Source organism: Alligator mississippiensis, chromosome 5 (genome assembly GCF_030867095.1).
Source record: "Alligator mississippiensis isolate rAllMis1 chromosome 5, rAllMis1, whole genome shotgun sequence".
Lineage (NCBI taxonomy): Eukaryota > Metazoa > Chordata > Crocodylia > Alligatoridae > Alligator > Alligator mississippiensis.
The window spans coordinates 153,065,651-153,336,284 of NC_081828.1; the positions used below are offsets into that span (position 1 = coordinate 153,065,651).

Sequence of the window (270,634 nt, forward strand, 5' to 3'; positions counted from 1 at the left end):
AGGGCCTCAAAATGACAAAACATTGGTCTGTCTCATAGTATGTGTGTATCCTAAATAAAGGATCACAGGGAGGGAGTTTGATATAATACTTAGAGTACCATATGGGAATTCAAGAAATCTGGGTTGTATGTCTACTATACCTATTGATTTGGATGATCTTGGGCTCTGCTCCTCAGTTTCCTCATCTGAAATGAGGAAGTGATTTGAGAAGCTATTGAGAAAGAGTGGAATATTAAAGCTTTGTAGCAATGTGGGGAGAGTGGTAGATATGCTGGAGGGTAGGGCTAGGATTGAGAATCACCTAGAAAACTTGGAGGATTGGGCCAAAATAAATCTCATGAGGTTCAGTAAGGCCAAGTGCAAAGTCCTGTACTTAGGACAGAACAATCCCATGCACCCATAGGCTGGGGGCTGGCTGGCTGGCTGGCTGGGCAGCAACTCTGCAGAAAATGTCCTAGGCGTTACAGTGGACAATAAGCTGAATATGAGCCAGCAATGTGCCCTTGTTTCCAAGAAGGCTAACAGCATCCTGGGCTGCATTGGTAGGTGTGTTGCCAGCAGTTCAAGAGAAGTGATTATTCCCCTCTGTTCAGCACTGGTGAGGCCACATCTGGAGTACTGTGTCCAATTTTGGGTCCCCTGCTACAGAAAGGATGTGGATAAATTGGAGAGAGTCCAGAGGAGGGCAACAAAAATGGTTCAGCGACTGGGGGACATGACTTCTGAGGAAAGACCAAGGGAACTGGGCTTATTTAGTCTAGAAGAGACTGAAAGGGAATTTAATAGCAGCCTTCAACTACCTGAAGTGGGGTTCAAAAGAGGGTGGAGCTAGATTGTTCTCAGTGGTGGCAGATGACAGAACAAAGAGCAATGGTCTCAAGTTGCATCAAGGGAAGTTTAAGTCAGATATTAGGAAGAATGTTCTTACTTGGAGGGTAGTGAAACACTGGAACAGGTTACCCAGAGAGGTGTTGGAATCTCCATCCTTGGAGATAAAGCTTTGGCTGAGATGATCTAGTTGGGGCTTGTCCTGCTATGAGCAGGGAGGTTGGACTAGATGACCTCCTGAGGTCCCTTCCAACACCTAATTGTCTATGATCTATGATCCTATTATATAATTTTTCCCATAGTGGTGATGCCACGAGATGGATTCCTCTGGTAAGTTTTACTTTATTCTGTTTGAAATGTATTTGAAAGGAAAAAAAGGCTGAGAACAGACTTTGGCTATGCGTGGAGGGTTAATTATTACATATTATAGAATTACTCCTGGTTGCAATGGTGGCATAACTGGTCCGTGTTCTGTGCTTGTCACCAGTTTACTACCAGAAATTTATTTTTGTGCTTTGCACCCAGCTTTAGTAACCATGAAATATCTTTTTTACAACATCAAAAGTTATATGACCTTTTACTTGTTTCATTCAGTTGAATTTTCACCAAGCATCATTTCTTTTGAGAGAACTTATTCTCAGACCTCTCCCCCACTTACAACATGAACTTGACTTACAGATGTAAAAAAACCACAAACAAACCAGCATTTTACATTTAGCTTGGATGTCCAGAAGAGGCACTGTGTCATTTTGACCCGGCTTGCCCAAGGTCTTGTATAGTTTGTGCGCTTCAGTGGGACTTTTTGGTCCTTTTATCTAACAGCTGATTGAATTGGCTTTTAGATAAAAGTGCCAAAAAGCCCTGCTGAAGTGCCCAATTTATACAGACGTTGGGTTAGCAGGGTCAAACTGACACAGTGCCTCTTCTGGTAAAGCACTGGTGTTTTTTGTGAGGGGTTTGGGGTTTCTTTTCTTTTTTTCACATCTGTCATCAGCCTTAGTGTCTTGGTTTTCGACCCACCTTTGCATTAGTTTTGTGGTGTTCTGAATAACTCTCATAGTCCATGGTGCTTGATTCATCTCCACCATCCAGAGTGTTCTTAAGTCATGAAGTGAGTTGTAATCCAGAGGTCTCACTCAAGGAGTGTAAACATGGTTAATGTACTTGAAACTGGAGTGTAGAAAGTGAAGATCAGGGCCAATATGTATAAACAAGTTGGTTCTAATGTAATCTTCTTTTTGAAACAATTCTCAAGGGTGATGTGCTTCCTCCAGAAGCACTAGTTCTGGAGCTGGATGGATGCTGTCTTTGATCACACGTACTCATCAATACTGGGAAAGCTGCATTCTCACTCCTTCCCCACACACTTAACGGCTCCTTCCCCATATGCTTGAACGATGGTATCAGAAAAACAGCACAATTACACAGCCCCCTGATGTGACTGCACGCTGCTTTCTCACACAATCTGAAAGCCCGACAAGCCAGTGAATGGGGGAAAAATGATGAGGTACAAAAAGAGGGAGAGAGAGAGGAAAAACAGTGCAAATACTAAAGGGAAAACTCAAGGGAAAGAGAAAATAAGGGAGGAAAAGAATGAGAGAGAGGAGGAAGGGTGGAAAGAGGGCTTCAAAAACAAGGTAAAGTGATTGGAAAATATAAATAAAACGTTTTGTAGGTGCTTGCTTTATAAGGAACAGGCAGAGGGAGCATTTTACACCTCTGATACTGGTCTCTTCATCAGTTCTTTTTGGTGTCTGCCTTCATCTTTCCCTCTTCGTTTGTGCTCATCTCCTTTACCTTCTGGAATAATTTAGACTGAAAGTACGTCCTGGACTTGCTTACACCTCAGACCTCTAAGCAGCCAACTCCGCAGGCTGGGAGAGGACTTCAGTGAAGCTAGAGGTTGTTTTATCCCCCACTCGCTGAAAAACGCCGCTTGTGTCTCAGCAGCTGAAGGAGAAGGGATCGAGGCCAGTTCAGCCTGGCAGTAGATCGCATCCGTGCCAGAAAATGCCACGGTCTCTGTCCAGGGGAGCTGTCTCGGAGGGAGCCGGGTGGTTTCTAGGTGGGAGGCGAGGGGAAGGGGGCCCCTGCCGGACCCCCCTTTCCCCAGCGGGGGTCAGGCGTTTGTCAGGAGGGACTTGGCTGATGCGAGGGGCAAAGGGGAGCGGGAGGCGGAGGAAGAGGAAGTGCAGCGGCACGGCAGCAGCCCCGGCTCGGAGCTGTCCGGCCCCGCGGAGGCACCGCCCTGTCCCCGCAGCGCCGCCCCGGCCGGCGCGGGCTGCTGCATGGGCACAAACTTTCCGCTTCGCGGCGCGCCGGGCTGCGGAGCGCCCTGAGCCCGGGAGGGAGGGAGGACGCCGCGCACCGTCCCAGGTAACGGAGCTCCCCCTGTGCCAGGCAGGGCTGCTGAGTTGCAGCTCTACGGAGCAGCCTGGTTTCGCCGCGCTCCGGGCTCGTCCTAGCAGAGCCTGATCCAAAGCCTGCCGGAGTCACTGAACCAGACCGTAAGTACAAGCGGGGAGTCGCGCTCTGTCCGCCCTCCCTGCGCCGGGCTCAGATTCCCATTTCGAACGCGGCGCACGGTTCGAACGTTCCTTTTGAGAACGCTGCGTACCTGGAACGTTCCAGCTCAGAACGGTGATGGCGAGCCCGGGACACTCCTCGAGGGCTGCGCCGCCTTGCCCTCGACTTCAGTCTCCTTATACCCCGGTCACGGTTTCTGCCTGTCTGCATGACACCGGCTCCAAGGTTCGGCTTGAGGGAGGAAGGAGCAGAGACTTGTCCAGCTCCAGGAAGCAAGACAGTCCCCCAAAGCAGCGTGTCCTCCTGTGTGCCTGGGCTAAGTTCTGCGCGACAGCTTCAGTCTAGGTTCAGGCAGGGGCGCCTGGGGTACGTGGTTGGGCAAACCAATATAGTCATCATATGTCAGTGTTTCTGGTGTGAAAATTCCTTAGTAAAGTAACAGACTCAAAAGCTGTGACACGCCATCCCGTTTCTACTCTCAGCCATCACTGATGTGACAGAGAAGAGAGCGGTGTTAAGTTGAAGACAGGCAGAAGGTTTATGCCTTTCTGAACATATTCGCCTTCGTCCTATCTGATTCGATAATAGCTTCTGTTATTTTCAGATACTGGATTCTGGGCATGTCTTCCAAATCCACTTTGTTTCAGCTGGCTTCTGTTCATGTAGAAGGGGTTACTGCAATACTAGGGTTATTAAATGTACCTAGAGGGATGTGTTTCTATAATGTGAATGTGATATAGATACTTTCCTTCCATTTTTTTTTCATTTGCATCCTTGTCAGAGCTATTAAGTTGCCCACTTTTCATCACCCCAGTTGCCCTTCATACTTCTGGAAAAGGGGCAGCAGGCGGGATGGATTCCCTTTTGAGCTAATCCTTTGGCAAGTTGGAAGCATCACAGATTGCTGTCAAGAGATGGAAGACATTTGTTCTCTCTTAGGACTTGGCCTGCTTTCTCTATGGCACTCCCAGCCAGAACTGGGACAGGGGCTACTGAACTAGGGGCTACTGTTTAGCAGTGCAGAGCACTGACCCCAGGTTGCCATGCTGGCTTAATAGACATGTTTTGTTCTAAAAGGAAATATTTATTGGGAGTAAAGCTATAAGAATTCCATTACACTGTATTTCCCAAACTTCGTTTGAAAACATTAGAGGATATTTTATCAGGTTTAAAGAAATTGCCAGTTGTTCCATTTGGACTCCTACAGTACTCAGTTTTTTTTTCAGCTACATAGAAAAATAATTAACATTGCCAAGACTTAAATGATATCCAGTTTACAAGGGGAAAATATTGTAAAAGTTTTTACATTTCCATCTCAGTACTTCCAGTCCATTAGCTTTTGACATGTGTAATTAGTTTTTCACAGTACCACAGGTCACATTTATATCTTTAATTCTTGATATTTCTTAAAGCGTTTTATTCTCTAGTGCTGCTGTTGTTATTTTAAGAATCTGAGGTAACCTCAACTTTATTTACATTCAGGAAGGGGTTTTCCATTGCTTAAATGTTGGTATTCCCCTGGCTTTGGAGTGAAAATGTAGTGCAGAATGAGTAAGTATAAATGTCACTAGTTACTTAAAGCAGCCCAGAGTTGTGGTGCTGGGAAACTTAGTTATACTAAGTAATTCACTCATAGGACTGTGACGGCCCTCTTGAGTCATTGAATCCAGACACCAACTACATCATATAATCTCTTTCATAACCTGATCAAGTTCCCTCTTAAAACTAGTTAGGGGTTTTTTTGTCTTCACTGCACATTTGGAGCCTGTTCCAGAACAAACTTTCATGGTTAGAAACCTTCCTCTCCAGCTGACATTTATTGTTGGAGAGTTTATACCAATTTGTTCTTGTAAGAATGTTGAATCTTGTAAGACAGCAACTTTCTTGCTGTCCCAGTCATGGCTTGTTGACTTATCTCTTTTTGCTTAAACAGAAGTTCTGAGAGGGACAAAACTCCCTTGTTGTATTTATAGAGAACAATGGGATCCCTTTTCCAACCATTTTGCTATGCAAAATAACCCCAGTTCTCTAGCCTTCCATAAGAGAGACCTGTCTTTTCCCTTGATCCCAGTAGCCGTCTTATGAACTTTTTCTAGCTTGAATTAATCTTTCGTGAACTCACAATAAGCAGAAATGGCATAGTATTCCTGAGGAGTTCTCCAGTACTTTGTACCATTGCATTAATACTTTTTCATTCAAAATAGCTTGCTTGATTTTGATTCTGGGGTTGCATTTGCCTTTTTCATGGCCACATTCAATGATCAACTAATTACTTTACACCTAAGTTTGTCTTTTTCTCTGTCATTTTAGACTGAAGGACTGGTTTATAGTAGGCATTCTTATCGGTTCCTAAGTGCATGATCTTGCAGGTCAGGCTATTAAATTTCATCCCAGTTCTATTATTCCGGTCCTCAAGATCATCCATTTCTTTCTTTGTTATATTCTGATTTTCATTGTCAGTGGATCGAACCTTTGTGTCCAGAAAAATTCGTTAGCCCCATGCTACTTTTGTGCCAAGATCATCAATGCAAAATATCAAACAAGGTCAGGTCCAGATCTGAGTCTGGAGCCCCTTCTAGCCTGATGCTTCCCAATCTTGTCTCCTTTTTAGCCAGTTCCTTATCCTTGTAGCTGTACAATTTCAGGTGCTAGAATTATCAGATGGGGGATATTTGATCCCTCTGCCTTGAGTGGAACATAGGATTGGAAGGGGCCTCCTGGGCCCTATGATTTATTTGCAGACAAGTCACCAAGGGTTTATCCAAGTGCATTCAATTGCTTGAGTTTTTTGTCCCCACTTTGGCTTTGATTTGTCAGCAGGGGCACCCCAGAGGCGCATGTGCGGTAGAGGCATCCCAGAGCTGCTGACCCCTAGGAGCAGGAAGCAGAAGCTGGAAGAGGTAGGGGGAGCCTGGAGACCCTGGCAGCTACTGTAGCAGGAACCAGAAACAGCAGCTGGGCAGGAGCCCACAGTCCACATGTTAATCTGACGCAGACCACCAGTGGGACGGCCCTGGTTTAGAGAACTGTTAACCTATCTGTCTGTAACCTCACTATATCATAAACTGCATGTGTACATTTACATACCCGTTTATTTCTAAGCATGATTGTAAAACACAGATAATTCAGGGCTACTGCCTTGTGAAAATTTTACATTGTATGTGCATTTGATTAATGATCAAAAGAGGGAGGAATCAAAATGCTTCACAAGAATGACTTTCTTGGGAGATTTCCCTAGTCTGATGTAGACCATTCTTTCCCTTTGTGTTTCCTCAGGCTGATGTAACTAGCCAAGGAGGAAGATTGTGTTGATGTAGCTTACACTGGCAGCAGCTGAAATGAGAGGAGCAAACTAGCTTCACCCTTCCCATCCTTTAGAGGCTTACTGTAGCCGTGCTGCAGGCTCAGGGAAGAGCTCTGATGCTGTCTCCTCCAGTGCAAATTCAAAGTTCATGATAAAACTTCTAAAACAAGATTGTTGGTTGTTTTAGTGCAGTAGTAGGAACTAGCTTACTCCATGCTAACTCTGTTTAATAACAGGTTGGCAATAGCTTTTCTGTTTGTATAGCACAGGTTCTGGGCGCTACAGTGATATAAATATTAAATATATAAAATTATCTTGTCTCAGTCTGGTAGAGTACTTTAATGCTGTTTGTCTCGAAGGGTATTTCATATTTGTTTTAATATGGACTGAGATGCTGGGTTTCAACCAGCAGTATAATAAAACTTTGATTTGGAGAGGCAGTAGAAGGATTGTGGGTTAGGCTACATGGGGGGCATGGAGAAAGGGATTTGGTGGTAGGGGTCTGCTACAGACCCCCACATCAAGGGGAAGAAATAGATGCGGGGCTCCTGAGGCAACTCTCGGAGACCATAAAAGCTAAAGAGGCAGTAGTCATGGGGGACCTAAACTACCTGAACGTCTGCTGGGAGACGCAGACAGCAAAGTCTCACCGCTCACGCAGGTTTCTAACCTGTGTACAGGACCTCCACCTGACACAGGAGGTACATGGTCCCACTAGGGGGAATGCCATACTGGATCTGATATTGGCAACAGGGGATGACATGGTAGGGGACCTCCAGATCGGTAGCCATTTGGGGGACAGTGATCACCTAATAATAGAATTCAACATAAGACGTCGAGTGGGTAAGGTAACTAGTAGGGTGAAAGTGCTAGACTTTAGGAAAGCTGATCTCAATGAACTCAGGCGATTAGTCAAGGATGCACTGCAGAGTAGGAGTTTTGAAGGGATGGGAGCCCAAGAAGGGTGGCTGTGCCTTAAGGAAACAATCCTTCGGGCACAAAGCAAGACGATCCCCGAGTGAGGCAAAAGAGGGAAAGGGGCCAGGAGGCTTCCATGGCTGACCAGAGAAATCCAGGGCAGCCTAAGGGCCAAAAGGGGAGCACATAAAAAGTGGAAACAAGGTGAGATCACTAAAGACGAATATACCTCCTCTGCTCGTGCTTGTAGGGAGGCAGTTAGGTGGGCCAAAGCTACCATGGAGCTGAGGATGGCAACCCAAGTAAAAGACAATAAGAAATTGTTTTTTAGATATATTGGGAGTAAAAGGAAGGCCCAGGGAGGAATAGGACCCCTGCTAAATGGGCAGAAACAATTGGTGACAGACAGGGGGGACAAGGCTGAACTCCTCAATGAGTTCTTTGCCTCAGTGTTCCTAAGTGAGGGACACGACAAGTCTCTCACTGGGGTTGTAGAGAGGCAGCAGCAAGGCGCCGGACTTCCATGCGTACATCCTGAGATGGTGCAGAGTCACTTGGAAGAACTGGATGCCTTTAAGTCGGCAGGCCCAGATGAGCTCCATCCGAGGGTGCTGAAGGCACTGGCCAACATCATAGCAGAGCCACTGGCAGGAATATTCGAACGCTCGTGGCGCACGGGCCAAGTCCCGGAGGACTGGAAAAGAGCTAATGTGGTCCCCATTTTCAAAAAGGGGAGGAAGGAGGACCCGGGCAACTATAGGCCGGTCAGTCTCACCTCCATCCTTGGTAAAGTCTTTGAAAAAATTATCAAGGCTCACATTTGTGAGAGCCCAGCAGGGCAAATTACGCTGAGGGGAAACCAGCACGGGTTTGTGGCGGGCAGATTGTGCCTGACCAATCTAGTCTCTTTCTATGACCAGATTACGAAACACCTGGACACAGGAGGAGGGGTGGATGACGTATACTTAAGACTTCAGGAAGGCCTTCGATACGGTATCCCACCCCATACTGGTAAACAAGTTAAGAGGCTGTGACGTGGATGACTACACAGTTTGGTGGGTGGCGAATTGGCTAGAGGGTCGCACCCAGAGAGTCGTGGTGGATGGGTCGGTCTCGACCTGGAAGGGTGTGGGCAGTGGGGTCCCGCAGGGCTCGGTCCTTGGACCGATACTCTTTAATGTCTTCATCAGCGACTTGGACGAGGGAGTCAAATGTACTCTGTCCAAGTTTGCAGATGACACAAAGATATGGGGAGATGTGGACACGCCGAAGGGCAGGGAACAGCTGCAGGCAGACCTGGATAGGTTGGACAAGTGGGCAGAAAACAACAGGATGCAGTTCAACAAGGGGAAATGCAAAGTGCTGCACCTAGGGAGGAAAAATGTCCAGCACACTTACAGCCTAGGGAATGACCTGCTGGGTGGCACAGAGGTGGAAAGGGATCTTGGAGTCCTAATGGACTCCAAGATGAACATGAGTCGGCAGTGTGACGAAGCCATCAGAAAAGCCAATGGCACTTTATCGTGCATCAGCAGATGCATGACGAATAGGTCCAAGGAGGTGATACTTCCCCTCTATCGGGCACTGGTCAGACCGCAGTTGGAGTACTGCGTGCAATTCTGGGCGCCACACTTCAAGAAGGATGCGGATAACCTGGAGAGGGTCCAGAGAAGGGCAACTCGTATGGTCAAGGGCCTGCAGACCAAGCCCTACGAGGAGAGACTAGAGAAACTGGACCTTTTCAGCCTCCGCAAGAGAAGGTTGAGAGGTGACCTTGTGGCTGCCTATAAGTTCATTACGGGGACACAGAAGGGAATTGGTGAGTATTTATTTACCAAGGCGCCCCCGGGGGTTACAAGAAACAATGGCCACAAGCTAGCAGAGAGCAGATTTAGATTGGACATCAGGAAGAACTTCTTCACAGTTCGAGTGGCCAGGGTCTGGAACAGGCTTCCAAGGGAGGTGGTGCTCTCCCCTACCCTGGGGGTCTTCAAGAGGAGGTTAGATGAGTATCTAGCTGGGGTCATCTAGACCCAGCACTCTTTCCTGCTTATGCAGGGGGTCGGACTTGATGATCTATTGAGGTCCCTTCCGACCCTAACATCTATGAATCTATGAATCTATGATAAACTGAGAACAGACAAGGTGGTAGATCTCTAAAAGGTAGAAAATCAATTCCTGTCACATTTTTGATCATTTTAGTCAACTGCATCTGCTTTCATGAATCATGGAAGAGTCCAAAAAGTAGAAGGATTGTCTTGGCAACTTTAACTGTTTCTTGAAGGTTCTAGACCAGCTTCTGGGAACATGCCAGTAAAACTTCCATCGGGGAAAGTTTTTCAGGTCTAGGATGTGTTCTGGGTGGGGAGTGTGTCAGTCTATTCTATTTCAAGCCATTTTATTTTGTATAGTAAGTAAATATGTATTGGACTCTGAGGAAAATACGGCAGTTTGACTTGACATCTATTAAGGGGCTCACTCAAGATAAGGGAAACTCAGGTAAATTGTGGAAACTGTAATCCGTGGAACAGGAAAACCATTTTCTACTAGTGGTGACCCTACTTTGTCATTCAGAAGGCAGTATCTAAGAACTATTCAACTGTAGGTTTTGATGATGATCTTCAATTCATTATATTCAATTTTGGTACATAATAGAATTAAAAATGAGATACAGACTAACAAATCTACAGTCAGGTCTAGGTTTCATTTCTAGATGTATCCAAATGGCTGAACATGTGAATGATGTAAGAGATTATTAAGATCATAGCATTCTTATAGGATGAATTTTGTTATTCTAAATAGAAAATGAGTTGGCAGACTGAATTGTTTAAATCTCCTTGTCTAACACAAGGCTTTTTCCCCCACCATGTCGACTGGGGGGCGGGGGTGGGAAACCTCATCTTGGATTTGAGTAAATACAGCATTTTCCAGTGCCTTCCAACTGACTCAGAAAAAATGCAAAACTCTTGGTAAAATTGAGCAGTGGTTTTTAATGTCTCTTTTGAGGCTTTATTGAATTTTTTAGCACATCATCCCAACTCCATAAGGAGTTATGATGATTTCAGTGGGACTCTTCATGTGCCCAAAGTACTTTCAAAACACTGTTTTTATTATTCCATCATGCTTTATAAATATTTGTATATAAAAATATGCTTTACATTTGGATTATATCAGTCCACCACTGAAATACAGCCAGGTGATTTCTTTTGATGAGATCTCCTTGCTGTCCTGGTTCCTGATTCAACAAGGTACTTAGGCACAAGCTTACAAGGTATCTGAGCAGTCCCATTAAAAGCAAGGTAATGAGACAGCTCTTATGCTTAAGGACCTTGACAAATCAGGACATCAAAGTAAGAGTGTTTTTCGTCATTTTATTTTAACCTTTTGCTACCCATAGTGCCTAAGGAACCTTGTCTGGTGAATTAATACAGCTCAGTGAACAAAGGAAAGGAATTTTCATTTGGTAAAGGAAACATGTTCAGTGAATTGCTAAATGTTTGCAGTGCTGATTATTGGCGTTAACAGAAGAAACTGTTGTCTGGCATAGAAGAAGATATTTAAATATTCTTAGCTCTTATTTCACAAAATAAAATAGCTGAGTCTAGCTTATAGAAATGAGTAAAATAATGTAGTTTATATTATTCTGCCCAAATAAACAGAGAAGTTTCAGGGTTGGGATGGTGGTTTGTAGAGCAAACCCCTAAAGATTTAAAGCATAGGATGACATTTGATGCACGTTTGTGTAATGTTTCTTGGTACATTTTCATACCAAAGCTACAAATCTTCTTTTTAACACATGTTGATTTCTGTTTCCAATTTATATATTTAGGCTACCATGCATGATTGACCAGTTGCAGCTTATTTAAAATATTATTTCCTCCCTGAAAAGGGGAAACTTGGATTTTTACAGAAAACCTAGTTACACAGATAACTGTTTTCTACATAGAAGTACATACATTTTAGAAAAGATTTAAAATTTTAAAGTTGGACATCTACAATTGAATTTTCCCATAACAGGGACGGATATATCAGAATTGTTGCTTATATATGTGTTGAAAGCTTAATAACATCATATTTCATTTTTCCCTTACTTTTTTATAATGGAATATATGTTCTTCAGATATATTTTAGTACCTACCAGACAAGGTACAATATAGATTACCCTGTCAGTCTTCCAATAAAATTAACAAAATCTGCATGGTATATAATAAAAATAGTTCATTTATGCTATTTCATAAAAATCCATGGGCAGTTTACCTCTTTAAAAAATAAAAATTGCCGAAGTTTTGATGATACAACATATGTAATTGAAGAATCAATGCTGAATTCTATTTTCTCTTCCTTTTCCCATGCCTCTGTCTATCAGCAGCTGTTGAAATGGGTTGTGGATTAAACAAGTTAGAGAAACACGATGAAAAGCGCCCTGGTAATATCTATTCAACTTTGAAGAGGCCCCAGGTAGAAACCAAGATAGATGTTTGCTATGAATATCGTTTCCTGGACTTTACAACACTGAATGATAGTAAGTACACAAGTATTTATCTTCTGGCTATTTTTTGTTAAATTAGACAATTTGAGGAAAGCTTATTCAGCATTTTCCTACTGTGCATTTTAAACCAGTGCCTAAAATGTGGGGGCTATTTTTGCGGGGCAGGGTTCAGGTTTTAGAAGGGATTCTTTATATTATATTAATATCATTGCATGTGAAAGGATAAATTTGGGTTCATTTACTTTTGCTCATTATCCAGATTTTATTTGGGAAAGTGATTCACAGCTAGAAGCCTGTGTGATTTCCCACTGTTCCCCACTCGTCAGATGGCTGTTCTAGGGGGTTCAATTTGGTATTGTCACGTTTGCTGACCTCTTTCATAATCCTCAGGCTTTTACAAATGCCTGCGGGTCATCTTCTTTCATTAATTTGGTCTGGTCCACTGGCAAGATAGAGAGTGGCAAAAGGAAAAATCTGAAAAAACAGGAAGGTGAGAGGTCAAGTGCTATGTAGTTGCAATTTTTTTTCCTTTATGTTGTTCAACAATTAACTTTGTCCTTCTATTAATAACCAAATAGGGTCTGCATTTTCATTCCTGCCACTGTCTGTAGATGTTCTAGTTGTTTTTCTCTTACTGATATCTGTGAACCTAGATTCCCAGGTCACTGTCATCCATACTTTCTATTACTTGATCAGGCTATTCCTGTGCATTTTACATCCAGGAATGCTAAACCATTTGGGAAACTATTGCTGGAGCAGGGGACGATGGCTTGCTGCTATGTGATCACACTCCAGAACCCGGTTGGCCAGCTAAATTCATGCAGAGTTCAACATCACATTCTCTAGTTGATAAAGGGATAAACGACTAGAGACTTATCTTCTCTAGAGACAGTATAACCCAGATCATTTGCCCTCGTGGTTCAGAACCAACTTAATTTGCAGTGGGTTGCCAAATTAAGGGAGAGTCTCTTAGCTGTTTGATACAGCTTTTAATTCAAAGGGTACTTCTCTGATTAACTGGACCTCAGATATAGGGTATGCACAAATGTTCAATTCCAGCACTGCAGGTTTTTGGGAAGTTTGCAGGGGTGAAAAACCTAGCCCTGGCTGCTGTCCTGGTTCTTTGACAGCATGGAGAAATGTCTCTTGGTCCTGGAAGGAGTCAGGTTGTGAGGATATGCCCTTGTCCCCTTCCACAGACTGTGGTGACCCCAGTCTATGAAAGGAGTGGGAAATGCATACAGCTGTTCAAACTGGTACACGAGAACCGAGATCTACCTGGTTGGAAGTGCTCTTATTTTTTTCTGAAAGAGCCATGTCTCTGCCACAAGACACCCTTTGAGTGGCTATACACTCTTTTCTTGTGCCAGGAGAAGGGTGTTTTTTCTCCCAGCACAAATATAATGCCTGTCCATGGCCATAGTCTCATGCAACTGATTGGAGAAGTGGTGCCCTTTGAATTAAAAGCCATAGCAAACAGCTGGAGCACCTCAGTCTATGTACCCTGGTTACTTCTCAAACTGTCATCTTAGGGGGGTGAGGAACCTCACCCCCTAAGATGGGGGGGCACCTCCCAAAGTATTAGGCTAGGAACAGAAGTTACACATAAACCAGTTCAAATCATCAGAAACCAGTTCAGATTGTAACACAACAGAAATACAGTGCACTTAAAACACTTTCAAAATGGCTGAAACTGGTTTAAGATAAACCTGCTTGACTATAGTATCAGATTGAACTGATTTGGGTCAAACCGGTTTATGGAACTTCTGTCCCAGACCCCTTCCTGCTTCAAGTTAACTCACAGTCTCTCAGCATCCCAGGGTGCTTTGCAACCCTGGGCTGTGCTGTCTGCTCCAGCAGAGCAGGGTTGGCACCACCCCTCTTTTCCCTAGCTGGAGCCCTATTGTTGCTCCAGCTGGCTGAGAAAGGGGTTCAGGGGAAACCTGGCTCCAGAGCCCAGCCAGGTCTGCATGACAGGGGCAGAGCAGACCCTGACAGGCTTTTCCTTTTTTCGAGTGGAGAGTGGGGGGTGTGGCCAGACCCCAGCCTGGGCCAGCAGGTTGAGGCATAGGAGGAGGGAGGGAGGTTTAAGCCCTGTCCCATGCTTGCATGGGACCCCAGCCAGGGTCTGCCTGGCAAGCACAGAGCAGCCCCTGACAGGCTTTTCCTTGCTTACTGCTCAAGCACAGAACAGAGACCATGGCCAGATGCCAGCCCAGTTCAGTATACTGAGGCAGAGGTGAGGGGCTGGGGGGGGCCTAAACCCCCTCCTTCCCTCTATGCCTCAGCATGCCAGCCAAGGCTGGCATCTGGCCATGCCTTCTCCTCCCCAGCCCCCACTTCCACTTAACTAGGGAGCAGAGGAAAATCGTCTGTCAGGGGTTGCTCTGCCCCTGCTAGACAGACCCCAGCTGGGGTCCCGTGCAGGTGAGGGAGGGGGTTTAAGCCCTCCCCCCCTCCCCCCCCCAGCCTCATTGTGCTGGCCTGGCTCGGGGTCTTGCCATGCTCTCCACTTGAGCAGAGAGTGGGTAAAAGCCTGTCAGAGGCTGCTTCACCCCCACCAGGCAGACCCCTGCTGGGGTACCATGTGGGACGGGGAGGGGGTTTAAATTCCTGTCCCTGCCCCTCTGCCTGCCAGCCTGGACCAGGATCTGCCCCCCTCCCCCCTGCCCCCATCTCTCTGCTGGAATGGGGAGCAGGGAAAAAGCCTGGTAGGGGCTGCTTGGGCATACCCTAGTTGGGTCCATGTAGGCCAGGGTGGGGATTTAAACCCCCCCGCCATCATACTCAGTTGGGCAGCTGGTTGTGTTTCCCTCCTCACCCCCAGCTCCAGCAGGGAGGTGGGAAAGCCTCAGAGGGTGCTCTAGTGCTCCCGCCCTCCCTTCCCCCTAGTGTCTGGCCTGAGCCAGTGCGGTCATGTGGTTGCATTTCCAGAATCAAAAGTGAATGTCTGTTCACTTGCTTTGCAGTTCAGTCTATGCAGTTTAGATTAACCTGCAAAGATTGAATCAATTCAGCGTGGAACTTTTTGATTGTCTGTACTTAGCCTTAACATTTTACCTTGTTGCTTCTTTCCCTGTGTAACTGCCAACTTTGAAATTGGTGAAGCAGTTCAAGTTGGAGGTCTCTTGTATATAGAACAGAAGGAATTGCTAGTCGGATGCCCCCTGTGAGATCCTTTTGACTTTAGAATTGACTTCTGTAGTCCAAAACAGTACAAATTGTCATCCTGTAAAACCCTTCTGTATGGATTGGTATTTAGTAAAAGCTGCAGGTTTGGAGGGAATGGTTAGAGAGGATAGTAGATTCAACAGAAATAGGGTTCGAGGAGCTTCTGTGGGAGAAAATTCACTTTTGTGGACTTGTTTCTTGTGTGTTCTTATTTGATTTAAACATATGTGTATGCACGTACAGGACTGGTACCTTTTTTGTGCTAGTTAGAATGTGTTATTAGTTGTCAAGAGTACCTTGCCTATCCAGTTGGTTTCTTTTCATATTTGTTTTGAAATTGAAATAAATACATGTAAAACAATTTCAAAATTGGCTATCTCAATTCTGAGTCCCTTCATGCCTGTTGCCTGATAGTCTTAAAAAGAATTGTGGAGCCAGTAGAATTAAATATAAAATAAGTTACCTCAATTTTAAGACTTCCATGGTACCCATACCTGTCTTATCAGAGTGCCTCACATGCATTATCCTAACATCTGAGAAAGTATGGGCATGCTACCCTCACTGTAAGATAAGGAACTGAGTTTTGCAATAACAGCATGACTTGCCTGCCTTCTTCTTTACACCCATCTCAAAGTGCCACAAGTCACAGAACCCTTTCATATCCGTGGAGCCAGGTAACCTAGGCCAGCAATGGCAGCATGCTGCCTTCTGGCCCCTACCACCATGATCCTTTGCAAGGGTCCCTGATGACCTATGCAGTGACATCCCATGGGTTTCTGTTGTCCGGGGCCCAATGCCTGCATTTGTGCACCCCCCCCCCCGCAGGTGATTGCTGAGCCTGGAAGTGCCGGCAGCACTTCTGGTTTCTCTGGAAGTGCTGCCAGGAGATCGAGTGCACCCTGGAGGGCCTGGCCAGCAAACAAGCGCATGCCCTCCCTCTCCCCCCCCATCCGTCAGTATGTCACTGGACCTATGGTAGAATCCCAGGGTTCTGTGGACCACTGTTTGAAAAACACTGGTCCAGGGTAAATCATTCACACACCAAGCTCCTATTGCAATGTTGTTGCCTGATAAGTTATGACAAGCTTTGGCCTTGAACAATGGCTGGCATGAGACTTATATTTGCCATGTGATGCAAATGCAACAGGGCTGTATGAAGCATATTATATTGGGGTAACAATATATCCTGAACAAGTGGTTTGAATTATAAAAGCACCAAAATCCCAACATTTTGCATGATAAATAGAAATGTCAGTGTTTCACACAGAGCTCTGTGCAATAATAAAGGGACTCCATTTAGACTACAAGAACTCAGATCTTGATTAGAAAAGCTACATGCTTGGTGCTGCTGCTTTAAGCCATGAGGTACAGTGTGTGTTCAGAGCTATTGCAAAATTCTTTGAACACATTGGCTAGGGGCAGAAATTATACATAAACTAGCATAAGTGATTGGAAACTGGTTCAAATATGTAACACAACAGAAGTTTAGTGCACATAAACTGCTTTCAAAGTGGCTAAAGTCAGTTTAAGATAAACCTGGACAGATGTAGCACCAGACTTAACTGATTTATGTTAAATCAGTTTATTGAATTTCTTTCCCAGATTCCCTCCAGATTCAAGTTAACTCACAGTCCCCCAGTATCCCACCTCTTCTGCAAACCCTCTTTTGCAGGGTGGGCATGGTAGCATTGGCCCAAGCTGCCTGCTTCAGCCAAGCAGGGAGGCATGCTCTAGTACTCCCTGGCTTCTGGCCTGGTCTACTGCAGGTATGCGGCTGCATTTCCTGAATCAAATGTGAATGTCTGTTTACTTGCTTTTCGGTTCAATCTATGAGGCTTAGACTAACTTGCAAAGATTTAATTGATTCAGCATCGGGCTTTTTAACTGTCTATATTTAGCCTTTGAATTGCCTGATGTCACCCTCCAAATCATTCCCACTACAGCTTGTGTTCCAACTTGCAGGTTGTTACATCTTTCCTTGTAACAAACAAGCAAACACGGATACCAGAAAGGACTTTGAGTTTTCCTACCCCTGTTGTCCTGGCAGTCAGGCTCACATGCTAACACTTTGGCAAAAGGCCCACAATAGTGGATATGATGGATATAAATGACTTGTAGTCAAAAGAACACTATGGAGATATATTTATTTTTATGTATAATTTAACTGACCCAAATCTTTTATGTGGTGGTTATATGGCAACCTAGGTGTATTAAAATTCTGTATTGGAACATAGAACATCAGTTTTATTCTGATCTTCTCCTAAAAGAGCTTGAGTTTGCTCAGGTCAATCAGTGCCAAAAGTCCTATTAGCCTGATCAACCATTTAGGCCGGGGGTGGGTAATTATTTCATCTGGAGGGCCGCTTAACGAGATTTGGTGGGCTGCAAGGATAGCCCCACCCCTTGACAGGTGTTCTGCCCCCTTCCCCCTGGTGGCCATCTTTGAACTGAAAGTCCCACCCCTAACCCTTGACCTATGCCACAGGAAGTCCCTTGTCTTGCCCCCAGAAGTACTCCTTTATGTGAGGGGGTTTTTGCTGTCTTGGAATGGGAAAAAAAATTATGTACTAAGAATCAAACATCTGTTATAACATATTTTGATTTTATTTCAAAAAATATTTTTGTCCTGATTTGTGTGTGTTTGTATAGTGTATATAGAAGCAATTGCATAATAGCTCAAAATGAAGTCTTACTCTTGTATATTTGGGGGGATGGGTATGGGGTTTGTGGGAGGCTGTGTGTGTGGATATGTGTGTGGGGTTGGTGTGTGTGGGGGGAGCATGTGGAGGGGTGTTGGTAGATGTGGGTGGGTGGGTATGGGGTTTGTGGGGGTCTGTGTGGCTGTGTGCATGTGGGGGTGTGTGGATGGGGAATTTGTGGGGATGTGTGGGTAGGTATGAGGTTTTTGGAGGGCTGTGGGTGTATGTAGGGGGTGTGCATGGGAGGTGTGGGTATGTGTATATGGTGCAATGTGCACGTGGGGGCCCCCTACAAACATGCCCCCTGCGCTCACATACCCGTTGTGCACAGTGTCTGCTGCCAGCAGCAGCAGCAGGAGGCGGCGAGTCCTTGGCATGCTGACAGCTCAATGCAGGTGGAGCCCCCTGGCAGCATGTAGTCTAGGTGAGCCCCAGGACTGCACGTGGCCAGGCCACTGGCTCCATCATGTGGGGTTCATGTGCATTTCCCAGGTTCTCTGCCTAAGCCCTGCACCACCACAGGGGAGCCCTACATGATGAAGCCCCATGCAATGAAGCCAGCAGTGCAGATCATGGGGCTAAGGCAGGGCAGCAGGGAGAGGGGCAGAGCTGGCCTGGTTGCATAGCATGGAGCTCCCTGCCATTCCCCATGACCTACATATGGCAGTGAGCAGGGCTGCCTACTCCATCATGTGGGGCTTCCCCAGGAGGCATGCAGCTTGGTTGGAGAACCTGGGAACTGTATGTGAGCCCTGTGCTATGGAGCCAGGAGGATCCCGTGCCCCTCCCAGCCTGGGTTCTGTGCTCCTGCTGACCCACTCTGGTCCCCCGCTAGCACTGGGGTGGGCCCTGCACTCTTTCACAGCTGCCACTGCTTGCCACCTGCTGCCACTGCTACTTCTGCCTGCCTGCTGCTGTTGCCATCACTTTTCCACTACTGCTGCCACCCTTCCTCCGCCTACTGCCGCTGTTTCCCTACCTGTAGGGTCGAGGTCAGGGCCGTCCCATAGGTGAAGGTGGGTGTGCAATGTGTGCTGCCCCCACAGAAATGAGCAGGGCTTGGCCCATGCAAACACCACAGGGGCAGCCCAGGGCTGGGCCAGATACAGTGAATTGGTAGGAACCTGCCCTCAGGCTGGATGAAATTTCCTAGCAAGCTGGATCTGGCTCACAGCCATATTTTGCCCACCCTTGATGTAGGCTCGGGTGATTAAGGCATGCCAGTTTCTGTAGTGACTCTCAAAGGTTAGAAAAAGTAGTTCTGAGTTGCATTTCTCCTCTATCCCTTGTTGGTATGTTGCCTTTTTGGGTCTGTATTGCCTTGTTTCTAGTGTGTAACATTACATGAGCAAATTGGTGCAGAAGCATTGTTGCATTATAATCGGATGTAGATGTCTGATCTGTCTTTTTATATACCTTTGGACTTCATGCAAGTAATATTGTTAGTGCCCTGTTGTACTGTTCAAACAACACTTGTTACAGATTATTGAAGATAATTTTTTAATATTAAAATGTGGTATAGATGATGAGCCTTTATAAAAAGGTCATATTTTGTGACACAAACTTGAAAGCTAAATGAACATGTAATAATGAGTTTTAGTTAAATTATCAAGAAATTCCAGGTTCCTTCAGAAGGCATAGCTTAATAATACAGTATCTGGGATAAAAGATCTAATTGAACTTATAATCATATTTGAAAATACTTCATAGAGAGAGAGATGCATATAGAGGCTAGAGAGAGCATTCATAGGACTTGTGTGCTTTTCTTTTCATCAGAAGTTTCTGTTTGCTGCAGAATATAGCATTTGCTATTGACTATGGTAGTTACCATCTCTTTCTAGCAGTGATTTTTGTATTACATTAAACAGTAGCTTATGCCTATCTTCTGTCTCCTTTCACCATTCATCTAAAAACTCTTTTAGAGTATGTGGTTGTACATTTAAAAAAATAGTGCATTTGCAGGTGTTCTTATTTGATTGAAGACTAGCAAAAGCAATTGTTTTCTCAGTGTTGTGGGTATTTCATTTCCTCCTTTCATTTTTCAAGTAGAGGAACATAAAGAAAATCATCATTATAATTTTGTATTTCCAGTTGACCAGGTTGGTACCATGATTTTGTCCTTGAGACTGGTAAAATGAATTTAGGATGGAGAAATATTATTAGTTCAGAATTTTTTGTGCTGGTTAGAACCAGATCATATATAGATCATATGTAAAAGACAGCTGGACTAAAAAGGAAATTCTTTCATAGAAACCTTGCTTCATATCAGATACATATATAAAGATAACTTCTATAGATTTGAGAGCAGGAAAATGGTGAGGAGAAGGGGGTGAACTATTTATATGATATTTTTTTATCCCTTCTGTAACAGCAGTGTGTGTGGTGTACTACTTTAGGCTGTGATCCTTTTAAACACTTATACATGGGCTCAAGCTTGCTCAGGTCAATCTATGTCAAGATTCACTGGAGCCTAGATGGTCTATCAGACTACTATGATGAAAGTATGCCAGTTTCTGTAGCTAGCAACTCACAAAAGAGTTGCTAGCTCATGTCCAATGCCTTTGATTCCTGCCAGAATGTGCATGTATTTATAGCTGTGTTGACCAGGGTGGCCTCCAACATGAGTCCAGAGAAAGCTTAAACTCCAAGGTCTGGGCCAGACATGGCATAAACCAGTTTGACACAAATCAGTTAAGTCTGATACTATGGTCAACCAGGTTCATCTCAAACCGGTTTCATCCTGGTTTCAAACTGGTTTATGTGCACTGAGCTTCTGTTCTGTTACAGGTTTAAACCCGTTTCTGATCACTTAAATTGGTTTATGTGTAATGTCTGTTCCTAGCCCAAAGCTCTGTTGCTGTAGCAAGACTCCTTAAGTGCTCTACTACCATGCTACTCATATGAGTAATTCCCTTGATTTCAGTAGGACTTTATGCATGTGTAAAATGTAAATATCAGGAATAAGTGTCTGCAGGATTATGGCTTTATTTCCTCTCCATCAGGATAAACAGTAAAGCAAACATTCAGTGAATGTTTTGAAGAGCCTGCTAACATTTCCCATTAAGCTAACAGCAAATATGGTAGAACCAGATTATTCATATAGGGATGGATCAATCCTCTTCGTTTGTAGCAAGATATTAAGCTAAGGAAGAGCCACTTAGATCTTTGCTGCTGGTTTTATAACAAAGAATACCATTTTCCCAATCAGCTGCAGCACAGTCTCAGTCCTATGCAGCTGATTGGAGAAGCGGTGCCTTTTGAAATAAAAGCTGCAGCAAATAGCTGACCCACCTCCATGGTTCTGCACAGTTGTTTACTGTGGCTACATATACTTCTGGCTAGTTTATGAAATGTCATTTATGCAAGGTGTATAACCATAATAACACTGTGAGCTAGGGACAGACACATAAACTGGTTTAAGTGATCAGAAACTGGTTTAAACCTGTAACAGAACAGATTTTCAGTGCACATAAACCAGTTTGAAAATGGCTGAAACCGGTTTTAGATAAATCTGGTTGACTGTAGTATTGGACTTAACTGATTTGGGTCAAACTGGTTTATGCAATATCTGTCCCAGACCCCTTGCTGGTTTAAGACTGCCCCAGCATCCCGGCATGTTCTCTGGGCTGGGCAGGGCTCTGCTTCACAGCAGGGCTGCCCCCCCCGCCCCCTCGCTGGAGCTCCGGCAGAGACTGCAGGTGTCTGCCTAGCTTCCCCCTGCTAAGCAGGGATAATACCCTGCCCCCACCTCTCTACTTTACATAGACAGTTCTCAGCATTAGCTAGCAGACCACAAGCTGGCTACAGTCCGTGCTGTGGGAGACAACAAAGGCAGACAGGCTTCTTGGAGCTAATCAGCAGGTAGCTGGTAATGTCCTTCTTTGGAAAAGCTATTTAAGAAGAGCTTGAACTAAGGGAGAAAGGCTTTGTTTTCTTAATGGGTTGATAAACACTGAGTGAAGGATGATAAACATAACCTGCTGAGCTGCTCAGGAGTGCGGGGAACATCAGAGCATCCTGCTGGGGCCTGGCCATGCATCCCTCAGCTCAGCTCTGTGGAAGGGAAGGGACGGCTGCTCTAGTGCCCCCCAGCTTCTAGCCTGAGCCACTGCAAGCACGTGCCAAAATTTTTTCAGTCCAGAGGGAATGTCTTACGCTTACAAACTGGTTTAGCCTAGCCAGGTTAGACTAACCTGCAAAAATTGAATCAATTCAGGCTCAGGCTTTTTGAATGTCTGTCCCTAGCTGTGAAGAATGCAGGGTCTCTTGAACACATAGCAATCCAAAGTAATATGAAACCACCCAGTTCCTACTATAGTAAGTCAAAGCAAAACCAAGTGATTGGACTATAGTAATACTTCTTGAGAAGTTTCTCAAGGCATGAACAGACATTTGTGTAATTTAGTGTCAAAGAACAATTAAACTTGTTAGCGTTTCATGCTCTAGATTTATTTTTTTATTATAAATATCAGCTTTAAAGAACTAGTGAAAACAACTTTATATTTCCTTACCTATTGTGGAAATAATTAGAATACATACTAGAAGCAGCCTTTGTTAGTTTTTATATGAAGTGCTTTGTTATGGGTTCATTATATGGTACACTCTCTTGAGATATAATACTCTGTAGGTGATATGCAAAATATTCCAACAGCCTATTTGTAGTATGCTTTTCTGTGAATAAAAACGTTTGGTATTTTTCATGAAAGCAGGTACATTCATACCATGCTCTCCAAATGCCACAAACATCAATTACTAAATTAATTTAGCAGTCTCATGATTAATCTCACTTTAAGATGAACCTGCAGTCCAGAAAAATTGTTATGTAGAGAGTCAGTGGCAAAGCTGGGGAAAGTGTCTTAAATTCCTGACTTTTTATCTGATGTAGTTCTTATCACACTCAAGTTCATAAGTGGCAAGGGTGTGTGAAACGGGCTGTATTCGATTTGGATATGAATCTAGCCCAAATCGGGGGACAGTGATTTGATTAGTTGATTCAGATTGCTGTCCCTATTCGATTTGGCTGAATCTGAAGATTCAATGCTGATTCAGAGAATCAGCAATTAGGCCATAGACACAGCTTTAAATGCTTTTTCTACATACTTCAAGGTACCAGGCATGGCTCGTAAATGCTACGATGGTGGGATAGATGGAGCATCCCACAGGAGTGCGGGGGGCCACCCGCATGTTCAGCAGCAGACCTGGAAGTGGACCGGAAGTATTTCCAGGTCTGCTGCCGAACACACGGGGGACCCCCCCCCCATGCTTGGTAGGTTGGCAGTCAGCCACGGTGGGACCCTGGGTGCTCCCCCAGACTCAGGAGGCACCAGTCACTGAGCCGGGGGGGGGGTGTCCCCCATGTGCTCCGCAGCACACCCAGAAGTAAACCAGAAGTGCTTCTGGTCCACTTCAGGGTCCACCGCCGAGCATGCTGGGGACCCCCTTGCATTCCCTTGGGATGCTCCATCCACCCCACCATCTCAGCGTTTACGAGTTGCCTGGTACCTTGAGGAATGTAGAAAAAACATTTAAAGCTGTCTCTATGTGCTAATCATTGAATCTCTGTAAATTGATTTGGAGGGTTCCGATTTGATTCAGAGAGTTTAAAGGGTCTCCTGATTTGATTTGATTTGGATTTGGAGATTTGGCTGCCTAATTGGGCTGAATCTCTGCCAAATCAAATTGGCGACCGAAGCATTGCACAGCCCTAATAGGTGGTCCTAAGATAATAAGTTAGTTGGAAAGTAATTTTGCTACTGTGTATAGTACAAAACTATCATGCTGAAGAACCTATTAAGAACATACCATTTAAAAAAAGTTATGAGTCCTGCCTGTGTGAAGGCTCAAGGTGTGCCGGAGCAATGCCATGCTGTAAGAAGACCTCAGATAAGGCAGCGTCTTGGTTGAGTAGATGGAAAATTAGATATGAATTGCAATTTCTAATAAATTCGTGATAAAGAACATGCAGGCAATTTAAATCAGTGTTCCCAAATGTGGTATTTTGTCTGTCTGTGGAGAGCTGTCTGGTCCTATATGCCTATTTGCTAAAGGATCTATAAATAAGTTAGGATGAGATTGTGAAAACTACTTGAGTGCTTGGGTGTCAGTTCCATAAAAATAAATTGTTGAACTCCTATCATATTAATCTTTAAAGAGTTAACCCTAAAATATAGTCACGTAATGGAAAAGAAGTTAGAAATCTGAAAGAGATTGTACTTCTAAGAAACATTATCATCCTGTCAACAATTCAAGTATTGTATCCAAACTCTCTGCCTTTGCCTTGTCTGTTGCCTCAAGCTTTACACATTTTTCCAATCTCCATGTGGTTAGTATCGTTCTGATGCTGTTCAGAAGCCAAGGAACCAGGCTTGGCAGCCTGCAAGTGCAAGGGATTATTTCTGATGGAATGGTGAACATTCCTCAACATCTACAACCCAAAGACACACGATCTGGTTTCTATTAGAATTAATGGCAAAAATTCCACTAGTTTGAATCAGAGAAGGGTTGAGTTCTATGGTTAGTTGCTTGGAATTTGTTATGGATTATATAATGAATCCATGATATCTTTGTTATGGAGCAGGGGTGGATCTGTAGGACCTCTGTAGCAATTTGTTGATCTGTTTCAAAATTCTTTACCAGGCCTCCATTAATTTGTCATGTAACACAAAACATATGCAGCATGTTAATTTTTTTTAAGGAAGTTCGGAGTAGCTTAAGAGTTTACTTGTACAATTTAGCTTGGCAAGTGGAAGTTTAAAATAATACTGAATGAAGAGTGTCTCCCTAATGAGGGAAAACAGGAAATCTTGGTATCCTTGAGTTTTCTTAAATGTACTGATAAGAAAAAACTGGTTGGATATAGCCTACTCATTTTACTTTGTTTTGGAAGTCCACCAAGGAGAATAGAGGAAGGAAAATCTCCTTTACAAGAAAAACAATTTGGAGCTTTAGCTAGTGTTCATGAGTGGCCCACCAAGAAAAAAATATATAATTGCTTTTGAGTGTGTGGTGAACAGCTTTGCCTTGAGTCAGTAGGCTACATTAATTTTGGTATCATTGTGCTGACACCAGATCTTGTTGCTATAATGGAAAGTCTTTGAATTGATCATAACTATAATGATATGATATAAATACATAGAGAACAGGGTAAATCTAGTAGATAGATACAGGAATATTAAACCAAAACATTCCTTCCTTCAATGACTCAACCATTTTAGTATTATAAAAAGAACGTTTTAAGGGACTTTCTAGTTATCATCCTGGCAGAATTCCTACTGAATTTTTAGAAGTTCTGCTTGAGTTGTAACCACAGTATTATGCACATAGGCAGTTACATAGCTCTGGCCAACAGTAAATTGCCTCCTCCGGTTATCTTTGGTTTCAAATTCTAGCTGGCTCCAGCATGATTTGCAGATTTGAGACTTTTTCTTTTAGAAAACCCCGATCCAACTTCAGTATTTTAACACTGTTTATTTTCTGAGCAGCATAACACATGCCTTTGAACCTGGAAATGCTACCACTTCTAGGAATAAACAACATTAAATTACAAGAAAGTCTGTAACAAGTGTTTTACCCAAATAATCTTGTTTACCTGGCTAGGGACAGACATTAAAAAAACCTGAGCCTGAATTGATTAAATCTTTGCAAGTTAGTCTAACCTGGCTAAGCTAAATCAGTTTTGTAACCAGACAGACATCCCAAAAATGCAGGCACATGTCTGCAGTGGTTCAAGATAGAAGTCGGGTGGCGCTAGAGCAGCCCTCCCTTCTTTCCACAGCATGGAACTGAGGGGCATGTGGCCAGGCCCTGGCAGGACACTGTGATTAGCCCAGCAGGGAATTGATAACAGTGTTTATCACCCAATTAAGAAAACAACAGAGAGACATTACCAGCTACTTGTTGATTCAGCACAGACTGTAGTCAGCATGTGGTCTGCTAGCTAATACACAGACACGTCCTCAGCAAGGCAGAGGAGGGGGTGGAATTCCTGCTTAGCAGGGAGTGGTGAGGGGGAAGCAGCTCACAGTCTCTGGAGCTCTAGCCAGGGAGCAGAGGGGAGGGGCCAGCTCTGCTGTGGAGCAGAGAGCCCAGCCCAGAGAGTATGCTGGGGGTTTCTGGTTTATTTTAAACCAGCAAGGGGTCTGGGACAGACATTGCATAAACCAGTTTGACCCAAATCAGTTAAGTCTGATACTACATTCAATCAGGTTTATCTCAAACCGATTTCAGCCATTCTCAAACTGGTTTATGTGCACAGGTTTAAACCAGTTTCTGATCACTTAAACTGGTTTGTGTGTAATGTATGTCCCTAGCCCCTATGCCCTTAAATCAACACGGCTACTACCTATACCCCTTTCAAATCTCATACTTTCTAGATAATATTACCACCATTGTTTAGATTAGACTATAGGAGGAAAATAGGGAGAAGGTGAGCGTAAGATAAAATTAGCTGTCATTAGGTGGCAGGGGGATAGTGAGAAAAGTAAAGAGGGATAGAATGGCAGCTACTCCTGTTTCAGAGGTAAGGAGAGTATGCATGGATGACATCAAAAAAGGAGCTACGTGACTATTTGTGTACTTAAGATTGAATTTTAAACTTTAAATGATCACTCAAAAATTGGAGGTGATTGAGTTTCCTGCAATGGCTCAAATCAGAAGCTGGCAATAATTCCACTGCTTTTGAGGTCTGACTTCTGTTTTTTGATACTTGAGGCTGGCAGTAGATTAAAAAAGAATTGCAGCTTACATCTTGGCAGAATAGTTCACTAGACGGCTTAAATGTCAGTGTGTTTTTATGTATATAATTGTGTGTACATTTTTGAACTCCTTAGTAAGTTTTTCATTTTTCTTCTCCGGTTTATATGTATACAAAGCCTCATCCTCTGGGCTAGGGACAGAAGATACACATAAACCAGTTGAAGTGATCAGAAACTGGTCTAAACCTGTAACAGAACAGAAGCTCAGTGCACATAAACCAGTTACAGCCATTTTGAAACTGGTTTAAGATAAACCTGGTTGAATGTAGTATCAGACTGAATTGATTTGGGTCAAACTGGTTTATGAAACTTCTGTTCCAGACCCCTTCCTGGTTCAACTTAAATCAGAGTCCTCCAGCATCCCAGGATTTTGCAGCCCTGGACTAGGCTGTGCTTTTGGCTCCAGGAAGCAGGATTAGTCCTGCCCCTCTGCTCCCCAGCTGGAGCAGTGAGGGCTAGCTGACAAGGGGATGGGCAGGGCAAGCCCAGCAAGGGATTGAGCCCAGTCTGCAGAGTGGGGACTGCCCCCCACAAGCAAACCCCAGCTGGGGGCTAGGGTCAAGGAGGGGGTGAAATACCCTTTCCCCTGCTCAAACTTGTTGCTGGCTGCAACTGTAGATTACAAATCCCAGAGACACCTGGAAGCAGGAAAAGGAAGTGATGAGCAATCCTGTAGAGTCCTGCTGCTGTAATTCTGGACTGCATCCCAGAGACCTGGGGGGCAGTAGGAAGAAGTGAACACACATCCAGAGAACCGTGCTCTAGCGCCCCGAGCCTCTGGCCTGAGGCACTCTAGGCATGTGGGTGCATTTCCTGAATCAGAAGTAAATGTCTGTTCACTTCTGTTTCAATGTAATCTGTGCAGTTTAGACTAACCTGTAAAGACTGAATCTATCCAGCCTTGGGCTTTTTGACTGTCTGTACTTAGCACTAATGTCAACCTCTGTTCTTGCAACAAGCCTCACTGGTGTTGATAGATTTCACTGTGATCGTAACAGTCTGTGATGTCAGACCCCTCGTATAACACTAAAGAGACCATTGTATGAAACTGATTGTTGTCTGGTTTTACTTTATAGTGGTTCAGTTCATCTATCTTTAATACTAACACTGCTCATGACTACTTTGGCATGTTCACATGTAGCCATGCTTTTTGAAGAGTATTCTGAGAAACATGAGGTACTGCATAGTGGGGTGCAGTAAAATGAGAAAGTGAACCAATACATCTGACAGGGGTATAGGTTATAGCCATATTGGTCTAAGGACATAGGCAAACAAGGTCCTTTGGGTAAATCTGATATCTTTTATTAGACCAACTCAAATAGTTGGAAAGTTATTTACTATTCATGCCATCAAGGAAGAGTACACACTGACTGCAGATGCTTCCTCAGCGTGATGAAGGGTATTTATACCTGAAAGCTTGCTAAGAAGAAATTTTCCAACTATTTGAGTTGGTCTAATAAAAGATACCATATTTACCCAAAGGACTTTGTTTGCCAATGCATCTGAAACATTTGTCATTTCCTCTCTGAGGTAGAAATGATACAGGATTGGCTAGACCTAAAGTCCTCTTACCCATCGTAGCCAACAAGAATAACCAGCATTTGTAAAATGTTTAGTTTTGCTGTTGTATATAGTTAGAAAACCAAACTGTAAGCTCTCAGGATTCCAATCTTGTAGTTTGTTACAAACCCTCTTTACCTATTATATTTTTCATGTGGTTAAAAACAAAAAATGTAAACTTTTGCAACTGCAGAGATTAGCTGTAGATATTTCTTGAAAGAAACAATTTCTTCAAGGGAGAAGAAGTCTCATTAAGCCTTTTCTGTGAGCTGCAGCTCTTGATCAACACACGAAAGACAAGCTTGACAGTCATCAGGTGAGTTAAGAACCACAGAAAAACTACCCCATCTCGCTTAAACAGTCATCATATAAAAGAGTTCCTCTCAACTGAAAATATAGAGCCTTCACATGCTATGCAGTACATGAAAAATTAAAGACATCAAGGATGTGAGAAGTTCTAATGATACCATATGTTTCCAAATGAAATGATAAAAGGCCTTAATCTGAAAGGGAATGGAGTATGAAGTTTACAAATTAAGTAGATAGAGTTTTGAGAAAGTTAGAGATGAGTCAAGGCATGGTTACTCATGAAATATAAATAAACATTAGTCTGCTTTTATTATTCTTTGGTTGCTAAGCCCTATATTGGTACTCTTTTATTTAAACAATTGTTTCCTGAATTTCTTAATAACAACTGACACAAGAATTGACAAATGGTGCTAAATTTCCTGGGTTAATTCACCACCACTTATTGTACAATTTATTAAAAAGCAAAAATTAGCATCTACTTGTATCTAAAAACACGAAACAAAGGAACAAAACGAAAGACCGCCAGAATAAATGGTCTTTTGGTAAGTTATTGTTGTGTAAAGTTTGGAACTGAGTCAGAATCTTTGTTTTGTGTTTTTGTTTTTTATTTACTTGGGAATACTCAGCTCAGATGCAGCATCTGTCTTTCTCTGTGGTCCTGCAGCTACCCGATTTTTTTTCCAGCTGGGTTGACTGTCTTGATGAAGCTTTTCAAATGATCAAATAGATAAAATTGTACATATTCTGCAGGATTATTTTCATTGTTCTTCACCACATGTTCATTGAATAAAATACTTTATAATTGTCAGATTTTTTGTTATCAAGCTGCACCCTTGCAATACTTGTCAGTGTTTTTTGTTTTAGAAATGTTGTGAGGAAAAATGGTCTGCTCAACAACAGGATACTTCTAGGAAGCCTTTCCAGAACCAGGGTTGAAGTTCAAACTTTGAAATTCCTTTGTAGTTTGTTCCTAACACCTGGACATTATTCAGAAGTGCTAAGCATGTAGGAACATATCTATACCAATGAAATTTCATTCTTGGAAGATGGTAAATTTTAGAGGTGCACCAATACATCAGTCTGATATTGGTTTGGCACCAATATAAAGAAAATAGACTACATTGGAAATCAGCTTTTTAGCCTGATGTGGCTGATAACATGGCCGATAAATGCCCCATGGGTGCACACCGCCACAGCGCAGCATGTAGGCGGTGAAGAGCCCAGACCGGCAGCTTGGAGAGCTGTGTCCAGCTGGTAAGTCTGTTGTGGGGGAAGGGGAGAGGAAAGGGAAGGGGCGTGGGGGGGGGCAGATCGAGGCCCCTGTGGTGAGGGAGGGAGTGGGGCTGGGGCAGGAGTTGGGGCAGGGATAGGCGCTGCCCAGCCAAGGTGGGGCGTGGGACGGAGCTGTGGTTCACCCAGGGGACATGGGGGGGGTGGTTCCCCCTGCTGCATGCACCCCAGGAAGGCATGGGGGGCATGTACCCCTGGATCTGTGTGGGGCGGAGCAGCTGCTGCTGTGGGCTGGGGCCGGGGTGGCACCGGGTGGTACGGGGAGGGGTTGCTGGTCTGGGCTGCACTTGGGGTAGGTGCTGGCAGCACTGGGAGAGAGCTACAGAGGGGCTGCAGCCATCCCAAAATTTGCTGTAGCTCCCCCATCTCCCTCCCAGCACTGCCACTTCCTGCCCTGAGCGCAGCCTAGCTCCTGCCGGGAAGAACCCAGCACAGCCCCTGGCCCCAGCCTGCAATGGCAGCCCACCCTGCCCCATGCAGATCTGTGGGGTACATGCTCCCTGTTTTCTTCTGTGGTACACATAGTGGCAGGAGCCCTCCCCCCCCCCCCCCCCAGGAGCTGCAGCTCTGTCCCGTGCCCTGGTCCGTCCCAGCTGGGCAGCCCCATTCCCTCCTTCACTGCAGGGGCCTTGATCTTCCCCCCTGCACCCCAACACCCCTTCTCTCCCCCTCCCCTTCCACCACAACAGGCTTACCATCTTGGACACTGTTCTTCAAGCTGTCGGGCTGCATATCAGAAATTGGATCAGTATCAGTCCAAAAAATCTCTATCTGTGCACCCCTAGTAAATTTGGCATTGTTGATGCATCTGGGCCAATGTTCTTGTGGCTTACTAAAGGCTTTGAATATATGACTGTCCAGAGCAGTGTTGCTCCATTATGCTGCCTAATGTTTCATGATGACCAAGTTCATAGTGCATAGGATCTTTATTCCTGTTGGATAAGGTATCTGTTTGTCTCTAGTACATGCATTTATTAGTGTGAGATTACACTAACTGATTCCATTAACTGATACTTTGGAACCTTTGAAGACATCTCTCTGCTTCTTGCCTTTTCACTTTCACCAAATATTTTTAAATAGTGCGCTGCTTTTGAAAGGATTATGATGGCTATTATACAGAAGTGATGATGATATAATGCATTTTTGTCATAAACATTGTGGGGAAATGTTCTATTATTCTAGTAGGCAAAGGGAGAGTAGAAATTCAGCTTTAGGAGGCTGATGCTAAAATTTATTTTAAGTTTAAAAAAGTCTTTGTCTGTCTATCTCTGCCAACAAAAACATTTTCCAGGATGAATCTCTTGCCTTAGCTCCTGCTGGCTTGCTTTAAAAAAATGATACTATTGGGAAGCACCCTGCTATTTTTAAGAGACTTTTCTGCTGCTCTCTGTCTCCTATAGGAGTTTTCCTGCCAAGTGACATGGTATATTGGTAATCTGGCTCTTATAGCTGCCAGTGGTGAGCCATTGCCTTTCTCTTTGATTTGTCATTTTCAGTATACTGTGAAAGCCTAATTCACAATAAATTCATTTCTAAAATTAAGGGCAGGACTGCTTCCTGTAGGATTTTGTCTTTGATAATGTTGCATGAATTAGTTCAATAGGCTTTGATGCCAGGGTTTTCAGTTTTTAATAAGAGATTTGGTTTTCGAATAAGAATTTGGGGATGGGTGATCTACTAGTAATTTGCATTAAGTTTTTTACAAGCTTCATTGCAAAAAGAGCAAGCAGATTTTATGATTGTTGCTTTTAATGCAGGAATGTAGGTAGATTAGCAATGTATACCTAAGTAATGCATGTAGGCTAGCTGTGTTGTGATTCTAAAGGAGACAAGTATTTGGGTTCAGCCCAAATATATTGGGTCCATTTTGATGTTATTAGGGACTGTGTTTCTCTCTCTCCTTTTATGTGCCATCACTTTTGGGGAATTGGCCCAGTCGTCAGCACTGAGGAGCCCGATTCTGGATACACACATTCTTTGGCAATGGGGGCATGTTGTTGCATGGGGGAGTGGGATTCGCAGTCCTGGGTTGGCCTCTTGCTCCTTCCTCTGCCACTGCCATTCTGCCTCAGTATAGAGTCGTTGTGCCTCTAAGTGGTGAGCACCTTGGTGGACCAGTAGAGGTAATTGTCATAGCATGTTTTTGTCTGTCCCCACACAGTACCACTGAAACCTCTGCATGAATATGCTATGGGAGAAGAAAGCTCCCTGGAAAAAAAATCTAAACTTTAGTATATGGAGTGGAAAAGCAGCTACTTCAGGCATGTTTCCCTTCAACTATATTAGCATTAGCTCCAACTGGGTCAGTAACTACTGGCCTGGGAGGCATTTATGGCAACTATGTGAAGGTGAAGGGCCTCTCTAGGCAAACACCTGCTGAGAGAGTAGAAGTAAATTTTACTCTTCTGTCAGAATTTCACCTACCAGTATTTATTATATTGGAAAAAAATATTTTCATCCTTTTTATGCTGTTCTGTCACTTCCTTTTCTTCTTCATTTCACTGTTTGAAAAATGTCATTCATTTTTATATAGGTCATATAATTTTTATATGGGCCACTTTTGTTCATAGTCTACAGCCAGAGGCAGATCTGGAAGCGGGGGTGCACTGGTATTGGTTGTGCTGGGGACTTTAAGTCTCTGAAGCAGGTAAGAATAACATCTCTATCTTGCTCTGCTCTTGGCTCCCTTCCCTTCCCTTCCCTTCCCTTCCCTTTGTGTTTAGTGGTAATCTCCACTCTCCTCTCATTCCTTCCCTCTCCTACCTGTGGTTGCCACTATTCCCAGTTGACCTGGAGTTGAGGGGAACTACAGAGTCACTTCTTCCCTGCCCCAGCCAAGCTGCACAGTGGGTTGGGCTCAGCTAGGGACAGTGGTAGCAGCAAGCAGATTCCTCTTGTCTGCCCAGTCCTGCCAGGTGCTCCCTGCCAGGCTGAGAGCAGGCTCAGGGATGGTGAAATCACTTGCTACTGTTGCTGTTCTGGCTGAACCCTGGCCCCCATGAAGCTGCTTCCCATAGCCCTAGCTGGAGCAGGGTGAGAATGTCTGGGACAGGGGAAATATCGGGTAGATCTCCTCAACCCATTCCTTGCACTCAGCAGCATAAATTGAGAGGGGGAGGGAAGGGGAGGGGAGGAGGCATGCTGCTGAGCATGGAGGAAGAGAAGAGGCACTTGGGGGCGTGGGGGAAGGAGCGGGGAATTTTTACCTGATTTAGAGACTTAAAAAGTCCCCAGTTGCTGTTCTGTAGCTTGGTCTGCTTGGAGGTTGGGAGTAGAGTGTGGAGCCACCCCTGTAGCAATGATTGCTGGCCTCGCTCCCTACCTTTTTAAAATCCTGAATCTGTCTGTGCTTACAGCCAGTTCCCAGTTCTGGTTCAAATGCACAAATGGTAAGATTTTTTTTCCCCATCAGTGAAAAATCCACTATCACTTTTGTCTTTAAATTACGTTTCCACTACCAAGAATGTCTTTCTGTCTGTCATACTGAGCTGAAATCCCTGTTCTCCAGTCCCCACTTTTTAAACAAAACCAAATATGAGAGCCAAAATCTACTTAAAATTGCATCTTTAAATAAAACACTGTTAGTTTTTTCAGTTTAAAATGAATGATTTAACTGCTACTGACCTGTCTAAACTTTGAATATTTATTTATTCTACTGAAGATGAAACATTGTAATAGACTTTTAAAAAAAATCATATAAGAATGCCATAATAAAGGAGTTTGATTTAAAAATACATCAACAAGTTCTAGGGGTTTAGGTTGTAGCTGTGTTGGTCTAAGGACATAGGCAGACAAGGTTCCTTGGGTGAATTTGATATCTTTTATTAGACCAACCCAAATAGCTGGAGAATATTTATTAAGCAAGCTTTTGGGTTCAAAAACCCTTCGTCAGGCTAAGGAAGTTTCAGCAGTTGGTGTGTGCTCTTCCTGGATGGAATCAACAAGTTCTATACCTTAAATGTTTGAAATCAAATGAAACACTCAGATAAATCTGGAAAAAAAGACATTATTTTTATCTAAAAATAAAATCTTTCAAACCAGCAAAAATGAAAAGATGAAAAAACTACAATATCTTATTTGTTCTAATTAAATCATTAGATTCTTAGTAAGTATACTGCCTACACAGAAGAGGAAAAGAATGCTATCAGTTCCATGCAGTCAAGAAACAAGAACATCTTAAACAGGATAATGTCTAGGTCATATAGTAATAGGATTGGATTAGAAGACCAATCTAGCATAAAATAGCCTCCAAATTTAGCATATAATACCATTTTCATTATCAGTATTGGCTGGAAGACAACCATAACAATGTAAAGGGGAATATGTATGGAACTAAAGATTTAATGTGAAACTAAACATAAACCAGCAGTAACCTTTGTATTAAATCTTCAAACATGTGTAGAGCTTTCTGTCCCTTTCTCTCCACATAATACCTTGCAGAACATATAAAAAATAGTCATGATCTGCCAGCAGGATTTTGGTTTCCCTGGAGACTATCAGTTCTCTGTTGCACAAGCTGGCCTGTAGGATAAGGGCTATCTTGATACATTCAAATCTGTCTTCCAAAGGCAGTTGGATCTGTCAAAGAATTTGGATCTCTATTGGAGCCTGCATTTATTTAATGAAAACTTTCAGATGTCCTGTCTAATTCCTCACTAGCATCTCTTGGCAACAAAGTAACATGTACTAATTACTTTGAATATGGAAAAACCTTGTAGTATGTTGGTGGCAGTTTTGCCTTTTTGGTTGTCTATATTGAGCCTAAAGCCTTTGTCCTCAGTTATCATTTTCTGTTTAGCATGAGAAGTGTAATGATGATAAACTTATTTTCTAATGATAGAAGAGTCTAATCCCTTTGTGTGTACTCAGTCAAATCTGCACTTCCCTCTGCCATAAATGGTTTGAGATCCTCTTGTCATCTTTCACTTTGGACACCACCCCCATGCTTCAGTCAGATTATGCGCACTAATTATCTTGTGAATATTGAGGTGGGGGGGGGAGGAGAAAGAGATTCATAATGCATGCAACCTACTTTGTTCTTCTGTGCTTGATTAACAAGAAAAACAATAACCTCAGGATTATTCTCTGTTGGCTTGGATGGAAATATGTAGCCTGATGGAGCATTTTTTGTACTTTTTAAAACTCCTCTTAGTGTGCAGATGCAAGATTTTAATGACCATAGGGCTTAATGAGAATACATAGGAGGCTCTCTGAAACGTAAATTTCATTTTGAAGATTTCTCAGTTAGCATAGACTGCATTAAGAAGGAATAAATCAGTTATTAATTTACAGATGAAAAACATGTACTGCTTTGTTCAGATATATCAATGATATTATCAAATATTTTTTTCCTTTGGTCAAACTCATTTAATTTAGATTTTGCAGATTCTCAATTTGTTTCCTTGTTGTTTTCACTAGTGATAGAGCATACCAAGAATGCAGCAAGTATATCAAAAGGAGCCAGAAGAATATGCTCATATTAAGGAGAACATTTAAAAATGGAGAGAACTGAAAACTTGTAATAAGTACATAGTAAAGTTGCAAAGTTCATTGCCACTAGTTGTTGTTGCTGACTTCTTTGATGGATTTAAAAAGATATTATAGGAATAATAGCAAGCTCCTTTATTGTCTGGGGCGGGGAGAGAAGGTGGTGGTTTAGACTGACCCTTGTAGACAGAAGTGGAAGTGGAAGAGAAATCTTACCTTCTTTGGCTCTGCACAGTGAAAGCAGCTGCTACTGCTGCCACTGTCTGTGCTGTAATAGAGTCAGTTTGGGTGAAAGCAGCCCTATGGTGCAGGCTCCCTGGGAGCTGCCTCTAGGGCCCTGTTCACTTCCTCAGCTCTCTTCCCTCCACCAGATATACTATTGGGTGCAAGTCTGTGGAAAGTGGGGGGTGCACCATTCTGTTTGCTCCCTGGCTCCCTCCCCCCACATACATTACTGAGTGCTTGCCTGTCCAGACCCTATGGATGGGTCATGGCAAAGACTCCCACAGGATGATTTTAGTTCCTTCTTATGGTCATTGCCTAGGACTGGTGTCCCATTCACCTCTTTCCTTCACCCCCTGCCCCCACCCCATCCTTTGTTATGCTACTGATGACAGTTTTACAGATAACAATGTACAGTTGTATTAGCATGTGAGGGTGGGGAAAAATATATGGTATATTAGCCTTAATATATTGGGGCACCCTTGCTTAGTACTGGAAGAAATTTCTCCAGTGGTTGCAATCATAACTGTTAGATTTCTTTTATCTTCCTTTAAAGCATGTGGTACTGAACTTGGGCTATGACAGGGGGGTGATTATTGGAACTTTAGTTCATCTTTTTCTATAGTCCGTGTTAAAAATATTGAAATCTTGAAATGAAGCAGGTAGAATAGTTGATGATAGGCCTAGGCAGCTTTATGTAACATGAAAACCATTCATTTCTATAATGTGCTGTCCTTTTTTTATGCAGGTCTTTCGTTCTCTCATCAAGGAACTGTTACACTTTTGAATAATGTTTCCAGTGTAAACACAGTTAGGTTTATCATGTAGCCTCCATGTATCTGGTTCTCTACTTCCTTTCAAAAGAAAAATGGTCCTTACCAGCTTCAAGTGGGATGCAGATCCTCCCTCCTTGCAAGAGAGGCTGATCTCTTCGTAGAGCTTCCTATTAGTTATGCTCTTTGGTGAAATGCAGGTCAGCTCTCCTCTCCTGGGACATGAGGTCCCTTGCACAAATCTGACCATTCTTCTATGTTTGTCAAAAGCCAAGGCTGCCATGTATGGGGTCTGGGCCCCAACTTCTCCTTGTTCATGGGTTGCAGCAGAGCTGGATACAGACATGGGAGAATTGGGCGGCTGCCTACGGCCCAGACAGAAAGGGGGCCCAAAAATGGTAATTTTTTTCCATTGTCCAATTATTATCATCATTATCTTTGGTGAAGGGGGGCCCGATACTAAAAATTCACCCAGAGCCACCAGGAGTGTAGGCATGGTGCTGGGTTGCAGAGATTAAATGGAATTGGCATGGGCAGAGGATGAGGCAGCAATTTTTCTTTTCTCGGTGGTAGGACCAGCTGTATATTGTGTTGAAGTAGCACTATCCTCCATTTCCCACAGTAAGTCCAAAGAGGGTTAGTGCATTACTAATTGCTGAAGATGGTATATATGTTGGTATATATGGGACCTACTTAATTCGCCGTTTTGCTGATTTTGTGGAAATCACAAAATCCAGGATTGTTCACAAAATCAACAACAACAACAAATTAATAAAAAATTAAAATGCTGGCTTCCCAATGGGAGCAGTAGGGAAGATGGTGACTGCCCCATTGTCCCTCCTTCCCCCACTGGGGCCTCTCCACCAGTCAGCACTGAGGGTTGGGGCAGCACAAAGGGCAGCCAGAAAACAAGATGGCAGCTGCCCTCTCATCCCTTCTCTTTCCGGGGCCTCTGCCAATCAGCACCAAGGGGCAGGGCTTCTTTGCCAATCAGCGTCAAAAGGTGGGGTTCCTGTGAAATGCCCATGAAATTGGCGCACTGCGAGCAGGTCATGAAAATCCCTTCGTCTCCCCATGATTTAGGTAGGTCACTATATGCATGAAGTTATACTAGATGTACAAGTCTTCCTGGAACAAAACACTAATTTTTCTTCCCCGCCTTCTCCCCCCCTCAAAGCCCTGCCACCCCTCCATACCTGCCCTGGCCCATTACGTTAATAGATTAATAGATTCATAGGTTCATAGATTCATTACGTTTGTTGCCTCTACTTTGACTGTGTCTAAACAATAAACTTGTCTCTAGCAGCAGTATCCTCAAGCATCCTGTGCTGCTCTGTGTAGGCTGCCTCCTAAGTAATGGGGCAGTGTGCCTACTTCCATGTTCCTTGGGCAGCTAGTCTGCCTATCTAGCTATTCTGCTTTCAGCTACACTACTTCCTCTGGTTCTAGCCACACTATTTGAGGATGCCATTTCTGACGAATGCAAGTGTGCCATAGAGACATGGCCAAGGTCTGGCTGCTCCTCTCCCAGTGATAGGTAGAAGTGAGAGGCATCCTAGCACAGTGGGGTGTAGGCAGGGGGATGGTGCGGGACAAAGACTGAATAGAAACTGGTTTGCAGGCTGCTTAGTGTAGGTGTAAGAGCTTCAGACTGATTCCTCAATTCCTCTCAAAAGCTGAAAGCCATCCTAGTCTGTGCATGGGTGCCTAAAGCTATTTGGGAGGTGTAGAGTATTCCTGAGTTATTTGTCTTTCCGGTCAGAAACTATAAGAACAAGGGATGGTGGCAAAATTATGCAGAAATTATACAGCTTTATGAAGCAAATCCCGTAACACACAGAATGCATATTTTCCTGTGATGTGGTATTTCATTGCTTTATCTAATTAAGTCTTTGATGGGTAATCTGAGCACTTTCTAGATTTGACTAATGGTGATATTTGTTTCCTGAAACTAACAGAAGAAACACACACACATCCTTTTGTTCTCAGTTCATACCTTTCTGATATACAGTCCTCTTTCTTGCCATCCTCTTGCTTTCAAAAATATTTATTTTATTAAGTTTGGTTATTAAGATTTCTGTATTAGATGAAATGCTCAATAAGCTCTGTGCGCTCGCATCTTTTGTTTTAATTCCAGATTTCTCTTGCATATTCATTACTATGTTGTTTGAAAGGGATATTTATTATACTCTCCTTCAAAGTCAAAAGAAAAAGCACAGAGAGTGTCATTTAACATATTAAATCAAGAAAACAACATGAAATATTAACAACCACTCCCTTGCTTGGTTGTGACAGAGCCTTCATGCTGCTTTGAGGGGGTTTTTTAATCTGGAGGTTATTTACAACCCTGCACCCTATTCCTATCTTGTTTAAAAGAAAGGCAATAATGTATCTTATTAAATATTACTTTAAACCTCCTGGTTCAGCTTTTAACAAGTTAATTTAGATAGAGAGATGGATAGGGAAGGGGACCTTGGAAGATCATCTGGTCCAGTCCCCTGTACCAAGCAGGAAAGATAACTGGGGGTCAGGTGACCCCACAAAGGTGACTGTTTAGTCTCCTCTTGAAGATTTCCAGGGTAGATGATTGCATTACCTCTGGAGGGAGCTTATTCCACAATCTAGACACCCTGACTGTGAAGAAGTTTTTCCTAATGTTGAGCCTGAATCAGTCTTCCAGGAGCTTGTGGACATTGTTTCTAGTTTTCCCTTCTCGTGCCCTGGTGAACGGTTGCTCACCAAGCCCTTGATGTACTCCCCTAATGTGGCGGTAAGCTTCTACCAGGTCTCCTCTCAGCCTTCTTTTCTTCGTTCATAGGTCCTAGGGTCAGAAGGGACCTCAACAGATCATCAAGTCCAACCCCCTGCCTAGGCAGGAAAGAGTGTTGAGGTCATAGATTCATAGATTCATAGACGCTAGGACTGGAAGGGACCTCGGAAGATCACCAAGTCCAGCCCCCTGCCCCAGGGGCAGGAAGTCAGCAGGGATCATAGGATCCCAGCAAGATAAACATCCAAATGTCTCTTGAAGGCATTCGAAGTAGGTGCTTGAACCACCTCTGGTGGCAGTCTATTCCAAACTTTGGGGGCTTGGACAGTAAAGAAATTCTTCCTTATGTCCAGCCTGAAACAGTCAGGGAGGAGTTTGTCAGATGACCCCAGCCAGATGCCTATCCAGCCTTCTCTTAAAGACCCCCAAGGTAGGGGAGAGCACCACCTTCCTTGGAAGCCCATTCCAAATTTTGGCCACCCTTACTATGAAGAAGTTTTTCTTGATATCCAGCCTAAATCTGCTATCTGTCAGTTTGTGACCATTGTTCCTTGTTACCCCAAGAGGCACCCTGGTGAACAGAGCATCTCTGATCCCTTGCTGTGTCCTCCTAATTAATTTGAAGGTGGCCGCAAGATCACCTCTCAGCCTTTTCTTGCAGAGACTGAAGAGGTCCAGGTCCCTCACTCTCTCCTCATAGGTTTTGTCCTGTAAGCCCCTAGCCATATGAGTGGCCCTCCTCTGGACCCCCTCAAATCTGTCAACATTTTTCTTGAAGTATGGTGCCCAAAACTGTACACAATACTCCAAATGCGGTCTGACCAATGCCACATAGAGGGGAAGTATCACCTCCTTGGTTCGATTTGTCATGCATCTGCTGACGCATGATAAAGTGCGGTTAGCTACGCTTATGATTTCATCACACTGACCACTCATGCTCATCTTGGAGTCCACTATGACTCCGAGATCCCTTTTCATGTCTGTGCTGCTGAGAGGGTCACTTCCCAGCCAGTAGGTGTGCTGGATATTTTTGCGCGCTAGGTGCAGCACTCTGCACTTGTCCTTGTTGTACAGCATCCTGTTGTGTACTGCCCACTTTTCTAGCCTGTCTAGGTCTGCCTGCAATCGTTCCCTACCCTCTGGAGCATGCACTTCACCCCTTAATTTAGTATCATCTGCAAACTTGGACAGAGTACACTTCACACCCACATCCAAGTCACTGATGAAGATATTGAAAAGGCCCAGATCCCTCAGCCTTTCCTTGTATGGCTTGCCTCCTCTGATCATATGGGTGGCTCTTCTTTAGACACTCTCAAGCTTGTCCATGTCCTTGTTAAAGTGTGGTGCCCAGAACTGGACCCAGTACTCCAGCTGTGGTCTCACCAGTGCTAAGTAAAGTGGAATAATCACTGTCTTGGTTTTGCTGGAGATGCATCAATTGATGCGCGCCAGAGTATTATTTGCCCTACTGGCTACAGCATTGCACTGCCAGCTATATTCATGCTGTGGTCTATTATTACCCCCAGGTCCCTTTCATTTGTGGTGCTAGTCAGTTTGGTACCGTCAAGCCTGTAGGTGTATTGGGGGTTGCTCGTCCTGAGGTGGAACATTTTACATTTCTCAACATTGAACTTCATCAGATTCCGATCTGTCCAACTTGCTAGCCTGTCTAGGTCTACCTGCATATGTAGCCTATCTTCAAGCATGACCATGCTTCCCCATAACTTGGTATCGTCTATGAATGTGGCCAGTGAGCTCTTCACCCCTACATCTAAATTGTAAATAAAGATGTTGAAAAGTACTGGACCAAGCACCCACCCCTGCAGGAGGGCGACCCCTGCCTATCCAGCTATTCTGCTTTCAGCTACACTACTTCCTCTGAGACGTACATATATATATATATGTGTGTGTGTGTGTGTGTGTGTGTGTGTGTGTGTGTGTGTGTGTGTGTGTGTGTGTGTATTTTTATATAATAAAGGGCTTGGTCCGTCTGTCTGTCTGTCTGTAACAACCTTGGAGCACTCTAATTGGTTAGGATTCCCCTCCCCCCCCTTTGCCCCGGTCCTGCTCCTTGGAGGCAGCAGAGTGCTGCCATGACAGTGGGGACAGAGCTGGGGGGCGAGACCAGCAATACTGGCCTTTTGTTCAGGGAGAGGAGTTAGCTACATTCATCTGAAGGTGCCACCTTGGAGACTAACTGGAGAGGCATGACCTTTCATAGGTGACAGCCTACTTTGTCAGGTGCTATGAATGCCATTCATATGCTGTTACGAATGCTTTTACTTCTGTGAACCAGATAGGTAGAGTGGTACCTTAGAGACTTATGCCTTTTGTTTGACGTTGATGTTGAGGGCAATGACAGTTCTTGCAGGATCAGAAGATATCAGCATTTTGGTCATATTTAAAAAAACAGCTTGACCACTGCTTTACAGAATAACTCACTAGACCTACCCAAGGTCATTGGTTGGAGAGGAGGCTGACACTGTCCCTTTAAAGTGTTCCAAAACAAGCAGTAAATTAACCAGTGAGAAAATACGTTTGTGCATGCATGTGTAAAACTTGCATTACAACAGTTTCAGTTTTCTCCTATAAATCGATCTTTTCAAGTCTGTGCTACATCATTACACTAGACTAGCACTGAGGTCTATGCATTCTGCACAGATGAGTCTGATGCCTGTGGTGAAGGGAAAATGAGACTACTAAAATGAAAACTTCGGCTATGGACATTACACATAAATTGGTTTAAGTGATCAAAAACTGGTTTAAACCTGTAACACAACAGAAGTTCAGTGCACATAAACCAGTTTCAAAATAGCCAAAACCAGTTTGAGAGAAACCTGGTGGAATGTATTATCAGACTTAACTAATCAAGCTCAAACCAGTTTATGCAATGTCTATCCCAGACCCCTTCCTGGTTTAACTTAAACCAGAGTCCCCCAGCATCCCAGGACTGAGACAATCCATGTCGCACACCATAGAGTATGCACACATAACTGGAAGTGATTCAAAAGGAAGCATGCCAAAGACATTCCTCCTTTCCTCAAGGATAATTTTTGAGGTGCTTCAGTTACTCAGTGGTCTACTTGCTGCTGGGAGCACTTCAAGAAATTCTGGAGAACTGCAAGTATTTTAGCTGCTCAGGAACATAAAGGAAGACCTTTCCTTTGTATCTGCTCAGAGATCTCTAGTGTTTGGCCCTTTGTAATCTGTGGATTCACAGCCTCTGTTAATTTTTAAAAGTCATATATTTGTCATATTCCAGCATCATTGGTATCATGGTGCGGGGAAGCGTATAGTGCTGCTAATCATCCTCTCACATCACAGGTTTTCATGGAAGAGTTCCAACTCGTGCCTTTTACACAGGACAGGGATGTAAGAGTCTAGGAAAGAAGCCCCTGCTGAGAGAGACAACACAGCCTCACTTGCTCAGTGGAGAGTTGAAACAGTGACAAGGAAAAGCTTCTTTTGAAAATTCTTTAAAAATAGCCTTGGTAAATATTTAGTTATCTAATACTTTGCAAGGAAAAACAGGCTGAACAGACTTATCTGTCTGACAAACAGTTTAAAGCTTGTTTGGTTCAAAAAAGCTGGAACTTCTGAAAAAGCAAATATATATATTTATGATTTGACTAAGAATTTCATGCTGCTTTTCCAGAGACCAATTTCTCCCCTAGTTCTAGCAACTTAAAACTCTACACTCATTTGTATTGCAACAGGTTTTTAAAAGGCCATATTTTTAATATGTGTATTTTAAAAGTGCCATCAGTATTTGTATACGATGGTATCTAACACTAGTTGTCTGCAAAGCAGAGCCGGCCAAAACCCCATATTTCTGTTCAATGGGAATTAAAAAAAAAGTTTACCTGCAAAATGGATCAGAAAGCTAACATTTTGAAATGTCGCTAATCCAAGGTTTTTTTCTGAATGTTTGTTTCTATAATTTTGAATTAGATATCGTTTTGATATATATAAATACACGTGTAATAAATATATAATGCACGCATATACAATGACAAAATAAATTGATAGTCAAAACAAAAATTTCAATATTATTAAAACAAAGTTAATTGAAATGGATCCATTCTTTTGAAATGTTTTAGTATGGGGGAAACAATTTTCTGACTTTCTTTTTTTCAAACTTTTAAAAAATCAGCTCAGCTGCAAATACAGATTTTTGTGGATGCAAATGTATGGGCCTTCAAGTACTGCTGATATTTTAGAAGCTGGTTGAGTATTTACCCCCAAATAAAACAATCCCATTCTTTTAAATCATCTTTATTTAGAAGTGAAGAAAAGTAGGTGGAAAGGAGTAAATGCTAAATGAAATTACTTGTCCTCATGGTAACTAAGATTATGTGCTCCCCCTTGGCATGTTACATGTAGGTAGTAGATGATTACATGGAAAAGCTTCAGGCATCTCATTTTCCTACTTTATCTGTTTGATGGTAGGGTGTTAGAAAACAAAGTGAGTGTAGCTAGGAACTCATATACAGGCCCTGGATTTTGTGGGTAAAAATGCTAAAACCTGTAGGCCTAGAAGGGGCAGATCCAAGGGAGTCTAGTCACATGCCCCTTAAGCTGTGCTGCACATGCAGTGAGCTTTCTGACCTCACCAACTCATCAGCATGGTTTCTTGCTGGCAGGAAGCTTTGCCAGTGAGCTGGTAAACTCAAGGGAACTCTGTATTTGTGGGCAGCACAACGGAAAGGGGATGTGACCCCACCTCCTGGATCTTCCCTTAGGGTCAAGGCCTAATTTATTCAGTCTTTCAAATACATACTGAGTTGTATACCTACTTCCCTTAGCACTGTCCGCACTGTGTGCATTCTTGCTGTGCTGCCATTAGTCTCCAGCCAGCAGATGTGCAGTTGTGACCTCTCTAATGGGATTCACAGGATGCAGTAGAGCAAGCTAATGCTAATTTACACTCCAACTCTGCAGTGAGCTTCTTGTGTGTTCAGGAGTCTGCCTGTTCCATTATTACTCCCTGTAGTGTCCACTGTTGTCACATTATAATATCTGTATTGTCCTATGACCAGACATTGCCCTTTTTTTCTTTTATGTACTAAGTATACACCACTTTTTAGACATGTTTCACTGAAACCTGCCTCCTTCTGCATCACACAACAGCAAAGATATATAGGTAGTCTATAGATAGAGCTGAATACAGTTTATTTGTTTGTTCTACTAGTTTGGTAGGGGACAATTAAATACTGTATTTACTCGAATATGAGGTTTTCCCTGCCCCCAATCAGCATGAAGGAAAAAAGCCCCATATCTTATATTCACATACCAGCAACCTCCCCTCCCCAATTAAATACATTCCCTATCATTAAACTGCTGCTAGAAGCAGCATGTGCTCAGTCATAGAAACCAACTATGAGGTTGATTGAATGCAGCCCATGCTGAGCATGCCCATAAAACATCTGGCCCAAATTGGACAGACACATTGATTGGGAACCTTTTTTTGTTTTACTACAAATTTTCTTGAAAGCACACATCACTTTACACTTACAGTGCTCCACATATTGATCATCCTTGTTTCACCAAGACTTCATACCACAAAACAACTACATATCAAAAACATAAAATGACATATGTTAAACCCTTAAACAACATGCATCAACTTCCCACAAAAAACCCTTATAGAACTCTATTTCTTCATACAGAACCCCATTAATATCAGATCTCATAGTTTCATAGTGCTTAGGCTCGGAAGAGACCTAAACAGATCATCGAGGCCAACCCCATCCCTCAGAAAAAAAACCCTATTGCCTCAGTAACTTCCTGAAACTCTGTGCTCCTCCCATCAGTCTTCTCTGTTGGTTCACCGAAACAAGTGTGTCCAGTCCAGTTTCCTCTTCTCCACCTGCTCTTCTCCAATCTCTTCCTTGTCCTGATTGATGTAGTGTTTCAGTTCATGCAGCACCAGCTTCTGGCACATTCTTTCAGCGAAAGCCAACCCCTTAAAAACCCAGAGGTTTCTTACTTTCCATATACTGGTTTTAACACTTGCTAACTCTGGTTTCTCTTCAAATTGTAAAAATCTTTTGGCTTTAATATTGTTTCCTCAGGCCCCTTTGGTATGAGCCTGTACAATACTATCTCTTACGTTAAGGGCTGGCTTATTTTTGTGACACTCAGAAACAGGGGCAATGTGTAGGAGGTGCACGCGGGTGCATGTGTACCCCCTGAGCATGGCCGTGCACCCCCTACAAAAAGGCATCTCCAACACTGTTGGTGGTGCCTGTGGGCAGTCCGCAATCCCTGCTGGCCACTGCTGACACTGCCAGCAGCAGCTGTGGGTGCTTGCCGACCCTTGGTTGGTGCTTACCACCCCCCCCACCCACCCCCACCCCCACTGCTGACAGTGCTGGCGTTGTCTGTGGGAGCTCCCCTGCTTACCGCTGCTGGGCTTCAAGTGCTCCCACCACTGCCGTGCCTCCCCAGCCACCGGGAGCCCGAGTTGTTCATGTTTCAGGAAGTTATGCCATCTTGGAAACAGGAGTCCACTAGAACAGCAGCTAAGAACCAGTGCACTTACTCTTCACTGTCTCCCAGATTGGCCCTGGAATCTGTAGGGACAGTCCTTTTCAATTTTGCAAGATTCACCTTATTGAATTTTTAAGTCACCCTGCCTCCCCTCCCTCCCTTCTCCCTCCCCCCCCCCAGTTTGTTTCTCTACAGGAGCAGGACAGAGGTTTTCCCCTATTCTTATCTCTTATCAATATAAAACTTATGGAATAACCCCAAACGTGTAGACCCTGAGAAATTCACATAGCTGTTATGGATACCAGTTGTTTCATGGGGGAAATGTTTTTATTCTCCCATAGGATTGATAAGCTACAGTTGATTCTGTTTGTAATGAGTATTTCTGGAAATACTGATACTTACAGCTTCAGTTATCAGTCAAGCAGCAAACTAATTTGCTGAGGAATCAGTTCCGGAAACACCCGACACTTCTAGTTATGCTTTTAACATTAGCAAAATTGAATAGTGCAACATCTATCATTTGCAAGCTTTTCTTATGCTTCTCTAAACCCAGACAGAATTAAACAGAGAAACCACCGGATGTGAATGTAATTATAAAATAAGGAAATGTGGAGCAGAATTTTAAATAAAATATTAGAGCTATGGTCATATTTAAGACTACAGGGCTATATAGGAAAGAAAAAGCTGCTCAAGGTCTTTGGCCAGAAGCCTGGACTCATCACATGTAATTATGATAAAGACTGGCATTGTGAAAAGGTTTCCTTTGCTGCTGACCTGCTGTGTGACCATGGACAACTCTGTTTTCTGCACAGCTTCCATCTCCTCATCTTTAAATGGGGGATAATGGGTCTTTCTTTCCAAAGACTGATTTGAGCTCTCTAGAGGGAAAGTGCTATATGGTTGTAATCTAACTGCTGCTAGTTAACTGGTAGTATCTTACCATTTTAATTGGAATTGGATCAGGTCTGATCATCCTTTTTGTTAGTATTATTTTTGTCTATCCTAAAGATGCTGCAAGTGTTTGCCTTGTAGTATCAATATATACTACATGTTGGGATATTTTTCCATTTATTTAGCTTGTGCAAAGAAATGGGCAACTCTCTAACATGAATGTACAGAATTTCCACCAGGTATCCAAACAATTTTTTTTTAATAAGGGCATGCTCAGAACATTCCAGGTTCATGCTTAAGGCACGGATATCACTGTTAAGAAGCATGTTCCAGTCTCAAGTTTTCTTTTATTTGTTATTCTTAGAGTATGCTAGGGCTTGCAGCCTATAACTACTAGATGAGGCAGGACAGGTTTTGTAAGCAGGACAGAGTTTGTAGCTTGAGGGGAATTTTTCCCGCCAGTTTGATCCCTAGTACAGTCAATATAATTAACAGCTTGTTTGATTATTGATAGTTATTCTGTATACACTATTTATGGGTTATTTCCTTTATACCTATCAAGTGATATGTGTGTTACAAGAGAACTCAGAATTCTTTTGTCTGTCAACATGTTCATTTCTTATTCCTTACTTTATTTCTTATAATAGCAGTAGTAATAAAAAAATGCTGTGTCTTATAGTTTTCAATCAAAAGCTCCATTACCTTCTACTGGAACATATTCTCATATGTTAAGTAAAACTATAACAGACGTATAAGGCACAGTTACGCTATTATTATTTAAATTACTCCCTAGTAGTATTGGATTTGAATATATATTCTTTTTTGAAAATCTAATTATTTGTAAAGGGGTAGCCACACTATTTGTTAGGAAATGCAGTATTATAAAACTTTTATTTTTTATAGTCAATATTTTTCATGTAAATTATGTTCTAGCCCTTCAAAGCAAAGGGTCCAAGGAGCTGAAAACCTATGTACTGTTGAGCACGCTCAATTCCCATCTATTCCAGTTGGAGCTGAGTATTCGGTACCTCATTGCACAAGATTTGGCTTTTAACTATAAGAATAAAAAATAATAAACGACAGCCATAGGAGAGTGGATTTAAGAGCCAGAGGACTGGGAGGGAAGCTGTGCTTTTAGATAAAACTGAACAGATATGGAGAGTCATGATGATAGGGGACCAAAGGAAGGCTGTTTTAGAATGAATTATGGGTTCTTCTCTGAAGTCTACAGGGCTGCTGGGAGAAGATGGAAATTGATAAACTGGGTTGGATTTACGGTCCATCTAGTCCAGTGACATGTAGCTAGTACCAGATGCTTCATAGGAAGATCTAAGAAACCACAATAGGTAGAGTGGGGTGGGGAGTAGGAATGGTCTGACATACTGGGCAGCTATACATGTACATTGAGGCTGCTCCGATGCACTATAATTACATTGAGTCTTCTGGAGTGTGATCATTACTGTGCTCCAACAGACACCAGCGTCATGTGTATCAGCATCCCTGTGCTGAAAAATGGTGGTAGGGGCACTTCGATGTTCGATGAGCTTTAGTTAAAGCAATCCTCACTACCATTTTTCAGCATGGGGATGCTGATGTATGTGACGCTCAGGGCGCTTTATTTAGAGCAGCTCTTGGAGCCACTCTAATTGAACCCCTGCCCCCCACCACCTCCCAGAACATGTGTATAAATGCCCATTAAGTCTTATCCATCTGTTTAACAATTAAAGATGTATTTTAGCCCTGAAGTGTGAGGTCCAATGTGCATTCCAAATTTTTTTTAATCATCACCTGTGTTATGGTAAATACCAAGTCATATTTTTAAATCTTGTTAGGTGTTTGCCATGGCATGTTGTAGAGGCCAGTGATTTATGTCATCTAAAGCGCGTGAATGAGTGCCTCCTCTTATCATTGTTTTAATTTTCTGACTTTTATTTTCATGGGCTTCCTCCTTGTTTGTGGTGTTATATTTTCACTATTGATTCCAGTCATCAGGGAGGGATTGGATGGTACCTCCCTGCACCTTAGAATGTTGCCCTCCTGCTACATGCTTGATAAATCCTCCCTTTCTCTACATCCTTACTCTTTTCCCCTCTCCTCTACCCTTCTGTCCCCAAAAGATGACAAACTTGTTATAGTAATGTGAATCTGATCCTGTATGCTTAATTGAACTAGCCATTTATACAGTAAATGCCCTTTGCAAGGCAGTCTATTTAGAAGTTTGTAATACAAACTAAGCCACAGTTAACTACATGGAAATATGCTCCAATTCTGAAGGTCAGTGTGAAGCATGCTTACCTCCATAGAACAGAAAATGCAAAATGTGATAGTTTAGTGTAGAATTATCGATCAATTTATTTTTTGTTTCCAGCTGAGCTACCAGGATCATCTGCAATCAAGCTTTCTTCCTTGCGTGATCTTCCAGCTCAGCTGCAAGAGCTGTATCAGCAGGGCTTCATCTTGGCCGCTGTCCACCCTTTCGTGCAGCCAACTGATGAAAAAGAAAGGACTCCCCAGGAACAAATCTTCAGGGCTGTGCTGATCAAGAGAACAGAAAGGTAAAGCACTTCCCTTGAAAAGGGATAAAAATAGACAAAGAGATTTCCTGCTGAGCTTTGACCTAGATCAGGAAATTATAGCAATGTCATTGCTAATGTTTACTGTGCAAGACTTGGATATTTTTTGTAGGCTTGAATAAGCTTAACATGTTCTTCGTGTTTACAATCCATCTGCAGTTTGGCAGACAACTCAGAGAATAACAAGTTGAAATGTGCTTTATATTTTGGAATGTGTTGTCATGAAAAAAAGCAAACAAACAAACTCTGTGCCTGACACATTGTGAGGATGGTCCAGTTTGCATCTCTTAACAATTTTTACTCTAATCATTTATTGGATTAAATGTTGCCAAAAAATGTTTGCTTTAACAGTTATATTCCCATGTACATACAGATAGTGGATAATGCAGCTAATCTGAGACCTGTAACAATAATGCACATTTTTTATATTTATCTACAAAGTATAAACTAGTAATGGGCTTTAATTTTCCAACACAGTACAGACTCTTTAAATCACCAGATTGAAGGAGTTTGCTTTGTTTTCTGCCTTAGTTTACTAGATATCTTCTTTTTTATATAATCAAAGTGCAAAGACAAATAAATAGAACACAGCAGTTCTTTTATGTTTTAATCTCCAAGTTAAATAAAAATCAATAGATTGTTCTGCTTAGTTACTCCAAAAAGAGAGAACAATTAAAATATGTGCTGTAAGGGAATAGATTTTAGTTAACTTTAAAGTATGGTATATAATTCTCAAGAGCTACTGCTGGCAGCTTTGGGGACCAAAGTGCTGTAGTATAGCACAAGAACATTCATGCACTCTTTTTGCCACCCTCATATTGCTAAACCCTACTGGATAAGGGCACTTGTTATTTCAGATATTTTGGCTTCTATTGCTGCTTGAAGCTGAGGCTTCAAACAAAGGGACTAACTAGGGTTTGGACACTTGAACAACAGAGACTGGAGTCAAGGCTGCCATTCCATTTCACACAGCCTACCAAGCTGTGTGACAACTACAGAAGGAGCTGAATTTGATCCAGGGGTCTAGGGCTCTGTTTCATTACCAGTTCCTCATAGGCATTCTCTCAGGTAGATTTATTCTTATTTTGATTAAAGAACTGTCATTTTGTACTGGCCTGATTCTGTTTTATAAATAACGCACTTTGTGATATTTTGCTAGCTACCAGTACAGTTGGTAAGAGGGTTCTCAATTTTATGAGAGTCAGAGCATATTGGTGTGGAGTGTGCTACAGATTTCCTGTACAGTATTGGGCAGGCTGTTTATCAGCCTGATAACTCAGTTTCTCCAGCTGCAATATGGATGGTGGTGAGTGGTTAAGAAGAGGCAGCATCCTTCCCTGATAGAAGAATATAATTTGTCTTGGGGTAGAAACAGACGTTGCCTTTGTGCCTCCATAAATATTCTCATGGTGGCAAAAAGACCAAGCAAACAGACATCCATGCCCCGTGTTGCTCCACAAATGCCCCAGATTTGGGGCAGAGGTATATATCTGTTTGTTTTGTGGTGGGAGAGTGTGGGCAACCCAGAACTATCTGCAGTCTCTTGCTGCCCTGAGACACAGCTCTGGGGGCTTAAGGGGCCCTGATCCTGCACATCCTGGGAAATCCTGTTCAGTGTCGGGCCCCTCAAGCCCTGGGAGCACCTGCATGGCTTTCCCCATGTAGAGATGCACCTTCAAGAAATCCCTAGCAAAACAGCCTAGGGACATATATCAGGGAAAGCTGGGCAGGCACTCTCCGGGCTTGAAGGAGCCAATCCTACACTGGAATTTTTGGGGCATACAGGACCAGACCTCTCACGCCCAGGAGTATGTGTTGCCTGTTGATGCTGTAGAACAACAGGGGGATGACAGGTGATGTGTTTTGCCCACTGAAAGGGAACAGCTATGCAGGGAAACATCCTGGCACAGCTAATCCACTTCATTTAGTGACTTCTCTTTCTAGCCTTTAAGTCAGGCTTAGTACACAATTTGAGGCTGTTGCTGCGTTACTTACAGCAGCAGGGCCCCAGGTGGACAGTTCTGTGGGCTAAAGGAGATTTTTGGTCTCCAGAGCTGTACCAGTTTCCCTGAAAAGCAAAAACTTCCTTATGGCAAAGCTGCTTCCACACCAAGAGTTTTGCCAGGATAGCTCTAGGCTGAATCTTTTCATACTTCAAGACAATGTAATTAAGCCAGCAGAACTTTGTAAGCTGCTCCAAATCTGTGTGAGCTCGATTTCCTCGCTACCGTGCACCTTATGTACAAATTTACATCTGTGTCTAGTGCATGTGAACTCTGAACCAGACCTGAATGCCCAACTCCCTCAAATCGGTGGCAGTGTTTAGCACCCACTTTGCACAGTTCCAATTGATTATACAGGTTTAAAAGTAATGGAGAGTCTGAGCCAGTCATGTTCTTCTTCAATTTACACTCCATTTATTTGTATTGCCTTATCTGCCATCTCTGAATTTTGATTACATGGGTCTAAGACAGTGTCATTTGTGAGTTTAGGGAGTAGGATGGTGTGGAGTAGCAGAAGGTAAATAACAGCATCTTATACTCCCTTCCAGTAATTTAGATACAGCTCTGAATTTAGCTAAAAGTGAGATTGTTGTCAGAGAGCAAGGGAGTGAAGGGAGAGTGGGAGGGAGGGGGGAAGGAGTTGAACATTTGATTGGGCATTTGACTGATTTCAGATGACTATGGCCAAGGTCTGGGCAGAGGGCATTTTTGTGAGAGACATCAATGCATTTTCTTCTGGTAAGTGTACAAACCATATGTTTTACATCACAGATAAAAGACTTTAAAGGCAGTTTTCCAATTAGCCTTTATCAGTAGATAGCTTATGAAGTGAAGTAAAGGACATACAATTAATCTTTAATAAAAACACTTAACTGATATTTTTCCTTGAAAACTGGCACATATCTGACATCTACAGCCTGTGTTATAAGAAACAGTAATACTGTTAGATGATGTAAATTCCTAATTATGATGTTTGCCGAACAGCCTACAATTAATGAGAACTTATGTTTGTTTTGAGAAAAAACATTAGAGTTTATGCAGTCCAACTACAGTTAAACTTATTAGTAAAGTCACCTATGCTATAAATTCAGAAGTGGCCTCCTGCTTTTTTATGTAATGTTATCACCATTATGTTTGCAAGAGCTATGAAGCATCATAAAAAAGTTTTAGCCTTCAGAAAGGGCCCAACCTTATGATTTGCCATCATTCTACACAGTGTATCTGAAAAGCTGTAGGTCATATTCTACTGATGTCACTTGCCCATAGAATTTTTTTGACACTGTAGATTTAATCTTTCAGTTCTTTCAAAGAGCATGTCTTGATTTTCTCCCACTATCCCTCTTGCTGCCTGATGATAGTAGAAATTAAATTTGTTTTATTAGTCTCTTTTGTGCAGTAATATTAAGTGGGCATTTGTGTATCTATAGAGGTAATTTTATGTTTAAATTGGTCTGTATGCTTCAGTCAGCAGTATTCTGTTTTGTTTCAGCTAGATATTTTAACATAGCTGCTCCTCATTTGCCTTTCTAGCATTCTGGTTTTTTAAACATTTTCTGTCTGTTCTAGATATGTACAAGCAGGTGGCACACAGAGTAGCTAGAACAGGGTTTGAGTGTCAGGAAATCTGCTTAACACTGCTGAAAAATAGCTGTAACTTAGTTTTCCTGTGCATTAGTTACCTGCCTGTAAAATGGGAATAATACTACTGAGCCTTGTAAGATACTCTGTGATCCACAGATAAAGATGCAGTGAATGCACTGGATTATTGCTGCTGCTACTGTGGCTGTTTTGCCTTTGTCTTTACATTTTAAAATTCTCAATATGTACCTGTAGTATTGTCTTATTACTTTTCTTAATATCACCAGGATGTTTCTATGAATTATTGTGGGTATTTTCATGACCTCATTCTGATAACATTAGCCTTGTTTCAAGTGGTAGAAAAAGCAGGGCTATTTTTGTGCTTTGGCTGCATGGGAGAAAGCATTTTTAGCAATGTGCATGGGAGAAAGCATTTTTAGCAATGGTGGAGCTACATACAGGTTACCCTCGATTTATGCAGTACATGCGTTCCCAGAGAACAGTGCATAAATCGAATTTGTGTAAAATGAACCCACTTTACAATGTAACAAATAGGGATAGGTTCCCATGGTGGTGAGCAAGGGAGGGAGGGAGTGAGGATGGGACTAGGGAAGAGCTGGGGGGAAGGGTGCTGTTCCTGGGGCACCACAGGGCAGCAGAGCAGAGGGAACACAGTGACACTCACCCCAGTCCTAGCTGCAGTGGCCCTGGGAGGGGCCAGCACCAGCTGCCTGCAGCTGCTGGGCTGCACCATACTCCACCTGCCCCCACTCACCTCTGCTCCTGGGTTGCGCCGTGCCCTGGTGCAGGCAGCTGGTGTCAGCTGCTCCTGGATCCACTGCAGCTGGGGCTGGGGTGAGTGCTGCACCCTATGCCACCTGGGGCTCTGCTTGTCTGCAGTCACCCCAGCCCTGGCTGCAGTGGCTCCAGGAGCAGCCAACACCAACTGCCTGCATCATGGCATGGCGCAGCCGAGGAGCTGTGGTGAGCCCAGGTGCGGGGGGACAGGTGAAGCATGGTGCAGCCCAGTGGCTGCAGACTGCTGGCGCTGGCTGCTGCTGGGGCTGCTGCAGCCGGGGCTGGGGTGAGTGGGGCCAGGGCTCTTTCCCCTCCCCCCACAGACTTACCTGCTTAGGCAGGGGGGCGCATCTATGCTGATCGCATAAAAGTGAATTTACCTTGCGTATAACGAATTGTAGGTCTAAATATGCTCATCGCAAAAGAGTGAATTCGCATATAAAGAACCTGCATAAATTGAGGGAAACCTGTATATCTAAGGACAGGTCTTGGCCTGTGTTATGTTAACTCTGTTACAAAGAAGAGTAGGAACAATAAGATTTTTTAAAATTTTTGAGTTAACAGCAAAAAGATTTAGAGCACAATGGAGACATCATTAATAAGGATAGGAAGTATACACAGATTTGTAATATTAATTCTTTAGAAACAACAGAGATAATGATAGGGTATTATGTCTGGGCTGGGGCGGGGGGCGTCTACTGACCTCGTGTTAAAGAGCTGGTGGAGAAATTCCTACTTCACTAATTTTTATCTAACTGCTTGTGTGCCTGTCTGTCACAGCAGTATAACTGGGTGCCTTTGTTTAATGAGCTAAATGGTGCTTGTTTGGGATTCAAATAGAAAAGTCCAAAATCAATAGAGTGGTAAACTACATTTTAAGTTTCTAAAAGCATTGTACAAACCACAACGTGCCTGAAAAAAACAGTAACCACTTAAATTGAAGTAGTTGTGATACCGCTTTCTAGGTAGTTGGTTTTTGTTCCTATACTTTGTTTTAATGACTGATACTCAGAGTGCTGAATTATGAGGATTTTGTCGTCAGCAGATGGATGGAAAGAAAAAGATGAGAATCCAAGGTCTTCAGTGGGATTTTTACTGTGGGTGAGGTGACTCAATCATAAGGTTTAGTTTAGAGACTGCTGGTTCACAATGATTCACACTTGAGAAGAATTGATTTATGCTGGTTTGCACTTCACACAGTCACTCTTTGGGCATTGTCACACGTTCACTTACCACAGTTGCAAATGGTGTGATGCATTAAAGTTAGTATATATTAGGACTGTGTTGCTCAAACTTTTTTGGCTGATAGGCTAGATCAGCAGTGCCTGATCCCTCCGCAGGCTGGATCTGGCTGGTGGACCTAATCTGGCACCTGGGGTGGGCACAGCAGAGGCCCATCCAGCCATACAGGGAAAGGGGGCTTGGCCTGGCCCTGCAGGAGAGAGGGTGTTTAGCCTGGATCCAGCCCAGCCCCACGATGGGTGGGGAGGTGGCTTGACACCATGGGAGAAAGGGGACATGCCCTGGCTCCAGCCTGGCCAAGAAGGAAAGGGTATGGCCCATCTCTATGGGGAGAAAAAGGGGTGTGAGTTGATCTCAAACCTGATGCCCAAAGGGGAGGCAGCATGGCCCAGCCCCATGGTGAGAAGGGGGCACAGCCTGACCCCATTGCAACCATGTGGAAGGAAGGGGGCATGACCTGGCCCTGATCTAGCCATGCAGGAGGTGAGTTGTGGCGTGGCTCTGACCTGCCCTGTGGGACTTGGGTTTTTGGCAGTGGGGAGAGGTGGCAGTACTCCCACTGCTCCAGATTTCCTCACCTGTGGGGAGCCCTGCAGGTCAGATTCCAAGGCTCCATGGTCTACATTTGGCTTGTGGGCTAGAGGCTGAGCACACCTGTGTTAGGAGATAACCCTCCCCTGAAAGGGAATCATTTTGCAATGCCAGCCATGCACTTAATCTGCCTACATTTTAGCCGCATTTAGTAAGTGTTAAATTGAACGTTTGACCCCACCCTTCATGATGGTCATGTGGTAGCAGTCTAGAGCCTGTTAAAGGGTGAGAACTCATATTAGTGCTTTTCTCCTAATAAGTTGGTATAGGGAAGCAGTTTGTTTCCATCAGATGGAAGGCTCTATCTAATCAGAATAATAGATGAGAATGGATCCCATAAAGCAGGAGCTGTAGTCATATGGCCTGCAGACCTGCTCTGGCCCTCAGTGCCTTTCCATCTGGCTTGCTGAGCTAACAGCAGGATGTTTGGGGCATGGCCATGGGGTCTGGCCAGCTACATAACATGGAGCCCCTGGGTCCTGCTGGACATGGCTGTCAGTGGGAGGGAGAGAGAGAGCAAAGGCTGTGTGGCACAGCTCCACTTGCCTCACTGCTGCCAGACCCCTGCTGCTGACATCACTGTCCTCAGACCTCGCTGCCTCGATTGGATCCATTGCAGCTGCTGCTGGACCTGTGGGTCTGGCCCACAGGGGTGGATCCAGAGTGGGTGTAGTGATGCCATTATACCCCCATCCTCCTTGTTCTGCAGTGTAGCTTCCCCACAGCCCTTAATGTCTGGGTCCCCTGTGGTGGAACCACATTGTGGGAGCAGGAGCTGGGCACTTTAAATCACTGAAACAGGTAGCAGTTCCTCCCCTCCCCCCCACTTCCCTTGGTACCCCTTGCCTTCCCCTCTATGCTCAGTGGCACCTCCCTTCCTGCATTCATGCCCTGCCCAAATTATACCTTTGGGTAGAGGAGACCTCTCTGCTGCTGTCATTGTCCCTGGCTGACCTGGGGAGCCCCAGAGCCACTCCTGCTCAGCTGCAAGTAGCAGCTATGTGGGGAACTGGGCTCGAGTGGGGACAGTGGCAGTGATGGATTGGTTTCTCTTCCCTGCCCAGTCCCTGCAGGTGTTCCCTGCCAGCCCAGAAGCGGGTGCAGGGATGGGGCCCACTGTGGACCTGGCAGAAGCAAGGCAAGAATGACTGGCACAGTGGTGGTAGTGGGTAGGTCTCCCTTTCCTGTACAGAGATGTGTACACAGAGAGGTTGAAGCGGGGAATGGAAGGGGAGGGGAGGTGCCACTGAGTACATAGGGGAAGGGAAGGGGTCCCAAGAGTGCGGAGTGGAGCTTTCTCACCTGAGTTGCTGCTCCTGTGGTGTGGCCTGTCTCCCCCAGTGAGGAAGGAGACTGGGGATGGTAGAGTGCAGCCATCCCTGCAGCACTGGTCCTTGCTCCTGCACCCACTTTCCAAAATACTGGATCCACCTATGTTGGCCTGGGAGGAGCCCTGTGGTCTAGATGTGGCCTGGGGCTTGGATTGAGTTTGACATCCCTGCCCTAAAGGGAGCAGATTGAACCAAAGCTTTAGGTGGAGCTCATTAGTGACTTTGGAATAAGAATCAACTTTCCTCTTTGGCATTTTTATTTTCTTCCTGTCTAATATTTATTTCAAGTTTTTTTTGTTAGGTGCATGGTATATAATTAGGGTTGAGTCTTATGCTGTGGCAGCAAGCATACCCCCAACAGAGCAGTTCTAGTACTGGTCTTTAAATGAAGTGTCTGCACCAGTTCCATAGCATAAGGATGCTTTAATTTATTCCTTCTGTTTTCTGCTGCAAGCTTCCTTTGGTGTGACATGCCTGTCGAGTGTGTTGAAGTTTCAAAAATCTATGTTAATTATTATGTTTTCACTTCCCAATCTGATTATTATGTGCCAGAAAGGAAGCCACATTTTCTTCTGTTAAGTGAGATATAAGGTCCAGACTCATGAATGATTTACTTAAAATAGTACCTGTGTGTTTGCACATACTCTTTTTACAGTAATAGAATGAGATGGGTAGGAAGAAATTGGACTTTAGAGAGGCCTTTTCTCCATAATCATATAGATATTTCATATTTACCCTTCTACAGGTTTCAGCTGTAATCATAAAAAATTAAAATCAAAGAAATAACTGCCCTACATATTTAGATTTAGTAGAAGAATAGTTTGGGATTCAGTTTTCAAAGCAGAACAGCTCAGTTACCTTGAACAACTTTGCAGATGTTCTTCTTTCCTGTAAATGATGCACAATCAAGTATCACTTGTACAATGATACACTTGATACAATACTTTTTGCTTTTGCTCTTAGTATTGCTCTGCAAACCAAAACTCAAACATTCATCATTTGGGGAAAAAAAACCCTATTTTGTTTATCTCCAAAAGAGTCTGATATTAAAACTCAAAGCAGAATAGCATTAAATGAACATTTTAAAAAGTCATGTATACCCATTACATAACTTTGAATTTACTGAAATTATGTGGAATTTTCAGTTACTAGTAATGGAGTTTTTTGTAGGCAAAGAAAGCTCTGTGTACTCTGGGGAATTTGGATCTAACGTCTGTGGCAAAGTTTCTGGAGCTGGCCACATATGGGAAATTTTGTATCCAAATAAAAAATGGAGAGCTGTATTGACCCCTATGCAAATAAGCTACAGTAGCCCACTAGTTGGGTTTATTTTGTGCTGGGTCTATGTTCTCAGTTTTCAGTGTCTACTGGGGATGTATGTTTATAAGAATGACCATATAATGTAAGGTGTTGAGGCTTTTAACATCCAGAGAGGCAAAGAAAAATACAGACGTTTCTGAGAAATGCCAAGCACTGAAATATATAATAATGCTAATACCTACGTTTCAAATTTGATATTAATTCAGGCCTTTGCACCACTCAGTGTCATTGTTGGTGGCTACCTATAATTTTAAGAAAAATTTCAGTCTGCATTTTCAAGGTTATTTTCACAACCATGGAAGCAAGAACTGTAAGAAGATCATAGAACATTGTTTTGAGGAATAAATAACCTGAAAATCCCCATGGTCATGGACCCATTCTGTGTCTGGAATGGGGGTGTGCACCTTGGACTGTCTAGCACTTAAAAATCCTAAACTCATTCCAGTTATCAAACTGATCCTAAAAGCCAGGGGTCAGCAATATATGGCCCATGGGCTGAATCTGAAGAGCTTTGCCTGTGTGCATGCTGGGGTTGAGTAGTGAGGAGCTGTGCTTATGCCACTGTCGTTTCCATGCTATTTCTGCTCCTCCCCATCCCTAACTAGCCTGGCCACATTATAGTTACCCTCCATCAGGGAGCTATGGTCACACTGTGGGCAGAGAGCTGGGAAATTGGGAGAAGCAACAGCACTGCAGGCACAGCTCCTCATTCCCCCCCCACCACTCTTGTGCTGCTAAACCCACCTGGCTCACAGTGGACCAGAGCTAGGTTTTTCTGGTTCGTGGCTTGAAGAAGGCTGCTGGCTGCTGCTTAAAGCCATCCTGTGAGGTAGGGGGTAAATATAATCCCTGTTTTACAGCTGGGTAAACTGAAGCAGTTCATAATTATTATGTGCTAGTAGTGTAACAATGGGTGGGTGAGCAGAGCAAAAATCCCAGACACTGTCTAATGAGTAGGGACCTACTTAAATTGCGGTGAGATGAAGGGATTTTCATGAGCCAAGGGTGGTGTGCACAGCCAATTTTGCAGTCTTTTTGTGGCAAGCCCCCCCCCCCCCAATTGCTGATTGGTCAGCATGTCCTGGCAGCTTCTCCTCTCACCACTGATTGGTCAAGAGGCCAATCACTCATCTTCAGATAGCAGCATTGCTTCTTGCTTCTTAAAATATGGTACCAAAACCCTTTTGCCTTCCTGACTGGTACCTTCACAGAGTCTACGTCATTAGCCCAGCCTCTCAGCTCTCTCTCATACAACATGCCCTGTGGCTGCAGGGATTGCTGTGTTTTCTTTGTATTTTGGTAAGCTTTTATTTTTTTTCAGGTGAGTCCATGATGCAAAATCACAAAAATTGCAAAACCCCATGATTTAAGTAGGTTCTTACTAATGGGAAGGGGGGCTGTGGAATGGAGTTGGGGAGCTCCTCGCCCTCCCATACCCTGCCCTGCAACAGCTCTGTCTTTGGCTGAAAGGAGGGCAGAGTAGTAGCAGTAGTGTACAGTGTAGGAGTAGCAGCCATAGGTTTGCTACTGCGGGCTGGACATCACCTCCTTTTTCTTGCCACCAAAAATTGGTGTTTAAATGGCTGCTCAACACACACAGAAGGCAAAAAAAAAAGATGACATTCTCCATTCTCCCACCTCCCCTTCCCTACCACTGTGCATCTCAAGCTGCTGCTCCAGCACTGTGCTTCCACCACCCAGGGTACAGAACTGGCCACTTATGCCTTTGTGATATTTCACAAAGTCATGAAGTGAATCGGTATCAGAGATAGCACTGAAATTAAGCGGTTCCTGGTTTCCAGTCCTAGTTCTAGATCACATCCTTTTCCTCTTTACCTCTCTCATTTTAATAGCAATCTGCAGCCTGTATACTTTCACTGTTTCTTTGGGGCCTTCTGGAAGGGTGAGAGGGGAGGTGGGGAAGGGAGAGAAAGCTGTCTTGTTGCATGGTCCTAAGACAATTTGAATAGAGATAGTTATATTAGGATAATGAATTGTCAGCCTCTCCAATCAGTTTCCATTCTTAAGTCTGCTTTATCCCTTACAATTTGTTGGGTTAAGAACTGGCAGAAACTTGCCAACTTTAATTTAAGGACAAAGGAAAATGTTTCTGAAGAGTGTAAGGGCAGTCTGTTCAACTTTTTTTTTCAGTGAAAGAGACTTAAAATGTACTTGGACTTGAAATTGTTTATCAACCATTCCACTGTCATCTTCTAGCTCAAAAAAGTTTGTTGGTACCCTTTCATAGTTTCAAAGCAGGGGCTGTCTTTCTTCATTTTGTTTTGATATTTTCTCTGCCTGGGATGTTTAAGTCCAAAGGGTATGCAGCAGACCTGTAGATGTTATGTGTGAGGAAGAGATGGAAAAGCTGGTGAATGGAGTGGGGAAATATAAATGGCACTGTTGGTGCCTGCCACTTTTAGGGCCAGAAGGCAGTAGCTGGCAGGTGCCTGATGAGGGCAGCCATTTTGAATCTAGGGCTGGCCCATATAAACAGCAACACTGCCTGGCTGGAGGGCTGCAGGTGTCATCTGGAGGTAGGGGAGGAGCTGTAGGGGATGGTCAGGAGGTTTCTGGTCCTGGGCATGACCCAAAACTGCACCCTGCCAGGAGTGGGTGGCCTGGTGGGGCTCCCAGTGGCGCGGGAGCCCCCAGAAAATGCCAGGCCAGTTACCACCCCGGTGAAAGGCAGGTCGGGGCACCTTAACCCCTAGCCCCCACGACTGGGTGGGTTACCCCTTGTTTGGAGGGCCCAGAGTGTGGACCCTCGGAGAGAAAGAATAAGGGCCATAGACTCAGGCCTGTCTGAACATCCCCTGACTGGCCCATGCTGGGGCCAGGACCGGAAGGGTTGAAGGGCTGAGGGCCCACCGCGAGGAACGCCCAAGAGCTGAGGGCCTGGGGTCCTGACTGGCCTGGAGGTGGGCCAGGGCTAGAGAGCCAAAGGTCCCAGTGGGGGATCACACCTGAAGGGGAATCGGTTCAGGGAGCTATGGTGCCCGGTATGATGGCGGAAGAGACCGCCTGGGGGGAAGGAATCCAGGTAGGGTTCAATAGTAGGATTCTGGGGCCCAGTGACGATAAGAACATCTAGATGCCATCTGCGAGGCTTGGGCTGCGGTGTAGGGGAGGAATGGAGCCACAGATAGTGCCCCTGGCATCGGGGCAGTAAATAGGCAGCCTGCCACTTAATTAACATCCATTAATTAATTATACCAACAAGGCATGGTGGGCAAGAACGCGGGCGGTTAGCCCAGGAACAGGTGGGTGAGCCACTGGGAAGTCGGCCCTGAGCAGGTCCCCTGTTACAAGGAAAAATAAAAACAAGTCCTCAATATCTCTTAAGTTGCTGGAGAGCTAGGTTTGCTCTAAAGCAGTTTTTGCCATCGATTTAGCTGTGGGCAGCATCATATAGTGGGGGGTGTGTGTGTGTGTGTGTGTGGTTCTGTGTGAACTGATTGCAGCTTAATAAGAGCTTATGTTTCTTTCTATAGCTAACAGTGATCCCAACATTGGGCTTTGAAGTGTCTGTACCAGTTCCACAACATGGGGTCATCCTCTTTCTTTGGTTTGAGACAATAGCATGTGCATTTGAAGCTTTGGAACAACTACTTTTATCAGTGTTAAGGAATTTCACATTTTCTAAAAGCTTCCTTAATTCTGACCCAAAATGAAAGCTATTTTTAGTTATCTGAAGACAAATGTTCAAATAACTAATGTGCACTTCTAGCATGTGTAATATATTTTCAGATTTTCCAAAAAGAAACCTATATATCCATGTTATGTGTAATTGTCCTAGTAAATTGTTGCACCTTTTTTCAATGAAGCTCTATTTAGCCTACTGCTTGAACTTTTTTGCATAAATTCTAGTGTCAATTGATAGGCATGCAAGTAAAACAGTATCCTGTAACAGAGAATGCTCCAGATAACAAAAGTGGATTATTCATGGGTCAGAGCTAAGGCTGTTTTAATAAAATATATGGGTTTAGATTTTATAGAAGTGTGTATACGTGCGCATGTAAAACTGTGTGTGTGCCAGTTCAGATAATACACTTTCCAGCCTTCATTTATATTACTTCTTATCATTTTAACTAGGTATTCACTCATTTTCAAGTAAATCCTTAGTTTTTAAAAGAAACTTCAAGCTTTATAGAATCCAGAAATAATAGGGAGCTGCAGGAAAATTAAAGCCAAATGTTGACTCTCTTATTTCCTCCTTGTATCTAAGAGAGATTGGAATTTCAGTATGTTACAGGACACATAATTGTCAGCTTTGATAATTAATGTATAAGTACTGGTACCCCACAGCTGGTAATGGTTTATCTACCATGAAGTGGTACCTAACTGCAAACAGCTGAATGGGAAATAACAGCCAACTGCAACAGCAATAATGAAGTGACTTTGACCACTTCAAAGTTGTCAGGTTTTTTTTGTACTTGGAAATCCTTTCCTCAGTCGGACTCCTCTTGAAAAACTCCTGCTTGCTGACTGGGAGCACCATCCCTCTTAGCATTATGAGGGCCAGATTTGTTGCAACCCTTCCACATTTATTTCTGACAGAATCCAAATGTCTACATGCTGTGCACACATACAGTAAAGAACAGTCCTTTTCCCAGAACATTTATAACATAAACATATACTGTAGTAACATACAAGGCAGAGAGGGAGGCAAATGGCCAATAGGGAAAGACAAGCCAACACTGCAAGTGGCTGGTGCTTTGTGATTGTCTATTGATTGTCCTCTTCTGATGTCACATTTACAGCAATGTTCTATTCCCCAGCAGTGATGATAGTATCCACATCACCCCTTCATTTACTTCATAAGTATCTCTAAGTACATGAAAGGGAATGCAAGACAAAGTAATTGAATAAAAGTAACAAATAACTTGTATACTAACTTCTATTAATCTTCATTTTCAAGTATTATGTAACAAACTTCCTGAAGTTCGAAAGAGGACTGTTCTCAGTGGTGGCAGATGACAGAACAAGGAGCAATGGTCTCAAGTTGCAGCAAGGGAAGTTTAGATATTTGAAAGAATGTTCTCACTAAAAGGGTAGTAAAACACTGGAACAGGTTACCCAGGAAGGTGGTAGAAGCTCCATCATTGGATGTTTTCAAAACCAGGCTAGACAAATCTTTGGCTGGGATGATCTAATTGGGGCTGAGCAGGGAGTTGGACTAGATGACCTCCTGAGGTCCCTTCCAACTCTAACTTTCTGTGATAAACTTCATTCAGGTGTGCTGCTTTCAGGGCTATAGTGCCATTTTATCTTAGTTTAATTTATTTTTTTTAATATACTGCCTTTTCCATTTTCTGTAAATGTTCAAAGGAAAGGTAAGGATCTAATTTTCTAGGCTAAGAGGAGAGGTCAAGGAAGAATCAACAACAAAAAAATCATGAAATATTTTGAAATTACAGGTGTATAGGAAAAAGTATAAATAAATAAAAATAAAAAAAATTCTAAATTTGTTCTGAGTTTATCACATTTTTTAATTTTTCAACTGAGAAATATTTTTGTAGTACAGAGGTGAACATTAATTAAATAAAGCCATTACTTTAAAACTTTAATTGAAAATAGTTTGTGCACTGCATTTCCATATTATAAAATCATGAAGAAACTCCAGGGTATGGATCACTGGATTATTTTTGATATGATTAAATTCAGTTCCTTCCTCAGCACAAAAGCAGGGAATGCAGTCAGTCTAGTGACTAGAACAGAAGATTGCTGTTAAAGGCTTAATTCTCTTTCTGACTGCAACTGACTTGTGTGGTCTTGGGCTGTTCACTTAATCTTTCTGGATTTTGTTCTGTAACCCTTACTAATTGGCAGAGTTGCCTGGAAATTGCTGAGATTACTCATATAAGGAGTTAACTCAATGCAAGATCTGCAAAACTGGGTGCTCTGAGCCTGTTTTTTTAACCATCCATAAAATGGAGACTTTAGTAACTACTTTCACCGTTGTACTGGGAGGCATTTTGGATGCTTGTAAAATGCTTTGAGATCCTTGGATGAAAAGTGGTATGTACTTTTTATTTATTCAGTTACATGGGTCGGAACATTTTGCTTGCCTACCTGGATTTGCTCCATAATTTGTTAAGAATATAGTAACTCTTGCAGTCTTTTGTAAAGTCAATTTTATAGAGTATTCTTAGTGTTCTGGGTTCTGCAGTGGTGATTCTTTGGGTTACTGATTGCTTGCAAAGGGGACTGGACTTGATGGTTCAGGAGGCTCGCTCCAGCCTTATGTTTCTATTTATCATTTTTGTGTTTCAAATACAGAAACCTGTACATGACTCCATTTTGTGTTTGATGCAATAGTATTCTTCCTTTGACTCTTCCTAAGAAGCAGTAAAATAAGCTTTACAGACAAATGTCCTTCTAATGTATTCTCTAATATGCAGTCTCTTTGGAACCATGGGAAACTGGATTTTGCTTATATGTAGTGCTTCTGTTTGACACTGACTAAAGATTTTATGAGCTTTAGCAAGATCTCTGTTATATGTGTGCTATACAAGAAAATCTATAACAGGCTTCATTGGGATTTGGAACCATTACTTTTATTAGTCCAAGAGCAGGAGTAGTTTAAGAGACTTAAAAGAATAGCTCACTATCTCCTGTTCTCTTAAATATTTTACAAGCACCATCCCCCTTTTTTCCCTCCACATTTTTGTGCTTGTAGAAAAATTAAGCATTCTGATTATTTTAACCATTTCCAGTAGGAAATAACCTTTGGCTTTTCAGAGTAGTTCTCTAGTTAATGAAATGAGATTAATATTGTAATTTTAATGCAATGGGCACAACTATAAACCTCAAAGAAAATATCCAAACTGTAAGAAACTTAGGAGTGTGGAGCAGGTTGCCTTAAGGAAATCATGGAACCTCTTTCATTTAGAGGTTTGCAAGAAAAGTCTGTATAGGCATCTATCTGAGATGGTTTAAGAACAACAAATCATGTATCTCTGCAGAGTTTTGGATTAGGTGACCCTTGAGATCTCTTGTAATCCTTTGTTTCTATAACAATAGCGCAGGTTCTTGTGCCTGGAGTATATCTGATACAGAGCAAATAGAACAGATACAGCGCTTTGACAAAATAATGGACATAGTAGGACTGGGAGTTTGGAAACATGCCTCCCCCACCTCTCCCCTCCCCACCCCTGTTAACAGACTTCATTTTAAATGGGCATAGGCAGTATGTCCTTATTTTTTGTCATCCTTCAAAAGTTTTAAAAATATGATTACAATAAGACATGGACTTGAAAGTGTTTTTTTTTTTTCTGATACCTAAAATGGATTTTATAGCCAAAATGTAGTTGTTCCGAATCACTTTTGCCTCCCACATTAGAATCCCCACAAGGGAAAGGGACCTGACTGGCCAGTTAGTAGAAGACCTGAACAAAAGGTTGGGCCTACATGTGTGTCAGAGGCTTGGTTCTGCAAATGTCCTCCTTGTTTACTACATCTGAAATATTACGCCTCAGTATTGAAAAAGTGCTGGGGTCCTGTATTACTCCAGTCTCCAACTGAAAAGGAAAGTTGGCTTACAATATTAATAACAATTGAAGTAGTATTCAAAACTTGCTTATTTTGTATGATTTGGTAACAGTTTTACATTGCAGAATCTAGCATCCTTTTTAAAGTTTTTTACTAACTCTCAGAATGTCTGAAGATACCTGAGCCTGAACATTTGTTTCTGCATATTGAATATGATTTAAAAGAATTAAGACTCACCTACTCAGTCGCATTCAGGTTTCAAAAAAGACTGCAGCTATAGTAGGACCTAATGGAGAAGCATGGGAAAACCTTTACATTTTTTTAACATATCCACTTTTATTTCAAAATAATTAAGCTATGATGAACTGTCAGTAGAGGAAAAGTTACCGTACCTGCCACTTTATCGTTGCATCAGCTGGAAGATTCTCATGATTACCTGCTGTTTCGTATGTTGTTATTCCCTAATTTTCAAAAACAGAATTTTGATTTTCAATAATTTGCTTTTTACAGTTTAAATTAATCTGTTTATTTTTTAATCCCTAATACATAAATCCAGTGACCTGGAGAATGGTTCTTATAGATCCTTTTCCTACAGCAGTATGTAAACAGCTTCCTTTAATAAAAAAAAAGCAAATGTAAAGGTTTTTGGCTTTGAATACAGTAAAATACATAGTGTTGGGGCTGAACACCGCCAAAAGAAGAATAGTAGCACAGTTATAGAAGATGACTAAAAGGTCTAAGTGATAGAAGAAATGTTGCATGTTACTGTGCAACAGCATAATCCCCCAGATGATACAACCATGCTATACCCCAGTGATTCTCAACCTTTTTAGACTTAAATCACCCCTTGTAAGACTCAAAACACCTGTCAGAAAGTGCTAGCTCTTAACTTTTCCACTTCTTTTGAAGTGGAAAAATAATAGATCAATTCTTCTGTTGCAAAGAACTCCGAAAGACCAGAACAGGCGAGAATGTTTTGATACTATGGATTCCTATTTGAAATCTCTTTATCTTGTGAATCAATGCTAACCTTGTGGCACCCCATGGCACCCTTAAAATGATCTCACAGCATCCCAGGGTGCTCTGGCACCCTGGCTGAAAATTACCGCTGTACACAAACAAGCCATTAGAAGGAAGGTGGATGTAGGTATAGCCTTTGGGGGGAGGGGGAGGAATGGAGACAAACACAGTGTCACATGATATCATTAGAAAATTTTTCTAACTTCCCACAGGAAACTCACTGCTAGTTGAAGCTGTCTCACATGGCAATAATTTTGCATCTCATGGTTATGAATAACTTGTTAGCATTCTGAGAAATCCTCTAGGACCCACATTCAATTTGTATGTGTGTTTTGATTAGCATGTATTTCTAGAGTGCAGAGAAGTTGGTGGTGTTCTCGTGTATACTCTGGCAAGCGTGTAATGAAGCATGCTGCAGAATGTTGGTTCTGTACCAGGAGTCTTGTACTTCTCTAGCCCTCACCCACTTAAAGTTACTGCTGGCAGACATACATTGGGTAGTTGTGGTTATGTTTTATAGGTTTTGAAGCTTCTCATGAGATGTCAGAGTAGCCACCTCTGTGGCACGCCCAAAAAAAATATTACCAGTGTTCAGTTGTGTAGTTTAGCATTTAAGAGAACTTACCTCATCTGTGTGCTTTCCTTAAAGAATTCCCAGAATATATTCACAAAATTACTTCTTTTTAACCTGGATTTCCAGTGTAGATCAGAGGATATCGGTTTCACTTTCTTGGATCTGGACGAAGTTCTGCACATTCCCTGTGCAGAATGACTAACTGCACAGCATTTCTGCTGAGATCAAAAGAGGGTTTATGAACATCTTCCAATATAAACTTCAGATTTTCCCATGAAACATTTTGTCCAATGCCGTGCTTCCAAGACACCATGAATCTAAAGTTTGGATTTCTGTTTGGTAGTATACATGTTTGATGCCACCTGATCTGAATTAGCTTCTGTAGATCATTGTTTCTCAAGCAGGCTGATTCATCAGCATAACTAAGTTTCTTCATTGTTTGTTTGTTTTTTAAGACTAAAGTATAAACTGCATGTACTTTATACTCTGACCAGACTCTGCTTTTTAAAAATGTGGTTCTTAGAGCCACAAACACTCTGGCATCCAGGGGGTGGGCACCTGTCAAAGGGTGGGTCTACCCTTGTGTCCCTCAACGCTTCACCAAAACTCTTAAGTAGCCCTCCAGCCAAAATAATTACCCACTCCTGCCCAAGAAGCATATGCATGTCTGTAGCTCGTCAGCATTATTCCGTGAATCTTAGGCTGGGCACATGATATCTTAGAGGATGAAAGGGTGAGGCTGCCACTTACAGTTCCCATAGCAGTCATTTCAGGGTCTGGCTTGCTGCTTTCTGAAATTCATAGGTATGAAGCTGTGGGCTTGCTTTAGCTATGGAGCTGCGTTGACTCCATCTAATGGAAGTGCTAGAACCCAGGTTTTGACTGAATATTAATTCTTCATGGAACCAGTAATTGAAAGAACAAGTGCATAAGGATTTTTTATTATTTGATTTCAAGAACTCAAAACTGTATGTGGGTGTGTTTTTTTTTGTTTCTTCAGATCTCTGAAAAATGATGTTTGCAGTGAAGGATATATGTTGGATATAGAGTGCTGCTCCTTCTCGGACCAACTCTCTGACAAAAATAAGATACCAGATTTCATTAAGAAAGTAAGTAGAAAAAAAATGCTTAGAACACAGCATGCCTTTATTTGCACTTGAATTTCAGGGCAAGTGGATGCTGCAAGTTAAGCTTTTCATTTCTTCTCCCACATTCCATTTACTCCATGCACAAATGACACTTCAGTAGAATTGCTTCTCTTGCAAATGCCAGTGTCTGCATAGGATCCCCTTGGTCAATTACAATGACTAGTGAAACAAACCATTGACCATTCTGCTATTTGAAAATGACTTGCAGTACTACAGGGTGAGTGATCTCAAGCAGATATCTGTTATCTCATTTTTATCTGTACAACATATCCCTATAAAGTTGTGAACCATTTCAGCTACAACAGTGTTTCTATGTTGGTGCCAAATGTTCTGAATTATTTGACCTTTAACACTTGGTAATACTGGAAAAACACTTAGATAATGAGCCCCATTATCTGCAATATTATTTCCCAGATGTGTCCTTGTAGAAAATTATTTTAAGCTATATTTCAAGTTCATGCAAACTTTGTACTTCCAGAAACTTTGTCTTAAACTGGGGGGACTTTAAAGATGACTTTTCTTTTAATTCTGATTTGTTGCCTTTTCCTGCCATTTATGATAGCATGTTCTTTGATCAAATTGGGAGCTTATTAGACTAAATCCTATTTAGTAAACCCTGGGTGCATCTACATGTACTATTAAAGCTACACAATAAAATCTGGAGCAGTTTGCACCAGAGTGAACTGCTCTCAGGTTCAGTGATTACACATGTGCCAGGGTCCACAGCAATTAGTTGGGCTGGAGCATCCCTGGGCTGGCAAGGGGCACCGGGGGTCAGCCCTAGTGTGTGGGCTAAGGATAGAAGTTACACACAAACCAGTAAAAGTGATTGGAAACCAGTTCATATCTGTAACACAACAGAAGTTCAGTGCACATAAACCACTTTGAAAATGGCTGAAACTGGTTTAAGATAAACGTGGATGGGATGTAGTATCAGATTTAATTGATTTAAGTTAAATTGATTTATTGAACTTCTGTCTCAGATCCCCTCCAGATTCAAGTTAATTCAGTCTCCCAGCATCCCAGCATGGTTTGCACCTCCCCTCCAAACCCCACATCACACGGTGGGTAGGCTAACCTTGGCCCAAGCTGGCTGCTGCAGCCTAGCAGGGAGACATGCTTTAGCATCCCCCAGCTTCTGGCATGGGCTGCTGCAGGCATGTGACATGCACATGGCACCAAGCAGCATGAGAGCAGCTGAAGCTCTCCACAGGTAAGTTAGGGAGAAGGAGCCAGGGATTGAGGTCCCCATAATGAGGGAGGAAGGGAGTTGGGCAGGGCTGGTGCTGGGGGCAATGCCCAACCAGGGCAGTGTGTGGGGCCTGGGGTGGGGAGTGGAACTGTGCCATGGGCGGCTCATCTGGGGAGCAGTGTTGGGCTGGCTCCCTGTCACTGCACACGCTTTTGGGGGGCATAGAGGGCACGTGCCCCCCCAGAGTTGTGCTGGGGTGGATGCAGGTTTCCCACTGGGCTCAGGGGTTCCCTCCCTGCTGCCTTCTTCCTGTGGGTCTCCACAGTCCAACAGGTGGGACTTGGTGCAGCAGGGCAGAGCAGGGTGGGGAGGCCCGGTGCTGCTATTGGAAGCCCCCCATCGCCAGGGAAAGGCACTCCCTGCCCACCTGGCAAATGCAGGGATAGTGGCTCAGAGTTGTGCTCCGAACTGCTGTCAGGTGGGCAGGAAGCATGTCACCATGGTGGTGCAGGCCTCGTAGTGGCGACACCAAGCCTCCCTCCCTCGCTCTGCCCTACTAGGCTGGGTCCTGCCCGCTGGGCTGTGGAGACCCTGGAGGAAGGGCAGCAGGGAGGGAGCCCCAAACTCGCAGCAGACAGCCTGCATCTGCCCCACCCCCACATGCTTCACTCCAGCTGTGCCGCCTGTGGGGGAGGCGGAACTGGTCTCTATGCTCCACTTGAGTCGCAGCAGCTGCCGCCTCCTTGGTCCCATAGCCCTGGCTGCTGGGGGCCCCCTCCGGCAGGGCTGAGGGGGAGCCATAAATCATGATTGAGGGGTACCAGCAGGGGTGGATGGGCTCTGGGTTGGGGAGTGAGGGGCTCTGGGAGGGCCAGGGGGCTATGGCTTGGGAGTGAGATGTACCAGCAGGGCTGAAGGGTCTGTGGGTGGGGAGTAAGGGACACCAGCAGGGCTGGAGGGCTGTGGCTTGGGAGTGAACCGCAATTAGTATGGGCAAGGAACTGGCATATCAGGGCTGCTAAGCTACAAAGCAGTGGGGGGACAGCCACAGCTGGACCCACATCCTGGTGAGCGAAGGTAACCCTAATTTTTCCATGATAAAAAACCCAAAATCAAATGCCAAAATGTATCGGTATTTAGAATTTATTTTATTATAGCAATTGAGGCACTGGTAGGCTTCCAAATTGCTTTGAAATGGTAAATATATCAATAAAACATTGTGTTCAACTGATAGAGATAGATAGATATGCATTTTAATTGCAGGAAAACACAGATTTTGGGTGTTTTAATCAGAGAACTTGTGATTATTTTTTTTTTTTAATCAGGGTTGTGATTTTTAAACAGAGAAAACCAGGATCCATGCTAATTAATCAACTCTGCAGTAAAGCACACATATAGATGCACCCACTGGCTGCATCTCTACATTCAATCATGTGCAGTTTGTGGTGCCACAGACCATATGTGTGGAACAATAAAATGTACCCCACACTGCAAATTTGTAGCATGGGGGCAAAATTTGCTACCAGGATTTCCTGGTATCAAAAAAAAAAAAGAAAAAATCCCTGGGAAGAAAAGGCGGTGTAGTGCACACTTTAATAGCATTCACTGGAACAAACAGTGGCTTGGTCCTCCAGGAAGATACTCTGGCTGCTGGCCAGTGTGTCTCCACTCCTCCATTTGTCCCCTAGTTGATCCAGCATACTCAGAGGAGGTGGGCAAAGGCAGTTTGCCCAAAGTGGAACAGTGTCCCACAACAGAGTGCATGGTCAGGAGTGTGAGCTGCAGCACAAAGTAGTGGCACAAATTTGTGACACTGCTCTTTGTGCCACTTCGGGCGTGTGCCTCTGCACATCTGGATGTGGCCACTGTGTCCTAGGTGATTCAGGTCCTTTGTGATTCAGGCTTTACATCATTTGATGTTGTGTCCTCATATCAACTACTGAAAATAAACAACAAAAAATGTCTACTATTGTTAGCTTTGAACTCCAGAGGTTTATGAGGCTAACATATAGTTTAGTACTCCCCATAACTGTATTATAAATACTTGAGAGTATATTTACACAGTTGAAATTGTAGTCTGGGTAAGTATACCTGCCCCAGTTTTAATTTGGCTAGCATGAGTAATACCGGTAGAGAAAATAAGGCAGCATGGATTATACAAATTTGTCAGGGGTCCTGAGTATTTTCTCAGGGTGCTAGTTTGTACTGAAGTCTTTGCCACCATGTCTTCACTCCCTGTTTTTACATGCAATAGCCAGGTTAAAGTTAGCTCTTTTTTTTTTCCCCCCCCTACCCTGCTATGATCATGCCTTTTACTTGACTATAGTCAGAGCTGAAGTATTTACATTTTAATCATAGGGGGTAGTTTAGGAAGCTAAATGTTTACGACACATTTGTCTGGAGTCTAAACTGAAAAGGAGTCCTTTCTAGGAGTATCAATGGTACTTTGAGAGAGTAAGTCTAACAGTTGCTGCCTGTGTACCGTGCAGTACCTTTTGTTTCTGGATGTAGGCATTTAGAAAAATTCAGGTGTTTTTTACTTTGGAAAAGTTGGTCCCAATCTGAAAGTTTAGACTTGGGTCAGTTGGATTTACTGACTGAATCCACATGAGTTGTGGACATTAGTTACCCTGGGGACAAGAAACAGCGGCAAACCTTGTGTTACTGATACTTGCCCCCAGGGAATGCCTATGCCACACGCCCTCTGGTGTATGGAAGGTTACCCTGGGTGGGGCAGGGGAGGCTGAGGCCAACACTGGGCTGGCCCCAGCAGCCATACCTGGGAGCCTGGGGGCCTCCTGGGGTTGCACCAGCAGTGATTTTGCTGTTCAGAGCTTGCCTGGAAGCCTGAGTGTGACTCTGGCTGGTCAGGCTCTGGTTTTGTATGGCACACGCTGGCCGCATGTGCACCACTCCCCACCCCACCCCCTTTTTTTTCTTTTTTTTTTTTTTGCCCACAGATTTTTTTGACCCTGGGATCTCCTGGGATAACTCCCCCCTTCCCCCACCCCCAGCGGTGTTGCTACCTTGCAATGCAGAAAACAGCTGAATGTGCGGTATGTGGTGCCACATACCATGTGGCTGCACTCATCTGGATGCGGTCACTGAATGTAACTTCTTTAATTTAGTCACAATTGTGCAAAACTAGAAGAACAAAAAGGTAAATCACTTTCTGTGTTGAATTTTCTTAGTCAGTTCTTTGATATGGGGTACACAGAAGCCATACCTGCCACAAATACTAGTATTTCTAAACTCATATTATTCTAGAAAAAGAAACCCAACCTCCACCTGTTGGCTCTGTAAAACATTCAGTTTTAAGACTTTCAGAATTGTTTTTCTTCTATGTTCTTCTAACTCTTCAGTTACAGAGTTTTTCTGTTGCTAGAATGCATTTCTTTATTGGGCTATAAAGATGCCTTTTTTAGCTACATTTTGATATATTAAAATGTATGTTTTAGTATTTCTCTGTATATTGTGCATGTCATTCATTCATGAAGGTTTTTTGATGTTGTGGAATTTGATTTTCTTTGAAGATGTTAGTGTCAAGTGTATGGTTTTGTCTCACCATCTGTATTTGTTTATGGACTGTGTGAATATCTCAATGCTTTCATGTAAAACTAGTACAGGAGGGGATGTGGAAATATTTCTTTGCAAGTATAGCTTAATTGTCACATTAATTTATGAGTAACAAAAATAAAATGTTTTGAACAACAAAAATGTTTATTGCTTTTCAGGATAAGGAAAGCAGAATTTTTTTTTAAAATAATAAAACAGTCAAAATAGTGTAGTTTTACAATACAATACACTTATGAGAGTGTAAAACTATGGCTGGAATGAATATATTTTACCGTCTCATTTATGACAGGCAAGGGAGGTAGAGTCTGGAGAACCTAGAAATTTGGAACCTGAGTTGTAGAGGTTATCTTTTGATCTTCACAGCTATCTGTATTGCTCTGTCCTCCTTCCTTGACATGACGTTAAGATGAAGATTGTTCTGTCTGGTAGGTCTTCAGTAGACCATATTCAGCATGACCATGAAATACAGCTTTTTGAGCTGGTTGAGCCTGATGGACCTTGTGTTTAATAGTTGGTATCCAATGTTAGCTTTGTAGTGACTGATACTAAAAGAGACTGAGAAGCAATAGCAGCCATAGTTTTCTACTCTCAGAAGTGAATTAATTAAAGTATGTGCGCTTGGTATGCAAATTCCACATTAAATCAGAGTATCTAATGCTTGTGCAAAGATTGCCATGCTCCTAAGAATAGCCTACCAGACCTAATCAAGTTGTCATGAAACACGCATTTTCATAGTCTTCAGTGACCAGCAATTGATGCTTACATTACTGGCTTACAGGCTTATCCATGGTGAATATGTTTTTTTTGCAAGTAGTCTCTTGAACAATTCACACAGGTAGACATATCCTGGACATCAACTTGACTAGTGGAGGTACAGTGACTATGCTGTTAAGCTGGCTTGTAGTCATTTTCTGCTAATAGAAATGCTGGACCATGACAATGAGACCTCTGTGAGATTTAAGGACCCTTACTATGTAAGGAGTATGTTAATACACTAACAGTTCTCTAGGACATTGACAACTCCTGGGACAGATAGCAGACAGTGGTATTCTCAACACTGGTCACCAGGTCTTCCTGGATCACAGGCAGGCTATAAGAGAAGAAACACATGAGTAGAAGATTGGGTTGTTGCTAGAGAACATAGGCTTTAAAAGGAGCTTATGCAAGTCTGTGCCATGGTGATGTAGTCTTTTGTCACTGGCTCTATTTAGTTACAATTAATGGAACTTTTCCATCTAGTTTTAACTAATTCAACTGCAAAAAGCCTCATTTAGGCTCTGTGAGTGGAGAGAGACACACAGGTGAAGGCCTGCTGTGCCCCTGCTCCCCTGAAGCCCCCCAGAGACATCCCAGGAGCCACAGAGCCCCCCGCCGACCCCCAGCACAGCCGGAGGCTAGCGGGGCCCATGGTGGGAGGGGGTTAACCCCTAGAGAGTGGGAGGAGGCAGCTGAGTGGGAGCCGGGCTGGGTCTTGCCCTGCCCAGGCCCCTACTTCACGCAGCCCCCCAGGGAGCCACGCGAACAGGCTGTGCAAACAGGTGCGCTTGTCTGCCAGTGCGTGAGTTAGCGCAGGAGAGTGTGCGGGAGGGCCTGAGGCCCTGTCTGCGAGCCCCCTAGGGTAGGTAGACTCAGGCTCGGTGGCATGCCACGAATGGGTACTCGCCACGCCCTGAGGGTCCCCTTGGGATTGTGGCCCCCCTCCCCCCCCGGCACCTCGGAGACCACCACCCAGATGGAGCCCATGGTTCTGGGCTCCACGCAGATGGAGCCCCTGACTCTCGGCTGCGGGGGCTGCCTGTTCATTTTTCAGGCTCTGGGGCCCGGGAGTATGGCCACCACCCCTTGTGGGGTCTGCTCCCTTTTGGGGTCTCTGGCACACCAGTTGGAGGAGCTCCAGGCCACAGTCCAGAGACTGCGTGTCATCAAGGACTCTGAGCAGGAGATAGACTCCTACTGCCAGGCCCTTCTCCCCTGGGAACCAGAAGGTAGGCCATGGTCTCCCTCCAGGACAAGGGAGAACTCAGGGACCTCCCATTCTGTCCAGTCAAGGGGATGGACCAAGGTGGTCAAGGGCCCTAAGGCCCGCCACACCAAGGCCTCTGCCCCGCTAGAGCTCAGCAACAGGTACAAACCTCTTGCAGCCCCAGCAGAGCCTGCTAAGTTGCCAGCTCCCACAAGCAACACAGGCTCTACTGTAGCTACCGCCCCCACTCTCCCCAAGACAAAACGCAAAGTGTTTGTCATGGGAGACTCCATCCTGAGGGGGACTGAGGGGGTAATCTGCCGTCCTGGCCCCTTAGCCCAGGAAGTCTGCTGCTTCCCAGGGGCCCACATCTGAGACATTGCGGAGAAGATCCCTAAGCTCCTCCAGCCCACAGACCACTATCCCATGCTCCTTATTCATGTGGGCACCAATGACATGGCTTAGAGCGCTCCCAGCTGAGTCATGAGGTGCTACAGGGATTTGGGAGTGGGGCTAAAGGGTCTGGGGGCACAGGTAGTGTTTTCTTTGATCCTCCCAGTCTTGGGGTATGGGCTGAGGAGGGAGAGGAGGATCCAGGTAGTTAACCAAAGACTGTGGTGCTGGTGTCATTGGGAAGGCTTTGGCTTCCATGACCACAGCCCGCTCTTTGGTGAGAGAGGCAGCGAGCTGCTGGGAAGAGATGGCCTCCATTTCTCTCTGCTGGGGAGGAGGCTCTTCTCAGCCAGACTGGCTGACCTGCTCCACTGGGCTTTAAACTATAAGCCCTCTGGGGGTCGGGGGGACTACCGCCACTGCTGGCCTGATGAGCAACCCTTGCAAAGCCAGCAGGCCAAGGCACTTAAGGGAGCCCGCCCCAGCCCTGGTACAATCTGTGGGCAAGCCAAGAGCCCCCAAGGGGGCACTTGCCTGCCTGTACACAAATGCCAGGAGCTTGGGGAATAAGCAGGAGGAACTTGTCCTCCTGCTTAACACAAATAATTATGATGTTATAGGGATAACGGAGACTGGGTGGGACTCCACCCATGACTGGACCATGGGTATAGATGGCTATACCCTGTACAGGAGAGATCAAGTAGATAAAAGAGGCAGGGGTGTAGCTCTCTATGTTAAGGAAAGCTACACGTCCCTGCAAGCTGATATTGGTGACCAGGGTGGACTACTGGAGACTCTCTGGGTTAAAATCTGTGGGGAACACTGCACAGGGGACATAACGGTGGGAGCCTACTACAGACCTCCCACCCAAAGTCGAGAGCTTGACCAGGAGTTCCCCAGGGAACTGGCTGAGGTCATACGCTCCAGGACCATGGTTGTCATGGGTGACTTCAACTACCCAGACATCTCATGGGAGGATCACTCAGCAAAATCCGAGCAGACGCAAAGCTTCCTATTGTGCGTGGATGACCTCTACCTGACTCAAGAAGTCTATGGGCCAATGAGAGGTAAAGTGCTGCTCGACCTGGTACTGGCAACTGGGGATGACCTAATCGGTGGCCTAATAGCGATCAATGGGAAGCTGGGTGACAGCGACCACGAGCTGATCACCTTTACCATCCGCCGTAAAGCTGGCAAGTCAGTCAGCAACACTGAAGTCCTTGACTTCAGGAAAGCCGACTTTGACAAGCTCAGGAGGCTTATCAGTGAGGCCCTAAGGGACCATGACCCCAGGGGAAAGGAAGTTCAGAAAGAGTGGTTGCTCCTCAAGGGAGCGACCCTCAATTCACAGGCTAATTCTATTCCATCTCGGAGGAAAGGGAGCAAGAAGGCACAGCAGCCCCCCTGGCTCTCCAGGGACCTAGCAGACCTCCTGAGGCTAAAAAGAAAGGCCTACAAAGGATGGAGGATGGGATTCACCTCCAAGGAGGAATATTCTGCACTGGTCTGGTCCTGCAGGGAGCAAACCAGGAAAGCCAAGGCTGCAACTGAACTCCAACTAGTTTCGAGTATCAAGGACAATAAAAAGTCATTTCTCAGATATGTGGGGAGCCAGAGGAAAAGCAAGGGTGACATTGGATTCCTGCTAAACCAGGTGGGACAACTGACAACTGACGCCCAGGAAAAAGCCAACCTATTAAATGGGTACTTTGCATTAGTCTTTCATCAGTCTCATGGGATGCCTATGCCCACTACGGGACAGGGAGATCCGGGTGAGGGAGATCCCCTGCCCTCCATCAATACTGACCTCATGAAGGAACACCTTGAGAGGCTGGACACCTTCAAGTCAGCTGGCCCTGACAGTCTACACCCCAGGGTGCTCAAGGAGCTGGCTAGCATCATAGCCCAGCCCCTGGCACGGATCTTTGAGAACTCCTGGCTCTCTGGTGTAGTGCCCAAAGACTGGAAGAAGGCCAATGTGGTACCTATCTTCAAGAAAGGGAGGAAAGTGGATCCGGCAAACTACAGGCCCATCAGCCTGACCTCAATCCCGGGGAAGGTCTTAGAAAAGTTTACTAAAGAAGCCATCTTTAATGGACTGGCCGACGCCAACATCCTGAGGGATAGCTAGCACAGGTTTGCTGCGGGTAGGTCTTGCTTGACCAATCTCATTTTCTTCTACGACCAGGTGACCTATCACCTGGACAAGGGAGAAGAGATTGATGTCATATATCTTGACTTCAAAAAAGCCTTCGATCTGGTATCCCATGATCACCTCTTGGCGAAACTGGCCAACTGTGCTCTCGGGTCCACCACGATCCACTGGCTGGGAAATTGGCTCCGTGGTCGGACCCAGAGGGTGGTAATTGACGGAATTCAATCATCATGGTGCCCTGTGACCAGTGGGGTCCCTCAAGGCTCTGTCCTTGGACCCATTTTGTTCAACATCTTCATTAATGATGTGGACACTGGAGTCAGAAGCGGACTGGCCAAGTTCGCCGATGACACCAAACTTTGGGGCAAAGCATCCACACCTGAAGACAGGAGGGCGACCCAGGCTGACCTTGACAGGCTCAGCAAATGGGTGGACAAGAACCTGGTGGTGTTTAACACTGAAAAATGCAAGGTTCTGCACCTTGGGAGGAAAAACCTGTAGCATCCTTATAGGCTTGGCAGTGCTACACTGGCTAGCACTATGGAAGAAAGAGATTTGGGGGTCATCATTAACCACAAGATGAACATGAGCCTGCAATGTGATGCTGCAGCTAGTAAAGTGACCAAAACGCTAGCTTGCATCCATAGATGCGTCTCAAGCAAATGCTGGGATGTCATTCTCCCCTTGTACTCGGCCTTGGTGAGGCCGCAGCTGGAGTACTGCATCCAGTTTTGGTCCACAATTCAAAAAGGATGTGGAGAAGCTTGAGAGAGTCCAGAGAAGAGCCACGCTAACGATCAGAGGTCAGGGAAGCAGACCCTACGATGACAGGCTGAGAGCCCTGGGGCTCTTTAGCCTGGAAAAGCGCAGGCTCGGGGGTGATCTGATGGCCACCTATAAGTTTATCAGGGGTGACCACCAGTATCTGGGGGAACATTTGTTCACCAGAGCACCCCAAGGGATGACTAGGTTGAATGGTTATAAACTCCTGCAAGACCATTTCAGGCTGGACATAAGGAAGAATTTCTTTACTGTCCAAGCCCCCAAGGCCTGGAATAGCCTGCCGCCAGAGGTGGTTCAAGCAGCACATTGAACACCTTCAAGAGAAAGTTGGATGCTTATCTTGCTGGGATCCTATGACCTCAGCTGACTTCCTGCCCCTGGGGCAGGCGGCTGGACTCGATGATCTTCCGAGGTCCCTTCCAGCCCTCATGTCTATGAAATCCTCTTGGCAGAAGGGTTAAAGGAGCTTGGAGCACAAGTGGTGTTCTCATTGATCCTTTCCATGGAAGGCAGGGGTCTAGGCAGAGCCCATGTTATCCTGAAAGTCAACATGTGGCTGAGACAGTGTCAGTGTGAAGACTTCGACTTCTTTGACAATGGATGGGTGCTCTTGGGAGGAGGACTGCTACCAAAAGACGGGATCCATCTAATGAGAACGGGCAAGAGCATCTTTTGGTATTATCTGACCAACCTAGTAAGGAGGGCTTTAAACTAGGTTCCAAAGGGGATAGTGATCAAAACCCTCCAGCAGCAGAGCTCACAGTCCTGGTGGGAAAGGACTCAAAGAAGCTACTTAAGTTTGGGAAAGGGTCAGAGAGCTACAGGACTGCAACACGTGGCACAAAAGGAAAGTGAGTAAGTCAAAATGCAATACATCTGATGCATGTATACAAATGTGAAAAGTATAGAGAATAAACAAGATGAGCTGGAAGCTGCAGCCCATGAAAAGAACTGTGATCTGATTGGCATCACAGAAACCTGGTGGGACAGCTCTTATGACAACATCAAGGTTAACACTCTATTTTGGAAGCACAGGGTTGGGAGAAAAGGTGGTGGTGTTGCCTTGTATGTCAAAAATGCATACACTTCAGGAAGAAGAAGACAGCAAAGCAGAATGCATTTGGGTGAAAATGAAGGATGAGAGATGCAGTACTGATATAAATGGTTGGGATTTATTTTATGCCACCAAATCAGAATGAGGAGGTGGATGAGTCACTCTTCATACATGTGACAAATCTATCCAAAAGCTATGGGATGGTACTGATGGGAGACTTCAGTTTTCCGGACATCTGCTATAAGAAGCCAGACATAAAACCACACATGTAGCCACACAGAAAACGTCACACTGGTTCCTAACTTGTGTGGTGGACTTTTTTTTCCTGAAAGTGGAAGATATGAGTAAGGGATCATTTATTTTGGATCTTGTCCTGACCAACAGGGAAGAACTGTTGTTTTTCCCCCTGCTTTACCTGTGGCAGGTTAGGGTACTAGGTCTATGTTGTGGCAGGGCTGATGGCAGTCTTATGTAGAGTTTGGATTATGGTTTATATAGGATGGTTTGGATAGAGATGATTTTGTCTAAGGCAGGGGGTTGGACTAAGTGACCTCTGGGGGCCCGTTCCAACCCTATTTTTCTCTGATTCAGTGTTTGCCTTCTCCCAGTTCCAGAGCTTAAAACTAAGCACATCACATGATCTACTACATCTCGAGACAGCCTTGCCAGTTGTGTGGAGTACAGTATCAGCTGATATTTACAAGGCATTTCCTAAGTGTAATTTTTTTAAGGTTTTTTTCATGCAAATGAACATGTTTCAGGTGTTAATTATGCACTGTAAATTAATGCATGTTATTGTTGGCAAATTTAACACACAGATTGAACCTTCCCATCTGTGTTTGTTAAAAGTAAAATATACATTATACCTGGGTTTGAGATTCCTCTCTTCCCTATTTGACTTGCCCTCACTCTGTTGAAGAGAATGGCTGCAAAGACAATGATACTCCACGCTGTAACTGGCTGGATCCATTCTAGATCCCTCGGTAGCCAAATGTTGTTTCCATCCCTGCTTTTGGTTAAGCTCACAAGATACTTCCTCCTTTTTTATTTCTTAAGTTAATCCATGCAATAGTTATCCATGAGAATGTTGTTTTGTGTGTTTCTTTTCTTGGAGAGACATCCTTAAGTATTTTAGAATTGTTGTATGTGGTAAATGAAGAACTCAATAACCCCTTTAGGTCCCTTTTACCTTTTAGTGGATATTCCCTTCAAATGGATTGGGATGGACATGGTGTGATTCTTGCAATAGAGTGTAACTGGCTATATTGGTAATAGTCTACTATACCATGTGCTATCCCAAGGCCCATACCTCTTTGGTTGACGACAGTCAAAGCCATGGCTGCTGAACTTATGACAGTGTTTTTGCAGGTGGGAATGCCCTGAGAAATCAGTAGCAGCCAAGGAACCAAGTTCATCTCTGTAGCAGGGGGTCTTCTCGGGGCCAGTCCACCATTGGCTTGCTCACCTGTTCCTGTGCTAACTGCCTGCCTCACTTTCCTGCCATGACTTGCTGTTTCATAATTGGTTCCAATTAGGTGGGAGGCTGCTCATTCTTGTCCCAATGCCAGAGCGTGCTATCTGCAGCTCCGATCCTACCCTACACCAGAGCCCAGCCTTGCAGATGGCTTCCACCAGTGGTTTGTGCTGGGACTTTCATAAAACATGCATACAAATACATACTGGGCTCCAAGCCCTCAGCCCCCTCACTGGGGCTTCACACTAGGGTCTTCCACCCCTTAGGGCTCAGGTGGCCACAGCCCTGCCTGGCCCTAGGGTCTTACACTCCCACACTGCCCCCTCACTGGGGCTCTGCACACTGCTCCTTCACTGGGGCTCACTGGGGTCTGCTGCCTCATCCAGCTCAGGTGGCTATTGCCCTGCCTTGCCTTCTGCCCTGGGGTATTGCACTCTGTGAGGCTCAGGAGACCATAGCCATGTCTGGCCCCCTCTCAGGGTCCCTGTAGCCACAGGACTCACGAAGAGCTTGGACACTGCTCCAGGTCCCTCTGCCAACCTGGGCCCTGCCTCAGGACTCCCATGAACCTGGGCTTCCCCTGAACCAGTTGAACCCACCAGGGCTGTGGAGCTGGGGTTATTAAGGCACCCCGACCCGCTTTCCACCAGGGTGGTAACTGGCCTGATATTTCCTGGGGACTTCCACGCCACTGGGAGCCCCACTAGACCATCTACTCCCAGCAGGGTACAGTTTTAGGTCATGCCCAGGACCAAGAGCCTCCTGCTCCTACCTGCAAATGTTTCATTCAGCAGTTCAGCCAGGCAATGTTTCTGCCTACCTGCCAGCAGCAAACTGCTCTGTTTACATAGGTGGCCATGGTTTTAAAATGGCTGCCGCAATCAAACACTGCTGGCAGCTTGACACAGCCCTTAAAGTGGCAGGCACCAACAGTGCCCTGCCACAATGTCCCAGACCATAAAGCTTTTCTATAAGCTACTAAAAATTAAATTGGTAAGAACCTCCATTTACCACTCTCAAACGGATGGGTTGGTGGAGTGGTTCAATAGAACCCTTCAGGAAATGTTAAGGAAATTCACAGCCACAGATGCCTGCCATTGCAATCAATTGCTCCCCACCCTGCTGTTTGCAGTCCAGGAGGTGCCCCAGGCATCAATAAGGTTTTCTCCCTTTAAGCTGATCTACAGTCAACAACCCCAGGGAATCCTGCGTTTTGTATGGGGTATGTGGGAAAAGCAACCCCAGTGAGCCAATAATGTGGTCTCATATGTATTGAACCTGCAGGAGAAACTTAAATTGCTGGGCGAATTTGCTCAAAAAAATCTACAATGAGCCCAAACCTCCCAGGCAGTGCACTACAATACAAATGTGCGTCTCTGAAATCAACCCAAGTGATTGGGTGCTCCTACTGTTGCCGTTATCTATGTCAAAACTGATGGCTCACTGGCAGGGACTATATGAGGTAATCCAGTAGGTTGAGCTGGTTGACTGTGAAGTCAGGCAACTGGATTGATGGAGGCACCAGCAAATCTATCATGTCAACCTTTTGAAACCACAGAAGGCTCAGGAGTGCCTTTTTATAGTCTGCTATACTCCTGAGCTAGAGTTAGGGCCTGACACCGCAGGCGGGAATGTTGCAGTTTGGGATTGACCTCACTCCAAAGCAACTGAAGCAAGCCTGAAGGCTGGTCTATTTGTTCTATGGGGTGTTTTTATCACATTCAGGACAAACCAGCCGAGTGACTTACTGGAACCGAATGAAACCAGGAAGTAGAGTTAGGGAAAATGCTTGCCACATTGATTGAGGTAGATGGTGAAGCAGGAGCTACAGGCCATGCTGGGCCTTGAGGTTATTGAGGAATTGCAGTGACTGGAGAAGTCTGATTGTTGTGGTCCCAGAATGGGATGGCACTGTATCGTTCTGCATAGAATTTTGAAAGGTCGTGCAATTTTGAAATTTGACACACACCGTTTGCCATGGGTTGACGAGTTACTGGACCAGCTAGAAGATGCCCAGTACATTACGACCCTTGATCTTATGAAAGGGTATTGGCAAATCCTGCTAACACTGGAATCTAGGGAAAAGACAGCCTTTGCTACCCCTTTGGCCTATACAAATTCTGGACAATATCTTTTGAGTTGCATGGAGCCTCGGCCACAATCCAGATGTTGATGAACCAGTTCCTACAGACCCATCAGGGGCATGTGGCAGTATATCTGGGTGACGTAGCAGCCTACAGCCAGACATGGATAGAACACCTAGACAATGTGGTCATGGTTTTGTGGTCACTTCAGGAAGCAGGTCTGACAACAAATCAGGTTAAGTGCCACATGTATAAGACTGAAACCATATACCCATACCTGGGGTACAACTTGGAAAATGGCCAAAAACAGCCACTAGTCCAAGGTCCAGGGCCCGTAGAGGTTCTCAATACTGAACACCAAAACCCAGGTATGCTGATTTCTAAGATTTGCTGGGTACTACTGACAGTTCATACTGGCACTCTCATCAATTACAGGCCCCTTTGGAGACCTTCTGAAGGGCGACCATCTGCAGAAGGTACAGCGGACCAGAGAATGTACCCAGGTGTTCTGGATGTTAGAGGCTTGCCTATGCCAGAAACCAGTTATCTATAATCCACACTTTTCAGAGGAGTTTATAGTCCAGGCTGATGCTTCTGGTGTAGGGTTGGGGACAGTGTTGTCCCAAATGGTGAATAGGGAGGAACACCCCATCCTCTTTTTGAGCCAGAAGCTGTTCCTAAGGGAAAAGAATTACTCTGTCATTGAGAAAGAACCACTGGCAGTAAAATGGGTAGTGGAGGCCCTCAAATATTACCTGCTGGGTGGGATCACCTTGATCACAGACCATGTATCCCTCTGCTGGTTACACACTATGAAGGAAATGAATCCCTGAATTATGCAGTGATACCTGGCCCTGCAACCCTTCTCCTTCTGAATCTATCAGAGGGCTGGAATTGCCACATTATTCTAATAGTTAAGAAGTTTTTCCTGATATCTAAACCTACATTGTTGCAACTTCAAGCCATTCTTCCATGTCCTGCTCTCTGCAGCAAGAGCAAAAAGGGTGCTTTCCCTCTTTTTTTATGGTAGCTCTAAAAATATTTGAAGACTGCTATCATGTCTCCTCTTAAACACCTTTTCCTCAAGCTGAACATACCTATTCCTTCAACCTCTCCTTATATGACTTGCTTTCCAAGCCCTTTATCATCTTTATTACCCATGCAGTGCCGTATCAAGGGCAGGAGGCAAGTGGGGGCAACCACTCTAGGTGCCGAAACAAAGGGGTGCCAACAGGCACTACCTAGCTAAGGCAAGGCACAGGATGGAGCTGTGAGCGGCTCTTTTGGGGGGTGTGGGGATGGAGGGAGGGCAGTTCCCACCACTGTGTGCACTCCCAGGCAAGCATGGGGGTGGGGGCAGGAGAGGAGGACTTGTGCTGGATCTGTGTGGGGGTAAGGCCAAGCTGCCACTGTGGGTTTTGCCCCAGGCACCAATCTTCCTTGCCATGGCACTGTTCCCACAGCTTTTTTAAAATGTGAAGGCCAGAACTATGCACAGTGCACAGTGCTCCATATCAGGCCTAACCAGTGCTGAGTAGAGAGGCATTATCACCTCCCGTGTCTTGCATCTAATGCTTCTATTGATGTGCCCCTGTCAGCAGATGAAGCCAAAATAAAAACAGACTGAACAGTTTGTCCACACTTTTCTTTAGGACAGCATGAAATATACGTATAACTACTTTTACCAAATGCTTACTCTTCCTCTAGGCAACCACTGGCATATTGAAACCATTGACCACACATTTCATAGCATTTATTTTTACCTTGTTTAAAAGGATGAGCCCTAAAACCTGTCCTTTTAACCACAGAACTAAAGCTGTTAGGCCAAAAGTCTATGAGTGCACAGCAAGACTACTGGACATGTCCTGAAAATAGCTTGCGGCATTCATGGAGGGTATATCTCAACACTACTGTGATATGGCTGAGTCAAATGAATGCAAGTTGAAAGAAGTTTAACCAGGAACAGATGTTTCCCTTCACACCATGCTGTTTAACATACAGTATATGCAATTTTTCACTATTTCTTACTTTACACATGCTTTCAAAATGTTAACAAAATGCACTTTAACACATACCATTATTACAGCAGACAGCTGGTCCATTGCTGTCCATTTTTAACCCTTGCTTCTTGATCATATCTATTCCAAGGTACTAAAATTTAACCATAATGAAATGTGATTCTGTTTGCATTGAAAACATGCAACCTCCCCCCCCACCCCAAGCAGTCAGTGAAATGCTAACTACAATGTGCTAAAGAGATAAAAGTTGTGCTGTTCTTTATAAGTACCCTTGAGAATTAAAGTTTGTCTGAAGGATGGAAAGTTTCAGATCACATCATGATAAGCAACCTCTGGGTAGCAAATGGTATTCTAGAGGGGTCAGTTTCTAACCAGAAAACTAAATTCAGACTGCATATTTATTTGAAGAATGATTCTCGGATGGACACCCAACTCCTAATTTCTACTTCTTTCCATCCTTTTTGGTAGGTTCTGTAGTGGAGCTTAACACCCTCCCAACAAAGGTGCTTTTCTAAATTAAAAATAATGTTGAGACACTTAAAAATAACATCTAAAATAATGTTATAACAAAATTTCTTCACTGAGTTTTGGCAGAAAAAGGTACTCAGAGCTCAAAGAAGACATCTTTTTACCACTATGCAGCAATCTATTCACCTAATCCAGCAGAGTTAATAGGCTTCTGAAAGTGCTACATCCATCTTTTCCTTCCTTCTGAAAAGGCCTGTGATAGGGCACCCCACTGAGCAGGGACTCCAAATGGCTTACTCCCCAGAGGATGTCTGACCAAGAGCCAGGTTCAGTTAGCACTGAACTCCTCCCCTTTCTGAGTCAGACTCCCTCTTTTATACCACTCCTGCAGGCCTGGCATTGGCTGCATGCATACTGGAGCAGGGCCAACAGCTCTCTAACCCCTTCCTTGCCAGGGGCTAGCCAGGCAACACTATCACACACCCTCCTGCTAGAGACTTTTTTCAGAGTGCTTCCTTCCCTGAATACCCCCCCCGCCCATGAAAAAAGTCCATGCGGGGGACTTTGACAGATGTGCTAGTACTTCTGCTGGGACCAAAGCTGGAGATTCCTGGTTAGGAGGTCTTGCCCTCTGCTCAGGGTCAGATCGATTATCGTATTTGGGGTCAGAAAGGAATTTTACCCCAGGGTCAGATTGGCATCGACTGTTGGGGGTTTTGCCTGCCTTTATGGTGGAGGCTGTAGCCCTCTACTTGGGATCTTTTGAGCATCTAGGTTAGGAACAGACATTACACATAAACTGATTTAAGTGATCAGAAACTGGTTTACACCTGTAACAGAACAGATGTTCACTGCACATAAACCAGTTTGAAAATGGCTGAAACTGGTTTGAGATAAACCTGGTTGAATGCAGTATCAGATTTAACTTATTTGGGACAAACCAGTTTATGCAATGTCTGTCCCAGACCCCTTGCTGGTTTAAGATGTGCCATACACCCCCAGCATCCTGGCATGCTCTCTGGACTGTGTGGGGCTCTCTGCTTCACAGCAGGGCTGGTCCCTCCTCTCTGTTCCCTGTTTGGAGCTCAGCACATTCTTGCAGGCACATAGCATCTGCCTGGCTTCTCCCTGCTAAGCAGGAATTATTCCCCACTCCCCTGTGCCTTACACAGTCACCTCCAGCATTAGCTAGCAGACCACATGCTGGCTACAGTCCATGCTGTGGGAGAGGACAGTGGCAGATAGCCTTTTTGGAGCTAATCAACAGGTAGCTTAATATCCTTCCTTGGAAGAACTGTTTAAGAAGACCTCCATTAGTTAATAGAGAGAGGCTTTGTTTTCTTAATGAGTTAATAAACACTGAGTTAAGGGTGATAAACATTCCCTGCCAGGCAGCTCGGGAAGGGGGGAGGGGGAGGAGAAATAATCAGATTGCCCTACCTGGGCCTGGCCATGCCCCACTCAGTTCTGCTCTGTGGAAGCAAAGGGAGGTCTGCTCTAGCGCCCCCTGGTTTCTAGCCTGAGCCACTGCAGGCATGTGCCTACATTTTTGGGATGTCTGTCTGGGTTACAAACTGAATTAGCCTAGCCAGGTTAAACTAACCTGCAAAGACTGAATCAATCCAGGCTCAGGCTTTTTGAATGTCTGTCCCTACCCTTAAAGAGTGGGTTTTTTCTGATATCCTAGCACCAAGAGCTAGCTATAACAACTACTGGAATTTTTACTGTGGCATCCTGTAATAAGAAAAAAACTTTAGAAGTACCTAATTGCAGACAGTGCCATAGATAGTATGCCAAAATGTCTTGAGATGAGATAAATAGAAACAAAGTGAGGTGGTAAATCTTGTATTTTTGTTAATGTACTTTAACCTTAAATTTTGAAATCCCTGTGCTTTTCGGATACCCAGACCTTAATTAAGATAAATCTACATGATTTAAAATGCGGTTTTACTTGAGCAAGTAGGTCTCTACATTTGGAAGCTCTATTGAACAGAAATTTCCAGTCAAAATAAATCATGTGATTAGATTGTAGAGTGAAAATAAATCTGCTTGAACAGATCCCCGGGCCATAAATCATAAGTTGCATACTTTGTATCTGAGAGTTGGATTTCAGTTCTGAATGTAAGTTAGAATTTAAAATGGAAAGTACGTATGCCTGGTCCCACTTTTTAATATAAGTCGGAGAAAGAAAGAATCATAGGGAGGAGTAGGGCTGGAAGGGACCTGCTGCAAAAAACTGGTTAAGGAATTGATTGGTGGAATCTGTAATCTATTTTTCTCTCTCACTGTGTTTTTTGGGGCTGTGGTTTCTCACAATTTGGTGACTGCTCCAACATTGTTGCTAAGTGTATTAATCTTGGAGACACATTTTAGGAACAATTCTTCGGCTTTCTTAACAGTATGGTACAGTGATGTGGGACTCTACATGTTATTCCCTTGTGTGTTCTGGCTTTCGGTTCCCATATCCAGAGCCTAACACTGGCATACTCATTTTTAAACTACGGAGCACTCTTTCTTTTTATTGTGATTCCCACATATTTCCAGAAATGCAGTGGAAAAAGTGAAAGTTCCAGGTTAATGATTCTAGTAAAAGGCCTGTTTACTTTTTAGCATGTAAAATCCACATGAATACTGACTTTTCATAAATCTGTTGGTTGGTTATGTTTTAAACTGAGCTACTTTCCACACATGCACTAGCACTGATGTACTAAAATGGTGTTCCAACAAGATTCTTATCTGCTAAATTAAATCCTGCATTTTCATTGAAAACTTTTTTTTTTTCCATTTTAGGTCTGTTAGCTTGTCAGTGATACTGTTTCAAGGGATACTCTTTGCCTGTGCACATTCCAGAGGGTTGTTTTGGGTTTTTTTGCCTGTGATAGTTTCTGTTAGGGTGCTTCTAGCTGAAAGTAATTGCAGCTTTGAAGTCTGAATACAGCCTTGAATTTGACGCTTCTAATAAAGATAGGGTGAACATAAAGTGAGAGCAAATAAACATTTGTGGAGATGCAGGGTCCCTAAGAGAAAAAGAGTTTCTGCCATCAAACATAGCAGCTGGAAAGACCGCAAATGTTGAACACTGAAAATTCTGATAAAGTATCAGAATTAAAATGTTAGAAAACAATTTAACTGGTCCCTCTGCCATTTGGCCAAAGGAATTTCTGCAGTCTAGCATTTAACATGCAAAAATGCTCAAGCTTTGTAGTTTTGATATTCTTGAGTGCTACGGTAAAGCCCTCTTTTAGGCCATTAGCTATGCTTAGCCTTTTTTAAAACAATCAGTAATGTCTTGAATATTATTGCTGTCTTCTCTGAAGTGAGTGCATGCATATCGGATTGATGGGAAATGTCAAAGACAAACGAAAAGTAGCTTTTAATTTTAAACATCTCTTTTTAGAAATGAGAGCCAAAACTGACAGGACAAAAATGGGGAGGCTCAATTTTTATGATAAAATATGTACTGCTAATCATTAATGAAGGCGGTTACAGTTGGAATGCTGTAGCCTTGAACAATGTTTTCATTCCAATTCCTGACATACAGTACATAGTATTCTCCTCACACCATCAAGCATATGTTCTTTTTCTGAAGACCTTTCTGATATGTCTGTCAAAGTATATTTGTATGAATTGTAAAAATAATTAGGAGAGGACAGTGATCTAGTTTCTTGTGCAAGTTAGCTGCAAGATTTCTGGTACCTCCTCTAAAGTTTTTTTTAAAAGGAAATGAATGATTTTCATTATCTCAGATGGTGCATACTTGAGTTTTTAAAATAGGTATTGAACAAACTTGACCAGCACTGAGTAGCAACTTTCTATTTCTTTAGCTTATTACAGACCTAACCTAAAGTGTCCAGCTGATGGAAAATTAGTTATTTGCTGCTGTAGAATGACTTTTTCCTCTATCCAAATGTTGTTTTGCTACATCTGTTCTCTGCAAATTATTTCTGCTGGTTTGTTCATATTAACAGCAGTTCCCCTTAATTGGTTGCTATTCCATTCTTTGTTCACCTTGTTATAACATGAATCATGTATTATGTCTATCTTTAAAGCATTAATGAAAAAATCATTCAGTTCTAATCACTAGCTTCTAAAAAAAATATTACCTAAGTCACCATTGAGTCTAACCTCAGAAACACTGCAGACTGTTGTGAATTAGTATGTACTGGTGGCATTAATACAACTACATTTACTCTGGATGCATGCCAAAACATTCTAGTTTTGGCATCAAGCACTTGAGATGTTTATAACACTTGTCTTATTAAAATCGGTGGTATGCATGTTTGAAAATCCTTGCCTACAAGATAAACTTTTGTTATTCATTTGGGCCACCATAATTTTTGTGCTTGTTGATTTTAAGTGAAGTACTATCTGGAACTTGCAAAAAGTGTTTGACTCTCTAAGCATCATCACCCCCTGGGCTAGGGACAGACATTCAAAACACCTGAGCCTGAATTGATTCAATCTTTGCAGGTTAGTCTAACCTGGCTAGTCTGAACCTGAAGCTGGGAGGTGTCAGAGCAGCCCTCCCTTGCCTTGTACAATGCTGAGATGAGGGGGGCATGGCCAGGTCCAGCAGGACCTCTGATTAGGGAGGTCTGCTTGCACCATCCCAGGCTTTTCCACAATCGCTGCTCAAAGGGCAGAAGTGTTGCCAGACCCGAGCCCCCTGCTAGCACTCTGAGGCAAGGGGCAGGGGGTGCAGTGCCTGCATCTGTTGATGATACTGAGCTTTTCAATCTCCCTCCCTGCTTCTTTATACTGTCTGCAGCAAACTGACAGGCAAGCAAGCCAGCAGGGGGGGTGATAACAGTGTTTATCACCTGATCAGCAAAACAATAGCTTTTCTCCATTACTTCAAACTCTTCTTGAACACCTTACCAGCAGATCTGTTTATTAGCTCCAAAAAGCCCTAAGCAGTCACAGTTCTGTCTACCTGGCCCAGTGAAATTGGAGACACACACATGTCTGCATTAGCTAGTATACCCCATGCCTAGGGTCCATGGGACTGGGGTCCGTGCTATGGGAGATGGGAGAGGAGGGGAATTTCCTGCTTGAGCAGCCAGCAGCTAGGGAAGCCAGAGAGACCCTGCTGTGCCTGCAGCCTGTAGCCAGAGCTCCAGCCAGGGAGCAGAGGGGAGGGGCCAGCCCTCCTGTGGAGCAGAGAGCCCTGCCCAGCACAGACCGCATGCCAGAATGCAGGGGGTGTCTGGTTTATCTTAAACCAGCAAGGGGTCTGGGACAGACATTGCATAAACTGGTTTGACCCAAATCAGTTAAGTCTGATACTATGGTCAACCAGGTTTATCTCAAACTAGTTTTAGCCATTTTCAAACTGGTTTATATGCACTGAATATCTGCTCTGTTACAGATTTAAACCAGTTTCTGATCACTTAAACCAGTTTATGTGTGATGTCTGTCCCTAGCCCTGGGAACAACATACAGATTAACATTCTAAGCAATTAGAGAAATTGGCATGAAAAATGCTATGTTATTCAATATTAAATGTCAGACAGAAGGTAGGGAGGGTGACTGACACCTTAGGTCAGTCTTAACCTGGGTATGCAAGTGTTTGCAGGGCTTAGGTTGTCCTAAAAATGGCATGCCTGATCTAAAGTTTGTTATTGTCAGACATAACTAACTTTAGATTTGCATGGGCTTAACCCAGTTTAGCAAATGCTTATGCATGTTCACAGCACAGCTCCAGGGCTTAGAGAGCCCAGCCACTCTCCAAAGCCCTGAGGCTGTGATGCTTCTACCCCCCATCTTCCTCTAACCCCCTGATCAGGCTGTCTTTACCACCCCAACTGTACCCCTGCCTCCAACCTAACTTGCCTTTGGCTGCCTGTGCCTCCTCCGAGCAAGTGGAAAACACATGCGTGCATGGATCCCGACTCAAGTTTAGGCAACTTAAACTAAGCCATCTAACTTGAACCAGTTCCCACAAACATATGTCTGCACTCTTAAAGACAAACTGGTTCAGAGATGCATGAGCTTTTGCAGGCAACAGATGCTAAGAATGGACATTTTGCTTGGTGTTTTTATTTAAAGAACTTTCTGGGGAAAGATCCATTCAGAAATGTTTATTTATAAATTGAAAATGTCTCCATCCATCCATCTGGGTTTCTTTATAGATGATGTTACTTATAACTGGGGATCCTGGTTTTCTCTGTTTAAAAATCTGAAATTCCCTGATAAAAACACCTGCAAATTCTCTGATTAAAAGACCCAAAATCCGTGTTTTCCCTCAATTAAAATGAAAAGCCACTGCTTATCACTCAATCAAATGTTTTTATTTTATTTGGTACTACCAGGAAAGTAAAGTTTTATCAGATCTTTAAAGCACAGCTCAGCCTGTTTTGTAACTAAGAGACCATCAAGGAAAATGCTCCCATTTCTGGAAGTGATTCCATAGATAGCGATCTGATTTACCACCGTAGCATAACATTCACTAATCCTGCACTGATGCTGAAATGCTGTTTTTTTGCTGAGGTATGAAACTAATACCTTCACCTAGTTGGGTAAAATCCATCACTCTTCACAAGTGGTAGGAATTTTTAGTCCAAATAACCTGGCCAAATTCCAGTTTGGGCATTTACAGTAATGGATCTACTCTTCTTCCCACTGGAGTCAGGGGGTGATTTGCAATTTAAGCGCAATGGATAAAACTGAGGTTTTTGGCCTGAAAGAAAAAATATGACTTTTCTAGGAGCAAAATAATAAATTATATACGCAATGTTAAATTGTATATAGCCATAAGTCCTGTCTACAAGTGAAATATATACCTGTTTAAGCAATCTGTTTTAAAATTGGGGCACTCTTCTCAGTATAATTGAATTGTATTCAAGTTGAGATGTGTTCCTACGTAGGGATTTGTCCCAGTTTAACAAATTAAATATTTTTTGTTGAACAGTTTTTGTGTAGACCAGCCCATATTATTATGTCTAGTATCTACCAACTAATGCTTTACAATGTTGTAGAAGTGTTTCTATATGTATCTGAGGAAAGAAACAAAAAAATTCCACTAACTTTTTAAATTTTTTTGCAGTTTCCCTTTTGACAAATTCCAAGGTTTTAAGGATAACTTTAACATATTTAAAAACACCACAGCTTTCAATAAAATAACCTAAAAACAGTCTGGAACATGTATCTCAGAGAAGTTTTAAATTATATTTTCATTCTGCTGTAGCATGCTGTACAGATGCAATTTCTCTATTTTTATGTTCTTCTGCTTCTCATTTAGCAGTACAGCATAATATGAAAAGGACCTTTCACCATTTGTGCTGTGGATTGGCACAGAAAGACAACCAATTGTAATATTTGTTCAATCTGGAATATATTCTGTGCTAGCCTGCCAAAACTGAATTGTGTTCTTTTCATTCTGTCCAACTTCAATGTATTTCCCCCTACATTGATTCTAAATTGTTCATTTGTTGGGATATTTTCCTCACAGGCTGGTATGTTGGAACAGATTTGATTTTCTGTGCGTATCAATAGAGGATGCCTTGCAGGGCAAAAAACCTGCACTGCTTCAAAGAGCTTTGCAGCTGGCTGATAAAAACAGCCATTCTGTTCCATCTAGTCATACAGCTTCTGGGCACAACCTGTCATGCCATTGGGATTTTTTTTCTTTTTGTTTGTAGCTCTGTTATTAGAAGCCTCTTCTGTGACATCTAACTCGGTGGTAAAATACAGTGTTTTATCATATACTAGGTTGAATTTCATTTAATTTGGCTAATACTTGCACATAGAGCAGGTGTTTTTTATGCTTCTTCCTTATTCTTGCATTCAACTTTGACAAGGAGCAGGTTGTAGCACTAATATGTATATCACACTGTTATTTAAAAAAAATGCAGTCATCTAATTAGTATATACAGTATGAAACAACAAGAAACCATCTTCTACTTCTTGATTTTTAACTGCTGAACATTTATCCTGAGCCTCACCCCAAAAGAGCTTGTGTATGACTCTCTTTGCAGAATCTTTTGGGAATGCTCCTTTTATGGCTAGAACTGAGTCATTGATGCTAGTGGAGTAATTCCTCCAAGCTGGCCTGTCATGAGTTTATTAATGTGCTGCCCATGTTGCATCCACTTCATTCAGTGGTACAGGTTCAGGTTTTCACCCCAACATTCTCTTATACTAGCACCCACCTCTAGCCCCATTGTACCTTAGGACTTATTCTCAGTAGATTTCCTATGGGCCTTTAGTTGCATTACTTCAGCTACTTCATAATCATTGTGAACTGAAATTTTGCAAGTCCATAGATTATTTGAATGCATAATCAAATATTATTTTAAAACTGATTTGTAAATGTTGTCAGTAAAATTTAGTGAGCAATTGAAACCTAAAATAAAGGTACATGTCAATGGCTTTATGATGTTTCAAAAAGATGTTTACCAAAATGTTAGATATTTATATTTGAAAAATCCTGAGAAAATGTAGTAATATATTTTTAAAACATGGAAGATTTAAGTAAATGCTTGTTTTATTCTAATATAATAAAGGGCTTAGTCCATCTGTCTGTATGTCTATAACACTCTTGGAGCACTCTGATTGGTTGCTGAAACAAAAAATCCAGTGGTGATGCGTAGTGGGTGCACAGGGGTGCACGTACACCCCCTGAGAGCGCTGGTGCACCCCCTGACAGGCCATGCTCCCCGCTTAGGTGATGGGCAGGGCAGGCAGGCAGGAAAACTGGTGTCCCCACTGCGAGCGCCAGCTGGGGAGTGAGAGCACTGGATGAAGCACTGCGGCAGCTTCCTGGTTCGTGCGATTGGCCGCAGGGGGACTCTCACCAACCCTGGTCAGCGAGATTGACTGTGGGAGGAATCCCCCCCTCCCAGCGTCCCAGTCGCTGAATGTTTGCTGGCGGGGGAGGGACACACGCCCTCCCTGACTAAGTTGCCCCTGAAACAATCAGTGCTCCTAAAGCATTACAGACAGGAGGCGGCAGCAGCAGCATGGCGGAGTGCTTTCATGACAGTCGGGATGAAAGAGATGGAGCAGGGGGGTGAGGCCAATGCTGCTGGCCTCACCCCCTCCACTCTTCCCAGCTGTGCTCCTTGGAGTCAGCAGTGGTGCAGAGTGCTGGCAGAGGGGGATGGAGGGGATGGCAGGGCAAGTTTCCCCCACCTGCTCCTGGGAGATGGCAACAGCATGGGGGAGAGTAAGGGTTAGCAAGCTTCTCCCCCCCCCCCCCCCCCGGTCATTCTTGACAAGCAGTTTGCTAGTGAATTCATAAGGGCAAACACAATACAGAGCCTGTAAGATGCCATGCCACTGACTCAAGTTAATTCATACATTTTGGGCTTATAGAGAAGAAACTATACATTTCTTAGTGTTCTAGATAGGATTCCTAAAACCAAACTAACAGTGCTGTAGGTTAAAACTATAAAATGCTAAAAGTTAATTATTTAATTTAAATCTTTCATGTGTTTTTGGAGTGGTGATAAGGGAGAGAAGAACTGTTATATCTGTTGATGTATCACCTGACTAGGCTATACTTTTTCTTGAACTGCTAGTGTAACCTAATTCTACTAGCTCATTGAAATGTAACAATGGCTAAGGACAGTCATTACATATAAACTGGTTTAAGTGATCAGAAACTGGTTTAAACCTGTAACAGAACAGATGTTTAGTGCACATAAACCAGTTTGAAAATGGCTGAAACCAGTTTGAGATAAACCTGGTTGAATATACCATCAGATTGAACTGATTTGGGTCAAACCAGTTTATGCCATGTCTGTCCCAGACCCCTTGCTGGTTTAAGATAAACCAGACTCCACCAGCATCCCGGCATGCTCTCTGGCCTGGGCAGGGCTCTCTGCTCCACAGCAGAGCTGGTCCCTCCCCTCTGCTCACTGGCAGGAGCTTGGCAGAGATTTCAGGCTTCTGCTTGGCATCCCTCTGCTCCTCCCCTTTCCACTCCCTTCTAAGCAGGGATTGCCCTGTCCCCTCTGCCTTACACAGACACCTCTCAGCATTAGATAGCAGACCACATGCTAGCTACGGTCCCTGCTTTGGCAGACGAGACAAAGGCAGAGGGTAATGTCCCTCTTTTGTTTTCTTAATGGGGAGATAACCACTGAGTTAGGGGTGATAAACACTGTGTTATCAATTCCCTGATGGGCTGGTCAGAAAAGGGTGGGAAGACCCCTCCCTAATCAGAACGACCTGCCAGGGCTTGGCCATGCCCACCCTCAGCTCAGCACTGAAAGGGAAGGGAGGGCTGCTCTAGCACCTCCTGGCTTCTAGCCAGCATGCTCTCTGGGCTGGGAGGGGCTCTCTGCTCCACAGCAGTGCTGGCCCCTCCCCTCTACTCCCTGTTGCAACTCCAGCAGAGACTGCAGGCTGCTCCCCAACTCACCCTCACCACTCCCTGCTAAGCAGGAAGTCCCCCCTCCACTCTGCCTTGCTGAGAGCTGTCTGTGTATTAGCTAGCAGGCCACATGCTGGCTACCGTCTGTGCTGGATCAACAGGTAGAATCAACAGGCAGAATCAATGGGTAGCTAGTAATGTCCCTCTGTTGTTTTCTTAATGGGGTAATAAACACTAAGTTAGGGGTGATAAACACTGTTATATATTCCCTGCTGGGCTGGTCAGAGCATCCTGCCCAGGCCAGGCCAAACCCCGGCCCCTCAACTCAGTACTGTGGAAGGGAAGGGAAGGGCTGCTTTAGCGCCCCTCAGCGTCTAGCCTGAGCCACTGCAGGCATGCATGTCTGGGATGTCTGTTCAGTTACAAACTGATTCAGCTGAGCCAGGTTAGACTAACCTGCAAAAATTGAATCAATTCAGGCTCAAGTTTTTTGAATGTCTGTCCCTAGCCAATATGATTACCCCACTGATTTCACTGGGAACAAATGTAATGGGATTGGAAATGGGTGTTATGTTCTAGTTATTGCTTTATTCCCTATGAACTTATCTGTATGGGGCTTTTTTGAAATAAATTCCATAAAAAGTTTTTTATTTTCAGTTTGTATAACATGAGTGAGGATTCCTGCACTATTAGGGTGATGAGGATTAGCCAGAGCTGGTTTTCAAAAACAGCTCTTTTTAAAAACGGACACCTTTTTGGGTGTGCTCAGATATTAATACAATGCTGCAGTACTTGTAGAAACCACTGTATTCAAGGTATGATACATATTAGCCTGGTATGGGTTGACAACCAGTGTTCCAAGACCATTAAATTATTGCACCTGTACGGTACAGAGACCCTGGCAGTTGACTACTAGTTGCATTGCTATAATTAGCTGAGCTGGCATCTTACTATACAAATGCAATTTACATTAGCACTGGAAGATGAACAGAATTTGTAACCCTAGGTAATAATGAGTGTATTAAAAGTATTTGTAAAATTGCAATAGGGAGGCAGACACATTAGACATATTGTCATGTCATCTGTATTCATTTGAACCAAGCTGAGGAAGCTGCTCACATACTGACTTTCTTCTAGTCTAATACAAATAAAATACTACTATTTATTTATGGAGACCTGTAATTCTGTCATGTTTTCTTCTGTTAAATTAGGGCATTGTAAATAGCATTTTTACTTCAGTGCTAATTCATAGGAGATTGCAATCGAGTTGTAATCCCGCCTCAGCAATGAGTTTAGCTCCAGTTGGCAGCTCATGTCTCTCTGGCTAAACACCTGCATGTATGTCCTGCTGACTGGTGCTTTGTTTCCTGGGCAATCGTGCTTCAGTTCCTGCTATTGCAGTCTTCAATAGTTCGTTAAACATGGAAAAAGTAACAATGATTTAAAAGAGGAAGTTCTTTTTGTTGATCAGATTTAATCTGTAGGTAGCATATATGTTAAGGATGATAATGTGATTACCAGGAAGCAGATGATTCATAAAAAAAATTGTTGGGGGGTTGGGAGAGGGCAAATGCAGAAACTTCCTCTTTTTTTTTTTTTTTAAATTGATTGTGTATTGTTCACACTGCAAACTTCTTTCTTTTTGTATCTCTCACCACTGTGCATTGGAAATCATGTGAGGGCTTCCCTGAGGATCCATCCTTTTCTTCTTTCCAAAGGGCCTGTACTGCTTTTATTTATGTACGTTTTAAAAAATACTGCAGGGAATAATTAGGATGTTCTAATTGTGAAGAGTTACATGGCAGTCATATCAGGTGCAAGAACTTCTTTATTCTGAGACCATATATTTTTGTAGTTTGGAGTTTTGGTAAAATCAAAAAAAATAAAACGATACACAGGTGATGCACAGCTATATTTGAAACCCACTACTTTTTCCCTCTCACTGTGGGGATGCTTTATGAACCTGCATGTGTACATGCTTCATCTCTGTGACAGTTAAAAGTGCAGCTTGTACATCAAATTCTCCTACTATGTTGGTACAACCCATACAATTCAATAGATGTTTAGTCAGTAAGGCCAAGCCTGTGTAACTGCAAGACATCCACCAGCCACTCTCTGATCTGTTATGAATCTTCTGTATGCTGCTTTCTACTTGGCTTATACATTTTGTTGCTCTTAAGCGGAAATGAGATGGTACAAATAATTACAACATTTTTTCATTATTTTGCTTACTGAAAATTAAGGCATTATTAATACTTTTTTCTTTTCATGGCTATTGTACTTTCTTGTTCATCCATGCAGTCGTTTCTTCTGTTATGTCTAGTTCAGATACTAAATGGTACTGAACATTGTTTTTTTTAACCTCATCATGTGAAAGTTTGTCATTTGTTTTTAAATTTAAAATAAGGAACAAAGAAAGAACTGTGGTATTAATGTATACAGGAAAAATTATGAACTTTCCCCTGCATACCCAGGGAATACACCACCAATGCTAACCCCAAATTTCATTACACTGATACCAAAACTTGATTTGGGTAATTCTAAATATGTTAATCTGGCATTAAGAAAGGCTTTCAAACAGGTATTTCATTTCCTGGAAGAAAGCCAATGCATATAACTGAGCCTTCTTTTTCTTCTTTGTATTTTCATGTTTTACAGACCACATAAATAACTTGTATAATTTTACTTCTCTAGAATTTAACTTTTTTACATAAAGATGATTATGACAATTTCCTAGAGTAGCAGATAAAGCGGTAAAATGGCATGCTAGACTCTTTAATATGTTATTTTCAAAAAGTTTATTTTGGTATAAGATAATTTGCAAATTAAAACCTTTTAATCTCCTGTGATTTGTAGATTCATGATGCAGCAAGTCTAGGCTTGAAGTTTGTTGGAGTCATACCTCAGTACCATTCCCAGAAGAACACTGTGATGCCCACTGGTAACAACTCTGTACAAGTGAGAAATGTAAAAAATTCATCGGGCTATCCTGAGGATCATGCTTCATTGGATAACGAGAAAACAGATGGTATTAACGGGTGTAAGACTCCAACACCAAATGAGGGAAACATTGACCAACGTGCAGAGTCAAGTGACAGTCAGGAGGGTGAAGGACAGGTTACTGAGCACTTGAGCTTAAATTCTGCAGGGGAAAATGGAGAGCAATTACAACAGGAGAACCTGAGCATTTCACTAAGGCTAACAGAAACCACAGATGAGAAGGAAGGGGCGACAGAAAGTGACGCGTCAGAACCTCTTACTGGAAGTAAGTACTGTAGTACTGTAGTCACTGCTATGCAAAAGTTAATTTTAAAACTGGCTTTACTAAGTCCACAACACCTTGGAGAAACAAGTGTACACAATGGGAAAAAGAAAATCTTTGAGCCCATTCTTAAACTTAGCTGCATAGTTCATGATAGCTTAAGTGTATAGGAAACTGTAGGAGAAATAGAAGACCAGATGACAAAAACAGATCAGTGTAAGCAGCTCTATTATGATCAGTGAGGTTTATCTGCCTTTGTGGTGATGATGTCATGGATAGATTTTGCAGGCGAATTTGCCATGTCAGGTTTGGAGTTCTGTCCTCAAGCTGACTTTAGTTGCATTATCATGTGCCAAACATCTTACACGTCAAGGTACATTTTTCTAACTCTTTTTTGGTATTGTTCAGCTGGACTTTTTTGATGTTGATCCCTGCATCTAATATTGATGTCCACAGACCACCAAAATTTTATTGATTTCCCTCTTGTATTTGCCCATCTGAACAATAGGCTAGTGGGAAAATTTGCTCAGACATGTTATGGAATTTCCTTCATTGGAAGTTTTCAAGAAGAGTCTAATTAAGCATTTGTCTGGAATTAAATAGATATAGTACATCTCACATTTGTGTTAAGAGGTTAAACTAGACAACCCTTGAGGTTCCTTCCAGATCTGTGATCCTATGGTTCTATGAAACTCATGATTAATAATTTATCATTTTTTCTTCCATTGGCCTGCCTAACTTTACTTTTTACACCGGCTTCTGTTACTGTGTCGTTTATTTGAATTTCCTTGTATGAATCATTTCAGTTAAGAAGAGTAGGTCTCAGTCCTTTCCTCACATTTTTCAAAAATTCAACCAGTTGTTTTGTTCTTTGTGGGAGTTTGTATGTGGTAGTGGGAGCCACTCTCTGTGGAAGAGACTAATAAGCAGGGATCCTGGTTTTCTCTGATAAAAAAATACCCAATTTTCAGATTAAAAAAGTAACCCAAACTCCACATTTTTCCATGATTACAATGAAACACCTCTCTCTCTCTCTCTCTCTCTCTCTCTATATATATATATATTTATATGTATGTATATAAACACAGATGTGTTTCATTGTAATCATGGAAAAATGTGGAGTTTGGATTGCACTTTAATCTGAAAATTGGGGATCTTTTTATCAGAGAAAACCAGGATCCCTGCTAATAAGTATGGCCTGATTTCTTTTGCATCTTTTTGTATAATTCAGGTTTTAGAGTTTCTGATTTAAACTAGCCATCTTTGGCTGTACTTTATTGTTTGTTGGGAAATCAGGCAGTCAGATTTAGTCAAGGTATACCCGAGCTAGTTGTCCTAGTCTCTGACCCCTTATTGAAAATAATTTATCCTGACCTATGTTAGAACTTCAGATATCCTACATTTGTAGTTTCTCATTTATGCTGCTACATAAATTATGCCCAATTCAAACAGACCATTTTCCTTTATAAATAATAGTTTTGTGAATTCACATGTCCTAGGTTCTGTTTTCTGTTTGTGCTTTGCACTTTTCTACACTGAACTGTGAGATCCTCTTCCTGAATTTTCCTACTTTCTTGTCTAATGCATTGTTAGGTTGACTGCCCTTCTTTACATTTGCTGTCCACTAAAGACTTTAATCGCTGTCCTCTAAAGATTTTGTTAACCCTATTTTTTGTTTCCTTATCTGGATCACAGTATACTTAGAATAAGGAAAACCTGATTCCAATCTGACTTCCAGGTTAGGTAAAGGCATTGAAAAAGCTTGACATGGGATTGATCTAGGTTGCATGGTTTTTGTAAGTGGCATAGTTAGATTGGTAGTGAGCAGAAAACACATCCGCCCTTTGGTGAGGGGAAAGGGGGCGCAAATTTTAGACTGGGTTCTGCCATTTTTAAACCAGTCTGTGTGCCTAACATTTTCTGTTCTGCTGCAGGTATAGACCATTTTTGTGTGCTGAGCTTCTGTTCTGTTATGGGTATAGATCAGTTTCCAATCACTTATACTGATAAAAGTATAGTAGCTATACCTGGCCCCAGTGTTGTCCAGTCTGAAGAACACCTCTTCTCTTGTTTCTCATCCCATTCCTCTATCTCTCTTCAGACTTCTGGGGGTCTCATTCAGGACCATCTTTTTGAACATTTGCTAAAATCTTTTAGCTGTGAAACTGACTTTAAGGCCTTTGAAGTTCAAGAAAAATTTACCTCAGTTGCTGACTTTCTTTCATTTTCTTAATCTCTGTTGACCTTTCTGAGTTTGGAGACTTTAAGATCAAATATCTGTGGTGAGCTTGCTAGTAGTTTTCAGAGTGGGGATCTAGAAAGATATCTTTGTGAAAGAGAAAATTAATTAACTCACCTGTAGCTGGATATTTACAAATATATTACCTCAATAGCATGACAGATTTCTTTTTCTTGTGTCACCTTGAGTTCTTACAGTACTTGCTTTTCCTCTTCTGTAAAATATATTTCAGCCTTTGGCATCATCTTCTATCTTCTGTTGTGAACAGTGAAGTAGAGAATCCCTGTACATTTCTTTAGTTGCCTTTTTTCTTCATCAGATAGCCCTAGTTTCTCTTGGTTTTCACACTTCTTTCCTTCTCTTTGGAAAAAGTTGTAACATTTGTTACTGTTTGCATAATCTTAATTTCATTCTTTGACTAAGGGTCTCTCTCTTGTCATTTTTATATTTTCCCAGCTTGTGGTATTTCTTTGGATTTTGTAGAGCTCATGATTCTTCCTTATTTTTAAATAAATTTTCTACTCCCTTGTACGTGTATTGCTAAATGCTGTGTACTTCCCCCAGATATGCAGTACTTTCACACTGACCACATAAGCACAAGACACTCTTCCAAGGGCTTCCTCATATTCCTTTGTGACCTCAAGCAGTTATCTGCTTAAATAGAAGTTATTCTCTTGCTAGAAGTTAGATTGTGGGATTATTCAGTCATGAACCTTTTCTTACTTTTATATCTGCTAGGAACTGATACCCTACAGAGCTAGACAGATGATGATGATACATTTTCTAGACAGGTTTCCATTCCATGTATCTCATTTTATTTTGAATTCAGTATTTCTGACCCCATATATTTGTAGCTGTGTCCAAACTTGAAAATTGCACCATTGTAAATAGCTTTCAGGAAGGGGTCCTCCAGATCTATGTTGAAAATGACTTTTAAGTGGACTTGACAAAATCTAACTAAATATTTTTAAAGTCTGTTGGAAAACACTGTTTTCTGAAACCATACCAAAAGTATTTTTGCTCTATCTACCATTAACAGTTTTTAATACAGGTTGGGCAGGTCCTTTGCTGAACATTTTATATGTTTATATTTGTACCTTTATTCCTGCACTCAAAGGCCTGATCCATTTCCCATTGAAACCAGTGAAAAACTTCCTTGCCTTTTTCAGTCTGTCCTGGTATGGCAACTACTCCATACCCCTCATAAACTTGGTTGTCCATCTCTGTATCCTTTCCAATTTTAAAACTCTGCACAGCATTGAAGATGTGGACCCATGGTTTTGTATGGTGACATGATGATGTTCTCCATTTTGCTTTCAGTTCCCTTCTTAATGATGACCAACTTTTTGTGGTCACCACTGCATATTGAAGTGATGTTTTTAGAGAACCATCTATAATGACTCCAAGGTCTCTGTCCTGAGTCATAACTCTAGCTCAGAACCCTGCATTTGGCAGGGTTGAGGTTATTTTTCTTCATGGGCAGATCCATAATTTTGTGAATGAGGGTATGTGGGAGCAACGACCAGGCTGCTACCCCTGCTCTTACTCGCCTCCCCATTCCAGGGCATACACACTGCACCAAAGGAGCAGCAGTAAAGAACTTTTAAGTCCTTCAAGCAGGTAGAAAATCTTCCTTCCTTTCTCCTCTGTGCTCAATAGCACATGCCCTCCCTTCTCTTTCCCTCCCTCTACTCCCACTCCCACCCCCACCTACTGCTGTCCCTACTAACCTAGGAGCAGGGAAGACTCCAGAGCCACTCCTGCCCCACTGCAGCTGGATTGTAGGTGGAGTTAGGCTTGTCTAGAGACAGCAGCAGCAGTAGGTGAGTTGCTTTTCCCCCAGGCTGGCTCCTGTTCCAGGGTGAGCCTCGCTCCACATGAAGCCCAACTGGAGCAGGCAGGACTGGCTCTGGAGCTTTCCACCCTCGCCCCTGGGATAACTGGAGGCAGTAGCAGTGGTACGAGTTGGGGAGGGAGGAGAAGAAATGTGCTGCTGAGCATGGAGGGGAAGGGAGGGAAATTCTTACTTGCTCTGTAGACTTAAAAAAAATTCCCTGGCTGTTGTTCCCCCAGTATGATCAACTGAAGGAGGGATCATTTAGTTCTACCCTTGGCTTCCTGTCTGTAACCACCTCTCAATCCATGAAAGAACCTTCCCTCCAATTCTGTGGCAACTCAATTTTTTTAAAAGCCTTTGTTGAGGGCCCTTGTTGAGTGGTTTTTGAAAATCCAAATCTGTTATATTGACTGGATCCCCCTTGTCCAAGTGCTTGTTTTAACATCCTCAAAGAACTCCAGCAGATTGGTGAGGCAGGATTTCTCTACAAAAATCATGTTGGCTCTTCCCCAGCAGATCATATTTGTCCATGTGACTGCTGATTTTATCCTTTTTTATAGATTCCAACAACCTACCAAGGCTGGGTGTGAGACTTACTGGTCTGTAGTTCCCAGGATCACCTCTGGAGCCCTTTTGAAATATAGATGTTATGTTGGCAACCCTCCAGTCCTCTAGCACCAAGGCCATATGTAATGATAAGTTTTACATGCTATTTCTGAAGTTCTGCAGTTTCACTTCTGAATTTTTTCAGAACTCTTGGGGGCATGCCTTCTGTTCTGGTGACTTATTAGTATTAATTGATTTATCCCAAAACTTCTTCTGTTGTCACATCAATGTGGTCCAACTTTTTAGACCTATCTACTAGAAAGGATCAATCCACCATGGTGCCAGTATCTTCTCTGGTAAAAAATGATGCAATGAAGTAATTCCGCTTTTCTGCTAGGGCTTTATCATCCCTGAATGCACCTTTTATACCTTGGTCATCTAATGGTTCCACCAATCCTCTCACTTCTAATGTATTTTTAAAAGTTTCTATGATTAGCATCTTTTGTTAAACACTCCTCAAATTCTTTTTTTGGCCTGCCTTATTTTGCTTTTACACTTGACCTGCTAGAGTTTATGAGCTTTCCTATTTTCTTCATTTGGGCATGCCTTCCATTTTTTTGAAGGATGTTTTCTTTGTTTTGAATGGCTTCCTTAACTCTGCTGTTAACCCATGCAGGGTTTTATTAGTCCAGTTGGTACTCTTTTTGATTTGTACACTTGTCCTGAGACTCTAATATGGTATTTTTAAACACTTCCAAGCTGCCTACAGGCCTTCTACATTTTCCGTGTTTTACATTCATCCATGTTCCTCTGTTCTTGTCTCTACTTTACCCTGACCTAGTCACAGAATAAATCAACTATACAGTCTGTTTGGTGTCCTTAGTGTATGGTCCACTGTAGCTTTCTGAATTTGACTCTCTCATTTGCCAGCTCTGTGTGTTCTTTACTACTTTAGTTAATGGTTATGGCATTAGGATTGTAACTTTCTCTAAATTTCCAGCAAGATCTCATATTTCAGTGGTGCCCTTGGTATCATAGGTAACAGTAAGCTTCATATAGCTCGTGTAGGAGCAAATAAATAAACAGTTTTGGTTAACTAGCCAGCACTATTTTAATTCTACAATAATAAATTCAGTCAGTAGAGTTCATTTGTTCCTGGCAGGTTGTTTATGTATGCCGATAGACTGTTCGTCAGACAGCGAGACCTACTAGATTTTTATGTTTGTTTTTAGTAGTCAATATTATGACAGCAATCAGGACTTGGGACCCTGTGGTATGAGGCACTGTACAAACCCATAAAGGAGACTATCTATCCCTGAAGGATTACAGGTTGAAAGACAAGCAGGCAAGGATGGTAGAAGTGTTATACTTTAATACGTTAATTATACAACATGTCCTTTATTATAGTAATGCCATTTTATTCCATTTTTTAGCAACAGAATTCTTTGTTCTCTTCAACAAGCCAAAGACCCAACAAAGATGCAGCCATTATTACACTGTGACAATTCCTATGAGGATCTCCAGAAATGGGCAGACAGTCAACAGCTTAGAAGCAAATTGGCTGGAGCACATGTCAGATCACTTCAGAAAAGGAGGCTCACTGGTGAACGCCATGTTCAGCATTGGAATGGTAAATGGTATGGAATTTACTGAGAGTACTACTCTGTGTCTGGCTTTTCTTTAAAAGGGGGTCATTATTTTTTAAGTGAAAATGTTTGGTAAGAGTTGTTAGGTTAGGCCAAAGCAGATTTTATTTTAATCAACCCACATCAGTGATGCACAGGGCCAAGTACAGGAAAAAATTACCATATTTTTTCATATATGACACACCCAAATAATACATGCACTTTGTTTTTGGAGGGCAGAATGTTTAAAAAAGAAAAGATTTTTCCAGTCTTGGCTGACTGTGTGACATACAGTAAGTCCTCTTGAAAGCATAGAGTGTCCAGGAAGTGTAGCATCCCTGGTGACAGCCTAGGTCAGGCAGCAGGAACTTTCTGCCATGCTTCCTGAACTCTCTGTATTTCCAGGAGGACTTACTCTGTCACACAAGGTTAGACTCCAGACCAGGGGTGGGCAAAATGTGGCCCGCGGGCCAGATGCGGCCCGCCAGGCCATTCTATCCAGCCTGCGGGGCCCCTAAAAAATTTAGAAAATTAATATTTATCTGCTCCTGGCTGCCTGTCATACGGCCCTTGACGGCTTTCCAAAACTCAGTAAGCAGCCCTCCGCCCGAAATAATTGCCCGCCCCTGCCCCAGACCCTTGCAAGGGCAGTTGCAAGACTGTTACTTCTTTGCTGTAAGTAATTCTTTATATATAAGTTCCTGTAAATAAAGTGTTGTTTCCGCATCACAAGCCTCATCAAAATACTACTGAAGCTGACTTGCTGCTTCAGGCATAAGCTACAATGCTCAGCCCGCAGCTACAGCTGTGAGAGGGTTATTGCAGGACTCTGCCCCTTCAATTTGGTGAGCCAGACAAGCAGCAGCCATCTGGGTAGCTGCATGCCAGCATGCACAGTGTCTCCAAGCCTGCTTCTTTTCTAGCAAAGAAAATGGCTTCCCTCTTTAATACACCCCAATGCTGGGGGTGGAGCTAATTTTTGGAGAAAAGGTGCAAGTTGTATGCAAGAACAAGGTAATAAAAACCCACCAGACATCATGCATTATGTTTTATATACATTGTAGAGATGCAACTGTAATCACAAAAACATGTAATCTCAAAACAGCAGCTACTTATTTACTGGTGTCAGTTTCTAAAATTTTAAATAGTTGCTAAAAAAAAAGAATATTCTTGGGTTCTATTAATCACTTTCCTTAGTAAATGTAGATTATGTGTTGGCCCCTTCCCAAACAGGAATTTATGAAGCAGTGGCACCCTTAAAAATCTGAAGCAGATGAAATAGAGGGGAGATGTTTCTTCTAAACTGCCTTGCTATACACAGTTTCTGGGTCTGATTATAGTCATTTTATGGACACCCCACTTTCATCCATCTGATATCAGATCAGTCTGTCTATGTTCTCATGCAACACTTATCATGTTCTCATGCAACACTTATCACTATTGTATCTGACCACTTCAACAAATTATCAAGGGTACATATAAATTTTTTACTTTCCATTTCTATCCTCTAGATAAGACAGGAGTGGGCAAAATATGGCCTGCGGGTCAGATCTGGCTTGCCAAGCCATTCTATCCGTCCTGTGGAGCCCTTAAAAATGTAGAAAATTTATATTTATCTGCTCCTGGCTGCCTGTCAAAGATGATAGGAGCCAGGGGCAGTAGGACCCAGGGGAAGCCAGCAGGACTCAGTAGTAAGGCCAGCCTGGCCCCACCCCACCCTTATCCCCATCCACCTTGCCCCCCCAACCAGAAGCCTTGGCCTGCCACAGCTTTCACTGCTTCCCTGCATGCCCATTGGGTGCTCCAGCACCACGTAGTCTCTGGCTATATCACCAGACTGCGGGAGCACTGGGCCCATGGTGCAATGAGGGAGGGGGGAGAGAGACAGAGAGAGCAATGATGAAGGGACAGGCTGTGTGTGTATGCGCAGTGAGGGAGGGAGAGAGAGAGAGACTGTGTGTGTGTGCAATGAGGGAGGGAGGGAGAGAGAGAGTATATGTGTGTGTTCATAGGGTGTGTCCCACATGCACACCCCACCACACACATGCACCCATACTCCCCTCCTTGCACTGCCATACACACAGGCCCCCAGATCCACATCCCCTCACGTACCCCAGCCACTCTTCCCCCGCTACATGACCCCCCACAAACCTCATACCCACCCACACTCCACATACCCACACACACACCCTTATGCTCCCTCACTCCACATCCTCCCCAACACCCCACATACCCACAGACAAAGCTATACCCACCTCTCCATGCCCCCCACAATATACAAGAGTAAGACTTCATTTTAAGCTATTGTGCAATCACTTCTATGTACGCTACACAAACACATGTAAATCAGGACAAAAATATTTTTTGAAATCAAATTAATGAATGTTGTAGATGTTTGATTTTAAGAATATAATTTGGTATTTCTCTGGTTCTGAGATGGCAAAACCTCTTGCTGAAAGGAGTATTTCTGGGAGCAAGGGGAGGGCCTCTGGTGGCAGTGGTCAGGGGACAGGGGGTAGGACTTCCGTTCACAAGATGTTGATCTGGGGGCAGGGCATCTGTCAAGGGGTGGGGCTACTGATGTGGTCCTTGACAGCTTGCCTAAATTCGGTAAGTGGCCCTCCACCCAAAATAATTGCCTGCCCCTGAGATAAGAGCATACATCAATGTGGTGGGAAGTGTGACAGTTAATTTGTGCTGGTGTTATTTGAGAGAATAGCTCAAAGAAATGGGTTTTGCATTTTCCTGTGAAAATAAACATTGCACCCCAGGTTTGAACCTATTTGTCTTTGTTCCATAGTCGGTTCCAACAACATATTAGTCCATAGTGCTTCCTTTTAAAGTCAACCCTGTAGTCTTGTTAGAGACCAATACTGTTGAAATAGATGTATAGGGTCCCTGAAAGATGGGGAGGAAGGCATTAGTTAAAGGAGGAATGTTTGAACAGTCATAGACCAAATGATCTTTCTTGGAGGAATGCATTAGTATGCCTTTCAAATGAGGAAATTAAGGGCTTAGTCCTGTGAATGCTGAGAACTTTGAAGTGTTACTGATTTCAGTGCATTTACCCTCTACTCCTCAATAGATCAAAACCCCCTGATCTGAGGGCACAAAATGAAATGAGGACTGCTGCCAGAACATTTTCTTCCTATTTCTGTTGCTGGCAGGAGTTCTAGGGTGAATGATAAAGCACAGTAAAATTAGTTTACTCTGGTAAAATTCAATTGGGAAATTAACAGCCATTCCTAATTTTTCATTCTGCAGCAAATGGCAACAAAGGAAGGTCTAAAGTTCAGATGATAAAATGCATTCTCAGAGCTTCCTGGCAAGTCCCATAATTGCTAGTTAACTTGCTTAGAAACAAATGGTCACTTATTTTGTATATATAAATTGCAGTTTATAAAACATGAGTCACTGAGCCTGACATGTCCAATTAGGTCTGATTTTTAATAGAAGTATTTATTCTTGGCCCCTCATCAGAGTACTATTCAGTGCCTTAAACACAGCTAATGAAAAGTATTTTTTGGTTATTTAAACTTCAGAAGTTCATTTACATAACAGAGGTCTTGGGGAGGTTCATGAACTCAGCTACTGCAAGGAGGAAGATTCTAGCTAGAGACAAAGATAAGGCAAGGATAAAGGGTGAACCTATAGGTTTGTTTATTTCCTAAGCAAACAGAATAGCTTAAAATATGTAAAAATGGACAGTTCTACAATTAAACTGAGATAATGGCTGAAAACAGATCATTAATTTGTAAAATTATTAGAATTTTATAGCTGTGAAAAATGTGAACGTTCAAAAAGTCGTATTAAGGGTTAAATAAGAATAATGAAAGTACTTTAGAACATTGTTGCTGAAACGCATTAAAGATCATGAGGTTAAAAAATAGTGTGTTGCCAGTGCTGTACTTAACTCTGTCCTTTATTTCTGCCTTCTGCCTTTCAACTATGGGTTCTAGGCTCTCACTGTACATTTGTGTAAACTGTGGCCAAACCACCCTAAGCAGCCTTTCCCTGCTTTCATGGTGAGTGTCAAAGACTGTAATAGCTAGAGTCTTTCTGTATGATGCACCACAGGGACATGGTATATCACTCTACCCATCGAACCTGTCAGTGTTCTTAGAAATTTTGCATTCTAAATACAAGTCAAGTTTTGTGTTTATTCAGAACACATGGGCCCGATGATCCTCCATATCTTAAATCCCTTTCTAAAATGGGCTTTCATAGATTTCATAGACATTAGGGCTGGAAGGGACCTTGGAAGATCATTGAGTCCAGCCCCCTGCCCCAGGGGCAGGAAGTTAGCTGGAGTCATAGGATCCCAGCAAGAAAAACATCCAGATTTCTCTTGAAGGCATTTAAAGTAGGTGCTTGAACCACCTCCGGTGGCAGGCTATTCCAGACTTGGGGGGCTCAGACAGTAAGAAGTTCTTCCTTATGTCCAGTCTGAAACGGTCTTACAGGAGTTTATAACCGTTCAACCTTGTCATCCCTTGGGGCGCTCTGGTGAACAAACGTTCCCCCAGGTCCTGGTGAACACCCCTTATAAACTTATAGGTGGCGATCAGATCGCCCCTGAGCCTGCGCTTTTCCAGGCTGAAGAGTCCCATAGGTCTCAGCCTCTAGTCATAAGATCTGTTTTCCTGACCTCTGATCATGCATGCAGCTCTCCTCTGGACTCTCTTGAGCTTCTCCACATCCTTTTTGAATTGTGGAGTCCAAACCTGGATGCAGTACTCCAGCTGTAGCTTCACCAAGGCCAAGTACAAGGGGAGAATGACATCCTGGGATTTGCTTGAGAAGCATCTATGAATGCAAGCCAGGGTTTTGCCCACTTTACTAGCCGCAGCATTACATTGAAGGCTCATGTTCATCTTGTGGTCAATCCTGACCCCCAAGTCCCTCATCCATAGTGCTAGTCAGCGTAGCACTGCCAAGCCTATACACATGCTGCAGGTTTTTCCTCCGAAGGTGGAGACCTTTGCATTTTTCAGTGTTAAACACCATCAGGTTCTCATACGCCCATTTCCTGAGCCTGTCAAGTCAGCCTGAATTACCCCCCTGTCCTCAGGTGTGGATGCTTTACCCCAAAGTTTGGTATCATTGGCAAATTTGGCTAGTCTGCTTCTGACTCCAATGTCCACATCATTAATGAAGAGGTTGAACAATATGGGTCCAAGGACAGAGCCTTGGGGGACCGCACTTGTCACAGGACACCATGACAATTGACTTCTGTCAACCACCATCCTCTGGGTCTGACTACGGAGCCAAATCTTCCTAGACAAAAGAAGTTGGAAGAGTGGCTGCTGGTTAAATCAGTGGAGACAAAAGGATGCAACAGAAAGGACTTGTTTCTTTCATGTGATAGCAAGTGGGCAGTCTGTCCACCAAGAAGGAGACGATAGATGAGGTTCAGAGCTCAGGCTGATGTTTGATACCATAGCGCAGGGCTGTCCAACTGGTGGCTCACAGGCCACACGTGGCTTGCAAAGAGTGAAGCTGTGGCCCTAGGGCTTTCACCTGGATGTTGCTCCCCCATCGCTCTGGCTGCAACAGCAGCTGAAGTCTCCAGGCTCCCCCTCCTTCCTCCAGCTGCCACTTCCTGCCCTAGCCTTAGAGTCTGGAGGAGTGTAGCACAGCAAGGGAGGTGAAGGTGTCTAGGTCACATGTGGGGGGAGGGTTATCAGAGCATGTGTTGCAGCAGGGGGCAGAGGAGGACCATGCCTGCTCAATGCAGCAGTGTGGGGGTGTGGAGAGAGGGAGTACCTGGTGTAATGGTTGGGGGCAGAACTGTACCCAGACTCCTGGCTTCCCTGTGTGAACTTTTAGTATCGGGCCCCCCTTTGCCAGGGATAATGATAATAATAATTTTTAAATTACCATTTTCAGGGGGCCCTTTCTGTCCAGGCCCCGGGCAGCCACCTGGTTTGCCCATGACTGTGTCCAGCCTTGGTTGCGGGGGGGAGGGTCCATGTGATCTAGCGGCCTGTGGCTGTCCTGATACAGCCTGAATGGCATGCGGCCCCTGCTCCTAGGGGCTTAGAAGTTGGACAGCTCTACCTTAGTTGAGAAATTTCTGACTGACTGCTATAGAATTTTTTAATTAGTCTTCTAAATTCTTGACTTTTCTCCATTTGTTTGTTAACCGGGCTGTGAATGTCCTAGCTTCTGAACTTTGAAACTAAAGAAAACCACAGTGCTTTAAAAACAAAACCAAATCAGGGATTGCTTGGAATAACAGAATATTTAGGATCCAGTGAGTCAACTGTACCTGCACTAGAGTTGGATTAGGAATGCTTTTGACCTGAATCTTTGCATGTTATCAGCCAAAGTGATTTGGATTTCTGTTCCCTGCACGCACAAAAAAATTAAGTGTGTTTATATGTATTGGAGGGATGGGGGAAAAAATGAAAAATGGATAAATATCAGCCAAAGGCCAATACAGGCCAACAGAGGTCACAGGCCTTATAGAGCATATGCCTGTAACTCTCTCTCATTGAGAACAATAACAACCTAAATGTTAGCTTCATTGATAAGGAGGCTCACTAGTTCAAAGACAACAGGGAGAATTGTTGCCCACTAGTCTAGCTGTCATAAAAAAAAATCAGAAATATTTTCTTGGAACCTTCTTGTAAATCATGAGCAAGAACATTAAAACAGCTTTTGCCAAGAGAACTGCATCAAATATTTATACAGCCCAGTGAAAATAGCTTTTTGTGCACAGTGGGGGATCATCTCTGCCTTAATAAAAAATGCAGCGATAATGGAACATTTTCTGTTAAAGGAAGGTGATTTAACCTTTATGATCTGAACCTTCACTTGGACGAAGAATGAGTTGCATGAGCTAGGAAGGTGGAAAGGAAAATGACACCACCAACTGAGCAATATTTGAAGGAGGGTTTGTTTTAATATCCTCATGGGCCATGTGGTCCAGGGACCATTGCTAGTGCAGTGTTTGAATATAGCAGTTTGCCTGCTTAGTATCTGAGAATTGACTGGCTAAGTGTAACACACTGGCTTCCAAGAGATTAATCACAACAAACAAGATTAATGAAAAAAGAATGGAGAAAAAGTTAAATACCTGGCAGAACAGATGGTATTTTGCTACTGTAGACAACTGCAACTGTAAAAGGCTGTCCCTTGGGGTTGCTAGCAGGGTTTTAGATGGCTGCTTTTCCAGACTTGACACACAGTGCTCAGTCCCAAACACACACGTCCATGTGTGCTAGGAGGTCGCATGCTTATTCATTTTTTGTGGGCAGAAACTGCCTACACACAAACGGGCTCCTTGCATCTCTGCATTCATTCTGCTACAAGCTTTCTTCTTGTATTGAACCCCAAAAACTGCACAGGAGCCAAAATAAGGGTTCTCAAATTTATATGGGAGATTCAAGGTGGGGGGGAGGGTCACAGGCCAATGGGCTAAGGAGGTTGGAAAAAACCTGGGTGAGCAAACATTAAGGTATATATGTTTAGAATATACATAATGGACAATACCAATGACTCGGTGATAAAAATCCTTCAGGGACAGATAGCAAAATAACAAATAGGGGACATTAACAACGTAATGCAATACGCTGAAGAAACCTTAAACCCTTCCTTAACTTCAAGCGGGCTCTAAAACCAGTCTTTAGTCTCACAGAACATTCAGTTATTGTGAATCTGGGCTCCCTGTTTCACTGCTGTGGCTTGCAGTCAGCCCTGCTGCAACTTCTGGGTCTCAGCAGGCATCTTGCCTGCTGCTGCTTTTCTTCCTCCCCACCTCTACTTCATCCTTCTTTCCCCAGCAGCCTTCTGGGAATGGTAGTCCCTGATATGACATTACAGTCTGTTACACTCCCACCCTACTCTGTCAGGGACACTTGGTGGCTCTTCCTGACCCTATTGCTTGTGCCCCCCCTCACCTGTTGGTGCCCTCCCCATCCCCAGGGATGTATGCCTCTTCACTCAGGTTTCCCCCACTTTTTTGATTTACCTCACCACAACTATGTCTTCTTTGATATCTAGGGGTCAGCCATTCAGGCTTTGAAGATGTTGGGCAGAGTTAAGAAGTCAGTTGTAGGGCTACAAGTTGTTAATAGGGATGTGAAAGGTTAAATGGTTAATTGTTTAACCAATGCACCCAGTGATAACCGGTCAGCTTACCAGTTATCCTTTAGTTTGGGGCAGGGTAAAGGGAAGGAGGGAAGGGAAGCCACATAGTGCCCCAACAGGAACCAGAAGGTGGCAGGGCAGGCAGGAGGAAGGGAGGGGAAGGGGGACTAGTACCATGGCCTATGAGATTCATAGATTCATAGATGCTAGGGTCAAGATGAAAGAGAAAAACAGTAGGTGGCTTAATGACGCATCAATTAAACAATTAGCTGCTTGTTCACAAGTCCTGCCCCCCAACCATGACTTCCAGCCTGGGGCTTAATATGGGCTGTGTTATCTGGCCAGGCTTGCCACTGCCTCCTTCCTGCCCCTCCTCCCCCACCCCGTCAAAGGGTCCTGGGAGCTGCTTCCAGCAGTAGTTGTGTCCAAGCTGCTGTGTAATTGGTTAACTGTTTAACCAATGTAATTAGAGGAGGTTAAACAGATAATTTTTTAATGATGTTTACATACCTAGACTTGTTAAATGGTGTCATCAAATGTTTTGTTGACCTGTTGACAATTTTGGAGGTGCTGGAAACCTTGCCTTTACTAAACAGATGCCAGGGGCTATATGCATCTTGGTTTTTCCTCCTAGTTTTCTGATTTTCCTAGAAATGAAGTGAGTTTTGCTTATAGATGCTAGAGCATTCTTGAAATTTTAGAATTGACTGGATGTAGCATTTTTAAGTTGCTCCATTACACCCAAACAGAGGAACGTGAATCAGGTTGACTGGAGAGGTTGGCCAGAAATGGGCTAATTTTCAAAACACTGCATACCATCCATGTGCATATGTGAATGCTCCAACTTGTTCATGAGTAGGTTACAATCCACTGGACAGAAGCATATCTTATGATTTAAGTGAGTGAAAATGTGGATGTGCCAATTTTTTATTTGAACCCTCAAGTAGCAGGCACGTGAATGGATGGAGCTATAGATGCAGTTGTGCACATGTGTGAAAACATACTAGTGTAAGCATGTGAAATGTATTTAATTGAATTTTACATAAAGTATATGTAACATGTACACATGTATATAACCCAGGGGTGGGCAAAATGGTGGATCTGGTCAGTGGCCAGACTCCATTTCCCAGCAGCCTCTGTCTACCTTGCTGCAGCCAGTTTTCATGGAGACCCCAGAAGTGGTGGGGCCAGGGTTTCCATGGACACCAGCCTGAGCAGCACTGGCAGGGTATGCAGCTGGGTGGGGAGCTGCTCCAGGGCTGGGGCCAGGATCAGGCGGTGGTGATAGCACAGGCCGGAGGTAGGGCAGAACTGCATTCTGCTGCCCACATGCCCCAGGCAGGGGCATGCAGGCAGCAGATCACCGCTGTGCTCCAGCTCTGAACCATGCTATCACCACCACAAAAAATTGGCCTCAACCCCAGCCCTGGAACATCTCCCCACCCAGCCGTGTACCCTGCCAGTGCAGCTTGGGCTGGTGTCCATGGAAACTGTGGCCCCATGCTGTCATGGCCCCACCACTCCTGGGGTCTCTATGGGAAATGGCCACAGTGAGATGGGCAGCAGCTTCTGGAAAATGAAGTCCACTATGGGCCCAATCTGGCCTGTGGGCCAGACTTTGCCTGCCCCTGATATATCACCTTTCTTCTATAGCTTAGGTATAAACAGGAGTGTGAGTAATGTGTGAGTCTGAGGTAGATTGCAGATGTTTGCTAAATCCTGTCTTTTTCTTTGATCCTTGGTATCACAAACTCCACAATATTTTGAAGTGTTTGTGGAATGCCATGCATGTTTTCTTGATTTTTTTCTTGATATGATATTTGTGGTCTCAACAGATAAGATTTGTGGCATTAAGCTGAATTCAGTCGTATCATTCTTCTGCCTTATGAATGTGATGTAAAATGTATTTCTTCCGTGTTACAGTAGGGGCAGGATTGCACGATACAATAATGATTTTCAAGTGGCACTCTCTAAACAATGAGTTTCTTTCCCACCCATGAAAGGCTCGAAGCCAAAATGGCTGAAGAGAAGTAATCACTGAAAATTAACATCCCTCATAGGTATGCTAAACAGCCAGGCAAACAAATCCTTGTTGATACATGAGCCAGGCCTGTCCAGACAATGATGACTTATATCTCAAAAAAAAAACCAGTAAGAATAATACCTGAGAACAGGGTATTCAGGGAAAGACATGTATCACAATGGGGAAATTAAGTTGGAGACAGTATCTTTAGAATATTGGATTAGTAATCCTAATGTCTGAACAGATGTAAATATTATCCTCATAATTAGATCAGGAAAGTCTTGTGGTCTGGTAAACATACATACTTGGGGGACAGGAAGTAACAGGCATAATAGAGGTTTCCTAAGAATCCAGTGTATGAGGTATGTAAATGACCAGATAAGAAACATACTTAAGCCTTGCCAGAAGAGCAATTGTTGGTCTACAGCAGTGGTCACCAACTGGTTGATCCCGATTGACTGATCGATCAGGGAGTGCCTGACAGTCGATCTCAGATCTCAGAGGCTCTGCAATTGGGAGCAGTGGGACACACGTGGGAAGCAACTGGGACACAGTCCGGGAGTGGCAGAATGTAGGAGTGGTAGGACACACGTGGCTGGGCTGAGCCGTGCCCCCCGCCACCAGAGCCAGGCTGGATGAGTAGGACGATCCCCCTCTGCATCCCCCACCACCGGATGAATGGGGCCCCTGACAGGATGGGATAGGGAAGGGTCAGAACCTGGGCAGTTCATCCAGATGTGCAGGGGGACTTCTGCTGCTGCAAGCACCCCGGTGGAGGCCGGGGGGGCCGATGCCTCCCAATCTGTGCGCGGGGCAAGGCAGCTGCTGCTGTGTGCTGGGCTTTGCACTTCAAGTCCCACTGCAGCTCAGGGCTTGGGGTGCAAAGCCCATTGCAGTAGCAGCCACCTCACCTCGCAGACAGATTGGAGGGGCACGTGCCCCCCGGACCTCTGCCAGGGTGCATGCAGCAGTGGGAGCTCCTCCGTGCACCTGGATGAGCCACCAGGGTTCTGAACCTCCTCTGGCCTGGCCTGGCCAGGGCCTCACTTGCCCCTGCCGCACTCCCTCCCTTACTGCAGGAGCCTTGATCTGCCCCCCTTTCCCTCCAGACTGACCTGGTGGGCAGGGGGGTGCGGTATATCCTAGTTTGCCCTTTACTTCAAAAAGTGATCTTCACCTTAAAAAGCGTGGTCTACAGTTTCCTGTGCATAAGGTATTTTAGTTCCCCAGTAGCTTAGCTGGGCAAGTCAAGCTAACAGTCCAGAAAAGGACTTTCCCTTGCAGAGAAGGGAAGCTGCATTTTTGGACCATAGGGCAAAGAGACAAGGTTAAGGTAAAATTATTGTTATGATATTTTCTTTTGTTTGTTTCTTCTTATGTGTCTCTATCTGTATCTCAACGTATGGTTACTGACTTCTTACATTTACTCTTGTTTTTATAGTAAACCTTTTTTTTTGTTATTTTTTACAACACAGTTATTGTCAGTGATAATTGTGATCTCAGAGCATTTGGCCATAAAGTCAGATGTCTTCCAAGGAAAGGGCTCTTATCTTTTCTGAGCATGTAACCAGACAAAGGATCTGATTCTTCTAGCTGGTAAAATCCCCTCTGCTCAAAGTTGCTAAGACTTGGGTGAGATGGATAAGACTGAGGTGCCAGAGTGGCCAAGGAGTTGGTTCCTAGCACATCTCAGGTGGTTCTCAGTGGTCAAGCAGAAGATGGCAGAGAGGGTGGGTTTGGGTGGAAGAGCACCCCTGTAGATGTGAAACATACCTCTGAGAGTATGTTTCACATGCCTGCCTTGGAAAATTAAAGTGCTTATTTGAGTAGTGACATTTATTCTGTTGTCTCAGATTTGGTAGGGGTACATCCAAAATAGTAACTTGAATTACTTCCTGCTTCTGAAGGTAGGCCCTGTAAGTGTAATTTTTAAATTAAATATACAAAGTAACTGTTGGCCAACCATCTGCTGACTTGCACACTTTTGAGCACTATATTTGAATTTCACATTTTTCTAACCTGTAGGCCAGCTGCTTGGTGGCATGTTAGCTATTCTTAACCACAATTTTTTCTCTCCTTCTTTGAATCGAATGTGACGGGCTAGCTGGCAGTGACTTAGCCCAGGGGTTTTGAAAGGGCAAAAGATGATTGGAGGACTTGGGATTCCCTTTCCTCACCAATCAGGCCCCAGAGACTCGCCCCTTGGGTCACCTGGAGGGGGATAAAAGGGGCAGCGCAGCTGACTCACGGGAGACCAGCGAGGGGCCATAAGGAAGGAGATTCAAAGAGCTGGCAAGAGCTGGGCCACCAGGGTGGGAGCAGTTGCCCCAGAAGAGCCTGAAGGAGAGAGACCTGCAGGCAGCAGTTGGACCCTCAGCAGCGTGGCATGAGCCCAGCAGGAAAGGCTCCCCGCTGGGCTCCAGGATCCCCTAGGAGAGGCTGTGGCCAGCAGGAGAGGATCCCCAGCTCCAGCAAGGATCTGAGCAGTGACCTGAGAGGTTCCCAGCTGTGCTTCCAGCTCCTACAATAATAGGGCAGGCAGCTCCACATGAGGCCGGGGCTCTGGGAAGGTCAAGACCCCTAGCAGCCTGGAGAAGTGCTAGCACTTGTGGCTGTGTGGTAGTGGTTTCTGCCTACCATGTGGGAGATCCAAGTTCAAGTTCAAGTTCCATTTGGGGTGAGTGAGCTAACAGGGAGAAGTTCTTCTTGCAGTGGAAAGGGGCCATTGTGTTTTCTCTATCCAGGTAACTAGGCCCTATATTCCTTGTCATTTGATATTTTGTATTCTGTGCCTTTTATATTTCACCAACCAGTATTGTTTGTTCTGCTGTTTGTGTTTTACATTTTGGTTAACCCTATCTTTTGTCAACTGGATGAATATGTCTATGATTGTAAGTGTCTAACCTTTGTTGAATCCTGCCCCCTGAGGGAATTGTAGTGTCCCCTGTACCCCCTGGTCTATACTGGTTATGTTCCCAGTATTATGCCTTAAAAGGTATTTGGTTAAGTCCCCATTGGTGGTCTGACTCTGCTCTATAGGGGGAGGAGAGTCCCTACACCTCTCACAGCGCTTGTGCACTTGCTTTGATCCCTTCAATCGAAGAGGGGGTACCTCTTGGTGTACTGCCTGGGTTACACGAGAGTCATCCATCTTGGCTAAAAAGAAGAGGGGGAAAAATACCCTAAAAGGTTTTCTAGCTCATTATTGGAATGCCACTTTAGTCTAGTTTGGAGCTTGGTCCATGAAGGGCATAATTCACTGATCAAGCTTCTCAGATTCCCCATTTTTTATTCTTAGAGGCTAGGGACGGAAATTACACATAAACCAGTATAAATTTGTTCATTTGCTTATCATTGGTTCAATCTATGCATCTTAGACTAACCTGCAAAGTTTGAATTGTTTCAGCCTCGGGCTTTTTGACTGTCTGTACTTAACCATAGTGATCGTGGGATGGTCACAGGACATCAAAGGGAAGAGAAGAAGGTGGTGCACTTCTCTAGCTCTTTGGGTTTACAGATAGAACCCTAAAAAAATTGCAAACGAGATGCTTTTATTTTTCACCTTTAGGCATAAGCTTACTAACATAACCTCCATTACTACTGACATGATTATTTGCACATGCCATCGCACTCATAAAGGCTAGGGACAGAAGTTACAAATAAACTGGCTTAAGTCATCAGAAACCGGTTTAAATCTATAACAGAACATAAATTCAGTGCATGTAAGCCAGTTTCAAAGTGGCTAAAACTGGTTTAAGATAAACTTGGTTGAATGTAGTATCAGGCTTAACTGATTTGGGTCAAACTGATTTATGAAACTTCTGTCCCAGACCCCTTCCTGGTTCAAGTTAAATCACAGCCCCCCTGCATCCCAGCATGCTTTCCAGCCCTGGGCTGGGTTGTACTGTCGGCTGCAGCAGAAAAGGGTGGGGGCTTGGAGGCTGGAGGCTGGGGTCAGGGAGGGAGGTTAAACACCCCTTTCTCCTGCTCAAACTTATTGCTGGCTGTGACTGTGGACTACTAATCCCAGAGGCACCTGGAAGCAGCCTATACCTAGAAGCAGGAAGAGTCCTGCTGCTGTGAGTCTGGACTGCAAATCCCAGAGACCTCAGGGGCACCAGGAAGAGGAAGTGAACATACAGCTCATGTTGGCTACATGCCAGAGAGCTGTGTTCTAGCACCCCCCAGCTTCTGGCCTGAGCCACTGCAGGCATGTGGTTGCATTCCCTGAATCAAAAGTAAGTGTGTGTCCAGTTGTTTTTCAGTTTAATCTCTGCAGTCTAGACTAACCTGCAAAGATTGAATAAATTCAGACTCAGGCTTTTTGACTATCTGTACTTAGCCTTAGCGTTTAATGATTTGACCAACTATACAGGAAAGGGTAGTTCATGTAAACAGAGGCAAGGTGTAAGCATTTACACCTTCAGCTTTGCTCCATGTAACTGCAGAGACTCAATTGAACTGACTTTATTGGAAGGTGAATTTTAGTGAAGGGCTTTGATAGATTCATAGATGTTAGGGTTGGAAGGGACTTCAATAGATCATCGAGTCTGACCCCCTGCATAGGCAGGAAAGAGTGCTGGGTCTAGATGACCCCAGCTAGATGCCTATCTAACCTCCTCTTGAAGACCCCCAGGGTAGGGGAGAGCACCACCTCCCTTCGGAGCCCGTTCCAGACCTTGGCCACTCGAACTGTGAAGAAGTTCTTCCTAATGTCCAATCTAAATCTGCTCTCTGCTAGCTTGTGGCCATTATTTCTTGTAACCCCCGGGGGCGCCTTGGTGAATAAAAACTCACCAATTCCCTTCTGTGCCCCCGTGATGAACTTATAGGCAGCCACAAGGTCGCCTCTCAACCTTCTCTTGCGGAGGCTGAAAAGGTCCATTTTCTCTAGTCTCTCTTTGTAGGGCTTGGTCTGCAAGCCCTTAACCATACGAGTGGCCCTTCTCTGGACTCTCTCCAGGTTATCCACATCCCTCTTGAAGTGCGGTGCCCAGAATTGCACTCAGTACTCCAACTGCGGTCTGACCAGTGCCTGATAGAGGGGAAGTATCACCTCCTTGGATCTATTCGTCATGCATCTGCTGATGCACAACAAAGTGCCATTGGCTTTTCTGATGGCTTCGTCACACTGCCGACTCATGTTCATCTTGGAGTCCACTAGGACTCCAAGATCCCTTTCCACTTCCGTGCCACCCAGCAGGTCATTCCCTAGGCTGTAGGTGTGCTGGACATTTTTCCTCCCTAGTGGACATTTTTCCTCCCTAGGAACAAAGCCCCTAGGCTTTGTTTTATGATAATTTAATTGTTATAAATTCATCATCCGAGAAGCTCCCTTTTGCATTAACTTCAAAACATCCTGTTCTGGATTATACCTGGTATCCATAGAGATGCACAAGATACAAGGAGGTGCAAGAAGCCACATTCCTGCCTCCAATGCAGGGGCATGCTCCATGTAGCATCCCATGAGTTCAAGACATCTCAAAAGAGAGGAGCTGCAGTCACAGCAGTACAGAGTCGTCTGGGCAAGTACATTTTCAGGAGTGCTGCAAGCAGAGCCATCCCTGGTGGGGGGCAAATCAGGGCAAGCACTCTGGGCCCTGCACTTTGGGGGTCCCACAGAGCTGGGTGGAGAGGCCGCGGGTCCTCCCGTTTTTGGTGCTGGCTACCATGTTTGAAGTGTAGCCCACCCACCTGCCCTGCGGGTTGGAAGTTTCTTTCACTGTGTTCTGGCCAGAAATTCCAGCCGCCACCCTCCTTCCGCATCTGGTATGCCACAATGTTCAATTACCCGCATAAGTGTGCCATGGGATGCGAAAGGGGGCCCCACACAGGCTGATTTGCCCTGGGCCCCACATCCTGTTAGGGTCATCTCTGGCTGCAAGGGCTACTTTTCTTGAATGACTGGGAATTTCAATTAGTATTGTCTCAAGCTCTGTTACTTGGTGCTATGACTTCACACTACCTGCTTTGTGGGTTATTGGCAAAAATCAGCAATTGAGCTTAGAGTTTTATCACTGTCATATAAAAGAAGGTTTTACAGGAACTCTCTCCTATTATCTTGGTGCACTTAGGTGATTAGGTCAGCATTAATGAAAATGTAATTATTAAAGAAATACTGTGTGGAGAATCTATGTTTTGTCTGGGCAGATGTGAATGATTTGAAAACCTTAAATAAGAGAATTGATAGAATCCTCCACAGAGTATTAGAAAATAGAAAATAGGTTTTGGCTCAGACTGAAGCCTTGTTTGTCTCTAATTTATATAATTTACTTTCAGTATCTCTAATACAAAAGTGACATAAAATAATAACAGGTTTACTGAATAAAACATAAGCTTAGACTTTCTCTAAGGAAAATCCATCACTAGGTGTTTTTTTTCCCCCCTGATTGCATTCAGAACTTGAAAGCAAGCTTGTGTGACCTTCATTAGACAGATGTTAATGGCTTATCAGCTCAAGGACCTATTGTTCTCCAAACATCTGGCTCATCCCAAAACAATAAATGGCATCAATGTGTGGAATATAATTCCCTATAAAAATGCATGGAAACCTTGATGTAAAATATCATACTTTTTTGGGAGAGGGAGAAAAAAGGACTAATTGAGGTCTTTGTAATTGGTTATTCAAAATAAATGTGTAAGGAGCTATTTTAAGGCAGATAGGCTGAAAAAATGTTTTTCAAACAATGTAAAAAGATTTCAAAATATATTACATTATAAACAGTATACAGGCAGTATTATAAGCAGTCTAGTACTTCATAATCATCAGTGATAGCTCTTGAAGTATATGCTGATTATTTTGTGGTTGGGATTATTTATATTACAAGGTACAGTATCAAAATTTCCTTTCAATTATTTATCTTACAAAATAGCTCCATAACGGAGCACACGGAAAAATGTTGTGAAAAAGAATGCTTGCGTATGATGGTGACTTCTTTTTATGGAGTGCATTATTAAGACTTGAGAAAATATGCTGCTCAAATCTTCTTTTTACTTATTTATGAAAACTGGAGAAATGCTGAATATGTAACGTATGTGTGTGATTGAAAACAGTGGTATACGAGGCATAATCACCACAGTGCCTTCATAATCAATGCAATATATGTGAACATGTCTTTGCTGTCACACAATCTGTAATTTGCATATGCCAGATCTTCCTTTGTGCACATAGACCAAGTACTGTACTTACCTAAATCCAAGATGACTTTTAATTTTAGAGAGATTCTATACATGGAAAATTTATTTGTACAGAATCATATTATTGGAGGGTCATCTTAAATTCATGCTCCCAACCACTGCAGCGGGGCAAGCAGTGGCAAGAGGCAGCAGTTGGGGGGGGGGGGGGCGGGGCAGGCTGCAGGGGTGTCAAGTGGCCTGACCCCTGCCCTTTGCCACCTGCCCCCCACACAGTGCATGCACCCCCCTGACCCCTGTCCTCCCGCCTGCCCCCACTCCCACTGGTCCCTGCCCTGGCTGTTGCCTCTGTTCCCCTCTACCTTTTCCCATCCCACTCATCTCCCTCCACCACTTACCTTCTAGCTCTGGCTCCACTCTAACCCAGGCCATGGACACATAGTCGCTCTGGCCAGCAGTAATGGTTGCAGCAGCAGTAACTCTGGCCTCAATGCTGGAGTTGGCTCTGAAGCTGCTCTCACCATCACCACTGGTGTGTGGCTGAACAAGTACCAGAGTAACTCTGTGCTCTGTGCCCTGGGCTAGAGTGCGGCCAGAGTTGGGGTCATAGTTGGAGGGTAAGCAGCAGTGGATGGGGATGGCGGGGGGATGGGGCAGAGTGCAACAGAGGGGAGGTGGTGGGTGGAGGCAGCATCTCTGAGTCCCACCATGGGTTGGGGCCAGAGTTGGAGACACAGCAGCTGCCTGGCTCCCCAGCTAGTACTCAAATCCAAAGCATGGGGCCTCCCCCCCATATTAAATAAGAAAAATAACCTTATCTTGGATTCAAGTAAATACAGTATTTACACTTGCAGGTACGTATGGAATTACTTGCCTCGGGTGGATAAATGGTTGAACTTATTAACATTAGAAGCATAAGTAGGAAAGTCTTTAAAATGTTGGTGCTGCATAGAACTTATTTTATGCACTTCATCCATTAAGTATAACTATGAACATCCCAGCAGTCCAATTGGATTGGAGCCCAGGATAGGCACACTTCATTTCACCTGATTAAACTGAAGTAGCTGTGGTGTTAAAAGCAAACTCATGGAAGCATGTAGCAGTTTGTGACATGACAATGAGACTGGCTCTTTAGTGAACAGGGATACTCTTAAAACGTCCAGATTAATTAGTCCAACTTATTTTAGCAGACTTAGACTGTCCAGGAATCTCTGCTGGTTTCTTTTTATTAGCAAGCTGGGAAGATGATCTGATTATGAACATTAGCTAAATAAAATGTCTTGCTGTATGCAGGGTGTCTGCCACAAAGGTTACACAAAACCTCTTGATTTTTTTTGCACAGATTCCTTACAGGGATCGATAGATGGTGTGTTTATCTTTGAGGATCTTGCCATCGAAGACAGTAAAACAATACAGCCGTACGATGCTATTGTTGTTGAACAATGGACTATTTTGGAGGTAAGTATGTAGTTTACTATTCTTTTATTTCCTCCCTCACTATATTTTCCTAAATCACAAGCCAACAAAATGGTGAAGCAATCTCTGTTATACTGTGTTTATCTCTACTTCAGCAATAACACATAGGTTACTGAAGTAAAGGAATGAGGGTCTGACAACATAATGATATGGAAAATTAACCACAAGTTGGATGTGTACGCTTATATTTTGACATGCTCACAATGTCTTCCTAGTGTTGTATATTGTAGGTGTCACTTAAATTATATGGGAGAATTTGATGGGGAGTGGCAAGGGATAGAGCTCAGGACCTTCTGTTCCAAAAATATTGGCCGCTATTAGAAAAAGAAAATCTCCATTAGTTGTCAGGGCAACATAATCGCATCTATCACTATGGTGGTAGTACCAAAGAAAGAATCACTTTAGATAGGTATGAGTACAATATGTATACACACAAACTAGTCATTAGCTTCCCAATGACCCCTTTTGGCCACCATAAGAGGCACTGTCAAATTTTCAATAGGCCTGTCTCTTTGGTCAGAAGTTTCAGTGTTTGCAGATTAATAGAGAAGAATTGGGGGAAAAATGCAGAAAGAAACAAGCATATGGTATATTGGCTAATTAACAATGCCCAGGGAAATAGATTCTTTCATAAATTTCATAGATTTTCAGGGTCAGAAGGGATCATTGAGCAGCAGATCATTGAGTCCGACCACCTGCCCTGGGCAGGAAAGAGTGCTGGGGTCAGATGACCCCAGCCAGTGTTTGTCCAGTCTCTTCTTAAAGACCTCCAAGGTAGGGGAGAGTACCACCTCCCTTGGAAGCCCATTCCAGATTCTGGTAATCGTTACCATAAAGAAGTTCTTCCTAATGTCTAGTCTAAATCTGCTCTCTATCTGTTTGTGGCCGTTGTTTCTTATTACTCCAAGGGGTGCCCTGGTAAACAGAGTATCACCTATTCCTTGCTTCCCCTCCCTCCCCCCCCCAGATTTGTAGATGGCCACGAAATCCCCTCTCATCCTTCTCTTATGGAGGCTGAGGAGATCTAGGTCCTTCAACCTCGCCTCATAGGACCTATCCTGCAGGCCTCTAATCATACGAAAGAATGCAGTACTCCAGCTGCGGCCTTACCAGTGCCACACAGAGAGGAAGTATCACCTCCCTACACCTGTTCATGCTGCACCTGTTAATGCATGATAGTGTCCGGTTAGCTCTAATGATTATTTTGTCACATTGTCAACTCACGCTCATCTTTGAGTCAACTATGACTCCGAGATCCCTTTCTGCTGCTATGCTGCTTAGAAAGTTTCCCCCGATCTGTATGTGTGTTGGTGATTCCTCCTCCCTAGGTGGAGTACTCTGCACTTTTCCTTGTTAAACTGCATCCTATTTGGTTCTGCCTACTTTTCCAGCTTGTCCAAATCTACCTGAATCCACTCCCTGCCCTCCAGTGTGTCTGCTTTGCCCCATAATTTGGTGTAATCTATGAAGTTGGACAGTGTGCTCACTACACCCTTGTTCAAATCACTGATGAAGATGTTGAACAATACTGGCCTGAGGACCAAGCACTGGGGGACACCACTGCCCACATCCTTCCAGGTCAATACCGACCTGTCCACCACCACTTTCTGGGTGCGTCCTATTAGCCAATTTGCCACCCACCTGACTGTGTAATCAGCTAAGTCACAACCTCTCAGTTTTTTTATGAGAATGGGATGTGACACTATATCAAAGGCTTTTTAAAAATCCAAGTATATGACAACCACCCTGGCTCTTGCATCTAAGCAGTTTGTGACCTGATCATAAAAAGAAACAAGGTTTGTCAGGCAGGATCAACCTGCTATGTATCCATGCTGGTTGCCCTTCAGCATTACTTTTCCTGCTGGACTCACACAAATGTATTCCTTAATAATTTTTTCAAAGGTTTTCCCAAGAATAGAGGTGAGACTAACCAGTCTATAGTTACCTGGATCCTCCTTCTTCCCCTTTTTGAAAATAGGGACTACATTGGCCCTTTTCCAGTCTGCTGGGAACGGCCCTGAGCATGATGAGTGCTCAAACAGTTTTGTCAGTGGCTCTGCTATTTCACCAGCCAATTCCTTTAGCACCTTTGAATGAAGATCACCTGGGCCTGCTGACTTGAACACATCAAGCCCTTTCAAGTTCCCTTTCACTAGGTCAGCACTAACCTTTGGTAGGCTAGTATCCCCCCATGCCTGTCTATAGTCCAGTTTGGTAATATGTCTTTGGATCAGGGCAATAGGTTCAGGTCTTCAGCTGCAGGCAAAAATTTTTACAGCTAGGTAAAACAATCCAACTGAAATGAGTTTAAATTGTTATTATATCTAAAGGAAAAGATCCCATGGAACATGTGTTTTTATTATCACCCACTCTTTTAATTTCACTAATGCTGTTGCTTCACTGTTTCAGTCGGCACCAGAAAATCTGTCCCCTAAGGGTGATGACTAGGCCTCCAGTTTGACGTAAAATCAATAGCATGTAAAATCTGGAATGAGGCTTAAGTAAAGCATGGTTGGCCAAAAAGTTTGCATTAGCAAAACATGTTGAGTCATCAGTAGTTTAAATATCTAAAATTCCAACAAACCAAAGGTAAAAGTCTGCTGAATTTTAGCAGTTCTCAGGGGGTGATATTGTGGATTAGTAAAATAAAATGGCTTTTTATAACAAACAATTCAGTGTTGTGCTAACCAGGTAGAGAAGGTTCCTCTTATGGTTAAATATGTTTGAATGTGTGTCTTATGTTCAGTTTTAATTCAGTAGGCTAATATCTGTTACGTTTTTAAGGCTAACTGTAGTAACAAACTAGAGCCTGTGAAGGAATCTCAAAGACATTGCATCTAAAGGAGGACTTATATCCGAGTTGTGTACAGCCCTTCCAGATGCTCATAGGGTGTGCAGCTTCAGACATCTTTGAAGAGGCTGCAGTTTATGATGTCTTGTAGTGAGAAGGTGGGAACAGGCCAGGGTCCAGCCTTCTTGCTAGTACTGCATGTGCTAGCCAATGTGGTCCTTGCATTTGGAGATGTAAGAAATGCAACTATGGTTAGCTCCCACATCCTTGTCCTTCCTGACCTGCTCTGTGTTGCTTCCCCATGCAGAGGTTAGTTACAGTTCAGCCTTTCTGTGCTTTAGGAATCTGTTTTAGCAGCAAATTACATCTTTACTTTTTTACTATCTTGAATTTTTTACCCTATACAACTTTCTATTAAGTAAGTTGGGATATAACCATAACAAACTGCAAAACCTTTTGTGCCCCTGACAATGTCTTCTTTTAATTTTCATAAATATTGTCTGTATTGGAGGCTAAATGCTAGCCATCTTAGAAGAAATGATACATTTCTTGATCATTTCCATAAGAAACTTGGGAACTTCTGCTTTTTGCTTCAAAATATAGACCTTCTAAATATTTTACCTTTCCTTTATTATTGTTGCTATATTATATTTACACATTTATAGTGTTTGTTTTGTGTAAACTACAGCAAGTATGTTCGCTTTTTATTGATTATATTGGGTGATAGTTTATCCTGATGGATAGCTCAGACTTCTTTGTCCTCATTGATTGCAACATGAAAACTCCCCTCCCATTTTCTGCCCAGTCTACCTAGAGCTTCTGAGAAGTGAAAATTGGAAGTGGCTTCTGAGGGAGTAGAAAGAATTCAAGAGAGTGAAAAAAATTTGCAAGCATTGAAGACATTGCAGTCCTGGAGGTCAGTGAGCTGAAATGGCTGACCTAAAAACCTGACAGTCACATCACTAAAGTTGTACTGCTGTTTCCTCTCTCACATATTTACTTTGTAATCTTCTGTCAACCTTAACAGTTCTTCACACAGTGCCTTTGGGATGGACTTTGCTGACAACCTTAAGTGGATGGTTCCTTCCAGTCCTTTGAATACTAAAAGTTTGCATACATGTTAGTGAAAACTTTTCTAGTGCTAACTAAGCATCTGCAACAAATACTCCTTCACAGGCAAAGTAGTTTGGGTTCTTGGCATTGAGCATTAGTCTAGATATAGATGGCTAACCAGGCATAATTACAGAAATAAACTGTTAAAATCCACACTGTTCATATATCAGTAACATGTACATCAGACCTGCTGAACCAAATTAATTTCCATCAGTCATAATTTGGATTTGATTTAGATTTGAATTGGGGACGTATTGGTTTATATAACTCAGGTGCCCAGAGCAGGTGAGCATACAGTGTAATTCGAGATTTAGGATGGTCTCAATGCTATGTGGCAACACTGCCCTTTTATGCTTGTGTTTATTCCCAGAAACACTTGAATCCCAAACAGTTCCATTAGACTGAAAATTGCAGCTGGCCCTGAGATCTGCCTGTGAAATTGGCCAGCCGCCTCCTCAAGTTATGTAGAGTCCTAGGGCATGTGTAGGTGAAATGAAGTACATGCGTGCACGACACTTTAAAGCGGGTTAAATGCTTTTGCACCACTTTAATGGTGTTGGTGTTTGCACACATCGGCAGCGTATTGCGCATTAATTCCAGCCGCTGTAGCACATTCAGTGGCATAATATGCCTTAAATGACTTTGGGGTGCAGCAAACTAAAACACCTCCAAGGAGTTTTGGTTTGTTGCCCTACAGCCGTGGAGCGAAGCTCTGGGCTCTGTGTGGCTCAGGGACTGTGCAGGCAGGCCATGCAAGCAGCCTGGTGGTAGCCCGAGAAGGCAGGCTCCATTGAAGAAAAAAGGAAAAAAGCGGCGGCCTGATCTTTCCCCCCACCCCCTGGAACCTGCCTGCCTGCATGAGCTGCGCAGGAACCCGGTCCTTCCCTCCATGGCTGCGGTGTCTCCTGAAACTGCCCAAGCCAGGTGCCTGTGGCCGGGTGCCAGCTTAGGGGGCCCATCGCTGCTGCAGAGGAAAGCACCAGCTCCCTCTCTTCCTCCCTGCCCCTCCGCAGCCCAGGGACCGCTCCGCCCACCAGCAGCTCACTCTCCCCTCCCTACCGCTGGAGAGGCAGGTAAGACACGGGTGGACACAACGTGGGGGTTTACTTCATCTTAAATTGAAGCACTGTTTTTAAAAACCCACCACCTCAGTTTAGGGCTCCCATTTTGTCTACACATGCCCTGAGTCATAAGAGTGAGACCTGTCCTTGCAAAGGGCCTCTTTTAGCTAGAAGAACAGGAGAGATGATTTATCTGACTGCCCTTCCTCTCAAATTTAAGTATGTACTTGGGTGTTTCAAAGGAGGAGGTAGAACAGGGGCATAAATAGGTGAAGTGATTAAATCAATGGAAGAGATAGTAATAGGACCCAAGAATCCTGATCACTAGAATAGTATCTTTTCCATATGTCTCCCAGTTAGATATCCTTAGGATTTACCTTTGCAGTCTCTGGGAAATAAAATGAGAGAAGAAGAAATTGAAAGACTTGGAAAGAGAAAGGTTCAAAGATGTTGGAAGAGCTCACTGAGGCTGAGTAAATCTGTTGTGAAGCCCAATAAGTCTTTTGCCTCTACTACAAATACTTCAAAGAATCATCAACAGGGATTTTCATAGTAATGAAGTGTCTGATAAATCTAAACATTCTAATCAGAGATGCAGGCTCATCTTTGGACCATTATGCTAAATAAATTGTTTCCAGAAATTCATTCTATTAGAACATATCTGTCTTAGACCAGGCAGATGGCCAGCCACAAATTAATTAATAGACTTCCATTTTGAATTTACACTGGACCTGCTTATCTTGATAAATCTTCAGAATTGTTGAGACAGAATCTAAACTAAATGCAAATGTCAGACTATTTCCTGAACGAGCTATCACATTTGCTGGGTTTTGTGCATCTTCTGTTAATGAAAACTGGTTTATTAAATTTGTTAATTTTATTGTTCTCCAATTAAAAAAAACCCCCATCATTACAATAGTTACCTGAAAAAATCCAAAAATGCTACATATATGTGCCATCTGTAATACAATAAATAATAAATAAAAACATAGAACTACTTATTTAGAGTAAACAAAAAGCTGAATTTTTCCATTAAGTATAAGGGCCAATGAGAGGAATTGGCATGACTCTTAAAAGAGAGAATTTTGCCTGTCTTAATTGCTATTAAACAACAGCACTCCTTCCAAGTTTAATAGTGAAAACAAGCAGAATACTGCGATGCACTCAGTATGTGTTTAAAATGTCAGTTTGTAGAGGATGTAAAGCTTGCAGCTGTCACAGTATGTGGTCCCGCCAAGCAACAGACAGGATGTCATAGCTTTGAGTTATGTAACTCTTTCCTCTCCAACAAAAATACAGCAGTGGCATCTTTTCAAATGACCAGAGGAGTCTTAATGACAGAATACTTCCTATGAGCCTACCACTTTAACCCTAAAAATGTCAGGCCACATTATTTCCACTACAGCCTGTGAGTTCTAGCATTAAAACTTCTTTGATGGTTTTAATGTTGCTTGTGTAGGTAAATGTGAATAGACAGCTCTGATTAACCAAAGACTAGATAGTTTCCCTTCTTTCCAACTCTGATCTGTCACCTTCTCTTTCCCCTATCCACAAGACAAAACATGCTGTCAAAATTACTGAGTGTTCCTTTAAAATGAGCACTATAAAATATTTAAAATATTTGTATCTTTTTATTACTAATGAGTAATATTTCATCAAAATATTTTCCATGACTTGGAGAGAGAGATTATTGCTGTGCACATTCAACTCTTGTTTCAGTCTTTTTTTTTTTTTTTTTTTTTTTGCTACTTTTCATCTCCAAGTGTGTTGACATGAACTAGACTGTCAGTTTCCAAATGCATTGTGAAGTAGTTGTTTGTCTGGTAGAATGGAAACAATAATGGCATCAATCATAGGTGTGGTAAACATTCATAGGTGGTACTTATATCAAGAGACAAAATTGTTTCTCTCTGCTAATACTAGGTAGCATATTGTTTTAATTCCATGTTCTTTATGGAGATTTCTCTGGAGATCTTGTTTTAATTTGGCTTTAAATCTGATGTAGGTCAGAAGTTTAATAAGTTTGGTGGGCTTGATCTCGTCACTTTGCAACACTTGGCAGCCTGTGGTCACAAGAGAGATGTGTGCCCATAACAGCGAAAAGGGTGAAGGTGATGAGTATGGAAATCAGTCCTGTGAAAAGTGAAAGGCTCTCTGCTCCATATGAAAAAGAGCTGCTGAGTAACTAAAATATTGAGGGATTGCCATTATCACTCCTTTATTATGTAGACAAATCTGAACAGCTTAGGAGGGGATGTTTTACAAGTTTTTTGTTTGTTTGCTTTGTATCACTGGTTTCTTACCTTATGAGACACCTTGAATACCATATTGAGGGGGATACCATATGCAGTGTTTCTCCAAAAATTAGACATTCAGAATTGAGGTGCTTGGTTTAAGTGGGGAAGCTGATCTTCATGCTGGAATGGAGACATGGGGGCACTATGATGGCTACTGGGGCAGTGCTGCCTGCTCTTCCTTTCCCAGGCCTCATTTAGGAAGGGTAGAGTCTGCTGCTCAGGTCATTCTGTCCTTGCCAGTTTTGCAAGTCAAGCTTTGACCCCAGAACAGCCACTACTAATTCAGTAGGAATCAGCAGAAGGCATTCAGAAGGAATCCATGACTATGCATACTAGTGAATTACTGAAAATGCTTTGTGGAGAATGGTAGCTGTAAAGGGTCTGTTCTGCGGTTCAATAGTTTGTCTAAAAAGAGATGGAGATGATACATTTCTTATGCATGGAGTCATCAGCGAGAGAGGCTTTTTTACTCAACCTTTGTTCAAAGAAAAGTGGATTTCACCTAGAGTGAATTGCAATGGGAAAGCTGTGTGCGGAAAATTGTAGTAGGGTTGTAGTTGTCATGGTCCAAGGATTATTCAAGGAGTAAGATTTTTTTGATAGTATCTTTTATTGGATCAGCTGTTAGTTGGGAGATATTCTAGGCAAGTCTTCAGGCACACAGTGCCCTTCCTCAGGTCTGGAAAAGAAGCAGAGACAGCCTAAGTTAAATATCAGATAACACAGTAACTTTTGTTACATTTCATTAAGTAAATGAAAATACTTTCTTAAAGTAGGAGAGAGGTAAAATTGCGGAGTAAAGAGAAGTTATCAGGATCATCTACAAAACAAGTGAAGGGTAATTTGACTAGTTGCCCTAATCGTATAAAAAATTTGATCATTGAAATGGGAGGAGGATTGTTATTACCTGGGAAGGTACAGCAAGATTAGCAGAAAGAGCCGGTAAATAGTAATAGGCCATAAACCTGCCAACACATAGCTGCTTTAATTAAAATGCCCACAGCGTCTTGTGTATTCAGCTTCCTGAATCTCAAAATGGTGGCGGGGGCACTAACTAAAGCTCATTGAACAACCTTTTTGAAATGTGGGATGCTGACTATATGAGATACTGCAGCATGCTGGAGCGTTCTGATGAAAATGATTAATCAAGTCTACTCTGGTGCATTCTAATTAGAACATGTTGGAGCATGTGTAAAAGTGCCAGTTGTTTCTGTATGGTTTTTCCTGTCAAGTTATAAATTTTTCTTCCCAGGCCTGTCTTCTGAAGGTGTTTTGTAGATTTCCCTTCTGTACAAGGGTTGTGACTTCAGAAATGGAGTGGTTGTTCTGTGAATAGTGTTCTCCCACTGATGATTGGTTGTTCCTGTCCTTAATCACTTTTCTGGGGTGGAGTAGTTTAGTTTTACCTCCATAGTTTTCCTTGATGGCACTGGTGCACTGGATGAAATATACCACAAGTTCTGATAGATGTGTATGATTTTGATCGTTTTATTGTGAGGTGTGTTGATTGTGGTGGCAATGGAGATGTGTTGGCCAGTTTTACATTTGCATTTGTTTAAACAGCAAATGCATCCTTACACATGCCCCTGCTTCTTGGGTGCATTATATCACCATGAGTACTTGAACAGTAGCATAACTAAGGGAGGGTGTCCAGGGCAGCAGCCCCATGCACCACCACCTTTGCCGGAGGAGTTCAGAAATAGTCACCAGTGCAGCTGACAGCTGGCCAGGGTATGGATATGCTCTGTTAAGCCTCTGCACTTGAACAGTCCTAATGAGTAGTGTAACTACAGACAGGAGGGGCACTCGCCCATGATGCCAAGTTCAGAGGTGCACCAGAATCACCACCCCCACCATCACAGAGTCCGTGCCCTGGCAGTATACCAGTGCCAGGAACTCCAAAACAGTCCCCAGGTGGCTGCTGCTGTTCAGCTGAGGACTGCTTAGGAGTTTCTGGCATAGGTATAACTGTTGGGCCTCCCTCCCCAACCCACTCCACACACAGTTTCCTGCAGTGTTTTTCCTAGGTGCGAATTCTGCTTGCTATGCCACTGGTCATAATACTTGTGCAGGTGTCATGGTTATGAAGTGGGATCGGTAGTCAGAAAACCCATTGAGAAGAATCAGCTTGATAGACATAGCATTTTACACTTCACTTATACCCAGGAACAAAAATAGTTGAACAGCACACACAGGTTTTGAGCCCGTGATATTTGGGCATGCCTATAGGTTTGTAGTTTTGTTGATGGGGAGTGGACTGGGTGGTTGAGTTTTCCTAATATAATAGTGTTTTGTGGATCTTCGAATCCATTAGTTCTCACAAAATTAATTGTAATCTCAGCTAAATTGTCATAGCATAGTGCTGAAGAGAAGTCTTGTGTAATACCAGTGCTTCATGGCTTTCTCAAAATCTCATATGTTTACTCACGTGCAAAATTTTCACATATCCAGAAGTGAGCAAAGGCCTTCCTGTGATTTTGTGTAGTTACTTGCAGGGGTCCTAATCCTGTATGCGATTGTATATAGTAGGGGTGGGCAAAATGCAGCGGATGCAGCCTGCCAGGCCATTCTATCTGGTCAGCAGAGCCCCTAAAAAATTTAGAAAATTAATATTAATCTGCCCTGAGCTGCCTGTCATGCGGCCCACGATAGCTTGCTGAAACTCAGTGAGTGACCCTCTGCCCAAAATAATTGCCCACCCCTGGTATATAGAGAACCTTCAGGTCTGCTGGAAATCACAAGAACTGTGTCTGGAGGCAGCAGTCTACCCATGCTGATTAGTTAGCCGGACCTGGCACTACTTTACAAAGCCAGCAATCCACACTGGATCCATCCGTACCAATTCACAAGATTCTACTATACAATGGATTGAAAGGAAGAGCTCATTACTAGAGCAGCATCGTCCAGCTTTTGTTGCTGGAATGCAAACACACAGAAAACACCTCTTTTGTTTATCATAAGTATTTATAAGTGGGTCACTAATGTTATATGATTAATACAAATGACTTTATGGACACAGTCCCAAAATAGAATAGATGAAATTATTAACCACTTCAGAGTAGGGATTTGTTCTCCTTTCATTGATGTGCAGGTGGCATAAAATACTTGTAGCACATTTTCACTGAGTTATCCTTGATGATCCAGGCATTTCATTGCTCTGTTTCTTTGTTCACTTTCCCTTTTCCTGAGGTGCACATTGGCTAGGGACAGACATTCAAAAAGCCTGAGCCTGAATTGATTCAATCTTTGCAGTTTAGTTTAACCTAGCTAGGATGAACCGGTTTGTAACTGCACAGACATCCCAGACATGCAGGCACATGACTGCAGTGGCTCAGGCTAGAAGTTGGGGGGCGCTAGAGCAGCCCTTCCTTTCCCTTCCCTTCCACAGCACAGAGCTGAGGGGGCGGGGGTGTGGCCAGGCCTGGGCAGGATGCTCTGACCAGCCCAGCAGGGAATCGATAACAGTGTTTATTATCCCTAACTTAGTGTTTATTACCCCATTAAGAAAACAACAGAGGGACATTACTAGCTACCCACTGATTCTGCCTGTTGATCCAGCACAGACGGTAGCCAGCATGTGGTCTGCTAGCTAATACATAGTTACCTCTTGACAAGGCAGAGTGGAGGGGAGAATTCCTGCTTAGCAGGGAGTAGTGAGGGTGAGTGCAGGAGCATCCCACAGTCTCTGCTGGAGTTGCAGCCAGGGAGCAGAGGGGAGGGACCAGCGCTGCTGTGAAGCAGAGAGCCCCTCCTAGCCCAGAGAGCATGCTGGGATGCTGAGGGAACCTGGCTTATCTTAAACCAGCAAGGGGTCTGGGACAGACATTGCATAAACCGGTTTGACCCAAATCAGTTAAGCCTGATACTACATTCAATCAGGTTTCTCTCAAACTGGTTTCAGCCATTTTCAAACTGTTTTATGTGCACTGAACTTCTGTTCTGTTACAGGTTTAAACCAGTTTCTACGTAATGTTTGTCCCTTGCCATCGTGTTCTACCCTCTTCCCCTTCCTAAGGGGTGGAGTGGCACTGGGGCCCAGGTAGTCTAATATTGACCACAAACTCCATGTTCCCTGTATGATGTGTAGGAGGAAGACCCTGTAGTACTTCTGTAAGGAGAGAGTCATGAATTCACCACCTATTTCCTCATTTGCCAAAATTGGAGACAGTTGCTAAGTATTAATATTTCTGCTTCCTTTTCAGGTTTCCAGGATTTCTCCCCCCATGCCTATAGGTTTCCTCAGTTCACTGTCTTTTTGATTTACGTAGAAGCATATTATTGAAACTAACTTAGTGAATGCTTCATCTTCTGTTTTTTAATTGTGATCTGTTTTGTCTCCACATTGCAAAACAATGTGAGGCAGTGACCAGACTTGGTGGCCATGTAATTAAGTCACATTTACTTAACACAGAAAACAGAGATTGTTTCAGCTGAACTTTTTTTAAGTCTCAAAAGTAAAAGAAGGTGATCAATGTCTTGTTTTTCAGGTTGCTTGGTGTTTAAACCTGCTGTGGTGAAAATAAATGAAAACTGATGATGTTGTAATGTGTGTGGTTTGCCCTAGATATTATCTTTATTTTTAAATCAGATTTTAGAGTTTTCTAATGAGCTAAGGCTATTGTGAAGGGAAGAATTGTTGAAAACAAACAGCAAACCATAAATAAAAATGAATTCTTTTTATGTGCTGCAAGTCAGGGAAGAACAAACTTAATATGCTCTGGTTTCTTGACATGCAAGGTGTGATCAGAGATTTCTTATCATCCACAGGAGAGTAGGAAGTGAGTTAATTAAAATTTTCCTCCCTTTCACAGAATAAAATGTCTCCCAGTTTGATACACAGTATTCTTTGCGCACCTTACATTTTATTAGAGCTCTATCATACATTTTTCTATTGCTTCTTTTTAACTGATCTGGGCTTGAACAGCCTCCAGAATTCTGTAGTTTCATCTCATGAACTTTTATGTCTGAAATTTTATCTCCATTGTCTCAAATCATAATATATAACATAGCTTCTCTATAGTCTGTTACAAAAGTTACATTTACTATAAAAATAAAGCCAGGATTGTTGGTGTCTAAAAAGGGTTGGGGTTTTTTTCAAGTTTACTACTACTTGTTTGAATAGTCTCTGTTTTGGAAAGAAAGGTGGGAGTGACACTGGCAGGTATGATGTCATGCTAGCATTTGGCCTTACTACTATAATAGTCTGCACTAGCTAGTTGTGGCTTCTACTGATACCACAGTTTCAGGTGTGATATAAATACTAGCACTAGCATCTCTGGAGGAGTAGAGCTAACTAGTGCCCCTGGTGCACTTAACTTTAAAGGTGCAACTGTTTACATTTGTAAGGGAGGAGTTTGAGCTTCAGTTTAAAAAGATGTTTACTTAGGGTTACTCTGTTCCCTTCTACCTGTCATCAACGAGCAAAATTATTTGGTAGAGAAAAGTGTTGCAATGCAGGTCATTGGGGTAGGGATATTGGGAAGAGGTATCATGGGTGATTCTACAGAGGTAGTGAGTAACCTCCAGCAAAGCTGTTAGGAGGATCTGGACATAATTCTAAGGCTGTATGAACCTAGGCAGGGTGAGGACACATTTTCTCTTGAGTGGTAGCATGTGAGCAACCTGGTGCACACAGGTGAGAAAACAAACATTATAACAATTTCTTACCACTCTTTCTACCAAAACCTTTCCCTTCCACTTCTTTACACATTAGACCTTCTGAACTAAAAATCCTTTTATTTTGTTGAGCCCTAACCTGCTCTTTTCTCTTTGTCCTGCTACAAAGAAATGCAACATCATCTGCTACAGATGAGTCTGACAAGTAAGACAGGTCAGAATCCAGCAGGCATTTCATTGTATTGCCCCTGAGAGAGCCTGCAAAGAAAACTGGATGTGGCAGGAGAAACTGCATCCCTGAAATGGCTCTGTTTCTGTAAGCAGCCAAGAGTGCTTTGTGCTGCAGCCATGCCCGCCTTAGTTGCCATAACAACCCTTTGATTTTTGACACGTTTGTCACATTTCTTGATGAAATACGAAGGTTCTCCTTGGTAATCACTAACCTTGGGCACTGAGTCTGAAATCTCAATCCTCTTTGCATCATCAGTGATCACTTAGGGCATGAACAAAGCTCTGGTCTGCTCTTTGTGGATGTTCCCTCTATTATGTTCCATAAGTTTCCCCCTTCTAAATACCATTTGACAGAGGGGTCCTTTTGGACAGGGCTTTTGCCATATTCTTCCGTCTGCTCAGAACAGATGCTTTGATATCTTTCTTGATACAAATCCTAGATACATCCCTCTTCGTATTTTTGAGATAAAGGGCAGTTGATTTCTTTGATAAGCATTGGTTAAAATTCATTCCATTTAATACCTAGTATTTTCCTGGACATTTACTTGAGAAGGCATTTAGACTTCCATCTTTACCTTGAGATTTACCTCAGGCTATAGGCCCCTTAAAAACTGGAAAAATAAGAAAAATTAATGTTGCAGCTTGCATAGAGACTGGAAGTGGAAAGGAAGGAAAAGGTAGTGGGGCTGATGGAGCCTCTGACTGGTGAGGCTCTGTAAATGCGACGCTGCTGCAAGTCCCAGTAGATTCAAAGCTCCTGATAGACTTCTGAGGAAATGAGTCAGAGGCCCTCTTAAAAGGCATCTTAACTGTGACCTACATATGGTGATGTTGTCAGTCCCTGCCACTATGTCCACTTCTGAAAATGGATATAGTTATTAGGTGTATAAGTGACTTGCAACAAGAAGAAAGACCAGTGCAGACTGGCAGTTAGTTTCTTTGTCTAAAATACAGCAACAACATATGAATGATATCTGTTCAGACGAGTATTATTACAGAATATATGGCTTTCCATTTGAACTTTGTTGATTAGCATTGATGGCTGGCAAATGATTGTACATTGCACAATTTTGAGAATGAACAAGTAGATGAAGACACACAGTCGAAGGTAATGCCTCCCAGACTTTACTTGTTTGTTTATTTTGGCAAATGTAGGTGGCACTGCAGTGGAGTGGAGTTGTGCGTGTAGTGAGTAGTGTAGTAGTTGTAATTTATTATAGTATTTTAGTAAAGCTTGTAACACTGAAGAATAAATGCGCTTATAGTATATTTTGTTAAACTAGTGAAATCTTGGTTATTAGACACTTAACTGGAGCTCAGTCTTTGCTGAGACAGCCATTAGTTGCTTTTGTGTTTGTTTTTTTTTAAAGAATTGTTTGGTTTGCAGCTTAAAGGAGAGAGAATTAGCGGTGCCCTATTGTACAGCATCTGTGAGCGAAGCCCGACTTTTATGGTGAAAGGTAGCATTTTCGTCTCACCCACATATTTCCTGATTCAGAATAATAAATAGGCAGTGGTCGTTTGCCTGTGGGTGACGAAAGAAATGAAACAAATTGTACTCATATTTTCTTTCTCCTGCTGCTGGATGCAAATAACATGGGCTCATTACCACCATCATGTCATTTAACACCCTAGGAAATACTCTGAGCTCAGAGGGCCAAATTTTGCTCTCGGCACCAATGATGTAGAGCTGAAGAAATTCTCTTGATTCCAGTAGAATTGCTTGGGGTTTACACCAGTGTTGTCAAAAGCAGAATCTGTCCTGGGCAAAATAGCGTGGTTTTGTGCTGCTTGAATATCTTTTTGTTTGCAAGGAGGTAATTGTTCTTTTTTCACTGAAGATTGCAGGAGGCTCTTTGTCCAGGGAAGCTCTGATAAAAACAATATGAATTAGGCCTGTTGATCTGATTGATCAGCTGGCACATGGCTGATTTAGGAAGCACAAGAAGACTTCATGTATTTGTACTGTTTTAACAAATGTATTAAACTCTACAGTAAAAATTGGAAACTAACTTTGCACCTTTGTGTGTTTTAAATAATTTTCCTTCCTGTTTTGCTGAACTTGCAAAAATGCTGTAATTTCAGTACACAAAGCAAACAACTTCTCTCCTCTTTCTTCTCTCACCCCCCCAAAACAAACACATTTTTTATATAAAGCCAAATAGCCCACTTGAAGCAATAATCTCACTGTTGATTTCTTCCCCAGGGGATGGAAGTGAAGACAGATTATATTCCGCTGCTGAATTCTCTTGCTGCATATGGTTGGCAGCTGACATGTGTGCTTCCTACTCCAATTGTAAAGACAAACAGGTAACATGTTTGCCTTTTGTTCGTGGGGGGCGGTCGCTGTATAAGCATGGTTGTTTGTGCTACCAGCTCTGTGCACTCCTAGCTTGGAATTCCTTGCACCTAGGGGCTAGGCTTCTCATTTCAGCTTCTGTTGAGCTAGTCTAAGCACTCAACCCCACCACAAATCTGGTTGGCAAGACTCAAGAGTCTTGCGGATAGATCCTACTAGACCCATGTGCACTGCTGTATTTTCCAGACCAGAATTAGCTTCCTTTAAAAACAAAAACAGAACATAGTATCAGTCACTATAGAAGCACAGGATGTTCCTTAATCAGTAGGTATCCAAAAACTGTGAGGTGACGTATCCATCAAGGCTCGGAGAAATTGGGTGAGGTAATACTAATAATACTCTAGCAGCCTTCAATTGAAATATCTTTGTTTATGGTTTTTGGCCTTTTTAGCGCCACTTTTATTTCATTATTTTTTGATACATTAAGATACATTGAAAAAGACTGGCTAAAAACAGTTGTGTAACAATAGTTAATCATTATTACACATTCTGGAATGTCCTTTCAAATAAATGAGTTCATCGGGCAGGAATAGTTTTATAATATATCAATGCCCAAGTTGCTATTTATTAGTAAAGGATTAAAATCAGCCCAATACTGTCTGAGCCACAGATGGAGACATCTCCTGCCTCCCAAAGCTGACAGTTTACAAAAGCCAAGCATGGTGGGAAAACCCAGTAAGAGTTAGCCTAAATCTAATGTTTTCAATATGCATTTGAATAACTAAATGATGAAAATCACACTTACGAACTTTAATGACCCAGTGGGCATACGTATACTTGCGCTTTAATGTGTATTAGCATATTTTAATGCTTATTAAAGCATCACTAACAAACTATGCTGTTGGTGCGCATTGAGATAGGCTAATGCGCATTTTCCTAGTACCTCATATTGGAGATACTAGATTTAATGTGCACGAACTGAAGCATGTTAATGTTCATGTAAATGCACCCTGTTCTACTTAAGGGTTTTCTCCTTTCTGTTTTCTGTAAGCCATTTTCTGACCTCATAAATTGCTTCTGGTTTCCAGTAATGATTTAACACTTTGCTTCATGCCTCATAATTAGGAGTAATTTAGGATTTGTCATTTCTTATGCTTAGCTAGTAAAAGAACATTTCAGTGTGTAATTAGGATTATAGTGCACACACCCACCACATGGGTTGTTGTATTTTTTAGTATCAATTCTTTGTTTATACTTCTGTACCAAATGTTTTAGCAGTAAATACAATAAATGCTGACTGAATGGTGATTTTGGGTGCATCAAATTAGACATAAACTGGAATTAGGCGTGAGGGTTTCCAACAGAACATTTTATTCAAGGCCTGTAGAGGTGGATGCATTTTTAGGTCATTTTTATTGTAACTTTTTTGCCATTTTAAGTGAATGACTGCGAAGCAAGTCTTGGGTTTTGAGTCGCACCTTATGAAGTTTGTTCATTCTCAGGACTTTTTTTTACAGGGAGGGGAATTTAGCCACTAAGCAGATTGTCTTTCTTCAGAGACCCTCTCTACCCCAAAAAGCAAAGAAGAAAGAATCTAAGGTAAGTGACCTTGAATTCCTGTATGTTTTTCTTGGCAGTACTCTAATATTCTAATTGATTTTCCATGTCAGTAGAAAGGGCTTGTTCAACATTTCTCTGATTTAGAAGGTTTGCTGAACATTATCAGAATGTTTTTTAACTAGGATTTGGACTGTTCAATCAAAAAATAGTAAAATACTCCAAAGGATGCGAAAGCCAATATCCCTCACTTTTATTTCTCTTGGAGGGACCTGAAGATTAGGGAAGAGAGTGGGGAGAAGGAGGGGGTCCTAAAGACAACACAGAAGAAGTGCATAGGGATGTAGAATATGTAGATTTAATTCATAGCTTTGCAACAGACTCCTTAACTGACTTTGGGCAAGTCAGTGAATCATTCTGCTCATGCTCACCCCCTGCACAATGGAGGCAATAATACTTGGTTTCTAGCACACTGTCTTACCTATTTATATTATTATCTCTTTGAGGCTGGGGCTGTATCTTGTAATGGAGCCCTGGCCAGAGCTCTGGCCTTGGTTGGAAGCTCTAGCTCAGTGGCTCTCAACCTTTTTAGCCTCAAGGCATCCCTTTGAAAATGCCAGCTCTCAGCTTTCCACTTGTTTTTCCTTTCTGGGTTTGGAAAAATAATATAGCAATTCTTCTCTTGCAAAGAATTCAGAAAGACCACAGTGTGTCAGAATGTTAGGTGTGCAAGCACTTACACATGATTCACAAGAGATTTCAAATAGGAATTCATAGTGTCAAAAACAATGTCAAGCACACCCTGTGGCATACTTAAAAGGATTTCACAACACCCCAGGGTGCCATGGCACCTTGGTTTAAAATTACTGCTGTAGCAGTGAGTATAATATAAATAATTACTGCCTCTGAGCAAGGAAGAGTTTTACTGAACAGTAAGAAGAAACCAAATCCACCTGGAATCAACTGAACATGTAGCTGACATATATCAGGGTATCTTTGCTATGTTCCATTTATTAAATTTGCAGCTTGTAGAAGCCATGGCTCAAATGTCATATGTTAAAGGTTAGGAGAATATACAGAGATTTGTACAAAGTGCAACATGGCATAATGCTGACTGTCTTGTCCTGTGCAGGTTTGTCTCACCCTTCCTGATTTGCATGCACAGGAGTCAAGTGAATGAAGTGTGAAAATGTAATGAGATGGTGAAGAGACAGCTAGTGCTGCCTGTTTTCTTCGTACTTTGCTTACTGCAATTACACTAGTATTTTACTTGCCCAATGACAGACAGCCATGACTGCACCTAGTGTCATCTGGAAGCTGAATTAGTGCAGAAAGCAGAAAATGCTGATTAAGTGGACATGATGAGCACATTAATTAAGTATTTCGGAACTGTCACCATCTCCCAGTAAACTATCACGTCTCCCAGTATACTATCAGAGAGAATTCAAAGTACTGTAGTAGTTTTAACCTATAAAATCCTAACTGAGGACCAAGTTACATGGGAGCTCTCTGCTCTGCCACAATGGAGATCAGGAGAGGCATTTGAGCTGGGCTCCTACCTGATACAAGCAAGAGTAACCTGGCACAGTGTCCTTGATTTTGGATGTGTGTGGATAATATCATTCCTCCTTACATCATATACTACCTGTTATCACAACTTCCATAATCAATGACTGACTTCCATATATCATAGTATAAAAATAAACTCCTTTTATTATTACTCCAGACAATGCCTCAAGCTGCTTAATAGCAACAATTTTAGCAATCTCTGCTGCATTGTCACTTAATGCCACAGCTATCAAATAATATTCCAAGACCAAATCAGGTAGCAGTTTGCTTTGTTAAAGACATATATGTAACAATATACAATAGAAAAGAAGACTGGCTTTTTATAATTATGCTCAGCACTTGGGAATTTGGCAGTATACCAGAATAGGGCCTTTGTGCTATACATATAATTGATCTTGCATTTGCATTGCATTTAGGTACATGGGCTCTTACTGCTTACTGTTAAATTTTTGGGTGTGCATGCAAAACTCATGAGAAGAGACCAAACAATTACTATAATGTTGAGAGAGTAGGTAAAGCTGAGGTGGACAGTGTTACTGCAGGGAGCAGAGGTTTGAGGGATGTAAGTCCTCTGAGCTTTCTGGAACCCCTTCTCCTTTTAGTTTATTTGTGCATCATTATTTTTTCACATAGTATCATTTTTATGGGTTTGACCTTATCTGCTAGATATGAAATAAACATCATGGTCAGACAGTCCATGAGTTTGCAAAAATACAGGGAAGTATCAGGGTATAAATTCTAGCCATGGCACAGTCCTTTGTGAAGTGATGCAAAAACAAAAATATGCTTTGTAAACTTCGGGGCCAAGTGCACATTCAGAACAAACATAATCTTTTATGGCTCTCTGTCATCTCATGAGCCACTGCTTCCTCACATGCCATCACCAGGTATGTGATCCTGGTACTGTCAACCTTGCTTAATATCACAGGCTTTTGTTGGTCCCATGCACGTGACATTGTGAGGGCTTGACTGTACTTCTTCCACCTAGTCAGCCAAAGCCTGGAAAAGGTCAGTCAAATTTCACAAACTGATATGGGTAAAAGAAAATATCTTCATGCCAGCAACATAAATATAATATAGTAGTAAAATGCTAGTAATAAAATGACAGTTGTCACTTCAAGAAAAATATGGAGAAGTGTTGGCCCTCAGATCAATTCTGAGAACCAAGAAAGGTTCGAAGAGCCAGTCCCACCAAAATTAAATACTCACATCAGAATATCTACATTTTGAATAGCAAATTCAATAACAAAATACAGAAAAGACATAAATGACTAAGCAACACAGATAAAGCATAACAAGCAAATGATTAAAAGTTATAAAATGCACATTATCTAAAAGCTATTTTTAAAAGCAGTTTAATCTTAACATTTCTAAGTGCTAAAGTATTAAAAAGCTTCTAACATGGCCAGCCCATTAGGTAAAGGACCTTCTTACTTACGTTTCAAAAATTAAGTTGCTACATAGCACTAACCAGGTATGCTGGCAAGTGGGCATTTCAGAAAGAACAATAGTTCAAGACTGAAGATCAAGAATTCCAAAGCAGACTTGGTTTTATACTCTAACTTGGCTACAATATCAAAAAGCTTACCAAATACAGTAAAAAAAATAGAAAAGCATTCCTAATATAAAATATGAAAGCTACTCTAATATTTATATGCCTGTTCTTACTCTTTCTATAAGTTTTACGTCATCTAAAATTAACCTTGTCTATCATCAAACCACTAAATGTACTCAAGGCAATCTTGCAATCTTTACCATTTTTTTTCAATCCATCTATCTTGAATTTTTTTAAATGATTCATACCTTGTGACATTCTTGCCTGAGCATTTCCTTTGCTTGATCTACTCCTAGTCAAACTATAGTCAAGCAAATACAAGCAACTCTATACTTGCCTTTTATGAAACGGCTGAAGGCCTACCATGCGGGGTGCAGTAGCACCTCCCTGCCTTTGATTCCAGCTCCACCCAAACTCTCCACCCAAAGAGAGGCAGCAGTATGTCTATTCAGGCAGCAGTGAGAAGGAGTCAGCTGACTTCATGGATCATTATAATCTGCCTGATTCCTCCTACTCTCTCTTCACTCCACAGGTGTTAAAGACCCTGCCTTCTTTTTAATGGTCTTGATGTTCCATTAATCAAATTATCCTTCTTCTGCAATTCTGCTGCCAGTTAGCAATTCTGGGTAATATCCCTCTTCTGTTTTACAGCTCTGCAGACTGTTTTTAGTTCTAACTCAAAATCTTAACTCAGTTTGCAGTAATATTAACTCAGGGGATCACTAACTCAGGTGTGGAAATGCTTGACAGAAGTGTTGGATGATGCACAGTCAAGATGCTCGAGAAGGTTAGATTTTGCTTTACAAAACTGAGTAAGAGGCATGTTTTGCCTAGTTGTTGTGTTTTTTAAACTTAATATATAAGCTATCAAATTAGTACACATTCCAATAAAGTTAAATTTGTTTTCACTTTGATCTTAAACTGAATAATAGAGCACTGGGCCCCTACTATATTAGTAAAACTTCTAGTTTCTCTTTAAGTGGAAAAAATGTGTTGTATTACATGTCATAATGTATCACACTACCTGCAATCCCTTTTCAAAATCTTGTACCTGCCCATACCTACCAGAATCTACAGGTAAAAACTCATCCTGCTTCATTCTAGTTCTGTAAAAAGTCATCACTGTTTAACAGTGAATGCTTGTTTATAAGATACTTTATAAGTGGAAAAACCTAACATTCAGTATAGTTGGTGAGCATTTTGCACAGCACAAAAAGGACAAGCACCAGAATCTGATAGGTTTATTTAACTTTTGACGACACCATGTTTAAAACTTTTTTTACAGATAAACTCTTGGTGGGAAAAAATATGTTGATAAGATTAAAAGGAAATTGCAGTAGTGGAAACAAACTCCATGTATATGCCTGTCAGGTGCTGTGCAGTTCAGCCAGCTAAATAGAAAGGAAACTTCAAAAGAGATGTAAAATCTCTTTTGTAAAGCAGAGATAATTCTATTTTATCACTCTCTCATCACTGACTGCAGATTTAATCTCATTGCTTATAAAACTTAACTTGTTTTCTGAGACAAAAATCAATGTTTATTTTAGCAGAAATTAGGCTGTGTGGACATTTAACTTTTTCCACTTCTCCGATATCTCCTGTAAAACCTTAGTTTGGAAGAAACTTTTTTAACATGCAGGGCCTATTCTTTGAATCCTTAGGGCAAACTCCAGTAGACCTCCATAGTAATTGTGGGGAATTGGCAGCTCTGAAAATAAGCACTTTTTTTTTTTTATTCAGGTGCCCAAATTCAGACATTCAGGTTTGAAAGTGTAGGTGTTATTTTTCATTTTAAAGATGAGTTCTGGCAAAGACATCCGTCAGTAAAATGAACAAAAAGACCCTTGCTAAATGCGGTCCCCCCCGACGTTTGGCCAGTTGGAAAAGCACAGGGCATTATTGAAGCCTTGCAGGGACCTTGACCCAGGTTGCCTCTCTATATGCTTACAATCAATTGCACGTGCAATTAACTGTGGGTATACATATTTCATTACAAATCCAGTCACCTCATTAGTGAGCAGAATCAGATCATTAGAGATGTAAAACTAGAACTGGTGCCCAGGCTTTCTTTTGGGCTCGGAATTGTAGGTACTAGAATGGAATACTTTCAAATTTTCGTTGGAAAAGAGGCTTTCCTATAGTAAGATATGTTTGTGAGTGGTCTTAAATAATAAATAAATTACTTATGAAGGTGCAAGTCTTATGAAAATGAGCTATCCTTCTAGTTCACTCTGGCACAGATTCATGCAGCTGCTGGGCTGTACCTGAACTTTCTGAATGCCTAGATGCAACAAATAGCAAAAGTCCACAGTTTTCCTCAATCTGTGCAGCATGGAAAGTAGTGAATATTTTCTGCTGAGCTAGTGCCATAGTTAGACTTACCCAGATCTCACTAGTGAGAGAGTGTGCATCTTCAGATGTACTTATTAAATTTCTGTAGGACAATTTCTTTAAAAGGTGATGTAACTAGCCACTTTAAAGTTGAATCTGATTTATCTTGGGAAGATGGACTTTTCCTTCAGTAGTGAGGTCAATAAATATTTTGCCTTTGGAGTAACTTCCAGACATCATATACATTGTGCCTGCTACATCAACATTTCAAGGAACCACAGCTATTTTTGCAGTAGTCAACATACAGCTAGTCAACAGATCATCCAAAATGGTGGTTGTGGTGAGTCTTGTGGTCAGTTTTGCAGGAGGTAGTAGCCTTGTGCATTTTTCATACTCCACTACATTGTTGTAGAACTGATCACTCTTTATTTTAAATGTCAAATGCTTAAACCATCATCTAAAATTACTTTTGGACTCTGCAGTGTATTCATGGTTTGCAGGTCAGATTATAAATGTGATGTTTTTCTGTCTACAGGCTGAAGGCTTTACAAAGGTTTCAAAATGCTGCTTTAATCTTTCAAATTCTGGTCCCTTAGGAACTGTGGGCTTCTGGAAAACCTTTATTTTTTGCAGCATACACTACAAAGTAATATAGACAAATAATCAGGAGTGGAGCATTTTTCCACATGTTAGAAAATACTTGACTGACTTTTTAATACAATTAAGTTTGCATAGCTTTTACAGATGTTCACTTTTCACCAATATGTACATGCTATAGTTCACGTACATGCATGTGTATAACGGAGGGAGGATAAACCACATAACAAAAAGAGAAAGTCTGCCTTAAATTTAATTTTGTATATCTGTTGTTTCTGAGTTGCTGCCTTTACACAGTGAGTGTGTGCATGCTTGTGTTATCAGTCAGGCTGCTAACTTGTTAAGAAATTAGAATAATACTTTAGAATCACTTCCTTTGTTTGTCTATGCTCATACAGCTTTCTATTTGCCTGCTTCCAGCTCAGTTTGGGATGTCTGCCAGGATGTTGTGGGTTACTACCTCAACACTGAAATATCCTTCAGTCAGGGCCTAAGCAGAATACATGACAGAGCTGCATGTGTGTGTGTGTGTGTGTGTGTGAATACATGACAGAGCTGTGTGTGTGTGTGTATGTAAAATAGCTTCATACATGTAGACAGGTGATAATTTTAGGCTTTCTGGTGTACTTATATGTGGTGTATATTTTGATCAAATGAATCTCTGAATTGAAATTAAACAAGCCAGTACTATTTCAGAAAACATTTCTACTTGTGTTCCTATCTATATCTAAAGTGACTTTTAACATTCAGATGTTTTGTTTTTAGTTTCATTGGAGATTCTCCAAAGAAGAGATGAGCAATAAACAATCAAAGAAAGCTATGAAGGCTAAAGTAAGTGCTAGGGATAAGCCAACAGCAGAAGAAAGACAGGAGTCCACAGTTACAGAAAACGTAAGAAACTTAGAAACACCATTATCTGCAACTGAAAACATTGACAACAGGAAGGCAATCTCAGATCAACAGCTGGATGATATCACAGACACAGACATGGGAGCTGAAATATTGGGAGACAGAGACATATATATCCATAGCAGTGGGGAAGCAGAAGAAAAGTGGCCTAAAAATTGTGATACTCATCAAAATGAATTGGAAGTGTGTCTGAGTCAGGAGGGTATGTCTGATCACTGTGGGGACCATATAATACATGAAGAAAGTTGTGCTCTAACTACTGATACTTGGGATGGAGGTGATGGGGGAGGGTCCATGGACCTGTGTGGTGATTAATAATTTACATCTTAAGAGTACCAAGAGTTGCAGGTATTTTAGCAAAATAAAGGACGGGCTTAACGAATCATCCTGTCTAATTTCATTGCTCAGTGCAACACTGAATTTAGTATTACCCAATCTTATTCTCTCTCCTATTAACATATACAGACTAATTTAAGATTTGAAATTATTATTGGGCTTGCTTTTGCTTCCACAGAATCTAATGGCAAAAATGCCACTGAAGTTACTGTGGGTGTGAATTGGTTATTACTGGCTTTACCTGTTTAAGGTACATTTGAAATATATTATGATTAGCAAGGTGGAAATAAAAACACTTTTTAGGCTTTTAAATTCCTTTGCTAATTTTGATAAAACCAGGCTTATGTCCACTATTTCAATTAGTACAGTGGAAATGCTTTGCTTGATCAAATTTCCTTATGTAATATTTTTATCCAAGTAGAATTACTTTAAAAAATGCATTACATCTTATGGTATTTTGTCATTAAGTTTGTATTGTTAAGGAAATGGCATTTTGTCTTCAAGAGGCTGGATGAAGTGGCTGTAGTTGTATTTATCTTAATATATTTACTTGCTGATATGCTCTTTTGGGTTTAGTTAACTCTTTCCAATATTGAAAGCAATAATCAAATCATGAACATTTTAAGAGGAACTGATGGAGAAACAAAATCCTGCTATGAATATGTTGGGCTGTTAAGTAGGCGGTTCCAACATAATGCTGAATTAATCCCATTCTTTTATGATAGCATTATGGATTTTTAGGTTGCTAACCAGCCTTTCTTCAATATTTGTTGGGGTTTCAAGAAAGAGAAGAGCTAAGAATAAGAAAACGGGATGTAGGATGTAATTCAGTAGTTGTACATACTCACTAAAATGAACATGCTCTTCACAACATGCTAGGACTGCAGTTGTATTTTTTCACCATTTTTAATTTAGAATGTGTCACAAGAAAGCTATTTGATTTTTTTCCCCCCTTTTTTAAGTTCTATCAGGCAAATGTCAGTGGAAGCCACAAATAACCCTGACAAATGCAAGTTGATAATTTAACCCTCCCTTATATTAAAGGTAACTGTTTTTCAGCTGATGTACAAACTTTATTATGTAAAGTGGTAAACATTTTCATGTTTGGAGATATATTAAAATCTTTACAGAAAAATGTATGTGTAATATTTTTTATTATATTTGTATGTATTCAGACCTTTTTCGTTGAATTAAACATGTCAAATTTTGTCTTTCCTTACTCAGCAATCCTAGATGGACCCATACTTGGGAATAGTCAGGGGGTCCTGTAAGGTGTTTATAAATGAATACCTCACTTTACAAAACACAACACTGAAAGAAACACCACTTTCACAAACAATGTAGCTTTTTTTTTTAGGCTGATTTATTCATGCTAATTATCATTACTCTTTTTTCCTCTATGGTATTTTGACTCAATGAAAAGTGTTCTCTAGATGCACATCATATGTGTTCAAACTATTTTTAAACTGTATTCCACATAAAAAAATTACACAATTTGTAGAAGACTTCAGGGAGGAAAAAGGTATACGATTTCAAAAGCCCATCTGTAATTGGAATAATGGCAGATAGATTTTAATCATTCCATTGCGTGCACAAAAAAAGCTAGTATTTTTTTTCAATAATTGAGAAGTATTGTTGTTGGCTCCAACAGCTTAACTAAATATTAGAAAAACAGGACTGTAAATAATTTTAATTACTTCTGGTATTTTACAATGAATTCATTCTGTACCCTGAGGACAAATTAAAATTCCCATAACCTAAACATTCTTTTGTTTATTTTCTACTCTAACGCAAACTCTGCTCTGGACAGTTAAGAAAAGTGGTTTGCAGATTTTATTGACACTGAATCTTTACAGGGCCTGTTATAGAGCTGGTCTTAAATTTCAACTGGACAGCTTGTATCTTAAACAGATATATATATCGTTTAAAAAGCACATCAAGTCATCTGTAAAACTGAAGCGCTACTATATAGCAAACATTTGTGTTAAATAATGCATTTCCATTGAAAAGCATTTATTTGATTGTACTTCAGACAGGGTTGTTCCAATTGCATTCTAAATGCTTACAAAGCGAAATAGAAAACTGAATTGGAGGGAGAGAGGCTTTTTACTTTGCAATAGTTACACTTCTGCAGGTAGTTCGACGTAGCAACAAGAGCTAAGAGTCAGATTCGTGATTAAAGCAATGTTCAGTATTAGCTATTGATGCATCAGACCTGGTTAAATAGGTCATTGTCACCTATTTGAAAGAAGTATGGATGAAGGTCTTGTCAGCCTGTGAAAGTTGCCTTGTTTTTTACTAAAACGGTATGATTTAAAACTGATTTAATTGAAGAGATGTACATTTCTGTGTGCTTGTTCTCACTTCTTTGTAGCCTAAATGAACAGAGTTTAGCTTAAGTCTGTAAGTAATCCATTTAAACTACTGTAAAATCAATCATGTTTAATCCAAAGTAAGTGCCTGCAAAGAGGGGTGCACTGGTTTAACTACACTGGATTGAAGTTGCATTGTTATTTAAACTGGGGCAACTTTCTCTCTCTCAACTTACTTGATAGCAGAGTCAAGAAATTGCCACCTCATTATGTACAGTAGTTTTCTTTTTTAAGCTGCATGTTATAACCATTTGCAAGTAGAAGGATGATTACAAAAAAAGAGTTCTTCTTCGTGGTTCCTGACTCCTGAATGTTTTTAAACTATTTATTCCACTCTGCCCATCGAGTCTGAGCTTTTCCCAGCCTGATACTTTGTGTTTAAACTGTTCCAGATCCTGGACTTCTGCAGTATATGCACTCCAAGAAATCTCACAGGAATAGATTTTTTGTTAATAGCACTCAAGGACATGAGAGAGTCTTCCTACCTGTACTGGAAATTGGCTGAGATCTTATAAATTCATAGATTCATAGATGTTAGGGTCGGAAGGGACCTCAATAGATCATCGAGTCCGACCCCCTGCATAGGCAGGAAAGAGCGCTGGGTCTAGATGACCCCAGCTAGATGCTTATCTAACCTCCTCTTGAAGACCCCCAGGGTAGGGGAGAGCACCACCTCCCTTGGGAGCCCATTCCAGACCTTGGCCACTCGAACTGTGAAGAAGTTCTTCCTAATGTCCAATCTAAATCTGCTCTCTGCTAGCTTGTGGCCATTATTTCTTGTAACCCCCGGGGGCGCCTTGGTGAATAAAAACTCCCTCCAATTCCCTTCTGTGCCCCCGTGACGAACTTATAGGCAGTCACAAGGTCGCCTCTCAACCTTCTCTTGTGGAGGCTGAAAAGGTCCAGTTTCTCTAGTCTCTCCTCGTAGGGCTTGGTCTGCAGGCCCTTAACCATACGAGTGGCCCTTCTCTGGACCCTCTCCAGGTTATCCGCATCCCTCTTGAAGTGCGGTGCCCAGAATTGCACGCAGTACTCCAACTGCGGTCTGACCAGCGCCCTATAGAGGGGAAGTATCACCTCCTTGGATCTATTCGTCATGCATCTGCTGATGCACGATAAAGTGCCATTGGCTTTTCTGATGGCTTCGTCACACTGCCGACTCGTGTTCATCTTGGAGTCCACTAGGACTCCAAGATCCCTTTCTGCTTCCGTGCCACCCAGCAGGTCATTCCCTAGGCTGTAGGTGTGCTGGACATTTTTCCTCCCTAGGTGCAGCACTTTGCATTTCTCCTTGTTGAACTGCATTCTGTCGTTTTCTGCCCACTTGTCCAACCTGTCCAGGTCTGCTTGCAGCTGTTCCCTGCCCTCCGGCGTGTCCACTTCTCCCCATAGCTTTGTGTCATCTGCAAACTTGGACAGAGTACATTTCACTCCCTCGTCCAAGTCGCCGATGAAGACATTAAAGAGTATCGGTCCAAGGACCGAACCTGCGGGACCCCACTGCCCACACCCTTCCAGGTCGAAACCGACCCATCCACCACAACTCTCTGGGTGCAACCCTCTAGCCAATTCGCCACCCACCGGGCTGTGTAGTCATCCAAGTCACAGCCTCTTAACTTGTTCACCAGTATGGGGTGGGATACCGTATTGAAGGCCTTCCTGAAGTCTAAGTATACGACATCCACCCCTCCTCCTGTGTCCAGGCGTTTCGTAACCTGGTCATAAAAAGAGACTAGATTAGTCAGGCACGATCTGCCTGCTACGAACCTGTGCTGGTTTCCCCTCAGCATAATTTGTCCTGCCGGGCTCTCGCAAATGTGAGCCTTGATAATTTTTTCAAAGATTTTGCCAAGGATGGAGGTGAGGCTGACTGGCCTATAGTTGCCCGGGTCCTCCTTCCTCCCCTTCTTGAAAATGGGGACCACATTGGCCCTTTTCCAGTCCTCCGGGACTTGGCCCGTGCGCCACGAGCATTCAAATATTCCCACCAGTGGCTCTGCAATGATGTCGGCCAGTGCCTTCAGCACCCTCGGATAGAGCTCATCTGGGCCTGCCGACTTAAAGGCATCCAGTTCTTCCAATCTTCAAAGGCAGCTAGGAGAATTAGTCCCCAAGTCCCACTGAAATTAACAGGATTTCTGTAAACTAAATAAGCTTGCTGACTCGGAAATAAATTTCAACTGTTGCCTGTAATCTTGAATTTACAATATAAGAATAGACAGGATGATCATGATGGGGAGGAGGGGGGAAGGGAGAGGCCTTTACAGGTTACAAGATCATGCAATCATTTGCTTTGTGAGTTAGCCGTCTACTTGGTTGCTTACATTACTTAGCCTTCTCCACCACTCTGGCATTTGAAAGAGACAACGGCACAGGGGCAGAGGAACTAGATGGTGTAATGGAATCAATTCATGCAGTCTAACATGTGGGAAGTCAAAAACTGTAAAGGTTTCACACTTTCACCTTTGCAGATTTTAGCCTGCTGTGCATGTGCAAGATACTAAGTCTCAGACTGCATCCTTGTTCATAAACACATAGACCTGGCTACTCAAATCAAACAAAATGGCACCTGGAAATAGCTTGAAGTACGTACAGTCAAATGAATCACATTGAGAAAGTTAGACTTATAACTTAAATTTTTACATTAGCCTTAATTTCTCAGATGAGCCCAGGATGCTTAAAAGGCTGTGTCTTTGGGCTGCAGGCTCGTTCTTTGTAGTTTTCAGAGCTGTGTATGTTTCCTCAGGGAGCCAATTATAAGGCAGAAATAAAGCAAGATCTGATTTTCACACAATATTTCCATCATCCTGGACTTGAATAGCTTCAGAAGAGCAAACCTCATGTTATTTCTGCCTGATAAATGCTTCTCAGAGACATTAAAAATGCCAGTTAAAAATATACATGCGCATACACACCTTCAAATATTTCCTGAAGTTTTATTCACATTCAGTATTGCTAATGGACCCACGAGTCTCATTTATGTGGGTCAAGACTGCAAAGACTTTCATCAGCTAAAATATACCTGTGGTGTTGATTAGAGTCTACTACCATCTCATATAAGAAAAAAAGTCTTTATAGGTTAAGAGCTTTCTTTTATTCATTATAAAATCTTTCTGTGAACTAAGCCAATGGATATTAGTTCTGTGATATTATGCCACTTGGACATCACATATTCTCCAGTTAATGAATTAAAATCCTACGGGAATAACTCCTATCCACAATACCAAACCAGATCCTGATGACTGCTACAATAAATGTCGGAAGAATTAGGACAAGATTTAAGTCAATATAGTCAATGTAACTTGCAAGCCATCCTTTTCAGTTTTAAAGGTGGGCTTTTTCCCAAATGGGCAAATGTTCACATTTCACCTTTTTCTCTCAGCAGCCTGTTCCTAAGAAAAAGACAGTGCACAATTTTGTCATATAATCATGTTCCCAAGACTAAAAGGTTTCGTTCAATGGACCTAAGAGGGAGAATGTTGTTTCCCTTTAAGCGCCTAGCCCCTGACCTTCAGAGACTTCTTAGTTTCTTATAAGTTTAGATTAAATGATGTATGATGCTGCATGTCAATGTTCAAGATAAATAATTCTATCTTCTTCAATTAAGGTGGATTCATATCCAATGTATTATAAATTACTACATAATTATGAAAATGCTGGCCTTTCACCATTAGGCCATTAAGATGCAGAAGAAAGATCCCAAAAGATTCCTTAGTAGACCATCGATACAACTAGGTAGCAATAACTCTAACAAATATACTGAGTGCAGTAATTATATGGGTATTTCTAGACCACAGATCACCTAACAGTTCCAGGTAGGGTGGATGTTTCTGACACCACATGCAATATGAACCTACGATGTTCTGTATCTGTAAACTAAGGTAGTAGTTAAAAGGGCCTAAGGTAGTGGGTAATTAAAGGAAAACCATCCTCTCACCAGCCAGAGGTTCACAATATAAGAATGTACTTGTCATTGGGATTTTTTCTGATTTTTTTTTTTAAGTGACAGCTGTTTGTTCTGAGTGTCCTGCTGTGGGTGACTGCCTGGCTAAAATTGTTTCTACAGGACGGTAGGTGTACATGACACCCAACAATTGAAGAGACATGTCCTTGCCTCTGTTGCAATCCAAGTATAACGAGGACTGACAGAAAGAGGTTAGAGGGAGAGGGAGATATAACAGAAGCAAAAGGTTGTGAACTGCCTTTTGCTATGTCAGTGGTTCTCAATCTTTTTAGACTCAAGGCACCCCTCAGAAAATGTCAGCTCTTTTCACTCATTTTTGACTACAGAAAAATAACAGAGCAATCCTTATGTTGAAGGTAACTTGAAGCTCACAACATATCACTAATGTTTTTAATCATTTGAAATCCAGGTATGCCCAGATGAACATGCACATGTGGCTTACAGTGCTGCAAACCACATGCACCGCACAAGCAGGCATTCACCACGCTGCTAAATTGCAGCACGGTGGGGTTTTTTGACGGCGGGAGATGTACAGGGTGGTGTAAGTGGTGGCAACGGGCGTTGCCCGAAAACAGAGCCTGGCTGGCCAGAGCCATGCTCCAGCTGCTGGCCAGGCTCTGCGTGCCCAGATTACCATAATTGGAGCCCTGGGGGGACCTCAGGATCCCAGATAAGGCTGCTGGGGTCAGCCCAGGTGCTGGTCCCAGCCTCCCAGGCCCTACCCATGGCAACACGCATGCCAGAGTGGGCATGCATGGGGTGTTCCCTGGGGACATCTAGCAGCAGTTCAAATATGTGTCACTGCTAGTTGTCCCCAGGGAACACACGTTTCCACTTGTGGGGACGCACCCTCTGGGTTTATCTGGTGAATCATGTTTGCACACCTATCAATTGCTAACATTGCGTGGCACCTCATGGCACCCTTGAAAGTATCTGAAGGCACCCCAGTCTGCTGCAGCACCCTGCTTGTGAATCACCGTGCTATGTGGGCAGTTTGGGTTCATTTGAGAAAGTAGTGTATGAAATGGAAGTAATTTGTGTTGAAGAAAGAGACTGCAAACCAGTTAATAATCATAAATGATGCTTTAAAAGTTATAAGGGAAACATTTTAAAACTAATATTTTTATAAAAAATTGTTCAATGTTTAAAAAACATAGGAAGCTGGTTTGTTGTGGCCTCTTTTTCTGGGCTCTAATACAACATTGCTGCTAATTATACCGTTTTTCAGAAGACGAGGGCTTCCCTCCAGCACTAAGCTGTGAAATGCTAAATGTGACCTTTTTAACAAACAAGCTCTTGGTTTATTCATGGTAATAATTGATTTGTTTAACTGAACTTCTAGACTGAGAAAACCAATAGCTGGAAAGAGTGCTATTAGGATGACCTACTGGGCTATATAAATTTATTTGTCCTTTATACCAGGTTACACTGACAAATGCAAACCCTGCTCCTAAATCCTTCCCTTAGACTCCACCCATACAAAGCAAAAACTGCTAGTTCTTGCAGGCATGCTAGAAGTTTGGGAAAATTGTACTGTTTTTCAGAATTAAGAACAACCCCACTGAACTGCTCCAAAGTTGCCAGGGGGACATGCATACGGATCCTGCTTCCAGATGAGCAAAATGCTCTAACTGGATTTAGAAAAAGCAATGTTCATATAGATCAGGTATTACAGTGATCAGAGAAAGTAAAAGCATAAGACAGAACAAGGCCCACTAGCTCACTCCTCTTAGCAATGGCTGCTGGCACGAGCAATTGCCACCACAGAAGAAACTGCCAAAGGTTTTACGAGGTCGTGTACAAGTTATAGCTTTAGAACCGTGACACATTCTTCAGAAACAAGGTAAACTGTGTGTCAGTAGGTTGGTGCTTTACTCTTTTTCCTTACTGTTCGTTACATTCTGCTAATGCAGAACGGGTGGAGAGATCAATCCCAGAAAGGAAATCAGTACCTATCTGGAGATATAAGTGACCAGTTCATACCCTCACTAATAAATGGCAATTCTTTTCTCACTTCCAAGCTCTCTAAGTAGACATTATTCTACTGGCACAGCCTGTCTAAAGTCTACTGGTTTGGGCTTTCATCTGCCTGAGACTATTCTTATATGTGAAGGGTGCAAGATATTCAGGAGCTTACAATACAGTTTTAGTTGTGCATCTGCTCTGCATTTTATGGGCCATTTTAATGGCATCCACTGAGGCAGTATTATTGACTCAGGAGTGGAGGAATAGGAAGTAATTTTTCTCACCCTCCTCCTGAGGCTGTACCAGTTTAATTGGATAGTCTCTTTTGCTTCTGTGGAGAGGCCAGTAGGGCAGATTTCTATGAATACAATAATGCATTCCAGTAAGGCCAACGTTGGTAGGGGTACAAGTACAGGGGCAGGGGCACTTACTACCCCTAACATGAACATGTCCTAGACTCCTTTTTTGACACCCATTGTGCTTGTTAAGGAGAGGCGGCTGAGTGGGTGATGACTCCATACTATAACCAGACATAGCGTAGGAGTATGGCACCTGCCAGGGAGACAGCTGAGGTTAGCTCGTTGACTTGCTATACTGACAGAGGCAGAGGAGTTAGGAAGGAAGGCATAGAAGTTACACTTATGTACGATAAGCGCATAGAAAGTGCTCTAGAGCCATAACCAAACAGTCAGGGTGCACAAAGCTCTGTAAAAATGGCAGATCCCGCTCTAAGATAACCTTGGATAGATGTGGTATCAGACTTCAGTGCTGTAGGTTAGAGCACTATAATAAACATCTGTCCCAGATCCCATTGTGACTCACAGCAGGTCTTATTCTGCCAGCAACCTATGAGGCTTTGCGGCACCCCGCTCCCCCTTTCCACCCCACCCCACCCCACCCTTGCTAGGGCAGCACTTCTAGCCTCAGCCACGCTTGTGTGATCTCCCCAAGTGCTGGGCGAACCCCCAGGCTGTCATTGACAAGAGTCAGCAAAGCCTGTCTTCAGGTCCACCCACAACCTCCCTCCGGGTAGCATGGATCTACCCACAGAAAACTGAATTTTTCTTTTTGCATATTGTCATGGGTGTAATTAAGCAAGTGCTGAATGTGGTTCAGCTTCTATTTTAGGCTCAAAGAAAGTAGGGCTGCCTCTGCTCACAGTTAACATTTCTTAAGAATTAATTCATCTGCACTGATTTCTGGTAATGGGCAAGTTCCCTAATGGAAGTAAAAAATGTACTTGAGCATACCCAAAATGTACATCAGCATACCTAGGCATACTAATAAGTAGCATCACCACTTCCCAACTTGTCTGGGGAAACCAAATGCATGTATAAGATGTAGATTGTGAGAAGCACTGACACTATCTGTGCTCAATAAAGGACCAGAAACCCATGAGTCCAGCTCACAGACCCAAAATCCCAGAAATCTTGGATGCGATGGTCCAAAACGAAGCAGGGAGTTCTCATGTATTAAAACTGATTTCTAATAACTCTGGTCACTTGAGTAATGGTTTGGAACCGTGTGCACATGATAGCTTGCTTAGACAATGTTACAGCTTGAGGTATGCTGCTGGGAGTCCCATAGATGCATGCATAGGGCAGCTAGCTTTTTTTGTCAAGCTCCCACATCGTTTGTTTTTCAGTTGTCACTTTTCCTGGCTATGTGAATAGTGATATCTAGTGGTCATGCTTGCTTAATGTAGTGTTTCTTTCTTAGACAAATGCAGCAATCAAACCCCTCCCGCAAACGCAAGTAGCAAATTTACTCTCCATTACTTACTGCGCAGTAGCTTCGGTGTAGATGCCTGACCAAGATCAAATGTGCCCCTGGCTAGCCAGGCAGCAGATTCTTCCTTGCCTCCAGGAGCTGCCTGCTGCCAGGATGGGCTCTGCCACCAGAGCCTGGGTGGGGACTGTCCACCCACCTTCAGTCTTGGGGAGTTGCAGGGCCCGGGGATGGAAGATCCTCAGCCCAAGCTCTGTGGTCACGGGACCTGGGCTGTGAGATCCTTATCTCCCAGCCTGAGCTCTGCTGTTGTGGGCCTGAGCTGGGAGATCCTCATCAGGCAGGGAGATCCCTGGGAGATAAGGATCTGTCAGCCCCAGCCCTGTGATCACAGAGTGGAGGCTGGGAGTTCCCTGCTGCCAGGGCAGGGGGACATTGATCCCACCTAGGCTCTGGTGGCAAGGCCTGCCCCAGCAGCAGGCAGCTTCCAGGTGCAAGAAGCAATGTCCCAGCCCCTACCTGGAGACCAGTCTCCTGGCCCAGTGCTCCCTGCCAACTCCTGGGCTAGCACCCAGAGCAGTGGTGATGTGTAGGGGGTGCACGGGGCTGCATGTGCACTCCCTGAAAGCGCTGGTGCATCCCCTTACAGCCAGCATTCCCAGGCAGGGGGCAGGTGAGAGTGCTGGTGCCCCACCCCTGAAAGCGCCGGCTAGAGAGTGGGGGGTGCCAGGAGATGTGGATCCTGCAGCTGATTGCACTCACCCAGAAGTGCCAGTGGTGTGCCCAGAAGCACTGATGATCTGACCAGGGTGCGAAGCCTGTTGCAAATCATTCTGTGTGGGGCCCTGCCCCTGGATGGGAGGAAGCTGGCAGCAGATTCGGTGGCAGGAGGGAGGGAGGGAGGGGTGAGCGGCTGGACGTGCTGGATTCAGAGGCGGATTTGGCAGTGAGGGTGGGGTGCTGAGCAGCCAACGTGAAGCCGGTGGCAGTGCGGAGTCACCGTGCCACTCTGCCCAGCTCCGTGAAGCCCCCTAAAGTGTAGGGCCCAGGGCAGTCGCCCTGATTCATGCCCCCCCCAGGGATGGCCCTGCCTGGAAGTGCCAGTGGTGTGCTGCTGCCACTTGCGGGTCAGTGGGACTAGCTGCAGGGGGACCTCCCCCCCCAGTTGGCAGGATCAGCCATGGGGGGATTCCCCCCGGTCACTGACTGGCCGCTGGAGGGGCAAGTGCCCCCCTAACTCAGGAAGCACCAGTCACCCATGACCCAGGGGGAGCCTAGCGCTGCCCTTGGCTGCTGCAGCGGCCTGGTACAGATCTACACATCGCGTGTAGATGTGACAGAGCACAGGTAGTGCCTGCCACTTTAAGGACTGGGCCAGGGAGGGGTAGGTGCCTGATTGGAGTGGCTATTTTAAGGCCCAGCTCCTGATCAGCCAGTAGAGGAGAAACATTGTGGAGGATAGGGGAGGCTATGGGGATGGAGGGGGCCTCTTTTGTCCTGGGTAAGATGTGAAACTGCCCTGCTGGAGAAGGTAGGGGGAGAGGGTCTGATGGGGCTCCCTGTGGTGGGGGAGTCCCCAAGAAATGCCAGGCCAATCAGCTTCCCAGTGAAAGGTGAGTGTGGGGCACCTTATAACCCCAGCCCCTGCATCCCTTGTGGGTTCAACTAGCTTGAGGGGATCCCAGGCTTATGGGAGTCCTGAGGCAGGGCCCAGGTCAGCGAAGGGACCTGGAGCAGTGCCCAATCTCTTCATGAGCCTGAGAGGGGGCCAGGCAGGGCTAAGGCCACCTGAGCCTCACAGTGTAATACCCAGGGCAGAAGGCCAGGCAGGGAGGGCTACTGCCACCTGAGCCAGATGGGGTGGCAGACCCCAGCAAGGGGACAGTGTATGGAGCCCCAGTGAGGGGGCTGAGGGCTTGGAGCCCAGTATGTGTTTGTCTGTGTTATGAAACACCCAGTGCAAACCACTGGTGGATGCCATCTGCAAGGCTGGAGCTGTGGATATTCCCCCTAACCATCAGGGTTCAAAAAGAGTAGCCTCCTGCCTGGGTAACATCCTATTACTATTGTATCAAGGCATGGCAGAATAGTGAGGTGGGCAGCTGGCCCACAGACAGGAGGCGGGCCAGTGCGTGCACTGGGCATGCAAGCTTGCCCCTGTTACAGTAGATGTGTGCCCAGGAGTTTACTCTAGAGTACTTCACACTAAAGTAAACTGCTTCCAGATTATTTGCACATGTAGATGTGCCCAGAGCTTGTGATCTTTCCCTTAGGAAAGACTTCTCATTTTTCATTGGGAGGAGAAGAAACTTTCCCCACCTCCCCAGTCTTTTGCCTGCAAAAGAAGCAGTGATTTTACTTCCCCTTGTGAACCCAGGAGATTCCCTAAAGTCTGTATGGAATTTTGGAAGTCAAGAGACAAACAGGGTCACCCTCCTGAAGTCCTAGTGAGTGGAGGCAATCAGACTCCCATTTGCTGGCTCATGCCCCAGAAGGGATGACTTCAGATCACCAGATATTTGGTACTGTGTCAATATTCCATCAGTTCTTTTTTAATTGCCTAATTAGTTGGTTTCCTAACATTACCAGGCAATAGGAGGCACTGGGTGTGTCTGCACGTCCCTACGGCACCATTGTTGCTGCACTATCATTTAGTACTTTCATTTTTTTATTAAATGACAGTGCAGTAACAGCCTGTACTGCATCATGCTAGAGGCGCACTGCTATTTTTAGCCCCTATGTCGCCGTAGCAATGCACTATAATGTGGGAGCATGTTGCTATGGCAACATCGCTGCGGCGTCACAGTTTGCGCCCACCAACACTACGTCACTGTCTGAAGGACAGGAGTGGAGCAACCACCTGCAGGGCCAGGACAATATGCTATTTACCAAGAATTGGTAAGTTGTTCATAGGTTTTCTTAAGGTATTGTTTGTTTGCACTCAGGGCAATAATACTCCCATTGTGTGTTTTCCTAAGTGGTCTGCTGGATAGTGCAGTTAAATTGTGGGGAGAAAGGGTTTGGGTTTTTTTTAATATTTATCTCTCAATCCTTCAGTCACATGCAAGTTATTGAAATGTAGTAACACAAATATGAAATTGAGGTAATTCTCCCGATTTCAAGTGGAGCAGGATTGGGTCTTTGTACTGTACTGTTTACTCTCTAAGATGCATCTCTAGCCTGCCCTTTTCTTTGTTGTTTTTTTGTTTTGTTTTTTTGTCTACCTACAATGAATTAGAGACATTGCATGAGCTGGGGGAAATCATTTCTCCAGCTTGGCAATCATTAAGATCAGTTAAAAGTATGCAAAAATTCTAGTTTGGGGGGAAGGAAGATAGTACATTCAGGGGTGAATGAAGCCAACTAAGCCTTGTCAGGTGAAGCTGCTGAGCTCTATATGCCTGTAAAGAAAATAGGAATAAAATCCAGTTATACATGTGGGTGAAAATTAGGAAGTAAATCTTGTCTGAAATATATTGGTAGCACTCCACTTTCTTACTCTATTTGGATGGGTTGTTTTTGTTTCTGGGGGGTTTTTTTGGGTGGGGGGGAATAACCATTAAATTCTTTCTCGTTTCTGGTACCTACAATTCATAGTACCTACACTCAATCCTGAATTCTCCAAAGTGATTTCAGATGCGTGTGATGTAGTAAGTGGCTGCTTATGCTCATAAGTATTTTGTAATGCCCTGATACAAACAATATGTTGTTAAAACCAAGTTTGTGTTTGCCTGAGGTTAGTTCTCAACTCTGAACCTGCCTAGTTCATCTGAAAGTCACTTTCAGGTACAGAAAGGATAAAGCCTTAAATATGAAATTTCAATTTAGGTGCATGGGGGAATGTTTGCATTAGTGTCTTGGATCTGAACCTGGCATATGGTTTTGGTTCTAGCACTAGAATAGTTCTGCTTCTATCTGTTCTCAAAGGGTTATAACTCCAGATGATGAAAAGATTATAATGAGAGATTATTTCACCTTTTCTCTGTCTCTGACCTCCTCCGTAATCTTCGTCCTTTTAAAAGCTCATGCCTCTCCGTATGGCATCTGCCACAAGTCATCTCAACTCCCTACCTCACTCAGGTTTATAAACTACATATCTAGATGCATTTCTTTTTTTAAACATTGAAATAAATTTGTAATAATGCAAAACAACCACTTGACAGTGTGTTGCCTTGTGGCTTCTTACTTGTGACCTCTTATATTTTGTATTGAAATCTCCTCCAAACAGGGACCTTATACAGTACCAGTAAAGGAAGACAGCAGGGCAGACCCTACAATGAGAGGCTACGGGACCCGAACCTGTTCAGCCTTCACAAGAGAAGGCTGAGGGGGGACCTTGTGACCGTCTATAAACTCACTAGGGGTGACCAGAAGGGTCTGGGGAGACCTTGTTTCCCCTAGCACCCCGCAGGATAACAAGGAATAACAGTCACAAGTTGTTGGAGAGTAGGTTTAGATTAGACATCTGTAGGAACTACTTCACAGTTACGGTGGCTAGGATCTGGAACCAACTTCCAAGGGAAGTGGCGCTGGCTCCTACTCTGGGGGGTCTTTAAGAAGCGGCTCAATGCCTACATGGCTGGGGTCACTTGAGCCCAGTTTCTCTCCTGCCCAGGCAGGGGGTCTGACTTGAAGATCTACAAGGTCCCTTCCAACCCTACTTCTATGATTCTATGAAGGGGAAAGAAAAGGGGAAAGTGGAAAAAAAATGAAATCTCATAATATTTGGCATGTACTATTTGGGTTTGAAACTCTTAACATGCCAGTAATGGAATCCATTACACTAAAGTCCTCCATCTCTATAAGGGTGTAAAGTAAGGATGGCTAAGTTGGCTTCTTCCCTTTCACAACAGAAAGGCCAATATAAAAAGTAGATAAGTAAATCAAATGTAACTAGCTAATTTAGTTTAAGCAGTGACCTATTTTTCCAAAATGTCTTATACAGAAAGTTTAAGTCTCATGCAAAAGACTTCAGCCCCAAGAACACGGCTTCTGTGCATATATGACTTTCTGCATGTACATATGACTTTGGGAACTGAGCCATTTATTGATTATAGTAGCCTGGATGGGAAGCTCTGCCAAGTACCCAGTCTGGCTTGGCTTAGTTCAGTGATCTTTACCCAAGGGTGCCTTGTCAGCCTTTCAAGCATGTCATGGGTGCCACAGGTTAGCACTGTTACGCGTGGAAATATGATTCACAAGATAAATGCTTCACATAGGAATCCACAGTGTTAAAAACATTCTGACCTGTTCTTGTCTTTCTGAGCTCTTTGCAACAGAAAAATAGCTCTTTTTCTGTAGTCAAAAAAGGGTGAAAGCTAAGAGAGAATTTTCTGAGGTGCCTCAAGTCTAAAAAGTTGAGAACCACTGGCTTAGCTTATAAAAGTATGGCCTGAGTTAGTTATACCACAGACTATATAATTTTTGCACATTTACTTATTTACTACTTTGTTAAAGGCATAATGAAAATATTACCAACTTGCTTTAAAAACCTGCTTAATTAACAATAAATTAATGTACAAAAAGCAGATGCATACTACCATCAAAACAAATGAGTGAAACATGCACAAAATTAAATGGTTCTCATCTTTAATATAAAATATACCATGCTTTTCTTCAAAAGCAGTAAAACTATAATGACCTAAATCAGAGTGCACTATAGTATCATTAAGAATGGTTATTGGATACAGGATGATTCCATGTGTAACTAGTGATGTCTTGCATTTAGTTAGTTCATAGCAGAATCCATCTTCTGTGCGTTTCAGTTATTTTTTGTCTAACAAAATATATAAATTAATTTATATAGTTTAGTTTCTGCTAAATAGCTATTGCTACCACCACTTTTCAAAGAAAATGCAGTCTGCAGGAACACCAAGGTTTTTTAGTAACTTGGATATAGATTCTATCATTGGAGGTGGACCACAGATGTACCATAAAGTATCCTTAGATGCATGTTTTTCCAGATCCTTTGCAGATATTCTTCCCTCTGACGAAGAGAATGTAAATAGTTAACAACAGAAGTATTTTATATGAAGACAAAATCTTCAACACAATCAAGAGGCAGAGACCTAACGTTTCAAAAACTGATGGGTGCTTTTTGCTGCTGTGGGCACTTGCTCTCTGAAAACTCAGACCCATTTTAAGGTTTATGGAGTTAAATATAAAAAATAATGAGGCATCTAAAACTGTTTACTCACTTGAAAATTTAGATTAGCACATAAGAAAAGTCCAAACCAATTTACAGGACATTACTTGTTCAATTTCCCTTAACAAGAAGATAAACTACGGTAGAACTAAGCAGCAATGGCTCACTTACTCTAACCCAAGGACAACAGAAATGGAATCAATCAAGCATGCCTTAAAGGCAATAGGCTAATCCTACTCCATCATTACAGCTTTAAGCAAAGATAACATATTGTAGGGAGGAGAGGGTTGGGCACAAAGTTTCAATTAATTTTTCTTGCTTCTAATTCAGCACAGCTGTAAGACTGAATTTGTGAAAATGAAATTATGGTAAGATCTGAAAAATAAACCATTTAATTTATTTGCACATAAGTTTCCCCACTCAACTGCTGGAATCCAATCTCACTTTGAGTGCTTTTATATAGATAATTTAGTATTTTATAAGACTTAAAATACCGCTGTGATCAGGCTGGGGAAGGGAACTTAGCTCGGCTGAGTTCCCCTCCCCAATGCTGCGATCCTGCTTCAAGTGACTGCACTGGGCTTCAAGTGGCTGGGAACCCAGCCCAGTGCAGCCTCCAGGCTACACCCCACCTGCCTCCACTGGGGTGGGTTCCCAGCGGCTTCAAGACCTGTGGAACTCAGCCCAGTGGCAGGAGGCAGAGCACAGCCCTGGCTCTGTCTCCCACCACAAGGCTGAGCTCCCTGGGGCTGGTGGAGCTGATCAGAGTGCAGTCCGGCATCAGGAGGCAGGCAGAGCTGGCGCTGTGCTCCAACCGGCTCCACCAGCACCAGGGAGTGCAGCCCAGCAGCGTGAGATGGGGAGAGCCAGGGGTGTGTTCCCTGCCAGGCTGAGCCACATGGGGCTGCATGGAGCTGCTGGGAGCACAGCCCTGGCTCTCCCCTGCCTCCCACTGCCTGGCTGGGTTGCTGCTTCAAAACTCAAAATGTTTCAAAACTTTCAAAATGTTTTGAGTGGCCTCATTTCATTTCAAGGCTGTCTTCTGAAGCCCTCTGTTTCATTTTGATTTTGCTGTTTTGAGCTCAAAATGAGTCTAAACAGCCTCAAAACGAAACAGCCGGTGAAATTTTGCACAGCCCTACTAAACAACACTAATGATATCTCCAATGGGACTGACAACTTTTTATGCGTCTGTGTACTGCCAGCCACACTACATACCTATAATATAAGGCTGAAGTTCTTCACAGACTTGCAAACTCTGCTGGGTAACATGGAAGTCGCATGTGATCTTTCCAGGAAATGCATTCATCAAACCAAGGATATTTTCCTGGAATGTTAAACATACTTGGTTATACCACGGTCCATTAAATCAAAGCAGATGAGTGCACAAGGTCCCAGAACAACATCAATAGTTAGCATACACTATTAGACTATGCACATATTGCATGTGAAAGTTGAGAATTTGCTTTTTCTTTTTTTTTTTCTTTTACAGGGCAGCACTTTTTAAAGTGCACAGCACTTCTATACCTGGAATATGCTACCATATACGACTAATACTTTATTCCTTTTCTGCAACAGGTTGTAACTAATCAACACTTGCATCTTATAACCATTTCCGCTCTTTTATGGCTTCCTGTCTTGCAGCTGTCCCCACTTCCTCTCTCCACCTTCCAAAAACCTGCAGCATTGAAATTTAAAATGTGCACTTCATGCATTTAATTTGTCCAAACCTTTTAGTTCAACCTTGAAGCCACCTGACCTCGGGTAACGATACAGACTCTTCTTGTTTTTGTAAAACCCGTTACAGTATAGATTTAATGCTATTAATACTCGAAGTAGAAACCTGATCATTTTCAGTTCCCTAATTCACCGCTGTGATTGCTCTCACTAAAACTTTGAGGCTTTAGCTATTGCATGGTTAAAATTTAAATAAACAAGTGGAGCAATGAAATCTCAAGCTAAGACTTCATTTGTTACTATCTACAGTCTAAGGACACAGTTCAACCTGGAGCTGCTGCTACACTGTAACAATTAAGTGTGCAGAAGCCTGTAGTGATACAAATTTAGCAAAAGTGCTCCACTTTTAACACTGCATCATTCAGAGTTAAAGTTGAGGCGATTCAGCTCACTGATGTCCCTACAGGCTCCTGCACACACAGCAATGCACACAAGCTCCTAAGCAGCCACTCCCCCCACCTTGTTCCTCCTGGAGTTGCTCTTAAGTCATTGAGGCTGACCTCTTTGGCAAGAGTGCCAGAAATCAGATCCATGCCCTCCCTGAGTGCTACTCTGATCCTCTTCCTCTACCCAATCTGCTGCTCTGCTTCCTACTCCCTGCCCAAATTCCTGCTCTACTTTCTGCTTCCTGCCCCCTCTGCTGCTGGGCTCTGTCCTCTCCCTGATCTGCTACGGGCCCCACAAAGAGGCCAAGGCCACAGGCTGACCCCACTCCTGCTCAAAGCTTAGAGCACAGACAGAGGTTTACTATCTGGGGCTTTTGTTTACTGTAGAGGATTGAGGGAGTGCTCTATTAATTTATTTTGAAGAAAGTATATTAGCTAGAATATGCTGAAGTAACACCAGCTCTGTTCTACAGCATTCTGGATTATTTTACTGTTAGTTTGTTTGCTTACTAACTTAACTAGTATGTAAAACTGAGGAACCTGCTCTTCCAGCCACACAGAATGAACCAGGCTCTACTACCCACAGAGGGACCTACAGGCTCTCTCAACCCCTTCTGAAGCCCTGTTTTTAATTTGGGAGTAAGCTTTGGTGAGGTATACATCCTTATATATAAGCATCACAATTAGACTTTAGACAAGAAAAGCTGGGTGCAGAGGCACTTCTACACATTGCTCTGTCAATAACTGTCTTACTAATGCACTTTGCCCCCCTAAATCCAGCCTGTTTCCTATTATTTATTGTTTGTATTACGAGGAGGCCTAGAGGCATCAACTAGGACTCAGGCACCATTTGGGCCTTTCCCAGACACCTGGGAAAGAGATGATCCACACTGAAAAAGAATGGGCCAACTAACGAACACAAGACAAACTAGGCAGGCATTAAAGAAACATGATCTATAAAGGACAACACAGTGAAGGTGGGAAAGAATCAAATTACTGCTATATGAACTCTTGCTTTTAAGATGTGTAATACAACAGGGGAACAGGAAAAATCTATCAGTTATTTGAGTATTTATTTAAGATATCAAGCTACAAACTTTTGTCTGAACCACCCCACACTACTAGTATGAAGGAGACCTGACATTCCTAAAATGATCTCTCCTTCCTTTTCCAGATATGTAACTTTTATTGTGTTGTGACTATAACTGGGGCTATTCTGTTAGATGAGGACCCCGTCAGGTTCAAATGTCATAACGGGTTCTGCAGTTTTTTAAATCACTTCTTTCATAAACAAGGAAGGAAAATACAATGATTTGTCTTGACAATGGGTGGATATCTTCACTGAGATTTCCAGGTTGATTCTGACCAGGAAGACAGTGGCCAAAGCTGCTTCACATATGTGAGTACTTTATACAGTGTTGTGCCAATGAGCTGCAACTTTCATTTTATGTCAAATAACATGCACATTTAACAGCTTGCTGACCAATCCACTAAGATGTTTAAATACAACTGTGAATTTTCCAGGCTTTAATAACCAAAAATATTTTCTTTTCCAAGAAAAAATTTTGTTTCCTCTAAATCTATATTAAGCCAATCCCAGTAGAGACTCAAGTCAATGAGAGGCCTCAGGCTGAATAATCTTAGTAGCAAGCATACTGCTATTCTTAATTTCACACTGATTGGCCACTTTTGTAACCATAAGAGATCTTTGGCTTAACTTTGGGTGTTTATTTTCCTTAGTATCTCATGATCCAGCCTTTAATTTCTTCAAAGCAAACTAACTCATTAGAGACAGAATTTTTACTTAGTGCTGATTTAACCCTAACAGTGTTATCAGTGACCCTACATCCTAGTGCTCTACTATTTAGTCTTAAACTGCCACAGGATAATGGTCTCCTGCTGCTACATAAATGTTGATGGTGCTGAAGTATATTGCAAGGACTATATTATACTGAACAGGCAACACCGTGTAATGATATGACTATTCCAAATGAGAATCGGGCAAAACATATGGTAATAACAGTCCCTGTCCCCTTCTTAATATATGCTTGCATTTTCATGTTAAGATAACAGAAGCTATTTTTAAAAATGTCTTTTGAAGGAAAAAATGAAATGTTATTGAAATATAGAAATAGAGCTGGGTAAATACATCTGAGCATGGATGTCCATTTTTAAGTTCCACTCTCAGATGCTTCTTCCTGCCTTCATCTGGACTATACATTAATGTGGACATCCTGCAGATGCACACAGGCACATATCACAGTTTCATGCATTTCTAGTCAGAATTATTCAGAAAGCATTTGCCATTAGAACAGGTTCTATAGAGGTACTTGACAACCTGTGACTTAATTAACTTCCAGCGGTCTCTTTGGAAATGTATTACATTGGATCATGAGGTAAGATGTTCCCAAACAGGAAGCAAAGTCAAAGGAATTAAATTTCAATAAAAAACAGCACTGAGGGGGATGAAGATTGAAAGCTACATTAAAATTTATATAGTAGTGCCTGAGTTTGCACCACTGAAATCAATGGGAGCCAGATACATTTCCAGAATTCCTGTCATTCTTAGATTGGCATAATAAAGAATCTTTCTGGGGCAGGGAGGATCTTTTGGCTCTATATAGTCCTAGCGCAACAGGACTATACAGGGCACCAAGGCTTTGCAATAATACATAACAATAAATGGACAAGCCTTCTGAAAGGAAGAAATAAACAGCCAAAACACCGTTTCCTTTTTTCCTACCTTGAATAAGAGCTCATTTGTGTTCTTTGCACTGTAGAGCAGTTTCACAGTTCCCATTTTATACCCATTTCCCTTAGTCTCTTGGCTGGTATAAAGATCTGCTACGTGTAGCAGTATGGAGAACAATGGGTTAATTCCTACTCCTCCTGCTATCAGAACAAGGTTTACAGGAGAGTCTCCAGGCTGTGGATCAAAGCAGAAGTCGCCTCCCACTCGCAGAGCTACTTCTGAGTCAAGGGTGCACTAGAGATGGAAAAAGAGGTTATTTCCAAACCAAAAGCAAAGGATGAAATACAATTCTTTTTACATCACTGAGTCATAAGACAAGCTAAGCTTAAGAATAAGATAATTATTGTTAGTTCTTACATATTTTACTAGTGAGGGAATGCCAAAGCATTTTAAAAATGCACTGGAAGTCTACACAGTTATCTGAAGTCAGTGCCTTGAGTATTCTGAAGGGGTCTAGTTTTGCCTTCAGGTAAGTCTTAGCCATGAGAAATAGCAACACTCCTACATAAGTACTGATACAGACTATTACATGGGCAATTCATAAGAGGATTTTTAAACAATGAAGAAGTATGTGGCTGCAAAGACTCAAAGATAAGGTCCTAGATCCCACTGTTTAGGAGGGCTGTTTACAAACAAGGAGGTACTAGGTTATAGGACAAAGCCACACTGCTTTTGTGAGGACTTGAAAGGGTTGTCTGCTTCACTGCTACACCAAAAAGAACTGAATTTACTGAAAGAAAATTTCTCATAGAATATTTCCATCTGCTTTTATTTATATATTTTACCACCTACAAAAAAGAGGGAAACTACACATGCACATGCTTACTGCACAGACAACTGCACTACTCGCAAGTAAATTGCTACCTGCAAATGCAAGTAGTAAATTTACTTGTCCGTAGTTACTGTGCAGTAGTGCTCACGTACATGTGCTGTGCCCCTTCACTGGCTGCTTCGGGCAGCTGCCCAGGCCCAGCAGCACCAGGACAGCCATGGGGCCTTTCACACACCAAGGAACACAGCATGTCCTCCTCGGCTGTGAGGGCCAGGGACATGTAGTGCAGCCACAGGGAGCCCTCCATGCGGTGGCAGCAGAGGTTGTGGAGAAGCGTAGGTTTGCCTGCTGCATCATTGAAGCTCAGAGTCCTGTGCCAGGTATGCAGGTGCACCTGGGGCACCATGGTCATCAGTAGGGAGCTGGGTTTTCTGTTTCCTATGGATTTCCCTATTTTATCAAAGAAAAAAATGGATTTTACCTTTTAGAGGAGAAACCCATGTGTTTCCTGCTTTTGCAAAGAGCCTGCAGCAAGCAACAGTGGGGGAGCGGGCTCTGTGCTCCTGCTGCAGCTGCCTTCTGTTGGGGGCACAGCACTGTGGACCTGGGTCCCTGGCTCCATAGCCCAGGCAGCTGGGGGCCTGTTCTGCAGGGCTGGGGGGCAGGGGCTGTGGGTGGGGGGCACAGGGCATGAGCAGGGCTGCGGGGGCCTTTAATTTTAATCATGGATTTTGAAGGTTTTGTCAGAGGATTTGCAGTTGTTTATCAGGGAAAACCAGGATCCCTGATCATCATAATCAGGGTATAATGGATCAAGCTCACAGTCCACACAAACAACTCCTCACGCTGCGCCAGGGTCACACCCCCAGGGGGCATTTCTGGGCACAGAACAGCTGCTTGGGGGGGGGAGGGGGAGGGGGGTGATGCAGGGCGCCTCCCTGGAGAGGCCCCCTGTAGGGAGGACAGGGCTGTGGGTAGCTTCGTGTCTCAGTTGTCTGGGAGCCCTATGCCATGGTGGCAACACAGGAGACAGGCTGGCCTACAAGAGAAGTTGGGGGAGTGAATCTTAAGCTGTGGCAGCAGGTGCTGCCAGGAGCCTGGCCTGGCCTGGCCTGGGAATGGGGCGGGGGAGGCAGATTGCCTATGGCCAGCAGCCTGCCAGCCCCTGGGGAGGGAGCAGGTACAGGTGGCTCAGCTGGCGGCCACCTGGGCCCAGGCCTGCCCAGCTGACTTATCATGGTCTGTGGGCACCTGTGCATGCATGACCCCCAATCTGAGGCTGGGCAGCCTGGACCACCTGGTGCCAGCCTCAGAGAACCAGCTGGTGGACGTGAGGGCAGAGGATGTCACCTCCCAGGACAGGTGGAGGGCAGAGGATGTCTCCCCTGAGGGTGCGCAGAACCAATACAAGGAGGTGTGGGAACGGGAGTTTATGGTGCAGCTCCTGGTCTTGGAGAACTGGTGCACGGAGACCCTGGAGCAGCAGGCTGTGCTTGCAGCCAGAGCAGTGGAGGCCACAGAGAAAAGGACTGCCGGGTGTTGGACACTAGGGCTGTGCAAAACAGCACTGTTCCGTTTTGCCTTCAGTTTCGAGGTTTCCGTGGAACAGTGTTCTGTTTCAAATTTCATTTAAATTCAAAACAGCTGTTCTGTTTTGCTTTGTCCAAAGAGTTAGGCTGTTTTGAGGTTTCACTTGATGGGGCTGGGGGCAGGGTGTCAGCCCAGCTGGGCTGACTCCCCATCCCCGGCCCTGCGAGCGGGTGGGGACAGGGAGGCTGACACCCCGCCCCTGCCTGATCGCAGTGCTGGGGAGGGGAACTGAGCCTGGGCTCAGTTCCCTTCCCGTGTGCTGTTATTGGCTTCCCACAGCCCGGTAGCAGGAGCCAGGGCTGCGCTTCTGGCTGCTGCTGGAAGTGCAGCCCTGGTTCTCCCATCACTCACCACCTCACTGCTGGCTTCGAAACTCAAAACATTTCGACTAGCCTCATTTTGTTTCAAGGCTGTTTCGAAGCCCTTCATTTTGATTCGATTTCACTGTTTTGAGCTCAAAATGAGTCAAAACCACGTTGAATCAAAACACCCAGTGAAATTTCGCACAGCCCTACTGGACACCATCCTGGCCCTGGCCATCACTTTTGTGCCACCTGCTGCCTTGCATCCAACCATAGCCCTGGCTGGACCCTGGCAGCCGCTCATCACCCAGCAGCAGCCCCGCCCCCCCCCCCACGGGCTTGGGTGGCAGTTCAATGCCACCTCCACCGGCCAGGAGCCCCTGCTCAGGCCCCCACCCTGGGTCCCCCGCCACCAAATCGCCTTGCCTGGTCGCAGCTCTGCTACTCAATCCAACTCCATGCGGGCACAGAAAAGGAGCTGCGGGCAGAAGGGCCAGGACCACATGCTGCCCCTGGCCACTGACTACGGGAGACCAGAAGCCGCTGTCACCCCTGGGGAAGCCCCCAGCTTCTCAGGCTCACCACATGGGTGCATACCTGTGGGGGAATGGCCAGAGGCCGGGGTGCTGGCTGCCTGTCCCCAGGTTCCACCCCCTAGGTGCCCCCACCCCAGGAGGGCACACACACAACATTGTACATAGTTTGCGCAGGGAAAATAGTGGTCATGTCACCCCTTGTCCTGCCCTATCAGGGCAGGACAAAGGGTGAGATATTTCACCTAATGAAGTAAATCAAGTGTGTTGTAATACATTGTGGCACAGCTGATTTTTTCCATTCCCTGATGTTGGTTTCTAGCCTTAGTTATAAAGTGAACTGTTGGGAAGATACTGGCCTCTAACATAGATTACTAAAATTGCAAGCATTATATTGAAATGGTTTAGGCAAATTAGAAAGATTAATGTTCCAATACAGATTCAGTAAGAAAAACTACAACTACCATGTCCTCTATTTACATGCATAACAGACAAGGACATAATTAGCTTAACTGTATAGCACAATTTAAGTAACAGGCAAAGAAGTGGGATGGGTATTGTAACAAATACCAGCTATCTTCATTGGTTAAGCACATTAACTGCTTAAGTATGCTGGAATTCTAGGCCCCACTGTTACTTTGTAATGTATTGGTTGTACTGACTTGAACTGCATCATTGGTGAAAATACATAGGTGTTGTCAATTGGAAGGCCTCTAAAACAGCCTGAAAATTGACAGCTCAAGGCTATTAGAAGCACTAGGGGCTCTGCAAAGCCCAGCCTTACTGAGGTGCTTCAAGCTTGGGGCAGGCTGTTTCTGGAAGTAATGAGCATTATTGACACTGAATTTGGGTAAGTGCATAACTTTTTTCAGTCTCTAGACTTTCTGCTTAAACAGTCTCCCGTATAGCCATATCTCTGCAAAGAAGACTGTTTTCTCGGAACTAAATTAATAAAGAACTTGAAGATCTCTTAGGATAAAACTTGCTATTGTATATAAGGCTTTATTGTAGGTTAATTTGTACAGCTAATTATGCTTAAACAAAAAATGCTGTCAGCTGCAATAGGTGCTTTGTCTGCTTGTTTGGTGGTGGCTATCGTGCTCTGTTTGAGTGTTTGTTGGGCCAACTGCTCTGAGCATTTAAGGGATGGTATTTGCAAGAGGCAGAAGTTGCTGCTTCTGGCCCCACCTGTGCCCTAACAAGGGGGCAGAGCTAGCTCAGGCCTAAGAGTATAAATGAGCACCTGAGTGACCAAGTGAGATCTAATAGGGCAGTTATAAGACACCTCCCAAGGGTACAAGAGGAAAAGGAGCAGGATCTGGTTCCTGGAAGGTGAGTGAGCTTGGTCCATTTTTGTGGTGGTGGTGGTAGTGACTAGTTTGTAGAAGGGGGTCTTGATAAAGTGTGTGCACCTCAAAACAAGCTAAATTAACAGATAGGGGTAAGTCTGGCTTCAGCTACCACCTGCTAAAAGTTACCTAATACATTTCTTGTAAGTCGGGATCAGAGGGCTGAAAAGAACCTCACAGAAGTCATCTACTCCAGGCACCTGCTCAAGGCAAGATAACTCGTGACTAAATCGCCCCAGCCAAATGTCTGTCCAACCTGCTCCCGAAAATTTTCGGGAGTGGAGTTTCCATAACTTTTCTCTAAGTAGCCTGTTCTAATGCTTGACTAGCCTCCTAGTCAGAACTCCTCCAAATCTCTAATCTAAACTTTCTCTACTGAAGCTTGAGGCTGTTACTCCTAGTCCTATCTCCTGTGGGCACAAAGGAAAGCCTATCTCCATCCTCTCTATAATAACCTTTGGATATTTAAAGACTGTTATCAACCCCCCCTCCCCCCCTATCCCCCTACCATCTTCTCTTCTTCAAACTAAACAATATGAGCTCTTTCAGCTTCTTTTTCATAAGCTTTGCTTCCCAAACCCCTAATCTTGTCACTCTGCACTGATCTCTTTGATCCATCCATATCTGTCTTGAAGTGTGGGACCCAGTACTCCAGGTAAAGCCTCAACACTGCTGAACAGAGTGGAAGAATTGCTCATTAATGCAACAAGAATAAACTGTTAGCTGGTATTAAGCTTACGATATACTGTAATCCCCAGGTTCTCTGCAGCCTAGCCAGTCATTCTCTAGCCTCGATTTGTGCTTACAATTATTCTGTCCCAAGTGCAGGACGTTGTACTTGTCCTTGTTGAAGCTCATCTAATAAAACTTGAGAAATGGTCTATAATCTATCAAGGTCATTCTGGGTCCTAGTCCTGCTCTCCAAAGCATCCTCAATTCCATACAATTTAGTGTCATCTGCAAATTTGCTAAGCATGCACTCAATCCCATTGTCCAAGTTGTTAATGAAAATGTTAAACAATACTGGACCCAGGACAGACTCCTGGGGAACCCCACTTGACATCTCTCAGTCACTGAGGCAATGATGTCTAATTGGTCTTGCAGTAAGAGATTAGTCTTCGCTTTAATTTATCCTCGTCTTAAATTCAGGCTTTCAAGTGAGTTAAACTGTCAAGTTTTAAATTCTAGGAATTAACTTTTTAAGATTCCTTACCATCAGCAAGTGAAATAAACTTACATAATCTAAAACTTCTAAATTCCCAAGCTCCAGTAGAATACTAAAAGTTTTTTGGGGTGGTTTTTTTTTTTTGTTTTTTTTTTAAACCTAGCTGTAAAATAAGTTAACACTATGTATCTAAACAGTGTAACAATGGCTCCCTGCTTTCCTCCCCCGCCCCAAACAGTAACCACACAAACAAGAAAACAACATTAAAGTTAGTTTAAAATGCAGGAGAAGCCCCATAGAGGGATGAGGGCTACCCATTTTATTGCACCAAGTGTCACTTGTATAATAGTTTTCCCAAGTGGCATATAATGCAAAGAGCTCTTGGCATTCAGGGACTTAGTATAGTCCTTGAAGACTCAGGTGAACTGGAGCAGCTGAGAGAGCTAGAAGAGTAGTAGTGTAGTCCTATCTCCAACCTGGCAGTCCCAGTGCTGCTTAGGAGAAGGAAGGAAAGGAGAGATCAAGCTGGAAAGAAGAGATGCTTTCCATAACAAGGGACCACTTTTCCACTGGAAGTCCCAACATACTCTTGTGCCAAGGATATGCTTCTGGGGGTTGGGACTGGAAAGTCAATAGGAAGAAGAAAGTCTTGGTAGTGGGCAACTATATTATTAGGAATATAGACAGTTCTGTGTAAGAAGACTGCACGGTAGTTTTCCTGCTTGGGCATAAAGATAGTAAACCTTACCACAAGCACTGACCAACTGCTTAGTGCTGGAAAGCAGCCAGTTGTTGTGGTCCATGTTGGCACCAATGACACGGGGAAAGTGCAGAAGAAAAGTCCTGGAAGCTAAATGTTGACTGTTGGGGAGGAGACTTAAGTCTAGGACCTACATAATGTGATACAGAAAGCATTTCTGAAATGCTATGTCCAGGGGTGCAGGCATAGTTGTAGAATTTCAATACCTGAACAAGAAGAAAGTATAGCAAGAAGTAGTTGAAGTTTATTAGGGAACTGTGGATCCTTTTGGGACAGGAACAGGAGAGAGAGGCTCTACCTAACATAAAAATCAGATCAGGCCACTGCCATGCAAACTTCAAAAGGTGTTAAAGCAGCCTTTAAACTAAAATCTGGAGGAAAGCTGGCTGGTGTGGTAGAGCACAAGGTTCAGATTGTTTATAAGATGTATCAATCTAAATCCTCTCAGAGGAAAGGAAACAGGATGGGAGGGCTCAGGTTAAACACAGAGGAACAGCAAAAACAACAGATTCCTGATTTTTTTTTTTTATTTTATTTTATTTTTTTTTTTTTTAAACGGGGCACACACAAGTAGACAACCAGACAATAATAGAAAATATAAGTCCTTTTATGCTAATGCCAGAAGTCTACAATTCACTATGGGGGAATTGGAATGCTTGGCCTTAAATGACCATATTGACATAACAGTGTTGCAGAATCATGGTAGAATGAGGAAAATGGATGGGACAGCATAATACCAGGGTACACATTATACAGGAATGATAGATCAGGTCTATCATTAGGCTACCAAGATGGAGATAGGACTGAACTGTTATGCTAGAGCAGGGGCAGGCAATTATTTTGGGCGGAGGGCCGCTTACTGAGTTTTAGCAAGCCATCGAGGGCCACATGACAGGTAGCCAGGGGCAGATGTATATTAATTTTATACATTTTTTTTTAGGGGACCTGCGGACCAGACAGAATGGCCTGGTGGGCCACATCTGGCCTGCGGGCCGCATTTTGCCCACCCCTGTGTTACAGACTGGTGGGGAAAACTGCATCGAGTCAACTAGAGTAGATGCCTTGACTGATATGAAAACAACAGTTTATCTACGGGTAAAAATTCCACGTCTATGTAGCATAGCTACAGAAGTATATTGTTCCTATCAATTATCAGATCTTAATGGCAAAAGTGGGCTAGAAATGCTAAGGGAGGATGCTAAGGAGGAAAGACTGCAAAAGCAGAGAACACAATAATAGGCTTCAATTATCCATATATAGTTTGGATAAATCTCACCCCAGGGAGGGATGCAGGGACTAAATTTCTAGGCATCATAAATGACTGCTTTCTGGAATAATTGGTTCTGGAATTTCAAGAAAAGGCCATTCTGGATTTACTCCTAAGCACTGCACAGGGTTTAATAACTACCAGTGAAACACTGTAATAGTGACCACAATGTAACTGTCTTTGATATACTTAAAGCAGAGTAGCTTTTAACCTTGAGAGAGAACTATACAAAAGTCAGGAAGCTAGTTAGAAAGGGGTTTAGAGGGTTAAAACCTTGCAAGCAGCACAGAAACTGCTTAAGAACACCATATTGGAAAAACACAGTAAATGCAGATGGATAATCCAAATAATTTGGAAAGTACACCAAAAAAAGCCAGAATGGCTAAATGGCAGAGTAAAGGAGGCTATGAAAGGGAAAAAGGTAGAAGTCAAATGAGGAGAATATGAAGAGTACAAACATCTGGCAAGTCAAATGTATAAATGCAGTACAAGTTAAAAAGACTTTGGTAAAAACACTTGCTAGAATTCTACAAACTTAAAAATAAAAACTTAAGGATATTAGAAGCAGAAAGCCTCCCAGCAACTAAGTAGAGCAGGAGGATCCAAGTGTAAAAGATCCAGGAACCCTTGCCAACAAACTAAATGAGTCCTTTGCATCAGTCTTTATTATGGGAGACTTCTCACCAGAACCATTCCTCCCAGAACTGACCAAATTGAGGTATCACTAGATGAGGTTTTAGAGGAAATTAATAAAACAAAATAGTACCAAATTACCAGGACCTGATGGCTTTCACTGTACAGTCCTGAAGGAGTTCAAATCTGAAACTGCAGAACTGCTCTGAAGTATCACTAAGAACAGCTTTGGGACCAGAGGACTGAAGGGTTGCCAGTACAACTCCAATCTTCAAAAAGGGCTCCAAAGGGAACCCAAGTAATTACAGGCCAGTGAGTCTAATTTCTGTCCCTAGCAAAATGGTAAAAGCAATAATTTGTAAAGCTTGTTCAGCACATAACTGGACAGGATTTGCTGGGGAAAAATCAGTATGGCTTTTCTAAAGAGCTTTTTGCCAGGGAAAGCTGCAAGAGGCCCCTAGGAGAGGGGAGGGGGGACAGGGAGCCACGTCTGGCTCCCCTGGTTTGTGTCCCACTCTTGCCTGGTGGGGCTGCACCAAGCTCATGCTGGCTCCTGCTGCTCCCACCATCTACCTGTCCCATGCCTGCCCAATTGGCTGCTCACAGAGCCCCAGCTCCTTTCCCTTCCTCCCCTTCATCAACATGCTCCCCTGCCAAGTCATGCACAAGCAGGACCAGAGTGAGCTGCAGGCAGAATTCTGCTCCCCTCAACACTGGAGTTTCCTCCTCTAGAATAGAGGGAAGGTCACTTGTAGATCAGAAATTGACTGAAGGATAAAAACTAAGAGTGGTATTAATTATTCAGTAGGGGTACACCAATAGAGCTTTTGGGGGCCAATAGAGATGGCTGATATTTAAGGAGGCATATCAGCTGATACCAGCTGATGGCAGCTGTATTGGATTGGTAAGTGTGTGGTAGAAGGGGAGTAGGGAGGGAAAGGGTGTGGGAGGGGCAGATCACAGTGAGGGAAGGGGCAGGTGCTGCCTAGGCTGGTTTGGGTGGGGGGGAAACGCAATAGCCACAGCTCTTGGGGTGGGGGCAGCTCCCACCACTGTTTTCACCGGGGGGGGGGGGGTGAGGGGGCACATGCCCCCGGATCTGCACAGCACGGGGCAGGCTGCAGCTGTGGGATGGAGGTGGAGCTGAAGCCAGCGCTGCATAGGGCTATTCTCATTGGGGGCTGGGCTCTGAGTGGGTTCCAGTGGCGCTGGGAGGAGGCTGCAGCCACCCCAAATCTCACTGCAGCTCTGCTCCCAGCCCAGCCGAACACCCCACCTCCACCCAAGCGCCGGGAAAAGCCATGGCTGCAGCAGGTGCCAGTGCAGGGCTGGGAGCAGAGCTGTGATGAAATCTGGGGTAGCTGCAGCCTCTTCCCAGTGCTGCTGGAGCCCATGCCAGCTCCATCCTGCAACTGCAGTCTGCCCGTGCACCCCACGCAGATCTGGGGGCATACAACCCCTCGCCCTCCTGGGGTGCCTGCCCCTGCACCCTCCCTCCCCCCACCTCCCCTTTTGACTTACCAGCTGGAGACAGCCCCTCCCCTCTCCACGCTGCCGGCTCTGCTCCATACTGTGCTGCAGTTGCACAGGGCATAGGCATTTATTGGCCCCGTAGGGCCAATACGCACTATAGGCAATTTTCTTTTATGTCGGTACTGATCCGATATCGGACCGATGCATCAGTGCACCTCTAATATTCAGTTTTCAGAATGGAAAGAAGTCCCCAAAAGATCTGTGTTGGGATCAATGCTATTTAATACACTTATAAATTATCTAGAAAGGGGACTGAATAGTGAGTCAGTGAGGTGGCCAAGTTTGCAGGTGACAAAACTATAGAGTGTGGTAAAGATCAAGGTGGACTGCAAAGAATTACAGGATCTCTCAAAACTGAGTGAATGGGCAACAGAATGGCAAATTAAATTCAATATTGCAAATAAGTGCAAAGTGATGCATGCAGAAGGGGAAAAATAACCCATATATACATACATAATGATGGGCTCTACATCACCTGTTAATACACAGGAAAGAGATCTTGGAGTCCTTGTGAAACAGTTTACTAAAAACATCAGCTTGGTGTTTGGCAGTAGCCGAAAAGGCAAATAAATGCAAGGAAGTAATAAGGGAACTATAATCAAAACAAAAGTATCATTATGTCCCTTTATAAATCTATGGTGCATCCACACCTTGAATACTGTGTAGTTTTGCTTCCCACATCTCAAAGAGGAAGAACTAGTTTTCTATTCAAGAATAGGCACAAAGAAGGATACAAGGATTATCAAGGAAATGGAGGGGCCTGCATATGAAGAGAGATTAAATAAGATGACAAGTCCTAGCCTAAAAAAAGAGATGCTGGGGGGGGGGGGGGGGGGGGGGGGGGCATAACAGAGGTTTATAAAATATTAAAGGATCCAGAGAAAGTACATAGGGATTTATTGTTTTAAAATCTCTTACAATACTAGAACTAGTGGACAAACTGAAATTATCAAGTAGTAGGATTAAAAGTAACAAAGAGTAAGTTATATGGTGGTAAACAAAAGACCCCCCCATAATTAACCTGTGGAACTCATTGCCAAAAGATGTTATGGAGACTGGTAATTTAAAAAGCGGTTTGGACCAATTCTTGAAGAAAAGATGCATCAGTAGTTATTGAAAATACTAGGTGGGGGTGCAGCCTTATGTTCTTATGCTCTTGAGTAAATAAGATCAGTAATGTTAAAAGGTTATTTATAAAGATATTATATCAGTATTAAATAAGTCTCCCAGCATCCTATCGAGGGCCTCTTCAAATTCTATGATGCTATCCTGTTTTGCTTCCCCTTTCCTTTCTATTAGAAGAACTAAAACCAATGCCTTTATTTAACAGAGAACTCGGCTTGTATTCTATTTTTTTTTTTTCTGCAACATCAGATTTGAACTAGCTTGATCTGTGAACTCAACTAGACAATTTAATAACAGTAAAATGGGTTAAGTGGAGAAGGACCACAATTAGAAATCCTAAAAGATCTCTTGGAGATGGAAAACTATGAAATCAGGCTCTTAACAATCTCTAAAGAGCAACATCAAAGATGCAGGTAATTTCCCCATGTATTCATGGGGACACTTGTACTATAACTTCTATAAAACCCATCAAAACACTCATTTGAATTTCAGTGAGGCATGATACTTGCCTGATTTAAGAACAACTATAAAACTATATAAGGTTATCCTAGGTAGAAAAATCCTGGATTAGGATCAATTTGGGGACTTCACTGCCTAGTAAATGTTCCACTGTTTGGTATGCGTCTCTTTCTCTTTTTTTTTGTGCGGTAACTCTACTGGTTACTAAACAGAAGCTATGGTTGTAGTCTTGGAAGAAAGTTATCCTGGACCTTACAGCCTATTCAATAGAAGCAGAAACACAAGGGCTGTAAATTAGATCTGAAGAGAGTAACAGGGTAGAAGGAAACGAGTTTTAAATTGCTGTAAATAGTAAGGAGTATAGATGTAGTCCAAGGCCTTAAAAAGTAACTAGCATAAAATGGCCAGATGCAGAAGAATTGGACTAAGTTCTGCATGACAAAAGAGGCCTTGTGATATTTAAAGTTATCTAGAATACTGGGATTTTAAGAAAACAGCACACCACTGCTAAAGCTTTGCTTTCTATAACTTGTGAATGGTTGTTGGACAAATTCACATTTGTATGACATCACCTTGCTAAGCAAGACCCTTCACAGTTCGTCATGATTTCTGGCAAATCCACAAATGTAAGATGTCTGACACAACTAAGTAATATAGCAGGGACACATCAAAAAGCAAGATTAAAACTACATTAGAAGCTCACAACAACCATGTTATCCATATTCAGCTTTACTGCCTCTTGCAAAATAAATAGGTTAACCTCTCTCTTGTGTTTTAAATGAGCAATTTAAATGACATTTACAAGTCCTGCACACCGGGAGACTGGTCCTCCTCCCAGAAATCAGTTAAAGTCCTACCGCTGTCTTCAGGTTCTAAGCTATTTTAAAAAGCCACAATCAACTGTGTAAACAGCTGCTACACTATTTACCTGTGTGTGAATCCAGTGAGCAGGAGGATGTACTGTATGTTTTACTGCCAGTTCCAATACTCCCTCTTGTTCCAACAGACCAGGGCTTGAACATATGGAGAATCCACCAACTACATCTAGTCCAGGAATAAAGAAGTCTACCCTAAAAAAAACAAGTTAAAGTGGGGTGGGGAAATAATATTAGTTCTTTGTTCCAGGACCAAGTGGATCTCAACTACCATATGTTTATCAACGCAACTATTTTGATTCCCATGTAGTCCAACAGATAAGGTACAGTACATGTTCTTTACTTGAACATTTTGGTTGCAAACAACACCATGATAAAATTCTCTCAAAACTGATTGACTTTGCTACATTAATGAAATGTGTTTGGAGGTTAAATGCAATTTGAGGGATAGCATCATATCAGAATTCTTTGTGGCTAACACTTGGTGACAAAATTATTTCCAGATCTCCAGGAGCTAAAAAGTATCAATATTAGACCAGACTATTTCTAGATACTTCTCACAGCAGAACAAAGTGCAGTGCATTAAGGGATACTAGAATTTTTAAATACAAAACTACAAAAATGAGTAGCATAGGATTCTATGTGGTCAGTTAGAGGACTGAAGTCCCATTCTATTCTAAACACATTTAGGTATTCCCTTCAGTTTTCAAACTCCGTACCTTGCAATGAAAGGGCTTGGAAAATTTAAGTTTAGGGAAACAGCTTTTAAACACGGACTTTAGGGAACAAAAGCTATCAAAGGTAAAGAAAATTCTCTATACACTGTGTTTTGGGGGGGGGGGGGGGGGGGAAAAAAAGCCATTGAGATTGATTAACAAACTAAACTGCAGCACCCCCTGGTGACATAAGTTTCTGCTAAAGTAGAAGCAACATTTTTATGGTGTACATTATTCTATGATAAAGTTAAAACATGCTCAAGATACAGAAGCTGAGAAATAAACACTGGTAAAAAGTAGAGGTGCACAAATACATCAGTCCATATTGTATCAGAACCAATAAAAGGAAAATTGACATTATTGGCAATTGGCTTTTTTTTGTAGCCAATAATGTAATCTAAATGCCACATGCATGTGCGCAGCCACAGCATGCACATGGCCAGCAGTGCAGGCCAGCAGCTTGGAGAGCAGTTGGTAAGTCTGGCGCGGAAGAGGTGGGCTGGGGCAGATTGAAGCCCCCATGGTGAGGGAGGGAGTGGGGCTGGTACAGGGACAGATGCTGCCCAGCTGGGGCAGAATGGAGCCGCAGCTTGTCTGAGAGGCGCATGGGGGTGGCTCCTGCCACTGTGTGCACCCCTGGGGGAAGCATGGGGAATATGTGCCCCCTGGATCTGTGTGTGGGTTGAGGGCAGGCTGGGGCTGCACTAGGCTCTTCCCAGGGGAGGGAGGAGTTGGTCTAGGGCTGTGCTCATGTGGGGCAGGAAGTGGCATGTAGAGGGAGAGCTGGGGGGAAGGGGATTACAGCCACCCCAAAATTTCCCATAGCCCCCCTCCTTGTGCCACTGCCGCCTGCCCTGCCCAGCCTGAGCACAGCCCCAGCCCAGCCGCCGCCAGGAAGAGCCCAGCACAGCCTCCAGTCCGCAGTGGACAATCCACCCTTTGCCCCGCGCACAGATCTGGGGGGCATGTGCCCTCCATGCCTCCCTCAGGGGTGCACACAGTGGCAGGAGCCACCCTGCCCCCTGCAAACAAGCCATGGCTCTGTCCTGCACTCTGCCCCACCTCAGCTGGGCAGCGCCAGCCCTTGACCCAGCTCCACTCCCTCCCTCACCATGTGGGTCCTCGATCTGCTCCCCACCCCCACAACAGACTTGCACAACAAACCAGCCAGACATTGCTTTCCAAGTTGCTGGGCTGCATATTTGCAATCAGATTGGTGCCAGCTGATATGGCTGGTTGACCATCGGTATTGACCCAAAAAAGCTTTCAGTGCATCAGTATTATAAAGCAGAAATTGACAAGGAACAAAGAAAGAGCCCCTGCTTTCTGCACTATTGTGTACCTGGGCATAACTGGCATGCTGCTGCAAAAGACAATAGTAAAATCACGTACTAGATCTAGAGAAATAATGCATCCAAAGTCAGAAGACTAATAGAAAAACTAAGTCGCAGTAAAAATCCTTTAGATAATAGCATGCAATATGGTTTTTCTTTTTTCTTCAAAATATCTAAAAGCCAGATCAATGTTCAAGGACGTTTAAATTTGTCTTCCATTTTTAGCAAATTTAGTCTTCACAAAAGAAGAGCTATTAAAGGAAGGTCCATACATGACATACTTTTCAAAATGATTTGGGTTGAATTATAAGCCAGGAGCTTCAAAAGTACTGAGCACCACCCTGACCAGAGGGCCATCGGAGTGGTTGGTGTTCAGTCCCTAAACATTAGTCCTTAGCTCAGCATCTCTGGTTAAGAGAGTGGCCTTAATATTTAAAAGTCAAGTTCTTATTTTTCCAAACTGTACTGGAAACTGGTTCATATTCTGGCCTCTAATTTATGCCATCCTGTTAAAAATCTTGCATAATCCCACTTGGCAGGAAATTATAAAACCAGGACTTTTTCTTTTACCTCAAGTCAATTGGGGTGCTCCCCTGTTGAACTATGGACACCGAAGAGTGCCAAGTAGAGTTAATTTAACTATTATTCAGTTGATAGCCGGAGATGACCTCTCGCACAGTGTATTGTGAAGTAAATATTCAGTTCTAACTAAATAATGTTTGCCAAGCTATTTTAATAGCCCCAGAGCAAAACAAATAACTTGGCTTCAGTGCTTGTTTAAATAAGGATGGAAGGAGGTGCATCATCTGGCTTCCACTGCATAGATATGTAATACATCTCAAGTGGTAGGTTTCAAGCTTTAGGGAGAACATAAAAGGCATTCAAGGAGGTGTCAGGGCATCTGGTTATATACACTAAAGTTTTACTGCAACTTAAAACCAGTGGTTCACAACCTTTTTTAGACTCAAGATACCCTCCATAATTTTCTGAATTTAGCAGCATCCTACTTAAAAAAAACCCTCCAAAACTACCACATTTTCTCACTTACTACACACCCTAGAATACAAAACTCAACTTCTTTTTTGAAGAAGGAAAAACTCTTTCCTCCTACACTGGTAACTAAGTAGCAGCAGCTAGGGAGCCAACCCTGCTCATTGGTCTGCTCCCTGTAAGTCACATTCATAACCATCAGAAACTATTCTTACCATATTTCTTGCATTTAAATATACACTGTAATTTCTAGCTGGGTTTTGGGAAACAAGTATACGATACACATGAGAAAATACAGAAACTTCACTTTTTTTGATGACAGAAATAATAGATTTCTCTGTTGCAAAGAAAGACCACAACAGGTCAGAATGTTCTTGACATCATGGATTCTTACGTGAAAAATCTGGGTTTATCTTGTGAATCATGTGAAGGCATTTGCACACTTAACAGTGCTAATATTAAATGACAACCTTAAAAGGATCTTGTGGCACTCCAGTTGAGAATTACTGATCTAAACAAAAGATGTCTTCTCCCTTGTTTTCCCCCCCCCTCCCCCCAAGTTCTTTTTCTCCCTTGTTTGCACAAAACCCTAAACTTTGACTTGAAGTATGCTCCACTAACCTCTGAAAATAAATGCATACAAGTTAAATGGACATATTACTGTTATCACTGATACAGTGCTGTTAGTTATTTTTTACTACAACTAAACAGGAAATGTAACATTACAATGCTGACATTACATATACAGGTTGTCAACCTTTTAAGCTGAGAAATACTGCTTAAGAGGATAGGCAAACTGAGACCCCTGACTAATCTGAAGAGAGATTTTTCTCTTTTTTTGTATAGAGGTCATCAGCATTTGCAGGTCCCACTAAGCTTGAATGGAATTATGGGTGTTCAGCATAAGGATCTAAGAAATAGACTTGTGAGTCAAGTAAGATGACCCGGTTCTATGCACTATATCAAAAAACACCACAAATAAAGAGATTAAAGCTCTTTACCACCCTCTGCTGGAAAAGAAAAAGCTTAGTGCTCAGACTAGAATGAATGAAAAATCAAAAAGGTATTTTTATGCCACAAATAAAAGTCCACAGCCACACCAAAATATCTCTGCTATTCACATCAAGGTGGCAAATAGTTAGTTTCTTTAAAACGTGAGAGAAGGTACAGTACCTTCTGACACTACTGAAGAACTTGGATTTTATGTTCCTATAGACATGCACAAGCGCATTTTCTCTTTATTTTTTTCAATTAGAATATTGCTTCAGCCTGTTGATACTCTAACAGACTGCAGGCTGTACATGCTGTGGGATAACATCTTGGGATGACCATTTGTCTTATTTTAGTAGTCTCTGGGAAGACATGAAAGGAATACAAATAATGCTAAGAAAAATGTATATAAGCAGCGAAGGAGAGGTGAAAACAATAGGAATGTGCTATATTTAAAAGAGGAAAGTAAATATGTAAACTTGTATCTATGTCTGCCACTCTTCTTTCTTTGACTGAAAAGATGTTTAAAGCTGGATATTCAAAGAAAGGGAAATATCTACCAGCAGCTTAAGAGATTACAAATATTAGGAACATAAACCTGTTACCCTTTGTCCTTCAGGCCTTTGAGATATTTGGAAGCCGGCTTATGCATGGATAACTTCTGTCTGCTTTTTAGCCTATTCAAAAAATTTATTAGAGCAAAAAATCCCTATTACTATTTGTGGTCAGATATAGAACACAATCAAAGAGTTCCTTAGAAAATGCATCTACTTTTTTGCTTATGTAAGCTAAGACTTTAAATCTTCTGTGTTTATTGGATTTTCCATGTTTATGCTGCAAAGACATGCTTTAGCTCTGGCATTTCACTACAGCAATACTCCAACAAGTTAGCCTTTTCTGCTCAGGAAATTGTACCCTGATTTTTGACACAACTCATCAGAAAACATGACCATAGTTCATAACTGTAAGCAGAGAGAAGTTGCTATTGCTATGCCAAACAACAGCATTAGAATAGTTTTAAGGAAGAAGAAAATGAAAAAGAGTAATTATAATTAAAGCTTTCAGTTTTCAGTGTGATAATTGCTAAAACATTTTTGAAGGGTAAATGTGTTTTGTTTTGTTTTTTTTCTAAGTACTGGCAAGCAAGAATTTAATGAGTCACTGCACATGTGCAAAGACTGCAGCAAATTGCTCCAGGAACACAAATTATTGCAATCAACATCTTGTTTTCTGGTTCTAAATTTAAAAGCCTGCATATTAACACTACATTGGTAACACATGCTGTTAACACCCTAATGGCTAAACTTTGATTCCAGCAAAACTACTTACCAGCTGGACTAAGCCAATAGAAAGTTAAATTTAAAAGGCCATTGGTGAAAGTGACAGGTCCAGATTTTTAATTTACCCATAAAATTAATTGATTTTAAAAACAATTAAGTTTCTCTTAATGGGGGAGAACAAGTGGTAAGTAGCCACCAATACTACAAAACATAAATTAAAGCTTTATTTAAATAACAAGTAACCCATGGAGTAGCCAAACCAGAAAACTGGATTTGTTTTCAAGTGTATATGCATCTCTCATCTAATCATCTACATTTAATTTTAGATGAGGAACGTTTGTTTGAGGGTTTTTTTTGGGGGGGAGACCCAGAATAAAAATGCTATTTTGATTTAATTATAAAATTCTAAAATCAAATTAAAATGAACTTGCATTCAGTCTTTGCTCTACCATACAGTAAGCTAGAAAAGTACACAAGTAAAATGTTCTTTAAATTTCTACTGTAGGAACACTTTAATGACTATAAACCAGAGGAAAAACACCAAATGAATCTAAACGAATACTGAAGAATATTAATTTCCGTGATTATTCTATCTGCAGTAAAAATATAGAAGCATAGTTTGTTATAAGGTTGCTGTTCTATGCAGCAATTGTTAATAGTATATTACATAAGGCAAATATAATGGCAATTTTTTTCCTGGAACTTTTTAACATTGAACTATCCTGGCTTTATTTAAGCATTCTTGTCATCTGTTCTCCCTCTCCGCCTCCCCAAAAATCAGAAAAAGAACTTACCACTGTCCTGCTTTAAAAGTAAAATCCTTATTTATGACAGCCAAACATAGCCTTTTAACTGTTTCAGATTCATTGGTGAATCCACACACTTTTGCTGGAGAAATAACCTAAAGAAATGAAAGCAAGATGTAACATCAGGCTGGAGCGTTTTTCAGCAACTGTGCAAAGACCCTCTGTGCAAGACTATCAGCATTTGGAATATTATCTATAGCACTTAAAACATTGATATATAACCAGCTTAAAGAAGAAATAACAACAGTGGGATTGCATGCATAGAAAGCCATCCCCCCCATTCAATGTCTATTACAAAGCCTAGGTTTTTAGGGGATTATAGTTAGGATTAATCTAAATCTTTCTTTAAAATTCAACCTGGGTGAAATTAATGTAACTATATACCCTACACAATTCTAGTTACCATGTACATTTTTAGATGCTCAAACATTTAAAGAAAAACAGGGCATCCAGGTCTGGCTATTAACTATACTTCAACAACATAAGAGACAAAGGAAAGTGAGCAAACTGAACAGGAGTAGAAATATCAATGTCCCACACATTAAACATAACTTCTCAGAAATGGAAATTTATATACAAGGACTTTGATTCAGCAATGCAATACAACTGCTCTTGTATTCTTACTAAAGCTACTGATCCCAGGGTTACCCAATTATATAAAACTAGCAAAAATATACCCCAACCCAGTTCAAAATGGTATCTTTCAAGAAGAGATCTCTTAACAGGAACCATGCAGCTATTCAAAGAATAAGTATTCCCATCAGTGTAGAGTAGAAGTTCTCAACCTTTTTAGACTTGAGACACCCCCTTCAGCATATGCCAGCTCTTATTTTTCTACTAGCAAATTTCTTATCAAGCATGATGGGGGGGGAGCCAGAACAAAGGACTGCATCCAGCTTCCCTCCCTTCCCACCCACCATTTTGGGCCCGGGCTCCTTTCCTCCTTCCCCCTGCTGCTTTTGGTCCCCCCGCCCTGCCCCCTTCGGGTCTAGTTCCCCACTGCTGCTTCAGGGTCCAGTTCCCCAACGGCAGGGGCTGGGGTGGGTCCAGTTCCCTACTGCTGCCCCACCTCCTGCCGTTCAACCCCATGCCACCACCTTCCAAGAATAGTGGGGAGGGGGGGTGTGGAGGGGAGCTTGCATGTGGTGGTGGGCTGCCACCGGTGACCCCTCTCCCCTGTTCCCCACCACCACCCCTTCCCTACTGGCTTTTGTTGGGTGTGGGCACCCCACTCCAGCCCCTGCCTCCAAGAAGCAAGGCCAGCCCTGCCCACCCCCACTCCATCCCCTCTGTCATGGCGGGGCTCTGGTCCCTCCTGCCTCTAAGGAGCAGGGCTGGGGTGGGGGGCGGGGCAGGGCCAGCATCGTTACCCCCCGCTCCAGACCCTCAGGACCCACTGAACCACTGTCATGGTGGTGCTCCGCCATGTGTCTCTTTCTGTGCAGAGCACTCTGATTGGCTGCTGAGACAACCAATTGGAGTGCAAATAAAGTGTTACGGACAGACATACAGACAATGGCTTTTATAATATTAGTTCTCACTCTTTTTGAGTATTCTAATATTGTAATTTTTCTGTTGCAAGGAACACGGAAAGATCACAACAGGTCAGAATGCTTTTAACACTGGATTCTTATTTAATATATCTGGGTTGGTCTTGTGCATCATGGTTGCTCACCTAATACTGCATTGTGTGGCACCCTCAACAGGCTCTCAAGGCACCCCAGAGTAATGCAGCACACCCTGGTTGAGAATCACTGGTGTAGAGAACTTAATGAAAAATCTGTATTTTCTAAATCATTTGCCCCTAATTGTTTTGCTCTTAATTCATCAAAAAAAAAAAAAAAATTGTAATACATGACATAGGGAAACAAGGTTGCAAACATCAACAAATGAAAAGAACCTGAAATGATCAAGTACACTTCTGACTGCAAAAACAATCCATCTAAATTGGAAGGTATAAAAATCTCATCTTCCCCAAAGGCCTATATTATACAATGAGGTAAGAGTCTTCAAATATAACTAGGGATGCTGGGTGTCAACTCCACACATTGTAAAGGACCTGGTTTTCAAGAGACAGATGCTTAGAATTCTTTGGAAAACAAGCCTCCTTATGTCAAGTTAAAACACTGGTTTTCAACTCCTTAGACTCAAAGCACCCTTGCTTAGGCTCAAAGCAACTCTTGGAAAATGCCAGCTCTAAGCTTTCACTTATTTTTGACCACTGAAAAGATCTTCAGTTGTAAAGAACTCAGACCACAACAGGTCAGAAAGTCTGGACACTGTGGATTCCTGTTTGAATTCACTGGGTTTAGTTCATGAATCGTATGTAAAAGTTCACATACTTAAAATTGTGCATGACCCCATGGCAACCTTAAAAGGGTCTCTTCAGCACCCTGGTTGAGAATCACTGAGTTACAACTCGATGAAAATTCACTTTCTGCAGCAAAACCTCTAGATTAACCCATTGCATATGATTCTATGCAAAGCAAAACACAATTTAATCATAATAGCCCTGGGATCTTCCCTGAATTAATATCTTTTTCATTGCCTCATGTCACAACTCTGTGTACTGTATAAGACACTGTTTAACATGGCTGTGACCAACCCCCAAAGAGCTTATTTGCTGGATCAGTAACAATATGTTTGGGAAACTAAGCCCTAATTCTGAGGCCTGATAAAAAGCTAGTTATAAAAGTACCTCCAATCTGTCTGAATGCTGTTTCTTATTTTAAACTGAAATTTATTATCTCTATTTTTTCAAGATGCTTGCTATATAATTGCAACTGTTTCACTTATTTTATATAACTTGCCCCAGTATTCCTGAACCTTTGTCTATGTTAAGTTCCTGGAGAGAAATTCTCTCTAACATGAATTTACAGTTCTGCTACCTCAATACTTTATAAAAACAAGATTTCTTAAAAGAACAAATATGAATCTATATTATAGGGAGAAATGAACCTACTCTATCAGTTGATAGATGATATGCTTCTGTATGCCAAAAGAGTTATATATATTATAGGGAGCATTTGTGGTAACAGCTAATACCATTTTGCCCAAGGCCAATGTGTACACTAGGGAATGCATTATGTAACTATACAATTCTAGTTGAAAAAGAAACTTTTCAGTAAGCTTTGAATAGGAAGGAGGCAGAGTTTTCTGATCCAAAGTTTTTGACTCAAGCGTTATATTTAAAAGGCTAATGGCAAGTGTCATGAAGAACAGCATTATCCCAAAAAAGGGGTAGATCCTTATAAAAGGATCATGATGGGCTGATCCCTAAAACTGCAGACACCCCCCCCCCCCCCCCCCGGCACATGGGGGTCCATCTAAACTAATCCTGCAAGGTCATTAACGGGACTTCAAACACGCTTCACCAAATTCTGCCTGAGGTTACATTTGTGCAAAAATTGGATTTCAAAGATGGTGCAAGGAAGCAATTCAACATCTGGTCCACAGTATAGCAAATATGCATCAAACTAAACATGCCTAGCAATAAGATGATAAAATATTATCATATTAATGTTCAACATCTTACAGGGATATCATTAGCTAACTTGTATGATGTCTTGGTGCAGGACAAACAGGCATTTTTAAATTATTGTTAAAAATTCAATAGTATTTCCTTCTCTAATAAAAAGGATTGTTCTAAGTAGTTTTGTAAATGGGTCAGTCTATATCCTAAGATAAAACATTTTTAAAGGCTTTGTATCTCTTCATTACACTAAGAAATATCAGAAGCAGTGATAGCTACCACACCATAACCATTCCATTTCTCATCTGTAAAAGATCAAATAGTTTAACAAATGAAACTTTAACCAGTTATGCTCTAATGTAAAACACATGTCAGGAAATGAATTTCTCCATAAAACAACATTTGAACATGTCTACTGTCCAGTAAAACAGCAGGATGCTTGCCAGCATAAAATAAAGTTAGTGGTGTACTTTTCTTTTCCACTTTAATAGGCAATATTAAACAGGAAATGCAGTCATACTAGTTAACAAGACAAGTGTCTGGCTATTTAGATGTTTCTCTTGAGGAAGAGGGCTTAAGTGCAGGAAAATGGGCATACAATTTTGACATCCTTTCTTCCTCTTCCTTCCCAATACACACCCTAATTTGCTCCTTGGCCAACCTTATTTGACAAAAAGCACTTAACTTCATGTTGAGTAACAATTAAAGTTTATTACAGAAAACCAAATTTGATACAAATGATAGAGAATCTTTGAGGAAGATACTGGCCATCCACAACAGTAATCTATTGGCACACTGCGAAGTTGAGGGGAACACAGGTTAAAATACAAGTGTTTAGAATTGGACAGGTAGAAAGTTTCAGTCCCTTTTCCTTGCCCTTGCTATTTATATTATCAACCGTCAACAGGTGATACGACTAGTGTATTCATCTTTAGTAATGCAATATAGTATATTGTTTCATCTTTCCAAAGAAATATATAGACCAAGCAAGATAACACAGAGGGAAGCAACTGTTGACTATCTGGGATTTCAAGCTAAACAGAGAACATAAATTAACCAACTTCTGTGATCAGAAATAAAACAACACATGTAAATCATTAAATATAAATTAAGTGTAAAAAAAGATAAAAGGTGTCAAGGAAGTTGAGGCAATAGCACTAAACCTTACTTCTTCACTTCCTTTCCTTCCACAGATCTCACTCAGCCCTCCACACCTTTTTGTGTCTCCCAAACCACAGCTTCCCCTTTTGCTTCCTCGGGGTCAATGTATTGAACAGAGATGGTAAGTCAGGAGAGTAATTTAGCAGCATCCAAGAAAACAAGTAAGCTAGCAGAACTCAACAGATTCATCAGCTTGTTTTTGCTGAAGGAAAAAATTATACAAGGGAACAATCCTTTGTAGCTAGGGTTGGATTTTCAGAGGAACTAGAGTGCCCAACTCTCCTTGAAATTTAGAGGAAGAGATTGCAAAAATCTAGAACTCTTGGTTCAGAGATGATAACTTTTATATGACTAACTAAGAAATAGGAAAAAAAAAAAAAAGTCTTTTTATGCAAGCTTTCAGGCTCACATGCCCTTCATTTGGCTCAGGGAAAATTAAAGATGGTAAAGAGTCCCCATAGGTAGGAAATAAACTTCATTTTTGCACAGAGGGAGTTGAAGATGGAAGTCTGTCTCTCTGGGTCCATGCAAGTGTCTGTGTAAGTTGCTCTTTACTGTTGTGTAGATCAGGCAGGATTACTTCCCTGTTGCGTGCCATCCGACACCAGGGAGGTTTTTAGAAATCTTTCTTGTTGTTCAGCAGTGAAGTTTAAAATCCAAAATTGGCTAAAATTTGTCATCTTCCATGGTTCAGGGATGTATTTAGTGGCCATGTTGGTCTGAGGCAAAAAGAAATGCAAAAAATGTGTGAGAGCCCAAAAGCTTGCAGAAAAAGACAATTTTTATGTGATTTCTTAGTTGGTCTAATAAAAGGTCTCATCTCTGAACCAAGAGTTCTAGATTTTTGCATTTCTTTTAGTCTCAAACAAACACAGCTATCAAATACACCCCTGAAACAGAGGAAGAGATTGACATTTTCTTTTCATTACTAGAGAAGAATTACTGAAAAAGTTATTCATAATGGGTTGTTTGGTTTTTGTTAATATCTATTTCAACTAATTAACAAGACAACTATGTTAAAGCTATACCACATCCATGAGTACATTAATTTCATAATACAAAACTAAGACCACAAACAAGTGTCCCTTGCTTCTGTTAGAAGGCAAGATTTGATACTTACCATACCTATAAACTAAAGCACAAGCAGAGAAAATTCCACTAAAAATTGTTTTCCTCACCAGGGCTTCTGAGTTGTTTGAGTTCTTTATATGCAGTGAAGGAGGAAGAAAACTGTTTGTTTCCCTCTTTAAGCCATCTTTAAAAAATGAAAGACTAGAACAGAACAGCCAAAATCTATGCATCTTTGAAAAACTAATACAGGGATGAGAGAGACCTAAAATACCAAATACCTAATATTTCCTTAACTTGAACAATCCAAAATAAACCTGGAGCTACTGAATGCCTTGATGAACTTACCTATTTGATATTTTAGCTCCGTTATAGAATCAGAGAAAATTAGGGTTGGAAGGAAGGTCATCTAGTCCAACCTCCTGCTCAAAGCAGGACCATTCCCAACTAGATCATCCCAGCTAAAGCTTTGTCTAGCTGGGTCTTCAAACGCTTCAAGGATGGAGATTCCACTGCCTCTCTGGGTAATCTGTTCCAGCATTTTACTACCCTCCTAGTGAGAAAATTCTTCCTAATATCTAACCTAAACTTCCCTTGCTACAACTTGAGACTGTTGCTCCTTGTTCTGTCATCTGCTACCAGTGAAAACAGTCTAGCTCCAGCCTCTTTTGAACCCCACTTCTGGTAGTTGAAGGCTGCTATTAAATCCCCTCTATCTCCTCTTCTCTAGAATAAGTAATCCCAGTTCCCTCAGTCGTTCCTCATGAAAGTCATGCCCGTCAGCCCCCTCACCATTTTTGCTGACCTCGGCTGGACTCTCTCTAATTTGTCCACATCCTCTTTATAGTGGGAGGGCCCAAAACTGAACACAGTACTCCAGATGTGCTGGAGCTCACCAGTGCTGAATAGAGGGGAATAACCACTTCCCTTGACCTGTTGACAACACTATCAGTGCAGCCCAGTATGCTTCTAGCTTTCTTTGCAACAAGGGCAAAGGAGGTCCTTATTGAACCTCTTAAGATTTCTTTTGGCCCAATTCTCCAATTTGTCTAGGTCTCTCTGAATCCTAGCCCCACCCTCCAGTGTATCTACTACTGCCCCCAGCTTGGTGTCATCTGCAGACTTGCTATGGGTGCACTCTATGACTTGGAAAATGGCATTGGTGAAGATACTGAACAGAACTGGCCCCAGGACCAACCCCTGGGGCATTCCAATTGATACCAGCTGCCAACTAGACATCGAACCACCGACTACTACCCTCTGAGCCTGATGATCCAGCCAGTTTTCTACCCACTTTACAGTCCGTTCATCCACCCGGTGAATAATATTTTACCAGTTACCAATATATACTTTAACAGTCCCCAAAAAACCAATATAAACAGCAGCAGCATCTTCAGAATATACATACATTAAATAAGGAAAACAAATGGCAAAAACTCTCAGATAGGAAAGAAAGAAGTGTAATCACCATTAAAAATATGATTACCCAGTCTTTTCACAACAAAAAGAAAAATAATTCAGTTCTGCAGAACAGAAATCTAACCTCCTGTCGAAAGTTATTTGCTGTTCTCTCCAGATGATCCATTTCTCTTTTGGATTTCATTGTGCTGTAACAAAAAACAAATGAAAATTACCATAATTACTACAACTGAAAGGCATTAATGTTCCTCTTAATGGTGTTTCTATTAAAAAGGCAATTTACCATATTAATCCATCCCCAGATTTCAGATCACAGACATCTAAACAAGAATTAAGATTAATGGATAGTATAATTTATCTTGTATTTAAACACAAAATCTTAATATTGTGCTTAAAATATAGCCAGGTGATTAGAATATTTCTAGTCCTTTAAAGCATGATTGGTTTATATTATAACAATATTATTTTCTCACACTCTTGGAAAAATAAAATATTTAGCGGTGTTTGTAAAGTGATAACCTACCCATTGGCTGTGCAGTAACAAGAAGCCGAGTGCCTCAACCACAATAATGAAGAACGAGCAGGAAAAATTCTAGCAGTACTTTGCAGTAACTGAGGAACAGCAAAAACTACAGAAAAAGCAGGGTGGACCATGATGCTCCTTTTTCAATTACCAGCTCCTGAGAAATCAATTTAAAATAATGATGTAGTAAGTACTTGCTCAGCTTGCTTGATTTCACCTATAGCTCAAGAGGCATTGTTCCGGTTTTGAACAGCTCGGAATCTCCAAATACCCAATGACAACTCTTTTTCCTTATCCCAACCTATAAAACACGGCATGTTTTAATGAATTCTATATTCTGTAGCCAACGAGGATTTCATTCAAAAGTGACCTTTTTTTAGTGATCCATGTGTAATCCCAGGAATGTGCAATGTGCTCATCCCAGGAAACTCACAAAGGAGGGTACCCACACCTCCAAAACAAAACCCACAAGCAATATTGTTATAGACTCAGTACAGAAAACAAGGATTGAACAGCCCTTCAGGTCATCGCTGAGGCACAACGATGAAGCAAAGTGGAAAAACTATAGTGTACTGCCTCTGTTCTAGCTGTTCTGTTGATAAGTAAAGGATTTCAGTATTTATGGCTACTAAATTGGACCCTTTCACAAGGATTAATTCAGCAGCTGCTAAACCTTTTACTTTCTTGTTCTTCCTTTATTCAAAAACAACTTCATATTGTTTCAAAATATAAATAGAAACAGCACAATACTGACTAGTGAGCTTTATATTCTAAATAATACTCATACTTGTAAATCCTTAAGAAGTGCATTTCCATATTAAAATATGGTTTTAAGACTCCAGCCACCTTACTCCTGACAAAACAGCTACTGCAACTAAAAAAAGGAAAGAAAACCAAGTCTATTACTAGATAACCAAATCAGGAAAGCTCATTAGTTTAAATGGTCCAGGAAGAGGCCCATATGGGATGCTTACAAATGCCTTTACTTTTTGATGTTAGACTACAATATATTTTTTTTTAATATCATTTCTAGAATGTTGCCCCTTGCCTCTCTACCAGCTTTCTTAAACTCTTACTCCCACTTAAATAATTATGCTGTATTCCTGAAAAGTACATCTTTTTCATTTTAGAAGAATTTTTGTTTTACATTTTGTATTCTTTAAAACAGCAATGATCTAGCATGTTTGACTGATTTATACTGTATGTTCATAAGCTTTAACCAACAGCTGCATTGGCTGGTCACTTGGTGATTTTATCCTGCTTATAATCTTGTGCAAATGGAAGACTGGGCTTTTCATCATTTCTGAGACATCTCAGAAATGGAAGGCATATAATACTACTCTTCAAAATGTATAGTTTTAGACTTCAGAAATGTCTGCTATTGTTTTAACTGTACTTGAATAGTGATAACATAGCATTTAGGGCTGCTTGCAGATGTTTAAAAAACCCCACCAAGTATGGCAATTTAAATTCAGAGTGCTCCCACACTGAAACCAGTATGTGCCCAAAAGAGGCAACATGTTAGTGGGACCCGGCTTGCCCAATGGCTGTATAAATTGGGTGTATTAGTGGGGCTTTTTTGGTGCTTTTATCTAATAGCTTATTGACTTGGCTTTAGATAAAAGTGCCAAAAAGCTCCGCTGAAGTGCCTGATCTATACAGGCACTGCAGAGCCGGGCCGAAGTAACATGCTCCTGCTTCCCATAAAGCGCAGGATTTGGGGGGGGGGGGGGGGGGGGTTAACTTTTAGTGCCCCGCTACTCTTTAATATTGAAATTTACAGAGATGGGTTTTGTTATTAAATATCAAAAAGGACTCTCATCTTTTTATTGTAACATATACTATAGATTACTGATGAGCAATATTGCAAGCATTAAAATACCTAAGCTGTTCTTAGCAAGACATGGTACAGGCCCAGTTAGGCACTCATGTTCAATCATACCATCCTGCTTTGCAATTCTGTGAGCCTCAAGCATTCAAAAAAAAAAAAAAAAAAAAAAATTCGCTAGGCCCCAAAATATGAGATTTGTTTACAAAAATCTGATGGTTTTAAACCAAAATACATGTTCATTCTATATACTTGCCTTCTGTTTTCAGAGAGTCCACAGTACATTTGCTTCATGTTTTCCAGCTTTGCTGCACGACAATGAAGCCTAAAAAATTTTTTTAAAGATAGTGGAGTCTCTTAGAAAACTGTTTATTATGGTAAATGGGACTTTTGTGATATCAAGTGTTTTTCTTAAACTCAAGAAAAAGTCATGGGGAATTAGAAGGCTGAGAGGTAAAAGACTCAAGGCAAATGAAGATTTTAGTCTTCTTTTGATGAAGCTTCTTTTCTGATTTCATATCCTTAAGAAAAGGGCATGCAAGATAATTTCTACTAACAACAGTGACATCTGCTGGTAAGTAAATGGACCAACTTCAGAATCCCATCACAACTTTTGAGCATCAGTGGACTTATTTATCTTAAATTATTATGTGTTGAATGCATTTGGCTCCCCTCAGCAATGTAAAGTTGAAGCAAGCCCTGTTTACCCCATCACTCCTTTGTGCAATTATGCCAGGGCAGGTATTTTTCAAAGTAAGATTGTAAAAATAGTAGTCATTTTAATAATGAAGCTGGATACAAGGACAGATGGTAAGGCGGAGGCACCCAGGAGATTAAATGGCTGAGAGAGGCATGAACATTTGTAGGCTACATCCTAATTTGGAAAATGCTACAGTCCTTTCCTGGCATGTGAGAAACAACTATATTTTCCCCACACATATTTCATAGACAATAGGGCTGGAAAGGACCTCACAAGATCAGCGGGTCCAGCCCCCTGCCCAAGGGGCAAGAAGTCAGCTGGGGTCAGATGACCCCAGCAAGATCCAGGCATTTCTTAAAGGTACCCAGTGCTTGCACCACTTCTGGTGGGAGTCTATTTCAGACTTGGGAGGCTCAGACAGTAACTATTTCCTTATGCCCAGTCTAAAGTGGTCTTCCAGCACTTTGTGACTGCTAGCCCTCGTCTTCCCTTGGGGTGCCCTGGTGAACAGAGGCAGACAAGGCTCCTTGGGTGAATCTGATATCTTTTATTAGACCAACCCAAATAGTTGGAAAATAATTATTAGGCAAGCTTTTGGGTTCAAAAACCCTTTATTAGGCTAAAGAAGTTTCAGCAGTTGGTGCGTGCTCTTCCTGGATGGAATGAAAAGTAAAGAAGCCAGGGGCTGGGCTGGTATGCATACAAGACAGGTAGTCAGTGAAAATGTAGACTGAGGAGTCAATGGGTGAGAGACAAGCTGGGGAGGGAAGAGAGAGACGCTCCCCTGGTTCCTGATGCACACCTTTTATACACTAATAGGCTGCCACCAAGTCACCCCAAAGCTTCATTTCTCCAGGCTGAAAAGTATAACACACACATGTAACATGCACCCCCCCTCCCCCCCAAAATTGGGGTGTGTGTTTGAAGTGGGAAAGCTCTTTGCCATCTTGGCAGGCAAGAAGAGTCCTGTTAGCCCTCTCGCAGCCCTAGTTATTGGCTGAGCACCACCACTTCTGCCTGAAACAGCAAGGCAACCGTGGGCAATATCTTAGGGAGGTGGGTGACAGGAACCTGGGTGTAGAGCTGCTTCCAGACAGCTACAAGAGCCCGCTACTCTGGGGCCCAACCTGTGTGACACAGAGTAAGTCTGCCTCGGGGCACAGAGCGTCCAGGAAGTGGAGCCACAAAGGTCACCGGCTGCCACACCAGGAAGTACCTGGCCCGGCTGCGCCGCCGGGAGCACTCGCTCCACGTCCGACTGGAACTCTTGTTCCCCCCGCGTTCCGCCCCTGCCGCCCAGGGCGGGCTTCGGGGCGACAATGCGGGCGGGCGGCTGCCTGTCGAAACCAACGAGTCTCTCCGGTGCCCCCCTCCCCCACGCTCCACGGGCGCGGTCCCTTTCGCGCACAGCTCCAGGGCCGAGAGCCGCCAACAGGAGACAAGGGCCCTGCCCGCTACTGCCTCTCCTCCCGCGTGCAGACCCGGCACCCAACGGCCCTACCGGCACCACAGCCGTATCACGTGATGGGGGAAGGGGAACTCACCGCCCAGCGCCGCAGTCACGTGACGAAGGTTGCGCGCACGCGAGCTGGCTTCTTTCATCCCACCCCCCCACACCGCAGCTGTCTAAGAGGGGTGGGAGGGGCTGGTCCATGTGCACACTGCACTGTGCCGTCACCTGAGGGTCCAAGAGCGTTGCTACCTAGGACGCATGCGCAGTGAAGGTTCTCTTGGAGTGCGGGGGAATGCTAGTGACGTCCGGGATGTCAATGACGTTAACAAGGAGGGGGACCGCTGCCTGGCCTCTCCCCCACAGAGGGGGCTTGGCTACCCTCGAGACCCTGCTCTGTCCTCATTGGCTCTCGGTCGTGTGACGTAGGCGTTATCCCACATGCGCCTTAGCGGCACATGCGTACTGGGTGTTACAGAGGTTAGCGCGCCTGCGCGGGGTGGTCGGAGGTTGCGGGCGGCGCCATGTCAGTGTTCCACGATGAGGTGGAGATCGAGGACTTCGAGTACGATGAGGAGACCGAGACCTACAGCTACCCGTGTCCCTGCGGGGACCGCTTCCTCATCTCCCGGGTAGGGCCGGGCCGGGCCGGGCCGGGCCGGGCCGGGTGGGGGGCGGGGGGCGCTGACCGTTGCTGACCGTTGGCCGTGCGCGGCCGCCTGTGTTGCAGGAGGACTTGGAGAACGGTGAGGACGTGGCCACGTGCCCTAGCTGCTCGCTCCTCGTACGCGTCATCTACGACCAGGTGAGAAGCGCTTGGGGATGGCCGCTTCCCTACCGGCCCTGTCGGGGCCGCGGGCGCTCGGCAGCCCTGTCCCAAATAAGCCCCTGCATCCAAATAAGCTTGTCTGGTTCTTTTTGCCCGCCGGGGTGAGGCTGCCGGGGGGAGAGTCCTGGTCAGCACCTGTTTCCTATGTCAGGGGCCTGTAGTTTGCAGAGCATCATGAGTGTGATCTCACACACAAACCAGTTTTTGAATTCTTGCAACAGACTGTGAAGTGTGATCCAGCTGAAGGAATAACGCAGAAAGGAGTGAGGCTCAGAGGTTGATAGCATCTAAAGATGGGGTTGGGGGGGGCACTGAGCTATCCCCACACCAACTGTGGGGATGGCAGTAGGAAGAAGTTAAAACACTGTTTGTTTCTTCTAGGAACAGTTTATGCGTGACGAAGTAGTCTCAGAACCTACAACAAGCAAGGAATTGGTTAAATGCTGATGAATACTGTATGGACTCTGCTGCTGTTCAGTAAAAATGTTGTGGGTATGTCAATGTGAAGAAGACACAAAGAATGTTTCCAAAGTGTTTGCTGCTTCTCTTATCAAGCAGTTGTCAGTAGTTTGAGAGAGAATAAAATGATAGCAAAATGTTGGCAGGCTTTGCACGTAAAGGAGCAAATAGTGACTGTAGAACATTGATTGTTCAAAACATCAATTAACTGGAAGGCTTTGCACAGTTTTAACAAAGAAAAATGTTGTGCCTGTCAGTAAAATAAGTTCTGTGTCCAGAATTCTGACTTGTACGAGTGGTCAGTAATCTGAGCCTCCTTTTCTGGCATCAGACAGCACTTGGGTTTTGCTTGTTGAGAGAACTGCTATTTACTAGTACTTTTGAGATTTTGAAGATCACGCTTCGCTATTTTAAGTTGTATGCAGCAGTTACACTTTTGCCTTGGTGCCCAAGCGGAAGCCTGTTGTTCTGTCCTTGAAGTAGAAAGCTGAGATTATAGAAAAGCTAAAGAAAGGGGAATCAGCCTCAAAGCTATCGGATGACTATAATATTGGTCTATCAATAATTTATGACTTGAAGAAAAAAAACAGTGCATCCATTATAAATTTTGTGTCGACCGTGGACAGCAGAGTAAGTAAAGTAAGGAAATCCATGAAAAAGGCAGAGAATGTTCAGCTAGAAAATGCAGTTCATACATGGTTTCTCCAGATAAGAAGTTTTAGGAGACCAAGTATCTCAGTGACTTCTTTGTGAAAAAGTACTTGAGCTAAATGAAAAACTTAATGGGGATCCAAATTTCAAAGCCAACACTAGGTGGCTACAAAATTTCAAGTTGCGTCATGGAATAAGAGGATTGAAAATGCAAGGGAAGAAATTACCTGCAGACGAACCAGCAGCTCATTCATTCAAAATGAAGTTTTTGTCATATCTTCCGCTTTCTACGGTAGACAGAGACAGTGTTTACAATGCTGACAAAATCGGTCTAAATTGGAAAGCTTTGCCTCGGAAGGCCTTAACCTCACATACCAGAGCTGCTGCTTTCTGCTGTAAAGTAAGCATGGATTGTATCACAGCCATGATATGTGCCAGCTCAGGTGGGTCCCATAGGCTTCCAGTGCATATCGTTTGAAAAAAAACAAAGGTCCCCAATGCTTTAAAAGACTTGCAAATGTTCCAGCAGCCTACAGAAACCAGAAAAGTGCTTGGGTTGACAGTGGTGTGTTTCGGGATTGGTACAGGAATGCGTTCATTCCTGAAGTTACAAAACATCAGAAGAAAAATGGAAAGCATGGAAGTGATTTGCTTATGTTAGGTAATGTACCTTCCCAGCTGTGTGAAGAAATTCTGAATAAAGAAAATGAGAATTTCAAGGTCCTTTTCCTACCACCAAATATCACGTCCATCCTTTCAACCAGTGGATCAACGGGTGATTGAGACATTCAGGCATCTTTACAGAATATTTCTGCATCAGTTGTTTCTTGCTGGTAGTGACGATGAAGGAATTTTTAATGTTTACAAAAAGATGGACCTAAAGGAAGCGTTTGCCATCACGTATGATGCTTGGGCATTAGTATCAAGAATCACGCTGTTCCAAACCTGGAAGAAATTATGGCCACCGGCAGTGATGCACACAGGTAGTAGTGATGATGGTGAGGACAACAAAGCAGAGGTCAGCATGTTAAGGTAACATTCCAGGTTGCAAACAGTGTGATGACAACACAGGTGGATGGCTTCCTGTTGATGCTGGAGATCCAGGGTATCGCATCCTAATGGATGTTGAGATTGTAAACCTTGGCTACACAAGAAACAGAGTGCAAACAGTCTCCTAAAGATAAGGAAGAGGAAATTAGCCCTTCACATGTGGAAGCCTTTTCAGCTTTTGAAACTAGAATAAAATGGTTAGAGAGACAAGAAGAGGGTGATACAGTACAGCTCCTCTTTCTAAAAAACCTTTGTGATTTGGCAGCCAAGAAAAGATATGATGCCCTCAAGCAAGAAAAACCTTAATAATTTTTTTTTTTCCCGTAACTATACTGTTGTATTCCAGGTGTTCCTTGTGTATAGAACTGTATAGTAATCTTACTGCAGTCAGCCAAATTTGATTTCCATTTTTTTATATATTTTCTGTACAGTAATCTGATGTATAGCTTTCAGATCTTCATATTGTGATGTTTAGGTTATCTGGCAAAAAATGATTTGCCAGAGTGATGGTGACACTACTAGGATGCTGATTTTTTTTTTTTTCCAGAATAATTACATTGGTGAAATCATAACTTTTTTTTCCATGAATGTTTAAATCAATCAGTGGTTTTTCTATGTACTTGTTCCATCCCAAACCTATCTAGCACTAGCTATAGATAGTGGTTCTTCAGAGTCTAGATTTGGCAAGCACTCTAGAATAGTACACCAAATGAAACCACTGAATCACTAAATACTGACAATGAGAAAGTGGGTTTCTTAATCTCTGTTACAAAGGAACTAATTCATCATGAGGACAAAGCTGTACTGTTTTTAGAGTTCTAATCCAGGTAATAAGTGTTCTGATCAGAAAGTCTGATGCTGTAGTTGTCTTCAGTAGATATAATCAAGTAATTTATCATCTATCACTAAAAGGAACAAAACTTTAGGCTCTGAGGCAAGCTTGTAATATTGATTGGCAAGGTAAACTTGAAGTAGTCTAGGTAACGTCCAGTTTCCTTTGTACAAAGAAATGATGAGCCAAGTTTTAGTTATGCATGCATTCTTAACAGCCTGTGGATAACGTGTTGCCTACGTGCCCTGGTTTGAGGACTGCTGCTGTAACTGAAAGTATTAGTTAACCAACTCTTCCAGCTGTCTTTTTAATGTACTTGCCTTGCACCTGTTATCAGATAGTACAGGGGTGTCTGTGTCAGGCCCAGCCCTGTGCGTCAAATGCAGGTCCAGTCCAAGATCTACCCTGATACTAAATATGCTGTAAATGTGTTTTGGCTGCTTGTACAGATTTCACAAATATCTGAAGCTGCCAAGTACTGTAAAAGAACTGCTTAACACTCATTAGGCTTTACAGAAGTAGAACCTGAAACATTTGAAAAAATGCTTATCAGCATTTCTTTCAGTGCTGGGGTTGGTGTGCTCCATATATGTATAGTTTTGTACAAGAATAAGTGGTAGTCTTGGTAGATAAAGACTACCCCACTTCAAAATACTTTTCTGTGGGCTTCTTTCTAAATGAAGTCAGTGTTTCTTAAATATTTATTTTTAAAAATGCCCTTCCCTGTGTTAGAATAGGGTTTGACATGGCCTAAATTTAACATAAATGTTTAGATTTACTTTACAACATTAATGATTCACTTACTGGTCAGGGAGACCAGTAACTGGACCATATACTACAATCATTTAATTGTTTCTGGATAGCAAAATAAGCAAGACAAGATTTAAACTGCGTCTTGCTTTTTATAGGTTTGGCTGAGTGTAAACATTAGGGATAAATGCTTATTACAGATTGCTTAGGGTTGCATCTAAACCAAATCGTGAAAATTCAGTTATGAAGCTCAGTAAACTTTTTTCCCCCCTTTTAATATAAGAAAAATGGTTCCAAAAAAATCTTTTTACCTGAAAGTTCTGAATTTGAGCTGTGTGACTCTGACTTGTTATTGCTCCATTGGTTTTATCAGTAGGTGGTGCTCACATTATCTAGAGTCTTAAGTTTGAAAAAGATGCTATAGTTATTTAAATTATTTTAAAATACATTTTAAGAAATATTTATTTTGCGTATTTAAATAAAGATTTTTCATATTGCAACACTAAACGTAATGAGTCACTGTTCTGTTTGTATAACAGCTTAAGGCAATAAGGCTTTGGGATAAAATAATACTAATGTTGCATTGATTTACCTTCCCCCCCCCCCCCCCCCCCCCCCCCCCACACCATTGTATTTCAAAAGAGTGGTGACTAAAGGCTGTCAGCAAGTTAAGAGACTACTTATTTGGCAATAGATTTTTTTCAGGTAGACATCTTCTAATATATTTCCCTAAACCAGAAGTCCGAATTTTCTCAGTAGTTCTATCCAGCAACTTTATTTCATCTTTTATGTATAGGTCTCTAGGTAGTATATATAACTGGTTGTGCCTTAAGAGTTGTTTAGAAGACCTGAGGGGGGAAAAAATAACTCGTCTAATAGATCAATAGATATATTAGAAAATGAGTAATGCAAGAGGATCAAGGCTTGGTGTTGAGCATGCTCATTGTGACGAGCGTGTTCTTACCTTGTAGAAAGAGTTCAAGCTGTGTGCTATCAATTGATACAACTATAGTGATATCAGTGAAGTGCTGGAGCCAAGCCCACTTGAGTTGACTTCAGCATTGTGCCAAGTTAGCCATGATGCAGTACACAAATATTGGTAAGTTTACAGTTTGTCTCTTCAGGAGCCTCTTTACAGTTTAACAGAAGCAAAGAGTTTTCTTGGTTATCTCAGCTATTAAAATGTGTTCGTGACTGCAGACGATATAAAATGTTAGCATGCCACCTCAGTTTAATTACAGTAAGTATTCTGAGTAATCTCTCAAAACAATCTGGTTAGCTTTGCATGCTTTGAGTAGCTCGACTAGTAAAATTACACTTATGTAGCATGCAGTTCATGTAAAACTCCTTTGCATGGTCTGACCCAACAGGGCATCTGCTTTGCTAATTAGAGAAGAAACTGTCAATTATACTGAAAGTATATTTTATTACAGCTATTAACATGCGATTAGGAGTAGGGAAAATACCTGTATTAGTAACCAGTAGAATACTAATAATTTAAACATGGGAAAATTTCAGTTACTACATTCTGTCATTTGGAAAAACAAACAATTTTAGCATTGCTGTACAGTAACTTAGTAATATTACTATATTGTATCTTAAGGAGGGGAGGATTTGTCTATCCTCTTGGCTATTAACTCTTTAAAACAGGTTAAATACTTTTGCAACTTTTGTTCAGGAAGCTGTACTATGAGTGTCAGCTGTATTTTCCAGCAAATGTAGTCCGCAGTCATGTTGGCGGATGGGGCAGTAATTAACAGGAGGGTGTAAACTACCCCCAATCACCATCTTTTAAAATGTCTACACAACAGTTTGTGTCTCAGTGTACAAATGTGTCTTCAGACAAACATCATGGGAGAGGGAGTGGAGGGGAATGCCTTGGGAACAAAGTTGGTTTAATGTGGTGTTAGACTATCACTGTAGTATAACATAGGCAGATCTATCGGGCAATGAAGTACTTACGCAGTAGGCACTATTTCATGCAGTCAGACCAGGAGCAGACCAGATTTCTTTTATAGAGAGGGACAGACGTGTTTTAAGTTTTCAGGGAGCAAATTAGAGCATTATGTAGATGGTACTGGTGTTTGCTGTTGTGTGTCCAAACTCTTAGTGTCATCTTGGGACCTTCACCTGAATGCAACTCTGTCTTAAGGTTGTTGCTATGGGAGAGATCTTAAACATTTAAATAAAATACAGGTTGCTATATTGCTGATGTCAAACTTGCCTTGCATCATATCTTAACTGCAGGGCTCCAGATTCAGCCTGGGACATGACAGCAGCTTTGGCACTGACCCAGGGCATCAGGTGTCAGCAGCAGCGGCAGCTCCAACTCTGTACTAGGGATGAAGCTGCCACTGCATGCTGTCTCACAATGGCAGCTCTAGATCTGGCATGGAGCACATAGTGGCAACTGCAGGATATGGCAGTGGTGGTACTAATGGCCAAAGAGCTGGAACCCTTTACCAGCAGCCCTCACTTGCGTTCCTGCTGTCGATTGCCATGTCTACCCATGGGTCCTGGATTCTTGGCAGGTCACGGCACTTAACTTCTGGTACCCACTAATAGTCCGGTGGGCCGGATGAAGCAGCTCTATGGGCTGTACATCTGATAATCCTGCACTATAGGAAACAATTGCATAAAGTGTAGTGGTTCTCACCCTGGATGCCATGAGCCCCTTCCAAGGGTGTTGTGACTTGGATGTTGCCACAGCCAAGTTTTAAATGCCCTGCAGCACCTGTGGAAGACCAGGAAACAGCTGTACCTGGAGCATGTGTTCTTGCTACAGCCTTTCCTGGTCTGACCCCACATACTTCTGGAAACAAGCATGCAGCGCAAGTAGCACTGTCCCATGCCCCTCTGTTTCTGGGAGGACTGTGGTAAAAACGTGCCCTCCAAGCCAACCCTTTGCACTGCCCAGCACAGACCAGAAGTGGGAACCCCTTTGTGGCCTCTCTTCCCTCTCTCTCCCACTGTGCACTGTGTTAACCCTTTCATAGCTAGACTGGCTTTTTCAGTCCTGATCTATATGCAGGTTGGTGGCAGCTGTGAGAGGGTTAACAGTAGAGGGTGAGGTGAGGGTGACAGACCACAGCCCCTGGGTGAGCTCATGTAGCTACAGGAAAGACTGCATAGCTCCCCCAGCCCCCATTCTCCCATGCTCAGCACAACACCCCTTCCCACTCCCTCACCCATTTCCTTCTTCCCTGCCTAAGGCAGAAGAAGAACTAGCTGTCTATGGGATACTGGGTTACTGCTTGATTTGTCATTAGGGTTGCTTTCTCTGAAGTGGTGTTAGCCCTGCCAATATTTTTTTAGTTCCTCACTCCTTTTATTATATCTGTGTGACAATAAATGGATGAAAGATCAGGTCCTAAGTGCATTGTATTCTGGTCAAATGCTTGCCATATTAGGCCAGTGGTTCTTAACTGGGATGCCACAAACTTCAGAAAAGCTATGGAGGGGTGTCTTGAGCCTGAAACAGTCGAGAATATGTAGATAAACTTGAAGGCTCAGGTCAAGCATAGTGGCTTTTTAACCTGGCAGGGGAAATACCATGTATCTGTGTTCAAGAAAGCAGTTTTCCTGAAGTGTGCCCCAAGAGAACTGCTCTTCTGGCGTGGTTCAGTATCCACCAAGGTGCAGCAGCTTTAAGCCTAGTTTATGGAAATGGGAGTCTCCTGCCTTGCTTGCTCCAAGGGCCTTATGGCTAAAGGCAAGCAAAACTTGGGGGCATCTGGACCCCAAGCCTCTGGACTTGGTCCTGCAAGTAGGATGCCCGCCAAAAGTTTTGGAAACTTCTGAAGCCCCAGTTGCAGGTGTTACTCTTCCATATTTGTTTTACGCACCTAATACCACTTGTATTGGGGGGGAGCGGGCATTTTTTTCCCCTTTAACTTCTGTAAGCTAGTTTCAGGATAGTCCCTAAGTTAACTCCTTGGGGTAGTGACAACTCCAAACTGTCATAATTTACAGGTTGGGTTTCTTGTGAAATTGACTTCAAAATCATAAGATTTTTATCCATGGCATGTTAAGAGTCTCTTTATTTGTCATTGAGTGTTGAGCACTTAATGGCAGACAAGGTTCTTTGGGTGGATCTGATATCTTTTATTAGACCAACTTAAATAGTTGGAAAACAATTATTAAGCAAGCTTTCGGGTTCAAAAACCCTTCGTCAGGCTAAGGAAGTTTCAGCAGTTGGTGTGTGCTCTTCCTGGATGGAATGAAAAGTAAAGAAGCCAGGGGCTGGGCTGGTATGCATACAAGACGAGTAGTCAGTAAAAATGTAAATTGAGGAGTCAATGGGTGAGAGACAGGCTGGGGAGGGGGGGGAAGAGAAAGAAGGGGGATGAGTAGTGGAGAGAGACCTGGGGAGTCAGGTGTCAGGTAGGTTATAATGTGTCATATATCCAATGGCTATATTTAGTCCATGATTTTTAGTGTCCAGGTGGCTGATGAAGTGGAGTTCATAGGCTCATCTCTGGGAAGTGTTGTGTAAGTTTCCTTTGAGGATCAGGACTGAGAGATTGGAGAGAGAGTGGTTTTAAGTTGGTCTAATAAAAGATATCAGATTCACCCAAAGAACCTTGTCTGCCTATGTCCTTAGACCAACACAGTTACAACTTACATCCCTGAGCACTTACTGGGCCTTTTCTTTGCAGCTATCATGGCAAGTACCAGCTATCAGTCTTTTCTTTGCAGCTTACTGTTGAAATAAAAGTTGTTATTGTCCCTTTCTTTTCCTAATCTTATGGAGAACTTTGTTTATAGTTTGAATTCGATCTTGGTGTTTTAGACAAAACTGCAAACAGTTTTTGATGCATCCCAAGCATATCAGATTCCTATATAAGTCTAAACAGCTGCATTATTTCTGACCCTGGACTTTGGTGTACAGTCTTACAGTGTTTAAAGAAAAGATAAGTTTGTCTGGTAGAAAAATCTGATCCATCAAGAGTATTTTTAGAAGACATTGTTAACAAATAATGACATGATAAAAGCTTTACAGGTGTCTAGTCAAAGACCCAGTCCTGCAGGGGAATCTCATAATCCAAAGGAGATAACTCCAGAAAAAAGACCTCTTAGTGCCTCCTTACTTTACTGTACACTTCAGGTTAATAGTAATAAAAGGCAAGACTCTATATACTCAACAGCTACCCTGAGCTAATGTTTGCAGCAAGACTCAGCAACCCATTGATATTTGTAATTTGGCTTCCAATGCACTTAAAGATTATTTAATATGGAAAAAATCCAGTCCTCCTGTTATCCAATCTGTTTAACTTGATCTTCTATGCAATTTATTTCACTCACTACATTTTTAATATGCAACAAAATTTGATGCTAACATATAGTATTATAGACTTAGACTGGGAAAAACAAAGCTCTTGGAACTCAAGGCATGGAATGCTAGAGGATTTTTTCAAAATGGAAATGTGGGAAATATTTTGGGCTTGTTGGTTGAGCCCATTAGCTGCAGCTAAAAACGATGCTCTATGAAGTGTAGTTAACAATGTTTTGATTTCAGACTACTGTCCATACAACTAAATTTCAGAGTTAAACATTCTTGTGGAATGAATAGAACAAAGGAATTATTTCAATAATTTTACAGATTCAGATAAACATGATGGCACTGCTTTGTACTCTCTTCCTATTAAGAAGGTTATCCTCACAACCTTGAAAGGTTAGAATTTTTTTTATCCTAAATTGCAGCCTGGAGCGTAGAGAACAAGTTGTAGATGCTGAGGCAAATTCTGTGGGCTGGCCTATGTTTAAATTGAGTTTTAAAATATTGCAGAAAAACGGACACAATTTCTATAAATTTGGGTTTAGTGCTTACAGATCACTTGAAGGTTCTCTTATTCTGGACATTGGAGCAAATAAAGTTATCATCACAGAAAGAGAGAGACTTGCCTTGCTGGTGTGCATCAAAGAAACCCATTTAATGTGTTACTGTAGATGTATAAGCTAAAAGCACTTTATAAAGTCCATGGTTCATCCACACCTTCAGTACTGTGCCCAGTTCTTTTCTCCACACTCTTAAAAGGATATAGAAGAGCTAGAGGAGGTACAGGAAAAAGCAATGATGATTAGTGGTATGGAGGGGCTTCCATATGAGGAGAGATTAAAGTGGTTAGGCCTATTCAGTTTAGAAAAGAGGCTTGAGGAGGGCAATGATAAGGTTTCACAAAATACTAAATGGTGAAGAGAAAGTAAATAGGAATGTATTAGTTACTGTCTCTCACAATACAAAAATTAGGGGTCACAAAATGAAACTAGTAGGTAGTAAGTTTTAAACTAACAAAAAGAAGTTCTTTTTCACACTGTCATTCAAGTGTGAAACTGCCACAAGAGGTTGTGAAAGCTGATAGTTTTATCAGATTCAAAAAGGGATTGGACAAATTCTTGGAGGAAAGGGGCATCAGTAGCTATTGAGCATAGGAGTTAGGGATACAGCCTGTGAATCGGAACTTCCTAGACCTTAACTGCTGGAGGCTGCAAGTGAGAGAGGAACAGTAGAAAAAACCCTGCTCATTCTTCCTTTCAGTATCCACTCTCTGCCACTGTGTCACATGACACAGGATCCTGGGCAAGATGGACTTATGGTCTGGCCTAGTAAATGACAATTCAAGGACGCACTCAGATAAATGGGAACTTTTTTTTTTCCCCCAGGGACAAGTAGCAGCAGCACAAGGGAATGCCCACATGCACTCTGGTGCGCAGCAGGTTACCCCAGGTGGCATAAGGGTAACTGGGGCCAGCACCTGAATCTTCATGCAGCCCTACAGTCTACTGTTCTGTTTTGCTTGGTATGGTGGTTATCCTAGTGCTAGATTAATTGCTTGATATTGAATTTGGGCTGGAAGATACTGAATTTGTTATATTAACTTGATTCAATAGAATTGCATCCTGCCTTGTATATGCCTTATAAATTCCAATACCTTTTTCTTTTATGAACAATACAAGGGTTAAAAAGTATATGTAAGTTATATTTCTTATGTTATTTAAAAGCTGCTACTCCGGTAGTTAACGCTATAATTAAGAAATATCTCTATAGCCACACAGAAACGTTTCATCGTTGATAGAGGAAAATTAATTGTCAGAAGAAAACCATATGCTTGCCTATAAAACACTCCTTGATCTTTCTAAGTCCTTTTCTGTCTGATAATATTTCAAGTTCGGGTTTTTCATGGCTAAAAGAGAATTCAAACAAAACAGTAATGGGAGAAAAGATAAAAAATGTTGCCTGAATCTCTCAATGTTTTTAAATAATAGACCCACTTTCAAGATATTGTACATAACAGGATTTGATAGCACTTTCTCAGCCAGAGAGATTCTGTCAGTACATTTGCCAAATGAAAGATCTTGCAGAGGGAGGAGTTGATAGCAGTCCAAGTTAAGCCAATCTCTTCATTCAGACAATGACTGCCAGTCCCACACAGATTGTAGCAAGGCCACCCAAAAGTAGAATTTCCACTTAGAAAGGCCAAGTTCCCCATATTCATTTGATTTTTTGCAACTGTAGCAGGGCTGTGTCCTTGATTTCTTTCCATGCCAAATAAAGCATCTGCACATTTTGTCTAATTTGTTTTTGTACAATTTAAGCAGTTCTATCAGGCACACCTGCAAAAATAGAATGTTCCAGGGAAAAAGACTCATTTCTGATGGATTAATCATCCTGAATAATATGAAATTTTCATGCCAAAATTGTAAATAGGTTTGCCAGCTGCATGGCAAAAGCTGCCCTTTAAGATTAAACAGGCTGGGGATAGCCTGAGCTCCAGGCATGTAAAACCTTCAGAAACACAGTTAATATCAAGTGTTGTATTTTCTTGCATACAAGATGCTCCAACCAAAGTACACACCTCCTTTGGAAGTCAAAATGTAAAAAAAAATATATTTTTTTTCAGGGTTACAGTGGACTATGTGACATAATACATAATTGTGGAAATGTAGGGTCCAAGTAGTGTGGCATCAGAAACTTTCTGGTGTGGCAGACTGTCTCCTGCAATGCAACACTTCCTGGACACTGTATTTCCAGAAGGACTTGTTCTGTGTTGCACAGCTTACGCCCCAGATACATGCAAAGGATCTGGGGCCTAAGCTGATAGTTCTTTAAATAGTTCTTCATATAAGTTCTTGTAAATGAAGTGTCCTTTTTACATCACAAGCTTCATCAAGATATTACCACTTGCTGCTTCAAGCTGAAGCTACAGTGCTCAGCCAATAGCTACAGCTGTGAGAGGGTGTACACAGGACTTTTCCCCTTCAGCTTGCTGAGCGGACTCAAGCGAAAGCCATCTTGGCAGCTGCATGGCCTGTACAGTGTCTCTAGGAGTGCTCCTTTTCCAGTAAAGAAAATGGTCTCACTTAAAATACACACCCCAATTTTGTGGGCTGATGGGGAGGGAAGAGTGGGGGAGAAGTTGTGTGTTGTGAGAGAAAATACAGTATTTTGTGAAGAATACTTTGAAGCAAATTCTGCTGTTAGTGACATCTGCATAACTCTGGTCTCACTCGAGATTTGTTACGTTACTCCACATCTAAATGTAAATAAGAGCAAAATTTTGGCCTTTGTCTCTATTTGAAACTGGCACATTCTGACTTCCAACTGACTTCTCACCAAGAAATGTTGGTCTTAAGAGCTGAAAATTAGCCCTGTTCATTCCAAATCGAGTTTAGGAATTCACAACAGTTCAGGTCAGTGGTTCTCAAACTTTTAAGAGTCATGAGACCCTTCTGCAACTTTTTTGAATTTGGTGGCTCCTCCGGTTGAGAACTGTAGTTGTACTGCCTCCAATTACCTCAAGGCTCCCTGCCCTGTTGCCCTCCCTCTGGGGCCACCATGGCCCAATGGCAATGTAGGGAGGCAAATTCTGCAACAAGGATAAGTTCAGACAGCTGTGGAGATGGGTGCTGCAAAAGGGTTGGGTGGCAAGGTACAGTGGAGTACCTCCAATCCCCTGTGCCACATCAGACCTTTGCAAGCTGGACCCAAACTCTTTCAGGTCCAGCCTATGGGCCACAGGTTGCTGACTCCTGCTTTAGAAGAAAGTGACATTGCCTCAAAGTGCACACATGTGAGAACACATGCAGTTTTTCAGGCCAATTATGTAATGCCATAGTGTGACACAATTGTCTTACTGAGCCTTGAAAGAAAAACATTTGTGTCCTAAGGTATGATGCTGAAGGTCTCTTTAAGAAATTTTCCCTGTGCACAGTTTGGTGTGTCCCACTGAAATTAGTTTGTCATAATATTCTATTTCTGATTTATTTCATCTCCATCTTTTCAATAAGGTTGAAATTTCTATCAGCTCAAAATAGTGCTTGCTTTGGCTCCGTCTTGTATTAGCAGGGTCTGTATCTTAAAGCCCCCCTCCTCAATTTTACCCCAGACATACTACATTATAATGAATTGCTTATGAACATCCAATGATCACCTTTACAAAAATATAAAAAATGTCACAGTATGTTTGTTAACTTGGTCTTGGAAAATACATCCTTTCTTCATAATATACCAGTCCAGTACAAACAACCACAAAGCTAAGAGAGTCGAGTTTCTTAGCTGTGGAGGAAATCTTGAGAACAATTAAGAACTTGAAAGCAGTTCTTAATTATTCCACACTTTGCGGAAAAGGAAAAAAAGAAACTCACTGAAACAAATTATACATGTTAAAGGTGGCCGAATGAAATCTCTTCCCCTCAGCTTTGTCCTTCTGGTTAAATGAGGGGAGAGAAAGAAAAGAATAAAAATATCTGCCTGCACCTGGGTGACTTTCTTGCTTTCTCTGCAAGGGTTTTTTTTTTTGCCCTGACCTATACTTAAGGTTGTATTAACGGTCTCACTTAGGAGCGTGTAGTGGCTTTTTGTGGGGGGAGGCGGGTGGTTGGTGTTGTGGTTTTTTTGTTGTTATAACTATAATAGTTACATTGGCAAAACTCTAGTGTGGATGAACATACATCAATATAAACATTCTTTACTGGTACAGTGTGTTCCCTTAAATTTACAAGAACAAGCTATACTAGCTACAAAACCTGAAGTCAGTGGGAGCAAAGGGAACTTGGAGGTACTCAGTACATCTCAGGATTGGGCCCTGTATGATCCATATTTAAACTATTTGAATTTCTGAGCACTCTGAAGGTCTCTAAAACATGACCCCTTGCCTCACAAAAATGCTACTGGATCTTGAGTGCTTGTAGATGAGGATTAACAAAAGTCCTCTAGCCCCAAATAAGGACAAAGAGGGCATGTCCCAATGAGCACACATGAGTTGGCTGTGTGGTTGATTTGCAGTGCAGCAGGGTTTTTTGACAGTGGGAGATCCTGGTGTAAAAAACAAAACAAAAAAAACCCGCCACTGTAAAAAGCGGCATGGTGCAGGTGGCAACGGCATGGGTTGCAGGAAAATAGAGCCTAGCCAACCAGAGCCATGCTTTGGCTGCTGGCCAGGCTCTGAGCTGCTGGCTCGGCACCACTGCTGCCCTGGAAGCCCCTCAGGATCCCAGGTAAGGCTGCTGGGGCTAGCACACCAGAGTGTGCATGCAGGGGCATGCCCAGGGACAAATATCAGTGGTACAAATATGCACCACTGCTATTTGTCCCACAGGAAATGCATGCCTCTGCGCACACATGCTTGTCAGGATGCGCCCAGGGAGTTTATTTTGTTGGACATGGCCCTGGACTAAAGAGAGAGCATGCCAGTCTCTTCTCAAGGGAATTACTTTATTGGTAGGTTAAACAAAAGTTTAAATAGCATTTAGATCCAGACAACGGAAAAGCAAAAACATACTTATACGTGGGAGGATGGGTGTGGACTGGAGACCAGGATCCCTGAGCTCCTGTTAGTTGTTCAGTTCCCCCAGCAACTCAGGTCCGTCATTCCCCAAAGTCTCCAGGTTTCAAAACATCAATATATAATAACTATATGCATTTACATACACTTGGATTAGATGTATTCAATTTTCTTTGCATCACTGAAACTTTTGGAAATGGACTGAACCAGTTGTCTGATTTCTTATTTCCTTCCTTCACCAGGAAAGAATGTTAAGTGCCATCAGTTTGTTTCTTTGTTAACTTATATATGATTTTCACTGACAAGGCTGATTTGTTTTTACAGCTTAAGAAATCTAATACAGATGCATCTAATAAAAGTACATATAATACATTTGATTACATCAGTTATTCCTACTAATATATATAGGATATAACATAGTATGTTTGGATTATCTAATTTAAGGCCTTGTGCTCTATTTAATCTGATTTTTTTTCAGCTGGGCATGATAATTGCTTTCTTTCCTTTGCTGACCAAGCTAATTGTCCACAAAGGTTTTGGTCACTCAAAAACAGACTTTGAGGGCCTTCTCCTTTAGTCACACTTCCATAGCTTAACCCAGAATTTCTGTTATTTAGTTACCCATTTATAGCAACAGTTCCAATATTTATACATAATTGAGGATGTATACAAGATGGATGTATACAGAGAGATGTTTAGGTTGGCTGGGTTGGTCAAGGGTCTCCTTTGTATACTGATACAAGAAACAGTCATGGGGTTAAACTCCAAATGCATGGTGTATAACCCTATCCTAGATGGGTTGCTCCCACACCTGACTGATATCTTTCTCCATCCCTTGCACTTTTGCAACACTAGTATACCTTGCTGGGCCAATAAAGTGTCAATGGATTGAGTTTATTTGTGGGAACAGTCCAGTACTGGCTGGGAGGGAGAGAAATGTGGCATGCCAAGGGTGCATCCATTTGACAGAAATGCCAACAGAGGAAACAGATTTAACTTTTTGGTGTCAAGGTTAGCCACCAGATTAGCTACCAAATACCACCAAATTAGCCCTGTACCCTCCTCAAATGCTACTCTGATCCCCTTCCCCTGCCTGATCTGCTGCCTTGCTTTCTGCTCCCTGCCCTACTTGTCACTATGCTCCCTATCCCATCCCCAATCTGCAGCAGGCCACACACAAAGGCTGCCAATGACACTTGTGGCACCTGTGCTGCAGGTTGGCAATCCACTGCTCTACATAATCAGAGGCACCAAGCCAGGATATTTAATTTACAGTTACTGTAAGCTCCCAGGTCCATGTTGCCAGAACTTCCAGTCTCCTGCCCTAAGCCAGCCTGCCACCTAGGCTGGCTAAGACCCTGTACTCCAGTTAGAACTGAGTAGAGCATAGTAATTCTATATCACAGAGAACTGAGACATCTTTGCTTCTCATTTCAAACACATGCTTTTGATGTCATGAAAATGAAATAATTATAGTCTTTAAAGTTGTCTTGTATTGGCTACTTTAAAAAAATCCATGAAATATACTTTTCAATAAGTGACTGACTGTCATGAGACTGTGTAAAATCAGTAAATCATGGTCTGGTTGTAGTGGTTTTGTACAGTAAGTTATATTTCAGTGTCCAGCTATATTTATATCTCACCCTTTGACACCTTCCATGCTAGCTAAAGAGGAGTTGTTCTTGAGACAGTAACTAACTAACTATAATATGCTGGTTTCATGCTTCTGATCATGTAGGGCAGGGGTGGGCAAAATACAGCCCATAGGCCAGATCCAGGCCACGAGGCCATTCAATCTGGCCTGCAGGGCCCCTAAAAAAATTTAGAAAATTAAAATTTATCTGTCCTTGGTTCCTGTCAGAGATGACAGGAACCAAGGGCAGTAGGACCCAGGGGAAGCCCTAGCGGGCTTCTGCAACATCAGGACCTGCCCGACCTCCCCACCCCACCAGTTGGAAGCACCAGCAGGGGCTTCTGGCTTGGGACCATGTGGCTGCCCTGGGGCAGGAACCTCAGAAAGGTAAGGGAGGGGGAGAGTGTGGGGAAGGGCAGGGGATGAGCTGGTGCTGAGCGTAGGGGAAAAGCATCCCCTTCCCCGTTCCGTGGCTGGCGCTCCCTGCTGCAGGTGCTCGCAACCCACGCGGGGCTGTTCTGAGCAGGCACAGGCAGCCCCACGTGGGCTACGAGCGGCTGCAGTGTGGGGCACCGGCCACGGGGCGGATGAGGGGCTGCTTCCCCCCCCCCCGGTGCTCAGCACCAGCTTGTAACCTGGCCCTGCTGCCAGTCTGGGCCCCATGCTGGCTCCAGGCTCGCCTGTTGGGGCTACTCCATGGCAGCAGCAGCTGTGGCCCCCCTGCTTGCTGCACTGGGCAGTGTTTGCCACCGCTGCCTCTGTGCTGCCCAGCGTGTGAGCTCCGGGCAGGCAGCAGTAGCAGGAAACCCTACCCAGTGCAGCAAGTGGGGGGCCACAGCTGCTGCCGCTGTGGCACAGCCCTGACAGACAAGCCCAGAGCCGGCACGGGGCCCAGGCTGGCAGCAGGCGTGGGTTACAAACTGGTGCTGAGTGCGGGGGGGTGGGGGGGAAGCAGCCCCTTGCCTGCCCGGTGGCCAACACCCCACGCTGCAGCCACTTGCAGTCTGTGTGGGGCTGACTGTGCCTGCTCAGGACAGCCCCATGTGGGCTCCAAGCAGCTGCAGCAGGGAGCGCCAGCCACGGGGTGGGGGAGGGGATGCTTTTCCCTACACTGCACCAGGTCCTCCCCTGCCAGCGAGCAGGGGGTCAGGGCTGTGTGCTGCCCCCCACCTGTACTGTAGGGCTGGGGGGGGCACTGGGAGTGAGCGGGTTGGGAGCCAGTGGGAGCACGGGGCCCACACGCATGTCCCAGGGCCAGTGCCAGCAGGGCAGTAGGGGTACTGGGTCCCAGCCAACAGGGGCTTTATGGAGCCAGGTCAGCTTCCCCCTCTCCGTGCTGGTGCAGCCCAGCCCAGCTCCACAGACCCCTGCCAGCCTGCGCCCTGCTTTGGGCCCCATCGGTGCTGGCCCTGGGACATTGATCCCAAGACATTGGTGACCAAGATGGTGACCAGGGGGCAGGGTACCTTTCAAGGGGCGGGGGCCACTTACCAAGTTGTGGCAAGCTGTCAAGGGCCACATGGGTAGCCCCGCCCCTTGACAGCTTGCCACAACTTGGTAAGTGGCCCTTGGCCCAAAATAATTGCCCGCCCCTGATGTAGGGACAGGACTCAGTGTTTAAACAGCTCACTTTGCTTGTACAGTTAAGGAAATTACTCCTAGCACAAGCAACAGAGTTTGCTTTTGAAGGCCCATTATTTGCATATATTCAAACACATTATTTGCACATTATTTGTTACATACGGAAATCGAATTCTCTTTGCCACCAAATGCTAGAAATGGAATGAGGGAATCAACAGAAAGTTGCACTTAAATAGCTCTTGCCATCATCTGTGGGTTCACTAAGGAACAATATAAGCTTTCCAGCTGAAACATGCATAATCTGTAAACTAGGCCAGGTGACCAGTCTCATGCTGTACAAATCAAAGCCACTATGGATATCATAGATTGACATAATGCTCATCCAACTTGTGTGAGGGAGAAAAATGTTTTTAGAGGAACGACCAACTTGACAGGAACTTTATTGTAAAGCTGCATTTTGACATGATGGGTTCTGGGCATCCACCCATTTTCCAAATGTTCTTCTGATTATTATTCAATTTCTTTGCTCATTAGAGGCTTCTTTCTTTTTTTCAAGGGAAGTTTTACCATTGATTTCAAAGAAGGCAAAATAAGGTTTTTGTTTTTGTTAATAAAGGAAAGTCATAGCTTTTAATTATACTTGGTTCCTTTGGTAATTCTGACCCAGTGCCTATGTAGAGAGATGAACAGGATATACTAATTAAAGTATCTTTGCAGTAGTTTGTACTCAGATGTAAAAAATATTGGTTAAATACTTTATGAAGTAAAAATTCATCTGAAAGATCTGTATCAGATTTTCTTTATATCTAACACTACTGAGAATATATTTTACATGTACATGTCAGGTGTAGCAAATGGTGGTCTGGCCATTTAAGTGGGGCAACCAGCCCTGGGGTATGAGCCCAGCTGTAAGTGATTAGCTGGCAGTTAAAAGCCCAGATGTGGAGACAGCAAGAGGGCTGAGCTGGGGAAGGAGCAGTATGTAGCCGGGAAACATATTCCAACACTAGGAGCTTACTTCTAGGAAAGGCTGGAGATAAAAGGACCCTTTCCTGCCACCTAGAAAAGGGCTGAACATTTGCTTTGCTCTGCTTATTTGTTTGTTTGGATTAAGAATTATGGTTGATATTATGGACTTTTGTTTGGACTGGTTACGGGATTCCTAAGGGGACAAAGCCTGCCTTAAATAGGAGCAGACACACTAGCCCACTGATGTCAGGTAAAGGAAACAAGTAAGATTGTGTAATACAGCAATTCCAATACACTAGTATAGTGCAGTCCTTAAGAAAAATATTGGGAGAAAGATACAGGAATCCCATTAAATCCCAACAATCAGACAACTACTATGTTCAGTCAAGGGAATAAAAAAGCCCCCTTGGCTGAACAGGGAGCTTCAGGAAAGGCTGGGGGCAAAGAAAGAGATATATATGTAGTGGAAGCAGGGGGCAGCCACCAAGGAACACACATTATTTGTTACATACGGAATTTGAATTCTCTTTGCCACCAAATGCTAGAAATGGAATGAGGGAATCAACAGAAAGGAAGCATATACCACCCTGGTGCACTATTGCAGGGAGTCAGTTAGACAGGTCAAGGCAGGACTGGAGCTTAGGCTGGCTCTAACAATCAAGGACAATAAAAAGTCTTTCTACAGATACACAGCGAGCAAAAAGAAGGCACAGAGTAGCATAGGGCCCCTGCAGGACAAATCAGGTCAGTTGGTAGTTGATGCAGACAAAAAGGCAGAGCTCTTCAATGAGTTCTTCGCTTCAGTATTCCTTAATACAGACCAAGACGGTCCCCACACCTTGAACATAGACAGCTGTCTAAAAGGCACCAGACTGCCAATGATTAGTGCTGAGTTAGTTAAAGAGCATTTGGAAGGCCTGGATGGGTACAAGTCAGCCAGCCAGGATGACTTCCATCCATGGGTGCTGAAGGAATCAGCCAGTGTCATTGCTGAGCCACTGGCACAGCTGTTTGAGCTCTCATGGTGCTCCGGACAGGTTCCTGAGGACTGGAAAAAGGCCAACGTAGTGCCCATTTTTAAGAAGGGGAGAAGGGAGGAGCCAGGTAACTTTAGGCCAGTCAGTCTTACCTCTATTCCTGGGAAAATACTAGAAAAAATCATCAAAGAGCGTGTATGTGAAAGCCCAGCAGGGGAAACGATGCTGAATGGAAACCAGCACGGGTTTGTCACAGGTAGATCCTGCCTGACAAACCTTATAGCCCTTTATGACCAGGTCACACACTGCCTTGACACAGGAGCGGAGGCTGATATCATCTACCTGGATTTTAGAAAGGCCTTCAACACAGTTTCACATCCTGTTCTCAAGGGAAGCTAACGGGCTGTGGAGTAGACCTGACTTACACAGTCAGGTGGGTGGCTAACTGGCTTAGGGACTACACCCAGAGAGTGGTGGTTGATGGGTCATTTTCAACCTGGAAGGAGGTGGGCAGTGGGGTCCCACAGGGTTTGGTCCTTGGGCCGGTATTATTTAATATCTTCATCAGTGATTTGGACGAGGGTGTGTTGAGCACCCTTTCCAAGTTCACAGATGATACCAAATTATGGGAGCAGTTACAGGCCGACCTGGACAGGTTGGATCAATGGGCGGAACGTAATAGGATGCAGTTCAACAAAGACAAATGTAAGGTACTCCACCTAGAAAGGAGGAATCCCCAGCATGCCTACAGGTTGGGGGATGTCCTCCTCAGCAGCTCAGACGCTGAGAGAGATCTTGGAGTTGTAGCTGACTCCAAGATGAACATGAACCAGCAGTGCAACGAGGCCATCAACAAAGCCAATCGCACCTTGTCATGTATTAGCAGATGCATGACCAACAGATCGAGGGAGGTGATGCTTCCCCTCTATGCAGCACAAGTCAGGCCGCAGTTGGAGTACTGTATCCAGTTTTGGGCACCGCACTTCAAGAGGGACACGGAGGATCTAGAAAGGGTTCAGAGGAGGGCCACCTGCATGATTAGTGGTCTCCATGAAAGACCCTACGAGGAGAGGTTGAGAGATCTGGATCTCTTCAGCCTATACAAAAGATGGCTGAGGGGTGACCTTGTGGCCGCCTATAAATTTATCAGGGGAGGACAGCAGGGAATTGGGGATGTGCTGTTTACCAAAGTGCCCCAGGGAGTAACTAGGAATAATGGGTGCAAACTAGTGGAAAGTAGATTTAGGTTAGACATTAGGAAGACATGTTTTACAATAAGGGTGGTCAGAGTCTGGAATGGGCTTCCAAGAGGGGTGGTGCTGTCACCTAACTTGGAGGTCTTCAAGAGGAGGCTTGACAATCACCTGGCTGGAGTCATCTGACCTCGGTCCTCTTTCCTGTCAGCGGTAGGAGGTTGGACACAATGATCCATTGGGTCCCTTCCGACTCTGTAATCTATGAATCTATGAATAAACTATGTCATTATATCTATTATTATTATTATCATTATTATAAACCTATTATAAATCTAACATTATAGTAAGTTATGTGGCTAAGAACAGAGATACTGGAAGCCCTTTGAACAATTATACAATTTTTGCTAATATAACTTATTAATAATCTCTCTCAAATATTGTTTCTGGATATTTTTGAAGGATTGAGTAGAAAGGTCACTCTCTATCCTCTGAATTCATAGCAAAAACTTACCTTTTATGTAAACATCATGAGAGGACGCACCAAAGTCCATGGACAGAAATACTGCAGCTGCTTAGAAATAGATGAATTTGTTCAACCTTTAGTTTGTCCTGGAAACCACCCAAGGTCTCATTTTAAAAGCACAGGCTATCAATACTGACCTCACATCTGTTCTGTATGATTCAGAGTTTCCATGTACTTTTCTAATCTTCCTAGGAAAATGGGATAGTATACTTTTCTGGTCACTAATTTTATAGACCACTTTTTTAAAATGTAAGAGGATGTTAAAAATGCATATCTTTATCACAGAGGTCACTAGATAGTGCTATAATACATGGTCTTACAGGTAATTTTACTGCTTCTGAAAGAAAATGCTATGGTGCTACATTTTTGGATGCAGGTTTTTTGGAGGTTTTTTTTAATGCAGGCTTTTGCAGAAGCCATGACTTGTAGCATGGGAGTTTGCTGTTTTTAATCTGTTCTTGAAGCAGAGTTCTCCCTGCAAATGGGGATTAGTATTTGGGTTATGAATTCTGAAAGACGGTATTGCCTGCATGCTGTTTGTGATTACCTCTGTTACAAGAATGGTGTATCTGTCTAAATCAACAAATTACACTACATGTGTACTCTGCCTGACACGTCTGATTTCTTCTCCAGTGGGAAGCTAATGTGCAAGCCCTCAACTCTGCAGCTTGGAAGAATGGCAACATTATTACACATGGTGTATGGATCCACCTAGTTGATAGTCTGAAGGCTTGGAAATTATTTCTGTGATGTAAACTTCTCAGATAACCTGGTATCTTCTCCAGGTATGTGTTCTTGAGGTGGCATTCAGGGTATGTCATAGGTTATGCTCCCTGAGATCTAATTTCTGCACTGTTTACTCAGACAAAACTTCCAGTAAAATCATTTGCAATAACTGAAGATTCATAGGATCTGGCTCATTGATAATGTACCACAAAGAAATGGTCTGGGGCAGGGGTGAGTAATTATTTGAGCCTGAGGGCCACATAGGGAGTTTTGGGGAGCTATTGTAGGCCGGGTCAGCACCACAACAGCTCACCAAACCTCCTAATGTGGGATGGTGCTGTGGGAGGAGCTGATGTGGGCATGGGCAGCAGCTTCAGCCTCCAGCCCACCCTCCTACCCCAAGGAGGGACTCAGGCAGATGCCCTGATCCCTGGGAGGAAGCTGCCACCTGCGTCTGCAACTGATGCTGGCACCTGCCTGGTACTGCTTTTGGTGCATAGGCTGGAAGCTGGTGTAAGCTGCGAGGCCATGCTGTAGGTGCAGGACAGTTTGGGGGAAGGGGGGCAGGGAGAGGGAGGAAGGAGGGTTGAAGTGGGGAGACGGAGAGAGGCAGCCCTGCCCATGATGAATGGCAGCAGCTGGTGCTGTGCACTGGGCAGAAGCAGGACCTGGCAGCTGCTTCTGGGGCCCTTCTGGCTGCAGCTGCCTGAAGCCCATGCCAGGGCTGCCCTGCAGCTCCCCTGCCCTGCTGCCACTGCCCTGCAGGCCCAGGGTGCCCTGGAGGTGGTGCAGGGTGGGAGCAGCACAGAGGAGCTGCAGGGCAGCCCTGGCATGGGCTCCAGGCAGCTGCAGCCAGAAGGACCGGATGAGGCAAGCTTGCCTGTTGCCAGGCCTTACTTTTGCCTGGTGCCCAGCACCAGCTGCTGCCACTCATGGGTAGGGCCACCTCTCTCGGTCTCTCCCTTCTCCCCTTCTTCCTCCCCCCCCCCCCCCCCCCCCAGCTGCCTCCCACCTACAGCATGGCCCACAGCTTACACCAGCTCCCAGCCTGTGTGCCAGAAGCAGCACTGGGGGGGGTGCTGGCATCAGCTGTGGATGCAGGCGACTGATTCCTGCTGGAGATAGGGGTGTCCTCCTGAATTTACAGGTGACGCTGCTGCATCAGTTTGTCAGCTGCAGTCCTAGGCAGTCACCCTGATCCCCAGCGAGAATGTACAGGGAGCATCCACAGCTGATGCCAGCATGCACTCAGCTCTGCTTCCGGCATGCGGGGTGGGAGCTGGTGTAAGCTGTGGACAGGGCTGGGATGTGCCCGCCTGTTCAGCATGACGCAGCAGCCAGAACCAACGGCTCCCTATGGGCTGGATCCTATGACTTTGCGGCTGGCAACTTGCAGGCTGGATACAATCAGTTGGTGGGCCAGATCCAGCCTGTGAGCCATATTTTGCCCACCCCTGATCTAGGTCTGTGAGGTTCCCAATCAGTTGCAATGTGGATACTCTCCATTAGGTTCTTAACACTGGGCCTACCAGTAGAATAACATATACTACCCAATTCAAGTAAGGGTTGCAGAATATGACCCTAAATAATCAGCTAATCATGTAATAACTGATGAGCAAAAATGCAACATTTCACTGTGCGGGGATATACTTTATTCATGGCAGAACTTAAGTAATTCAGATTTTTAGACTGATCTTAAAACTTGGGCCAAGTGGTTGCAAAACACACTGTGCTTACATTCCTGTGTGACAGTCTTAAACACATTTATTATCATAATCAAACTGTCAGTGATAAAATGCGGTATAAAATGCAGAGTATAAAAACATATTGCCTCACACTACCTAATACCGTTGCTGAAAAAATGAAGGCTGTTGCCATTGTGTTTTTGGCTGCCTTAGCATATTCCCCCTTGGTCTCTGGTGAACCTGCAGTCAAAGCGAATGGCATTTTTTTAAATAGACAACATTACAGTTCAATAAGTGTTGCTAATGGAGGACCTTGGGGTACCTGGACCTGGACTGATATGTGCCCAGAACACTTCTATGCTATGGGATTTAGTATAAAGGTAACTGCAGCTTGTCAGTCTTGTGAGATCCTTGTCAGTGCTATAGGCCCTTAGCATGTTAACTGTGTTCCTCTTTTATTTCTCTGTTTTAGGTGGAGGAGTATGGAGGAGCTGATGATGACACTGCACTCAATGGGATCCGTTTATATTGCATAAACCCCAATAATACTGATAGCACTGTCTACAGTATTGAGTCTGATTCTGGAAAGTAAGTTTAATGATATTTAATGTTTGATCTTTAGTAAATCTGATGAGGAGGAATCTGAGAACTAGTCATACTATCAACCATCATGGAACCAGCTGTTGTGTCCAGATGGTTGTTTTTAATGCTGGAGATATTATTGCTTACCTTTCCTAGGCCACTTTATGATCCAGAGTATACCAATGCAACCCCCATAGTCTTGGATGGGCCTCAATGTTTTAATTATGCATGATTTGCAAAGAAAATAGTTACAGTTTAAATATAAGAAGTTATTTGTATTATGTTACAATTTCTTAGGTTTCACTTGAAACACTACTTTGATGTTCTTTAAAAGTTAAAATTGACACTCCGTCCTCACGTGACCTTTCGCCTTTAAAATTTCTTGTTAATAGCATCCATTAAAGAGGTCCTCTAGATGTGAAATGTTGTTGCATTAAAATATGTCTAAATGGGTAAAAATAGTTCTGTATTCTGTTATTAAATTCTCCCTCAGGCTATGTGAAAGAGCTGCACAATTAAGGTAAAATGACTAACAGGAAACCTGACCCAACTGGATGTACTGGCATAGGCCCTCTAGCTTCATGGTACCCTGCATTAGTAGAGGGTTCAGCAAATAGTCTGATTAGAGTTCACTACTACACAGGGGACACACTGAGAGTGGCCATAAATACAATCCATCAAATACATAAAGTTAAAGAAACTAGAAAAAATTGAGAACTATTTTCCTTTAATTTTTTCAGTAAGGGCCATCTTTGGAATTATTTGTAATGGTAGTAGGTAAAAAAGGTTGAAACAAAAAAATTTAAGTCCCTGCTGTCCGTTTTTAAAGGTTATCACCTTCAACTTCAACTTTGAATTCTTGATTCCTATCAGTCTGTATGAATGTCTTCAGATAATCTCAAGAATTTGTTTTTAAACGTAATTTGTGTGTTAACAGATCTGTAGTTTACTGGGTCAAATGACTCAGCTATCTATTGGGTTTATATCATGTCTGAGGACAGACTAGTCCAGTATCCTGTCCATGACAATGGCTAAACCCAGGTGCTTCAGAAAAAGGTGTAAGAACCCCACAGTTAGAAAATGATGACGGGTCATCTGCTCCTGTTTACTCCCTAGTAGTTAGAGATCTGCTCCAGCCCTGGAACACATATCCAAAATCTTTCTTGGCATTAATTATGACAACTCTGGGTCTTCTTGTAGCCTTATAAATAACCAAATTTTGAAGTGTGAGTAGAATATAAATCCAAATTTTGAAATGTGGGTATGTTTTTCCAACTACATAATTACTTTTACGATGGGCAACAAAGAGGTGACTCTCCCTTATTTTAAATTGGTATTGGAAGCATTATTCTAGTCTTACTTATACTGATGTAAGTGGATTTATTTAAATACCTTCTTCTGTTGCACACATATCCACAGGGAGTCCTATTTTCTCAGGTTTCCTCAAGTTTGACACGTCAAGCTGCAAGCAGAATGCCTATATCTTTTTTTCTCCTTTCAAATAGATTTATCCCAAAGATGTAGGGGAATATTTTTATCTGATGATCTCTTGTTATAATTGTGTTGTCAGTATATTTAGAGTATAAGACAAGTGTTGAGGAAATGGCATCCCAGTACGCTCAGAAGAATTGATGCTCAACATATAATAAATAATACATCATTTAAAAAAATCTGGCATCTTTACACTTTAAAACATTAATTATACTCAATTAAAATAACAATTGAATGACATTATTGACAATTCTGAAAATTAAAATGGAAAATTTATTTAAACTTTTTAAATTGCAATTTTCTTTTCTCACCATAGGTTTGGACAATGGTCAATAATCACTTGGTGTCCAAGAGGGTTCCTCGTATCTTTTCAACTGAAAGTTGAAACACCACAAGGAATTATAGATGATACAGCAGCAAATGGTATCAAATTTCGCTGCACCAGTGGTGCAATCATAGAAGGAGTTGGTAGCACATTTGGTGATTATGGGGGATGGAGTAATACCTGTATAAGAGGTGGAATCTGTGGCATTCAAACCAAACTAGAATCATACCAGGGGGCTTTTGTGGATGACACAGCACTTAATGATGTTCGCTTCTTCTGTTGTGACTAATTTTACATTGCTAAATCTTGTATCTAGGATCTTCTAAAGTATAATACCTGGGATTTTCTGAACAGAACCTTCTGTTCCTTTCAGTTTGGTTTAAAGCTATACTGAGTACCAGTAAAAGTAATTTTCTGTCTGCCTCTTAAAAAGAATCAACAACAAACTAGGTTTCCTTAGAAATACCCTGCTTCCTCAATGCTTCCTCAATGAAGATATGAAGGGTAGGATTGATTTTTATTGGAATTCTCCTATGGCACTAATATGAGGGAAAGTCAAATAGTTACCAAAAACTCCATCCCACAATTACTTCTTCTTCCTGCCAAGTTTACCCCTCCAGTATTATAAGGATTTGAAGATATTTGCACTACTTGACTTCTCTCCTAATTTAAGATTCCAAACAAAATATTGCTCCAAATGGACAAACCGGCACATTTATATTGCTTATAAAAACAATTTCCCTTAACTCCAGTAGTAGACAAGTCAGAGGGAATACAGGATCAGGCTCCCAGCAAGTGAACTTTGATAAGGAAATTATGAGTATGACTTACTTATAACAGTGAACTGGGAGACCCAAGGCAAGCAAGGGGCTGGAGGGTTTCCCTTTTAAAATCAACAGTGCCAACATCCTTACTCTATGAAATAGCCAGCACGTGGGTACGGAAAGGAAGGAAAAGCCTATATGTCCTGCTGATGTAGCTATAAAGGCCTACTATTTACTTTCATGTTGTGCTTTCAGCTGGGACTTCTACAACTGAAGTGATGCTTTTTTGTAGTACATTAATTAAGTCCAAAGATTTATCAGCCCAAACAGAATGCCATGAATAAATACTATTTCAAAATTCATTTTGGTTGTGGGTTTTTTTTCTCATCACAAATCCTTAATATTTTGCTTTGGTTGAGTGTCCAAAAGTCTAATCGTGGAACATTTGTTAAAGACTTGTTTTAAAACTTCAAGAAAACTAAAGCAGGAAATTGTAAATGTATCCATTTCTTCTGAGACTGGGTTATAGCAGGAGACAATGGATCAAAGACAGAAGGCTTTATCCTATTTCCATTTAAGTCCATAAGAATTTTTAATGAAAGCAGGAGTGGGCCAAATAAATGCCAGTTTACATACTCTGCAACCTCAGTGACTGAATGTATATTAAAAGGAATATATTAATTATGGCTTACACAAGTAACTGTGTACTGCTTAGATACATACAAACCTACTTTGTTTTATGAGTCAAGTGCATGTTACAGCTTTGCTAAGTTTTCATCCTAACAAGGCTGACTTCCTCTGAGAGCATGTCAAAAGTTTCCCAAACATTAATCTTCCTGTTGTCTCAGAAGTTACAGACTTCCTTAAAGATATACTCCCTAGCAGTTTATTTTCCAAGTTTCCTTGAAAAGGCAAACTTCTTCCTTCAGCCATAGTATAGCTGAAGAGTCTCAAGAGATGCTCAGAGTACTTTTTTTTTTCTTGTTCAAGAGAATAAATGGCAACTATAGTTGGGGCTGGGTAAACAAGGTGCCTGTTGCATTTATTTTAGCAAGACTTTCTAAGGAAAGTATTCTTGTCTTCCCCTGAAGACTGTAGCAGACCCGTGAAACCTTTTTTTTATTTCATGCAGCAGTGCATGTGTCTGAAATCCCAAATGAAAGTGACAGTGAGGTTTGGGCAGTCTTCAAAAAAGCCTATCAGTCATTGCTTATCTAGCACAGGTGAGCATTCAAATTGCCACAGCTGATTTGCATTCTTGTTACATGGACGTAAGAACAAATTTGCTTCAGGTTCACTCTGTACTGCTTCCATGCATTTACCAGACAGGATGTGGATGATCATTCCACTCTACATGAGGGGGGGGAAAGAAAGAATGGAAAGAAAAAAAAGGGAATTTCAATGGTGATTAAAAAAAACCAACACATTGATTACTTTAAAAGCTCTAGGATTGGTCCTTAGAGGTGATGGGGACCCACAAGTCCTCCTGAGATCAGTAAGAACTCTAGGGGCCTTTATATATATGCTCTGGGAGGGGGAAGAGGGAGCAATTTAATTAGAGTGGCTCTGAAAGCCACTCTAAAGTGCCTGGAGCGTCGGGGGGTGGGGTGGGGGGGTTATGGGGGGTGTGGGAGGGTTTATAGATGGGGTTTGTGGATGGATTGTGGGGGGGGGGACTTGTAGGGGAACTGTGGAGGCATGGGTCTCCTCCCCACCCTCCCCCCATGGCGCACAGCCCAACCCTGCAGCAGCAGCAGCCAGTAGCAGGCCTTCATGTCACTCATTGCCCACTGCAGGCAGAGGCACCCGGCAGCGTGTGGTGCCTCCTGAGACCCAGGGGCTACATGTGGTGCATGGAGCCAGCCTGGTCTGCTGGCATGCACCTTGGGGTAGGATTGGGACAACTCCTGCCACCACCCAGGGCTCCCAGCACTGCATACAGGAGCCACACACCATTGGGCTGGGCCAGCTCCTGCCTCCACATCAAAGGTGCATGCCAGCAGACTGGGCTGGCTCTGTGTGCGCGCCACCTGTAGCTCCTGGGTCTCAGGCTGCACCATGTGCCACTGGGGCTTCTGTCTGCAGTGGGCCGTGAGTGTCCTGAGGGCTGGCTGCTGCTACAGGTGGCGGGGGCTGTGCTGTGGTAGGGGCAGGCGGGGCACCTACCCCTCCCTCACAGTCCCCCCTACCCCACACAGTTCCCCCCATTCCTGCATCCCTGCTTACCAGGACAGAACCTGGGTCTGACTGACTACTGCCAGCCTTGCCTGGCTTCTATTCCTCCGGCACCTGAGGCAGTGTGCTGGAGCAGCAGGGCCATTCGGCAGGCATAGAGACACTGTGGCCAGGTGGTAGAGCAGGGGTGGGAAAAATGGCTGATCTGCCCAACAGCTGGACTCCATTTCCCAGCAGCCCCTGCCCTCATGGCTTGGGCCAGTCACCATGGAGACTCCAGCTGCACCTGCTGGGAAAACTCAGGCTGGGGTTGCCATGGAGGCCAGCCTGAGCCATGCTAGCAGAGCAACGCAGGGGGCTCTTCTGGAGGCACTGGGAACTTGGGATGGGGGCAGCTTGCTTTGGAGCCAGGGCAGAGCCACAATCTGTAGCCTGCATGCTCTGGGCAGGGGCATGCAAGCAGGGGATCGCAGCTCTGCCCTGGCTCCTTGCAGCAGTGACAGTCTGGTCTGGAGCTGAGGCAGAGCTGCGATCCCCTGCCCAGAGCATACGGATCACAGCTCTGTCCTCGCTCTGTAGCAAGCTGCCCCCATCCCAAGTTTCCAGTGGCTCCAGAGCAGCTCCCTCCTCTGCTCTGCCACACGCACTGCCAGCACAGCGCAGGCTGGTCTTCAAGGCAACCCCAGCCTGAGCTTTCCAGGTGCAGCTGGGGTCTCATGGCATGCCTCTTGCAGCATCTCAAACTGCTTTGAGACACTCACTCATGTAGATGCAGCTCCTATGACTGAAGTGATGATGGAGTAACTGGACATTTCCTGTACAGTCCAGGAGCCTTAAACTTTCCCTGTCCTGCAGGAGATTTCTTACCCTACAGGAAGAATTCCACTGAATCATACTGAGTTTCTAAAATAAGAAAGACATCTATCTTGCAAGACGGTTTGAATTTTAAAACGCACTCAATTTCGCAAAGAGCAGAAGGGCTTCACACTTTCTGCATCAGCTCCCAGAATCTGGCCCTCTGAAGTCTCTCCCAACCTGCAAAGCAGAACCAGACTTTTCTCTGCTGCAAGGGTCTTTTGGGCCTGAAGAATTACTAAAGTTACTTTCATAACCATTGATTGATGTATTCCAGAATGCTCTGCAAATGAAACAGCTTGGGCTTACACTACAAAAATCTAGGGCATGTGGATTTAGAGTGTGCTTGCTTTGCTCCTTACTGGGTGCATCTACATGTGCAATTGGTGTGAAGCAATAAACTCTGGAGGTTATTGCTTCCAGGCATGCCATTTGAACGTGCACCTGGGACCACAGAGTATCGAGCCAGGTCAGAGCAACCCCACCTGGCAGGAGGCCCTGGGAATCAGTCTTCCAACTCGGAGCTGCTCCCCCTTGGCTCAACATGCTATGGAGGGATTGGCTAGAGCATGAGGGTGCTCCAGTGAAGGGCTAGGCGGCAGGCAGTCCCCATACTGAAGCACCCTCATGCCCCAGCTGGCCCTGTCAGCATCTACATGTGCGGGGCTGCGGAGTAAAAAAAAAAACTCCACAGCAGGATACTACTTGTATTTATAAGTACTACCCTGATGCAGAGTTTTAGTTTACTCCAGCTTAATAGCCCTGCACATGTAGACACCAAGATATTTACTGCAAAGCTAATTTGTTTACTCTGAAGTAAACATCTCGTGCACACATGCTCACTCTTAACTACATTTGTACTGCACAGTTATTTTAAATGGGACAAATATCATCAGAATATCTTGGTTCCAAATAGGGATTCAGTGAAACCTGAAAATTTCATGTACCCACTTCTATCCCCTTCTCTTCCTTTCTCCTCTGTTCCCCATCTCCACAATTTTTAAACTGTTTTCAGCTACCTGAGATGCATTAAAAAAATCACTACCCACCTCCTGGACATCCCAGTGCTGTTGATTGTTTTCTGCTGCTTCTGTACAGTTTTGAAAGATCACCTTGTCATGTCTGATATCAAAGCAAAGCTGCGGAGCAGAACCAGACCGGATTTCCTTCATGCTGCTATATTCAAAGTCCTAAAATATGAAGGATTTGTTTGTGTGAATAAAGTTGAGGGACATTCCAATTCATTTTAGATGCTAGATCCAAAAATAATTTCCTGTCTTTGTTTATGAAGTAACTAAGAAAATAACAGAGACCCAATGAACTTGAGCTTGCAAACCAGTCTCCTTACAGGTAGTTCTTGCATAACAACTTCACCAGGACTATTTTTTTTCAGAAGCAAAGGTTTTCAGGTGTGGATTGAAGTGTAAAATAGATCCAGAATATAACATTTATGGGAAACACAGTATTTCTCCTGTTTAGAAATATAATATGCTTTGGGTGGAGGGACTTTCACAACTTAAGTCAACACTGTGGTTAAAGGTATGATGGCAGCTTGTGCAGACATATGCAAGCTACCTTTAAGCTAACTAATTCTGGTGCAGAAACATGCAAGCTAGCTGTAAGCTAACTAATTCAGGTGCATATATCTATAGCACAGAGCAAAACAACCCACAGACATCAGGAAGGTTATAAGGAGTGGAAGCTTGGACAAATAACTAGGGAAGAATATAAGAGCATTGCTTGGGCACACAGGGATAAAGTCAGGAAGACCAAAGCGCAATTGGAGTTGCAGCTAGCAAGGGATGTAAACAATAACAAGAAGAGTTTCTACAATTATGTCAGTAGCAAGAAGAGGATCAGGGAAAGTGTGGGTCCCTTACTGAATGCAGGAGGCAACCTTGTGACAGAGGATGCAGAAAAGGCTGAAGTGCTCAATACCTTTTTTGCCTCAGTCTTCACAGGCAAGGTCAGCTCCGAGACTACTGTACTAGGCAGCGCAGTTTGGGGCAGGGGTGAGCAGCCGTCAGTGGTGAAAGAACAGGTTAGGGACTATTTAGAAAAGCTGGACATATACAAGTCCATGAGGCTGAACAGGATGTACCCAAGGGTGCTGAGGGAGTTGGCTGATGTGATTGCAGAGCCATTGGCCATCTTCTTTGAAAACTCATGGTGATCAGAAGTCCTGGATGATTGGTAAAGGGCAAACATAGTGCCCATATTTAAGAAAGGGAAGAAGGAGGATCCAGAGAACTACAGACCAGTCAGCCTCACCTCAGTCCCTGGAAAAATCATGGAGCAGATCCTCAAGGAATCCATTTCTAAGCACTTGGAGGAGAAAAAGTGATTAGGAGCAGTCAGCATGGATTCACCGGGGCAAGTCATGCCTGACCAATCTGATTGCCTTCTGTGATGAGAGGACTGGCTCTGTGAATGCAGGGAGACTGTTGGATGTGATGTACCTTGATTTTAGCAAGGCTTTTTATATGGTCTCCCACAGCATTCTTGCAGGCAAGCTCAGGAAGGATGGGCTAGATGAATGGACTGTGAGGTGGATAGAAAACTGGCTGGAGTATCGGTCTCAGGGAGTAGTAATCAATGGCTTGTTGTCTAGTTGGCAGCCAGTAGCAAGTGGAGTGCCCCAGGGGTAGGTCCTGGGGCTGGTTTTGTTCAATGTCTTCATCAATGACCTAGAAGATGGCATAGCGTGCACCTTCAGCAAGTTTGCGGATGACACCAAGCTGGGGAGTGTAGTAAATAGGGCTAGGAGTGTAGGGTAGGGCTAGGATTCAGAGTGACCTAGACAAATTGGAGGATTGGGTCAAAAGAAATCTCATGAGGTTCAATAAGGGTAAGTATAAAGTCCTACACTTATGGTGGAACAATCCTGTGCACAAGTACCAGCTGGGGGCTGACTGGCTGGGCAGCAGCTCTGCAGAAAAGGACCTGGGCGTTACAGTGGACAATAAACTAAACATGAGCCAGCAGTGTGCCCTTATTGCCAAGAAGGCTAACAGCATACTGGCTGCATTGGTAGGTGTGTTGCCAGTAGGTCTAGAAGTGATTATTCTCCTCTATTCAGTACTGGTGAGGCCGCATCTTAAGTACTGTGTTCAGTTTTGGGCCCCCCACTACAGAAGGAACGTGGACAAATTGAAGAGAGTCCAGCGGGGGGCAACAAAAATGATTCAAGAGCTGGGGAACATGACTTATGAGAAAAGACTGAGGGAACTGGGCTTATCTAGTCTAGAGAAGAGGAGAGAGAGGGGACTTAGTAACCTTCAATTACCTGAAGGGAGGTTTGAAAGAGGATGGAGCTAAACTGTGCTCAGTGGTGGCAGATGACAGAAGATGGAGTAATGGTCCCAAGTTGCAGCAAGAGATGTTTAGGTTAGATATAAGGAATAATTTTCTCACTAGGAGGCTAGTAAAACACTGGAACAGGCTACCCAGAGAGGTGGTGGAAGCTCCATTCTTGGAGGTTTTCAAAACCCAGCTAGATATAGCTTTGGCTGGGATGATCCTGCTTTGAGCAGGGGGTTGGACTAGATCACCTCCTGAGGTCCGTTTCAACCCTAACTTTCTGTGATTCTATCATAAAACTAGTGAAATCAGTTCCTTTTACTGTAGAGGGGATGCATTTGTGCTCTAAACATCCTAGTCCTTCCCTTCCCCAGATACTATTTAATTTAATTTTAATTTAATAATTATGAATACCTTGAAACTCATAGGCCTTATCCTCAAAGCTAGTGACTAGCCTCATTCCAATTAGGTTTTGTCTGAAAGTTTCAAGCAAGAGATTAATTTAAAACAGGGGTGGGAAAAATGGCGGATCCAGGGCAGTTGCCAGACTCCATTTCCTAGCAGTGCCTGCCTGTGTGGCTGGGGCTAGTTTGCATGGACACCCCAGGAGCAGCCAGACTATGATAGTGCGGGGCCGGGATTTCTATGGAGACTGGCCCCAGTACTGCTGGCAGGGCACATAACAGGGCACAGGGCTGCTCCGGAGCCGGGCTGGGATCTTGCAGTGGTGACAGCGTGGTCTGGAGCTGAGGCAGAGCTGTGATCTACTGCCTGCACATCCCTGCCTTGGGCATGCAGGCTGCAGATCGTGGTTCTGCCCTGGCTCTGGACCACGCTGTCACTGCCACAAGATCCCAGTCCAGCTCTGAAGTAGCACCCTGCCCTTCAGTATGCCCTGCCAGCAGGGGCGGAACTAGGGAGGGGGGGCTATGACCACCCCAAAATTCACCATAGCCCCCCATAGCCACCCCTCCCAGCAGTGCCACTGCCATCGCTGCTGCCTGCCCTGCACAGGTGGTAGCAGCTGAGCCTGTCCTGCTCCTGCCTGCAGCACAGCTCTTCACCACCAGATGGTGCCGCTGCTGCCTACCAGTGCTGCTGGGGTTGGTCTCCACAGAAACCTCAGCCCCACACTATGGTAGCACAGCTGGTGCTGGCCCCAGCTCCATGGGCAGGGACTGCTGGGGAATGGAGTCCACTGTTGGCCAGATCTGACCTGTAGACCAGACTTTGCCTGCCCCTGATTTAAAGGTTCATGGGATGAAAAAAATGTTTCTGAATGAATCAGGAGGCAAACTTTGCAAACCAATCAGGATTAAAATATTTGTGTGGACAATGTAAAGATCAAGTCTTACATTTGTTCGTTCCAGACTTCTCTTACCTTTAATGGGAGATCTGCATCTATAAGCCACGTAGCATTGAAGGTTAATTGTCTAATATTAATCCAGATCTCAGTATTGTGATTTACCTCTGACAAAGTAAAGACCTTATTTTTAGCATTATCTAACATGGCTTCTATTTTTGCACTATATTCTGGACAAAAACAATTTTACCATATTTTCAGTCATTCCAATTTATAAAAATATATATTCAAATATCTATCTGCCATAAATTGTACATATGACTAATTTGAGGTGAAAACGGAACCCAGATAGTAAACATCTGTTAGTGAAAATAAACTGACTTGTCAGTTAACCATGTTATATTTTACATATTAGATTAACCTACTGGGAATTTTTAAAAAAGAATGGGGAGTAGGAGGGTATTAAGTAGCTACAGTGTTGCTTGTATTTGTACTAAACAAGGATCACTCAGTCATAAGTCACTTGAATGAATGAATATTTTAACACAGCATTGTAATTTATTTTGAATTATAGTACTGTAAAGTGGTGTGCTAAATAAATATTTCATTTAGTATACCTAAAATGTAATTTTTATGCTTCATTTTGAAAGCTTGAATACAGGAGGAACCATGGGGACCATTAAAATCTTGACATTTACCATTTGCAGTAATAAAGCATGCTGTAGTATTTTTTTAACCCATTTACTTCCATTTCTCATTCCTGGCTCTATATCTGATTATCCATACAGGATAATTAAATACTGTTCAAGCAAATATCATGGAACAGTAGTATGGTGAACCTCAAGATTTTAATGGTATCCAGTGAGAAAAGCTGATTCCCAAATAGGAAAGATAACTGTGACACAATCAACAAGATGTACTGTGATAGCAATTCAGCTCTTTAGCATTTAGTTCTTGAATCAAGAAGGCACATATGCTTTAAGCATAAGCACATACTTAAAGTGCACAAACACTCCCATTAAAGTCAGTAGGACTCCTCCCATGCTTAAAAAGTTTAAATACCATCCTGAATCTTGGCCTTACATATATTTTAAATAAGCAATACCTGGTTAGTAGCATCAGTACAAGGAGACAGTTCAACAGGACCTTCTGATACACCCCCTCTGGATCTGTAATCTGCACAGAAGCCAACACCAGTATTGTGCAGCTGTGAATAAATAGTTATACTGATATAAAGCGCTATCAATTAAAAATAAAATATCTTTCAATTTACTTTTATAGGATAGCAGTCCTTTTATTACCTCTTTGTAAGTTTTAATTTATAATTAGCAATAAGGGTTCTTTCTCTTATAGATGCAACCAAATATTCTTGGCACACAGGGCCAACTGGAACCTTGATGCAGGTGGAGTTACACCAGAGATCAGTTTGATCCAGTGATATTTAGTAAGATTAGAGACATTCACCTCTGGTTTAGAATTACTAGGCCTCACTGAATTTGTGTCAAAACATTTTTTAAACTAGGTTTTGACTAAATGAAGAGCTGTGTGGTAAGTTTTTGTATTCCTTCTAAACCTCTAAAATGTTTGCTTGGTTGGAGGAAGCATGATTTTATGAACAGGGCAATGAACAGGTACTTGGGAGATCTGGGTTCAATTCCTGATTGGGAGCCTGACTTTATTTTACTCTGTTTTCTTTCCTCTCCAATTTTGTCTGTATTGTCTAGATACCATATTTTCTCACATACCAAATGCCCCCAGATAAGACACACAACTTGTTTTTTGAAAACAGCAACAAGGCTATGTCCTAGCCCCTGGCAAGGGCACTAGCAAAACTGTTACTTCTTTACTGTAACTGGTTCCTGTAAATAATGACGAGTTGCTTCTATACCACAAACCTCATCCGCATACTGCATGCTCAGTGGCTCTTCAGCCAAAAGCTACTGCCTCACCAGCAGCTGAAAAAGAGTTAACACTGGACTCCACCAATGCTACCCGCTGTTTCAGTCATTTTAGCACAGTGTCCCTGTTTCTATTCTAGCAAAGAAAAATCAGCTTCCTCGCTTAATACATGCACCCCCAGTTTGGGAGGACTGATTGTGGAGAAGGAAGGTGTATGTGGTATGCTAGTAGATATGTTCAGGGTGGTGTTGGTTTTATCATATGCTTGTGTAGTGCCAGGTACAATGGGTTTTCTAACAAATACAGTAATGCAATTAATTATTAATAATAATAAACTTCCTCCTACCTTGCCAGAGAATTTTGGTCTGTCCTTTGGCAAGTGAAGTTCAGGGTACACATTTGATATAAACCAATGAAAATCTCTACAACCCAACCTCTTTTGCAGCTGAAGGCTCTCGTTGCAGTCTGGTTTCTCCACCTCAAATGAGAAAGCAAACGACAAGGGAAAGGATATTGAACAAAGCTGGAAGAGAGAGACTAACCAGGGAGGCTCAGTTCTGACAGCCCATATACACTGCATGTTGCAATTAATGCATGTCTCTCACATGGTGACTCCCTCCTGTAAATTTATTCCACAGTAGCAGTTAGTCTAGTGATACAGGGAAAGTAAATATTTTGCAGATATGACTTGGTGCGGGAATTAAGGTCTTTATTCCAAAGCCAAGTGAATTTTCTTGCAAAATTAGTAACTTTTTACATTAAGGCTTATAACATGAACATACATCACCCTCTACTCAATCCCTTTTCAAAATTTTAGAGGAGAGAGAAAAAAAGTCAGGGATTTGCAGTGTGTGGAACAGTAACAAATCTAGGCTCTGGCAGACCCAGCAGCTCCATTTCATTCCTTCTGAGAGCTACAACTCATGTGACTGCTAATCTCAACTGTGGCTGTTTCTTACAATGGATTTGCCTCATCAGTGTTGGCCCTGGTCTCAATGCAACAACTATTTACTAAGTGAAAAGAATCAGCTTCTCTCAGGCCCATAATTTGAGCAAATTCCAATAAGCCATAGAAACAAGGTGAGTGTACAATGAATCTGAGGGGTTTGTAAAAATGAACAGAGCTGCTTAAATTTAGCAGGACCTAAAAAGCTGATGTCATCAACTATCATTGTCTCGTGTTAATTACAGTTTAGATTTGGTGCTGGATACAGGACCTCCAAATCATCTGAGATGAAACTCCTTTCACTTTTACATTAACAACCAAAAAACCCCAACAGGATAAACATGAAAATAAGGAGCTTTATTAATCCATAGTTATGTTCACACTGTAGATATGCTGGGCAGAAAATTCCATGAAAAAATGTATACCTTTAAATACATTTAAAGGTATACATTAGGTATACATTTAAATACCAAACAAAACCATGAAAAAATGTATACATTTAAATTGGGGTTCAGTTTTTTATCACCAAGTCAATGCCATCGAGATTTTTCAGTGGCCAGCAGGTGGCCCTGTTCACCCTTTTAGCACAACAAATCCCTGAATACTAAGTATATCATGATGACTGCAAGTAATTGGTAGTGCTTCAAACGGTTTAATTTAGTGCCTGTATCTATTAAACTACATGATGCTGCATTGGCATGAGAGCATGGGATATGGAAGGAATGTAACAAGGAAAGGGATGTTCTGGGTTATGGTAGATTGAGTATAAATAGTATAAAATAGCATAGTTGAGGGTGCTTCATAGTATATAATTCCAGTATCCTGCACAGAATCAACTTTATGGCAAAGATTCAGGTGCTTTCAGAAAATAACCAGCAAAATTGAAGGCCGGAGAGTTTATTAGTTCAAGGTAAAGTTAGTACTAAGCTAACAAGAAGCACCTTCAGTTGATTATGTTAAATTACTTAAGGAAGCAGCCTTTCATTGTTGGAGACCTGCATGGGACTTAATGAAAGGAAAGTCTGAGCAATGGGGTTTAAGTCCTGTAACAGGGAAAAGAAGCAACAATTCTGTTGACAAAAAGTGAAAATCAGAGTGAAATAAAATGTTCAGGTCTCAGGTTCCTGGGAGAATCCTGGTGGAGAGTGCTCACATGATGCTCAGGACTGCAGTAACTGGGAAATACCTGGTTAGGACTGAACTGCAATGCAAAACCTGTGGGGAAATGTAGATAGTGCTTACTCATACCCTGCTTACCTCTCATATTGTCATCAGACATTTGATAAGGAGTGAGGGGAGAATGTTTCTGATATAATGAAAGTTATTGGAATCAAAGAAATAGGCCTAGCAGCAGTATTGTCAACAATGGTGCAGCTTAGATTGCAAAACTCCCGAAATATAAGATTATATACATGATCTAGTTCAATCTCACTGTTGTATTCAATCTGTCCCCAACTAAACTGTGATTCTAGTGCAGACTGAACCAGTCTGGGAAGAATGTTAAATTCTGATACTTTAGTTAATATGACCCTCTCTAGCAAGTATTTAATTATCTTTTAAGGCTGAGTCTTCTAATGAAAATCTAATTTGTATTGGTTGGTTGGGATGTCTGTATTTTTTATATCCTGACTTTTTTGTTACCTTCCTGTATGCTTCAGCTTAGTTTTGTGAGTTATTTGCAGCTGTTTCTGGACATCCATGAACTAAGCAGGGAGTCACCTTTACTGTGAACATTATATTTCAGTGATTGCTTTCCTAATCCTGATGTATTCTATGTCTATTTCTCTGCTGACAAAACACTGGAAATGTCAATATGATACATGGGCTACTAACAAAGCAGCAGGAATCTGCTAAAGAGAAAAACTCATAACCCTTCTTCCCTCTCCTTCTCAGTCACAAGAAGGGTTTTCTTTTCTCTCCCCTACTGAGAGATGAGCCATCATTTATGCCTTTACCTTGCTGATTAAGGATGCCAATGTGTTATGCTTGTAGAAGTTCTCTTTAAAAGAACCCAGCCAAGTCTCTGCTATTCGGATTTTGTTCCTCATCGTGACTTCTTCATAGGGAAATGCAGGTGGGATGTGATTTCGATAGACATGTCCCACTCGTGAGCATGGAAGGATTTCTACAGAACCACCACAGAGCCAGGCCTGTAGTACAGATGAAGACAGAAATTGGTTTCAGCGTCAATGATCTTCTAAATAATTAATCACTTTCGGCAGCACTGAGAGCAAGGTATAAGTAACTTAGTGCAAAAAAGTGAAGTAGTCACTGAAATCAGTGAAAATTTATTCTGGCAAGTGGCTAAAAATCTAGATATCTATCCCAAGCTCCAGTGCTCAGTTTATACGCATCCAACAAAAGCAAATTCCTTTTTCTTTTTACCCTGTTCCAATATTTTATCTGGTTTAGCAGCAGGACAGGAAGAGTATCCTGCAACAGTGCCTCCCCAGTGTGAGCAAATGTAAAGGGTATATAGAAAATTATTACCAAAAGCCCTTATCAATTTACTTTATCTGACAGCCATGTTAACAGAAAAGAGAAGGAGAAAGAAGTCTGCTCTCCCAGTACATCTATGAAGACTGCAAAGGAAGGAGAACATACAGACAAGTTAGGCTATGACATTTGTGCTTGAAAGCAGTGTTTGGGATGCTTCAGGCTGCAGTTGAATAACTGGTATGTGGCACTTGCATATGGATGGATATGCACTTGAGCACCTATGGTCTCACCTGTGGTCTGTTGCTGCTAACTGATCACATTATAATGCTGGTGTAAATGGAGAGGCTGCCACAAAAGTCAATGCATTCACTTACATTAGCACTGAATTTAGCACAAAGCCTACTGGGGAGGCATTTCTTTTTCTGTTTCCCTGAGCCATAATAGAGTCCATAGTATTCATGTCTTACAGTCTTCAGAACTTTCTCATGTGAGATATTCAGTATGCATGATCTTCTTTAACAGGAACAGCTTGAAGTATTGACATTTCTATTGTTGAAGAAATAAAGAAATGTGCTGCTTTTGCTGAAGTGTATGCAGGGGGAAGTTTAGCAACTTTCAGAAGGTGGTAAAATCTCTGTCCTGTCCTCAGGGGCTAAGTACAGGCATTTGGCAGCATTAGGATGAAGTTAAATTGATTCAGAAAGGCTGTCTGATAGCAGGTAAGTCAGGATGAAGGTAGGGAGGGGTGCTAGCCAGGGGTTTGGGGGTCTAGCAGGCTGGAGGGGATTGAGCGTCCTTTGGGGGATGGAAGGGGAGGCACAACCTGTGGGTGGAGTTGGGGGGGCAGGCACAACTTGTGTGTGGGATGTGGCACAGACATGACCCACAAGATGTAGCGGGGGAAGGCATGACCCACAAGTTGTGCAGGTGGGGTGGGGGGCCTGGCACAATCTACAAGGGGTGGAGGGGGCAGGCACGACCTGTGGGTGAGGTAAGAGGGGACAGGCACAACCCATAGATGGGGTAGGGAGGGAAGGCATGACCCGCAAGGGGTGGATGGGGCAGGCGTGACCCACTGGTGGGGTTGAGGGGGGCAGGCACAACCTGTAAGGGGTAGGGGGGGCAGGTGTGACCCACAGGTGGGGTGGGGGTACAGGCACAACCCATGAGCTGTGGGGGTGCAGGTGCATCCTGCAGGTGGGGTAGGGGGGAAGGCACATCTCACAAGGGGCAAGGGGGACAGGCACGACGGGTGGGTGGGATGGGGTGGGATGCCCCCCCCCCATAAGTGAATCTATAGCCCCAACCCTTCTGGTCCCTCCCTGCTGGGACTTACTTGCTAATAAAAGTGGCTGCATCCAGAGCAGCTTGTGGGATGAGGGTTGAGATGGCTGGCTGGTGGGGCAGGAGGGGGCAAAAAATATTCCAGTGTGGGGGAAGCAGGGTGAAAAAAGCAGTCAGTCCCAAGGCTTTTTCAGCCCAGGCTTTTCCAGGCTGGGTTTTCCTGGACTGATTGCTGGTCATGGAGACTGGGTCTGTAAGTGTAAGGTCAGCACTGGGATGAGGGGGAATGCCATACTGGATCTGGTATTGGCAACGGGAGATGACATGATAGGGGACCTCCAGATCGGTAGCCATTTGGGAGACAGTGATCACCTTATAATAGAATTCAACATAAGACGTGGAGTGGGTAAGGTAACTAGTAGGGTGAAAGTGCTAGACTTTAGGAAAGCTGATCTCAATGCACTCAGGTGATTAGTCAAGGACGCACTGCAGAGTAGGAGTTTTGAAGGGATGGGAGCCCAAGAAGGGTGGCTGTGCCTTAAGGAAACGATCCTTCGGGCACAAAGCAAGACGATCCCCGAGCGAGGCAAAAGAGGGAAAGGGGCCAGGAGGCTTCCCTGGCTGACCAGAGAAATCCAGGGCAGCCTAAGGGCCAAAGGGGGAGCACATAAAAAGTGGAAACAAGGTGAGATCACTAAAGATGAATATACCTCTTCTGCTCGTGCTTGTAGGGAGGCAGTTAGACGGGCCAAAGCTACCATGGAGCTCAGGATGGCAACCCAAGTAAAAGACAACAAGAAATTGTTTTTTAGATATATAGGGAGTAAAAGGAAGGCCCAGGGAGGAATAGGACCCCTGCTAAATGGGCAGAAACAATTGGTGACAGACAGGGGGGACAAGGCTGAACTCCTCAACGAGTTCTTTGCCTCAGTGTTCCTAAGTGAGGGGCACGACAAGTCTCTCACTGGGGTTGTAGAGAGGCAGCAGCAAGGCGCCAGACTTCCATGCGTAGATCCTGAGATGGTGCAGAGTCACTTGAAAGAACTGGATGCCTTTAAGTCAGCAGGCCCGGATGAGCTCCATCCGAGGGTGCTGAAGGCACTGGCCGACATCATTGCAGAGCCACTGGCGGGAATATTCGAACGCTCGTGGCGCACGGGCCAAGTCCCGGAGGACTGGAAAAGGGCTAATGTGGTCCCCATTTTCAAAAAGGGGAGGAAGGAGGACCCGGGCAATTATAGGCCGGTCAGTCTCACCTCCATCCTTGGTAAAGTCTTTGAAAAAATTATCAAGGCTCACATTTGTGAGAGCCCGGCAGGGCAAATTATGCTGAGGGGAAACCAGCACGGGTTTGTGGTGGGCAGATCGTGCCTGACCAATCTAGTCTGCTTCTATGACCAGGTTACAAAACGCCTGGACACAGGAGGAGGGGTGGATGTCGTATACTTAGACTTCAGGAAGGCCTTCGATATGGTATCCCACCCCATACTGGTGAACAAGTTAAGAGGCTGTGACTTGAATGACTACACAGTCCGGTGGGTGGCGAATTGGCTAGAGGGTCGCACCCAGAGAGTCGTGGTGGATGGGTCGGTCTCCACCTGGAAGGGTGTGGGCAGTGGGGTCCCGCAGGGCTCGGTCCTTGGACCGATACTCTTTAATGTCTTCATCAGTGACTTGGACAAGGGAGTGAAATGTACTCTGTCCAAGTTTGCAGATGACACAAAGCTATGGGGAGAAGTGGACACGCCGGAGGGCAGGGAACAGCTGCAGGCAGACCTGGATAGGTTGGACAAGTGGGCAGAAAACAACAGGATGCAGTTCAACAAGGAGAAATGCAAAGTGCTGCACCTAAGGAGGAAAAATGTCCAGCACACCTACAGCCTAGGAAATGACCTGCTGGGTGGCACAGAGGTGGAAAGGGATCTTGGAGTCCTAGTGGACTCCAAGATGAACATGAGCCGGCAGTGTGACGAAGCCATCAGAAAAGCCAATGGCACTTTATCGTGCATCAGCAGATGCATGACGAATAGGTCCAGGGAGGTGATACTTCCCCTCTATAGGGTGCTGGTCAGACTGCAGTTGGAGTACTGCATGCAATTCTGGGCGCCACACTTCCAGAAGGATGCGGATAACCTGGAGAGGGTCCAGAGAAGGGCAACTCGTATGGTCAAGGGCCTGCAGACCAAGCCCTACGAGGAGAGACTAGAGAAACTGGACCTTTTCAGCCTCCGCAAGAGAAGGTTGAGAGGCGACCTTGTGGCTGCCTTTAAGTTCATCACGGAGGCACAGAAGGGAATTGGTGAGTATTTATTCACCAAGGCGCCTCCAGGGGTTACAAGAAACAATGGCCACAAGCTACCAGAGAGCAGATTTAGATTGGCCATTAGGAAGAACTTCTTCACAGTTCGAGTGGCCAAGGTCTGGAACGAGCTCCCAAGGGAGGTGGTGCTCTCCCCTACCCTGGGGGTCTTCAAGAGGAGGTTAGACGAGTATCTAGCTGGGGTAATCTAGACCCAGCACTCTTTCCTGCTTATGCAGGGGGTCCCTTCCAACCCTAACATCTATGAATCTATGAGCCAAGTTTAAATTCGGCGGCCATTTTGGACCCAATTTAACCTCCCCAGATGTCTGTACTTAGCTAGGCAGGCCATGATAGCCAATGTGGTTTTGTTTTAATGAGGTAATGCTTCTTTCTTAGCATTTCTGGAGGTTGCCACTAGATTGTACTGGATCCAGGAACTTTGGAGGTAGAGTACTTTTGAAATGAGAAATGTCTTGTCACCACGTGCTTTTATAGATAGCTGTTATTTTTCCTAGTTGCTTATGCCATTTAGATTCTGTGCTCTTAAAACACACACACATAATAGATACACTTGTTGATATTTCACTCTTACCCTTATAGATAATTCTAGATTTTCTGCCCCCCATAGGGTCATGTCAGAATCATAAGCTCCAATATTTCGGAAGTAATGTCGGTCCATTGCCACAACTCCACCTGGTACCACAGGACTTCTAGAAAGAGCACAGTTTAACACTGAATCTCTACGTGGTTTAATATAGCGAGATAAATAGAGGATGAGATTTACTCTTGTCCATTAAAAATGATGCATGAACCCATGTTGTTGCTGCTGGGTGGGGTGGGGGAGTTTTAAAACTGCAATTGTACTTATATTTTAAAAGACATTTGTATCTACATGTGTCTGTGCATTGCTTGGCAGTTGCTGAGTGGTGGCAGGTTTTGAGGCTTTATAATGAATCATTTTTCTGTTGGGAGAGATGGGGCTTAGGGTATTTCCTACTCCTAGTGCAGTTTATTTAATTAACAAACGTATATGATGTCCGTTTACTTTCACTGAAGGTGGCCAAAACAGTGCACAGACATGTCCGTTGGTAGAACACCCTGGTAAAAAAACTATTATGTAAAGGTTTGCAGAGAAGAGGTGTCTTTCTTCTCTCTGACACTTTTGCTCCCAGAATACTCTGTTTTTGCATCCTGTCTCAGTCTTCCCACATGGAAGTCCTTTAGCTTGCAGCTAGTGCTGAGAAATCGGGATGCACTCAATACTGTATCAGCTAAACTGCTAATTCACTGAAGACTGCTGCTGCTCCTTGGATCCTGTGTTTGAATTAGACTTTTACTCTTAGAGGGAGTGGGGAGGTCTGCAAAAAAAAGGGCTGCCTATCACAATGCCCTAACAAATTCAGAGACCCCCCAGGTTATGATTTTCAAATCTTACAATGGGGAGGGAAGAGGGGGGGCTCATTTCTTTTGGGGGGCTTAGCCTCCCTGAGCTCCTCCATAATTCAAACCTGGCTTGGATCTCTCAAAAGCTGACTTCCTCTCCTCCTTCACTGCCTCTCCTTCCAGGGTTCCTCAGCTCTCTGTGACCTCCTGTTTATTAGTGTCCATGATGGCTCTAATGCTCTCAGTCCCCTCCATCTGCCTGCTCACCCCTTACTTGTGTCACTGATTCTGTTGCTGAACTTCCTCACTATTTTTCCCCAATCTGTGCCTCTTTTACTGTTGTAAACTCTGTGCCGCTACTCCCCTGCCCAGGTTCAACACAGTGTTCTGCTCTTCTGCTCTTGTTCCTGTGCCACTGACTGCTTCCCGACGAATTTCTGTCCCTCCATGGGCTTCCTCTGCTGCCCTTCCCCAGCAATTTCTACATGTTCTTCCACTCCATGTGAAATCTTCTTCCTGAGCTATTCCATCGAGTAACTGCCCCCATTTGAATCCCCCCTGTAGAACCACATCTTCCATGTCAGCTGCAAGACATGCAAACCAACTTTTTATTTCTCTTATCGATCATGTGACTCAATTGCTCACATATACAGTGGAGAGGACTATTGACACTGAAACTGAGGATTGGTGCGAGAGAAAGTAGGGGGAGCTGAATCATTGAGTGAGGGCCAGGGGAGGGAAATTTAATAGGTTATTTACACATACATGCACACGCAGAAATGGCAAAAGGGTGTGTAAGGAACAAGACGAGTTTACTGTCACCCTAGTTACTCTGTATGTTTCATCCTCCCACTCATATCTTGTACTATTTGGAGTAATGCCCATGCCTTTATCTCTAGAAAGCACTTACCAAACTAGGCGCCACTGCAGTCTAGTAATAATATTAATAAATTAAAATGTAGTGATCCTGTAATCTCAATATAAACCGATAAACCTATTCCCTCAAAAATAATTAGCCAACAAGTGCATGTAATCCTGTCTCTTAGCTGGCAGATGTGCTAGATTCCATGACCATGGTGCCGAGGTGACAGTAAGCATAGTGGCTAATGAACTGTTACCTGATGGGGCTGATGGGAGACTGGCGTACCTTCTCTTCATGCTCTGGCAGCGACTCCCAGTGAAAATCTAATTTCCAATCAAAAACACCTCGTTGCAGGTCCACAGAGTGATAATACTGAAATGTCTTCCAGTCTATGACATCAATGATGGGAGAGACAATTCGATTTCTGAAAAGAATTTTTTTTCTTTTAAAGGTCAAGTTAGGGATCAAGCTGACAGTGCATGAGTAAACCATTTGGTTTGGGGTTTAATCATACACAGTGCCAAGCACTCCTGTGGAGTGCTGAGTGGCCGCAATTCCACTGCTGACAGGAGTTGAGGCTGTTTAGCATGTTGGAAAATTGAGCTTATAGTGAGGAAACTGGAACATATCAATCATAGTCATTTCAACATTATCCAAGACCTTACTTTGGGTGCACCGTCAAAATGTACCCTCCTACTTTTTATATTGCACTGCCACCTACAAGCTCCAGTCCTGGATTGTTCAAACAGGGAACAAAATGATAATCCCCTGTAGTTGCTCTGAATCTTCCAAACCAGCTGACATAGTCTGATCAATAGTCTGCCTTCTGATAGCACAAATGCATCAGTAAAGGGTCAAATTCTGTTTTAACAACTTTGCATCCTTAATGATGTCAACAGGGTTGCACAACAGGTGTGATAAAGAGCAGACTTAACTTGAAGAGTGGAATTTAGGAGGAGTACTTTACTTTTCATTTTCTACAAATTGGTCATTGGGAGAGAGCTGTTTTTTATCTATGTTCAAATTGAAAACACAAGTGTATAATACACATCCTTATTCTACATGATAGTGGTTGCATATAGTCTTGGTTTCTAACCCTCAGTAAAATTTGGATGTACTTGAATAGAACTATTCTTTAATTTCAGAAACTTCATGATGTTTAACAATGCACTGTATGTCATCCTGAAATAACTGGTACATCGGAATAGAACACAAAGGTATGAACCCTGTCTTAGTTTCCTAATATATCACATTTGGAAATCATCTTTACGGGGCCTGTTTACATAACAAAACTTATTCTGGAAGAAAGTTGAAATAACTATTGTGGATTAAACTACACCAGACAATGTCACTCTTACTAAGGGAGTCCACATAGAGAGTTATTATGAGGTAGCTGTTACATAATTACTCCCTGTGTACGCAAACCCTGAGAGAAGAAATGGACCCTTTTTTGTAGAAATCGGAATGTTTTGCATAAGAAACTTCAAGTGCCTCCTCTTTCAAAGATTTATGTCTCTTGGTCAGAGATCAGTTTTGAGAGAGAGAGGATTTCAACATACTTCAGCCAATAGGGGGAGGGCCATCATAGAAGTCTTCAAAAATCAGTTTTCTTTTGCTTTGGCTTGGCACTAAAAGAAAAACAGGTGCCAGCTGTGAAAGCTGTCAATTTTGTGTGATGGTTATATGACCTGGGCATATTTTCCCTGCACTTTTAAATCACCGTAGTAATGGTTTGCAATGAAAGTGGGGAGGGACTCAGTCCTTTGTTTATCACAGTCATCACTCCATAAGAAAGGATTTTAGAAACACACAGAGAAAAGCTAGCCATTGATCTTCAGTGGTTAGAGGGGAATTGAAGAGTACAGTTAAAACTGCTCACTTTCTCCTTTGTTCTACTCTAAGAGGCAGCTGATGTGTTAGATGCAGGTCAACTTAAAAGAAATAGGAGGAAATACTTTCACACAGGACTAAATACAGCCCATGAGACTCATCATCACAGGGGTTCCTGGAGACAGGGACAACATTTACAAACAGGTTAGATTCTTGTATGGCCAATTATAACATTGGTAATTGAACATATGAAGTCACAGCAGCTATCTGCCATGCTTCAGATATCAATCAGCTGCAACAGGGTCAATGAAGGGCAAGGGCTCAGGGCTCATTTATTCTGAAACAATAGCATAATACTATATGTATGTCAAACACCTAACACATAAAGGAATCCCAAACCTGATGGCAGTTTTGGAATCCTACCATTCTCATCTGATCCCATCCTCCCCAATGATATGCTGAGAGATTTCTCTGTGTTCATAACAGCAGCATCCAATTTGTACCAAAACAGACAGGGGTTTTCCAAAAAAAGCTAAATGCAACCTTTTTCTCTGACTGTGAACACCAAGGAAAGGTATGGGGGAGAGGCAGGAGATGTTACCAGTTTCTTCAGGAAGGTGCTAAAATTGAAGAGAACATGCTTTGCTTGGCTTTTGACTGGCTGAACCTGGTGTTTCTTTGCTTTATTACTGAGGAAAAGCCAGATGAAAATAAAAAATAAAAGAGATTCTCTATGACCAAAAATTCAAAACCTGGAAAACATCACAAAGTCAATATAACTATAACCTCCATGGCAAGCAACAGCACAAGTTACTTCCAGGGTACATCCAGTACCTTCCAGCATACACACCTCAAATCTTATAGCTGCCTGCTTGAAAATGTGATGGATGATTATACTTTAAACCAGACTTTCTAGAAGTCATTTTACTGCTCCTGGATAAACACACTCCAGTTTATTGCCTCTAGTCTGTGATATTTTATGCAGATAAAATTGATAGACTGACTGCTGGGATGAAGTTTATTTTACAGTAAGATGTCATTTTCTCTAGAGTGAGACAAATTAGGACAAGGAGTTAAGTAGAGAGTTATTTAAACTAAAATATTAAGAAAAATTTGACTATGAGGGCCAGGTTTTGACTAACGCTTGTGTAAATCCACAATAACTAAAACAAATGCAGTAAGAGATAGTCTGGAATCACACTTGTATAACTGTGATAAAATTCTGGATCTGAGGCTGTGATGTTCTCCAATTAACTTAAATCTTACCTTTTTTTCTGAATCTGTTTCTTATGTTGCTAATATCAGAGCTCAAACTTGCAACAGCAGTTTTTACTTCCTGGGCTTGCTCACATGACAGTAAGCACTGCAGCCGTCAGTGTTTGTTGGAATCTAGTTCATACATTATGTTGTTTGTTTCTCTTTACTATATTGTGTCTGTTCTTTTGGGGTGCCTATACACATGTGGGGGGCACTGTAATTACAGCATGTTGGAGCAGATTCAATGACTTGCTAATTAGCACATTTCAGCCAGCCACATCTCATGTATCAAGGTCCAGACAATTCAAAATGGCAACAGGGGCACTTTACCTAAAGCTCATTTGACAAGCTTTAAATAAAACACCCGTACCACCATTTTGAAGCATGGGCACACTGATACACGAGATGCTGTGGACACTTTAATTAGAGTGGCTCTCGAACCTGCTTTAATTAAAGAGCGCCCCCCCTCCCCCCCCCCCGGGAACGTGTAAAAACACCCATGATGTTTTGGAAGCAATCTCTGCGCCACATGGAATGGGCTTAGCGAATCAGGAAACCAGAAGCAAAGCCAGGTGACCAGTCTAAAAATATATGCCCCATACTCCCTCTGGGTCATGAACATTTTTCAGTTTCAGAGTTCTGTGGCCACTTTCTCTTAGCATACATTTTAAACACTGGAAGGACTGATATAAAACTAAACCAAGAACATTTAAATTCTAAACACTGGAAGGATTGATATAAAAGTAAACCAAGAAAGTTTAAATACAGTATTTTTTGCTTAAGCAATACATGCAAAATTTGACAAGGAAAATAGTTGCTTATGCCATAGTCTTCTTTGCCTTATCTTTTAGTGAAAAAAAAAAGCCAATGGAATCTGTTTTTACAAATGAATTATATTTAAAAAAAATTCCCCACATCTTACATATCTCTTAGGATCACAGAAGCTAGTTCCCAGCTGGTGTAACTTTGCAGTGCTCTGCTGAAACCAATGGAGCCAAGCTAAAGTGGAAGTGAGGATTTGTATGATAGAACTTCAGGTTGTTAGAGAGTCCCTCTGATCACCTGTAAAGGAGTTCTAGCAGCTTACATTCAGTACTCAATAGCCTATTTTTCTTTTAATCAAATGTTGCCTGATCTTTTTTTGGGCATAAAGGTGTCCTTTCTAAAACATCTGTTTTCTACATGTTCGTGATGGATTTAATACTTGTGTGGTTATAAATGCAAATTTTCAGCAGAAGGTAATTGAAAGTTGGAAGAGGTTACTTGTAATTCCTTTTGTCCTTAACTTGGTAACTGGCAGAAAGTCAGTAACCTCTCGGCACTTTGAAATGAAACACTCACACTGGCAAACAACTGCTAATTTTACTCCGCGGAATCCAAAGAAAGAAAAAAAACAGGAAACTCAAATACAACTGGCAGCAATCCTTTTTGAACCATCTGACTTCGGTATTATTAATTTGTGAATATTTCAAATGCTTGGAGAGCACAAGATCTATAGAAGGTTACAATTCCGTGAAAAAAAAAACCAAACCCAAATGCACATAATTTCCTGTTTGGGGATTTCTGAACCAAATGCAGTTGCAAATTAAATATCTTCCCATGACCCTTTACAGAAGTTCTGAACATTGTGTTCTTTTCTTTTAACAAAATGAGTAATAGGAGAAAAAGGAAGAGTTAATTATCTCATCTGCTTTTAAGTTTTATATAGACTACTTTCGAAAGAGACTTGATTTATATTGTACATTGCTGGGAAGGGAACCCAAATGTACCTTTGTACCCTTTCATGGTAGGTTTTATCCTGCAATAGTGGGATGAGTCAGGAATTCAGACAATATTTGAGCCTAGGCCCAAAATTTGGGCAAGTACTGAGGGCTCAAGCCTGCTTCTGGGCTTTTCCTGAGCATATTGCATGTCAAATGAAATTGTCTTGCAGGCTTGAAGTCCTAAATAAAATATTCCTACCAAAAGCTTTACAAAAGCTAGACAGGGTTGGTAGGATTAGAAGGAAAATGCACTAATTAGAAATGTCAAAGCCATGGTGTAATGAAGCACTTAAGCATGGGCTTAATTTCAAACATATGACTAGTTCCTTTAAGTGGACGGTGACATTCAGGAGCTTGAAGTGAAACATAAACTTAAGCTCTTTGCTAGATAGTGTCCTAAATTAAGACAGCTGAACCCAAATGTTTTTTGTATTGGGATGGTTGCAACTCACTTAATTTGTAGCAGGTTGCTAAATTAAGGACAAGCCTCTCAGTTAATTGCTATGGCTTTTACTTTAAAAGATGCTGCATCTCCACTCACCTGGAGCGTAGCCACAGTCTCCATAGCTGATTGGAGAAACCATGCTGTTTCAAATGAAAGGCACATCAGACAGCTGGTCTCACTCGGCCAACTGCACCCCAGGCTAGTTACATTGGTTTCTCTGATGGATGTTTTGTCAATAAGTGACTTCTCCAAGTGTATCTGTTCATATAACATCGGCCACCAAGCAGCAGTCTTATGTCAACACATTTTAAAGATTGTCAACACAGGCTGGATTCAGACTAACAATCTTAGAAGAAAAGAGGTTGTAGTGAATGTTATCAATAGCATAATCTAGCTACTTCTCTGAATTTCAGATTAAGGTGCACAGAATGCAAACAAATCAGTATGGCTAAAAATAAGAACAAAACCCATAGAAGACCAAAGGCAGAATGTTTACTGTCTTTGTATGAAGAATTAACATATCTGAGCATTGCAAACTCTATAGATAGCTCGAAGATCCCAGTTCTTCTTGGTGATGCATTCCCTTCTAATAGGAATATAAACTTCTCATATAATATCCAAAGGGATATTTACCTGTCACTGGCCAGTCTGGCCAACAGGGGTTCTAACCAGCCTTTGTGACACTCACAGTGGGAGTCCATGAAGATCAGCACATCCCCTGTGGCCCGGGCAGCTCCCAACATACGACCCTGGATGACTCCTAGCCTCTTGTTGCTCCTGATCAATTTTATGCCATCCAGTTTAGAGATGTATTCACTCAGGGATGACTTCAGGTGTCCTGCAAAAAATACAATGGTCACATAGATTTTAGCTCTGTTTGGAACAGCCAGGCTGTTACTGTCCTCCCCCAAAAGCCCAACTCAATCAGTTTGTGATGGAACACATCATCAGCTTGTTGGTAAGATGGTTTGGGACAAACCTTGCTTTTATCTTACCCAGCAGTGCAACAGAGGGAAGGGAGCAGAACATCACTCTCCATTTTTCTACAGTCAATCAAACATTTCTGGATTGCAATTCTGGGTATGGAGGAGCAGGGAACAGAGATTGCATTCAAGATACATGCCTGCACTCTTATTGTGTGAAAACTAAGCATGTAGGAATGGAGCCATGTTTTTATCTTTTGGGCTCTGCTGCTTGTTACAGAGAATTTTTTCCCTTCCTGCCATGGGCAACTGGTATTTCCCAAGTCAGTGGGGACCAGATCATCGACTGGGGGGGGGCGGGGGAGGGCGGTCCCCTAGTGATCAATCGCTGAACCCGAAATCACCAGCAGCAAAACTGGAAGTGCATTTCCGCCAGCACTTCTGGTTTTGTGGCTGGCGTTTCCAGGGGGTATATGGCCAATGTCAGGGGGTGCATATGCACCCGCATGCACCCCCTACATGTTGCCAATGCTTCCTGCTGCTATACCTATCAGGACTCCTTCCCCCCACTACCCACCCACCCACACACACTTCTTCAGAAGCATTGGGTGCTGTCTGCAGACAAGGTTGGGGATTTTGACTGGGATGTGTCAGTGCTCCTACTGGGACCCAGAGGTTCACGGTTATAGAGTTTTACTCTTCTGCTCAGGGTCAGACCAATCACCATATTTGTTATCAAAAAAGAATTTTACCTGATTGTCAGATTGGTACCGAATGTGGAGGGTTTTTGCCTTCTTCTGTACTGGGGGGCATAGCCCTTTTCCTTGGATCTCTTGAGGATATTTTAATAACCTTGGTTGGCAACAAGACATTAGCTAGCCGTGGCAGGTTAAGGTGTTTTGTTTTGTGGTTGGCTCAGGGTTGACGTGTAGTTTTGTTAATAGGTTAGATAGTGGATTTGTATAGGATGATTTGGATAGGGATGATCTTGCCTCATGAAGGGAGTTGGACTAGATGACCTCTGGAGTTTCCTTCCAGCCCTACTTTTCTATGATTCTGTGACCTGTGCTGTACAGGAACTTGGACTAGATTATTTAATTTATAAATCTGTGGATAAAGTAAGCTTCTAGCCCTCATACTTGTGCAGAAAATCTAGAAAAAATATTTCCAGTGCACCCTAAATGCTTAAAAATCAAAAGACAAATAATAGGAACTGCAAACTGATAATTTTTTTAAGCTAATCATGATTTTTCAACACATGTAGATGTCCCAGCACTGTACTCTCTAATATTTAATACATGTGGAATGGTCTTCCCAGGCCTGATATACCAGAAGTAGGAAATGAGCTGGGTAAATATATATTGTCTTCAGCACAAGCTCTGTAGTGAATAGTTGCTTTACCCATTCTTCCTCTACTCATGAATTGCTGGAGTGTTCAATAAAATTTTGCAGAAAATAATCATCTTTGGGCAGAAACTGAGCCTGGAAAATGTTAACCTCACATATAAAATGATGAGAAGGTTAAGTGCCTAAAACAGGGTGTTTAGGATGAAAGAGTTAATTCAGTTGTATCTTTGGAAATAGCACTCACAGTTGCTCTTACTAACGTACATACAACTAGTCTTTCTAGAGCTAGCACTGGTTGCATCTAGTGTGTTGCCTGGGTTAAAATAAATGTTCAACTCAAGATCTTTTTTTCTGTGTGTCTATGTACTGTAATTTGATTGACTAGATGTACCTGCATCTCCTCAAATCCAAAAAGACAGAGAAGTATCTAAGTATTTTACTGATTTGGTGAAAACTAGAAAAACCCAACTTCTACTAAAATCAACTCCACTGAGTGCCTGGTTTGTCCCCTGATTTTATATATTTCTTAAACCACAGATCACCAGGGACTTCTGTGCTCCTCACAGCTTGGCACCATACCCAAAAATTTTACCAGGACCCTCAAAGGAGCTCTTCATTTCTGACTTGACTCTCCCTCTGGCCCCCAAATAAGCTTCTCACCTTTAAAAACCTTTAAAAATAAACACTGGCAATGTTCAGAGGCAGTCATCAAATGCTAAAGAAAACCAAACATCAGCAGATTCAACTGTCATAGCTATGATCTGAAAGGAATAACAAGGCAGAAATGATGACCTTTCAAATGCAAAGGAAGGAAACATATATAGATAAATCAGACAGCAGGAGATTTCTTTGGTTCAGTTCTGGAAGCCTCCTCTACAAATGCCCAGAATATGTGGTAGAAGAAACTTTATAAAGCAAGAAAAAGAGAGAGTAAGAGAGATTGCTAGTAGCTTGTGAAGAACTTCTCTAGTCTCAATTCCTATAAGTTAATGCCTGAAATATTTTTGATGCAAAAGAAACACTTGGAAATGTTTCATATCTAGAAGTAGAACAGAGTTGCAGGTTCTACTTACAAAGCTATCTGTAAATCTCAAAGTTAAAGGGAAGTGTTCTCCACAATACCCACAAAAGAGCTGATGTCATAAGGACCAGTTCTGTAAGATGCTGAGCAATTTCTTTGAGAAACTGAATCCTCTCATCTCCCGCTGTTCCTAGTGACAGTTGAAAACACTAAACACCTTGTGGGATAGTCAGCAACACGCAGGGTCAGGTTCAGAGGGAATCCCTACAGGTGTTCACAGAAGACACAACTGGTCCGAGAGCCTGTGATTGCTTCAGCAATGTAGAGCTTTCCTCTCAACGTTACAGCCAAGGTCCAAGTCTGGAAATCATCATAGTGAGTCCGATTCAGTGAAAAGCTTAAGATTTGTGTACCGTGATCTCACTTTAAATGAAAATCTCTAAAACTATTGGACATGACAAGGAAAAAATAGTTCAGACTTAGCAGGTGAATTTTAGGGCAGGAAAAATAAAATTTGTCAAGTTCAGCTCTATATGTTGCTTGCTTTAGTAAAGTGTTTCAAGTTCTACTCTCCCACCCTCAATTCACACAGAAATACAGGCCCCTTCAAACAGCTTTAAATACAGAGCTTAGAGGGAGAAAAAAAATAAGAAGTTACCTTGTTGGCTGAGGTCATCGACAAGGATGATCTCCTTGAGAGAGGCCTGTGGGGCTGTGTCTTTAACACTGTGCATAGTTCTTAGGAGGGTAGACCAGGCTTCATCATGGAAGCAGATGATAACACTAGCTGTAGGAAGATTGGGGCCATGCTCCTGCTGCAGACACCTGGGTTAGACAGAATGGAAGAGGTACACTGTGTAGGTTGCTACATTCATTGGCTTGTTCTTAGCATTTCTCTGAGAATAAAAGTCAGAATTTACTCTTAAATTGATGGTCACTGAAGTCAGCTCATGATTGTTGCTCAATATGCAGTGATACAAATAGCATTTAAGCTATCTAATGAATGGAGTAGAGCATGGTTCTCCAACTTCTAAGCAGCTAGGGGCCACACAATGCAGGCTATGTCAGTGGGGGTAGCATACCATGCAGGTAGCACTAGTGTGAGCCTCAGGCCCTCCAGGCTGCATACTGTGTGGTTTGCCCTCCTGCTGCACTGCACACATGTGCTGGCACTGCTGCCAGCACATCCTCCCATTATGCTGCACACAGGCAGATGACCTCTTGGTGCTGCACTGCACCTGCAGATGTCCTGGCCTCACCCTCATGTCCCCAGCCAGAGATTTCCTTGCTACACCAGGCAGTGCAGGTGATCAGGGCTGCAGGCTCTAGCCTGGAAGTGCAAGTCAGAGAAGGGAGGGGGAATCTGGAAACCTCAGCTGTTTTTCAGCTGAAGTGGTGGAGGGAGGGTGTTAGAGCTCAGGGCCTGCAAATTAACCCCTTGTGGGCTCATGTAGTTCATGGGCCTTTAGTTGGACAGGCCTGGAGTAGAAAACAAAGTGAAAATGTTATGAACCCATTATATATATGCCAATGCTTTACCCTCATCTTGAATACTGTCTGGTTCTGGTCACCCTGCCTCAGAAAGGCAGACCTGAAAGGAGTTGAGATAAGTAACATAAAGGATTGGTAGCACATAAAGCAAGACTAAAGGGATTGGAGTGTCTCGCTGAGGGATTAGGCAAATAACGGAAGACATGGAAGAGCCATGCAAATTAACGAATGAATGTTATAGAGCAAGTTAATGAATAGGACACAACAGACCAGTCAGGCGCTCCTATTTTTCACAGACAAAAACAAGGGAACAAACAGCTGAAGGAACTGGAAAGCAAGAACTTATCAAACTTATTCATGAATTAATTATTTGTATGCATATAATATGCCTGTGGAACAAATTTCATTGGATATTATTGAAACCAAGAGCTTATTAGGATTCAAAAGAGATTAATGTTTTTATAAATAATAAAAACAAATATAGTTGCATGAAGTAGCATATATTTTCCTGAAAAGGATGTATGCTCTCATGCTTCAGGCCTAAGCTAATCATTGATGGATGGGACATCCTTAATGGGCAGGTTAGTCCCTAACTGCTCAGTATAGGATTTCTTGTTCTTTCCTTTACTGGCACTGGTTACCATTGAGAACAGGGCATCTAAGTAGATGTATCACTGTTTTGATTGAATATTGTAATGCTTATAATTGTCACAGACAGCAGCCCTTATTCTTTTGACAGCAGTGAGAGTCTTGCCATTGATAGCAATTAGACTAGGACTTCATCCATGGGATTTAGCCACACAACAGCTATTAAATGTAATGGAAATAAAGGGGTTTTGTCTTCATGCAACTCAGGATATGCTGGGATCACAAACAATTTTAGGAGCTCTTGTGAGACATTGGTTTGAGAGATATAACTAGTGGGACACACTTCCACTGAGTGCAGTGGGTGCACAGACAATAGTGTTCTTTGCACACAAGCTGGCTTTGGTTCTTAGTAAGCAGATGATTTCACACAGTCTGGAAGCACAGCTGTCCAACATGAATGCAGGTTTTACAAACACTTTTTACAGGCATGAAATTCACTTATGCATCTCTCTCTCACGAGTATAAAAAATTGTCCTGTGTTCAATTTTCCAGGTAGACTTTATTTATTTTGCCCTGATAATTTAATCTGTAATAGGAAAAAATTCTCAGTGGATATGCTACAGCTTTAAATAATGATCCTGTGGAAATTATGTAGTTCTAGCACCTTGTGTGCTGCTTTAGTAACAAGGCTAGTCATTGGGCCAAATGCATCTGGGGAGTGATTTCATTAAAGGCAGTGGAATGAATTTGGCTCAGCCTTTTTTAATTATCTTTGTGCTGTCGTGTAAGGGTATAGACGAACAAATTGAAGTGAGTTAAAAAGCTGCAGGGACTTACTGTATGTCAGCTGTTCTGGAGTAATTGTACATGTGCCTGCTTTTAACCTGCAGTTTATGAAAACTAAACCTCTTTCACTGAGGGCCAAGTTGCTGAAGTTTAGCTCTCAATTACGTTGGTACTGCTGCTGTTCAGTAAGTTCCTGCCTGCTTTTAACTCTATAATTTGTGCATTTATCCTTAGCATATATTAAGACTTGAAAGCTTGCAACAGTAATAAAGCCATTTAGACAGTAATCTGCTTCAGCTGGAACAGGAATGGATGAAAAAATGCCATGCTATTATCATGGTACAAAGAGGAGCCAGTCATGGACTGGCACACTGTCACGCTTAGCAACGTGCAAACACAGAAGTTTCTAGGTACCCCATGCTCTGGTCTCGTTTCTGGGTACACATAACTTGGCATGGAAAAATATCTCAATAAATAGGTACATTTTAAATACATTTCCCTTGGCATAGTCAGCTTTTTATATTATTTTAATCCATTGAATACTATCTATGCATTTTCCTTGTTTGGTAATCCTCTGTCAGGAGTTATTATGGTAAGCAATAATAGTTGCAGGAGAGTTCTCCTCTCCTCTCTTTCCAGAAAAGCGGAGACAGAAGTAAGCTTTGTGTCTTAACAACAGGAACTTCCATTTCCAAGCAGAAAAAATAGGTTTAACAACTGTACCCAGAAGTAGTGTAGGAAAACCGAAGAACCGATGCAGCCTCCAACCAGGAGCAACCAGTAATATTATAACCAGTCAGTTTCTTATCACAATCCCACAATGCTTTGCTGCTAGAGCCATGGTCAGGGTAAGAAACTGATGCCGGGGATTTTTTTGAAGGGGGTTGGGTTCCTGAATGGAAAAGGACTGAAAAAAGACTGTGGTAAAATACATAAACCAGATGGTAGGTACTCTGTTGCAATGGAGATTGGAAAAGAAGAAAATCATAAATAGTTTTCAGTTAGATGAGTAGGGCTCTTTGACTAAAAAAACTTGTTCTACATAGTTTGGGGCAGACGGGTCCCAAAACAGGCTGAACTTTTTGAACAAGTAGAGGTCATGACTGCGGGACATGAAGAAGGATGAACTGATATCAATAGTAGGAAGTGCAACACATATATTCCGGGAAGGCAAAAGCAGCGGCCAAAGGGGACTCCCACTCATCTTCAGAAAACTCTTTCATTGAGATTCAGTTCCCAGCAGTACTTATATGTGTTGTAGTTTTGTCATGTAAATGAAAACCTTTTAGAGATTGTATACATTTGCATTTGTCTAAATGCATACACTGTTCAACACTTAAGCCCAACAGAGAAGAGCAGTGATTTCTGGACAGACCCATGACTGAAAGTCAAAGAGTCAGGCTTGATTCAAGCCCATTGACTCCTGGAAGGGTTCATACTGTACCTGAACAATCCTTTTTGTTTCTTCTTTCGTATGACATCAGATATCAACCCCCAAATCTATGATCCACTGTCTGGTATTTTCACTCAATATGCAGATTCCATCTGCCCCATCTGGGCATTTGTGAAGATTGCAGCTTTCAATTAACGTTGTGTTATTTATAGCAGTGGGTCTCAATCTTTTTTGTTCCAGGACCCATTTGCCAAGATCGATGGCTTGTCCTGCCCCCTGGTCCTGCTGGTGCCCAACCCAAAGTCCCCAGCCAGCACGATTCACCCCCAAGCCACAGCCCCCTGCCCCCTGGGCTATGCTGGTGCCTCTCACTCCAAATCCGCAGTCCCTTGCCCCCAGCTGCTCCCATCCCACTTGGGCCGGAGTGTGAGCAACGAGTGCAGGCCCCTATGTGTATGGATACTAGCCCCATGCTGACCACATGGGCATGTAGCTCCCCACTGCAAAGAAGTTCCCCCACCTCCTTCCCGTGCTGAAGGGCCAGGCAGGCACCTTCTCCTTGCCGCTCCCCCTGCCCTGCCACAGCCCTGCATTTGGCCACCATCCTCAGCGCACGTGCATGCGTGTGTGCATGCGTGTGTGCGCACACACACCCATACACCCCCCCTCCAGACAGTCCCTGGACTTCCATCTCCTGCTCCCCATACACTTACCTGCATCCAAAGCCAGGGGCTGGTCTCACGACCCAGCCTCACTGTATGCTGGCCATGTGCATCTGTGCATGCAGATGCACGTGTGCCTGCTACCTCCAATCATCTCAAGCAGCTGTTGCAGGCTGGAACACTGCCAGCCTGCAAGGGGAAACCCATGCTTTCATGGGGTTTTTTGGGACTTCATCATAAACCTTTCAAATATTCTTGTGACTCACTTGGGTCATGACCCACTGGTTGAGAAATGCTGGTTTATAGGACTCCACATTCACACAGGGGGCTGTCCAAGATGCTTATCTTGTACAGTGTTGATTTGACGCATCTGTATCCAGATCTCTGTCTGTTCAGCTTAACCCATACTTCTCTGTCAAGATCGTGCCCAATGGGGGACTTGTTTGGCATTGGTGTAAAATGCTGTAGGAAAAGGTCTGATTTTTCTCAATGGGTTTGGTTCAGCATCCCAAATCTCTTCCAGGAGCTTGTGGGCTTCATGTAAATGGTTTACAACTTCTAAACCTCTTCAGCCTCCATCTATTTAGGTCTTCAGTTAACAGCTGATGGAGCAGGTGATTTTCATCATCTCTTGCCTCTATTGCTACTAATGATGTTAGAGTCTGTCTCTTCTTCCATCACAGTTGTTGTGTGGAACAGCTCTTGCTGTATAAAGAGGTGGGCTTTGGAGAGATTGAAGGAGTCACATTCCAGGTTGGAAAGTAGGACTGATCCTGGACCGCAGAACAGGAAGTGAGGGGCAGGGGGTAGGTGAATTTTAGGCTCTTGTTTATATTGTGTTCAAGTTTTGAAGTCTTGAAACATGAATTGTTAAACTCTTTATTGCTTTAATGCAAAAAACAACTCAGCCATTTACTTTCAGCCCTGAGGGACATCATGTTTAACAGTATCAAACTGTGCTTATGCATATGTCATACTTTTTAATGGCTGACTTATAGGTGAAAAATATGGGTATTAAGTTTTGACACTATTATTTTGCAGTATCCTAGAGTGTTTCAGGTGTCTCAAGATAAGTGGATGTGGCCTCTGCCCTAAAAAGGATGCAACATCTAATTTCAGAGCCTCAGACAGGATGCAACAAGAAGTCTTCTCTAAGACACTTCTAGCTGATTTTGTTTGTAAATATGGAAGGCCTGATTCATCCTGTTTCACATCGCTGCTTTACTTTTACATCACAGTAACTCCACTGAGATCAATGTGGTTATTATGCCAGCATATGGATGAACTAGCACAGAGATAAATTGGGCTTAGAAATTAAACTGAAGCTGCTTATTTATGTAATGGAAAAATCTATGGTCTATGTAGAAATAATGGTATGGGCTAGAGGTAGGTTAATGTAGCAAGGCTCTGATCTGGATCTAAATACCCCTAAAGTTTGGGACTGTTTAGAACTGGGATTTTAATGTGGGTCTCGAGCTGTGTCATTGATGGCTCATAGGACTGCAGGTAGCTGGGCAAGGAACTCCTTGCAGAACTCTAGGACCACAGCTTGAATCTGACTCTGTTTAGGATTGGCTAACAGTGGCAACCAGGGCATTTATAGATGTGCTCTGGGATGTGAGGAGGGACAACACTTTAATTAGCGCAGCTCCAAGAGCCATGCTAATTAAAAGTGCCCAGAGTGTCAAATGTATCAGCATCCCTGCACTGAAGTGGTAGTGGAACACTTTGAACTAAAGCTTGTCAAACAAGCTTTAGTTTAAAGCGTCCCACTGTCATTTTTCAACATGGGGACGCTGATACGCATGACGCTGGAGTCTGCTGAAGCGTGGTAATTTCCATGTTTCAGCAGACTCATTTAACCAAATCTGCTCCGACTCGCTGGAATTACAGCACCTTGGAGCAGCCTCACTGCAAGTGTATAGAAGCCCCCAATGGCTAATACTGGTTGGTTGTTGTCTGTTTGAAGTAATAGTTTTTGTGTCACATCAGAGGCTGCAAAACATAAAGTCACACTGCCTCATTTAAGCATTGCATAACCAAAGAGCTTGACCAGAAGTATAGTAACTTGTAGAATAATATATCAAGTTATAAAAAGCTGACCAACTACATGGTTGTTCCAATAAAAGATATCACCCTAAGAAATCCTTGTCTGCCGCACAAGTTCTGGACCACCATAGCTACAGCATGACTCCAACACTCCAGACATTTATTAATTTATTTTGAAAAGCTTTTTTTCTCCAAACTTACTTAGTAACTCTGGCAAATATCCCTGTAGCAGGGAGCTTGGTGCTCATGCTATTTTAAGGGAAGACAGGCTGTGAGGCAATCAAGAGAGCCATGTGACCCAAAAGGGGCTGGGCTTGCAGGATATAAGCTCAGAGCCTGAGCTGGGTAGGCAATCTGACCTGAAAGCCATGGAGAAAAGAGCTCCTGACTAACATCTGAACTGGGGTAGGCAAGACCAGTGGTTTAGTGGTTGAGATTGTAGGGGTGGTGGAGGTCTCAACTGGCCCGGGAGTGGGATTAGAGCCTGAGGAATAGGGGCCAAGGCAGAGGAGTAGTGCCACAGTCAGTTAGGGCCAGAGGGCCTGTAGCCTACAAGGGGTGCAGTTAACTGGACTTGACCTGGGAGAATCAGACTGGGACCAGGGCCAGGGAGCCTGTAGCCACAAGGGGCAAGAACAAAGAGCCCATAGCCCATAAGGGGTGAGAACAAGCAGAGCTAGGGAGCCTGTAGCCCATAAAGGGTGAGAACAAGCAGGGCTAGAGAGCCCATAGCCCATGAGGGGTGGAGTCTGTTGGAAGAGACAAAGGTCTAAGCCCCCAAAAGGGCAGAGAATGAGAGCCTAAGCCCTAGAGAGGTAGAGATTATTCTAGGTAGATGCCTGAACCCAAGAGGGGCAGGGATGGTTAAAGGCACTGGGGGTGGAAGTCCCAACAGTGGTGGAGACCATTCCTGGTTTAGAGGCCCCCATTGACTGGAGTTGACAATGGGGCTGAAGGCCCATAGATGAGAGAGGGACTGGACTGGACAATGGGGCTTAATGCCCAATGATTGATAACATCTGTGATGCTTGGGCATGGCCAAAAGGGGAGATGAGGAGGCCACATAATTAGCCCTTAATGTAATGAACACAGATATCTGTGCTCATGAGCGTGAGATCTTGCTGGAGGAGCCCTGGGGCAGCTTCCCTTTTTCTAAAAGCATAATTACATCGAAGTGTGACGGGTGAGAGGAAGGGAAACTTGCCCAAAGGAAATAAAGGTGATCTGGGCTGTGAGAGCTCCAGGGGCATCACAGACACCCCTGGAGTGGGACCCTGTTACAACTCCCTACTTCTTTATCTTTCATTCAGGATTGACACCTCTCTCTGGCTATGGGAATTGACCCTAAAACTGTTGTGTGGATTTATTGCTTGCTGAGAGTGAGATCATTCTTTGATGGCATGCTGGGGCACCAGAGAGAATCTTCTTCAGAGAGCCAAGTTACTTCTCAGGGGCCGACAAACTGCTGTATGCCATTACGCTTCCCAATGTAGTCAGCTAGCTTGGAAGCAGCAGAGATCCACCTATTCTCTCTTGCCTTCTCTGCCCATTTGCAGATGTCATGTGTCCCCAGAATGATTCGTTCAGTAGGAGGGAGTTCAGGAATTTCAGTTAAATGAACTATGCAGGAAGGGCCCTTGATATGCTCTGTCTTCCTATGGCACAGCTGTTTTAAGAACCAGGTAGAATCTAGCACAAAGAGTAATTTGATGCACAGATTAAATAGATCACTAAATTTTCTCAGCTGGCCCAATAGGACTTTCCATACAGTTGCAGCAGTGGGTCCAGGCAAGGATGGGGTTGAATATGTCCCATCTATACCCTGCTCACCTGACCAAATTGATTCCCTCCAGACCTGTATATTCACATAAGGCTGCTATGAGGTTATGTCCACAGAAGCCACTCTTAGGCCTGCTGGAGACCAGGGACTCAAGAGCAACTGCTGGGGATAAGCCCAAGAGAGCACCACTTGCAAACTTTCAGGTCTTGAGTATGTCAGTGGAGTTGAGTGCAAAAGGCTTGCTCAACCCTGTCCTTACTAGGGCCTGCTACTGCAGGGGCATAGGCAAGCCCATAGTTGACTTGGTTCCTCAGCTACCCATCTGTAAAATGGGCATAGTTCTTCCATGTCTCCTGGGAAAGTTGTGAGGTAGAGTCTAACTAGGAGTCCTAGATTCTCAAAGGGGCTAAGGCAGTGCTCTGTTCAGCATTACAATTCCTTGTCTCATTTCTTAGTTGTGACCCCCCACAAACTGCAGCTCTTACCATTGGGTCTGACCACTCATGTCCCAGCAGTGTAAAAGTAGCCCATTGGGCTAGCAGAGTTAAGATATGATGGTTTCCATAGGCAATATAGGATAACATCTGGCCCTCTTGACTCCCAGTTTGAATGACCGGGGACTCACTGGCTTGCTGACTGGGTCTTGCCATCAGCATAAATATAGAGCACTGCTTGAAGTCATGTTTCTGGAGCTGTAGGAAGACCTCTTAACCGCTCTGCCACTGTGCTCCTTTGAGAGCATCAAGAGTGCTTAACACAGAAAGAAGATCTTATAATATAAATAAACAACACAAAAGGTGGCATAAGAAGCAGGAGCAGAAATTTTTTTTTTACTCTCTGCTCACCTTGCAAAGTTAGCAAGATCAATATGGAATGCACAACTTGAGAAGATGCAATATAAAAAATGTTATCCCTTTATGCCCTAAGAGAGCCTGTGAACATGCAGCAAATCAATATCCTTATATCACTAGGAATAGGGATCAAACCCTGCTGTCCTAGACATAACGAAGACACTAAAAATATTCAATAATTAAGGGGTTCAGTACTTTTGGACTAAGATTAGCCAAACAAAACCTGCTCCAAGCAATATCCTACACAGAATTGCAAGGGTCATGCATAGCTCAGTGCAGAATTGTGCCCAACTTGTTCAGCTTATTTCAGCCCCCAAATGATTAAGAATGTGGCTAAACTGAGCAAGTAAAACTCGGAGCAGATTGTGCATCAGGAAAACCTTGAAAACAAAGGGCTGCTCAGCTGAGTGGAACACGGGGATTAAGTACGCGAGTCAAAGTATACAAGGTCATTTAACAAAAGAAACATAAACAGCCACAAATACAACTCTACTATTTGCATCCACCAGACTGCCCAGTTCATCTTTGTGGTTCACATTCATGACACACTGGTCACACCTGTAGCTCACATGCAGCAACACATCCTGACTGAGCATGGCACCTGCTAAATAAAGCAGCTGTCTGCCACATTTTTCCTTTCTGACATACACCAGCAGAGGTCCCCATAGACCTCATTAAATTAAGCTGGCAATAAGTAAGTGCTATCACACTTTGAGATCTGGTGTCATATCTTGTTGGCTACCTGGGTGAAACAGGGCAGTTTCCTCTACCCATGAAAATAATGATCAAAAGAGGCACATAGAAAGTGAGAAAATTCTGCAAATAATGTAATTTTTGTATGCTAGTTCATTGTGCACTTGTTCCTCTCCCCCTGTTTGGACTGGAACACCCAATCATTCTTTTTTTTCCCTCCCCTAGTAACTCCCTGCAGTCCTTTTATCTGCCATACAGTTCTCAAGAGGAAAATCTCAAAGCTTCTTGCTTTTTACAACTTAAACCTGAGAGTATCATTTTAAGAAAACTGAGATTCATATCATTACAGCTCATAAAAAGGGGAGAAATAGGACAGGTGTCTCTCCTGGTTCTTGTTATATAATCTACTGTGCTCCTAAAATCCCCAGAGGGTTTAATGGATGTTATAATGGAAAGAAATGAAAACTATTTTACCCTAAGTTATTTAAGGAGACTGGAGGAGTGTGCTGGCTTTAACTAGGAAAAGTCTTGCTGATCAGAGTGCATGACCCTGTTTCAGACTCTGAGGTTGTTGCGTGGAGGTGGTGAAAGGGACAAGATTTTGGGGAGAAGAATACATTTTGCCTGATAGGAACGTGGTATAGAAGAGGCTGGTCTCTCAAGTTGATTGAGACAATGTAATAGGGAACAAGGTTTGGGGGGTCAAGGGAGGGCTTCCTTAAGGGTAACAACAGGGAAGGATTGGGTTTCTTTTAAGGGATTAATTAGGATATTTTACTTACAAAGGATGTCGTACCTCAGGCAGCTCCCTACGCAGAGAGATCTGCTCACTGAGCGCTTCATTGAAACCGTGAATTTCCAGGCCAAGCAATTGCTCACCCCCATCATCCCAGTCTCCATCCTGCAGGGGAAGAGACTCTGGGTCTTCCTTTAGCTTGACCTCAATCCTTTCCATGTGCCTTTTATTCTGCTTTACCATTCGGTATCCCTTCCTAGTCCTGCTGTGGTTCCTTTTGATGGTGGGTGCCACGATGGCCACTAACAGTTCATCTTCCCGAAGGGAGATGAAAGGTGACAGCCCTTCCATGGGATAGTACTGCTGTTTCTCCTCCTGAGTCTCCAACATCTCTTGGGTCTCGGCGAAGTCCAGCTGATACCTTTCTCTGAGAGTGAACTTCACTGGTTGGGATGTTCCCTCCTTGTTCTGATCCCTGGGTGGTGGATTCAGCATTGTAACCATCAGTAGCAAAAAACCCAGCATCAGCAACAACAAGAGAAACTGCAGCTTACGTGATCCATATCTGCACCTCTTCCTCAAGAACATACTGTTGGTGACAAAGCAATACAGATGGTCATGTTAAATATCACATAGATGTATCTTATATCCAAGCTCTCAGGTTTCTTTGCAGCAAAGAACCGGCTACTACTACCTGCCAAGAGGGTTTCCCCCCCTCACATTTCACTGATGTCCTTTTCCCCTATGTTTGCAGACAAAATAGAAAATGCCTACTCATGATCGAGGACACAGATCCAGTTAGATAAAGGCGATTCTTTATTATACAGAATCCCAAATTGTCTATAAAAGGATACGTTTAGTTGACCAAAAAGCCCATTAAAAGATGGTTTAAGCTTTGGTTTTTCTTAATAAAAAAAACAAAAAGAAATTCCATTTTTATAGTTTCCTTCCAGAATATTTCCTTTCACTGCAAAGTTTCCAGTTGCTGCCTGGGCTGGAGTGAAATGTCTTATCTTTGCAAGCAGATCTGACAGCTTCCCCCCTTTTTGACGCTTCAAGTTAACTGAGATCAACAGATGAGAACTAGTAGGTCCCTGACTTTCTTTCACACATAAGTACAGCACTCAGTCAGGAAGCACTTTGCCAGACATAATACAGAGCAATGTGTGCGTCTTTCTCTTGGTCCTAATGCCCTCACTGTTCTTTTCCTGTCAAATGAAAACTTTGCAAGGAACTGTTAGAAGTGAAATATAAGGAGGAATATTCTAGTTTGCAAAACAAATCAAGATGCCCAGCTCATTGCTATGAGTCAGATGTATTTAAAGAGCTGGGAATAGCCTGTATAATACACAAGGGTTTTTTTAATTGATGACAGGGTTGAATGCATGTTATTTATGAAATATATTTATCTGTGTAGTAACAACTTGAACCTAGAATGTAGGAGTAATTTTACTGTAGTAAATATTTGAATTTTTAGGCATTTCACAAGAATGCTAAGTGATCAACTCGAGACTGAAGTCTTTTCTTCATCTAGAAATCAGACACAGCATGGTCAAGAGGTGCACAAGATTCTTAGCTGCCTTGCATTATGTGAAGGATCACCTATTGAATTGGATAGGTAATTGAGTCTAATACATCCTTGATGATACTGCTAATAATTTTGCTATTTGGCATCACCTGTGCCATTTATTTCTCTGATTCTTTAATTGCAAGCTTTTGGGCACAAACACTTTTCATCAGGCATTAGAGAAAAGTTTGTAAAAGTTCTCTTGGGTAGAAATGAAAGTTTATATTCCATAGGATTTCACAGAGGAGTCAATAGATGGAAAACTCCTGTGGGCAGTCAGTTCATAGATGGTATCTACGAATATGATGTATCAGGATATGATGGAGCACTGTCAAATGCTTAGAGCCTGGTACTTTTAAAAAGAGTACAACATCTATCATTTCAGAATGCCCTCCCATAGCAGCCCTACACAGACCAAATACTTCCAGCAAACGTTATGATTGTGCTATATCTTGGCACTTTTCCTATCTCAGGTGCTCTTTAAAAACTATAATACAGCTCTAATCATATGTTGGGGAGTATTTATATATAGATGTTATTGTAATGCTTGACCATTATGGGTGCCTTTTATATTCTTAAAGGACATAACCAATAATATCCCAACCCACCAGTAATCCTGAGCCATCTAAAGAGAAAATATTGCTCTTTTTACTTGCTTTTGTAGAAAAAGTTTTGACGTTTTCAGTTCAGCTGGGAAGTGGCATAGATCTGCATGAAAAAACATCTGAGTTCAAAAGCCTTCATTTAAATAACAACATGCGTCAGCTACAGAAAGACAAAATGAAATGCAAATTAAGAGACCTGTCCTAGACAATTTGCAAAGAGCTGGCACCAACCACTTGCAGACTGACTGTTCAGTTTCACAGGTTCCCCTAATCAGGTAGACACAAGGAAGGGAGAAGCCAGGAATGGAGGGGAGAGGAGGGAAGAAAGCCTTTTCATAGCTGATCTAATGCAATGATTTGGCTTGATTTAAAAGTTTGTTTTTGCTCAGGTAATATGTTATCGCATAAGGCAACAGTAATAATCAAAAATAACTTTGTGTCGTGATGGAAGAGGGAGCTACTGCCCAGCTTTGTTGGGTCCTGAGCTATTCTCTAGTTTTGCACAGCCACCACTCACCTTTTTTCCAGTGTAGCTGCATTTTAGCAGTGAATGAACTTTTTGCAAACACGCAAAAATCCTTTCTATTTTTAAGTTAAAGGTTGCTACATAATATTAAAACATGAGCATAAGCACTGTGGATTCTCACCTGAATCAGCTAATATAGTATGGAAATTAATAATTAGTACCTGTAATAATTATTCAAACACACTAACAGTAAAATGAATAAGTGTGAAATGCCACAGTTCACAGTTGAAAATCACATAAACCTCTAGAGCACTGGTCACTAGGCCCAAAACTCTATTACATTCACTCACCCACCATTGGATATTTTTCAAATATATGCAGCAGGCCCACATAAGCCTACCACTTAGAGACCATTTCCTAGTTTACCTCCCCATATGGGTCAGAAGCACCAGCACTGTGCTTCCTGCCTTTTCTGTACAGAGACTTGTCCTTCCCACATGCCACCTTCTCTTACTTTTCATATATACCAATCTTCTAGCTGTTATTCCATTAAAAGGAAGAAAGGTCAGTCTTGATTCACCTTCATTATATATATGGCATATCTGTATCAGCCTCTATATTTTCTATTTGCTCTTCCATGGTGAGGCAGAAACTCTCCCTCTAACATACAGCCAGCTAGAAATCAAGTTCAAACAATGGGAGATATATTTTCAACCTGGGAAAGGAAGAGTCATCAGCTGTGAAATATTTGAAATACAATATGTTGGAAATGTAGGGATGCTGTCATACAGCATGGTGGAACTAATAAGGGTGTAGTTAGATATTACCCTTCCCATTTATTAAATGTACTGAAGACATGAGCATCCATGCATTAGGGCAAGAAAAGATGTGCCAAGTCCATTCTGGATTTCTTACACCTCTTTCGACAAGGAGTATCCCCAGTTGGTGTTACACAGCTTGTGTTGCGGTCTGCCCCATAAAGCCAATATGAGCAATTAACAGTACTCCAGCATCCCAGAATGCATTTCTTCTAGTTCCCCACCTGTGGTCAAACTACCCTCCCAAACTCTGCTGCCTTGGATGGACAGAGACCCAGGGAGAGCTGGGGATTAGGGCTGTGCAAAGCTTCGGGTGCTGATTCGATTCAGAGGAGATTCGGCCCGATTTGGCGGTTGAATCTCCAAATCCGAATCAAATCGGGAGACCAATAAAAAGGTCCAAATCAATTCAAATCTCTCTGAATCAATTTCGAAAAGATTTGGAGAGCTTCAGAGACTTGGGCAGTCCCCACTCACCACCGCAGGGAAGTGGACCTGGACTCCGTGCCAGTAAGCAGGGGGCCGGGAGGCAGGCTGGAGGAGGGCTCATGGGGGTCCTCTGCGAGGCTGCATCCCCTGCCTGCTTACCCAGTCCCCTGAGTGCCTCCCAACCCCCACCCCCTCTCCCAGCCAACACCAATGGCTGCCCTGTCCAGCCCCAGAGCCCCAGCCCTTAAAAAAAAAAGCCCCACACTCACCAGTTGATGCCAGATTTTGGGTGGGGGGGAGGGTGATCCCTGCTGCCCCTAACCACCCTGCACTGTGTGAGGGGCTCTGCCATGAGCTCCCATCCCTGCCCACTCTCTGAGCCCTGGTGATAGCTACCCTGCTCAGCCCCAGCATCCCGGCTCTTTGAAAAGGAAAAAAAAAAGCCTTGCACTCACTGGCTGCTGTAGCAGCTGTTGGGACTTCTGGGGCCTTGTGGCAGAGCCCCCCATGCAGCGTGGGAAAAGTGGGGTGCAGCGGGGATTGCACCCCTGCCCCGGGCTGGCAGCAGCCAGTGAGTGCAGGGCTTTTTTAAAGCTGGGACTGGGGCTGGGAGAGTGGGCAGGGGTGTGGCTAGGAGCTGCCAAGTCTGCCTAGCTGTTCCCTGGTTCTATCCAACTCTCTGGTCTCCCACAGATGCCCATCTCTCCAGTCTCCCACAGCTTCTCAACTATCTAAACTAACACAAGTGAAGGCTTCATGTGCTACAAGAGAGCAGACCACACATGCATGGCAGAAGAAGTGATTGTGGGATCCTGCATCAGATCTCAACACAGCATATTGCCCAGGCTTCCCCTGTACCAGTAAGAAGAAATTAGCTTGTCTCCCTGCACACACAGCCTCTGGAGCCATGGGAGTCCCAAAGGTGTGATTAAATGCATGACAGGAACTAACCACATCACTCCATTAATTACTTGAATTAGGTCACTACATAAAACAAGATTAACCAGTTAATCACATCTTAAGTGTAACATCTGTTAGGGGCCTATACATGAGCAGCAAGGCTACTCCAACATGCTATAATTACAGCGCATCAGAGCCGACTTGATTAATTCAGTCTGCTGGAGTCTACTGTGCTCCAGCAGCCTCCAGTATCTTGTGTATCAGTATCCCCGTGCTCAAGAACAGCGCGTGCCCCCAGTGGCTGGGGGGGGGGGGAGTGGCAGCGGTGGGAGCGCAGCGGTAGTAAGTGGGGGAGCTCCTGCAGATGCTGCTGGCACTGTTGGTGGTGGAGAGAGGGGGT

The 270,634-nt window shown here is 43.1% G+C and overlaps 5 protein-coding genes across 15 annotated transcripts; 3 read left to right on the forward strand and 2 right to left on the reverse strand.

Moving 5' to 3' along the window:
- Positions 1-3,055: 3,055 nt before the first annotated feature.
- RFTN1 (raftlin, lipid raft linker 1) lies at positions 3,056-149,349 on the forward strand. Of its 4 annotated transcripts, none has more exons than XM_014603052.3 (10): positions 3,056-3,335; positions 11,943-12,098; positions 48,851-49,037; positions 68,007-68,115; positions 98,489-98,897; positions 104,950-105,153; positions 123,735-123,850; positions 139,184-139,287; positions 140,794-140,875; positions 147,651-149,349. In XM_014603052.3, the coding sequence occupies exons 2-10, from the start codon at positions 11,954-11,956 to the stop codon at positions 148,107-148,109; spliced, it is 1,815 nt and encodes a 604-aa protein (XP_014458538.1). In that variant the 5' UTR covers positions 3,056-3,335; positions 11,943-11,953; the 3' UTR covers positions 148,110-149,349. The 4 variants fall into 4 exon arrangements, with proteins under 4 accessions (XP_014458538.1, XP_006262445.1, XP_019353628.1 ...); XM_006262383.4 differs by having other exon boundaries at positions 11,946-12,098; XM_019498083.2 differs by having other exon boundaries at positions 3,056-3,204.
- Positions 149,350-163,726: 14,377 nt separating this feature from the next.
- Positions 163,727-199,634, reverse strand: OXNAD1 (oxidoreductase NAD binding domain containing 1). 7 transcript variants are annotated; one of them, XM_019497906.2, is made up of 9 exons: positions 199,508-199,634; positions 195,302-195,458; positions 194,903-194,966; positions 187,647-187,753; positions 186,178-186,249; positions 181,596-181,737; positions 169,171-169,413; positions 165,523-165,631; positions 163,727-164,145 (listed from the first exon to the last, which is right to left on the reverse strand). In XM_019497906.2, exons 2-9 carry the CDS (start codon positions 195,430-195,432, stop codon positions 163,991-163,993), a joined length of 1,023 nt encoding a protein of 340 aa, XP_019353451.1. In that variant the 5' UTR covers positions 195,433-195,458; positions 199,508-199,634; the 3' UTR covers positions 163,727-163,990. The 7 variants fall into 7 exon arrangements, with proteins under 7 accessions (XP_019353451.1, XP_019353448.1, XP_019353453.1 ...); XM_019497903.2 differs by having other exon boundaries at positions 199,374-199,549; XM_019497908.2 differs by lacking the exon at positions 199,508-199,634 and adding an exon at positions 199,331-199,351.
- Positions 199,635-199,701: 67 nt separating this feature from the next.
- On the forward strand, positions 199,702-204,357 carry DPH3 (diphthamide biosynthesis 3). The gene is made up of 3 exons (XM_006262381.4): positions 199,702-199,911; positions 200,010-200,084; positions 200,490-204,357. Exons 1-3 carry the CDS (start codon positions 199,804-199,806, stop codon positions 200,553-200,555), a joined length of 249 nt encoding a protein of 82 aa, XP_006262443.1. The 5' UTR covers positions 199,702-199,803; the 3' UTR covers positions 200,556-204,357.
- Positions 204,358-217,773: 13,416 nt separating this feature from the next.
- LOC102567126 (vitelline membrane outer layer protein 1 homolog) lies at positions 217,774-227,448 on the forward strand. 2 transcript variants are annotated; one of them, XM_006262380.4, is made up of 3 exons: positions 223,566-224,304; positions 224,397-224,512; positions 226,314-227,448. In XM_006262380.4, exons 1-3 carry the CDS (start codon positions 224,035-224,037, stop codon positions 226,609-226,611), a joined length of 684 nt encoding a protein of 227 aa, XP_006262442.1. In that variant the 5' UTR covers positions 223,566-224,034; the 3' UTR covers positions 226,612-227,448. The 2 variants fall into 2 exon arrangements, 1 of the variants encoding a protein (XP_006262442.1); XR_002093655.2 differs by lacking the exon at positions 223,566-224,304 and adding an exon at positions 217,774-222,298 and having other exon boundaries at positions 224,397-226,401.
- A 655-nt stretch (positions 227,449-228,103) lies between these two features.
- GALNT15 (polypeptide N-acetylgalactosaminyltransferase 15) lies at positions 228,104-266,591 on the reverse strand. Its single transcript, XM_006262379.3, has 10 exons — positions 265,496-266,591; positions 255,079-255,245; positions 251,763-251,967; positions 246,091-246,258; positions 244,182-244,299; positions 239,520-239,714; positions 236,965-237,096; positions 235,825-235,926; positions 231,166-231,306; positions 228,104-228,436 (listed from the first exon to the last, which is right to left on the reverse strand). Exons 1-10 carry the CDS (start codon positions 266,035-266,037, stop codon positions 228,290-228,292), a joined length of 1,917 nt encoding a protein of 638 aa, XP_006262441.1. The 5' UTR covers positions 266,038-266,591; the 3' UTR covers positions 228,104-228,289.
- Between the last annotated feature and the right edge of the window lie 4,043 nt (positions 266,592-270,634).

Bases quoted from the DNA above. Each gene is read 5' to 3' on its own strand.
- RFTN1 (XM_014603052.3), top strand. From the start codon at position 11,954: ATGGGTTGTGGATTAAACAAGTTAGAGAAACACGATGAAAAGCGCCCT. The intron at 98,898-104,949 runs GTAAGTACTGTA...TCCATTTTTTAG, and splicing joins GTCAGAACCTCTTACTGGAA to CAACAGAATTCTTTGTTCTC. The intron at 123,851-139,183 runs GTAAGTATGTAG...TTTCTTCCCCAG, and splicing joins AACAATGGACTATTTTGGAG to GGGATGGAAGTGAAGACAGA.
- OXNAD1 (XM_019497906.2), bottom strand. From the start codon at position 195,432: ATGGTCCACCCTGCTTTTTCTGTAGTTTTTGCTGTTCCTCAGTTACTG. The intron at 194,967-195,301 runs GTAGGTTATCAC...TTTTTGTTACAG, and splicing joins TGTTACTGCACAGCCAATGG to CACAATGAAATCCAAAAGAG. The intron at 187,754-194,902 runs GTTAGATTTCTG...TCATTTCTTTAG, and splicing joins CAAATAACTTTCGACAGGAG to GTTATTTCTCCAGCAAAAGT.
- DPH3 (XM_006262381.4), top strand. From the start codon at position 199,804: ATGTCAGTGTTCCACGATGAGGTGGAGATCGAGGACTTCGAGTACGAT. The intron at 199,912-200,009 runs GTAGGGCCGGGC...CCTGTGTTGCAG, and splicing joins ACCGCTTCCTCATCTCCCGG to GAGGACTTGGAGAACGGTGA. The intron at 200,085-200,489 runs GTGAGAAGCGCT...TGTTTCTTCTAG, and splicing joins TACGCGTCATCTACGACCAG to GAACAGTTTATGCGTGACGA.
- LOC102567126 (XM_006262380.4), top strand. From the start codon at position 224,035: ATGCGGTATAAAATGCAGAGTATAAAAACATATTGCCTCACACTACCT. The intron at 224,305-224,396 runs GTAACTGCAGCT...TCTCTGTTTTAG, and splicing joins CTATGGGATTTAGTATAAAG to GTGGAGGAGTATGGAGGAGC. The intron at 224,513-226,313 runs GTAAGTTTAATG...TTCTCACCATAG, and splicing joins ATTGAGTCTGATTCTGGAAA to GTTTGGACAATGGTCAATAA.
- GALNT15 (XM_006262379.3), bottom strand. From the start codon at position 266,037: ATGTTCTTGAGGAAGAGGTGCAGATATGGATCACGTAAGCTGCAGTTT. The intron at 235,927-236,964 runs GTAGGAGGAAGT...ATTTATTCACAG, and splicing joins GACCAAAATTCTCTGGCAAG to CTGCACAATACTGGTGTTGG. The intron at 228,437-231,165 runs GTGGGTAGTGAT...CCCCTCATGTAG, and splicing joins AGCACTGGGATGTCCAGGAG to AGTGGAATGATCATCCACAT.